Here is a 268,003-nt window from a genome sequence, read left to right on the forward strand (position 1 = left end):
GAGACGAACCTTTTTATCTATTTTATTTTATCAAACTTCCTTCTATCCTTTAACTAAATGACCTTTATTCCAATTTTAAATCTAATTAACAATCTTAAAAATAGAGAAAAATAATACGGGTGTTACAATCTCCCATCCTTATAAAAGTTTCGTCCTCGAAACTTAAAACAACTCCCAAGGACAATTTACTTTAGTTAAATATCGCGGAGTTGTTTATAAATGGCTTTGTCTCCCTTGCTGATTCATCAAAGTATTGATGGTCTACTGCTGTTCAGTGATCTAACGCTGGAGATCAGCTACCAGTTGCGCCAGGTCAAGCTGATTGGTGGTTTCATTCGTTCTGTTACTCTTTCTAGCCATACTCCTAACAACAAGCAGGCTAGTGTAAGAGTTCATTGGTTTCTCCTTAGTATGCATGCGTCCTAAGGTAAGATTTCTGTATCGTCCTATATGCATTATTTTTTCTAAGGTAAGAACACGCTTCCATTATGCATAGTTTATTCTACATAATATTCTAAGTAACATTCTTTACTATATAAAGCAATAAGTAAGCTTACTAATATAAGTCTAACTATCCCCATGTTACCAACCCCTATGTATATATACATGTATATATCATGGAAGATCATCTTGTTTGGGGGGGTTTCATCTTTCATAAATTAGGTTTCCCCCTACTAACTTAGGTGAAGATTCACTCTCACCTATCATATGTATGATCTACTCCAACTTCCACTAGTATAACAATCCTTATCTTCATCTTTATTCCATCTTTACTGATCACATTTACCCTAAATAGAAGCTAGATAGGTTGTTACTGCTTCTACCAAGGCAGACATCAAAGCGATGGTAAATAGAAACCCTATCTGCAAAGTCCTGACATGATCGTCCTGAGGTGCATCAGGAACTATAGGAGAAGGATTCTCCGGTATCTCATCAGGATCTTCTACAGTCTCCTCTAGGTCCTCATCCGGATCTTCTTCTTCAAGATCCTCATCTGAAACTTCTCCTTCATCACCATCTTCCAGATTCTGTTCTATCTCCATTTGATCCTCGACCTCCTCAGGGTCCTCCTCTATCTCAGGTTCCTCCTCAAACACATATTCCATGATTTCTGGGTCATATTCGTTGTCTTCGGAGTCTGACCCAGATTCTCCCAGATCTTCTGGAAACTCGTGTTGCAACAGTAGCCTGCACAGCTCAGCGTATGCGAGGCGACAACCATACCGACCCCAAATCCCCTGTGCCACTGTCCTTGCGCGCTTGGGTAAAGCACGCATCAGTGTCCTGGTTTGATGGTCGTTTATCACGGGAAACCCCTCATGTTCAAGCTTCCAGAAAATTCTATTCAATCTTCCCATGATTCCTTGAATTCCAAGGACTGGACTATACTCAACTGTCTCTAGCTCTTCATACAGCTCCTCCAATCGCTCATTATAACGAGCCATGCTGTTCCTGAGACATGTGCATCAAGTCAAATGGAGTACATTCCTATTCATTCTTGTTACTCCTTCTTGTAACACCCCCCTTCCTACATATAGGGGATGCTACTTACTTTAGCATTATTAATCTAATGATAGAAATTATTATCCATGATTTTATTTAAAACATCCTGAAGAATTGCATAAACTTCCAAGGGTATTCAAAGACTAAGTTACTATTCTTAATTAACAGAAAAATTGTTCAAACAAAAAAGATGCGGAAGCAAATTAATATAAAAGACATAATCAATACTAAGCATGGTTTTTATTTATTTATTCTAATCCGCGGTTCCGCCGCCACACACATCGAACACTGCTCCTGCTGCCTCCCGTCGCTTAACGCTTTTCTTTACCTCTATCTGCAGTATAAGGAATGCAACTATAAGCAAAGCTTAGTAAGTACATACCTAATCTCACAAAACAACGAAAATCATTGCATGCATTCTTTTGTAATTAAACAGGAAATAACTTGTAGTTATAAAGACATGTACTTAAGCAGAAACTACCTGAACATGGAAATACTTGTATTGCATAGAAAATTTCTAAACTTCTTTATATTTGAAAATTCATACATTTGAAAATAAGTAAACATACTTAAACATACTTATGGGCCCTGGCGGAGTATCAATGCGCGCATCTCTGATAGAACTCGGGGTAGCTAGCCACCGAATGCTACCAGAGGACTTATCTTATCAGGCGACCTTTGGCCTGGAATTCCTTTCCTTATGGGCGAACCTTTGGCCCGGAATTCATTGTGGGCGAACCTTTGGCCCGATACCCGCCTCTTAAAAGTAAAATACATTTCTTTACATATCATAAAGTTCTTATACTTTTACTTACTATATCTTTGTCCTTTCATCAATCATTTATCATGCTTTACTTCCATCCTAAATAGGAAGAATAATTTACATATTCATGGTTAAATCCTAAATCATGCTATGGAAAGAACATATATATATTCCTATTTTAACATGAATCATACTAGAGGAAGAACACATAAATACATTCACGTCTAACATAAATCATGTCATGGAAAGAGCATACATATAAATACATTCATGTTTAACAGAAATCATGTCATGGAAAGCTTAACATAACCATGCGAAAGAACAATACGAAAACAACTTATACTGCAGGTGAGAGATGTACTTACCTTATCTACTCAAAAGGTTTTTAACGTAAAGATGGTGAAATCAAGAACCGTCTACACGCGCTCTAGCGTCGAAGTGCTCTCCACGCGGATGTATGTGAGCCCCTTTATTTCACATAAACCGATTAGAGTCTAAACCCTACAGCAAGCTAATCGTAATCTAATTAACTTAATCGATTTCCTAACTCAACAATTAGCTAATCAAACTGATTAAACCAATACATCATTAAACTTAATTAACCTAGATTAATAATTCTAATTAACCAGCTTAATCAAATGAACCTTAATTCATTACCTAATGCTCTTAATTAATCCTACTTGATTAATTAACCTAATTAAAATCCTGTAATTAATCACTTACCTTATTTAATTAACCCTGTTAATTAATCAGGTGGTCCTCGTCTTCTTCGCGTGAACAGGGCCGAACAGGGCAGGGGCGTCGGCTGGCCGCTCGTTTCTTCACGCGGCGGCAGCGAAGGCAGAGCAAAGAGGAGACGGCAGCGATGTCGGCGGCGATCCACTGGCGTCTGCGGTTCCTTCTTCTCCGACGACGGACAGCGGTGGCAAGGAGGCGGCGGCTGCTCTGCTTCTCCACGCGGCGGGCGGCGAAGGGCGTCTTCACGCGGCGGCCGGAAGCAGGGTGTCGGCGGAGGTGGCTTCGAAGGAGAGGAGGTGGCTTCCGACGTCCCGCAGCGGTGGCTCCGGCTGGTGAGGAAGGCGGTGCGAGGAAAGGGGGGAGGCGGCGCGTCGCGGCGGACGCGAGCAGAGGGAAAGGAGGAGGCGGGCTGGTGGCTAGGGATTTGGTCGCGGCCTCCTCTTATATCCCTCATCCTCGGTCCGTTCCGAGTTTTACGCCGGCGGACTCGGGCGGCGGTGGACGCAGGCGCGGGCGCGGGCGCACGGACGCAGGCGCGAGCGGGAGAAACAATGCGGACGTTTAATTATTTTGAGGAGTGCACAGTACTCCTAACCTGATTAAATCTAAACCACCGGCTAAACCCAATTAAACCAATTCAAATTACTAAATCGAACTGGATTAAATTTTGGTTCGCTTGGTTCGGCCATCAAACGACTTCCGATTTGATCCAAACCAATTTTGTTGGATTCGTCTTTGCTAATAAAGACGAATCTTTTTACCTATTTTATTTTATCAAACTCCCTTCTATCATTTAACTAAAGGACCTTTATTGAAATTTTAAATCTAATTAAAAATCTTAAAAATATAGGAAAAATAATACGGGTGTTACAATTGTTTTAGGGTAAACAAATTGAGGGATATTTTTTTGCTGCTGACAAAGTGATGTAGGAAAACGGCTTTGAAATCTTTAAAAGAATTAATAGAAGAGATGGGGAGTCGTTTGAATCATCTCCGGCGGAGCCTAATAAGGTGTTCAAAAAAAATCTGATATTTGACTCTGTCAATGTACCAGTGCAGCAAGGAAACATTTTCAAAATGACACATATAGTCCTCTGTATCTGTGGCTCTAATCTACTCATCGATTTGTAACTGCTTGAAATGCGGAGGCAGCTCTTGTTCCAGGACCTCTTTTGAGAAAGGATTATCTTCAACTTCTTCCGCGGGGTTATGTAGTGGCGCTTCGCCAGGCCGGGACTCATGTGAGTCCTCCTGGGGTGGGGCCACCTCCGGACGGATTGAAGTGGTATGCTGATTTATACAAAGTGTCGAGATTAAACTGGTATGCTGATTTTGTTATTCTCTTATTCAAGTTCTTTCTCTTCGACGAACTCTACAGGGAGAGAAGGCATTCTGCTTCTCAAGGAAATCAGCGTCGTCAGGTCCCTCATCATATCGCTGCTTCTGTAAAATCCCCAAGCAACAGGGAAAAATAAGGATGAGGTAATGTATGATATTCAAAATCGGAAGATGAACTGCAACCTAGATTAATAGTTGACATCAACCTACATATGAAAAATAATTACCCGTCATGAAAACGGGATAAACAAAAAGATCAATTGGAGAAATATAAACGTATGCCGCTGAGATCAATTGGACATCCACTGATTTCCCGCCATTGAAAGATATGGTAAACGGTAAATACTTTGAAACTGCATGAAAGTCATAAAAAGTACTAGCAGACCTATTTCCACAAAAGAATCTTCTAAACTTTCAAACATGTTTATTTATTTCAGTCGTAAAAAAAAAATAAAAAGAATAACAGGCAGCAGCTAGATGATATTCTTTCAGCAATTTATAACCCAATTGAAGGTTTCATCTTAATTTTGAAGTAGTCGAAATCTTTAAATATGATTTCATGTTATGTTTATTGATGGAGTTACCTTGAATGTGCATAGTTACTATAGTTACTCAATGATATAAAGTGTTCAACAAATGAGCCATACATCAACATAAGAACAAATAAATCATACATGCAAGGTAGACTTACATTGAGTCCGTCCAATTTGATGATCTAAAATCATTTTGAACAAAAAGATTAGTGCTCCTTGGCCAATTGTAAATATTGTAAATGATGTAAACGATGGAGTGCTAGACTTCATAGAGATGTAGTAGTATCTCAAACACAGAGGGAGACATAGAGCCACAAATTTAATGTAATAAACAAAAAGGATTTCAATGTTCCAAATGAAAAGAAAAAATATGTCTAATATCTACTACCTAGTATCTTATCAAATTCACTTAATTTAATTTTATTTTCATAATGTACCGCTATAAAAGGATTCAATATATTGGCCGACCTCATTTGGAAGTATTCCTAACCGCTGCCTCAAATTTCTTAAAGCCTTCTCATTTAATATAAACTTTATCACCATCTCTGATTTCTTCTTCCCTTTAGGAAAGCATATGATTACCTCTTTGTCTCCCTCGGTCAGGCAGAATCTTAGATCGTCATCTTCGTCGACTAATAATAACATCTCCCTACAGCGTCGAATCACAGTGTTGTATTCCTCCTTGCTTTCCCAAAACTTATCACAGAACTTACCGCCGTCAATGGAAGGTCCCTGCCACGTGCCCTGCCCCAAATCCGGTATCTCAAGCCATATGTCGGTAGCCACGTCGTACACGAGCGCCGATTGCAGCTTTTTCTTTTCATCGTCATACCCGCCGATGAATAACATCTTCCCTCCATTCACGACTTTTCTGTATAAATACCGGTCTGGAGCCGGGTTTGGAGCGCCTGGGCGCCAGGCCCCGGAGATTAGGTCGTAGAAGTTGACCTCACCAGTACAGCGGTCTTCCCTCGCGTCGCATCCACCTATCACCAGCAGCTCTCGCCCGATGACCGCGGCACTGCTGAAGCCCATCCCGAGGTCGACGAGGTCGGGGGTCAGCGGCCGCATCATGGGCCGGTCGGGGGCCAGCTGCCGCATGATGCAGACGTCCGTGTCAGGCTCGTATAGGGCTAGGTGAAATTTACCCCTGGTGTGCGGGACCTTGCCCCGGAGAAGCAACATGACGACGCGGGGGCCGAGGCCGGCGGCCCTGCGGATGCGGTAGAAGGACGGCGAGTCGAACTCGTGCTTCCACCGCTTGCAGACGGTCCGAGCGTTGAGGATGGCGTGGAAGGGGAGGCGGAGGAGGCACTCGAGAGCGAGGCAGTCCAGCAGCCCTGGAATTAACTCGGCCTCCATGGCCATGCTTCGTCGGGCACGGGAACGCTTCATGGCCGGAACGGTTATGGCCGGAACGGGATGCTCCCCGGCGTGGCCTGATCCGGCGGCTCACGGGCGGTGGAGGGGTGTGCGCGAGAAGGGAGGCGAGCACGAACAACGGTGGAGGATGTGCGAGAAGAAGGCGCGGCTGTTTAGGGTTGAGGGAGTTCGATGGTTCTCAATCTAACTCTTATAAATAGATAGTTCAAGCACGATTTTGACAAAGTCTATTCTATTAAAATATAATAAAAATTATTTATTTTTTTTTAAATCTAATAAATTTTATATAATCATATAAATTTATTTTTTCATAGAAATGGTATGCTGCGTATAAAATATTATTTCTTTTTCTATTTTTTTTTTTCTTTAATTTAAATCTTAAATCCTGTGTATATATATATATATATATATATAATTATGCAAAACGAGAGTTTTGAGATGATGATCACTTTTTCAGATGGAAATAAAGAGGAACAAAGGGAAAAAAATCAATTAATGTAATTTTTCTTTGAATTAGTTTTTGGAAACTAATTTTGCAGAAAATTATTTTTTCATAGAAATATTATTAAATAAATATTATTTTGTAACTTGACTATTTCATTTCTTTTTATTTCACTTGTATCAATTATCACCTTCAATTAAATATTACTAAGAAAATATTAATTCTTACCAATTAAAAAAATAATATTAAAATTTTAAATTAATTATAAAAAGCAATGACTTAAGATAATTTTTAATAAATAAAATTTTTAACTGCATTAGACATTGATAAAAATTCAATTAATATTTTTTATGTCATAAATATAGAATATCATTAAATTTAGATGTTTGAACTATTATTATTATTATTATTATTATTATTATTATTATATATAACATAATGTTCCTTATATAAAAATGTTATCCTGACCGCCGTTATCCTAAGTGTCCGTGAGCGACTCGATCCCAGTCGTCCGCTCGATCACGCTATCAACGTGAGCCGTACAAAAATCGCGATTGCATAGTGTTTCTCCTCAGACCTCCGCCTCTTCCCGCCGCCCGTTCATCGCCGTCCGACCACCGCCGGACCGGTCCCGTTGGAATCGCCACTAGCCGGCAGTCCGGCGGTGGCCGATTCAGGCCACGATTCGGCTGGAATCCGATCGAATTCTGGTCGAAATCGACTAACAGACACGACCAACAGTGTCTGTTGGTCGATTTCGGTCGGAATTCGGTCCAGATTCGGCTGAATCCATCGTACTGTCCTATTTTTGGTCAGATTCCGATCGCAATCCAGTTGGAATCGGATGCCGGAATGCACGCCGGCGAGCTGCGCATCCAACGAGTCAAGTCCGGCGGCCAGCAGTGATCGGACGATGGTGAAAGCGGACGAAAATTGGGTGGTCGCGCACGGGTCGCGCATGAACTCGTCGCTTAGGATAGCGTTTCGAGGTTTTTTGAATTCCTCCATCCTTATTATATAAAGTCATAATGACTAATAATTAGTTTCGAGGTTTTTTGAATTTATCCATCCTTGTTATTTTTAAACATAATTGTTATTTATTTTTTATTTATAAAATTTTAGATGTTTTTATTTTTATTTTAATAATAAGGGATCAATCACGACCAACTCTTTATTTTAAAAAATAATTAAATTTATAACTATTTTAGTTAGTTAAATTTTAATTAAAAATACTTGGACGTATCAAATTAATCCGCCTATTATTTAGGAACAACCATAAAAATTTGAACTTTAAATTTGAACTTGCCCAGATTTTACTATGGAAAAGAGAGAGATGTGGCTACATTACATACATAATAAGAAGTAACACATATATACAAATGAAGACAAATTTGAACTTTTCCAGAACCAAAATCTAATTAAAGATAGTGATGTATCTACAAATTCTTTGTAGGTTTGTCATGCTTTCTTAATATTTAATTGTATGTCAAAAATAATGGAATACCTATCTATATTGGATCCTGTAGTTGAAGATACACAATCTACCTATGTGAAGGTAGTAAGCATGGAAACATGTGTTATCTGAGATTTCGGATCTGAATTCCCTAAGCAACAAATAAATCCCCCCTTGAGGGGTCTATTGACTAAAGTGCTATCTCGGCAGTGGGACTTCTTATTAACATAGTTGAATCGTGCATTCAAAAAATCCTTTGGGAGTTTTTTGAATATGAGATTGTTTCGATAATGGTATCAGTCACTATAAAAAGTTTATCTAGACAGTTTAAGTTAAAGTGATCTATCTCAAGTGATAAGCATGGAGACATGGGTTGCCTGAGATTTTGGATTTGAGTTCCCTTAGTAACAAATAAATCCCCATTGAAGGTTTTGTTGACTGAAGTGTTGTCTCGACAATGAGACTTCTTATCAACACAGTGGAACCGTGCATCCAAAAAATCCTTTAGGGGATTTTCTAAATATGAGACCATTTCAGTGGTGGTGCCGATCAAAATGTACCCGGATAGTTGTGGGGCCGCTAGAATAACAAATTCTAACTTTTTACCTAAACAATCTAGCTAGGTTGCCTCTCATGTCATCCTATGGTTTCAAGTGTTTGTAGGTAATACTTTGCATGGATGAAATGTATTGTTCATATTGTCAAGAGTGTTGACATGAATGAATTATCGGGACAAGGCAGGTTGAGTGGGTCATTCAGGCTTGCCTCGTCCGACTGGTTTCACCAAGATTGACCAGCTAAACTCGAGTAGACTAATAGACCAGCTGGCTCACAGATTGTGTTAGCTAGATTAATATTTAAATCATTATGCAAACTATTCATTATAACATTTTTGTAAGTAGAAATAAATTTTCCATATTTATTCCATTCCACTAACGAAATCAAACAATTCTTACTATAGGCGTCTGGTTGGTTGGGATGTCCTTGTTGCTTTGACGTACCATGTCAATTATACTTTGCCACGCACTAAAAGGTTACCTACATTTTGATGTTTTTAGTAAAAAAACATATTATTTATTTTTAAATAGTTTAAAATAATCTTACGTCGAAATAAAAACCTCATATTGAAGTTATCTTTTACGATTTGTTTTATTTATAAAAAAGATTACAAAAATATTTTAAACAAACTAAATCTCTTGAAAGCGGCGCATACACTTGCGCCTCCCCAAGAACGGACGCATATGAGTGTCTATGCGACCTTCCTGATCTCACGCTTATCTCCTCCAGACCACGCCCAACGGGCGGCCGATGGAGGGCCGCATGTACAGTTCGTATGCGGTGATGGTTACACTAGTGCAGCATTGACGGCCAGCGACACCTCACCAGGCGCGGCTTCTGGTCCGCTTCCTTCGATGCTGCTTCCTTCAATTATCGCCTCGCCCAATACGCACGAGGGCGAAAGATACTCTCGATCGATTGCTTCTGTGAGGTAAGAATCTTGGTCTCACCTCTGCGCTGTTCGATTCCTCGTTCCGGAGTTGTTTTCTTGCTCGATCGGTCGATTGCTGTGTTCTCAATTATTTTGTCGCCCTTTTCTCGTGTTGGGGTTTTGGAAGCCAGATGATGTCAGTTAATTTATGCATCTTTGCGAGTAGTTCTTACAATCAGTAATGTGGAGAAAAGAGTCTGTCTTTCTGCTTCTTGTCTGCTTAAGTTTTCCGATTGTGATCCTCTTTCTCCAGTGAGGAATCAGAAGCTGAAATACTTGTTCAAGTTAGTATCTTTAGGCGATCCAATTTGTATTACTAATTGGAACTTGGAAGGATCGTAATTCTCCAGTGAAGTCGTCGTACTCTTACAAGTGTCGGAAGATTAGCTTTACATTCTTACTTGTTACGAAATGGAGTGCTGGAAGCTAACCGTAACTCTTATAAGGTTTCACCAAGGAAAAAAAACTTTGCTTCAGTGTTCATGTTACAACTAAAAGCTTTATTGTTCTTTAAATTTGGTTTGTTCCTTCTCTCATATGCCTTAAGATTGTATGAGACGGAAAATCTTGTCTTTCTAGCATTTTTCTGATACTTAAAGAGCTGATTTTCTAGGAGATGATATTATGGAAATGTTTATTACAACTTGGACAATTTTTGGCTTCAAACAAAAATGTGAAATTAATGTCTTGATTAACTAGATCATGTGGTTTGAAATTTTGATCCTTCGAATTCAACAATGTTATCTTTTAATTCTACAAGTTAAAGACAAATATTATTGTATATAAATAGTTTTGACAATAGGATGTGCTATTATTCCCTTTTTGAACATTCTTCTACTTGATCTTTTTGGGAATATCTTCATGAATGCTCTTTGTGAACTAATTTTATAAATAACCTTGTGCATGATTCCACTGAAAAATGACTATCCAATTAAAATTCTTACTATGACTTTGTTAGTTATATTTTCCTCTTGCTTCTTCTTTGTGTATTGAAGCAATTATTTTAGTAGGATGGGCTGTGTTTTTGTATCATGATGCCTGTTTGCTTTCTTTCTTTCTTTTTTTTTTAAAGAACTTTTCTTTGTAAATTCTTTTTTTTTCCATGTACTTAACATGTGACCAACTGGACTTTGATGAATTACAAGTATATGCACAGTGAACTCCACTTTGAAGATCAGATCATTCAGTTTCTTTTAAATAGCCTGATAAATATACATTGTTATTAATTTATGGGTGTTATTAAAACATTAAAACCTCATTTTGCATCACTCTATTGGAGGATGCAAGTAGTTTGATTGATTGTTCCCCATAAAATCTTTGTAAAATTCAACAGGATTAAGATACCTCTTGCTGGTTTTGCAAATTCCTAAGTGATAAGTTCATTATCCAGAGGATGTTATGGCTCTACATTTTTACTAAATCTAACTTTGAATTCCTGAATCTTCATATTTGTAATCTGCCCTAAGTTTGCCAGGAACTGTTTTCATGGGTGCACTCTGTTGCTGTCCGTGTCCAGAGGATTTTGATGAATATGCCTACTCAAGCAATCCCATATATCAGCACTGCATATGCTTAAGATATTTCTTTCATCAGCTATTATATGGGGTAATATTATGCATTTCAAATATTGTGTTTGTTATACATAAATACAATTTTCTGAATGAATACTCTAGTATGTGCTAATTTGCTACGGTATTTTATACTATACACGCTTAAGATAGGATGCTTCCTTTCAAGGAGAAGCTATCTTTGTTCCATTCTTCAAAGTGCCTGAGAAAATGAGGAGAAAAGATGCAAAGCTCTATTGCAAATTAAGAAAAGGGGGGAAGTGCAAATTCTGTCACCACAGAAAAAGAGATAGAAGAAACACTTGGAACTCTCAAGTTACTAATTTTAAGAGGGCAGTTGCTTCCTAACTTATAATGCCATTGTAGAGGAACATGTATTAGACTATTGAATTTTGAGATGCAAAGAACTTGCCTATCGAACTATACACCATAAATAAGGAAGAAAATCCAAAAGATCTAGTCCTTCTATCACTGATAAGGTCTTTCCTTAGGCTTCTTTCTATTGGGAATTCCCTGAAGTTCTCATTGAGTTAGACTTTCTCTGATTGAAAGGATTCTTTTACCAATCTTGATTCTTATACCTTCCATGATTCTTTCTTGAGCTAGATGATGAGATATTCTTTATATGAGCTGGAAGAAATTGCTAGGTAACAGAGATCTAGTTTCTTTTGATGGCTTTTTATTGTCAACTTGTCTCATATCTTCAACCAATTCTTCTGTTTGATTTGGTATTTATGGGAGTTTGAAAATACTTTTTGTAGTATGGTGCAACATTTCAAAGACTTGATGGCCGTACAACCCCTACCCAAATTCAGACAATAACTTCATCAACAACATCAGTATCGAGGAGTGCTTCTGACAACTCACTGTCTGAGGCTCACCACCATGTTCCCAGACCACCACCTTATGAAACAGATGCTAGATATTCTCGCTCGCAGCGTGAGGGATTGGTCTCTAGGCGTGAGAAGTCTATGAGCCACATTCAAGAAAATTTACACATTCTTAGAAGAAATGGTAGCAGTTCCACATTTGAAACCATGGCTAGTATCAAAAAGAGAAATATTGTAGAATCTGATGAAGAGTGTATACATACCCAGAGTGAATCAGAGAAAAACCAATCTGCAAAAGCATGTGGTACGGGTTTTGTTATCTCCTCGGAAGATGAAGACGTGTGCCCTACATGCCTGGAAGGTGACTATAGATGCCTACACTCAGCATATGCAAAAGCCATACAAAACATTTTGAAGTGCTATTCTTATGTTCAAAAATACAACTTTCTTTTTTACATATTACCTTTAGTTAATCGATAAAGGTGAAAAACATCTTTTGATTTGATTATGCTTTCAGTCTGATCAGTGCAATTTTATTTTTTAGTTTGGACTTGATCTAGAAATTTTTTTATCATCAACAACTGCATTCATGCTCTTCAGCCTAACATAATATCTCAAAACTATCATTTCATTGTATATTAGGTTTGACAATTAAGCTCTTTGGCAAACTGAAAAAGTTTTTTGTCCACCAAGGCATGAGTTACTGCAAGTTTTGCATTGTATTTGCCAAGCATGATTATGATTTTGTACACATTTTTTTTTATTCTTTTTAGTTAAGAGTAATTTTAAGTCATCCTTTGTATTAGAGAGACCAACATATCGGTAAAATATTATCTTGTCATTGGTCATTGCAGAATATACTCCAGAAAACCCCAAAATTGTAGCAAATTGCTCTCATCATTTTCATCTGAGCTGTATATATGAATGGATGGAAAGGAGTGACACTTGTCCAGTTTGCGGAAAGGTATTTTTAATGCTTTCCCTCTTTTAGACGATTTATTTCAGCTAAAAAAATCCAGTCACTATAACATATTGGTGGAGCAAATGCGATGACTTGAGACTTCATAGTTTACTTTCACACTTGGAACTTCATGCCTTCATACACCTGTATCCTTAGCTCTTACCAATCAATTTTTTTAAAAAACTTATTAGATTGTTTTATGCAAAATTATGTATTATTGTGCTTGATGCTTAACTACACAAAAATCCATTGGATCTTCTCAATTCCTTTTATCCTTTCCATCACTATACTTTCTTTAATCTCTTGAGAGATTCAGAGGGAGAAATAATGATCAGAAGACTAAAAATAGAACCAGCAATGTTTTGATTAGTTGCTTGATTGAAACAGCTGACTAAATTGACTGATCAGTGCAGTATATGTGATATTTGAACACAACTTGTAGAAGTTCACCGTCAATTTTGAGTCTTATGCTCGTTGGACTCTTGTAAACACGGAATGGCATGGGATAACACTGATACACAGAGCACTGCACTTCAAGATCTAATTGGGTGTGCATCATGTTCACTTTCTGCTAACTTATCAACTTACTAGTAAACAATGTAGATGCATAATGATAATTGCTTTGTATTATTTATGATAGTTTGCTACATTGTGGATTTTGTCGAGACAACGATTACTAATAGCATGTATCTATTTTATATGTGATTCAAATAGCATACTTTGTAGATTTAATCTATTTTATATATTAGATTCAAATAGCTCACAGTGCATTATTTGATTCTCAGAGGGAAGCAGGTAGGTTTACATTCATCATTCTTATGCTTGAATCCTTTCCTTTTCTGTTTTTCTGTAGTATATGTTACCTGGTAAACAACACTTATAAATTGAACAAAGAATGTTGGATGCTACGCAATTCACTATCTCATAAATTTTGTGATATTGGCCATATATATATCAGGAGATGCAATTCTGTGAGAGCCCATGACGAAGAGCTTCAGTGGAGAGATTGCGGCACACTTGTTACTTGACAAGATATCAACAAACAAGCAGTAATCCATTATCAATATGTTTGTGATCGAAAGACTCCTCTGTATAAACAACAAGCCTTCAAATTATCTTTTCAGTCTGGTGCAAGATCAGTTGCTCTGAGGAATTAGCAATGTGTCACGTGAAGTGCAGTAGCCCTGTTGTTGAATGGATGCATTGTATTTTTAAGATGAATGACAATATATCACAGAAAGAACAATTACATTGTTTCTATAGTGTTCATAATCGTAAACCCTATTTCCAATATATTGAAACATATCGTTTGTCTGCTTTTTTTTCATATCCTTCGTTGAACAATGTGCAAAATCTATGTTTATTACACGTATCCATGCGATGCTGCATGGCACGATGAATCCTTCATTTATTCCCAAGTATCGCCTCGATCATAATCTGGTTTGTTAACTGGTTTTCTCTAAAGCTAACAGCATAGTCAATGTGCGAAAGTCGAATAGAAACTCAAGCAAATGGAAGTTGGAAATGGTGGAAATCTTGCATGTCATCATGTGTTTGATTAGAGTAATAAAAGACAGTGATTTAGCACGGCAAATCACCTGTGCACTTGATCTTCCTATTCTATCTATTCGTCTTCAGCATGTGTAGCTGAATGGGTTGGGTATCTCCACACCATGTCGCCCCATGTGCTTTGTCCATCTATTATCTCTTTCATAACTAAAGCAGCCTCGTCGATGCTTACACGAATCTGCTGCTTACTATCTCGCTCTCGGATGGTAACGCTGGTGGTCGAATCAACAGTAATGGCAAAGGGCACACCAATCTCATCTGTCCTCGCATATCGCTTGCCTATTGAGGTACCTGCAGATCCCCATCATGAAAAACAAAACAAAAATGAAATATGTTATGTTCATTCATGGACCAAATATTATCAGAATAGAACCTCCAGCTTCATGAATGCCTCTGGAAATTTCAATTATATAACTAATTACCTGTTGTGTCCATAATATGCGATATCCCAGCCGCTGTTAGTGATTTTGCAATGGACTTTGGCTACAAGCGGAGGAAAACTGAAAACATTCAGTTGCTCATCCTCTGCTTTGCTTGGTCTTGTGTAGAAAGAATGTTCGAAAAGGCAGTATATAATCCGTCCAATACCAAAAGATGGCTCGATGACAGATGGTGTAAAAACCCTTTGATGTTCCTTCTTCTTCTCCAAACTAATTGAAACCATGTTTTTCTTAATGGAGACAGTTTTCCCCAGAGTACAGACATGGAAATCCACTTCACCTTTCGATTCCAAAGTCGTTTTCATGTCCATAGCTTCCTTTTCATTCATAGCCTGTGCATGGGGAGATTTGGAAAGAAATAAATAAAATAACTCTATGCCATAATAACTAGTTGATGATTGGATCGTTCACAAATTTAACACTCACCTCCAGTGCTTCAACAACCATCTTTTGATTGCCCTTGAACTCAAGACCAAGTTCTTTTTTTGATGGCACAATAACTAATTTCTGAAATACAATCATTAAGAATTGTACTTATTTATTTCAGATGTTGAAGCTGAAGAGGCAGCATCATCTATGGAATATAGTTCATCCCAAAAATCTAAATTCTAAATAAGGAACATCTATAAACTACCTGAAGTTCGAATTGATTTCAAGGCAAACACAGAAAATAGAGATAAAGTAGGAGAGAAGCTTACCTCAACTTCTCTTGCTTCTGAAAATTTCTCATGAGCAACCAGTGGAACGCCACTTTTTTCCTATTGATACATGAAATTCTAGTATTACATGCTAACCCTTGAGTAAACAATAAAAAAATGTCAAATTTGTTCATGGTGAATTTATTTGCCTCATCACTCTAACCAAATAAAAAAGTAAACAAGGGTTTGGGAATAAGTCCTATATATAAATTATCATATTTTTCATTTCACCTTTTGATATGTCTTTATATCTATGAACGCATTGCCTTAAAACAAGTAATGTTCTAAAAAATCATAAGATTTCAAACTCAATAACTACAATATGGAAAAGGAACCACAAGTTGATAAGGTACAATAACTCACTCAATGAGCCCGTAAATCATAAGCAGATCTATCAGCAATTCCAACACATTCAATCCAGCCATATGAGCACTCTATCTCTGCATCCCAACAGTCTGCAGCATAGTGTGCCATTTCATTTGGAAGGTGCTGCCTGAAGCGCAATCGATCTTTGTCTATTCCAAGGTGTGTCAAAAAGAGATACACTCTCCCGATGAAGTAGCCTAGTGTTTCATTATTGATAATTCCCTATGCAAATGATATTTGAATATGAATGATAAAATTTTCAGAAAGAAAAGAGATTGAAAAGTAGCTAGAATACAAACCTTTGAGACTGCTTTGCCAAGAATCATTGGACTTGCTGATTTTCCTGCAAGTTGCTCCACCCTTGGGAACATCAAAAACTCAAGCTCAGCAACGTCACCAAATTTAGGGTGAGATTTGTCATCAGGATCCACAAAATGCTCAATCTCAGCTAGAGTGAATTCACGAACTCTTAGAAGACCTTGGCGAGGTGAAATCTGATCAACATAGATAGCTAAATATTATATTGAACAAAGACACAAGTTCATGCTTTAACAATAAATAGAAAACCTTCAAATATTCCAAGCTTAATGTCAAACCTAAGATGAAGTAAAAGGTTCTAATAGGTGGAACAACACCTCATTTCTAAATGCCTGACCAATCTGAGCTGCTGCAAATGGAAGTTTGTTCCCATTGTAATAGTACAAGTCTTTGAACTTTACAAAGATCCCCTGTGCAGTTTCTGGCCTCATGAATCTACAACCACAGCATCCACAAAGGAAGAGCATATTTTACAAATGGGAAAATAGTATAGAACCTTTGAATTGACAAAATTAAGTTTATTGCATGCTATCTCACCCGGGGCTGAGGCCTGATGGCGCAATGGACGTCTGGAACATAAGATTGAATGGATAAGGATCAGAAAGTGGATTTTTGGTATCAGGAGCTGTGATCTAATACTCTTTTAGTTTTGCTCCCAATTGCTCGGCAGAAAGATCATTCAACACAGCGATGACATGTTTGAACTCTGCAGCCTTCTCTGAGGATAAGGTCAGGTCCTTCTCCAGCTTCTCCTTACAGAAGTCCTTGAGCAAGTGGTCAGCACGGTAACACATCCCTGTCTTCTCATCTTTAACCATCAGATCAGTGAATTTATCCACATGTCCAGAGGCCTTGAGAACAATCTCAGGAGTGACGCAGGGACAATCCACCTCCAACATATTCTCCTCCAGGACAAAATGCTAAAGCAAAGAATCAACAAATTCAGCACACTGAAAATAGTCATCTAGGAACTAAAAAGAAAACAATTTGGAGAACCAAATTAAAAAAGGTACCATCGTCAATGCTTTAACTATCATTAAAAAGTGTTAGAATTAAAAAGCTTGCTATACGCTAAAGAGTGTTAGAAACCTTAGTATTGAAAAAGCAAATATCAAATCTTCAATTTTGTTTTCCCCAAAGTCATCATTTTTTTAAGGGAAGTATCGTTAGATCTTCTGTTTGAAGTCGTTAGGGAAAAATTTATGCTCAATTTCACCATCAGTACGCCGATCTAGTAGTAGAGATCAAGGAATTGGTCTTACCTGACGCCAAAACGCAAGGACGTTGGACTTCACGGCGCACCCGGGCGGACCGTAGTCGTAAAGCCCAGCGACGCCACGGTAAATTTTGAAAGACGGGATGTAGAAAAGCCTCCTCTCGAGAGTATTGACGACGGCCTGTCGGAAGGCTTCCCTGCTCCCAGCGGCACTGCCACCGTTGCCGGAGAGGGCCGCCTGGAGGCGCCTGGCGGCGGCAGCTGCCTCGACTTTCAGGTTGTTGAGGGCCTCAACGGCAGCTTCGATCTCCGCTTGCGGGGCGCCGGATCGGACCTTGAGGTTCCGGACGGCGTCGGCCTGTGCGTCGACGGCGGCCTGCTTCTCGGTCAAAGCGAGCCGGAGGGATTCCTCGGAGGTGGCCATCGGCAGCTGGATCGAAATGGCGGAGACGGCGGACGAGAGGAGGCGGAGACCGGCGGATACTGGGAGAAGGGTTTTGGAGCGGGTTGCGGATATGGAAATGGTGGCGAATAAATGGATAAAGAAGCGCATAAGATTGAAGTCTCAGTGATAGAGACAAGAGACGTCAGACAACAGCAAGATATTTTTAGGACAAGTTTATTTTGACCCTCCAAATGTTTGATTTTCTTTTTTTTTTCCTTTACAAATGACGAGGTGGGTAGGAGATTTTTAGTAATTATTAATTGAGTAAAATTCTTTTATCAAAATTAATTAAAAATATTACATACAAAGTACTTCTATCACTTAAAAATATTATAATAATTATTATAACATTATAACAGTTAAATAAATATCTTTTTTTTTTGTTTTTGCCCATAATTACATTTTGACATTCTTCATTTTGATTTTGCTAGCTTCTGCCTCGAAACTAGACTTACTTTTTACTGCAAAAAGTTCATATGTTAACAGTGAAGCAGTATTCCCTTCTCCACTGTGATGTATCGGCCATAGTTAAAAAAAATGGTGTGGTACAAGATCAAGCTCATTTGAGTAAGCAAACAAGCATGCTACATTTCTTACATGCTCTCCAACTTGATTGTATCAGTTAGAATTTTTTTTCAAACTCCTCATTCTAATTAGCTCTTAATCATCAGCCAAGATTTAAAACTCATTCCGAGTTAAAATCTTAATAAAGGCTAACCCAAAACAAGTGCATTGACCACCAAACAACATATTTACTTTGAACTTTTTTTGTCTATCTCGAACTTAAGCAGCTGAATTTAAAGAAATAACATGAATAGCTAATGTACATTTTTTTGGGGTTATTTTTGTTCTTATTTTTCCATCTAAGAAAACTCAACCTGATGAAGTATATAGAAAGTTCATTTCCAGAGTTTCGGAATAAAATTTTAATCCATGGCAAAAACAACAACACTAACATAAGATGAAAAAGTTCTGAAATAAAAATATAAAATGGCAAAAGAAAAGACGAAGTTTGTGAGAAATCTTGAATGACAGGTCTAAAATTTTAATCCATTTCTTCTCATCTATGCTTCCGCACCCAACAAACAAGCAAAGTTCATCAGTTATCATTATTCAGTACGCTTACGCTTCCTGGCATGGTCACCCTCCTGGCCCTGGGCGATTGCTGCGGCCCTAGCAGAGCCACCCTCCGGCGGGATCGGCGGGATAGCTGCTGAGACTTCATCCACGGCGGCCTTCAAATCGGCAATGGCGGCCGCCAACTTGGAAGTGGCGATCTTCGCCTCGGCAGCTGCGGCCTTAAAGGCCTCTGAGGCATCAGCGGCCTTGTTTACGAGGCGTATTTTTTCTGGATCCATCACGGCGGCGGCGTAGTCTAAACCTAGCGTGTTCTTATATAAGAGTAATGGGTTCAAGTAAGGATGGCAATTAGACCCGGACCCGATGGGAAAATCGTTCCCCGAACCCATTTTGATCGGGGAATCCCCAAATCCGAGAAAGCGGGGATGGGGATGGGGGATGGGGAATCCCCGAATCTCGGAAAGCGGGGATGGGTCGGGGATGGTATTCCAAATATTCCCCGTCCCCATCCCCGAACCCGATCCCGTCCCCCGAACTTATCGGGGCTCCGTCGGAGACCCGCTAAAAATTCAAAATTTATATAAAAATCTAATGAATGAGAGTTTGAACTCCTAACCTTTTGTTTAATAAAGAAATATTTTACCACCTAGACTATTACAAACATTTGAAATACTTTTAAATATTTAATCTTATATATATAAACCTATTCTATTTATTTTTATACATAATAAATTTTTATAACACCATTAATTATATATATATAATTATAACATATTATATATATATATAAATACATTTGAAAATTGAAAACATTTTAGTTCTGGAGGTTAAAAGTCTTAATTTTCAACAAAATATTTTCACTTATCTTTAAAAAGTTCAAAATTTATATAAAAATCTAATGAATGATGGGGTTTGAACTCCTAACCTTTTGTTTAAGAGAAAGAGATTTTACCACCTAGACTATTACAAACATTTGAAATACTTTTGAATATTTAATCTTATATATATAAACATATTCTATTTATTTCTATACATAATAAATTTTTTATAACACATTATATTTTATAACATTAATTATAACATATTATATATATATATAAATACATTTGGAAATTGGAAATATTTTGGTTCTGGAGGTTAATCTTAAGTCTTAATTTTCAACAAAATATTTTCACTTATCTTTATACTTGATCTAAACTCTAGTAAGCTTTTTACCTCAAATTATTTCTTTTGTACTTCTATTTGCTATTAAAGATGAATAAAAGAAATATTTCTACATCAATTATCTCAATCATTGATATTTATCAATTTGATCACATTCTTATATAATTTTAAAAAAATAATAATTTAAATAATAGTAAATTAAAAGTATGTACATTTTTTTCTAATTTAATAATTTTTAATTGAATAGTCTTATCTACAAAATATAAACACTAATTTTAATAATTTTTAATTATTTGAATATTATAGGTTTATTATTCATAAAATAAATAATATTTGTTTTATTTTAATTAATAAAAAGTCATTTTTTTATAAATTATGTTAATTAATAAAAAGTCATGCATCTTTTATAAATAATGTTTAAGTCCTTATATATAATATATAAATTAATAAAATATTTTAAATATTATAATATATATATATATATATATATATATATATATAATAGAATATATTTTGACTTTTATTTGAGTTCTATTGACTTATTTTCAAGCAAATACAATTAAAAAGAGTTATATTTTTTTAGTTATATTGATCTTTTAGTTATCTTAATCTTAACTTTGCTGATAAATTCGTACTTCTTACAAGGTTTATTTCTTATCAAAGTTTATTTCGATTGAATTTATTTTCAATAGGATTCATTTATTTATGTTAAATAAGGGAAATGATTTCTACATCAATTTCATTCATTAAGATCCATTAATTTTGTTACATTCTTATATCAAATGAAAAAAAAACAAGTTAGTTTAATGATTTCTACATCAATAATTTCATTTGAGATTCATTAATTTGATTATATCCTTATATCAAATGAAAAAAAATAAATCATATTGATAATTACTTGTTTAAATACTATAGTTTCATTATTTCTAAAATAAATAATACTTCATTTTTTTAATTAATAAAAAGTTAATAAATTTTAAATAATACTTTTTAAATATGTCATGTTATTTATTATTATTATTATATATATATATATATATATATTTGAAAAATATTATATATTTATGTATAATAAAATATGTTTTAATAAAATTATTTATATATATATATATATATTTATATAAAATATATAATGAAACTAATATCTTTAAATATATTTTTAAATATGTCATCCCTAATGTCTTTTCGTATTCTATTCTTCCTTCTTGATCTTTCCTTCTCCCGTAACGTCTTTTCGTATTCTACTCTTCCTTCCTTGATCCTTCCTTCTCCCATAAGCTTCCACCAGACCACCACTCATCCTTCTCCCGTTGACGTCTCGTAACCAGGCTGCTGAAGTGCTGCGGCGGGGGCAACAATCGGCCGAACTCCAACTCAAGCGCGCCGGCAGCTGCAGCAGCAAGAAGATTAAGAGGAGGAAGGAAGGCGAGCGCAAGGAAGAAGGTCTCGTACGCGGTCTGCCTCCTCAGTGCGATCCTTCTCCGTTGGAATTGGTACTTCCTCTGATCCCTCTGTCCTTGAACACTTTTTCCTTTTTTAATTTCTTCTCTTCAAGAAAACATCTACAAAATGAAAGATCTCTCTTTCTTTCTTGTTCATTTCATATCCCTACCTCTTAGCTCCTTTCCTAATTTCCATTACTATAAAGGAATACTTATGTTAATGGCAGTTAATGGAACTCCATCAGATACACTGTAACTGTATGTTATTGTAATTTATGCAACCGACTTTAATTTAGCATTTCTAGTAACAAAAAACTTATTTTAGTTGGAGAGGATGAACGATAAAGAAACCATGATCTAGTCCCATACTTGTAAACATGGTTGCAATAATGACCCTTTTCTGTTAATAGATGAGAAATATCATGAATTGAAGTCGAAGTTTGAAGCTACAGCTTTTATCATCCAAATGTGCATTGGCATTCTGTTCAATGACTCAATCTTTCATTAGAAGGCATCACCTAAAACAACTAATAGAGATTGTTACAAATGCATATATGGAACAAATCTCATCACTGAAAAATGTTGTGACATCATTTGCTGACATACAAAGCTAACTACCAACATAATCTCTCTTGCGCAAGGCAGAATATATAGTTTATATTAGACCAACAATAGCCACCAATTTTGTGCAGTAATCTTTGATACTTGTACTCTTCACACTTTAATATTTTCTTTTTCTTTATAAATTTTGTGCAGTAAAATGGATCCGCAAGAACAGCCACCAATTCAACCGTCATCACCACGCGTTCAACCATTAGTATCATCAGATTCATCACCACCAATTCAACAAGTAGCATCCACACCGACATTGGATGTTTCTTCAAACAATCAACCAGCAACAATTGAAGTATCCAATTCTGTTCCACAATATCCTAATAAAAGGCAAAAGAGTGTAGTGTGGAATCATTTTGACAAGTGTTTGGTCAATAATGAGACTAAAGCTCAATGCAGATATTGCAAGAAACAACTTGGAGGGAAATCAAAAAATGGAACTAGTCATCTGCATGATCACCTCAAGGTGTGTCTTGGTAAAAATCAACCAGACATAAAGCAAAAGATTTTGCTAAATAACTCGAAAGGGGACATGACTTCTCGTGTGTATGAAGAAAAAGAAGGAAGGGAGACTCTTGCCAAGATGATTGTATTACATGAATATCCGCTTTCTATAGTGGATCATGTGGGTTTCAGGACATTTACAACTACCATTCAACCATTATTTAAGTGTCCTAGTCGGAATACGGTGAAAAATGATATTTTGAAAATTTATGAGAAAGAGAGAAATGAGGTTATCAAAAGAATGGAGAGTGAGCAAAGTAGAGTATCCATTACAACGGATATGTGGACATCTGGTAGTCAAAAGAAAGGTTTTATGGCTATTACTGCGCACTTTATTGATAAGAATTGGGTTCTTCAAAGTAAAATTTTGAGGTAAAAGCATTACTTATAATTTTTTTCTTATGTAATTGTTATAATACTAACTAGATATATTTTTCAAATGTTATTTCAGATTTGCTTATGTGCCTTGTCCACATACAAGTGATGCTCTTACTGAAGTGTTGATGGATGCGTTCATGGAGTGGAACATTGACACGAAGTTGTGTACCATCACCGTTGATAATTGCACTACCAATGATTCATTGATTGGTAAGATTAAAGATAAGTTACTGTTATCTACATTAATGCATGATGGTACTCATATTCATATGCGATGTTGTGCACACATCTTAAACCTTATTGTGAGAATTGGATTAGAGGTGATTAAAAGTGCAATTGAGAATGTGCGTGATAGTGTGGCATTTTGGACAGCAACCCCTAAGAGAGTAGAAAAATTTGAAGAAGCATGTAAGCAATTGAAAATAACTTATTCAAAAAAGTTAGGGTTGGATTGTCCTACTAGATGGAATTCTACCTTTTTGATGCTTCAGACTGCTTTGATGTATAAGGATGTATTTGCACGTTTGTTTCAACGTGAGAGTCAGTACAAGTCCTTGCCTACTCAAGTTGAATGGGAAAATGCAAAAGAAATTTGTAAGAGATTGGAGGTATTTCATAGAGTAACTGAATTATTTTCTGGAACAAAATACCCTACAGCAAATTTTTATTTTCCTAAAGTTTGTGAAATTAAGCTTGCTTTGAATGAATGGATGGATTGCTCCAATCACATTGTTAGTAGCATGGCATTTAAAATGATTCAAAAGTTTGATGAGTATTGGGGTGTGATTCATCAATTGATGGGTGTTGCTACTGTGTTGGACCCACGGTGTAAGATGGAATTGATTGAGTTTTATTTTCCACTAGTTTACCCTAATGATTTTGAGTCTCACATTCAAAGAGTTAGAAAACTTTGTGAAGAACTAGTGGCAGAATATCAAGAAAGAGTTATGGAATGTAGTGAAAATGAACATTCTACATCTTCAATTAATGTTTCAGTGGAAAATATCTCAAAGTTATCAGCTTGGGAAAAACATCTTTTGAAGCGCAAAGCTTGTGCTAGCAATATGAAAACTGATTTAGTTCGTTACTTGGAGGAAGATATTTTACCCCAATGTGAGAATTTTGATATATTGATGTGGTGGAAATTAAATGGAGTTAAATATCCTGTTTTACAAGCTTTGGCAAGAGATATTTTAGCTATTCCCATCTCTACAGTTGCTTCAGAATCAGCATTTAGTGCTAGTGGTAGATTAATTAGCCATCATCGTAGTCGACTCCATCCCAAAACTATTGAAGCTCTAATGTGTGCACAAAGCTGGTTGTGGTCTGCTACTGGTCAAGGTAATAGTACTTTTATGACTTTTTTATTTAGTGTTATTTATGATTGCTAATATTAATTTCTTTGTTATTTTCAAATGAAAATACTTCTTTTGTTTCGGATAATTATGCTACTATACTTGAAGATAATGATGTGGATGATTTAGGTAATTATATTTTTTTATTAAATTAGTGGTTAATTTGACAAATCTTATAGTTAATTTTTTTTTATTTTTTCTTTTGTAGCATAAAGGATGGTGTCAAAATTTTGAAAAATTGAAGAATGACTTGAGGGAAGGCAAAATCAATCAAGATTCTGATCTAAAAAGAATGCATTTTTCTTGAACTTCTAGGCTGACATTATATGAATGACTCTTTCCTAACTTAAAATGCCTTTTGTTTGCCTTAAATGTCAACTTCTGCCAATTTAGTCATTGCTTTTTTATTTTATCTTTGATTGGGCTTTTTTGCCGAAGCAGGAGCTGGATGAGAAGAAACTCTCATATCCAGTTCTGTAGTAGAGATGCATTAGTTGTTATTTTAGAGATAATACTTAAAATGCCTTTTGTTTGCCTTAAATGTCAACTTCTGCCAATCTAGTCATTGCTTTTTTATTTTATCTTTGATTTGGCTTTTTTGCCGAAGCAGGAGCTGGATGAGAAGAAACTCTCGTATCCAGTTCAGATGCATTAGTTGTTATTTTAGAGATAATGTTGGATGTTATTTTATAGATAATGTTTTGTTTTAGAATTTAATATTTGATTTTATAATGCTATTTGGTAAGAATTTATAATATATATATATATATTTATTTATTTATTTAAATTAATATTTAAAAAAATAAGATGAGTATGGGGATGAGGATGGGGATCGGATACCCATGGAAATACCCGTGGGGAAAACCATCCCCGAAATCCGTGGGGATCCCCGAAACCCACGGGGATCCCCGAAACCCACTGAATATCCGAAATCCGATGGGGACGGGGATAGTATTTAAATTATGATACCCGACGGGGATGGGGACGGGGATGGTATATGGGTTTGAGTTTCGGGGATGGGGATAGAGAAGGCTTCTCCGTAAACCCTCGAACCCGTTGCCATCCCTAGGTTCAACCAGGGGTTCAAATCTCATTTAATTTAAATCAAATCCTAATTGATTAAGTCCACTTCACCTTATCCAGCCCAAAACCCAAGTCCATTCCCATTAAACCAAATCAAAATCCATTTCCAAATCCTAGTTCGGCCAGTTCAGAGGAAATCAAGCCACCGGTTCAATCTCTTCTCGCCGGTTCAGCAGCTGGCGTTAAAGGGTGGCCCGGTTCAGTCACAAATCAGGAATTTCGACCGGTTCAGCAGCTCCACGTTTAAAAGAAGCAGCCGGTCCAATTAGGGTCTATTCGACATCGTTTAATACTTCATTTGCAACTCTGAATTTATTTTTCACTATAAATAATTTTTGAATATTTTTTAATTTTCAAATTAGGGTTTGATTCATGATTTATTTACAGAAATTGATAGAGAAAATATAACTTGAACCGTAGCATGACCTTCTCAATTCTCCCTCTGCTCTATTCTCCTCTGATCGCCGCGCTCCCTTCTCCGCCTGGCCGCCGCTGCCCTCTGCTCTCTTCTCCCTCTGCTCGCCGCTACGCCATCTGCTCGCCTCTCCCTCTCGTCGCTGTTAGAACAATCTGTATTTGAATAATAAGAAGAAGAAAAATGACAGACTTAATTGGAGAACTGAGTTGCAATAGCAGAGCTCGATATATCTTTACTATCAAAATGAGAGTTATATATACACTCTCATGACTTCATTACATTGATTAAATCATAAAAGCAATTAATTTCCAACACCTCGTAAATAGTCATATTTGACCAATCTTCTAAGATACTGCACCCAATCTCTTGAGAACTATCAAAGCATTTATGTCTCTCGAGAATTGCCATTCTTATATTCTCAATAAGTGCATTAATTCCAACAGTCGCCCCCCGTCGCCGCCCCATCGCTGCCGATCTCGTGGCTCGACGAGAGAGCTGACGATGTGGTGTGATTTTGTATATCTTTCTCAGTGGTGTTCCTCCTTTTTGGGCTGGTAAAATCTGAAAACTGTCAATTCTACTTTGTTGCTTCACAATGCAGTTGTTCATGTTCTTCCCTTTTGCTCTTCTGTTCTTCTATTCCTAGTCACCAAAAGAGGGATATTTGATGTCATTTCGAAGGGGGAAATCGACTTTGAAAGTGCTCCTTGGCCATCAATATCAAGCAGTGCCAAGGATCTAATTGTGAAGATGCTAATCATGGATCCAAAGAAAAGAATTACTGCATTAGAAGCCCTTCGTCTGTGTTTCATGGAAATTTTCATTTATTTCTTGTGCAGATTTCATCTAGAATCTTTGCATTGAGTAAGGGATTGATTTTTCATGAATTTACAAATATTTCTTTGGTGTTTCCTGGCTATGGTAATTGCCTCATATATTTTGCATGGTAACATGTTTCCTCCTCTTGTCTACTAAGATGTATTAATTTGGCCTGTCATTTCGATAGCTGATCCCATTTTAACTTTCTCAAACTTGTTGAATTAGTATGTGGATTTTCACTTGTGTTGCACGGTATTTACAGTTGAAGAAAAATTGATATTTGCATCTCATAAATTGTTTACATTTCTATGTTGACTAGTTTCTAATTCAAGTAGGTTCTTTATTTTAATATTGTTTGTTAGAATTGCATGATACAATTTACAAATTAACTTGTTAACATCAGCAACAATATTGAATTAGACCATTGCATAGAATATACCACTTGGAATGATTTGTGACAGTAATTAAATTTTGAAAATTCATTTGATGTCAATAAATTCCAGTTTAGAAATTATTTATACCACTTGCTGTATTGGATACTAAAAGTCTCCAATTCAGTAATAGTTCATAACAACAAGAACAATGCTTCTCAAGTAATTGTGTCCTTATTACAGTATTTACTTAAACTGTCAATATACATTTCTAATTGAACATTGAAGATCACAGGAAATTCTATAGAAATCAATCTAAGACTGTCCGTGAGTTTTTGTATAGCAAATCTAATGTTCTTATTTGCTTGTTGACAGGTTTGAGTTGCAGTACCAGGCCTTTATATTCTAATTAACTATATCACATATCTTAATTGTTTGATTAGATTTATTGATCTTTTTTTTTAATAAGTAGGATGTTGCTAGTGTGACCCAATTAAATGTGAGTGTGGAGGATGTTTTTGCAATTGGGGATCTTCAACAGACGACTAAAATCGTTTGAAGACGGCTATAGAGAAAATTGCATACACTGGCAAGGTAACCTAAATTTCTTTATTTCCAAAATAAAGAAATTGATATAAGAGATTTAAGGGACTAAAAGTTTGCTTTTCTTGGGTCTGTCAAGTTGTTATTGGGATGGATGTTGCAGTTTCTGAGTTTTATAATGATAAAGATAAGACTTATGATCTTAACTTCAAAGTGGAGGTAAATTTTTGTTTTTGTTCTGAGATATCTAATGGTTGGAAACTGATATAAATGTGGGTAACTCTAAACTATCTATCTTGTTATGTTTCAGTTATTTATTTTTTTATTTTATTGTTTATCTTTTCCACAGAAGGGGAGTCTTGGCGCAATGGTAAGGTTGCTGCCATGTGACCTAGAGGTCACGGGTTTAAATCCTGAAAACAGCCTCTTGGCAAAGGCAAGGTAAGGCTGCGTACAATGGATCCTTTCCCCGGACCGCATGGCGGGAGCTTCGTGCACCGGGGCTGCCCTTTGCCCTTTGTTTATCTTTTCCACACAAGTAACTTCACAAAGTTCGTTTTCTTCCCTATAGAACAATGATGACTCCCAAAAAATCTCAGGCGACAGTTTGAAAGATGTCTACAAGTCTTTTACATCTGAGTATCCCATTGTGTCTATAGAAGATCCATTTGATCAGGATGATTGGACCCATTATAGCAAGATGACTGAAGAGATTGGATAGCAAGTCCAGATTGTTGGATAGCGGTTCCTGATCTTGCTGCCTGCAGCTTCTTAGGATCGAAGAGGAGCTTGGTGATGCAGCAATTTATGTCGGTTTAAAGTTTAGGGCGCCGATGGAGCCTTACTAGGTGATGCTAGATCAACCCTTGCTTGTCTCTTCTACTATGTGACTTTTTGGTTTCCCCAAGTTTTGTGATGCCCACGTTGTTACATACTGTTTCATGCGGTGGGCAAAATAAGTGGCAATTTTCCTAATCGAACCTAGAAGATGTTCAATGATGGGATTGTCTTGTTGTGTTTGCTATTTTGTTCATTTTGCTTGCTTTGACGATTTTAGGAATCACTTCTATTGAGCTTATGATTTTGTGCCATGATTTGTTTGCCATACATGATAAAGCTTCTCGACATGTGCATTTGATTCTAAATATTCTTGGTTTTTTTCTTGCATTTAATAATTGTAAAAATGAGTACATCATGGAGCAAGTAGACAAATAGATTTTTTTCAAATAAAATTTCATATTCCATTTCATCTAGTTTATAATTTACTATAAATGGATTCAGATATACTGAGTACATCATGGAGCAAGTAGACAAAATGAGAATGCCATTATTAGCCGATTGAATAAGGCAAACCACAAATGTCAAATTTGTTCCATTTCATAAATTCAATCAAACAAAGAAATGAAAAATAAATCATTTTCATATAATTCCATTTCATTTCATTCACCAAATGCAACTTAAATCCATCATTCGATATATTTAAATAGCACAGCTCAAAGCAGAGTTGCGGCGAGAAACAAGTAGCATTCATCTAGTGATAGTAATGGCAGATCAAATACAAGCAACTCAGCACAAGAGACAGAGGAAAAGATTACAGAAAATACTTTCTGAGAACTATTCTAATGCCTACAAATTGCCAGTGTCGTGAGCTACAGATGAACAACAACACATAAAATCTAAAATTTTGATGAGGACATTTCAGGCTAGCTACTACAGAGTTGCAGGTGTCGGGTACAAACTGCAAGGGTTCATCGCACCCTTCCACTTCTTTGTTGAAGAAAGGGATCATCGCATCATCAGGTACGCTTACGTTTACTGGCGGCATGGTCATCCCCCTGGTCCTGGACGATAGCTGCGACTGTGGCAGAGTCAGCCTGCTGGGAGGCAGAGGCAGCCTGCTGGGAGGCAGAGGCAGCCTGCTGGGAGATAGCTGTTGCGACTGCCTTCGCGGCGGCCGTCAACTGGGCAGCGGCGGCCGCCAACTTGGCAATGGCGATGTCCGCATTGATAGCGGCGGCGTCCGCCTCGGCAACGGCGGCGTCCGCCTCAGCAGCGGCGACCTTAAGGGCCTCTCCTGCGTCAGTTACTTTGAGGCGTACCAAGCGTCAGTGAGTAGTGAGTAGTGAGTAGTGAGTAGTGAGTAGTGGGTAGTGGGGGCGGCGTGGTCCTTTAGGTTTAGGTAGCGATTCTTATATAAGAGTAGTGAGTAGTGGGGGCGGCGTGGTCCTTTAGGTTTAGGTTTAGGTTTAGGTTTAGGTAGCAATTCTTATATAAGAGTAGTGAGTAGTGGGGTGAGTTTGTGTGTAATTTACTTTACAGTAAATTTGGTTCAACCAGGTTAATATCATTTAATTCAAATCAAATCCTAATTCACTTTATCCAGCCCAAAACCCAAGCCCATTCCGATTAAACCAAATCACAACCCATTTCCAAACCCTAATTCGGCCGGTTCAGAGGAAATCAAGCCACCGATTCAATCTCTTCTCGCCGGCTCAGCAGCTGGCGTTAAAGGGCGGCCCGGTTCAGTCACAAATCAGGGATTTCGACCGGTTCAGCAGCTCCGCGTTTAAAAGAAGCAGCCGGTCCAATTAGGGTCTATTCGACATCGTTGAATACTTCATTTGCAATTCTGAATTTATTTTTCACTATAAATAATTTTTGAATATTTTTTAATTTTCAAATTAGGGTTTGATTCATGATTTATTTATATGCATATTTAATCATTTTCGGCCCGTTTTGAATTTTGATCATTGAATAAAAATTTTCCTTTTCGATAAAAGTTTTAGAGACGGCGTTTTCATAACTTCTCTTCATTTTTTTTTCCAATTTTTCATACTTATTTTCTCTATAATTGGTGTGATTTGCATTTGGATGAAACTTGACAGTCGAGCATTTGATTTCCACAGTACTCGATATCTTTTTCCACTCGGACCTTGCGACACTCAAGCAGCTGGCAACGACTCATTCAGGTTCGATGCCTCGGGCACTTTGATAAGAGATGTCTCATTCTGAAAGGGTAAGATTTGCTCTCCTGGGTATTTGGGTTAATTTCATCCTACAATATCCTACTTGAACTTAGCCAACTGTAGGGCCGATTCTATATTCATCTCGTGATTTTCCATTCAGACTCGAGAAACTCAATTGGTCTCAACCTCCAACAACTCACACACATGGCAATGGCTCGATAATGTCAGTATATATTTCCTCGCATGCAGGCCACTAAGTTTGATCAACCAACAATTCATCGTAACTTCGACTTAGGAAGCAGCGTTCCGGAGAGGAGGAATCCGAATGAGTAAAAAGGCCAGAGATTATTAATTTCCATGATTGATTGAAATGCTTTGACAAGGAGGTTAGGTCCAGTGTAGTTGTCAAATGATGTGTGATCATGTGGTCTGCTCGATCAATTATCAGCATCAGTCCAAGCTCATGGACGGGTCGAAGCCGACAACTACTTACAACTAGATTTACTGCAAAGATCCAAATTAAGATGAGTGTAAGTATTTATAGGGGCCAGAAAATGAAGCATGCAGGCATGCAGAAGGAACAAGACAAAGAATATAACGTACGTAAATGTTAATTTTCAACCTGCAATGTATGAATAGTATGACCTGCATCTACAGATGCAATGATTCGTTTTCATATATATATATTTGCCTCTTGATTAGTGAAAGCTCCATCTGGAATGTATGAATCATGGCCTCGCGTTCCCAAACCTTCGTGTCTGCAGTGCTCTGCATGTTCGCTTGCAGTGGTGCAGTAGTGCTGGTTCTTGCGCAGTTGTCGCCTTCATTCTACGCACAAAGCTGCCCCAAATTGGAGAGCATCGTCCGGACGGTCATGACGCAGGCGGTCGCACAGGATGCCACGGTCGGCGCTTCCATGCTTCGCCTCTTCTTCCATGACTGCTTCGTCAACGTGAGCTAGCTATCTTACATGCCTCCACATTCTATGTATATTAAGGTTACATATATGCCTTCAATTTGAGTTCATGCTATACCAACGAAGATCCTAATTGGTTTTAAAACTCAAGCAGGAAACACTGAATTTATCCTGATTGATTGAGCAAATTATTACTATTGCTTCGTGTCGGGAAGAATCGTACATCATCTTTCCAGTCTGGAATTATGGGCACAACTGTAGTCGAACAGTAGTTAACATTTAATTTCAAATTTAACCATGTTCTGATCTGTCACGCTCTTCTCAGGGATGCGACGCGTCTGTCCTCCTCGACGACACGCCGACCATGGTCGGAGAGAAGAACGCGCCCCCAAATCGCAACTCCCTGCGCGGCTTCGTACTCATCGACTCCATCAAGGCGCAAGTGGACTCACAGTGCGGTGCCGTCGTCTCATGCGCTGACATTCTCGCCATCGCCGCCCGTGATGGAGTCAATTTGGTACTTGTTTCAGATTCCATTACATTGTGTCTTTTAATGTAATCGATCAGTTAATTCACCAATTAATTACACTAGCTGGGGGGACCGAGCTGGGTGGTGGCCCAGGGTCGGCGGGACGCGCGGACGGCCAGCCTGTTAGCCGCGGGGTCCAACCTCCCGCCTGCCACCGCCGGCATCAGCACCCTCGCGTCCATGTTCGCTTCCAAAGGGCTCAGCTTGCGTGATATGACGGCGCTCTCCGGCGCCCACACCGTCGGCAACGCCCGCTGCAGCAACTTCCGCGCGCGCATCTACAACGACAGCAACATCGACACCGGTTTTGCCTACTGGCGGCGGCAGGGGTGCCAGAGTGTGGGCGGCGATTACAATCTTGCGCCGCTGGATGCCACGAGCCCCACCATGTTCGATGGCGGCTACTTCCAGAACCTGATGGCTGGTAGGGGGCTTCTGCACTCCGATCAGGAACTCTTCAACAACGGCCCGACGGATTGGTTGGTGCGGATGTATGGCGACAATCCGGCGGCTTTTGCCGCCGACTTCGCGGAGGCGATGGTGAAGATGGGGAACATTTCTCCGCTCACGGGGAGCATGGGAGAGATCAGGTTGAACTGCCGAAGGATCAACTGAAATACAATATATATAAACTTCATTGGAATTCTCTATACAAGTATATGTAATCGACGATCGATATCTTGCTAATGGAGTAAGTATTTGTTGGTGTACAATTTGAGATCAGTGGCCAAACTTACGAGAAGCGATATTACGAGAAGCAAAGACCAAAGCAGAGAGACGCATTGGAACATAACTTCGAGAAGGAGAAACGGAAGGCACAAGAGAAACAACAAGAATACCCAAGTGGAGACTTGATGGACCCTATCATACAAATACGCCAGGATCAGGTGCCAAGGAGGAGCGAGAATATCTCTACAACGAGGATTGCTGTCATTATGATGGTTACGATCGCAATGAAAATTCACGTTTGTAATCAAACTCCTGGCGTAGAGGGTGAACTACAACTTAGGTTGATTGCCATTTCTATGCTTGGCATAGGGAGTGACTTCTACACAGTCAAATTCATCAAAATCTAAAGATGATGAAATCAAACTCGATATAGAAAATCTATATGTTTTGCTTGGCAACAAGACATTACACTGGATTCAGAGATCCTAAGTGAGGTGGCAAGGATTCTTCTGCAAAAAAAAAAAAAAAGGAAAAAGAAAAAAGAAAAGGATGGTGATGAAATCAATTGATCTTGGAACATATATATAAAGATGGACCTTTTCTGCACCTACTGAAACTGTCTTTCAATCTGCTGTTAATCAATTACCGCCTTTTCAATGCTGGTTTCGGTCGTAGCTTGCACAAAATAATGTATTTCTGTTGAATCGATCACCAGCTTTTTGCAAATTAAATCAGTCTCCCAGAGATCTGCATTTTATCACGTTTGATTTGAGAAATTATTTTAACCATATAAAAATTTTTGAAGTGCTAAGAGATGTAACACATATACAAAATACATTACAATAATGTAAAAATATATTAAATTCTATAAATAACGTAACCTATAAGATCAAAGCAATCCTGTTTATTTATATTTTATACTTATCGTGCAATCAACCATAATTAGTTTGACTTTAGATTTTATTGGTTGCGTATGCTAATTCTCGGTCCTCAAATTGCGCTGGAACGTAAACGATATGAGGTAGAGTTCTTAATCGATCAATTCCTCGCCCTTTAAATTCCGTTAAGGAGCAATTGCAAACTCCGCTCCTCCTCGGCTCCTCCTCCTCCTCTTCCTAACCGGCTATCTAGCGCAGGAACATCGTCAGGCGAGGCAGCCATGGGAAATTGCGCAGCGAAGCCCCTGGCACTCGACGACGCTCCCCTGCCGCTGGAGAAGCCACCGTCAGTGCACGGTTCGTCCGTCGACGGCGATGCCCACAAGGAGGAGGAGGAGGCAGCCACTACCACCAAACCCACCTCGCCGGAGCACGAGGCCCTTCTCAAGGTACATCCATCTCCCTGCTCAAGATATATATATACATATATCTAAATGCTTCAGATCATTCTATTGCTGTCTAAATTCTGCATGCATAACAACGTATTGATTGGCCCCTCTTCAAGTGATTAATCGAAAAGGGACTACATTTTAGTTTTTTACAATTCAGTATGAATATCGAAGAGTATATTATAATTATACTGCACACCACCAATAGACTCTTTTCTTCAAGGGATGAGGCCTAATAATATAATCCCTTGAAGGAGAAGACTTATTTTCTTGTTTCAGGTGGGCAACCAACCAAATAACTCATGTTAGTTTGACAAGTTACCTTTAAGCCCATAAAACAGAGTTGCTTTAGCAACTCTCCAAACTTGAGTATACGCATTAAAAAAAATGCATTAATTATACAAAAAAAACATTAAGGAAACTAAATCTTCTATGCCAAGTAAGTTCCAAGACAAACACATAAGAGCATCATTTTTCCTCAACATTTGGTTGATTGAACATTGAAGAAAAGAGGAGAAACCACAGTAATAGAACCCAATTAGCCAATACAGAAACACAAGCCCCATGTTATTTACTAGTAGAAAAGAGCAAGCTAGATTATTGCAATTGTTGTCCTCTCGTAACTAACAAGGGAATATATTTTACAAAATAGAAAAGAGCAAGTTAGGGATATATGCAATCTAACAAATAGATTAATTTTACCAAAAAAATAAGAAGTTCGAAATTGGTAGTGCTAAATAAAGTTTACTGGAATAATTTGTAGAGCGAAGAGGTTGATGAATCCAATAAGAATGGCACGTCGGAGGTTCAAAAGGACGTTGCTCTAGAAAATGCTGAGAATGTCGTCTCAGAGACTCACGCACTTGCATCAGAACCTGCAGAAGATAAGGAAGGAGTAATGGATCGTGAAATAACCGATGAAACAACACCTGCTAAACCTGAAGATGTTCAAGGCACTGTTGTTGTCAATCCCCAAGCTTTAACCAAAGATGAGGACAAGGATGCTGCATCTGCTGAACCTAAGGACCCTGAAGCCATCATCATCGGCACCCCCCAAGAAAATGCTGCACTTTCTGAGGCAAATGTGGAACCAGAGGATTCAAAAGCAAAAGTTCAAGTGGAGGCTCAAGACATTGATGCCATAGTTAAAGAAGCTACCATCATTGCTACTCCCCAAGAAAATCCTGCACCTTTGGTGGCTCAAGAAAATGATGCTACAGTTACAAAGCCTGAAGACAATGAAGCCACCGTTACTGCCGCAAATGCAGAACCAGTGGAGCCTGTAGACACCAGCGCTACAAAATCTCCAAAAGAGAAGAAGAAGGGAGATGTCTTCCACACTCTGTTTTCTATGTACGACAATTTGGTAAAGAAGAAGCCTTGAGTGTTGAAATGGCATGATGAACTGCTGTTGCCACTAAACGGTTTGGGCTTATATCGTGTTACTGGGATTTAGTGAGAGTTTTTCATGTTTGTCAGTTGTCAAGTTTCCTCAATTATTGATTGCATTGTAAAAAAATGTCTTTCTCCTCTTGAAAACCATGTGGATATATGAATATGTCGCTCTGTATCAAGCATTATCTTTTGAAGATTTTTGTGTCCTCTTTTGGTCGAGTGTATATTTCTTTTGAGTTTGTCAACAATCTCTCTTTCTTCTACCTTCTTTATAAGTAGCATTATAGCTTCTTTAATATACTCATTCAAGAGTTCGACACCTAGCAGACCAAAACAATTAGTTCTTCAATAGAATAGCTTCACAAAAGTTCCTCCAAAATATTGAATAAATGGAACCAAAGCATTGAGTAGATGTTGGAAGCATTTACAAAATTAAGTATGAGAAATATAAGATAGAACTATTTTGATTCTAATCCTTATAAAGGAAGATAGATAAGCGAACAAGGTGAAAGGCTAAATTTAAATCATAAATATAAATATTTTTTCTCTATAATTTAATTTAATTTGAAAATGTAATATACATATACATATATTAATTTTATTTGTTAAAAGTATATAATTTTAGAGTTTTTATTTGATTATTATTAATTTTGAATAGTCCACGTCATGTAAATAGACTGACTAAAGTTTAGTAGCATTTGATCGGATCAGCTCATCTTGCCACCCTTATTTATTTATTTATTAATTTTCTTTTCTTTTTCTCAAATGATTTTAGTATTTATTTCTCTAGTTTCCGCTTGGAATTCGGCGAGTCGCCGAGTAGGGCCTGCTGCAAAGCCGTTTCTTTTTCTCCTACGACGCGAAGAACCCGATACCCAACTCGAAACCCTAATCTTGATCAGGCATGGGGAGCAGCAATCTTCCTCCCAGAATCATCAAGGTTTTGTTTTCTCTTCTCCGTTTTCGCCTCCCAATTTCTTCCCTTTGCCCCCCACATCGGGTTCGTAGGTCTGATCTTTTTCTTTTTATGTTTTCTTAATGCCTCGTTCAAATAGGAAACCCAGAGATTACTCAGCGAACCAGGTATTTGTTTTCCATTTCTTCGATTTTTTCTGTTGCTGTTATACCTTGGTGGCGTCGTCTTATAAATTCGTGAATTGTAGAGTTCTGGTACCATATGGACCGTGTTTCTCATTTTGGGACATCACCTCTTGGCATTTTAGGAGAATCTGTTGGAAAATTTTCTTTTTGCTATCTTACGATTTCTCTGTTTGCTGGCTGACTCCATCATTTGTATCTTTTCAGCTCCTGGCATTAGTGCATCACCGTCAGAAGAGAACATGCGCTACTTCAATGTGATGATCCTTGGGCCAGCACAATCTCCCTACGAAGGTTATTTGCTCGTAGATGAGCAGTTTACCTGTTCAAGCTCTCTTTTAAATTCTTCTTTTTTGTTACATATATTCAAAGATATATATGCAACTACTTATTGGCGGAATTCCTGGCGGTTTCTTTTGGGGACATGCTTTAATATGTGAATTGCCACTTTTTGTTAATTTTATTATAATCCATACATTCATTATGGTCTAAAACTTGTACGTGTTTGTTACCTTTGTTATATTTCTGGCTATTCTTCCCATATATGAACATTTTCGAAGATGTTGGCTGTAAATGCATATCATGGGTTTCAAAAATATGATATGATAATTACTTTCTGACTAGTACAAGCTTTCTTTTAGACTATAATTGCCTTCCAAATCTATAGAGTTTTGAGAATTTATATAGCTAATCTGCTAAAGGAATGTACTTATTAATCATTTATTGTCTTGAAAGATCCTTCATTAGTGACTCATATACCATTACTTATATGCCAATGCATTGAAAAAATGTTTGATCGCCATTTCTTTGGTACACAGAAGATTTTATTTATTTTTAATGCAATGTTTAATGTAATGAAACGTATTTGTAAGATAGAGATTGTTTGTTGATTATTGCATTTCCCTATTAACAAGCGACAAGCTCATCTGGATATGTTTTTTGAGTTTTGAGTTTTTTCAAATAGCGACTAGGCTTATATCTAAGACATTGTAAACCTAAGTTGCATGTTTTTTTTTAATATTATAACTAACTCTTTATTTCCTATTTCTATCTTCTTTCTTTAGGAGGTGTTTTTAAGCTTGAGTTATTCCTGCCAGAAGAGTACCCGATGACTGCCCCAAAGGTGTGAATTCTGCAACCATTACTGTAATCTATTAAATTTTTTTGCTTAGTTGATTGGTTTTCCTATTGCACATGAATGTATAGTAATCGATTTCTATCGCAATTATTTAAGAAGAATATTAACCTTGGAGAATTGCATTTTTCATAATTCACAAATATAAACAACCATTATAAATTATGGTCACTATTAATTCATGGTTAATATCATAGTTATTTAAGGTGCGACGTGCCCAAAAACGCATAAGTACCATGAGGCCTAAGGTGCACAATGTAAGGTGAGATGTATGCCTTACCGAGTAAGGCGCTCTGGGTATAAATTTTTACAAGTCAAACATATATAGGGAATTTCTACTAAAATATTTTACTAACAAGATTATAGTCCATAAAATATCAAACAATAATGTAAATATAAAATTCACTAGCAAGTAAGTACATTTTGCTCATAATTTAAATTAAAAAAAAATTCAAATATCTAAATTATCAAAATCTTCATCGTCTTTCTCAAATCATTATCATCATCACTAGATGTTTCAGATTTGTATAGTCGAATCTTCATCAGTTTCCTCAAGACCAATTTCTTCCTTCTCTCACAAGCCATATAGGCGCAAGAGGTTCACCTGGTTGCGCCTAGGCCCAGCCAGGCGAGCGCCTTTAATAACTATGGTTAATATTTCCTTTATACTTCACTATTTTATGAACTGGATGGAGCTTGGAGTTATTTTAGCCTTCTCTAACAACCTCTCTTTAATTCTTCAAGTTCACTATGGTAGCCAAGTAGAGAAGAATTCTTGATTTATTTGTCTAGCACTATGTATGTATGTATATAGATGTTATTTCTATGAGCTTTTAGTTATCTACTTTTAGATGTTGTAACTACTTATTTGCTGAAGTCCCACCCATTGGCTCTAGGTCCACAAATTGGTAATTTTTTGGCCAACTTAAATTTCATCTCTCAGAATTTCTTGTGGAAACAATTCCGCACATATGGCTCTACTTTGTTCCGCTAGTGAGTTAGGCATCAATGGTATGTTTACTTGGGTTTGACCTTGAATAGTCAGGACGAGCATGGATTTATTATGATGATGGTAAATGGTATATAAGCATGCCTAATGTTCATTGGAAGGTGACAAAGAATCTTGATGGTTGCCCAATTTTTTTTGCTGCAAAATTTTGGTATCTGTAACCAAACAACTCATGGGCAGAAACATTACAGAAAATGAATTGACCTCCTATGTATCAAATTTTCCTTCATTTTTAGTGTGTTTGTGCTTTGTAAAACTAAAACTTGGCAGTTGGATGTCATGGCTTTTTAGCTCATGTCTATTTTCAGAGTCCTGGGTCTGCTGTTATTGTAGCCAACCTAGTCCTGATACATGCATTTGCCTACCATACCACCACATGTGACATCTTATCATTTGATTAACATCGCATGAGATAAATATTTTCATTAGGATTAATATATTCTAGTACTAATTTCAACAAATTTGGTAATAGAAAAAACAGATGTTCCATATCTTTTCTCAGTGCTTACTTTTGAAGTTTTAGCTCAGTCCTATTTTTCTTGCTCTTTTTGGTTTGTAGGTTCGCTTTCTCACTAAAATCTACCATCCAAATATTGACAAGGCAAGTAAATAGGCTTCAAATTTTTCTTCAGAGATGCTATTGATCTCTATTAAATAGGTTAATGATTCATACAGCTTGGACGAATTTGCCTTGATATTCTCAAAGACAAGTGGAGTCCAGCACTACAAATTCGAACAGTATTGCTAAGGTAATCATGTCTGCTGAAAATAGGAATCTATATTCAGTTTGTTATATTTTTTATTGTTTTCCATGGTTAGGATTTCATGTCAGATAGAGTCGATGTGGTTTCAGATTTAAAGCATTGTTCCAACTCATTGCAAGCTATCTTATCTATGTAAAGTTATAACACTATTAGCAGGATATGGTTGATGACCTAGTCTTGGAATATATATACAGTTATCCTATGACAAAATTGTGATATAGTTTTACATAATCATAACTCTCATCTTTTCCTTCCAAGTGCAATTTTTATAATATTAGTTTCTAAATATTATTTGGATATATATTCTTCTGAAGGTATGAAGTCAAAATTATTGGTAGTGTGGATTCACTGAAAACAAAGCTGCCTTTTATAGTTTCAGTCTTCATCTATTTAACTAGGTTAAACTGGTTATGTATACTTGATAGAGCAAATTTATCTTTTGTTGAAACTCCAAGCAAAGCACACTAGAATAGGACACAGGAAGGCAGCGTTCCCCAACTATTTTTGGCAGCAATTTCATGGTAACTGACCTTTTGGGGGAAGATGGAAGATGAAGGATTGACCATCTTTCTTTTATTTTTCTTTTGTAATTTACGCCTTCCATTTCTAATTTGGTGGGTATATTTTCTAAAGGAATTCTACATTTTAAATTTTTAAATTTTTTCTAAACCAAATTGCAAAATTACTGAAGCATATATGTTGGTTTGTTGAAATCTGTCTAGTACATTACGAAGAAGTGATGCACATTTACCAGTACTTTGAATGCATTAAATGTTTGGTTTAACAATTTTCTACCGAACAAATCAGTCTATGAAAACTCTCAAATCTAGTTATTGAGGGTTATTTTTCTTTCTCTTGATTTGTTTTATCAGCATTCAAGCATTGTTGAGCGCTCCCAACCCTGATGATCCACTATCTGAGAATATCGCCAAGCATTGGAAGGCAAATGAAGCTGAAGCTGTAGAAACAGGTCTGGTACCATCCTTTAAAGGCAAATTTTGTCTAGGAATTTCAAAAAGCTACTGCAACTTGGATTACTTGTATATCTCAGTTTCAGTCCTTTTGTGTGAAGACTATCTAACATATAATGTATTCTCTTTTATTATCGCAGCAAGAGAATGGACTCGTCTCTTTGCTAGTGGAGCATAATTACTCGAGGACGTTGTTTATTAATAGCCTGCTTTAGGTTGCCAAAAGGTGCAAACTTTTTGGTGTGGTTGAGAACATTTGCAACACCGTCATTCTTTTTTGTTTCCATTAGTGATGAATTTTGATTGTTTCTATCATTTAACTTGGAGTGCATCTGCCAGATTTCAAACATGACCCAATTGGTTATTTTCCTTATTATTTGCCATTAGAGCTGTAAATAAATCTAACTTTTATGAATAAATGCAGTTTTCTGTTGGATAAGCATATCAATCAAAATTTATTGAGTGTGGTCCGATATGCTTGTTTATAATAAAACCCGTGAATACCTATATAAATTTAATTTTAAATTTTTATTTAAATATATTTAAAAAATAGTAATTTATACAGTTTGATTTGTAATGTGTTAAAAATGTATCATGTTTTAGATAGATATTTTATTTAAGGACAATAATATTTTTAATTGAGTTTAATAAAAAGTTTGAGTTTGGTTTAGTTTTTAATAAATAAGTTTGGCAAGAGAAAGGACAATAATGAAGGATTTCTCACACGTAAAGTTTACGAGTTCATTGTGACTTTATTATCATCATATAACTTAAAATTGAAGGATCCAATGGTAATCTAATGGCCAAAATTGCATTTTTAATATGTTTCCAATCAAATCTTGATGTATTATTGATGAAACTACTATACCTAGGATATGCTTGGTCAACGGGACCCACTTAATTTATTTAAATTAATTGGCCATTTGATTTGAGATGCCCACTCCATGTGACCCACCCAATTTCATTTGACCTATCCTCTACGTCCAACCTCAGGAGCTTATGCATCTCTGGCCAGTCCCTGCAATGGTGCCGCGGTAGGACATTCGGGTTATCATCCCAGTCATCCGTGATTTGATCCCCAACTACGGTATATTTGTAGTAATTTTCCTTCAAATGGAGAGTGTAATCAAAGGATGCTGTCTGATCACTGCGTGCACTTCCTGATTTACTTTAGTAGCTGGTGGAAAACTTTTATGGGACCGAGTCGATCACTCCAGAGATAGTCAATGAGACTAACTGAGATTTATCATTTTTTAATGCATCTCTGGCCAGTTCAAATCGTAATTAACAAAATGGTCTGTCGACCTTGATTCATGACAAACTAAGAGCTGGGATTGTGGAAAAAAATGGAATAATTGGAAACTGCTACAACGAAACATAAGCAATTCAAATGAAATATATTTTTTTGTTTGTCACCGTGTTATTCATTTATATCTTATCATTTAATCAGAATAATATGTATGCTCGATCACTTGGGTAATCAACAAAACTCTCTAATTTGAAATCAAATGATCAGCTGATTAGGCTGCCATTTGCTCCGTGTTAACAAGCAAAACCAAGTCCACAAATTTAAGCAATCCATTTCTTCTGAAATTCCCCAATTCCTAAATTCAAAAATCCCATCTTTTGGTGGGAGTTGGCCATTTATAATTATATATCTTCATTTGGACCAACTCCTCCCCATTCTATACATCTTCATTTCTTTTGCACTTCAATCTTCCACCTTCCTCCTCCAATTATAAACTTCCCTCCCCACTCTTTTTGAACCTCACCCCATCTCTTTCCTCTCCGTCTCGCACACGATGGGGAATTCGCTGTGTCGGCTCAAGGTCTCGCCAAAGCCTCCTGAGAAGTCCAAGCGAGGGCGCCATCGGAACCTCAACGTCGCTCCTTTAAACGACTGGTTTCAGACGAGGAGGATGTCCAAGATGGAGGTGGTGAAGAAGAAGAAGGGGTTTGTCAGGGTTAAGGTGGTTCTCTCCAAGGAGGAAGCAGCTCGACTACTAACCCTGTGTGCTCGCCACAGAGAAAGTATGGCCATCAAGACCGTGCGCCGACTTGGTACGCTGCAGACTCCTCGCCGCCGACAGTCTCACCGCCAGTGGAGGCCGGTGCTCGCTAGCATCCCTGAGCTAATCTAGAGACGTACTTAGCTGACGGGATCAGTGGAATTGTTGTAATGCTTGTGTTCTCAGTACGTAGATGAAATTATCTCTGTTTCTAGATTTCATTCCATCATTATTCGATGATCCAAGATATTCGGATTCTGCATGCTCTGAATGATAAACCAACTCATGTTCATGCACTCGAACGAACGATGAAGGCAGGATTTGAGACCATGAGAGAATGCAGCTGTTTGAAACAGTGAAGGGAAAGAGAGTTTGGTGAAAAAATTGGTTCAACTCCTTGACGAGCTCAACGAACCTTGTGAGCATGCTTTGCTTTTATATACGTAGTGTGGGTCCCAGCCTGTAGTATGGGCCATGCTGGACATGGTCAAATCTCATCCCTTGCCGGTTCCGACCTGACAATAAAATTATCCGACGGACGTGCCCGGCTCAGCGCTCACTGGCTAAAGCACCGTTGCCACTTCAAGAACTAGGTACGATCATGGACGAGCATGCGACGTGTTATTCTGATGTGAGCGAGATTCGACGTGCAACGGCGCTGGGAAGGGAAGGGGTTGATTAGGGCTTTCCAAAGATTTGATTTTGATTTTTTATATATTCGGATCGATGGAATAAACAGGTAGATGGAGTGATTGTGAGAGGCGGGCGGGAAGGTCGCGTCTTTCCTCACCCCCACAAAAAGCTCTGCTTATTCCATCCCTCTTTGACCCTTCAAGAATTTAGTGGGGTTTTCTTTTTCTCCGTTGCCAGCCCTCGCGCTCGGTCCTGTCGTCGATTTTGTTTTTTGTGGCACCCGTCCCAGAACGGCTAGGGTTTTAGAGAGCAGGAGGAGTTGATGTCGATGGATCTGGTTTTGTTGGACGATATCATACGGCGACTTCTGGAGGCCAAGGGAGGGAGGACTGTTAAGAATGCGCAGCTGACCGATGCGGAGATCCGGCAGCTGTGCGTCGCCTCCAAGGAGATCTTTGTCGGTCAGCCCAATCTTTTGGAGCTCGAGGCCCCCATCAAGATCTGCGGTAGTGGCCAAACAAGATTTGATTTTTACCGGGGTTTTGATTTTGAAGCCTTTCGTGATCAGAATACAATATCTGTTTGTTGCTTATTCTGCTTTTTTTGTGTCTTCAAATTAGAGCATCTTTTTATTAGGGCTGCATATATTGTGATATCTAAACTCCGTTAGGTACACTGGTGTCGAGACTGTCACTCTTGCTTTATACGAATCTGTTTTGGCCGTGTTGCTACTTTGTGCTGTTTGTGCCAAACTCGTTTTGTTGCTTTCTACTACATGCTAATGATGCCTTGATAGTTGGTTAATTTTTTTTGACTTGGTAATGTTTTCGGGATCTTGCTAAGTATGAATCCCGATTGCCTTATGTCTTGATAATGAGATCATTAATCAGATACTCTTGTCATATGAAAATTGAGTGCAACACGTGGAACTTCAAAGTGGTTTAGGTCTGATGCTTGGAACTAAAAATGGTTTCTTAGCTATGATTAACCTGTTTCACTATTCCGTATGTGCTCATTGAGTAGGTTAATTTAAAGAAGTATCTCATTGCATGCCAGACAGTTTGATTCCTATTGTTTGCATGAAATTCTTAAGCCTATGTACAACTCAACATCTCTTCTATGATTGCTTCTGATTTCATCTTGAGAAACTTATGGAGAGAGCCTCACTAGAAAATTTCCACTTCTTTGGAAACGCAAGCCTCTAGATTATTCCAAACAAATTGCTTTTTGGTGTATGCAGTCGATAATAGTCGCAAAGTTGTTTTTTTTTCTGCAGTAATTGAACATACACCTTTCTGCGTGATCAACATTTAAACTTTTAGGTTACATAACTCTAGTTCAACCAATCATACCTTAGAATCATTATCATTATCTTGGTGCATACCAAGATTATTACTGACTTTCAAAACATATTATTCTCTAGGTATTTCCCATATGAATTGATCTGAAAAAATAAGGCTGTTTCTGTGTGTTCCTCATATTGTTTAGAATGCAGGATGCTTAAATTTTCTGGAAAGCAAGATGTTCTAATTTTCTTGATTTATCCTTGCACTATTTGTACTATTTAGTAAATTTGTTAAAGGAGCTAGCTTCATGACTATATAGTCAAGTCATCTTCTCAGATTTAGACCTTGTATTCAATCTTGGCTCTGAAATATCTATCTTTTTTGGTTTGTATCCACTGTATAGGCAAATATCCTGACAATGTCACTCCTAGTGTTTATTGTCTAGTATCCTGACAAACTTATTTAGACCTTGTGTAAGGTTCTCATTTAATTTCAAACAATCTGAAGAAAATGAGTACAAGCGATTCAATATAGGATCATCATCATCAGATATGTTTGTCCTAACTCCCAATTCTATTCATGTTCATGGGTTCGAACAATTTTAACTCTAGCTATCTAGTCCTATATAGGATGATATAGTGATTAACTTGAAAAACAAAAAGTAACATAGAATTATGACTTGCAATTAGATCAATTGTAACCGTGGAATCAAATACTGAGCTGTGTTACCCGACATGACAACAAACATTTTGTTCCAACCTTATATTGACACATGAGACTCATCGACACACATTGTGTTGCTTGAATCTCATGCGATATGGATTATTCTCTAGGTTAGTCACATGTGCTCTTGGTCGACATGTGTTCTCTTAGCCGACATGTTATGCAACAAAAGGACTCAAATTCAATTCCTAATCTCAATCATGGGGAAGGCTCAAAAATATCCTCTTGCAAAGCAAATAAGGCTGCATACGATAGACTCTTCTCCGGGATCCCGCATTGGCAGGAGCTTCGGGCACCAGATTACCCTTTAATCATGAGGAAGGGAATAAGAGTGAAGGATCTAGAAATCAGAGAAAGATGAATAGATAATACCATTAGTGAATCGAGGCAATGGTGTGGAGGAATTGGATCATCAAAGGAAACAACGTATCAAGGAGACAACACAAATGACTTGGGTAAGAAATACCTCGCTGACATTACAATGGCAGTTGCTGAGAGGAGGGACGGTAGTTGGTGTCATGATCAAAGATGGGAGTTTGCATTTGCATTGTCAATGGGCCACGGAGCTTCATTGAGGAGAACTCACAATTTGGGAATTCATGATTTCAGGAACAAATATAAGTTTATAATATGTGTCCATTATATATTATGCAACATATAATATGACTATATAGTAGATATATAATATAATATAAGTTTATAACATATATCTGTTATAATAGATATATAACATTTCCAGTTGATAGTGACATTCAAGCATGAAAAGAATTCTATTTATTCTTTTCATATTTCTTTGTTGTCTTAGGTATGCTAAAATATCGGTTAAATTAGTCGTTTTACTGATAGCTGGAGTGCTAATGTTTCTTTAGTTATTATTTATCTACTGCTTGTTAATGACGAGGGCGAGATTTGATTCCCTCTGTTGCAGTTATTAATTAGAATTAACTGCTCGACTTATCGTTCCTTGATTATTAGTTTCTTGTCTTCATTTTATGTATTGACCATTAGGCCAATTACATTCGACATAGTATTTACAGACAAACATGTCTAGTCTGGAAAAATACATGTTACTGGAGTTTGGCAGTGGCACCGACCAGCCCTTTAGTTTCCTTTTCTAGTTATATTACCTCAAATATGCATGGGGCCTTAGTGACTTAGAAGAATAGTGATGTGATATATATTTGCCACATATTACCAATATGAGCTTCCATTTAGTAGATTGAACTCTTCAATGCAGGAGATGTTCACGGCCAATATATTGATCTTCTTAGGCTTTTTGAATATGGTGGGTACCCACCGGAAGCAAATTATCTGTTCCTTGGGGACTATGTTGATCGTGGTAAGCAGAGCATCGAAACCATATGCCTGCTCCTTGCATACAAGATCAAGTATCCAGAAAACTTCTTTCTTCTACGGGGAAATCATGAATCTGCATCCATTAACCGTATATATGGCTTTTATGATGAGTGCAAGAGGAGATATAATGTTCGTCTGTGGAAAGTTTTTACAGATTGTTTTAACTGCCTTCCAGTTGCTGCGCTTATTGATGGAAAGATACTTTGCATGCATGGGGGTCTATCTCCTGAACTAGAGAGTTTAGATCAGATTAGAAATATTGCTCGTCCAGTGGATGTACCAGACCAAGGTCTCCTTTGTGATTTGCTATGGTCAGACCCTGACAGAGGTATAGAGGGTTGGGGTGAAAATGATAGAGGTGTTTCTTATACTTTTGGACATGACAAAGTGACTGAGTTTCTTCAAAAGCATGATTTGGACCTTATCTGCCGAGCCCACCAGGTTAGTCTCTTGCTACTCTTTTAAAAATTATTTTCATTAACTTTAAGACTTCCTTAAAGCGATTTTGCTATTTGTGATAGTGCCATTTTTTTCACTTTATATTCAATTTACTATCTTCAGAATTAGATCTGAGAACATATAGCTACTAATTGAAGCAAATGAATGGTGGGACAGTGACTTTCAGTAGCTGGCTTCTTGGTTTCTGTGTTCCTTGAACAACTTGTGTTGATATTTTGTGTTAATTTTTTTATTAGGTTGTGGAAGATGGCTTTGAGTTCTTTGCAAAACGCCAGCTAGTGACAATATTCTCAGCTCCAAACTACTGTGGTGAATTTGATAATGCTGGTGCTATGATGAGTGTAGATGACACTTTGACTTGCTCATTTCAGATTCTTAAACCAGCTGACAAGAAAAAGGGGTTTGGAAATAATTTGTTATAACCAGGAACACCTCCGAGAAAGCTAGCAGGTTGAATTATTTTGGTGTTTCTCTTGTCATAGGATTGTCTGGAGTATGGTGGATAAATACATGCGCAATATGGTATGAATTTTCGTTTCTTTTTTGTTTTATCTGGTTTGGAACTTCCTATAGTCCCTAATTGGAAAATCTATGGATGCTTTGCTAATTCTTTTTCTTTGTCTTATGAAAACGTGTTTACTGATTTATTGTGAAAAGTATCTGGGATTTTTTTGTGGTTTAAAAATCTTACACTCTGATTTTAAAATCAGAACAAATTTAGATATTTTGATTTTTTTTTTGTCATGTCAAATAATCTTCATTTTCTGTCATGTTATGTTGAGTGTTCTGTTTCTGTCTGGTATTATATTAGGTTTGTTTTAGATGGAAACCTGTTATATTGGTTGGCGTTCGCTGTTCGTCCTAACACTGCACAGCAATCTTTATTTTCTATAATCTTTCTTGCGTCTTGGTCAGAAAAGTTGACTAGGCGCCTAAGTAGTCCAATAAGATAAATTCTTTTTAGTTGATTTGACAGGCATTTTTTATTCATCATTTCATTTATTTCCATTTCTCTCTAGCTAAATGTTTTTTATTGACTTGTGTTTCTTTACAAGGCCCTCCCTTCTCAACCGCAAGCTTATATCTTAGCCACTTAAAGGATTTATGGCCATTATATTGGCACAAACTAATACAGACAATTTCATCTTGGATTAATCATATATAATATATTTGTTCGTTTGTGTCCTTTTCTGAAAATATATTGCAATTGAAGCTTATGGTAATTTTCCATATAGGGTATTTCTGCACATGAAGCTGGCTGGAGCTGATAACGTACTGCAGCTTCAGGAGTAGTTGGAAAGCATCCTACACTGACTTTGATCGAGTGCCAATTGTGTGAAAGTTATTTGCAAAGAATACGCTGAGTGTATTTGTCGAGTTAGCTTTTACCGGTATTGTACCTGTAGCCCATCGCATTGTCAAACAAAATCTGATTATGATTGCTCTCATTTTTCTAGATACGCTCTGATTGTCATGCTTATTAGAGGACAACCTTAGGAACCTGTAACATTTTCACTATTTCAGCAATTAACATTCTCAGAAACTACTACTTGAAATGCACTCTCTATTTTGTGTTGGTGAATCATATTGCTTGGTGATAGATGCATTTACCAAAAGTATCTGATCTTGTTTAGGTTCTTTATAACTTTTTTCACAGACAGGCATTGGTGCAGATGAGGATAATGAAGGCTGCAGCTGAAGCTATAACTATTACAAGTGTTCCCGATAAATTTGTTTCTGAAAACAATTGAAAGCTGAGCTCTTAAATACACACTACATAACAGAGATCACCAATAGAAGTGCAAATCTCTTGAATGGATTTTTAAGTATTTTTAAGTTCATTTCAATGGACATATGACAATTGATTATCTCGTTCGTTAGGATCGAAACAGTTTAATTCGTGGAAAGCAAGTGCAGGTAGGTGAGAATGGAGACCAATACCTTGTTAATTAATTAAGACTGATAGTTAATTAAAGCTAAGCATGTCAAAAGAACTAAAATAATACTAATAATAAAATTACCACTATAACACCATGCGTCCCTTGTTGGTCATTAAAATATAATTTGCTATTAGTTAGTTTTAAACCATTAATTAATAATGGAATATATCTCATAGATTCTCCTTTTCCTTGAGTTAAACAACCTAATTTTTAATTATTGAAATATATAGCATACCTACGATTACTTTTTAAAACAAAAGTATGTATTAATATATGCACATCGTTGCATCCTCATTCATTAAAAATTCGCTGGTTAACAAAGAATGACTTCATTTATAATGACTTCATTAATTATTGATCTGGTATGAGATTAGGGATGATTTGACTCTTCGATGTATCCGAGGTTGAGCTCTATCAAAAGGTTGGATGCGTGTCTAGACAATTCTTCTGAAGCCGACTTTTGTCAGATTAGTTTCTGTTAGATAGATAGAGCGACACGAGGACTCTGAAAGGTAGAGAGACTCAAAGGAGTAAGACATATCTTAGCATGACTTCTTCGACATTCAAATTAAATTTATAAAAAGAGAGAGTCGAAAAGAAAGGACACATCTTTGTAACTAACACCTTTTTTTTCCTTAATTGGTGCCATTATAACTATCAACGACATCACTTTGTAACGTTCATCTTTATATAACTCGTGTCCGAACTTGGATGAGGTTTGGGTTGAGTCCGGCTATCGGCCATGAATATAATCCTGCTAATTGGACTTAACTCGGAGATAATCGAGCTGACCTAGCTTGAGTTCGATCGTCTGTTCGAGTTTGACATTAGTTAGGCCGACTTGATCCGAACTCAATCGGAAGTCGGACTGATCGAGATTTACTTTGATAGAGTTCTGAACCTGCCGCTTGACGTTTCGCATCATTCATAAAACTTTGCTATACTATAGACGGGTTATTTATTAATTAAACATATTCCTTATTTGTTATTAAAAAAACATAAAGCTTCAAAGAAAAAAAATCTAGTTGTAGAATATATTTTGTATCCTCTCCAGCCTGTCAAATCTTGCATCGACGATTCTACTCATAGAATATTTTCCCTCCATCCCTCACAACTCACGAGGTCAAATTAAAAATCCTCGCAATTAAAATACTTCATAATAATTTATATAATTAATGGATCGAGGAATTAATTTAATAGATCTTTGGCCACTATAATCAAAGAGATCACCAACTTTGTGGTGCAAAGTAATTTTAAAACTACTAAATCTCTTCTCGAGGATCTTTATTTAGATATTGGAAGTACACTATATGTTATTATGTTTGACCAATGATGTATATATGATTCTTCTTGCAAATTATGTATCTTGAATTCCCTTGCCAGCATAATTAAGTTAATCTTGTGACACAATTTAAAACCGAGGAAGGCAATTTGTCAAAGATAACATAAATAATATAATATAATATTCACGTGAAAGGAGTTGAGATGAGACTATCTTACTTCTTAGCTTCCCAATCTTGTAAACAATATAAGAAAGATCGTGAAGATCTTTACTGTTATTCAAATGATAAATTATTGTGGATGATTTTGTTAAAATAATATAGTTATTTAATTATATATATAATAACCAAATTCATGATGTAGTAATTACATGGCCTTCAACTAATTAACAATTAGTCTATCTATCGCTATATATATATAGAGAGAGAGAGAGCATACCTCAAAAGCCCCACAACAAGCAATCCTTCTCCCCTTTCTCTCTCTCAATTGTAAACACTAGCTACTTGTTGTCTAAAATGCTAGGATTAGGCTGTGGAAGAAGAAATGAATCCCCAAGGAAGAGGGGGAGAAGAATAATTCGAAGAGGCCAAAGCAACCACAAAGAGGACTTGGTGTGGCTCGGTTGGAGAAGATCATATTGCAGAATCAAATGAGAGCAAGTTATATTTCTGCAACAAACAATATGCATGATCTCCACAAGGTTTTCATTTCATGTTTGCAGGTTCACCTAATGTTCTTTTTTCTGTTCGTTAATTTGGATCTTATATTTCTCCCTTGCTCGACGTACGTAGGATTCTGGTAGCGGACTACAAAAGGAACATCCTTCGTCTCCCTCTTCTACAACTTCATCATCTTCGACATTTGATCGTTATTCTAGTGGCATGGTATATACGTGGCTCGCTTTATAAATAGTTTTAATTTTTTTCAGCTTCATGGGAGATTTAACTGTGGAGTTTCTGTTAATTCAGATTGGGTTCGCAGACAACGCAGAGATGAGCATAACATATAATACATTCCATTCTAGTTCCCTTCTTGATCAGGCAGTTCCACCAACGCTATCTCTCTTCGAACAGACCACACAGGTATTGCTTTCTTGTGCTCTTCGTCTCAATCTAACCATGAAGCTAATATTGTGGAGATAATTAACTTTTTATCATGTGATTCCTCGCAGATCAATAAGGGCTCCATTCGGACCAGCCATAACTCCTGTGATCTGCAAGAAATTGATTTGGAGCTTAGATTATGACTCGGATGGTTCCAGTGGTGAATGTTAGAACAATGGTTTTTGTAGATGTTTAACAAACGTCAAGTTTCATTAAAGTCAAGCCAGGAAAATAGTTCATTAAACATTGAACAATGATTAAAGAGATTATGTACTTATTTTTAGTTGTTTTGCAAGTACAGAACATATATACCTCTGTATCCTATGTTCTATTGAATATTGCTAGCTCTAACAATAAAATTTAGTGAGAAAGATGATTTTTTTTGTTAGAGAGAACAAAATGGTTCAGAAACTGATGCAAATGACCTATGGTCATTCCTTCTAATTCTATGTTACTCTTTCTTTTCGGAACCTATACAGTACTATTTCGGCAATGCACAGAGGAACCTGCAATTGCTCTCTAATGCATCTAGACAAATAACAGAATTCTTCTTTTTCCTTGCAAGTTTTGCGTGTCCTTTTTTTTTATGTGATGTTGGGTACTCAAATTCTGTAGAAACTAGACCATGTGTCAACAGTAGAACATGAAACTAAAAATGCACATGAAGTAATTGTGAGGTGATTTTCAACCCTCAAATGGCGCATTTTGGGTTTTCGCTGTGAGTTAGCATTCAAAATTGTGTTCTACCACAAGCTAGAAACCAAAATCACAAAAGGGCAGGGAGGAGGAAGTAGAACCTACTTGGAAGCTTGCTAAAGCCATGATCATCTAAAGCACCACTGAGAATATATTTTCATAAGCCTTGGTTAGATTGATCGATTACAACTTGATTTTATTTTATTCCTTGAATATCTGAGAAGAACCCTGAGAGAAGATGCATAATATAGCAAGATAAGCATTAGAAAATCTAAGGTTCAGCAAAATTTGGTAATTAAAGAATACTACAACAAGAAACAGGCAAAGCATATGAATCAGCTAAGTTCTTAAAATTGACTTGCTTTTTTCTAATAATGTGAAAGAGAGATACAGAAATGAAGAAGGGAAAGATACTAGATCTAAAATTGGGTTAAATAGTGAGAAAAACACAGTTAATTATATGTCCTTAATTCCATAAGATTTGCCACTTGAGTATTGACAGTTAAGGCTGCACAAATCATAACTGAAACTGCGAATAGAAACTGGATACATGTCCTTAATGTAGATGCTAGGAATTTGCTTCAGTTGGCAGATTAGAGTCTCCACTCTCCATATGAATTGATGAAGCAAAGTGATTAGTTTAACAGCATTATTGAGGAAACTGACAATATATGGTAGTGCTTCAATATATTGAAGCTAAAGATTAAGATGTAAATAAATATTGGAAATTGTGAATTAAAAATAATCTAGGTTCAGAATTTTCTCAAAAGTAATTATGGCCGACATGTACATCTTACCTAGATCCCTTTTTCCTTCTTTTGTTATGACTGATGTGTGCTTCAAGCTCCTGAATGTTATGATATAATAAGCAATTGAGGAGTTTATATGAATTCCCAAGAATGTCCAGGAATTCACCATTTTGTTTGATTGATTATCTAGCCTATTTGGGTTCACTAAGTTGATTGATGTCATCTAATCTTATCCAATCCTTGGCACTTGACTGGCAGTTTATGATAAATCAAATCTTTTAGAGCATGCATGCAGCTTGATGATCCCTCTTTTTTCTAGTGCCATTCAGGTTATTGATGAGGATGATAGGTTAACTAACATTTTCTGGGCAGATGCAAAATCTAGAATAGAGTTCAACTACTTCGGTGATGTTGTGTGCTTGGACCTGACTTACAAAATAAATGGATAGGTAAGCCTTTGCTACTGTTCCTTGGAGTTAATCATCATAAACAAACACGTATCTTTGGTGCAGCATTGATGTATGATGAATCACTATAATTAATCTTTCAAATGGTTATTCGAGACGTTCAAAATTGGTATGCGTGGAAAGCAACCAAAGACAATATTGACAGATCAATCTATCACAATTATTAATGCGATAGCTATGGTGTGGCCAGGAACAAATTATCGCCAATGTGTATGGCATGTCCACTAGAATGCTGTTAAGCATCTTAATCATGTATTCCTAGGTTCAAAGCTTTTTCAAAGGATTATGACCTGAACATATGCGCAGAGGATTAAAGTTGTAGAGATGAAGATTTTAAGATAGATATGTAACATACAAAGAGGAAAACAAAATAAAAAATAAGAATATTAGAGAGAAAGACAAACTTATATCTATTATTGAAAGAAAACTTCTGAGAGACTGTGCCATATGATAATTAATTTGGGAAAAAAAAAGATAAACAATCAAATAAATTTTAAAACAAAAAAAGATAAATTTGAAAAAAAAACAAACAAACTGCGCCATATGATAATTAATTTCTGACCATAAGAAGATTTCACATAGGAAGATGTGACTAATTAGCAGTCACATCTTTTACGTGATTGCTAATTAGCTAAAAAACAGCTCAACTGTCTTAGGACTACGATTGATTGATGGTGAGGAGTGGGGATAAACTTTCAAAGAAGATTCAAATTTTATTATATATAAAGAGTTTGAAAATTTTATGACGTAAACTCAGGATTCATCGATGTTTTTCTATTTATATGATTGATTAATAAAAAAATTTTATAAGATCATACTGATCGCGTCATAGATTTATCCCTCCGGTTTAAGCTGACAATTCAATAAAGTGTATTGCCGACAAGCATCACATTAGTGAGCCCCAAAACAGGGATAACACCATGTTTTTTGGCCAATGCTATTGCGGCAATAGATCTCTAAAATCTGGGCATCGGATAAGGATGCGCAGCTCCCATTGGGCAGCTCCATCCGCCAGCTTATCTCAGCCATCCATCACTAAAATGTAACAAAACCAGCGACCAGATTACAATCCTGTTTTCTGACCACAACATGCCGACTACAAAGCAGCAGCCGCCGTCGCCGCCACTAAAACATCTCCCCGCCTGAAAACTCGTCGCCAGTGCTCCACCGGATTAACTCTTCGGTCCAGAATGGCCACAATTGCAATGCAAGCATCTGCGGCCGCTCTCCGGCCATTCAGCTCCAGATCGAGATTCTTGACAGGGGGATCCTCCAGAAAACTACCAGTACTGCCGTGAGTGTTCGCCGCCAAATGCTTGCCATCTTCCACCTTCAAGGTGGAAGCCAAGAAGGGTGAATGGCTCCCTGGCCTTGCCTCCCCTGGCCCTGGCTATCTCGACGGAAGGTAAAATTAATCAGTATATCCTCTGACATGTAACTAGTATGCGTCATCGAGCTCTTGCTCGGAGTAAATTCACAGTTTGCCAGATGGCAATGGGTTCGACCCCCTTGGACTGGCGGAGGACCCGGAGAACCTCAGGTGGTTCGTGCAGGCGGAGCTCGTCAACGGGCGCTGGGCCGTGCTCGGCGTGGCCTGGATGCTGCTTCCGGAGGTCTTGACCAAGATCGGCATCATAAATGCGCCGCAGTGGTACGACGCCAGCAAGGCCGAGTACTTCGCCTCCTCCTCCACGATCTTCGTCATCGAGTTCATTCTCTTCCACTACGTGGAGATCGCAAGGTGGCAGGACATCAAGAACTCCGGCAGCGTCAACCAAGATCCAATCTTCAAAAACTACAGCTTGCCGCCAGATGAAGTTGGCTACCCCGGAGGCATCTTCAATCCCCTTAACTTTGCTCCCACGCTTGAGTCCAAGGAGAAGGAACTCGCAAACGGTAATTAAATCAATACTTGCTAGCATTTTTAAACTAATGATCCATATACTTGAAATTAATCATGTTCAGAACTAATTATTAATTAAGCAGGACTACTGTTTATATACGTTGGTGTTGTTCTGCAGGGAGACTGGCAATGTTGGCCTTCCTGGCTTTTATTATCCAACATTTGAGAACTTTCTGCATGCAGCACCTTTCGGATCCATGGCACAACACAATATTTATCCAAACCTTCCCGGGATAAGATTGATTAGACGTTGTAACAGTGATTTTATTGTGTTTTAGTTGGCTATGATCCAGGTTTGCTGAAGTTACAGACACTAGCTAGCCAGATCTCCAGGCTGCTTTCTGTACTTTATTAGTGAAAAATATATAGAAAAATGCAAACATTTATAGTCATAAATAGAATAGACTGTGGAACACGAGATGAGAGATCTCTAAACTATGTTAATTATTGTATTAATTAGCATTATTTTATGCATAGGCACACTTTGGCTATTATGGTTATATTTGTCATACCCGTTTACTCTTTATGATGTGCAAAAATCAATTATAATCCAAATTTACCTATTCAATCGCTTCTAACCAAGCCATGCACGATCCTACAATACTAACACAGATCTAAATGAAAGGCAACCACTTAGTTTACAGGCAAAAGTCATTATATTAACCAATTTGTGTTAAAATATATTAAACATAAATAATTTTGATTAATATTAAAATAATTTTAATTAAAATTAATTGATAATTTAAAACATTTTGTACCATTTTGATAATCGAAAAAATGATAAACATTATTTTAATATTTTATAATATAGGGTGTGTTTTTTTTTCAAGATAACCAAAATAAGAAAGCTCTTTTTTATTTTTACCCACAATATAAAATAAAAGGTTGTTCTGCAGTGCCAGTGTACTGCAGCATGTGCTAAAGAAACAAACACTACAACTTATCTTTTCCTTACATTGGAAGGAATACTTTTAACTGCTCTGCTGTTACTGATGTACTTTTGTAGCAATTAACTCATCGTTGAACGGAAGGTACCGGACTTGCTCAGTCCACGAGACCGATGAGACTGCGCAGCGTAATGTAGTTTGGTACTCTGCTGCTCTCTCTCTGCTGTGCTGTACTTCACGACGGTGTGAACTGATCTCTGCAAAACAATCCGCTTTCTGGGTTTGTTTGATGCTGCTGTGCTGCAGAACCATAGATTATATTATCATATCAATCTACACTATCTGTTTCTCCATTATTATTTAGTCAGAATCAAAATTTAGTTTACTCAGGCAAAAAAGGAATTTTAGTTTATAGATTGCGAGAATCTAGACGTACGTACTCTAATTACTAAAACTTGGATAAGAATCAAACAAACAGGAGAGTTGGCTCATTGTTTGTCTTATGCTCTTTCAGTTTCTTTGGCAGACAAAAACTTGTCAAAAGCATCCGCCAGTAACATGCGAGAGACTTCAGTCTTTAGTAATTGACAAAAAGAAAACATTGGATTGTTGACTGAAAGTGTACAGTGCCATTGTATACTATTCAGTATAGTCATAGAAGGTCAATTTCTTCTCCTTTTTTTTTTTCTGAAAATGAAGTATTGGCCAACTAATAAAAGGAAGCATCTAAGGAAACACTGCGTTTAGTAAGGGGAGATTTTACAAGCAAAACTAAAGCAAGCTGCGACATCAGAACTGATGGTGAAGCCATGAACTTTGAATAAGCTATTTCTCAGTTAGAAGTTGCAAATGCCAGCGTAAATAAGCTTAAATAAGAATCAGTGAGATTTGCGCGAGCAAAACTGGAAAGAATATGAGAATTAAGACTGACTTTTTCATCAGAATTTACCTATTGCAATATTTTGATAACTATGTTGCTAAGAAGTTCATTCATCAGACTGATGGCAGCAAAAGATTACCAAAACATTATTTATTATTTTAAACAAGTTTAGGAGAATTAGGGGGAATTTTCCTGAACTACAAGTTATGAAAGTGTGAATAGAATAGAGTACCTAATGCCTGTGGTTTCTGCATCAAACAGCAAAAGTAAAATGAAGCGCTTACATCAAACATCCAAAATTCAATGAGCTTATTGAAGAGGGAAAATCAGTTTACAATTATTCAAACCTTTGAAAAACTTCAAAGATCAAACATAACTAGAAAGATACCTAACTTTTATGAATAAAAGAAACAATGTCAAATATAATTCCAGTTCAAAGAAAACAAAATATCTTGAGCTAATATGATGGCAGATAACTACATCGGAAATTATAAAATCCATCAATGAATTCTAATTAGAATCAGTGCCATAATAAAAAGAAAGCTCATCTTGCCGCCGTCTTTTGCCCAACACCACCTCCAATCCATATAAAGCAATATCAAGACTTTAATTATTCCAAAGATTTTCAACTTATTAACCATATTTTATCTAGCATGATGCCATATCTGACCAATGGTTGATGTGAGTCCCAAATCTGAAATAAATTATCAGGTGAGGAAGTACACAAGAAAATCAGGTGTTATACAAGCAAGAGAGATGATCTATTGAACCTTCAGCTTTACAGAGTTTCAGAAAATCCAGTTATTACCATTCGAACAGAATCAGTACTTTGCTCCCATGAACATGGCTCATAGAGATGGTCATATCTCCCAAGGAATTCAGATCATTCAGCAGCCCATAACAGCACAATTATAAACGAAACTGCCTGAATGCTTGCTAGCAATCAATTGCCATTCTGGTGGTCCTCCATTTGGAATCCATGAATTCAGTTCAATCATCCCTCCTCCATGAGAACCTTTTGTCCCACCGATCACTATTAACCATTCGCCGCAGGCACGAAACGCAAGCCCCCATCCATTCATTGAGAATGAGCTTTCAGGCAACCTTCCCAAAACTATCCATTTATTATTTACTTTGTCGTACTTCCTCAACTCCTTATCAGCATAATGAGCTGCATACAGTTCATTATTCACCACAGCTACAAGTGGAGGTGCACCTCTGGCTCCATTGAGTCCGGCAGACATGTCAGGGATTAGCCTCCAAGAACCTCTCTTGAAATCATACTCTTCTCCACAAGTGAGAATCTTTGTGTTATTAGCCATGCCACCAATGACATAAAACTTGCCATCCATGAAAACCCCCGAGCACATCTTTCTCGCTTGGTTCATACTAGGTAAGGTCTCCCAAGTATGCGTAAGAGAATTGTAAAGCTCTGCAGAGCTCAAGATATCCCCCTTAGCATTGGTTCCCCCAGCTATTACGGCTTTCTCTCCGAGGCTAGCAGATCCAAACAAGCACCTAGGTGAGTTCATTACCACACCAGGAGACCAGGAGTTAGTCAAAAAACTGTATCGTAGTACAATATGAGAATTCACCTCTTTTCCGAAAACAAGGAGTTCAGTGCCCACTGCCAGGGACTCCTTATCAGAGCACATGAAGCTCTCTGTAGGAGGCATCTTGGGAACGGAAATCCAGCGCCCACGGTATGGATCATAACCCTCCCACTCAAGGACATTACAGGAGAAATAGACCCAGTGCTCAACAATACCCATCTTGCAGCGTAGCTGGTAGAGTTCCCCGCTATGAATCAACGAATGAAACATTCGGTTGACTGATGCAACAGCACCATACTCCGATCGAGAAAGGTGAAGAAAGCAGCTAATTATCAGCTCCCTCCCAAGCCGGTTGATGCTTGAATCAATACACTGCCTATATCTTGCTTGGCTATCCAAGTTGCGGAGAGACAGATCCATATCTTTGATCTCAGGGGTACTTGGATGCTGTGGCGACTTGTTTCTTTTGACTTTATCTTCGAGGTCTCGTTCTTCAGGCTCTTGAAGTTGAAGATCCTCATCCAAATGACGTTTTTTCTTGTCTGGTGATTCAAGGAAATGGTACTCCATGGAAATGCCAAGCGGATTCTTGCACACAGCAGCTTCGGAATGCCCTCGTTATCAAACGGCAGGGACCTTCCAACATATCTCGGAAGCCTGAAATCTCCAAACAGTCACCTCCGATATCTCCTCCTTGTTTCAGGATAATATGAGACTCACAATGAACACCAAAATAAAAGGAAGGAAAAACAACAGGGGAAAATTAGTTCTTTATACAGTCTTCTGTGAAATGTAGCCTAAAACCGGATAAGAACAAAAGAGAAAAGCCATCAAAATCCATTTTTGTGTGTTCTTGACTGTTCGTTAAAAGCAGCGAATAACTGATTTGGAAGACGAAAAACGCAAACCTGGTAAGTAAAAAAAAAAAAAAAGAGGGGAAATAAGCGAGAAATTAGATTACAACCTCAGCAGAAAAGATCTCCATCTCGGAAAATAGACAACGAGCACAATGAAAATACTGAAAAAAGAGAAACTTTTATCATCTTTGTCGCATAAATTCTTCGGATTCCATTCCTGGAATTCGAAGACTGACCAAAAATCCAACTTTTGTGTATCCCTCTGCGTTTTTTCCCCGTTTCCCAGACACAGAAAAAACAAAAAGGATTTTCAAATGCAAAGAGTTTCAAGAGATCTGGAGATGGAGATCTCGAAGGCACAATAGGAAGCTACAGATCGATTTGGAGAATGAAGAGAAGGGCAACGACGAATTCGAGCAAAGAAGGCACTTTCTTGGGGATTAAACTTCTCTCTCTCTCTCTCTCCTATTCTTGTGCCCCTCGCCTTCGATTACTACCTCTTAAGCTCTTCTTCCGGTACTCGAGCTTTTGTAGCTCTTGCTTTCTCTACTTTTCTTACCAAATTTAATGACCTTTTTAATCAAAAGAAAAATCTTTAGATTATCTATTAATAATTCAATTTAATAGATTTATTCCAAATGAGGGAAGTTGTCGTCTTCTATTTGTTACGGTTGGAAATTGACGATCCTTCTTCAATTGTAATAATCTCTTCCTCCAGCTACTTCTAACTATTACGGCATTTATAATTTTAAATACATTTTTGTTTTATCTGGTCCTTAATTTAACAATTAAATTAAAAAAGCTTCTTATAATTAAATTCTTTCACGGAATAAGATAGATCTCGAGGTAGGTTCGCCGCAGGAACAGTGTATCAGAAACGTGCCCAGCACGTGTGCCGCGAGGAGGCCGTCAAGGTGGACCTGCAAGAAAACATCCAAGTTAATATCCGCGCGCCCCCTTGGCGAATCTCAATTTCAAAACACAGCCCTCGAGGCCGTCGACAGAAATTAATGCAAGCGATATGTGAATTTGAAATTTGTAGGGTTCAAATGGGCATTTGTACAAGCGTTGTCAGTTCCACTGGGGTTATTTAATCGGGGAGAAATTATTGTGAAATGGGAAAAAGCCGCCCGAGATTCTTCTTGCGAGACAGACGCAGCTGTCGGCAGCGCATTGGTGGGTCGAGGGGAAAGGCTGCCGACGGGGGACAAGACGACGCTAAGTATTTATAGAAATTATAAATGTCAAAACTTTTGAAATGATGGGTTCCATCAAAGCGCGTTAAGTGATAGGATTAGTTGGCGGACTTGTCCGTCCGTCCAGCTGAAAAGATGGAATTTGCATTTGCATTTGCATTTGCATTTGCATTTGCATGCGTTGGAATTGGAAAGGCAAGGCGTGTTGGAATGAACTAGTCCGGGCCATCATCCGGACTCCGGCGGATAGCCGACGTGCAAAATGTGCAATAAAAGCACGTTGCTATTGAGAAAACTATGCGTGAGCTATTATGATTGGTTTGACTGCAAAATATACGTACGTGTATATGACAATTCCATCAATTTTATACGGAGAAGAATACATTACCGTCCGACTATGTAGTTCTTGACCACAAAGAAAAATACATAAATACTAGTTGGTTGGGCTATTCGTGTTGGTCAAGCTCAGCGGCTAGGTGTAGTAATGCGACCGAGGGCTGATTTATCTTATATTAATAGAAATATCTTTTATCTTTTGGATAGATACGATGGATTAAATCAAATTGATAAGATTAGATAAGTTGATGAATTTAATGAGAAACATATGTTGAGTACATCAATCAAATTAAACATAAGATGAGGGACGGTCAAATCAGATATGTTCAATGAATTAGGTACATTAAGCGGAAATGGACCCAATAGACATATAGATTAGTTTGGAAACAGTTTGAAACATTTTACTAATTAAATTAGTTTTGCTATTTTTAATTATAATTAAACAAAAAATAAAAAGATAAATCTCTTTCTTTCCATTTCATTCTATTATATTTCTAATCTTTAAATTTTATTTTAATCATGTTACATCATTAGTTAGCTAGAGGAGCGGACAAAAGCAACCTTCCCATCCCCACACAATAAATGTCAGCTTCCCTTTACACAAGCCATAAGGAATTATCAAAGTCCTTTTCAAAATCATTAATTCTTTTTAATATCTTGTTCCTCTTTAAAAAAGAACTTATAATATTAATCTATGGTTAACACAAGAATCAATCCCTCTTCTCTGATATATCATCATCCCTTTTGTATACTGGGAATTGAGTTCATTTGGGGGCAGGAGCTGCCAAATCACTATTTCTCCCTCCCTCTAAGCAAACAGCCTCGATTATCAATTTTGAAAAAGGAGTAAAATATGGGGAGAGTGAAATTTTACCTAAAACGCATCAAACAGTTCATTGCGAAATGAAAGAAATATCTATAATTCTTGGATTCCCAGCCGAGCTGTCGTGTCCAAAGAGGAGACCTCACTCACTCAATCACTCTATCTCTCAACTATCATTCGTTTCTTTTATCACAAGTAGGAAAGGCCGTCACTTCTCTCCCTTCTCCCTCGTCAAAACTTGGCACCCTTCCAAAGCTTTGCATGTGAATACTTTAATTCTGACCACTTCCTGTTGGCTAGCTAGCTAGCTTGGGTTCGCCTGCCATTAACCTTTTCTTCTCCGTGGAAGAAGTCACCTAATTGCCTCGGAGCAAAGTTAAAACGGATGCCCACGCCATGCATGATCCCATTATTAAGTATGAATAGTCCTTTGGTCGATCGATACGTGTGAGACTGGTCTAAAACGACGTGAAGCTTCCAAAGTGTTTAACGCAACGCAACGCACTTAATCACCTGCCCACTTGTTGTGATCAGATCGAAGTACTCCAAGGAAGCAAATCACAAACAAGGATGACCAAACGCAACTCATCGATCGATCACCAACAATTCCAAAAGCAAAAGCCAAAACTTTTGGGCTTCTTAGAAAACTTTGGACTGTTAGAAAAACACTGGAAAAGAGGCGAAGTCATCACGTACGCATGCTAATCCACAGCGTAACAACATATATTTTTGTCCAAAAGAAATAGATTGATGGGTCAAGCAAACAACTGAGATAAGAACAGCTAGCACGTGGAAGGTGGAGAAGCACGAAACGACAAGGCAGCCCCGGGGAGTTCAATCTGGCTTTGGTGTCAAGCTTTTGAATGCTAGCTTGGTCTAACTGCTGTACTTTGATGCATACTTTTCTCCCTTTATGCCATGCCCATTCATCAACGAAATTGACATGTTAAAGTGGGGAATTTGATCCTAATTATGTGGGGGCCCTGCTCATCAATACATGCATTGCATCCGCTAAAGCTTCTCGATGAGCTAAGGGATCCAGTTCCAGAATCGAATGACGTGATCGATGACCTTTAACGAAGAAGATGTTGATTTTCCATGAATTCTGATGATAAATGGCAATCCCAGTCTTTAATTTCTTGTAAAACCCCTTAGCTTCATAAGTAACTAATAGGAACCACAGAATTAAAATTAACTATCATGCATAGAATTGTAATTAAATTGAGTAGTATATAGGACATGGTGTGACAAGCAAGCTAGCTAGCTAGTAATAAAGTGAGCTAGCTACTAACATTCCTGCCTAACCTATACAACTCTAAAAAAGTAAAGTTGAACTAGTAATACCAAAAAGTAAAGAACTTGATGACATACTACCTCTTTTCATTTACTAATTAATTGGAACAACAAAGCAAAGTTGAACTAGTAGTTCCAAAAAGTAAAGATCATCACACCATGCACCTCTTTTCAGTTAGTAGTTAGAATACCACAATCACATATATTTGCTCTAAGACATCACTAGGAATATAATCAATCCTCTTGGATCAGCCTTACAACTTGGTGACTTTCCATTAAGCAGCAAAGAAAAAGCACAATGTAGAAGAGAAGGCGAATTCGAAAAGGTACAAATTCTGAGAGCACACTCCACAATTTTCTTTAAGGAAAGTCTTGTACTTGGGAGGGATGAGATTCCTACAACCTGAGGCACTAGGGGCCTAGGGCCTCTATATGCTCTTGGGTTGAAGTTAAGTGTTGGAGTCACTTGCTGTTGCTTGGTTTTCACATCTCTATTATTAGATAGATGCTCGATCGAAGCATTGTGCATGGATTCTTAGTCTGGAAAAAGAGGAAGGAAATGTGAGTGATATTCCAAAAGAACAAGAGGAGACAAGAGGTTCTACTTGCTCTGAACTGAATAAATTCTCCACAAAGCATCAGCTTTGCAACTTATATTGCTTAACGGCATGTCTCACGTATCTGTTAAATCAAAATAACCAACTCGGAAGTTTAATTTTTTATAAAATTTATCGTGATTTTAAAATTCGGAAGTTTAATTCGATTAATTCAAAATTTTATTTTTTTTTAAAAAAAAATCTCAATTATTTTCGTCCATCAATATATTTTCATATATTCCACTCTATTACTACCGCATTCGAACGGCCCATATGTGGCCCAAATAAGAGTCCGATCCAATTAATAAGACTTGCTGGGCAAGACACAAGTGTAATTTCAAAGCAATTGAACCAAACCTAAACTGGTCGAACCATGGACCACGTTATGAAAGGCTGCCTTAGCAAGCGCAAAGCTCCGAAAGTGAGCTCTGATCAAGAACGAAAGCGAAGCCGCGAAGGGGGAAGCAGATACGCGCTCGTCGTCGGGCTCCTGGGTTCGAGCCCATCCCGTTTCCTAGTTGCATTCCTACCCTGTACCCGCTTGCCTCGATCGCCTGGCGGAGTTCTCTCGAGAAATGCTGGAGGATTCCGGTTACTTGAGAGGTCCTTGTGCCTAGGGCTGTTTCTTCTGGAGCTGGGTATCGGGTTCCAGTTCATGTTGCTGTAGGACGGCATGGATCCTTCGCTGGGAAAAATGGCGAGAGTGGAACGGGAGCTAATGATGCCGGGGTTCATCTTTCGGTCCCTTCTCTAGGGTTCTCTCCAACATGGAAGGTATGGAGCGATTTTTCCTTGTAGGTTCTTGCCGGTAGTCGCTTGATTTGAAATTTGGGGCTTTGTCAAGAAGTGATACGATTCCGAATTTCTTGTTTCTCCGCGTTCCTTTTCTTCCGCAAAAGTTGATGGTTTAAATCCGTATAATAACATTATTGAAAGAGATGTTTAATCTTTTCGCTCTTGTTCTAAACTAGAATTGTCTCACATCACATCCAATGTAGCGTAGGGACACCTCATGGCTAATGACCAAAAAAGGGGAAGAATTCTCCTCCTTGTATTTGTTGCTAGTCTCAACCAAGAAGGAGATCAATATTTCTTATATATTTAATTTGATTTCACTTGGATTATATATGATGTGATTTGGTCAAAACCCCACCTGCATGCCTTGTGTTGAGCACGTAGGTTCGCCCAACAGATCTCACTCTCCACGCTCTTTGAAGGCGAGGACCTCTCAAATCATCAGTGCCTCTCCGGCAGTTTCAACAAATTTCTCATGTCTCTCTGGCTTCCTAGATCTGCATGGAAGATATATTCCAAGCTGATATATTTAGTGAATTAATTGCTCACTAGTCAACCTCCTCAATGCAGAGTAAGCCCCCCTTCTCTACACCCTCTAGCTCAATTGGTGGCAGGGATTGCTCCCTTTTCTCTGCTCTCTCTAGCTCAATTGGTGGTGGGATCTGCTCCCCTACTTTGCACCTTCTAGCTTGATTGTCTGCGTTCTATCACTGTCCATGACAATTCAAGAAACCTTATAATGAAAAAGGTATTCTACGGCAATTGACAATGTAATTCATAAAACTCCATAATAGAATAGTGTCATTGTGCAAAATAAAACCTTGCTAGACATAGTTAAGTTTATGATAGCACGTGCTAATATTATGGAGATGCTTTGTCGACAACCACATACATACTTAACTGAGTACTTTCTAAGTCAATACCCACCGCCTTATAAGTTATGGACAAGTAAAAAAGCTTGATTTTATGTAGATTCACATCCTTAGAGGTTTCAAGCTTACACTCATGAAACTTTTGATAACTTGGCAAAATTAGGGTATACAGGGAAGAAATGTATCTTTATACAATACTTTGAAAACTCAAAGTAGAGATTAACTCCTAAGATACACTCTCCTTGAAGATCAATTCCCTGAAAGGGTTAGTTTAGACAAAGGTAATCATTTTTATAGGATGGACAAACAAAGAGAAAGGAATACAAGTCAAATGATGGTCGATAGTAGTGAAAGTGTACCAAAGTCTATTCTTGATTGTGGGAATGCCTGAGGTTCACTTCCACCATCTCAATTGAGTGGGAAAACAAACGATTAATTGGAGCCAATTTGATTGGTGAAAGAAGGAATCCTTAATTGAGAAAGAGCATTCATTAAAAACTCCTTGAAAGCATTTTATAATTGAAAGTGAGCTTTACATGGTTATTCTCAAGCTAATGATGAACCTAAAATTATCAAAGAGGCACTTGAGTGTCTTTCTAAGGAAAAGTAACAAATCACATTAGAAGAAGAGACGAACGGTGAGGATAAATCTTACTGCTGGGACATAAAGCCAATAGGAATATGTGAATTCTCGGAATAAAAATAACAAATACAATGCTCGTCTAGTAGTGAGAGGCCATACCAATCGAGGATTTAACTATGAAAAATACCTTTCCACCTATTATCATATTTACCTGTATTCACTTGATTCTGGTTATAATGTCTTATTTATATTTAGAATTGCATCAACGGATGTTAAAAATAACTTTCTTAAATGGACAATTGGATTAGGAAACTTACATGGAAAAAATATTAAGTTACATTGTCAAAGGCCAATAGTGCAAAGTTTGCAAGATCCAAAAGTCAATATGTCACCTACAACAATCATCCAGATTACTGTACCTCAAATTTCATAAAGCAACTTTAACTATACTTCAAGATGATTCATAAGGACTATTCTGTCATATTGAGAAATTGGGTGACAAATTCACAGTTATATCTCTATATTTATGATATTTGATATCTAGGAATGACAATGAATTTTAAATGACAACCAAAGAATAATTGCCAATGAACTTTGACATGAAAGATACGAGTAAAGCAAATTCATTAGGATTGAAAGCTAAAAGAGATAAGTTCAATGAAACTTTTGGTTCTATCTCAAGAGAATTAACAAGAAGAAAGAAAATGTCTATGCATCATATTTAAATGCTATTGAGAGTCTTATGTATGCTCCAATCTGAAATCACTCTAACATGTGTTTTGTCATTGGGCTAGTTAGCAGGTATCGATGTATAATCTAGATAAGACCATTGGAAATATATCAAAGTATTCTGAGATATCTGAAAGAAACTATGAATCATCCTTGATGTTATCAGATGTTGGAGAAGAGTCCTTATAATTCTCTACTAGTCATTCGTCTGGGGACATGAGCATTCCTCCATTAATATATACGCAGTATGCACACTCTCTTAGTTAGACGTGCTTAATCACCTACCAATGTCTGCATTCAAACTGCAAAAACTACTGTCGTGCACGCTCTCATTTCCTAGCCATATATGATAATCAATTATTTTATTTTGAAGTAGCTGCTCTCTTGCATGTGTTCATTTCCTAGCCATATATGATAATCAATTATTTGATTTTGAAGTAGCTGCTCTCTTGCGTGTGTTCATTTCCTAGCCATATATGATAATCAATTATTTTATTTTGAAGTAGCTGCTCTCTTGCATGTGTTCAGTTACCAATTCATGTCTGCAAACTCCTGTGCAACACTAATGGCTTTATAAGACTTGGCAGGTCGATGCAAAGCTCCATGCAAAACAAAAGCCGCAACCAAAATTTGATAATAAATGTCTTAAAAAGAAGACGCCAAACCTCCACACTAATCTTTTTTTTTTTTTTTTACTATTTTATATATAAGCTAGTGGTGGACGAAGAATGCGGATCAAAATATTTAATATTCTTTTGTTTAGGGAAAGAAAGTGACAGAGAATAGCTAGTGGATTCAACACTAGAAGCGATGGAAAGGAGCTGTTCAAATGAAGGACTTGTCGGCAATCCCTCCACTTGCTTGATATAACTTGCAACTGAAAACAAACAACACCTATGGATCCCTCTCACTTCCTGGACAACCTAATTTTCCACTTGATGAAGATTTGAAGGCATTGCAATTACCAAAGAAGGTTCGATGAAGCCCACAAAAGAGCTTTTAAAAAGGAGGAACAGGATTGCATGCTTAAAGTAATTGGCTTTACACGAAGGCTTAACTGGAAGATGACTGGATGCTTGGCCACCCAAAACTGATAACCTATTTTTTTTGCTGTTACATCTCGTGCACCAGAACCTTAATCTGTGTGCATGTAACCGAACTCTTCTTTTTTATTATTATCAACTCAGAGATGGTTTTCCTACTTAATCATTTCTTCCTTCCTTCCACTGCACAGTGAGCTAAGTCCGGTTCAATTAATAATAGCTGAGTGGCCAATATGATCGACTCATTTCGTTTTTTTATGAAAAAAAATATATCCCAAACTTTCTTTCTGCCCGTCGGCTTTTTACAGACATGTAGTGTCGCCTAAGATTTGTATACTTATTAACAAAAGCAAATGCATTTTATCCTTTGGGAATAATGAAATAGTATATTTACTCTCACAAAATTTAATATCGCATATATATCTTTCGTGATTAATTTACAAGAAGCCTCATAAACATCGTTAGTCAAGTAAAATATAGGTAAATCATTTTAAATTAAAAATATATATTCAATTTTCATTATTTTAGTCAGGCAAAGATTTTCAATTTTTCTTTCTTTCTTTTTCCTTTTAGACACTTCTTATTTGCTTCCCCTAAAATATTTTTCTTTAAACTTTTTTGTCTGATGTAAAATCATCACAAAAATGTACTGGTTAATAAAAAGTATGAATATTTTGAAGAAAAATAATTTCTTCCTAAACATTTCCTCCTAGTCATTCACAAAGCCTTCACCATTTTAGTTAATAAATCCATATATATAAACACACTATTCTCACGCATTGAACTACTCATTTACTCAAACTAATTAGCTAGTTCACCTAAATCATCCAACCAATTACTTGAATCATATAATGCATTTGCCTCACTTAGATCACCTACCATGCCAAGCCCCATCAATTCACCTTGTTCAACTCACCTACTTATAATAGCCAATAGGGCCAACCAATAATTCTTACTTAGATCTATCAAATAATCCAGCTTAACCATCCAACCTAGCTAACTAGTTTGAGTACCGGCTTAGGGGTGTAAATTAACAAAGCAAATTGAACCAAACTTGATTGTGTTCGACCTTATTTTCCTTAATTTGCATTCCTTTTCAACATTCTTAATTATCGCCAACATCTCCATACCACAACTAGGCTAGCTAGTACTTGTTTGCTTCTAGATTATTGTCCCTAGCTAGTTACCTCTCTACAAGTGGCCAATGAATTGGTCGGGGTACGTAGACCTCTCCAAGAAATTATAAACTAAAATGTGGCTTTAAGCGATCGAGTAAAGAATTCGAGCATAGAGGTCAAGCAATAGCCACTCTTTTGGTGCTCAACGAACCTAGAGTCCTTATCATTTCCTTTGTCTCTCGATCGGTTGCGATTAACTAAATTCTCTAGCTAGCTAGCTAGCTCCGGCCATCAGCACAACAATTGTCCCTCCTCCTTAATTATGGACATTTTCAGGAGAAAATAGCAGAACTCAGAGCAATTCTTTCATGTCCATAAAACCTTGGAGAACAAATTGAGAAAAAAACAAAACAAATTAAAAATAAAAAGTGGCATTTAATTTTAAAAAGTAACCTAAAGCAACTAATTATAAAAGAGACACTAAGGCATGGACTACCACAACATTATCTTTATGGAATGTAAACATCGATCTCCAACGAGCTTTAAAAGACTAGCTAGCTAAGTAACACATGTGTTAAGGTAGTGCGTTCTTCGCTGAAAAGTTTATCGGCGTAGTCGACGTGAAAATGATTGCATGTGTTGTCGGCTAGAGGCATACATGCGACCATGCATGAATCTTCCACACACACACACACACATATATACACATAAGTTAGCTAGCTCGCAAATCAGCTATATATAAATATATCATGCTAAAATATTTGCTGGGTCTCCTTGTCGAGACATGCACGCTACAGAATCAAACTGATAGAGTGGTTTGGTAAGCTTTTCAGAGCTGCTAGACGCTACCACGTCGCCTAAGTTAATTTGACAGTTTGATGTGGTCAGTCAATGCAGGGAATGAGTGCATGCACTCAACAAAGTTAAAAAGATTGAACACGCGCGCCCACAAGTTCAAAGTAGAAGAAGGTGGAAAGCGATAGAGATATATGTATATGGGGCATGATAGATCGATGGTCCCGATCGAGCTGCACCACTGCCTTGAATTACTTTGATAACTAGCTACTTTCCGATCGATCGAGTTTAATTAATTTAACAACAGGCAAAGTTATTGTCTATGTATGTGTCCATCCAACGAATTCCATGCTGCGAGTTTCTTGATTGTTTTCTTTCTTCTTTCAATTAATTCTTTTGCAGAAATCTAACCTAACGAGGTGTTTGGATTTCATTAATTTACTTGATCGATCATTAATATACTCCTCGTGCCTTTAGGCCAGCTAGTTATGATTGTAAGAGCATTTTGTTGCGTGCAAATGTGGATCTTAATTAATATATAAAATAATTGGTATTATCGGACAGAAGATATAGCACGAGGAAGGATTTATATATTTAGTTAGACAATTAGGTGAAAAGGATTTAGAAAAGAGAAATAGATAGTGCTACACTACTACTACTACTACTATTATTATTGCACCAATTATTATTATTATTATTATTATTCAAAGCCACATATGATATGAGTCAATAATTATGTCACACTTGCACAAGACTTACTAACGAAAGCACAAGCTAAATTTTTTTATTAAATATATGAGTATTTAATTAAAAAAATATTATTACTCATTTGAATATCTGATAGTGCACTTGATTTTTTAAAATAATTTATAATAATAGTTCTATTAAATATTATCAAATACAACCAACTGTGTTGAGAAAGTAAATGTGTACTAATTAGCACGCACACCAAAGCAAGAGTAGTATTTATATTCATGAACAATTAATATATACTGAAATGTAATTATGTACGTAGTGTAAAACTATGAGAATGAAAAAAATGAATAAATACTAAACGATTAGCAGATGAATTATTGTTTATATATATAACTTTTAAAGAAAAATAATAATAAAAGCTGCACCAATAGTATAACGTACCAGACAGTGTGTAGTTTATCAAATATGTTATTGCTTTATAAAATAACATGGAGTGGCATATGCATGAATTTGTTTAATTTATAGAACACCAACGTAACGTACGTATAATTAATCTCTCACCTCCGTCCCATAAATAGCGGTCCTTTTGTAGCTTTTAACAAATCAAATTAAATATAATCTTGCATTATATTTAGTTACTTGACAACTCTTCCATGATAACTAGATTTCCGCAAATGCAATATTATTTGAGCATCGATGATCCCAAACAATCCTGAATTGGACTAAAATATTAGATGTATTAAGGATAATTAACAATATCATTATTTTATGGACATACCTAACTGTATTTTATTTTAATATGAAAATAATTAAAGATTAACTACTTAGCTCTCCGTACAAATTTCTAATTAATTGGTAAATCCGTCTCCCATCAACCTACTACCATCTTCACCAGGAACGTACGTAACACTGCGCGCCGCGAGAATCCACACAGCGCGACACGTTTTGTCTTCCTGGGCCCCACCAACCTACGTGGCCAAACCACTGTCAGGCTCACACTGTCCCTGGTGGGCCCCACTGGTCTCACTCGCTTTTTTTTTTTCGTCTTTTCCCGTCCCCGGCTCTACTTATACCTCGCATATGTTCTTCGTCTTCTACCACGCTCACCCTCTCTCTCTCCGTGGAAGCTAGAATCGAAGCTCGAGCTTGAAGGATTCTGATCTGTTGTTTTTTTTGTTCAATCTTCTTCTCTTTCTCTTCCAATTAAACTTAAGCAGCTCCTTCTGAGAATTCGAAAGCAGGGCGAGAGGATGACGAAGCAGAGTCTGGCGAGGAAGGAGGAGCTACCAGTCGCAGTGGTCTCTCCGGCAGCCATCGCCGAAGCCTTTCCTCACTTATCTTACCCTCCTCCACGTTCCCCTGGCTATCTCCGGTTCAAGAAGCCGGAGAGACGCCTAGACCTTGCCGCAGCCGGGAGAGGCAATTCGTGGATCGAATCCATCAAGATACAGTCTCCAACCCACGTCAAGTCGTCGTCGACGAGCAGCACATCAGCTATGTCGGCCGCCCGCGACGCCGACTACGACAGCTGGGTGGTAAGTCCACTTCTTCCGACGACAGCAATTGCCGATTGAAGTAGAATATACTTGACGAGTATTCACATGCAGAGGATGCATCCCTCGGCGTTGAGCAACTTCGAGGAGGTGATGACGACGGCCAAGGGGAAGCAGGTCGTGATGTTCTTGGACTACGACGGCACTCTGTCTCCCATCGTTGAGGATCCCGACCGCGCCTTCATGTCCGACGAGGTGAGTTACGTGATCGGATGGAAAATATTTCAAGAACTCCCAATTTAAATTGTGGAATTAAATAGTATCATTCTTCCTCTCTTGCTGTTTTCCCCCCTACTTTCGGTTTCTGATTTCCTACTCTTTGTCTCCATGTAGATGAGGAAGGCAGTGAAAGAAGTGGCAAGTCATTTTCCCACAGCCATCGTGAGTGGGAGGTGCACAGAAAAGGTGCATTGCTGCTTCATCTTTATTACTGTTTCCCCTCCATTTCTCCAATACATGTTTTTTAAAAAAAGAGAAAATTCGTGGACGTGTTCAGGTCTCCAGCTTCGTGAAGCTATCAGAACTGTACTACGCTGGGAGTCATGGCATGGACATAAAAGGACCCGAGGAGGGGCCTCAGCATTCCAAAGTCAATGTGTGTCTATGTCAACCCGCCAGGGAGTTTCTTCCGATGATAGATGAGGTGGCTTCCACTGCGAATCTCAATTTCATCTTTGATTTTCGCAGAACTTGTGGGAGTTTCTTTTGCTTACCTAACAATCATACCGTTCTGTGAAAGGTCTTTACGTCTTTGGAAGACATAGTGAAGAGCATCCCTGGCTCCAGAGTAGAGAACAATAAATTTTGTCTCTCTGTTCACTTTCGATGTGTGGAGGAAAAGGTAATGAAAATTGGAAGTTTGGGGAAGTGGCTCTGATATTCTTCGCTGAAGATGTAAATTCTTAAGCTTTTCTTACTTGCAGAAATGGAATTTACTTGCTGATTTGGTGAAACTAGTGCTCAGGGATTACCCCAAACTGAAGCTCACCTATGGAAGAAAGGTAAATTAATCTCAAACAAACTTAGATTTTTAATTTAGTTGCTTTTTTTCTTCGAAGTCACATCAAATTTCGTCGATAAGACTCGTTTGTTTGCATTATGAAATCAGGTTTTGGAGATTCGGCCGAGTATTAAGTGGGACAAGGGGAAGGCTCTTGAGTTCTTGTTGGAATCTCTTGGTAAACTGAAGCTCTCGAGACCGAAAACGCATTACCTTTCTTCTTCTTTTTTTTTTCTTTATCGAAAAAACTCGTTTGATTCTTTTGTTTTGACTTTCAGGATTTGGTGGCTACAATAATGTGTTTCCGTTATACATAGGAGATGATTGCACTGACGAAGATGCTTTCGAGGTAGGTTACTGTTGGAGATCTCGGGCGTTGACTGTTGAAAAATATGAACCTCCTTTAACTTTACTTGTCGCTTTGACCTATTTACTAGGGTGGACTCGATCTAGGGAGAGGAGGCGAGACCTCTAATTTTGATAAGCACTTCCTCTTTTATTTTATGGAAAATCAAATAACAGGAATTAAGATGTTCTCTCCTCCTAAACGATTTCACTTCAAAATATGCTTCACCTATTTGTACTTGAAAATGGTAGCAATTAATGGTGCAAATGCCTCAGTAAAGGCTAGAGAGAGAGCGAGCGGGGTTCAATCTTCAATTGAAAATGAATATATTAATGACGGCGATAGAAAGCTTAAGGATGGCTTGACCAATCAACGAGTGTGGAGACGAGAGCCACATTGAAATGCCTCGAGAGCTCAGATGACAATAACAAGATCAAAGTTACAGGCTTAGGTTAAAACAAAGATAAATATTAATTTGATTTATTATATTTTTCCCCCTCCATCTACTATTCTATCTCTCCTCTTTCTCCCTCGTCTCATGATCACTCTATGCACGTACATTCTTCACTTAGATATATACATATATATGTTTTGAACGAATTTGTTTATAATTCTTTTTCTAGGTTTTGCGCGATAGAGAGCAAGGCTTTGGCATTATTGTCTCCAAGATTGCAAAGGAAACAAAAGCCTCCTTTTCACTCAGAGAGCCAGCTGAGGTAAGTAGTAATATACAAGACATATATAACAATTTTATTTTTCTTTTGGAGAACAAATATAATGTGGAATTTCCAAATTCAATAGGTTCTCAAGTTCTTGCATTGCCTAGTGGAGTGGAAACAATTGTCTGAGGAAGGAAAGGGTGAAGGATCTCTGGGAAGTGCAGTTTAAACAGAGAATAGCTAACAGATCTCATGGATCTCTTTTTTGTTCCATGCATGATTGAATATTTTCACTTTTCTTTTTGTTAAATCCCCTCTATTAATAATGTTCTGTCCTAGTCTGCTGCGGCAGGAGGCTTGAACCCATTATTTATTGGGTTTCTTGCCACATTTTGTGAGTATCTGAATGGGGAATATTGCAGCCTTTTTTCTGTAAATAAATAAGAAATAAAAGTACTCAGATTGAGTTGAAAGAAAATGGATAAAGAAAAAGAAAAAGAGAGACAAAAACTAGATGATAGTTTAGAACCACCATAAAAAGAACTAAAAGAAACAGAGCCTCCTTGAGTCAGATATTTGATTAATATGATTTTTTTTAGTTTATTTTAAGATGAACTATTGTAATGATAAGATTTAGTTTTTAGATAGAGAGTGTTAATGTCTAGTGAGCTTTCATCCTAGTGTTCATTGTTAGACATCTTAATCTCGGAAGGCCTTGACTAGATGCTAATCTTTACTCAGTTTTTAATAGGAACTATTAAAAATTAATTGCAATAATACAACTTGTACACTTTTTCTGCAAAAGGTGGAATCCGCCACCTTAGCGGCCCCACACGGTCGGTCCCACGACCATTTATGAGGAGGTAAATCGAGAAACTGCAGTTGATCATAACGCAGGAGGGTATTGCCTAACAACTTGTACACTTGGCTTTCTGAGCTCTTAATTGTTCCTTTTGAAATTTGATCAACATGGAGGATAATTAGAGATGCTTTTACGCAAGGTTTAGTGTAAAAAAAAACCCATCAAAATAACTTTAAATAATTTAAAGAAAGTCCATGGGGCCACTTAGTTGTAGATGCTTGGGTTGACCTAAAAGTTGTATCAAACTTCATTTGACATTAATCATTATAACTCCAATGAATATTTTTGTATCAACCAAAAAAAGCATCGAGTGACTCACCCCAACTAATTTAGGTTGCCCTAATAGCAAGGTTAGGCCGGCCTAGTCTTCAAATGAAAAGTTTAGGCCATCTAATTAAAGTCTGATTGAATTGACTTGTATCTTTTCCTAAATTATCAGACTCATGATCGATCCTTGGATTGTACCAGTAGTAGAAATGTCGAGTTGACTTAATCCTTCTTCTTGGTTTGGTGTTGATAGGTGTATGTATCTGTTAGTTAGGCCATGGCATGGTTGAAGGAGGAGTTGGAATCCACTTTATGATATGCATGACTTAGCTTGTAATAATGGAGCAATTACAGTACCAGGTTCTCATTCTCAACTGCCTTAGCTTGCCTTCACTCATATAATTGCATTAATTCCAACTTCCTTTTCACAGTCATTTCATGCGTGGAAAGATCCTTGGTGCATGCATGCCCACATTTATCAAACTATATATATATATAATGGAATGGTTGGTGCCTAATATATTAAGCTGCATTAAACAGGCAGGCACCTCGTGAGTCGCCATCGTCAACCTACCAACCATCAAACACATTGCCTCAAGCAAAGAAACTCAATGTTATAATATTGAATCATACTAGATACTGAAGGGAGCTAGCGAAATAGACATGCTCTTATTTCACTCTGGTTTAGGTTGAGTCTTGCAGATAGAATGGTATTTTACTGAACCTTGTAAATAAGTTTTGATTTTTTTCTAAATCTAAGTATTCAATTTTTATGATATCCAAAAATTATGTACCATATTCAAAAATAATTGATGGACCTAGAAAATTTTAAATTATTCAAAATCAAAATTAATATATATCTTGAAAACCTCTTTAATGTATTTAAGCATTTGGATTTAAATTTGATAGTGTAAATTGAGAATGGTGAATTAAATTGAAAGTACATCTCTAAATTTTTATTCTACCAATTTAAAAATTCACTGTCACAAGTTACGCTATCAAATTCAAATCTAAAAGCATAAATATATTAAAATACATTTTTAAAAGTCTATTGATTTTGATTTGAAATGATTCGGTGTTCTCTAGGTTCATCAATCAGTTTCAGATAAAATTGACTGATGGACCTACACCTTTCAAAAATTTAAAAATTTGATATTTTTTGAATAAGAGGAATCCTAAAAAATCATTAGTGTTGTTAGTTAGTCAATATCATTATCTTAAGTGTTCTAATGAGTTTGTGAAAAATTTTATCTAGTAATTTAAAAATTACTATTCTTTAATTTATGCTATTTGTTCCCGTCAAGAACAGCTCCTGGATGCGCAACCTTTCTTCAGTATCACTCCGGGGTGAAGCTAGAACAATGACGACTAAGGTTGCTAGTGACCTGCAAACGCAAGCACCGTGAGAAGGAAGGCCGGTGTGACCGGCGCGACCACTTCGATGCCTAAGTTAGATGTCTGGAGGAGAAAAAGAAAAAGGAAGATGACCAAGAAGGAGAGTGAGCATACCTGGCCCCTAAGAGGGGGCTCTCCTTATATACTGAGATGGAGGTTCGTACCACGACCAAGGTAAGGTGGAGCTTACCCCTAGAGTACCCTCCGTAACAGCAGGGAGTGGTGTCTTTAATGATGTCTGTACGATGCTCGTAGGAGGCGTACGTTAGGCGGCGGATTACCATACCCAATGAGGGAGGTGTCAGATATCTACCTATAGTACCAGAAGGGGAGCGGTCAGTGAAGGAGGGTCTCATTCTGCCCCGATTCCTGGGGACGAGTCGGGTATGCTGATCAGTCGAGCTGGCCGGGAGTCGGCTCGGATAAGTTGACCAACAGACCGGTGAAGGGTTGACTCGGCAATAGCCACCGAATCCTTTAATAACAGAGCTGGCTGCGCGGATTCGGATCGGAACCGCCCAAAGCTTCGGCTCGGGATCGCAGGTCCCCGATCGTTCGATTGAGGATTGTTGACTCAGTCCGGGTGTCCCACGCGGTCCGACTCGGTCCCACGTCATACGACCGTAACACTATTGAATTTAGATCCAAAGACATACATTAAAAATGTTTCTAGAAGTATATTAATTTTGATTTAAATGATTCAAAAAATTTTAGGTCTGTCAATCAATTTCAATCTTAAACTGACTAATAAATCTAGAGAAAAAGAGGTGTTTATGCGGTTCAGTAAAATATCATAAACTTGTGTCATGTCAAATTACGATCGAAATCAATCAAACCTAGAGTACCAAGTCAGGTCGATTTAGCCTAATCCTAGTGATTTGACTTGACTCAACTGATCGGTCAAATGTCATGATCGAGAAAGAATCCTATTTGTGGTACTAATTTTTTAAACAAATGAGCACGTGCCATCACATCGCGCCTTTGTATTCATCAACCCACATTGGTGCAATTCGGCTTGATCGAGTCCATTTAGGGCTCAGCTATAACTCGATCAAACCTCAATTGGGGCTTCAATTTAGCTTCACTTAATTTGTAATGTGTTAAATGGATAATATGGTATATTGGTTATAGAATTAAAAATATCGTTAAAAAAATAAAATTTATCAAAAATTGATGCAAGATTTAGTAATTAATCCTTAAGTCTTCTGTTTGTCTTGAAAATTAGTTAAAGTATTTAAAATGGGCAATAGCAAATGGGCTTGGGCATTGGGTCTTTAATGCAGCAGATTGAGCAATGAAAACCAATCCTTTTGGGCATGAAATCTCCTCAAGGTTCAATACAAATACAATTTTTGGTTAATTTTTCTAAGTCAAATGAAATGTCTCAAGTGAAAAAGAAAAGAAAAGAAAGAAATGAATGGTAATGTATTATATTGAGTCTCTATATTTAGGATTGTAAATAAGTTAAATCAAGCTACAGTATTTAAACTTATTTGATAAGGTAATCGAGCCAATCTAAGTCAAATTTAATTAAAATGAATTAAATCATTGAAATGATTGTTCAAGCTTGACTTGATTTTTTTTTTATGAACTTAAGTTTGGTTCGAACTTGACTTGAAATTATCAATTCAAACTTATTGATTGTTTAAAATGTTTATATTTTATATTTGTTTAGTTGATTGTTGAACTTGATAATACAAACTTATTTATTTATTTTATTTTATTTTTATTTATTTAGTATGTTGATAAAATTTTTATTAATGAATATAATTGTTCGTTATTCATATGAATATTAATGAGTTGATTACTCTAATCAAATTGAATATTAAATTTATTTAGAAAGATTTTATTCATTGCAACCCTATCTCTATTCCAATATTACAGTCATAAAAATTTGTGGACCGTCGACAAATTTTTAACACTTAAAAAAAACAACATATTCGCATATTCTTTTCCGATCCATAGCTTCTTTGGAATCAATTCTCTAAAGGCAAAAGAATACAGATCGTCCAAGAGATATTAGTCGTCCAATTAATATTTAAATGCCAATTAATTCTATATTGAACGAAGAAAGGGAAACAGTGCTTGATTTCTCACATTTCTTTATATATATTGTTCGGTGGTGCCATGATGCGTTCTATGCATGGAGCGAGTAGGATTGAATTGAATTTTTGTGAATAAATTTAGTATTCGATATCATAAAAATTTATTTATGTATTTAAAGATTAATTAAATAAATAAATTTAAATAATTTATTAAATTAAATAAATATATTATGATGAAAAATTTATTACTAATATTCATAGTGAGCGTAAAATATTATCAAATTTAATAACTAATAAAAATTTTAAACAATCAAATAAATTGTAATTGAAAGTTCAATAATATTTAAACAAATCAACTTTAAATCAAATTCAAACTCATAAAAATTAAAATAAATTTGAATAATCATTTAGATTATATTTGAAGACTAAATTATTTTATCAAATAAATTTGAACATCACAAAATTATTGTACGATGTTGGATTAGGATCGAGAGTCTACTGTGTGATACGGTCGGTGTTCTAGTGCTTTACCTTTTTTTTTTTTTCTAAGAAAGAGAACCACAAAGTTGGGTCACGCGAAAGCAAATATTCCCGACATTATCTGCAAGGTGAACATGACCCATGTCTTGAATGCGATTCTTAATGTCGTCTACAGTCGATATCCATGCCTTAACGCAAGAACACGTACGGACCTCCTATTGTTTTGTTACCTGGTTTACAGGCAATTCAGGATCCAAAGGGAACATACATAAAACGTACGTAAGCACAGCGCAGGATTTGGTTTTTCACACAACTGAATGCACAGCAAATTAAATACATAATTAAGCAACGTTTAGGACGACAGTAGCTGCAGTAGCAAATTTCTTACATGTAATATATCAAAACTACAAGTGGAAGGTATAGCAATTACCATGCACGTATGTACGCGCGTACGTCCGTCCCCGGCCCCCTTCATGCCAAGTACCAGTTACCAACACAAGCAGCAGTCACTTCGTCTCCTTATTGGATCGATCGTGCCTCTCGCTAGCTACCATTTTTCGTTTCTGTCTCTACGGGTTGGCAATTCGCTCTCAAGCTTCGTCTGTGTCATCCATGTCAGAGTAGCACCAGGGGAAGCTTGGGGCGGGCTGTTCGGGAAGCGAACAGTACTGGTCGCCATAGTTTGCTTCGCCATTCAACAGCGTGCTGCTGGAATCGGTATCCGAAGCCCCGTCAGTGTAGTTGTAGTTCGGAGGAATCCTTCCCGTTTCGATCTCGCACCCTGTTGATTCTGCGAGCTTGGACTCCAGCTCACGTATCTGAATCAATAGAAGGAAGTAAACAAAACAAAACAAAAAAAGTTTCAAAGTACTATTTTAAAGATTATCAAGTACCTACGTACTAAATCGTACCAGGGAGATGAGAGCCAGGTTTTGTCGGCGTTTGGCGTCGCAATCGAGCTTGAGGGCGTCGTGACGGGCCTTGAGGGCGTCGAAGTCGCGCTTCCGTTGCTTCATCCTAGACCGTTTGCGGCAGTTTTGGAAACAGACGGCCATCTGCCGCGGCTGCTGGCCGAGGTCCTGTGCAAGTCTTTGCTTCTTTTCAGGGTCAAGCTTCTCCTCCGCCACCAACTTCTTCTCCAGCGCCTCGACTTGCTCCACGCGGAGCCGCCTTTTCTTCTCTCCGAGCTCCTCTGCTTCCTCTTCCGTCTTGCAGTAGTTCAATTCCGTCACTCTGTTTTTCCCCTTCTCTTCCACTGTAAATTAATAAAAGATATACAAGCACTTAGCTTGAAGTAGCCGGCGATAAACATGAAAACGAAGCAAAACAGAAAGGACACAAACCATTGAAGGAATACGAGCTACTAAGCTTCTTCATATCGATTTGATTCTTACGTCAAGCAATAGGAAAAAAAAAAGAAGTTTTTTTTAAGGAATAAAGACTTGGATCTGAATTCTTGAGAGGCTTCACGAAGTTGGAGGATGTAGAAAAGTTGGGGAAGATGAGGAGAGAGGGAGGTAGGAAGAAGAAGAAGGCTTGGTAGAGAAAGAGCAGCTGGTGTTCCAAAATATCTCTTGTTTTCCATCCATGGCGCCCATCATCTTCATTAATTCTCCTCTCAAGCCTTCCTTCTCTATGAATCTGAGAGATTGCTCCTCCTCGTGAGCTTTCCTTCTCTATGGATCTGACTTCTGAGAGATTGCCCTGAAACAATAACAGCAAGTTGTTCATAAGTATAAAGCACAGGGCTAACTGGTTGGATTAGGTGAGGGTAACCATGGTTAATTAACCACCAAATTAATTGCACTGTTTCGTTTGCCTAAAAAAATAAAATAAAATAATAAAGACTGGCAACTGATGGTTATCATCACATGTGTTTTGCTCGAAGAATCTAATTAGCTTTATTATAAAAAACTGTTTCTATCATTTTCAGATTAGCTGGCTGACAACCCAACGATAGGGTATTATGTCAACCCTTGTATAATTGCTGATTATAATAAATCAAATTGTATTCGATTCCCCTGTTTGTGGTTATCTGCATGTTTAATTTTCTGACTGTTATGAGCTCTTTGTTTATAAAGGTTAGAACAACACTTTCTTAACAATAATTGCAGTTAATTTATTTTCAGAAATATCGTAAGGAGGAGCTTTCTTGGTTTAAAGAAGTGGCTGCAGGAATGACTTAGTTTCAGAACACAATTTAGTATTTGATTAAAAAAAATTAACCATCAGAATTCAGAAGTTCCGTAGAAAATATTAGAAGAGAAAGTCTTCTTCTTCTTGGATGGATAAGACCTTGCCTTAACAGCTGACTCGGACTAAATTAGATATTTAGCCATCTTCAAAACAAATTAAGAAATTAAATAATATTTTTAACCCTATAATTAACTACAAGTAGTTGTCATTGGTTAATTATTTGTTAAAGGTATAGAGCTACGTGATCATATAGATACCCATGTCGATCCATTTTAATATCTTTAAATCTTATAGTACTTTCTTTTATCTCAATTTTTTTCCATGGATATTGATACTGAATCACCATCGTTTGCATATCTCTTTCGATAATTTTCTTCTCATCACTCTTTCCTATCATTCACAATATCATCTATAATATTTATCAAAAAATATTTATCCATTATATTGAGCATATCAATAATATCATACTCGATGATGAAAATGAGCATATAAAAATCACTAACAATTTAAAGCTGACAAAAAGTTAGCTAGAGTGCTATGTATTGTTTTATGTATCTCCTATTAAGGATATAAAAGATTTGATATTAATGACAAGTTAGCTTCTAGATTTGTTAGGCCTTTGTAGGTTCTTGAGTAGGTCGACCTAGTGGCATATAGACTTATACTGCTGCTCTCACTAGTGGCAATCTAATAGATGTCATGCATGATATATTCTATGTATCCATGGATTTATCACACGTGCTTGAGAATTTGATAATACCATTTTGTTTAAATGTTAAAAATCAATTTCAAATGAAGAATATGTGTAAGGTAGAGGTTCGCGGCATCAAATTTATCGGGTGCTGACTTGAGAATATATCAGATGACGGCAAGTGAGATCAGCTTCTTCATTTTTTCTCCATGGTAAGTCAAATTTGAAGGAACAAAATTAATTTTAACATTGAGGGCTTACTTATAATTTCTCAAAAAATAATGGATTTTTTTTGCAAAATTTCCCAGTTACCCTCCACTCGCGTGTATTGTTTTAGGTGGTAAATGAGTCAAGCTGAGTTGAGCTTTGTAATATTCAAGTTTATTTAATAAGGTAATTGAGCCAAGTTGAGTCGAGTCTAAAATAAATCAAATTGTTAAAATGATTATTCAAGTCTGACTTGAGTTTAATTCAAATTTGGCTTGAGTTTGATTAATTTAGATATTATCGAGTTCTCAATTCAAACTTATTTAATTATTTTAAAACATTTTAAACTTATTTAGTTGGTTATTAAGTTTGATAATACAAACTTATTATTTAGTATGTTATTAAGAGTTTTATTAATGAACATGATTCATAAATATTACATGATTCGAATGAATACATATGTATTCAAATTTATTCATTTAATTTAATAATATTATTTAAATTTATTTATTTAATAAATTTTTATTAAATCGAATATAAATAAATTTTTACTAAGTTAATACCAAATTTGCTTGGATTCATTTACAATCTTATATTTTCCCTCCTTATTCAAAAAACAGGCGGCTAATGCTCAACCAACAGTCACGTCCTCTTTATTCGCAGGAGTCAACAACAAGAGTTTTCATGATGAATCTAAAACGACGCTTTGCGAGGTTGTCACACGCCCAGACAAAAGCACAATCGCTCTGTCCTCGATGTCCATCAAGGCATGAATCCATCCCTGATCTCAGATCAGATCAGTCCGATTTCTCAGCCGGCTGCTAGCTGTAATGGCTACTTCGATTGCCCGCCGCCCAGCAATATTAAGACGAGAGGCGACGTGGGATCAGGATGCTCTGCAGCTAACAATATTGTGAATGGAAAATTATATCATATAATAAATTTAGATTATAAATCTAAACTAATGGTTAATTAGTGGATTGTCTATTAATCATGTAGTAATTAACAAGAATCGAATTTGTTTCGGGTTTAGAATTGAATTTATGATCTACTGGAAAATTTTTTTAATCAAATCACACTCCACTATTAATTACTAATATTAATTTTGGCAGAATTTTTTTATTTGAAATTTATGATTTGGGAACGAATTAGCCCGATTGATATTTAAGTTAGTACCCATGTAAAGCTGTCATTAAAGGATAACTCGTACTTTATTTTTCAGAAGTTTTAAATTTTGACTTTGTAATTAATCTTCTAACCCTTTAATTAATTTTGTATAGATTAATTTAATTAGCGGTTTGATCTTGTATGTTACACCAATAGAACTTGTCCGTTACGTTCCTCAGCGGCTGTGCACACACTCTATTTGCATTGCGCCAGTGGCATGCACCCAAATCCTACAGAAGGCCTCGATCACTTCAGAAAGCCGATCATGATTAGGGTTCTAGATCCGACCAGACACGGTCGAAAAGGTCCAAAAGGATCTCCACAGCAATTTGTGTTTCATATATATACAGTAACCAGCTTTCCGAAAGAAGTTGAGAAGAATATTGTCAATGACGACGCAGCTAAAGACAAAAAGTTAATTTTACCACTCGTATAAATAGTTCGCGTACGTTATGAATTATATATATATATATATAGATATATAATCACCACGTACATTACATAGTGACGGACCCTATCCGAATCATGTATTTTGTGCTCTAAAATACATTTTTGTCTTACGGAACATGATCAGTTCTTGTCAGGGTGGACGTGGACAACGGGCACGTCGTCCAACGAGTTAGTGCTCTTCATGGCATCATTGGCGACCTTGGGTAGCCCAATCGCTGCTTCATTTTCATTGATCAAGTGGTCCTTGCTCTTTCCCCATATCAGGAAGTAAAGACCAATCACTATTATAAGTGCACCAAGTAGTCTGCATGCAATTAAGAGATGAATTTGATAATTAAAGTTTCTTTGAGTTAATTATCCATTAATTAATTTATTTATATAAGAACGAGACGTATGGGTAATCTATATATCTTGTACCTTCCTAACGTGATCTCCTCTGCTAGAATAATGGAACCCATTAGGGCTGTAATGATCATGCAAAGAGGGTTGAAGGCAGTCACGAAAACAGGGCCTCTTTCCTTCATTACTATCCCCTGAATATAGTAGGCCACTCCAGAACACATTATTCCCTGCATGATTAATCAAGAAACAGTAGGTAAGTACTGAGTTGTTTCTTAATGCGTGCGTGTGTGGCTTTAATTAGATTCAGTATCAGTATCGATCTCATCTTACAGAGTAAACAGCCGTGAAGAGGTTTGTGCCGAAGCCTATCAGCCAAGGCTTGGAGCTGCGCTCCACAGCGAGTGCAACTGCTGCACTTTGGCCCGCGCCCAATAGGCAGATCAAGGTGCTCAACGACAGCTCTGCAGGATATGCCTTCAAAGTGTTGGACTGCAGTATGAAGAAAGCAGACCAGCAGAAGCAACTGAACAAGAGCATCAGCGTGCCGACGAGCCAATGGCTTTGGTTTTCACCGCCGCCGCTGCCGTGGTGGCTCCTTCCCTTGTTCCAAATAAACTCAACGATGGGGCCTTTGTATAGGATCATGAGCACTGCACCGATTACTGTCACCAGAGTGCCCACGACCTTCGCTTGGCTTCGCCGTTTCTTCATATTAATCTTCTCCATCCTAGAATAATTGTTCGAGTCGGTCGGTATGTCAGTTACTATGTTCGATTACGTCCATAATGTGTCTGAAGATTTCACCTGAGGATGGTAGCATTGACGAAAGTGATGGCGGGCAAGATGTTGTAGAGGGCAGAGGAGAAACTTGCCGAGGTGATCTTGGCACCCATGTAGTAGAAGTTTTGGTCAAGAACGGGCCTGGAATCAATTCAACTGTCGATTAGAATTGGAGAAGAGCATGAGGTAGAGTATAATTCGACAAGTTTCAGTACTCGAGTAGTGCCAGAGCCATAATCTTGAGGAAGACAGAAAGTGTCATCTTTGGCCTCGTTTTCCTGTGACATAGAGGATAGCACGCCCAATAACGTACATAATTAAGATAAGAGCAATGAAGTTGCTTAGGAACAGATACAAGGTACATAGAGGGGAGCTGAGGGGCACAAATTAATTACCCTTCAAACCAAAGAGCAAATGGGGCGATGACGGCAGCCGCAATGCTATTCCGGTACACGACGAGGACGAAGTGGTTCATGCCGCCTTTGAGCGACGCAACGGAGATGACGTACATCCCAGAGTACCCAACCTGCAGGAACACCATGAACAAGTATGGCTTCAAGCTCCTCCACATCCCATCAACAGCCATCGATCGATCTCGATCTTCTTTCTGTGCTCCACCACAACCTACGTGCCGATCGCAATGGAGAGTCTATACGCTTAACTCATCCTTTTATAGGTAGCACACGCATTCAGCCTGGGGAGACCACGGGAGGGCCATGGATGCTGATCTCTCTGCAATTAGACAGATTCCATTATTTGCTTCTCCGGATCTCCAAGCACTACAAATTTTTTCACAGGGGATATGTTCTCAAAGGACAGAGATGCCAAGGCACTGCGATGCTTTCCCTCTGCTTTTGCTATTTAAAATTACGTATTGGGACGTGACTACCTAAAGCAAGGTCGTAATGGCAACATGCATCAGTGCATGCTGATGAGGTAGAGGTAGCAGTGTAGTGCAGGTTGGAGGGGAGAGCATGTAGGTGCGTTCATGCTCAGATTGCAACATTTTGGAGCCTATCCATCCAATCCTCTAAGAGAATGAAACTTTATCACCTTCTTCGTCACCTTAATGTGAATTGCCTTACCACCTTCACCAAATCTTTCAAGCTTTATCCGTAAAGAAGTTGCAGCAGAGGGATGGAACCGTATCATATCTTGGATATATGACGATCGATGTCACCAACAGCTAGGTAGCTAGGGAATTGATAGCACAAGGTCTACCACTCTCATGTGCCAGTGCCAGTCGCTAAGAAGAATAAATCAGCACGAAATTGTTTCTAAATCAGCTCGCATTCATCTGTCAATTAACACTTAGCTTCTTATTTTTAAGTCTTATAATTGAGAGAAAGCATGCAGTGCAGTCACCCACTTGAGATGTCATGCATGACAAGTTGGAGGACAAATCATTCCTTTCGTTTACAATTTTTTCTGTCAGTTAATTATATTTTTACGAAGGAGGCCAGGCTTCATCATAGTCATCCTACGAGCATATTAATTACAAAATGCATGTCATATTAGATTAATTATATGTCAATGTTAAAACAAAAAAAAAAAAATATATATATATATATATATATAATGCATGTGCACATCGACAAAGGAGATTGTTCCGGAATTTGTTCTGAGAATGTTTCCTTACAGACATGGGAAAAGTTGCAAGGACCAACTATGATTCTGCTGTCAAATCTGCCACAATATTCTACGAGCTTATTGAGCTCTAAAGAAGTTTAAAAGGGCTTGGAATTTCCACCTAATTGGTTTCCTCATTGTCATTTAGCTTCCGAAGCATGCACTAGATGCATGATATGAACTTATGGAGATGTTGCAGCATGTTGTGTGGAAGAAATAATATGCCTGATGTGAAGGAGATCAATCAAGAGATTCGAGCATGAAATGATAGGTAGCAGAAACTAATATCAAGTGCACTAATTGCAACTCTGACAAGTATTCATTATATTCAGCACTCAAAATATTTGAACATTAATACATACCACATCTTTAAAAAAATATCTAATTCACATATTACATATTCATTATATTAATATTTTTATTTTATTAATAAATTAATATCATTTTAACATTAACATTAATTATTTATGAATTATACTATCCACTCATTTATTTTTTATTTTATATTAAATAAATAAATATATTTTATTCTTGAATTGCATTCAAAGAATTGAAGTTGGCATGAACTATACATTCAAAGAATTAAATAATGTTGACATGTGTATGAGTATTGTAACACTCATCCATATTAATTATAATATCAAACGCGGCCGACAGTGGCACGCACCGGATTCTGGCCAAATCATGATCGGATTCCGGCAAAATCACAGCCGAAGACCGACCGAGGAAGGACCTATGTTGCGGCCGCAATTTGGCCGGCAGTGTCAGACACCAAATTCCGATCAAATTCGTTGGATTCCGATCACTATTTGACCGGAATTTGCACCCGTACAGAGCGCCGGTGAGTGGTGCGTCGATTGCGCCCGAGGCGATCGATGGCCGTCAGTGGTCGGACGGCGCGGTGAGGGCGGCGGCAATGGTGGTAGATCACGCGGGATAAGTCACACAGGATATCAGATCTCCCATTTGAAATATAACGACTATATATTAACACCAATATGGATGCTCTCACAAGCTTCTTTTCAGCTTACAACATCAGTTCAAGAGTGATTTTATGTGAGCTTCACCTCTACTCCCGCGACAGTTATCACATCCGTTAATCCGGTGAGAATACCATCTAGAAATATTACAAAAAATTAATAAATATAAAACATACATAATAATAATCTCATATGATAATAAGTTTTATAAAAACTTGTGTAAATTTAAAATACGTGGACTTGATATTAATTTTAAGAACTATTAAATAGATAACTTATATAATAACAAAATGGATCGACATTTATATATGAACTTAAATATTTCATTATTATTATTATTATTACTATTATTATTTAATTTTAAAAATATTAATGGAAAAAATGGCTATAAATTAGATAAAATCTAGATTTTTATTTTTAAAAAATTATATGAATGCATTAAAGAAAAACAACTATTTATTAGTTTTTTTAAAAAAATAATTTAAAATGTAGTATATATTCATAGAATATAAGATAGAGCTAGCCTTGAACCGTTACGTTGAATGAGATACAAACATTATTTAAATATAATTAATGATAAAGCACAAACCTAATTTTTATATATTATTGGGTTTGATTTTTTTTTTTAATCTCCGGAACATAGTTGAGTTGGTTATGACAGTGGACAGGGTTACGTTGAATCTTGGTGAAGCCGAGAGAATACCTTTCCCCGTAGTGGTCAATTAAAATAGCTTCTCGATTTACCTTTTCACAAATAGTTGTGGAATCGATCATGCGGGACCGTTGAAGTGGTAAATTTCATCTCTTTGCCGAAGTCGGTTTAAAACTATTTTACTCAACTAAAATGCTTCTGGTTAATTTCCTATTCCAGCGATCAAATTAAATTAAATGGTCACACCGTTCCACTTTTAAAAGCAATGCCTCTTGGTCGATCTAAGTCGAAAGTGAGCTTCACATCTTGATGATTATAGCTAGCTGTTCAATGATTCAAAAGTGACTTGGAAGACTTTACAGTAAGTTGACAGTTCAAACAAATAAGTGGCCCAAATTTGTTGAGTACTGCAATGCTAATGACACCAATACATCGTGTGTTGGTACTTTATTTAATTTAGGGCTAATGTTTATTGTTGTGGCACCGAGACGAAACACAAACATTGTGTTCTCTTTTAACCTCGGACAACACTTGGATCTGTAATTAAGAACATCCTTAATAGTATCGAGCTATTATAGGACTTTTTTATGCACTATACAATGTCATGTCTAAAGTAAAAAATCTTATTCATCTCTCATTATAAAAAAACCTTCTTGACAACTTTTTTATGAGTCTCACTCTTTATTTATATTTTACATTATATATATATATACATAATATATTTTGTATTTCTCCATTATCAATAATTTTAATTTTATTTTTAAAAAAAAATGAAGGATCAACTCCCCAAATAAAGCCGCTCCCAACCCTTAATTAAAGTAGTCAAGATGCTCTAAGTTATTTCAATTTCAGTAGTATAATTCTTATATATTAACATATAGTTGGGCCCCTATTTATCTTGTTAAACCTCTATGCTTTGTAAGTGACACCTTTGTCTATCCAAGAAAGCTAGGAGTGTCACTGTTATGTGCTTCACAAATTTGATAGGTGTCCCTTTTGAACTATGATCTTAGAATCTCTATCTAGTTAGCATATATACTTGAATGACCACAATTTGATTGTATTTATAAATTCTAGTCTCATTTATCTCTTAATACATTTAAATTGTTTTTGCAACTAAAAAGCGTGCATGGTCGAAAGCTAAAGTGACCAAGCTTTGAGCTAGGCATAATTCACTTAGTGGATACATGCACTAATTCTTTCACGAATGAAGAAACTTGATAAAGCCTATATATCAGGGTTAAGGTGGATAACACTTTCAGCTTTTCAGTGCGAGAGTGTATTATTCAACTAGCCAGTAGCCACTACTAAACATTTAAGGTGCTTAATAATTTCAGCTTTCATTAGAATTGACATGTTCTCTAGCTAGCTAGTTTGTGCAGTTGGAGTACTCTTACAACTTTACTCATTGCATTTTCTTTTTTCTTTAGCTAGTTTGCGTTTGTTGAACTTTACCCGTTTAATTACTTACTACAGCCTCCACTGTCATATTCAAAAGTCTGCTAATAATTGAGCTGCCACTACAAGCTTACTGCCACTACAAGCAAAGATTGGATTTATCATTTATAGAAACAAGAACATGGATTGGAATCATTTAAGAAACTGAAAGGAAGGAGCTAGAGGAAGAAAATATTGTTATTTGGACCAGAGATAAATAGACTACGTACTGTCGAATGAAAGGCGCGTGTAAAGAGCAGAAATTAAAGAGTTGAGGCAATTAGGCATGCAATAGATAAGAAATGGATTTAGGACACTCATTTTCAGATCTAGTTTGTATTAAAAAATGGGCGAATACAATTATTTGGGATCTTCTGAAAGTGAGTGAATTAAAGGAGAACAAGCCAGACCTCTGGCTCAAATATTTTTTAACCTCTCGCCTCGCCGGTCACGAGGAGGAAGGAGATAAAGGATCACAAAAGTTCATGGTGCCAGTATTATCTCATCTGCACCATAGTCTGTACTCTTTGGCAGTCTCCTTGATAAGGCCGAGGGTTACCACTCTTCAGTTCAGGCCCACTTAGAATTCCTTGCTCAATGAATTCATATATATGTCAATGATAAAAATGTTGTATAATTTGGCTTCCTTGTAAAGGGGATAAATATGCAGCAATTTGACTTCCAATAACTTTGGGTTCATATTCGGGTTTTGTGCTCGAGTAGTATAGTACAGTATTTGTACATGGTGTATGTACTCAGAGCGAGTTCCTGATTATACCCAAAGGACATCATCGGAGAAGAGAAGCAAAGGAAGGAAAATTAGGGATTTGTAGCATGAAAGAGAGCCTCTTCCATGTATATGTTCACAACATCAATACTTGTGATATATTATAAATCAACCAAGTTGTCCCTCAACTATTAATGTGGAACTAAACTCTTCATATGAGAGGTCTTCTCTATCCTTCCATTCACATTTCCAACAAAAAAAATTGCTCTGTATCTCTCAGTGAAATGAGAGTTTCTGAAATGATGCATGGGTTGGTTAACTAATCATGAATACTGTTAAGCTTCAAATTTGAATCTGATAAAGACTCCATTCCTCTTTAATTTGCTGTTTAAGAGAACAAAACTCAATTGGGCGACACAAATTAATGCCCCATGCAAAGGGATAATAACGATTGCGATCCCATGCAAAAATTATTCTATATATAAGTGAATAATTAAGAGAGTAAAATTTCTCTTAAATTTTTTTGCATTGACTTGCCCACTTGATTAATCAAGTGCAATAATGATAAATGTGCATCAACATTGACTTGTAGATACTAGATAGATAGATTGTTTTAAGGTTAACATTTAGCTAAGTCATTAAGTTGATTTAATAATGATTAGATGAAAATGAAATTAATTAGGATGTGTTTGAAAATTTTAATTATGAAAATTCATACAAATATTAGGATAAAATTGTTAATTGATCCGATACTACACACTATGACTTGACTTATCCAATTAACTTGAGAGGATGGTGAGGTATAGAAAACCTACTCGGAGTTTCGGATAAAGAAGCGAAATGGTTGGCCTCTCGTCCATGGCGTCGTCGCTGCTTCCCCTCTCGTCTTCGCTCAGTCGGTAGCATAGGGACCTCCTTCTCGCTCCCTACCTTCGTCGCCTTCCCTACTTCTTCCCCTGTCTCCAAGGTACCCTTTTTTGCCCTAATTATCTCCCCTCCCCTTTTCCCCGTCCGTCGCTGATCCCAGCCTCCTATTCGGACCTCCTGGACACAGCCGCCGGGATCCCTGACCATCCGCTGCGTCCGTGTCGGCGGTGTGGAGATACCCAACAACAAACGGGTAGAATTTTCGCTCCGGTACATTCACGGCATCGGCCGCGTCAGGGCCCGCCAGATCCTTTGCGACCTCTCTTTGGATAACAAGATCACCAAGGACCTCTCCGATGAGGAGCTCATCTCGCTTCGTGACGAGGTCTCCAAGTATATGATAGAAGGCGACCTTGTATGTGACTAAACCCCTCAGCTTTTTGTTGCCTTTGTTTCCGAATTGTTTTTCTTTGCGATAAAGTTGCAAATTTGATGTTCGATGTTTTATTTTAGTCAAATAACTCTTTCTTTGTAGCAAGTTCAGTATGACTTTTGCAAATTAAAGAATATTAGTTCCACGACAGAAATGAATCCTCAGAGAATGAGAACAAAAGGAAAAAAAAAAAATCAAATCTTGCGCTTGCAGAAAACTATGACTTTAATGTGTTAGCAAACTGAATTTTACTTTCTTAGCAACATAATCGGTATTGATATCACTAAATGACTAGTTGGAATTCTAATTCAATAAACCATGATATGTGTAATTCCTAACACATTTTTCATGTTGGTTTCAGCCGCATGGTTTTTTTAACTCTCTTCTTTTTATGCTTCTGCTGGAATTTCCTTGATATTTAGCTGTCGTATTGTGTTCATTCTGATCTCTGGGGTTGAACTCTATTTGCAGAAACGGTTTAACAGACTTGCAATCGAGAGGCTGAAGGAGATCAGGTGCTATAGAGGGATTAGGCACGAGATGGGTCTTCCATGTCGCGGGCAAAGGACAAAGAACAACTGCCGCACACTCAAGGGCAAGAGGGTCACAGTGGCTGGGAAGAAGAAGGCTAAGTAGTTACATTTTTTTCTTCTTCAAGCATGAATGAATGTTGCATTTGGATTGCTACTACTTTGTGCCATTTGAATTTGGTTAGAATTTCCCCCTCCACTGTTACCTTTTGATAAACAATTCAACTGGTGTTACCTTTGGAGATTAATTGACTCACATCGGTCTCAGGTTTGGATACTTTTATCAGTGATAATATTGAAGAAAAAAACCATTTCTTTAGGTTGCCGTGTTTACAACATATACTCTGGTGTCAAGGTCACCAAGGCAAAGGCAGGTTTGTGCTGTTCTAGTATTTAACATCTTTTACAATGGAAATGTAGTTGTTTATGTAATTGAGTTTCCATCTGTGTCATCAATTACCTAACTATTGAATGATTTTGCAGTTTCATATACATTTTCTTCTGCTATATACATATAACTGGTTTATAGTACTCTGAATTTTTCCACCAGAAGACTTAAATGTAAATAAGTATTGAATTTAACAATTCATTGATGTGCTTTTGTCAACTTCACGTTGATTTTTTTTATTTATATTTGCATATCTGTAATTCATGAAATTGCTGCATAAATTATTCACTTATTCTATTGGAGTTCTCATAGAGTTATGCATTGCTTTCCTAATGGATCCTTTATTTGTTTTATGCACATAGAAGGTTGACACATCAAATCCTTTTCTATGGATAATATTATCTGAAACTAGCAACGTTGCTATCTATTTACTTGTCTAACTTTTTCCCTTTAATTGGTGACAGTAAGCAAGCTAGGTTGTAACTATATTTGTTCAAGTGCAACATATTCAGTCTGCATTTTGTTTGGATAATTCATAATTGTTCATGTTCTCCTTTTGCTTGTTCCTCATCGTTGAGCATCAATGAAGTCGATCGTTGGATCAGTAACTTCATGAGTTTCAGTGATCGACCTGGATGTTGAAAGTCAACAAAGGTTTGGAGGTGCTTGACTAAATATGTTTGAAAGCTTTCCATACAATGGTTTGTTTTTCGTTGGAACTCTCTTCTCTTGTACTTGTGAAAGAAAAGAAAGCAAGAATTCAAGGGAATAGGAAATTAGGAATGTTTGAGCTGCTTTGGATTTATTAAAAGTGTGGTGGGAAGACAGAACTAAGAGATAAAGACGCGTTTGAAACTTGAATTGATGAAATTGGAATGTGGCAACTCAGCATCATGTACAATATATAGTACCTCTCGGTGCATATCCTGTGTGTGCTTCGTTCCAGGAAGTTGAATAATTTTAGCACTCCCTGGATATTTTAAGGAAAGAAAAAAAAATGGAAGTTGAAAAGAAATGAGTTTGGCGTGCTCCTATGCCTCAATGAACATGCACAAATGTCCAACGAGCTGAGCGTCAAAATTCAGCCGCCGCCACCACCTGTACCAACCGTAAGTTGCCTCTATAGTTAGCTACGATGCTTCCTTTTATCTGTGTTCTTCGTCTTGGATGAAGATTTTACTTATGAAGTCCTGAAACCTTCGAGAGTACAGCTTCGGGTCCACTGCAGAGATGGAGTTGGGATTGACCTGCAACGATTTGTAGGCATGTTCCAACTTCTTGACAATGTCGTAGTCCTGAAGGATGTCTATTATACCAAAGCAGAGGAGGACGTCGTGGAGCTCATCGCTTGCCGTAGGTGTCGACATCCCACTACTAAACGCCTCGAATCCACTTCTACTAATTTGCTCTGCTCTCGCCGGCACGTTTGCTCCCAACTGTTTCCTGATGATTAAAAGATTCAACGCGGCATCTGAGAAGAAGTGCATTGAATTGAAGAAAATGCATTCAATGGTTTCTTGCATGCGACCAGTGTTAGCAAACTAGAAAAGTGCAGCACTTAATAACCTAATGCGGCACTTAATAACCTTTGCTAATCAAATTCCGAGTCAAGAAAGAGATGGTAGGCATACCGTGTGTCTAGAGTCTGATCCATACTTTGGCAATTGGATGCTGATTCCTTCTTGTATGACACTGATTAAGCAGCATTGCTATCATTAGATCAATGTCAGATATCCCATGAGTTGTCTTTAAGAAAGAAATCAGGCTATTACAAGTCTATCAACTTACCTGGTGAAGCATGATCAGGTGATAGGAAGTGAACTCCCACCAAGAGACTATAATCCATAATCCCCTCTGATTCTAAGAACTCACAGTCCTTTTTAATTTGCCTAGTGCACAAGCATAGTTCTCTCATAGAAAAAAAAATGTTGAATGAATCCAAGTGAAACTTCAAGATGTAAAATGAGAACTTACTCAAGAAGCTCAGAGTAGCAAGAATTTTGCAGACGAAATACAAAGTTGAGATCAAGATCTTTGAGTGTAGTTGTCTCATCAATCTCTTCCTCATTCTTCTCAGTTGTCCGACCATGGGATGAGCCCTTCAAGTCAAACCTTTTATGTATTTGATACTCGGAGCAGAACACATTACCCATAACAACAAACCGGACCTGCTTTCGTCAACAGAAATGCAGCATAAGGTCGGAGAATCACCAACGGATGCATAGTTATTTGTAAAAAAAAAAAGAAACTATGACAAAGGAATATGTTGATTAGTAGAAAATACAGTGTTTAATGAAAACCTTTTGACCGCCGATAGGCTTCACGCAATGCACACCGTAGAATCGTGTCACCAGTGACTTCTCATGCTGGCATACATGTCGGAAATAACTGGGCAACATCCTGATGAGTACCTGGAGTAGACTAGCCATCAACATTCATGGGAAGATGATCAATTCTACTCAAACACTTCAACTTTAGAGAATGAATAATGCTCCAATGAGAGTCTCAGCAGGAAATACAGAGAGTGTGGCATTGATACGCAAAGTTATATTCAAAAGGGCAAAAGTTAAACCACGCTGCGTTTCCTTGGCATAATTTGATATTTATCTAATGTTTGCTCAAAGTTGATCGATGAGAGTGGAGTCTAGATGCATGCATTTCCTGTAGAATGAATCAGTCGGATAATATCTAACCTTCAGTTCTGATTTTTTAACTGTCTTGATCACGAAACGATCATCCTGCGTTAGAAAAAAGAAGCTACCGCTTTTCCCAGGGGATGAAAGCTCCCTCAATGCATCATTTCCACAAATGGCCAGCATGTAATCTGCTGGATCCACTGAAAACAATTTTCTTACGCGCCTGCAATCCAGGAACCAAATCAAATCGAAATTCCCTTATGCTTCGTAAGTGCACGCTGATTAAATCGGTCCACAAATAGTACCTGAAGACCATAGGGCAATAGTCTTTCCAACGGAACTCCGGCGACTGGTGAGGAGGAGTTTTCTTCGTTCCTTCAGGAGGGAACCTCGTCCAGGACTTCTGCATTGGATCAAAATCTGTCTGCTTCAGCTCCCTCAACTGTGCCGAACCAGGCTTCCCGATTGTGTAGCTGAACAAAAAACTGAAATTTTTTACCAAAAAATAAATCACCTGGATTTTCAAGTAAATGTCAATTGTTCAGCTCTTTAATCATCTACCTAATGCCTAATTGGAGGTTCAACATCAGGTCGTAGTTCTTGTGCCCTTTCGATATCGTCTGCCCCAGTTTTTTTGCCTCCGCCGTTGGCCACGCGCTGGAACTCTGTAGCCGTTTCACTGTTCCAATGAGACTTCCGCTATCATTAGATGATTCGTCCCTGTACAACATAGACGACTCGAGGCTGTGGACGACATCGCAAGTGATATCGCCGGCCTCGGAGTTCGAATCCCAGATGCAGTTTCTGGGGTAGTTCTCTTCTGCTGCCAAGCTGCGCTGCTGTGGTGATCGCTGGGATCCATCGATCGACCACCCATTTGTGGACGAATGGGACATCGGTGTTGCCGGAGCCGATCTATTCTCCAGCTGACAGACGGAGTAGCCTCCGTCTAGGGCATTGGGGTCGCCGCTACTCCAGCTGTCGATGTGGCAGCTACCGTCGGGACAGGTAAAGACACCGCTGCCCTTTAGGGCGCCATTCTCCCACTGGCCGACGCAGCGGTTGCCGTTGGCCTGGATGAGGGTGCCGTGGCCGTGGATGACACCGCCGCGCCACTCGCCCACGTACTGGTCGCCGTTTCGCCACAGGTAACGCCCATGAACCTCGTGGAGGTTGCGGCGCCACGTACCCTCGTAGTAGTCGCCGTTGGCATACGACTTACTGCCGAAGCCCTGCTTGCGGTCGGCCGCCCACTGGCCGTGGTAGGTGTCGCCATCGGCGCCGGTGAAGGTACCAACGCCATCCATCCGGCCCGATCGGAACTCGCCCTCGTAGGTGGCGCCCGACGGCCAGGAGAACTTCCCCTTCCCGCTGGGCTTCCCCCTCAACCAGTCCCCCTCGTACATACATCCGTCTGCCCATAGGTACTTCCCACGCCCGTGAGGCGCGCTGCCGGCGAACCCACCTGTATATAAGTCCCCGTTGGGAAGCACCTTCTCCACGACGGCCTCCTCGGCTTCAAAGGGATCGACCGCTGGGGTCACCCTCCGCCCACCGCCCCCACCGTGAGATCTTCCCCTTGCCTGCGCGGGGGGCTTCTCTGCAACGTCGCCCACCGTGTTACTCGCGATTCGCTCATCATCGGAAGGCCGCCGCATTCTACGACTCCGACACCACGTTCGTCGAGCAAACGCCCTAATAACCAGAAGTTGCTTCGTGCATTACCCACAAATGAAAGCGAATCCAGCGTTACTTTACTCCGATCAACCACCCCTCCCTCAAAATCCGCAAAGAATAAGGAAACTCTCCTCCGAACCTAAAATCCGAAGAAAATTCTAAGAAATCGCGACGAAGAAGGACCAGTTGACGGCGGAGCGGAGGAGGAAGAAGAGCCGCCCCCGGGCGGCGTTTACCTTCCGTCGACAGCTGGCTCGGAGATCGAGGCAAGGAAGTAGTAATATTAACAATATGCGACCAGCTGTTTGGAGTTAAATGACCTCAATGGCCCTGGATTAGACCAAGAATTACTGGACACGTCAGCGGTCTGCCTTCCAACTGTCACGCGAGATGCATCCACCTGGTTCAAAAGTTTGAGCTTTTTGACGCGTGGCAGATATCTGACGCTGATGATGTGGCCCGATTTTGTGACACGGAGGCCGTGTCGGTTTCGCTGCGGGAAACCCGATATGATACATTCTTTTTCCGGTATATTTTTGTTGCCAAATGTCGGAGAGATATATACTATTACTACATCATGTCGGCGATTATACGCCGGCATTGGTAGCATAGTTACCAAATATGGATAAGGATGGCAAAATATCTTTAAAAATATCGTTCGCATTGACTTGCCCAACAAATTATATTAAAAAAAAAGACCCCCCTTGTCTAGCTAATAGTGGTGGTGGTGGACGTCAGATGAACGTTTAAATGGTTTTTTCCCCCTCAAATTCTCTCTTTTTGATATATATATATTTTAAATTCTTATTTATTTAAAACATTGAGAGCATGGCAAACTTATGCACGAGTCAACTAACTAATTAAAATTATATTTATACATTAAGATATAAAATTCTACAAATCTTTCTCTCTTACAATCCTAATTTCTTTCCATTTTTTACTTTCTATAGTTGCTTCAATTCAAACTATCTCGCTTTTGAATTCCTTAACAAGATTAACATCTACTCCTTTGATACCCTCGCCTCGACTCTTCTACTCTCTAGATATTCTTAAGATCTCACAGTGTCTGTTCATTTTCTTAACCCCGCATCTCAATTCTAGTGGTCAACTTTTATTTCTAACCTTGATGCTCAATCTCTATTTTTAATCCCAACCATAAAAAAAAGTTATTTAAACTAAATTTCAACTTGTGACTATTTTTCTATTATTGTCTTTAAAATATGTCACTTGCTATCGAGATCACTTAATCAGAATAAGTTAGAAGTATTATTTTTCTCTAAATTAAGTGATAGGTATTAGATGTCTATAAATAAATATATCATGTAACTTTAAAAATAAAAAATATTTGTTACACACCTAATATATGCACTTGCTATTATATGCATTAGGAAGTTAAAATCATTGTCAATCATAGAAAAAAAAAGTACTAACATTAAGAGAATAATTAAAAATATCATCAACATAACCATTTAGCAAATATGATCTCCACGATCAACAATATATAATCTCTAAGTCAAAATAATATACATTATTCACCTTCAAACTTAATTTTTCAATCCTGCAGGTCATGCCATCAAATATATATAGCTATAGATAATTTAACAAAGTGCAGAGCAAAGTTGTTCCATATACATACATTACACGTACGATTGAGCTGCTTGGGGGTTTCATGCATGCATCATCGTTCTAGATGACACATGCAGAAATTTTGATACTCTGGCAGTTCCTGCGACCGTTGAGAAACCTAACTACCTTCTCCATTAGCTTTCCTTTCTTCTCAGAATATTCCAAGGTCCTTGGAGCTATAGATGTGAAGCTTGGTTGCTTCCTCAGCAAACTCGACGAGCTGTGGCCGCTGACATGAAGAGACCTTCTCGGCATCGCTATAGCAAGCTTCATGTTATGCCACGACCGGGGGATCACAAGATCGTTCCCTCTCTCCTGATCCACCGCCACAATCGCCCACCTTTCCACGTTCTCGGACTCCTCCTTCGCTCTCTTTTCCTTCTCCTTCGCCTCGAAGACCTCCTTCCATGCCAGCGCCGCCGTCACCTTCTTTTCCGCGACCTCCTTCGCATCCTTGCCCTGCTTCATAAGGTAGTGGTACTCGAATTTGGAGATGGTTATAGTGTCGCTCCACAGAGCCAAAATCGCCCTCTCTGTCATGGTGCTCTCCGTGACTTGCTGCAACTCCTCCAGCGCCATGGATTCCGCAGCCTTCGCGTTTTTGAGCGCCTCCATTGCGGCGCCGAGCCTTTCCTCCACTGAGTCAGTCCTCGACTTGGCCTTCTCTATTACTGCCTTGGTCTCTTCGCGAACCAGCTCTGCTTCCCGTTTCGTGGCTCCTATATCGGAGTGGAGCTGGCGGAGTGCGACTGAGAGAGAGGCGACAATGGCATCGGCTCTCGTCTCGGCCGCCGATGCAGATTCCATCTTCGACATGGCTTCGTGGAGCTTCGGCTCGAGAATCTGCACTCTCGATTCATATTCCTTTACTGCCCTTGTAGATTTCTCCTTTTCTTTAGCGAGTTGCGTTAGCTCTTTCCTCGTGACATCCATTGCATCCATAAACGCGAACCCTTCTTGTTTAAGCCAGGAAAGCTCTTTCTTTGCTGCGTCCAGTTCGACTCTCGACGAATGTAAAGTTGACAAACTGGCGACTTCTTGCTCATCCTTCACATAACGAGTCTTCAGAGTGCTTTTCTCCATTAATCTAATTGTGAACTCCATCTCATGCTGCAAGGCATTGAATTCTGAAGCAGTTATCCCTAGCTTTTTCTGCAGCGCCTCGCCAGCTTTAATTTCTTCCCGGAGTTGCATAATTCTGGACTTGACTTTCTCCATGCTTTCAATGAAATTTGCAGCATCTGTTTCATGGCTAGCTTTGATTCGTTTGTACTCACTCTCAGCCTCAATTCTAGCTAAATCAATGAATTCTTTCTCTACGCTCGTTGCTTCTATCTCCCTTCTCAACCCTTCGCTGAATTCTGAATTAGATTTAAACTCAGTGTTTGAAAGTTGGCTCTGTATCTGTGCTTTCTGTCTTTGCATTGAAGCTGAAGCCATGTCAAGTTCGAGATTGCAAACTTGCTGTTTGACATCATCAATTTCTCTTAAAATTTGTTCGACATCATCAGAACTCGGATGAGAAGTCATCGAGAGCTCGGGTTTGAAAGCCATCACTAGATCTGGCGTTAGATTCCTCGATCATAAAAGGTGCAATCAGATGGTAACCAACACAAGACATTTAAAAAGATGAAACATTTAAATTATGCATGAAGTAGGAAAAAAAATATTGAATAATATTAATATGTAATCTTTGGAAATCTGGAATTGCATGATTAAACCTTGGAAAATCAAAGGATGCATGATCAAAATATGTTGATACTTCACTGCATGGTCAAAGTTTGGGAAAGCCAAGAGTTATTTCACTGCATAGTCAAAGAACTCTTCGAAATTTGGTAAGAGTTAATATGATTAAATTAGCTTTAATCTTAAAGTGTCATTCTGCACTATAAAATCAGAATATATAAGCACTTAAGAGCTAAGTGAGCAAGAGAAAAATTGTAAGAGTGTGCTGTAGCAACTTCAATTTCAATCTAAAATCTCATTTCCTTTCATTTCTACGCTTTCACACCCAACAAAAAAATCATTTCGAAGGGAATTTGTTTCCTCTCCGTGAATTTGCTCAAACTACAAACAAGGATCGATCAAATTTAGATTACTCAAAAGTCATCATTGTTAAAGGGATAGATATGATAAGATTGAAGGTAACTGAAGTTTGGAAGAGAAAGAACAATGATACCTGGTTCTTGAGATGTATACACCTTCAGGTGAGAGATGATAAGTCCTGCAACTTGAAGGCTTCAATTCTCAGGATTATTATATCCTTTGATGATTAACAAATTAAAGATAATAACAAAAAAATATATATCATACAAAATATCTTTTATATTTGTCAACAGTCAACATTCAACATCAAAAGCTTAAATATCTTCTAATAATATCTACAAAAGTAGCACTATCGTTTTTGAAAATTCCAAAATAAAGGACACTTTTTGCGAATTTATATCCATATATATATAAACAAAGAACAAATATCTGAACTTTTACAACGTGATGGAAAACTATATTATTTGAATGCATTATTACAATAATAATCAAATTTTATCCAATAGGTGGGGTTGGCATATTATTTGGATGCTATATATTGATCTATATATATCATACAAAATATCTTCAAGGTTTGTAACACTAAACATCAAAAGCCCAAATATCTTCTAACAATAACGGCAAAAGTAGTAATGTCGTTTTTGGAAATTCCAAAATAAAGGACACTTTTTGCAAATCTATATCCATAAACAAAGAATAAATATCTGAACTTTTACAACATGATGGAAAACTATATTATTGGAATAATGTTATTACAATAATAATCGAGCCTTATCCCACCACTTGGTGTCGGCATATTATTATTGATCCAGAAATTTTTTGTTTAAATATATAAATAAATAAATATATATATATATATAATAAAAATCTAACATGATCCATTTAATCCTCTCATGTTATTTCGATCCAATTAATTTTTAAAGTGGATACTCTGACTTCACAAATTGATCATCAAATAAATATGAGAAACACAAATGAATCTTAACATGATAGTTCAGTATTATTAGTAGTTTGAATTTTACGGACATTCAAAAATATCTAATATAAAATTTGAATCCTCATTGCATATGGGAATCAATTTTGTCTATTATTACCGCACCATATCACGGGTATAATTTCTCTTGTATTTGAATTCAGAAAAAGTAGTTTTTAAAAGTCGTAATCACGCTTTTGAAAAATTCCTAAACAAAGGACACTTTTTTGGATTTATATGGACAAATATCAAAACTTTTACGATGTCGTGAAAAGTGTGTTGTTTGGATGTTTTTAAAAAAGTCGTAATCACGCTTTTGAAAAATTCCAAAACAAAGGACGTTTTTTGGATTTATACGAACAAATATCCAAACTTTTACGATGTCGTGAAAAACTTTTACGATGTTGTTTGGATGTTACGATCCGAATATTTGTATATAAAATTAGTATATATATATGTGTAATAAAAATATAAAACATATGGATACAAATGATTCTCTCATATACTTTTAATCCATAATCTAAAAAATATATGTAAATTCTGACATAATATTTTCAACGTTATCAGTGGTTCGAATTCTACAAACTTTTGAAAATGTATTACTTAACATGAGATTTGAATCATGATTATATGAGAATCAATCTTGTCACTTAGCATCGTGCTTGAGAGGCATAATTCTCTCGTATTTGAATTTAAAAAAGTAGTTTTTAAAAAATTATCATCAAATTAATTGTAGTCACAATGCCTTTTTCTCTCTTTTACCTTGCAATTAATGCCCAAGCTAAGTCCAACTACCATCCCCTTCCTCTTCTACCATAACAAAAATATCTTGTACTCTCATGTACACATCGTTTTAGTTGTCCTATTACACAAACACACCCAAAGGTGTGGCCACCTCATGGCGTGTGTACAAGCCCTCAATTAAAATAGATAATTGTAAATAGTTTATTTCTCTAAATATTTAGATTAACTATTAATTATGCTCAAACATATATTTACCTATGATGTATATGATGACTTACCTAGTATTGAAAATGTTTATTGAACTAGCAAACTTATGCCCGACTACTAGTTGAGAGGAATAATAACCTACAGACCGACACCCTAAAATTCGATGCTGGTGCTACCGTGCTAGACATCTAGCTATATGTAGTATGGATCTTTAGTTTCATATTGAGAGTCTCGTAATTTTATTGTTGATTTATATTGTTTCATAAACATTGATATTATAAACATATATGCATGGGAAGAAATCCTCTTTCATGCATGAGCTCTCAGAGGGTGCAAATTCAAAGCTCAAATTGTACTGATTCAAGTTGACTCATGTGCGAACATAATTTTCCGTGTTAAATATCAAATTGGTCGGACTAAAATTTATCCAAGTGAATAAATAAATATTTTTGCCACCTGAATCCGTTTTAAGAATTGTTTAACAGATGCATTAATTTATGATTAATAATGAATCCGTAATTAACTGAGTGAAATTGTAGACCATTAATAGTTAACGACTAATATTTTGATCTTGAAAAGTAAAGATAATAAATCATCATTAATCGACCATTAGCTGCTGCTTAAGATCTAAGCTCCTCTATAAAAAAGTCATGACCACAGAAGAAAAGAGGGCACATCACGAGAGCAAAAGAATAGATATTCATTCACTTCGTTCTCCTACTTTCTCTCTGTCATGCACTTTACTCGACTGAGATCTACCCATAATAGCATTTGAGTATAAACTTAGTTCATTGTGACCAACCTGTGATTGGTGGTGATCGTAATTTTGCTATTGTATCTTAGAAAACAGATGTCCATCCTAATCTTAAAATACAGCTGAAGGAGGACGAATCTATTTAAGAAAACTACATCACGCATGTCTCGACAATTCTTTCTACTGACTTGTCTGTCGACAACTCTGCACTTATAGGTATTTGGCTAACTCGATACTCGGGAGCACTCGACCTACTCGGCAGCTCAATAACTCGACAGCTCGACACTCGATAGACTAGGCAGGTCGATCACTCAGCAACTCAGCAGCTCAACACTCGGCCGATTTGGCAACTTGATCGACTCGATAGCTCGACGGTAAGGCAACCTGGTCATACAAGGCAACTCGATCGTCTAAGCAACTTTGTCATTTTAAATAGCTCCTCCTTCCCTGTTTGACAATTTGAGATTATTAATTCAAATCATTAAGTCTAAATTATTTTTTGTAATTTCTATTGAGCAATTCCTTGTAATCTCCAAGTAGATTGTCCAACACAATATGTATGCATACATTTGAGAAGAAATGAGAAACGTCTATAATGACATTCACTACTAAATTAAGGCTGCTAAATCAGTCATATGATATTTTTTATTAAAATTATTATATTTATATTATTTTAAAAATATTTTTTCTAAATTATATCACTTTGATCTCTAGTTTTTACATTTTTTAAAAATGTATTTTAATTTATAACTCATTTGAAAATTTATGATATCACTTTGATGATTAACAAAGGATAATAAAAAAGGGACTTCTTTAACATAAAAAAAAATACTCTTTTTATTTTCCCCCAAGATATATAATGAAAATTTGAGTTAGATTTGTGATCAAAATTCTCAAAATTAAGCTTTAAGAGCACGTTTAAGTTTGCTCTTTGTAGAAAAATGGCCAACAAAGTAAAGAAAAGCCTGCTATAGGCCCAACTAAATCCCAGGGCTCTATCTTGCTACCTTCAAGCGCAAGACTAGCGCCGTCATGCCGCCCTCCCTCCGGCTCAACTCCTCCATTCTACAGATCGCTCCGCCTCCAGGTAAAGTCAAATGGCTTCTCCTTCTCCTTCTTCTTCTTCTTCGATCTGTTAATTTCTCTAAGTTCCTCTCGATTCTCGATCACTCCTCCGATTTCTTCTTTCGTGAATGCCATCACTTTACGGTCAATCTCGTCTCGTAGTCTTGATTCGTTGAGGACGATGCATTAGGAAACGCTCCCGTGACGAGTGATCCTTCTTATCGTTCCAATTCCTGAATGCAGCGCTTAAATTATAACGCTGCAATTCTGTGTGGAGATGAAGAGACATCTGAGGAGCTTCTGCCCGCCTGTTTCCTTCTTCATTTGTACACTGCGTTGCAATATTTTTGAATACTTTTCTTCTGATAATAACTGGACGGTTGTTTTAAGCGATTTGATTTTTGTTGGTCATTATGTGGCGGATTTCTCACAATTTCCTGCTTTTGTTGATTTCGAAAGAGTAATACATTTTTATGTTCTTGTCAGAAACAAACTGAACTGTGTCAAAACTCCATCTTTTCATATCGATCGATTTGTTTCCTTTACTATACTGCTAGTTAGTAATCGAAATGAACTATACACCCTAACGAATGCTCAAATGGAGTGAGATTAGACACTCCTTGTCAAAATTCGAGCTCATACTGTACTTCTAAACCTCACCACAACAAGCTTTACCTTTTGCTGCCTGAGAAATATCTTCCGGAAGGCGCTGAATCCCTGCTGTTTCTGGATTGAAGTCGGGTCCCTGAAGACGGCATCATCTCTTGGGTACATCTCTGACAGCGAGCTCTCCTCTACTCCGATCTCATACTCCGCGTACTTGAGTCCCATCTCCGGCGCCGGCTCCCCGTAGATGTGCTTGCGCCCGTCAGCCAAGTGGCAACAGGGGATAATCTGCACCAACGTCGCCTTCGCTGGCAGGAATACCATGTTTGTCGACCCGGCGCCGTGGACCGTGGATCCCAATCAGCACGTCGACGGAGTTGACCAGCCGCGCGAGCCCCAACATGTTCTTTGTCTCCTCCGGCCCTGCAGCCATCAGCTTGAACCCCCATCGATATGGCTGTTTTTATCACTTCTCCTTCGTTCACGAAGGATCGGAATCCTCGCCGGAGAATTAGCAGTGCCGTAGGCTTGCTCTTGACACCTCTGCTGAACCTTCGTTTCAGGGAGAAGCAATTCATTAGGAAGTCCCTGAAGTCGCGCGTGGAGATGCCGTCGGGGGACTTGATGGCATCGATTCCGAGGCGCGCGGTGGCTGAAGAGGCCGACGTGAGCCTCCGGAAAGCAATGGACTTCGCCGTCGCCGTTGGCTGCATCCAGGTTGATGGGCGGTTAGTTGGACAGGCGCTTCAAGACGTGGCTGTAAATTTCATGCCGTTTATATATCAAAAATTTTGTGTGGTGTAAATTTCATGCCGTTTATATATCAAAATTTTGATACGATATGATTCATGAATATAATAATATTGTCTATACCAAAATTATAAAAGGAAAATAATTATATTTGTCCATATGGGCGAATAATTAGGTCTAATTGCGTCAAGGTCTGGATCTCTGGATTAACAATTAATCCACTCATATATAGTTGTTTGCATGAAAACCATCCACCATTTCTGAATGACTTAACCAACAGCAAAGCTAACGGGGACAGCCGTGCATGATGCATCATGATCAGGAAAAAAACTAGAAATGGTGCAGCTAGCTAGCAACGATTGCACAAATTTATTTGATGTTAGTTTCACTTATGCATGATTATGAATACTTAAGAAAGCATACTGATCACATCTCTAACCTTGTCGAACAACACTTGGTTCTCTCAACGTGGGTAGGGATCTATTTTCATAGCTTGATAGTTGCAGATCACTTACTGCGCATGCATGTACAGATCGATGAATCAGTTAGGGTTTCAATGGTGCAACATGTCCACATATATATGAAAAGTGATAATCTGCATGCAGTTAATCAATAGGGCAGCAGATGAGTAGCTTACAAGTAGTCATGGTGTTGGAACTGGACTCCAAGAGGAACACAAGAAGAAGAGTGACGATCGAGAAGGGAACCAAAGTAAGAGTGACATGGATGAGATTCCTGAAGGCTTGAGATGACTGAACAGATGCTAATCAGAAGGCTTCATCAGATCGCATTTATTTTTTCTCTAAATCTTTAGAATCATGATATCGCGTTAAAGGCTATAAATAAGCAAGCTAAGAAACTAAAAGATTCTGAACCACAATTGATTTTTTATATCTAGTCAGCGTTGATGAATGGTGTTCATATTGTTTCTTGTTTATTTAACTTTTTAAATCGATCATCCTTCTTCCTTTTTTAAAAAGAATTGCAACTTATAGGTAAATATATAGTTCACTTTGCAGCTTAGCTAGGCTGGTGAATTGGCTTTTCTTCTGCTGAAGTACGTACCTTAATCAAGAGGTCTTCAAATTTCATCCCAATGCTTCAAATGTACAAAGGATATTGTAAGTTTTTATTCTAAAGGATGATAAAAAGGTTGGCTGTTATTTCGAAATGTTTCATACCGTCCCTTATGTTAACATATATATATATATATATGTATCTCAGTTAAGGTCCGGATAGATGGATGTTATCGCAAGAGATTGATCAGAATTAGTACATGTGAACTGCCAATTAGGAATAAACATGGAATGACTTTACATCGTATAAATGACAAAACATGTAGAATTAACATACTCTAGATGCATTGCCATAATAGCTCAGCTTTGCATCTGATCGATATTCGATAATTCTCAAACTTTCGTGTGCCTCTGAAGCTATATTATATCACTCAAGGGCCTCGGTGCCTGCGGAAACACCCAAAACATCCTTGTTGCTGATCAGGAGGGATCATACCTCCACCCTTGGATGTGTCGATAGCTTCCAACATGGCCACCACTTCATTCATCTCCGGTCGTTTGTCAGGGTTTGCATCCCAGCAGATTTTCATCACATTTGCTACAGAGCTGGGGCAACAGCGTGGAATATCTGGCCTCAAGTTCTGTATTTGCATGTTAAGTTACAATTGCAGCTCTACACACATTCTAGGAATTGGTCGAGAGGAAAATTAAGTGTACCTGCCGGACGACAGCAGATGTGATCTCCGAAAAGCTAAGGTCAGGATACGGCATGTCGCAACAGTATATCTCCCACAAGCAGATGCCAAAGCTATAAACATCACATTTTCTATTGTAAGGATTACCATTTAGGACCTGCGAGTGTGTTGGTATTATGTCAGTACCTTTTCACAGTTAGAAGGTAGTTTGAAGAAAACAAATGATGCATGTTGCATGTGTTCAGAAAAAAAAAAGATAGAATTGAACTTGGACATCTCTTTAAACATGTCCACAGAGGGCCTTCCCTGGAACCAATCCCCAACTATTGCTCATGATCACTAATACCTTTCCTCTCATTCTCTTAGGTTCTTCAAATACCCCCCACACCATCTCCTCCATCCTCCATATCCTCTGACAATATTTGCTCAGGTCAAATGCCAGATTCTTCCGCAATCACTACTTAGCAACCCTTTTGTTGCTAACCACTTGTTCCTCTGTATTTGGTGTGTTTACTAGCCCATCACACCTCGTTCGGTCAGACAAAATGAGGGCATCTCTGTGGCATCAACTACACCAATTGAGGTTGTCTCAACCATCGTCTTTCTGGTATATATTTTTCTTCTCCGAAAAAACTCTAGGTGACTTGCTATATATGAGATAATGAGCAAAATTAAGAAGCTATATCACCCACTACACCTCAAACTGAAAGTATTATTACTCACAGGTTTATTCATGGACCATATGGGCCATTCGATCTAGCATTACGCAGTAAACTAGAGTTAGAGGAGGTATTGCAGATTTGCCATCATGTCGCCCCCATCAAAATGCTTCTCTGCTAGTTCCCTTGCCATCCTATACTATGCACAGTTTCACTCATGCACCATACAGGCCATTCAATCTAGCATTATATGGTAATTTAGAGTTTGAAGTGGTATTGCAGATTTGCCATCATCTCGAGATTTATGCAGATCATCCTGGACAAGTCATGCCATTGGATATGGCTTCAATATCTGGAAAATTTTGAGCATATTGCACATTTACAATCATCTCTTTATCCAGATCAATGCAAACTAAAGTTACTTGAGGGACCTTCAATTAGAAGGGATGTTAAAAGGGAAGATTATATCACTGATTTGCTCCAATGTGATTCTGATTCATATATGTTCTCTTCTGATTCACCCAACATCATTTTAATTTGCTATATAATACCATCATCATCATGTTGTCATCAATATATGATAGAACTATTGAATCATTGTCTACATATCGAATACAATTTTATCTTTCCCATCAAATTATATCAGAACACAAGTGGCACTCAGGTTAAGATGATAAACTTGAACACTAGTAAACATACATAGATAGATGATAATATTTAAATCACCATTGAAGTCAAGAAATCATTCTTGTGATATGAAATCACAAGCAAAAATCAGAAAACGTAGGTTGTGTGCTGCTGTCTCACCATAAGCAAATATTTATATCAAGCCGATACACCAACATAGTGACTCCGTCAAAAGGGTACTCAAATCATAAGCATTCATAATAAAAATTGTACCATTTACGAATGGTTTAAGCTGCATAATTGGAGAAAAGAACATAGAAATTAACCCAATGCAATGTCACAAAAAGGCATACCTCCGGTGCCATATATCCAAGGGTTCCAGTCTCACCCGTCATGTCATTAGGATTTTGAGCCTCAATACGAGCAACACCAAAATCGGCAATTTTTACTGTTCCAGTCCTATCTAGAAGCATATTCTCTGTCTTTACATCCCTGTGCACAATCTTTTGGGAATGAAGATAACTTAACCTACAGATATAAATTCAAATTGGGAAAGGTTAATTGGCTTGCATAGATTGCTTTGACCAACCTGTGGAGGCAGGTAATGAGTAAGAAGTAAACATGAGAACAGAATGTCACATAAGCTAAAAGTTCTTAGATAGAGGAGTTCAAAGATCAGTGCTAACCCTCTGGCAAGATCCAAAACTATCTGTACCACTACCTTGAAAGCTAGCTTTCTTCTATGGTGCTTTATAAGAAAAGATTTCAGTGCGCCACCAGGGAGATATTCAACGACAACACAGCAAACATTGCTGGGCATGCCAAGATGGCCATTTTCTGTTTGTATGCTTAGGTTTGTCGCTCCAAGGGCAGCCCCAATAAACTAAAGGAATACGAGTAAATGTGATTGCAAATGTCAAAAATAAATAGAAATATGAGTACAAAGAATAAGTGAATATGGGATCCAAGAATGAACATGACATGGAATAATTTCTTTAATAAATATATACACATATAGTACCTTAGTAACATTTGGATGATCAAGTTTATGCCAAACTGTCACTTCCTGAGAGAATGCTGCCCGTAGTGAAGCAACTTCAGATTCAGTTTTGTTTCCTTCTTCCCCCCAGTCAAGCAACTTCACTGAACATAGTAAAAGGCGAAATTGTTATCACTGCCAATAGAACTGCAGATTGTATATCAGATGTACACTTTATTGGAACACAGGATTGAAATATAAAACACATGGTTATGATAAGAGTGAAGTCAACTGACATGCTGTTTTGGTACTCGATCAAGGAATTTCAATGATGGATGATGAACAGGAGTTGATATGCGATCGTGTGTTGTGTATGCTAAGAAAGTGTGTAATAAGAAGCATCATGGTCAAAGTGTAAAGCAGATATGAAAGGATGAAGGCAAATAAAGAATATTCCGAACCTCGCAAAAAATCATAACTCATCTCAATTGCCCAATTGTAACTCATTCTGGTCTCATTATTGCATTTTGTTCTTCCTTCAAAAGATATCACAAGACCAACACCTCATTATTTTAGCTAGTTCACATGAAAGTACAAGTGAGAAAACAACTGATCCAACAAATGTCACGGGAAAAACACCAACCACCAATGAAGTCCCTTGGAGCTTTTTGGCTACCACAATCAGCAACTTTTTATATATGAAACCAACTTGAGCATACCAAACACACAGTGAAAGTAGAGACACATAACAATCTCGTGGCATCATTAATGCAAAATGCAATAACCCAGTGATTTTTTTTTAGACTTAGTGATGATCCATTTGAAATTAATAAATACTTTTATAGAAGAATAGATTAACTAGGAACAGATATGATCATAGATGATGAGAGTTCAAAGTCAGATTGAACACTGATGTGGGTGATTCTACTCTTTAGTGCAGAGAAAAAGGGAAGTAAGCATTCTAGAGAAATCGAATTCATGAAACAATCTTTAGAAAACAAAAGGGGAGATTTCAAGCAGTTAGGATGGCATCATGAAGGCAAAACCCTAATTGTTTGTCAGAAATTTTAGGTTATGGCTCACCGGCGACGTCCATGCCGTCGTAGACGCCGCGGTGGACGGTTCCGAATGTGCCCCTGGCGATGACCCCTTTGATGACGAGCTTGGAGGGATCGATCTCCCACTCCTCTCGCTGCCTCTCCCTCCTCTCCTCCTCCTTCCTCTCCTCCTCCTTCCTCTTCTCCATCGTCAATGCCCTGTTCAGGTGCCGCTCCAGTTGCTCGTCCAAATTCTTCAGATCGATCTGGTCCGCCCTAACGAACCCATCGCCACTCCCTTCCTTCATCTCCCTCTCTCTCTCTCTCTTCCACAAAAGAAAGATGCGATCTTTATAACCCCCGCTTTCTTCTTCCACTCACTCTCCTCTTCTTCCTTCAAAAAACACACATCTTTTTCCGTCTTCCTCTCTGCGTTTCTGTTCTCCTGGCAATTTGTCTCTTCACTCCTCTCTCTCTCTCTCTCTCTCTCTCTCTCTATGTTTCCATGTGAGCACATGGGGTGCCTGCCTCGCTCGCTCTATTCAATCAAAGCTTGGATTTTTCATATCTTTCCATCATGAAATCTCTCGCCTTTTGTTATATTTTTCTTCGCTTGGAGCCTTGGACTCTTCCTTTTACCTCGCTCCTCACAGGCTCACAACTGCCCGCAATTTGTTTGTTTTATACATGAAATGGACCTGTCGCCTTATCTTGGCATGTGCTGCCTTGGTCGGCTGAAAGAGATTGCGATGATTAGGCTGCATTTGTCAACATGTTCGGAGCAGAACTAATGAACCAGAAAGCGCAAAAAACCTTGCCATCTTTGCGAACAAAGCATAGATATTGCTCTTTTGAAGGGCGCAAACAGTCATGCATCAGTTCAATTAAGAAAAGCTAAATGCAAGGCTGAACAAACAAACAAAATAAACAAACAAGGTTCAACAGATTTTAGGTGTGTGAATCTAAGATGACTAGATTGTTCTTCAATTACGACGTATTAAGATTGATTATAATCAACCTTCGGTATTTTGATGATAAATGGTTCAACACTTTGGTAAGAGATTGCAGGTGAAGGTTACATGTGCAGTGAGGTCATGTTTTCTACAAACTCAATTAGAGCCATATCTTTAACATCTACAGATCTGTCTTTGTTTCATTTCACATGAAAACCATGGCTGAAACTTTTAGGTTTCGTAATTTATAATTTCTAACGATTCAATTGGAAGAAATAGGAGAAAAAAAATCAAAGAGATTACAAGAATCAGAATATTTAGGAGGAGAGATATTCGAAGGACGATTCTAAGAGCACAGCCGTTTCAAGAATGGATATGCTCTCCGAATGGTGGACCAAGATTTCAGTTTCTCCAATTATTGGACACCTTCTTTAATTATTTTTTTTTCAAATATTCTTAATTATGAAGCAGTTTAATTTCCATAAAATAATTATGATTTAAAAGATTATTTAGCAGAGTAAATCAACTCTATTTTTTCCTAAAAACAGTTAATCAAGCCATTAAAATTGTTAATGAATTAAAACCGCTCCAAGTTACAAAATAAAATCAGATTTGTATTCAGTAGAATCAGGAGTCCAAATGTGGATTTTTATTAAAAAAATGTATTTTTTTTCATTGTAAATTTTTTAAAATAATTGTTTAAGATCAAAACCTTATTGTTTTACTAGTAAGGTTTTTTTTGAGTTAAAATGAGTTGTGTGGGTTATTGAGTCATTTTGGTGAACCAAAATGTTTAAAAATAATAATAATAAAAAGACCAAATCTGAATTCTTCATGCTTATAGTAATAGCACATATATCGTATTCTTTGAAAATTTGGCATCGTAAAGGACCTTAAAAATTATATATATAGTACATTTTTCTTCTTTTTGATTTTCTCTTATAGCTTAAACTTCACTATTTCTGATAAACAATATCTTTGGATCCACAAGATTGCAATCTAGCTAAAACTTCATTATTTTTGGTGTGTTCTTGAGGTTGTCTAGTTGAGTGGAATAATGAAGTAACTCCTCAACTTACAGTATCCGATTCAAACATGGCAATTCCTAGTATTATGGATTCGGCCTGCTCTGTTTTGGGCCTAATAGTAAACTTTTCTTGGGCTTTGGGCTTCATAGCTTAATGTGATCTAGATTTCACAATCAAACGGTAAGCAAACATCACTACCTTTAACTTCTGACAAGGAAGGTGTAAGTGATCCATTTGTAATTATCATGGTCATTTCGTTCGTTTGAGAATTAATATACTTTGATACTCATATAGTGGTTGTTTGCAAGAGATATATGCAGGTACACTAACCTTTTAGAGTTGAGTATAGTGTGAAGATAACTAGATTTATTGGCAGAATTTTACACATTAGTGGTTACCAATTGAGCATCATCCCTAACTTTGGCAAGTGAGATTGCTAGCTAGGCTAGCTAGCTAGCTCTCCTCCATTGCACCGGCCATCTGCCGTGCATGTTTAAATGGTGGCATGACCTTAAAAAGATAACAACAGAAATGCCCACAAAATGGTGGCATCTGACACAAGCTCCTTATTGCTCCCTGTACTTGCCAATGGACACTTACTGACATCCTTCAGAATGCAGAATGCAGAATGGAACATAGCTGTAATCAACCAGTTGCAGAAGATGTATGTATCCATGCACGCACTGGGTTCTCCTCTCGCAAGGACAAGCTTAAAAATCCAACTGCCTTTGAGGTGTGTGATAAAGGCAGTGGCTGTCAGGCATCTCATGGTAGACGCTTGTGGCTAGCTCGGTACCACTCTGTGGCTGAGGCATTATAAGCCACCAAACTCTGCACTCTCCCCCCCCCACCACAAGCTAGCTATTCCAGATGTATCATGCAAGTGAAGGGATCGATCATCGAGCCATGGAAGCAGCAAGTAGCTGCTGAGTGCACGCTGTAAAGCTGAAACACCTTGTAACAGCCATTTGAACGATAGGAACAGCAAGACAAGAGCAAGTTGCTTCAGTTCACTGATGAGATGGCTCATATTATTGAAGCACAAGGGACAGAGATATTATAATGATGTTGTAGACTATTCTTTGATGGTACAGGCACGCGCCAATTTGTTCCCAAATCTAATTTAAATCTTTATCTAAATACCTAGAGGATTGTACTGCTTCAGGAAGTTATTTAATTAAAGAAAACATACTGATTAATTAGTTAGTTTTTTGTTTTTGTATATATATCCTAACCCCAAATAAGAAAGATCTTCTATCTTTCTGAAGTCAAAGGCAACCATCCACTAAACAACATGTTTGAATTCTCTCATTAAAAATAAAAACTCATGATGGATCGTACGCATTAATTAAAGTTTTTGATGCTTTGGCCGTGGTGTAGAGAACAAATAAAGGCAGATGAATAGAAGGCTCCTAAAAGCAATGTCGGATTTAACGAATAAAAATGTAATTAAGCGAATATATTCACATCTCCATAAACTATTTATTATTCATATTCTTTTCCTTTGCATCGAAATTTTTTGCATAATTCGGACCATTAACGAAGTATTGGCATCCAATTTCTAATTTTTTTCCTTTTACTTGTGGTGCGGCATTATGCATGCATGTCCTTAAAAATTTGAGGTAACCATAAAATGATGACCGTCCATTATATTGGCAATATTTATTTTTATAATTATTTAAATTTTATAATATTTAAAAATCCTTTGGTGGGGGTAGGCCGGAGGAAGAAGCTTCGAAAGGCAAAAATAATATATATAACCATGCATGTATATAATTCAATGTGGTCCTTGTGATTTGGTCGTCGTGGTTCTCAAGTGCCTCAACTCCATTATATTGTAATTGTAATCATGAACATGTCACTCTCATCATCATATCAAGTGCTTATTTTGGGCACAATGCGACAAATATATACATAAGAAAAGAAAATAAACATAAACTCTCATTCAATATGTACCATGAAACTTTTTTTTTTCAAGCTTTTTCATACTTATCAAAGTTAAATTAAACTTTTTATTTTTAAACATATCAAAACAATAAAACTACACTAACAATTTTTCCTTTGTCCGAAAAAATACCATGCATATAGCTTTTGCCTCATCAGCTAAGCCACCAAATTAAACTCCAAAGGACGTTAAGGTTTAGGCACTATGGAGCTTCATCTCTATACACCTTCACATGCATCTTCCTTCATGCACTTTAATTAATTTACTTTCTCCATGCCTTTGGAATAGCTCGAGAGTGAAGATGATGCAAAGTTTGCAAAGGAAATGAAGCATCTAATTCACCACTCCATGGCCACACTTCATCTCAATTCTCTTCTCTTGGACCACCTCTCTCTATCTATGATTGTCTTGTACCATCATGTCATTGTATGCATATAATATATATTTGCGTTGCCTCTTGTGACTTGACATATGCCTCCATATCCATAGGCGTGCAAGCTCAACTTGACACAAGATCTTTCGCAACTTGTTGGGGTCTCCTCCAATCCAAGTCCATCATTTATAGAATTTGAAAAAAAAAAAAAGGAAAAGTTTTGGATATAATTGAATCTCAAAAATATTTTCATAAGTAAATGGAACGGATAAAATATTCTTCTCCTCTACTCATATTTTATCCATTCTCAGAATTGTAAGAGGTAAAACAAGACAAACATATTTATTTTATCTCGACGTCTGATCCTCACAGTCACATGGCTTTTTAAAGTAAAAAAAATGTCTTTTTTATTAAAAAATAATAGAATTATCTGAAAACAAGCACTCAACTACACAATCACCCAAACAATTCACATTATACACAGTTGATACCGTACACACCACCACCGCCGGGAGATTCCAATTCCATATCCCTCTCTAGATACTCTTCCATCTTCTTCTTCTTCTCCTTCTCCTTCCTATAAATGACCCACCTTGTCACAGGAACTCTTCCCCTCTTACCCATCTCCTTCTTCCCTCTTCTACTCTGTTTCAGCCCTTGCTCTTTAATTATTCTTCTTCCTTGTAGCTTCGTCACTGCAAATTTTACACATGCAGCTTCCTTTCCTGTTAGCCTTCCTCATCCATGTCGCCTATTCTAAGTGAACTCTTCCTCTCCGGGTGCATGCTAAGTTCCACATTGAGGCGCAGGACTCAAATGGTCCAGTCCTTCTCCGTCGTCTTCCTCTACTGGTTCTATGTTTTCTCGTAAACTCGTTCTCCTTCCCGCCGTCCCTTAGCCGTCCAAATATAATTTCTCCTAGATTTGTAGCAGCCGTAATTTCCCCTAAATCCTACTCGAGATCTTGGTGTACTTTTGTATGTGTCCTAAGTAAAGTTCGACTCTGGTTTGTCGCTGCACCAGCATACGAATCGCCCTGAAACGTTTCTCAAGTTTGGATTTTGATGACTGTAACTTGGATGGGTTGTGGAAGTGCAACCTCGTCGGGGTCGACGAGCCGAACGCTGAACCCCGGTTCGACGTCGGAGGAGGAGGAGCTCCGGGCGTTGATCGCGCAGAGAAAACTCCGGCGGATGCTGTCGAACCGGGAGTCGGCGCGGCGGTCGCGCTTGCGGAAGCAGAAGCACATGCAGGACCTGACGGCGCAGGTGGGGCGTCTGAGGAAGGAGAACAGCCAGATCCTGGTGGCTCTCGACGCCACCGCGCAGCTCTGCGCCGGCGTCGAGGCTGAGAACACCGTGCTCAGAGCGCAGGCCGAGGAGCTCAGCGCCAGGCTCAAGTCCCTCAACGAGATCGCCTACTGCTACTTGATAGAAATGGAAGGGGGAAGCTCGATGGTAGCGAACGAGGTGGGCATTAATGGCGGCTGCTACTGCCCCGCCATCCTGTGAGCTTTACCTCTGTGTTTCGGGTGCTGGCAATGCGTTAATTAAGGTGAGCAATTAAAGTCTAATCCGGATTAAGGAAGGTAGTCGAGAAGGAGCTTGGTCGATTACCAGGGCTGTATTGGTGCTAATTAAGTGTGATTTTGCAGCGCTTAAGTGGCTAATAATGAGTAATTAGTGAAAAATGCATGCGAGCTTCGAGTTGGTAAAGTTGTGTGGATTGATTAATGGCGTATCTTTCTGGAAGGGTTCTTTCTCTATGCTGTCTCGGTTTGGGAATCAGATTCTTTGTAGGATTAGTGGTCGTCGTTGCAAATCGTGACTGATTCGCCAGCGAAACAGACCCGGGCCCGGGGCATTCATACCAAACTGAAAAAGTTTGATGAGTCTTTTTCTGTAGGAGGGTATTGTTGATTTCGTCATGATTCGAATCCTTATCTTCTTCTGCAACTCTATTACGTCATAACTAACTCAGCTATGTTCCGAAAGCGATTTTGGCATTCTATTCTATCAAATGACATACTTGATGTTTAGTAATTTTTCAAGGCCACCTCATAATTTCAAATTTACCAAAGCTTCCACTGTCGTTCTCAAAACTCGTGTCGTCTAAACCCGATCAAAAGCCCTCACTTTCTTTGATTATTTATACATCAATGTCAATGAAGGTTGTGCACTACTAATTCCTACTTCTCTTTCTCATTTGAGTAAGAGCATTCAACGTTGGTGAATTGTCTTCGTGCCTGTTATTTGTCATTGGAGAGGTTGACCATATAAAATTGTAAGCAATCAAGGTGGACTTTTGAAATGACAGTGTATATAAAGTCATTGATCATCTTTGAATTCCATCTATGGCACCAAGAGTGGGATGTTGCCTCTTGATGGAATGATGGTCATACATTGTTAAGTTGGTCATCATGTAAACGCATGAATATTCAGATCGGCTGTGTTACTGTTGGGATTCTCGATTTTCTATCTTACCGAAGGAAAACATGTGTGGGATCTTCCTTCTCTTATGACTCGTTGTTGCAAGGCAAAAAAAGATACGATTTTTCATCTGTTGTGCCTCCATTTGGTTTTCGTTCCTAGTTTTCTAATCGAAAAATTGAAACTTTTGTCGACTAGAATTGCTTGATTTGGATTCGCAACTAGACAAAGTTGGAAGGATTGGTTTAGTTTTGTCGCCCACAGCATTTTCCGGTTTCTTCCCCGAGCTCAGAGAGTAAAACTTCCATTTCGTGGCCGATTTGGAGCTACTCTTGCTGATGTATCCACGGACTTAGTCTTTGAAGAAGTTAAGCCGTGTTGGACTGTATAGGCCTTGATAGATCTTCCATTTTGACTTGCCTACTGCTGGCCTTTGTCTTCTTGCGGTTTCATGAACGCCAGTGGGTGGAGCGGTAGGTGATCTGTCTTCCCTGTTCCCGTATTTTACGACGCCAGCAAGAACTTCCCTTCCCTTATCTCCATTTTGCTAGACAAACTGGGCAGAATCAGGTTCGAGATTCATATTCCCAATCTAATTTTGTTCTGTATTTGAATGCTTTCGATTGTGTGTGTGTTTTTTTTCCGAGTCTGGAGACTCTTTCGCAATTCAAACACTTGCTTCTGTAGCTGAGATGATTCTCGAAATGCTTTCTCTAGCACAGCATCAAACAGTCGTCTTGCAAGGAGCTCAAGGATGGAATTGGAGGCTTCCTTTTTCAATCACTGATGCATTGAGTCCGAAATCACTGTCTTCTGGAAACCGAAATGGGGGCAAACTGTTGCGCTGCTGCCAAGAACACTTCCTCGCAGGGCACTGCCATTTCGACATATCGGAACCTAAATCAATCGCCGCCTTGGAGCTTTCGGTGGGATAATAGAACACGCGTAGAAAATTTCTCACCAAACCATTCTCATAGAAGAAGAGGAAACAGTGACAGTAAACTTGCAGCAGCTGCTGAAACTGATGGGCTTTCTGATAAAGGTAGTAGTAGTCCATTTCCATCGACGGCGTCTCAGGCACAACAATTGCACAGATCACCGATAAATATTAAAGTTTCTTGGAAATTTACAGACGATGTCAACGGTAAGACATTTCTTTCTACATTCCAATTTGTTGTCAATTGTTCTTGTTTGAAATGCCTCTTTATGGATTGCAACGATAATCAGTATAGAAATCCATGACGTAGCATTGGTATACACACAGTTGAAATATTAGGATTTTCAATAACTGATATATGCCCATCTCTCAGAAGTTCCCTCTGCTAATAGGCCCCGGGTTGGAGTGCCTTCACATTCATCTTCAGTTTTCGAAGGAAAACCTTCAATTACAAAGAGTCCAACTTTGCCCTCCTGTCCTTCTTCATCCAGAAAGACTCTCGGCAAAGCAGGATACAAACTCTCTGATGAAATTTCTGACGGCCACACTTCACCTCTAAGCTCTTTGAAAGAGCTAAACTCCAATGCTGGCAGACAGTCCTTTTCGCTTTCTGTTTCCAACAATGATATTTCTACCATGCACGCATTCTCAGAGCTCACTTCATCTCAGAGAGAGATCGGGTCATTTGGCAATGATAAGATAACCTCAATCAGCAGCAGAATGAGACAGTCAATCCCTGCCTCTCCTGACCGTCGAGAATGTAAAATTTGCAATGATCTTTTAACGAAGAAATCCTCATGGAGTTTCCAGAAAGAAGCTCCGAGCAAAGGGCCCTGTGTGGTTGCGGTTCTGTTCTGTGGGCATGTGTATCATGCTGAATGTTTGGAGAAACTAACACCCGAAACAGATACGTACGACCCACCCTGCCCTGTCTGCATTCATGGAAAACATTTCAACTCCAGACTAGTTGGAAATGCTAAATCAGGAGCTAGCAGCAAGATCTCCAGGATCGTTGTGGTTGACAATAATGGTGTGGATGGAGATATGATATCGGGGTATCAGCGGAGTGCTGGTAAAGTGCGAAGAATAGGCATGAACTCAAGCATGAAGGTGCCCTTCAGCAAGCACTTTATGGGACACCTCTCGTTAAAGCGTCAGTTTCAGAATGTGAATCCACCAGGAAAAGAGACTGCTGATTGATATACCAAAGGAAGAATTGATTATGATGCCTGATGGTACACAATTACAGCTTTAATCTGGCAGACTCCAGTTCCTCTACATCATCAATTTCGAAAACCTGAATTGTTGCATGACCTTCTGTAAAGCTCTGTTGATGTATAATCTTATCTTGTTTTAGAGTCTCCTCTTTCAACTTTTCATTGTATATTTCTCTTCATGACGTCTTTGTTCAGCTTTATAGTCCTCTTCCTGTTGCAAAATTGGTCAATGCCTGTAGTTTCAAGGCTAAAGAACTGTGTATATTGTTGAGGTTTCAACAGTTCAGTATCATAAATTGCAATCGTTTGTTTGCTGCCTCTTGTTTCTCAATTTCATTACTGCAAAAGATCAAAGGTTCATTGGTTAGTAAACAGTGTCATACATCATTTTGCCCAATGGTGGTGTCTAATTAATATTTGACATTTGTGACCTCTTCAATCTTAAAAATCGTGTATCGTGTGTTTGGGCATCTTATTGTACAAAGAATAGTTAGTCATTTGTGACGTTTACTTGTTCTCTGTCCCTTTTGAAATTGTTGCAGAAATTCCCAACTTCATAGAATTATCAACAAGAGCACAGACGCCATTTTCTTGTAACAATTTCATCAAACAACAAATCAACAGAATAGTAACATCACCTCACCTCGTGCTTTAACATCCTAAATAAGCACCATAATTAACGAGCAGCAATTAGTCAAACACAATCACAATAACAAGCACAACACATTTAGACAGGCAAGAAATGGATTACGCAGGTGTCTTCCAGATTTGCAGAGCAGGCATCTTCACCATTTTCAGTCCTAAATAGTTCATTCTCTCATATATCGCTTTTACATGGCTTGTCGAATGGCCACAGGCAGTGAAGTTGAACCAATATAGTTAACTTGAACTTCCTGGGGCAGCAGTTGATACCGAATGCCCAATTCTTCGAATATTTTCTTCAGCTCAAGAATAAGATCAGATCTCCGATTGTTCTTCTCCGGAATGTTTTGGAAATTCATCGTGTGGCGAACATAAAGAGCCATGTTCATCTTATTAACGTTCACAATGTCCTTCACCACTATGTTGTGATTAGGATGCCAATGATTTGGTTTGCTATCAATGTACCTGAAAGTAGTTTCAGATTCACATTTAAGAATCTTGCCAAACACTAATAAAGTTAATAAAGTTTCAGAAATTTAGGAAACTCAAATAAAATAAGCCATTTCTGTGATTTTGAATCAACAAAATCTCTCTCTAAAAGTAGAGGTTTGAAAATTTAGCCAACAATTGCTTGGCAATTAGTTAAGTTGTTTCCTAACTATGAATTTTAGCACTAGGAAAAAAGTAAACTATAGACAAAAAAGGTTATTTTATTTATACATAAACTTACACTTTTAGTTTAGACTTTAAACCTCCAATGCTTTCAATTGAAGTTGAAACGTCAATTGCAAACTCAATGGCGTCATTCATATCAGGGCTTCGGTAAAAGTTACTGATTGGTTTGGTCAATAGCACTGCATTTGGATAGAATATCTTCTCATTATCATATCTCAGAAATGTAGTTGTCAGTATATTCATTTCTTCCACAACCATCTGCAAGGATGGCATCTAGCATTAGGTTATAACTTTTAATGCTAAAATCAATATATTTTGTTCGAAGATTACCTGCACGCCATCAACAACACAGCGGTCACCAACGTCGAACGGATGCATTACGAACACAAATATGATTGATTCAAAGATTGTCTTGCAGGAATTTCCAAACACAAAAACTACCAGTAACAGCTGAGATGAGACAACCAGAAGGACTTTTGTTGTTGCAAATCCCATCAAAAGAAGAGTGACAATTATGATCACAATCATGACTAGAACACTTGCAAGCTTGTGCAACTGTTTTACTGCTGTTTTTGTGTCATTTAAAGAAAGAGCAAGTGTTTTGCGATCAAGATATACCTTTACCTGGAAACAAGTTCACATGATAACCATTACTAGCCTCTGCACGCCTAGGAGTTGAATAAATAAACAAAATATTCAGATAAGCTTTCTTTTCTCATAGGGCATTTATTCTTTTCCTGGTTAGAAAAGTTTCCTCTTAACCTCATGTTTGCAGCAAGTGTGAGAATACAAGAGAAGAGAAGTGAAATTTAGAAAAAATATTGAACTTGCAAGACGGTTCTATTAATGGTGTCACAGCAACATAGCTAAAAAACTAGAGCTGGCTATACAAAGGTGCATAATTTGTTTTCTTACATTTATAAACTCCATTAGACATATAGTTAAACCTAAAGGGTTTGTTTGCTATAGTAGGTAAAAGGGGAGGCAGATGATGGAAAAGAAATAAATGAGAAAAAGGAAGAGAAAAAAACTTCCTTCTTGTTTACGTGAAGAGTAAGAAAAATGGAGATTTTTTTGACAACTTTTTGTCTATCCTATTATACAGGGGCGGAGCCAGGGGGGCCACCGCCCCCCAACTTTTTGATTTTCATTAAGTTTTTAATATATTTATTTTAAAATTAATAATTAATTGTTAAATATTTAAAATGTGGCCCCCCCTCTCGTGGAAACCTGCCTCCGCCCCTGCTATTATACCAGTGTTTCCCTAATTTTCATCTTCTCTTACTCCTCACACAACCTACCTTTTTTCTCTTCTTCAACAGCCTGCTTCTTTCATAATCTTGTTCACTCATTATCTTCATCATCCCTCTTCTTATTCTTCTCTAATTTCCTCCTCTCCTACTCCTAAAAATAACATTGAAGAGTAGAAGAGGGAGGAAGAAGAAAGGGGATAAATGAGAGGAGATTAGGGAAGAAGATGAAGAAAGATGTCAAAGAGAAGATGGTTAGATGGGAAAATGGAGAAGAGTGGGAAGATATTAAAATTTTCACTTCTCATCCTACTTCTGAGAAGATGTTACTGGAAGAAATGATGAAATTGGTCTTTTTTTATACAACATGGAAAAGCAAGTGCTTCTGCATTCTCTTCATATATTATCTCCTCCTTATGGATATCCAGAACAGGTGTTTGTTTCTCATTTCAATATAATTTTAGAGAGGATCCAAATGTAACTAGGCTCTTGGTGGCCCTTGTAATATCCCCTTTATCATAATTTATAGACGTATCTCCGTTTTTGAATGCATCTTCCTGTGGGATATCTAGGATACGCAAGTCATGAACGCGTCTTTTGTTGTTCTATGAACCGTTTTTGACACACCAAAGGCTTTCCTAAGGTTTCCAAGTCTTGTAGATCATTAGTCAAAAGTTTACCTACCACACTAAAGGATTCCACAGTGAGCCAACTTACCATGAGACTTCCTCCTCTCCTCGTTTTCTCCTATTCTACAGGTCAACACACCCTTCAACACTAACACTTGGCACAGGCAGCACATCTCAAATTGATTAGGAACCAAAACCCTAACTCAGCTCAAATTTCAACTCTTGAAAATGACAATTGTGAAACTACATGACACATTTCAACAACACTAATGAATGTGTGGGATAAAGAAAAAAAATGTGTAGGGGTAAAATAAAAATTCTCATTTTATATGTTTTCGAGATGTAGGCAAATACAACAGTGTGGGTCATGAACCCATTAGTGTACAATTGATTATATAGAGAAACAACATTTAAGTTACTAAAAATTTCTATACTTCGTTCACTATGCGATAAGACCTCACCTCTATTTTGTCATGTTATAAGAGCAATCAATAATGGTGTCAAGCTAAGATGAAAAAATTGAGGGCTATGTTAGGCTTGAAAGCTTGCATAAAAAAGTCTAAAACTTCAGTGCATGAATCTTAGTTCTCATAAGGCTAGATCGTCGCCTATAAATAATGTGATGGATGTCACAACTCGATATGCAAAAGATGAGAAGCAAATTGACTAAAAGCAACCATCACAGTTGTTGGGATACAATCAAAGTCCCACATTGGAAATACATAGAAAAGACCATAGGTTTATAAGATGAAAGATATCTCCATTAGTATAAAACCTTTTGGGTAGAGCCCAAAAACAAAACCATGGGGACTTAGGCCCAAAGTGGATAATATCATATCATTGTGGAGATAGGAGATAGTTTATAGAAATAAGCTTATAAATTAGACTATAGGAACATGATTTCAATTGATAGAGCATAAAACACATAAATTTCTTGCACAAAACAAAATGAATTAGGGAAAAGGCAAAGAAATAAATGATACATCTTACAAGATATATCGTAAAAGTCAAGCATAAAAGGGGCAAGTATTATGGTAAACAAAGATAATAATGGTAAGATTGCTGAATTGAAGATAATTACGATAAAAGTTTTGTTTAAAAGCTGATCCGTTGATTTTAGGAAATGAGATACTATATGTTATGTGTTTATGCGCACAAATGGTATTCACTGATCAAATCAAATAATAATTATAATAATATAAATAAATAAACTATATGTCTTGCACTCAGAGTGTAAATAAATCAACTTAGCATAGAGAGAGAACAGTGCTTGATTTTGCAAAATGTTTACATTATTATTCTACCTTCTTGTTTATCTTTACAGATTGTTGCATTCCTGTTCAGCTCTTCTAAGCTAACATCCCCTTTTGTTGTGATCTCCAGATATGCTCAAAGCAAGTGCTATGAATCAATTGGTGCTTTGGAACATGTTTGTTGTTTCAAATTTCTCAGATTTATGGAGTTTCCCTTAGTTTATTTACCTCTTGTTATGCATTCAAAATTTCTATTGAATATTTTAACTACCTTTGTATGTGCTTCATAATAGTTCGTACTCATTATCTCAGCTTCAACAAATTGCTCCTTTATCGCAAGCCTTGTTGTGAATTAGTGAAATTATATAAGTGGCATGTGCTATTTGGCTCCTTTGCCCCTTTGCTAATGGTTGTGGCACAGTGGAAGCTGGGGAAAAACAATTATTTGGGGCATGACAACTTTTGCCTAATAAAATGAAGTGTTTGGACATGATTAAATTATTTTCTCTTGTCCTCTTCAAGTAATGGAAGAAATTGACATACTCATCTGCTTTTCTTGACTACTCCTTAACATGCAAATCTAATGGATTATCTGCACTTGCAACAACTACAAGTGGATGTTATTCCACTGCTACATAGCCACCCCTAAACCTATAGACCCAAACACATCAATGAGTAATTGAGATTATAGAAAAATGTTATAAAGGTTCTTAGACAAGAAGTAAATGATTCATATGCACCCTAAAACCCATAGGCCAACAACACTCTATATATTCAACAATAGCAAATATGGAGAGTGTTAATGATCATGTATTCCATAAAGATACTTTGGCAAATGCATAGAACCTGCAAATTCAGAAGAAACTACAGTAGAAACCAACCAAAATTTGATAGGAGAATCAGTGAATTACCACCCAGTTCCTTAATGCTGATTTTTTAATCTTCCGCGTCTCTACTGCTCCTTCAAATAATGGAAGCACATCAGGCACTTCCTCCTTGCTCAAAAATCTCAATAGATCTTCCTGCTCAATGTACCTGCAAACGAAAGGAAAAATACAACAATGATAAATAGAATCGATGTCTAACACATCAATAACTCACTTACTTGTAACCAGGCTTTGCAACATTATTAAAAATTCGATAAGCTGCAGCTTTTGCATCCCATTCATTGGTTATCTCCTGATCTCTTAGCTCACTTCCTTCCTCATCAAAATTCTCAATAGTATTGGAAATTGTTGAAAGCCCTGAGCTACTGATTACATTGATCAAAGTCTTCATTGTCCAAGCTGACACTTTGTCATGTCTCATGTTATGAAGCTTTCCTACATCAATCACACCTAGATCCTCCCCTTCTTTGCCTTTTCCTTTTCCTTTTCCAGTGCTCCTAAAACTCAATTGTGCGGTACTTTTAACAGGCCCTACCTTCTCTGCCAACTCCATTAGTGGTGGCCCAGAAAGCGTTTGAAGTACATACTGGTGAAAAATGGACTCCTGGATTCTATCAAAAAAAGTGTTCATGTGAAAGGAAGAAGCAAGTATCTTCACCAAAAGGGTCTTCACCAGCCATAGCACTGACCCAATCAGCAATGAAGCAAGCGTAAGAGACACGTATTTAAGGACTTTAGCTTTCGTGGTCTTGGGTGATCTTGGAATTCTATGGTTGAATAACACAGTCCAAGTGATTAGAACCAGACCCAACCAGATACAAACCCGGACGCTATTTTTCAATCCATACACAAAGTACAATACTTTTTTTCTCAAAAGGAAGTTCCTTTCTATCATGAAGACAACAAGGGTCATGAGCCAATGTGTCATCGTCCTGCCACAGAAGATTATTATAACCATTAGGCACCATTCCCAGATGTCCAGTCCGTAAATCTCAATGCTTTTCAACTTGCGAACCGTCAAGCTCGCTATCAGGCATCCCATTGCGAGGATGAGGATCGCCCACTCCATCAAAACCCTAATTTTCCACTTCCTTTGAGATGCCACCTCATCAGAAAACTGCGGTCTTTGGAAAATTGTCTCATCCTCTTCCTCTTCTTCATCCCCAGCACGCGACGAGGTCTTCGACGTAAACTTGGAGTTCGGCGAGGCCGGCACTCGCTCAAAGGGCAGCGGGCAGGGAGCATCTGCTGGGACAGATACGGGAAACGGAGGCTGCTCGACAATTCGTGACTTGGGCTTGCAGATGGAACGACGGCGGATAAGGGCCTCGGTTTGGGGAGGCCTAGGGGGCTTCCCGCAACTTCGAAAAGAGTTCGTGATCTCAAAAGAAGTGTTTCCAACTCGAGGGGGGGATTTGGGCGTACGAGCGCTCGGATCCTTCGAGAAATCGTCAAAATACTCCACCTTCGATTCTCTAGCAGCTCCCCCAGAAGAATCTGCAGCCTCCGCCGCCTCCCTTCCCGCGATCATCAAAACCACTTCCACTTGCTTCTGCTCCACTGTCTCTTTCCGTGAATCCATAGAAAGCCAGAACCTTTACTCAAAAACCTAGACAAAAGATCAACTTGCGATCACTCCTTGATCCACTCTCTCTTTCTCTCTTCCGGAACGAAAGATCAGTGCTTGCTTTTGATTGGGTGTACGGGGTGTTCGATTAAATGGAATAGCTGGATGGGATCGAGTGGGAAGTCAAGACGGGAGCCTGAGACAGAGACGGGGACATAATACAGATTCCAAAAGTTCCGTCGACTTCATCTTGGCGGCCCCACACTTTTTAACTAATAAAAGAATAAAAATCCTTTAAAAGGTGTTTTTTCTTCATGAATGTCTCATTAAAGTTCCTTTAATAGCAAAGATTCAAGTTCTTCAGCGTTTATTTTCCAGAATATTCATCAGCATCGATCTGTCAAAGCCGGCTGGAGCGGGGAGCATCACCAGCGAGCAGCGATCAATCATTAGAACAAGTTAATTGTTAAATATTTAATAAATTTTATCAGTTTTAATAAAAAAATATGTGCTTTTAAAAATAATAAATTTATCATGTATTATCTAAAACTATAATTATGATAGATCCAGCACATTCATATTATTCATATAAAGTCATTAATAAATAAGTCTGCTACATGAGGTGGTGGTTGGAGTCAATGAAATATAATTAATAATGGTGATGCAGCATGTGGTGGCAGATGATATATGCAACTCATTAATTATTTACATGATAAATTTATTATAATTTATGGTAAATTTATTAAACTCTGAGAATTCAAGTCAATAAATATCTATATCATTTAAAATTATATATTTTTAATCCCGCCATACGGGGTCCGAGGAAAAGATCCATTATACGCAGCTTTACCTTGTCTTTGACAAGAGGCTATTTCCAGGATTTGAAATTATTAATATATTTGTGCCAAGACTCTCCTTCATTTAAAATTATATATTTTTAATATATTTGTGCTCAAATATATATATATATATATATATAATCCTATTTTTTTAAAGAAACATCCAAGTGGTATGATGGCTAAGGATAAATTTAATAATGAAAAGTTATGGGTTTAAGGCACATGACATTATGCTACTTTTTAAAATATTATTTATCGATACATTATGGGTTAATTTATTCGGTTAATTCCAGAGCTTTAATAATGATGGCTCTCCCTTCTTTGACTTTATATATATATATATATATAGTCAAGTTGAGTTTATATTTGTTTTTTTGTGTGTAATGATTGTTTCTTTATGGTTCATTTAACTTGTTTGTAAGCTAGACGACTATTGTTAAAAAAGAAAAACAAAAATGGCTGTCTAGGCTCACAATTGCATTATTAATAATGTTTTGTGATGGTTAACCTTGTTTTTAGTTGTTTGTGTGTGACTTCATGCATTTATCAGAATGGAATAATTGCATGGTATTTATTAAAGTCGTAAAATGTTATCAGAAAATATCTATGTCCTGAAACATAGATATGCTACCAAATAAATCAACATACTGAAGTATCCAAACTTTCAAACAACTTTACAAGGTAACAAATAATCATAAACATCAGGATATTTTCTGAAATAAATAAATAAATGCATTTGCTTTCTTCTGCTAGGAAAATATTTAAAATTTCAAATCAACTTAGACAAGCCCTGACTCTAATCTCCTTAAATTCAGCGTGTGGAAAATGTCCCTGGTTTTATTACCAGACAAATGGATGGAATATTAATTTTCTTTAAGAATGATAAAAGTGGGAAGTTGTAGTACCTTCATCTAAGGGATCACATTATGATAAGAGTCGTTGTACCTTCATCCAAAGATATGAAGGGTGTTTCGGCCGGATGTCATTGACAGTAATATGTCATCTCAACCCTTGTTGATCCCGCCGATGAAAAGAACCTGAGAAAGAACTGAGCGAGCGGTTAGCAAGGCGCCGAGGATTCTCGACGGAGCCACTCCGACGCTCAAGTCAACAGAGAATAAATGTAGTATGCGTGCGTAGAGAATTTAGAGTCTTTCCTTCATACATACGGGGACTTATATAACCATCAGAAGAGCATGATTTTCAAGGAATAACGTCCATGATGAACTGTCAAATGAGCTAATAATGCAGCATTAAAGGCACGATCTCTGATAGTTATCAATCATCCAACGGCTCAACAAAGATGATTATCTTCATTTGACGGTTGTGCGCGTGCACAAGTGTGCGGGATTTTCGAGGATCAAGTCTGGGAATTTGGTAATCGTTCTTATCCTTTTGGCAGAGCTAATAAGCTTAGCTGTCTTTCTTTTGACTGAGCTGGTAAGTCTGAGCCGAGGAGAAGGGTCGGCCTGTTTGTATGCTGGTATTCGAGCTGACTGATCGTGAGGTGGGAGAGCGTGTGGCCGAGTTGTAATATTGAATGGCTGAGCTATGACAGCTTATGACCGAGTTGTCTGAGCGGCCGAGCGTATGACTGAGCTATGAGAGCATATGGTCGAGCTGTCTGAGCGGCCAAGCTGTAGAAGCATATGACTGAGCTGTATCCGAGTTATTTGACTGAGCCAACTGATCCTGAGGTCAGAGAACATGTGGCCGAGCTATTTGAACGATCAAACAAGGTGAGCATGTGGCTGAGCTGTGAGAGCATCTGGCCGAATTATCTGAATGGCCGAGCTGTCTAAAGCATTCCTAAATTAGTCACAGCACGAGTTGACCATTGACCGTTTGACATGCCGGGTCGGATGTCAGCTCGGATTGGTTATTGATCCTTTTTTGCCATATCAGACCAACCAAGACTCATATTCATTATGTTAAATTTGATTAATAGTGGCAAATCCCATGACTGAAATTTCACTGGTTAGGCTATACAAGGGTCATGTGAAGTATATGGAAATTGTAAATTCATATGATGTTTAGCATGATCTGTGATCACACAAGACAATATTCCCAGTTTCTTAAAAGTAATGATGAGTTGGTAAAATTTTAAGAACCTTGGATGGCACATTGAAGCCAATTGATAAATTACTCAACCCATAACTTGGACAAACTTTGTTCTTCTCAATGGAACACCTACAAAGTGGCTTCGAGAAGGCTTGCAATCCAACAATTTGCCATTACCAAAATAATCTGGAACAAAAACACTCAAATAAGCTCAAAAAATTTACTTATACAAAGTACAACCTTTCCTATCTCTATCCGCCATATGCTAGTATCTAGTCGTCCAGCATAGCATACAAAAGATATCACACACACATACAGATATATTCTTTTCAAAACCATATATCTCTAAAATGAAACAGAATTTACAACTATTATTTCCAGTTTTCTGTAGCTCGTGGAAGTTACTGAAGAGAAAATAGCACACTTTGGAAAGAATGAAAAGGCAAGAATGTAGTCCCGAAATCTACCAGTGATTCTTTCAGATATCGAAGCTTCTACCAACTGAAAAGACCCCAAATTGAAAACACAATGTTAGAGCTTGAGAGAGGAGAAATAGGATAGATATATAGAGTGAAAGCGTGGAACAGATAAATTAGATCAGTCAAAAATATGCAGCATGAAACACTTGATCATATGCCTCCCTTTCACTAAAAAAATGTTTTTTTAAAGAAAAAAATGGGGCGAGAAATTCAATTGTGGTAATTATTTGATGAGCTAGAGGCCTAATGTAAATAGATTCATCACCAAGAAGCATGGCATAACAATAAGCCTGATGCACAAAGTTTAGAAGTACTCACAGCTAGAATCAGCATCCACCACGACAAGCCGCATTGCCCTATTGTTTGGTGGCAGATTTAAATAAATTGGACTGAGGTTGTGTTTTGGAGGGTAGCGAGTGCACACAATTATATCGTCGAGCATCGTCAACTTCTTCAGCATTCGAGTCAACTCCGATACACTTGTTCCTACAAAAGTCAATGAAGGCCATTCCTCATTGTCATCCACATTGCCACTGTCATCCGATACAGTGTAGTAGATGGTCCGACCAAGTGAAGGTGCTGGGACTGGAGCTAAAGCTGGAGCTGGAGCTGGAGCAGCAAAAGAAGGATAGCTCTGCAAGAGTAGAACGGCTCTACATCAAATATTTGCTTCTAAAACAGAGAATAAATTACCAACAATCGTGAAGCCACATAATTTAGGTCTCACGTAGAATACAGTACAAATAGAGAAAGCATAAAAGTAATCAGACTGAATCCAGCAAGAAAATTGAAGGAGGGAACAAGAAAATTTTGAGTAGTGACAATCCATGTGTATAGCAGGGTCGTCCCAGTTCATATAATTACAGATAAAAAATAATAATTCACTATTAGAAAAGATGATGCAAGCCAAAATATTTGTTCAAGGTTCATAAACATTAGAGATGAAGCAAAATTTGAGCTTATGAGCTTCAATATTTCAAAGGTTTGAGTGGTTAAATCTTGCCCCAAAAATCCATTTTTTTTACAGTAATAATTTTCAGAGATAAATTAACAACAAGAAAAGGGCAAAAAAATCAATGAAGAAACATTATAATCAGTAATTGGGCGAAATTTTTCGTTATATCAATAGTAAAATTGACCTAAATATGTACAGGATGAGGGCCGAACCTGTGAGGTTGACGATGGCGGAGAGTGAATGGCGTTGGCGCGAGGAGAAGAGTCGGAGATGGAAGAAGAGGTCGACGATGAGGAGACTTCGTGAAGGTCATCCGGATCAGAAGGCCCAGAAGGTGAAGAAAAGTCTGCGGCAAAAGAGCGGGGAGGGGAAGAGGGCCGAGACGGGGGCCGCTTTATGGACACAGCCGGCGCACGAGAGGGTGCAGGTTTGCGGCGGAGGCGGAGGAAGGTTGGATCTCGACGACGTCAACATCCCAGAGGACCCAATCCTGGGTGGCGGTGCGTTGGGGGAGGTCGTGCGTGACAGAGTTGCGCCAGGGCGGGAGGCTGCCGTTGGCGCGGAGGAACTTACCGGTGTGACTCTTGAGCTTGACCTGGAAGCCCTCTCGGATGGGCTCCCATTTGAGGCAAGGAGGGTTGGGGTCGAGGGAGGGGGAGAGTTGGAGCTGGACGACCTTCTTGCCGGTGACGCCGAGGAGGAAGGGTTCCGCGGAGGCGGCGAGGTAGCGGCCGTGGCAACTGCGGAGGCGGAGGGCGGAGCATTCGGGTAGGAACTCGACCTCCCAGCGGACGCCGGGAGCGGAACCGTTGCGGCTCTGCGTGACGTGCCCCTCGTCCCCGTCGGCCTTGAGGTACTTGCCGTGGTGGTTACGTAGGCGCACGGCCTTAGCGCGTTCAAACAACTCCATGGCAGCGAACGAGGAGGAGGAGGAGGAGGAGGAGACGGCGGGTAGGGAAGGAAGCGGCAGAGAGGTTTAAGAAGGAGAAGACGACGGCCACGGTGACCCGCCATGACGAGCTAGGCACGTGTCTTCAGTTTATTTGGGAAAATTTCATTTTACCTTTTTCTGCATTTTCAAAACAGCCCTCAGACTTCCAAGATTCAAATAACCATAAAAAATTTTAAAATAATTAATTTCGCCGAACGCGTCGATGTGATTTCCAGAACTTGTTGCCGTTCATCGCTTAACGTTATCGTTACGTTGCTTGTGGCTTTAGACAAAGACTGTGAAGCGGAAGCTGTGGCTTCCTTAGAAAAATTCACTCGTTGAAATTAAATATCTAGAAACATCGTTAAATTCGGCCAAAATGTTGTTTTAGCTTTTCTAGTTGATCCTAAAGTCAATATTTGACGTTGATAATAGACATAGTGTGTAGTTTCTTGGAAATTGTACATGGTTGACCAAAATACTTGTAGATATACATACATGAACAATGAACATCATGATTTATTTTCCATTAGTTGCTATCAAACTTGAATTTTAATTAGAAAAATCCTCAAGTGGATTATTTATTTCTTAGAAAATTAATTTATTGACATAGAGTATTAGTTCGTACCACCTGTGGGGTGTAAATGGGGTTAAAATAATGAGTACGTGATGTGGCGGCCGCCGTCGTAGCGTCGGCGTGAGGTGTGCTTTAAGTTTGACCGGGAACCGAGTGGACGGAGTCTAAGATCTGGTCTCAAGCGACCGAGTTCGGAAGTCGCAGCAGTATAGATTTACGCGTAGACGCCGTGGTTAATACTGAATTTAGTAAAAAAAATCAACAAAAATTAAATAATGACTTTTGAATTCCTGGAGTCTTCCAGAAATGAATTAATAATAGTAATAAAAATAAACGCATATAAAATTTGATTATGGCAGTTGTCTAATTTTCTTTTCTTTTCTTCGTGTGAGTGTTTAAACCTATTTGCTGTTTTTTTGGCTCTTATTTGATTCTTGGCCGTTCTTGGTTCTTGAGAATTTTTTCAATGCGTATATGACAACACTTGTGGTAGTTTCAGATCATATTTTGGTAGAATCTGTTTGAATTTTACCAATCATAGTGAAACACAATTCAATCATTTAGATGTATGCTTCATGTTGATTGCATAAAGCTCAAAGTTGGTGCTTCTTTGTTACCGGTGGAGAATGTAAAATAGATCTGGAAAGACTTCTCATCCAGATAATGATGGATCAATTGATTGAGAAAAATAGCACAAGGTAGAATGCTCCACAAACTTTCTAAAAAGCTAAAGTCATAATACAATAGAGCAATCAATGTTACAGGGGGAAAAGAAAACTACTTCGAAACAAACCCTTAATTGTTTTATTTCCACAATGCAACCTTTACATCTATATCGAAGGGGTTCACTCCTTTGATATATTTTTTGTCTAATTATTCTATACACCAGACAACAAATGATTGAAAATTTTTCTTACAAATAACAAAATCAAAACACTTCATCAACAAGATATCTGGTCTCTGAAGGAGGAAATCTCTTCAAAGATGGGTAACCTCCTTGACCTTGCGGGAGCCGAGAGATCCAGCATCGAGTCAATTCTTTGCAATATTTCATCTTCTACATCAAAATTTGTCTCTGAGGCTGATGTTGACGTTGGTGTGGCTGGCTGCAGAGGGATCTCACGTATCAACTCTTGGGCCTTGTTTATAATCTTGCGATCATCAGAGGCCGGCAACCTACTCTGAATGACATCCTCGAGTACGTGGCGTGCTTCCTTAAATCTGCCTTGCCTGATGAGGCACAGCCCGAGATTGCAAGCTTTGTTGGCATCTGGCTCAATCATCTGAGCCTTGCAGTAGACCAACTCAGCCAAAGCATAGTTGTTCTGCAGCAGGTAAGCCCAGCCTAGATTGCCCTGTGACACATGATAAATAGTTACTAAAGGATTCATAAAGCACGAAAAACAGTCCCAGCAACTCCAAATCAAAGCTTCACAATAAGTTGCTTCCTTAAAAGTGGTTTAGGATGATATGCAGTTGGTGGGTTGATGACCCGAAATGCTTTTTAAAATCTTACTATTGTTGTACTCTTTTACCGGTCATACAATAATGTTAATAAAGACCACCGACTGGCATTCATTTGATAGAACCATACACTCTGCGTTGATTGTAGTTGAGTTGCTATGCATGTTGAATTATATTTTGCTGGTTTATGTGGTAGACTACAGTAGTGCATGCGAGTAGTTACTTCACCTACAAATTGTCATTTATTATGTTAATAACATCATATTTGTAAATTTCTAACTAAACTTGGATTAACTCAATTTAAGACCCCAAAACTCCAAGCTAAATTGCTAGCTAACTTGGGTGGAATAACTTAAACTTCAAACTTTTTTTGGCCAACCTACATGCAACTTGGGCAAGCTCAATCGAGACCCCAGCCCACAGCTGATCTCAATTGGACACATCAATGGGTTGCGTACACACGAATACAGCATAGGCTGGACTCAACTTCCATGCCAAGTCCGGGTGCATTGAGCGAGGTCCCAAGGTGTGGCCTAGACCAAGCCCTCAACCAAGTGGTGTTGGGTTAGGCTTGAGCCTATTTTTAAAAATATTTATTTTGGAACATATTCCTTTCGTCTTCCACAATGTCCTTAACTTATTTCCTTTCTCTTCCCATTATAATGTCCATATACAACTATGTATTTATTTTATCGTACAGGCTTAATTGAAAGAATTGTTGAAGGAATATGATTCACTATGGCTAATAGATGACACCAACGAGCAATGAGATGAAGAGAGTTACCAGGATGCGGGCTGTCTCTTGCTTAATGGAGATTTGGAACTTCTTTCCATGTGAACGTGCTGTTTTTGATGTCCTCCCATTGAAAGCCTCCCCATGATATATCATATGCAGCTTCTGCTTTAGAAGCTGTATTTGTTCCTCTATCCTTCCACATTTCTGACAACTCGATGTGGCATGTAAGATAATTAGCGCCATAATTAAAATTTACTTGTTTGTTTATTATTCCTTTTACTTGTGTTCTTAGCTGCATTACATGGTACCTTGTAGAGATCAATAAGGAGATTGTCAAGGGACTCTTGTGCTTGCTTGGAGCAGAGGTGCCTAAAAGATCTGATGGCTTCAATTGCTTCCTCTGCTCGATCTTGTTGCTTCATAACCACTACCATGTCCTTCAAAGCACTGTCCACTCGATCCCTTGCATTTATTGCCTTCCAGAACCATAAAATAGCAGCCCCTGGATCCTTCTCAACAACCTGGTTCAGTTTATAAAGATTTAGTACTAGATAGATTGGAAGAGAATACTAATACTTCATATTGTAGCACATTAGGAACAAGTGATTACATAAAGTAACTATGCAATATTTCTTGATAATGTAATTAGAGTGAGCAGTTGAGGCTTACTTGGAACTAGCTTATACTGTTAATGTGCTGCTACTACTTTATTAGTTGCAACTAGATTGTGCTTTTTTTTTTTAAATGATTGAATTAGGTATCAGAATTGATTTTGCTTTCTTCGAACAATGTTAGGAGATTCTAGTAGAGTAGAAAATGTAAAGGATAGAGAAAGACCAAAATATATATATAATCATTATAATAAAAGTTAGCGTCAGCAATTTGATATTATTGGTAGTCTTTTGTCGAGTTCAATGAAAAGATAAGAACAATATAGCCAGCTCCAAATGGATGGGATAAACATGGCTTCATGGACAAGATGAAGTATAAACACAACTTGATTTAACTTGCATATCAGAATTTGCCTCAGGGCACCTGGCACCAGGGGTGAGCAATCAGTTCAAAACCGAACTGATCGAACCTAACAAAACAAAACAAAATAATACCTATTAAACAAATTTTTTTTTGACAAATCAAACCAACCGAACTTTGCCACCAAGATCGAACAAACCGAACCGATATAAAATCGATTGATTCAGCTGGCTACTAAATTAACCGATCAATTGACTGATGACATCATCAATCTATTAATATTGAGTAGTTGAATCATCAGTTGAGCTCGTAATTGTTGTTCGATTCAGGTATATCAGTCGATTGATGATATTTCGGTTTAATCAATTTAACCAAATTATGAATTTTAAAATCGAAACAAAATCAAACAAATTGATTTTTTGTTTTAAAATTTTAAATTAATCGAACTAAATTTCCGAATTCGATCGATTTGATTAGTTAATTCAGTTTAACTGATCTTTGCGCACCTCTATCTAGCACTCACTACTGGGATGATTTTTTTACAAACATTTTATTTATTATTTGAGTTATTTTGATAAATATCTTAATTGAATCCATTGCCAACTCTAGATAGTTTTGACCAACAAAATCTTTGTCACTACGCTAGCACGCACTGCAATCCTAGCAAATTGTCACTACGCTAGCATCTGGGTTAGTGGGACCACCCTTGTGAGGTGAACAAGCAGTTGGAAGTAGAAACTGAGCCGCTGAAGCTTCCTTTGCAACAAGAGAAAACTACACTTAAAGGCAATGAGCCAACAACTAATGAGTAATATTTCCACTTTTCTTCCTAGTTTTCTTCTCTGATCTTCCATCTGTCTAAGATGACATTCAAGTAATGAATCAGTCGGCATTTCCACGTGATTATGATCCATATTTGTGATTCCAAGTCCTAATGACAGTGAACACATAGTTCATCTTTATTCATTCTTCTCTTCTATCTCTGGTATAAGAAGGCATTAAATTTGTGAAATGGTAGGCATTTCCTTGTGATAATGATCCATAGTAGTGGTTCCAACTCCTGATAGTGCAGCTAATGAACACGTACAACATATACGATTTTCCTAAAAATAATGTTGTGGAAACTCGACTATCTTCAGCTGATCGAGCAATAACCTACTGCTCTCTCAATCCTTTAACCATTTCACTTATTCCAGAGCACTGATTGCCTCATGGTGATAGAAAGAGAAAAGAACAAACGATGAAATAATGTTATCAAGACAATGAATAGAATAAGAACAATCAAGCACACACCAGAAAGGTTTCTTACATGTTTTGTATTTCTGTCTTATTCACAGAAGAACTATGCACAAGTAATAAGAAGGAGAACCTCCCAAACTCCAGTTACAATCACATCCATTTCGGGAAATTTTCAAATGGCGAAGAGGTAGATGATCACACACACTCTTTTCCTGATCCCCATTCCAATTCAAAATTTCTCAATTTATAGACAATGAAAAGAAAAGAAATACAAGATTAAACTTTTTCCCATAAGCAAAACTTATTCAGTCAAAAGAAGGCAATAACACGGCAACACACACAAGATCTTGGCACAGAATGCAGAAACAGAACCCAAAGTAGCTCCCCAAAAGGCAAGCCATGGTGGTAAATGATCGAAGGACCGTACCTGAAGGTGCTTGGCGCGGACGTAAGGAGTGTCGCCAGATGGAACCTTGTGGATCACGTGAAACAAATCTTTATCGCCTCCGATTTCTGTCCTCGTCCAATTGCCGCCTCCTTCCATCTCCTCTCCCTTCTTCTGCTTCTCTTCGATTGCTTGTCTTCGCCTTCTCTCCTTCACGAGACAGAGGGGCGGATGAGGTGAGAAAGGGCGTTGAAGAGGTGGGATACAGGAGGATGAACGGGGACGGGAAAGCGTCCGGGTGGTGTAGTCGAGCGAATTACGCAGAGGGGTGGGCCAATTGGTGTGGTGGGACGGCAACGACTAATATTTATGACGGCAGTGTGGGTGTCCCAATTTGTCAGAGAGGGGCCCACCGATCGTCGGCCCTCCGGTGGTAGAGAAAAGGGAGAGAGATTTGGGTATGCGAATTGGTTTTTCTAATAAATTTAATCGATCAAATTAATTTAATTGAAATCGAATAAATTAAAAAAATTCAAACTAACCAAACCCACTAAAGTTTTATAATTTTTAAAATAAAAATATTTTTAATATAAAATTTATTCTAATAAATTTAATAATAACTTTTATTTATTTAACATTAAGAGTGTTTTGGTGATATCAAAAATTAAAAAATGCTGAAAAAAAAAAAGATCAGGACAAGCAAAGTAAGAATGAGTTACACAGACTCCTCTCTCTCCTTCTAGATTTTAATATTGATTTTTAAAAATCAACATTACTAATAACTATTTTATTTTATAATATTCTTTTAAATTATAATAATCTAATAATATTGATTTTTAAAAATCAACATTACTAATAACTATTTTATTTTCTAATATTCTTTTAAATTATAATAATCTAATGACTTTATTTCTTTTTGATATTTGTGAATGACAAAAATCTAATGTCTTAACTTTTAAGATAAAAAAATAATATAAAATTTATTCTATTAAATTTAATAATAACTTTTATTTACAAAAATCTAATGGAAAAATCTCTCCATTTTCGCATTTGCATTCGTCATCATTTTCAACGCCCCTGAGACATAGCTAAGTTGATTACAACGTAACAGACTTGCAGAAGAGGACAAGGGTTCGAATCCTGACGAAGTCAGGCAATACCCTCCTGCGTCGTGACCAACTGCAGTTTCTCGATTTACCTCCTCACAAATGATCGTGGGACCGATCATGTGGGGCCGTCAGATTCCACATTTTACATAAGATGACAAACAATCGATTCAAAAATATACTGATTCAATCAAAATTGAATAAATTAAAATTTTTTTAACTAATCGAATTATCAAACTTTTCAATAAAAGTTAACCAAATAAAACTGATAAAATATTAATTAATTAAATTTTCAATCAAATTAACTGAAATTTTAATATCTAATATTAAAAAATATATTAATCTAGTACTCTGAAATAACATTATTAACCGAACTTTTCAATGTCTCAGTTTGCACATAATATTTTGCAATGTCTAGTATTCCGAAATAACAAAGTTCGCTTTGTATTGGAAAACATATTAAAATTTTAATATAAAATATTTTTAAAAAATTGAATCATTGACTAAGTATAATAAATAAAGCACTGAAATATTTTGTACTTCAATTTTTCTAAACGCAGACTAGTAAATTGTTTATACTAAATAAAAACGTAGTGAAATGCAAAATTACAAATATAATTTAACACTAACAATATTTTAGTAGCACGTCCAAAATTAGTTGGTTGAAGAATGCATCATATTTAAGTTAAAAACCTGTACTTCGTAAATCGAAGGGTAATTATATAATCTAATTTAAAATTTGAGCTCATAAAATAACTTGCATTTAGAAATATTTCAGGAGGCATATTTTTATTTTAAATTTCATTTTAAACATTTCAACTTAATGCAAATTGGATTATTAGTTTTAATTCAATTTTATGGATTTCTTGTTTTAGAGAAGCAGACCGGACAGAAACAAGCGCAGGTAAATTAAGTTCGAGCCTATTTCCACATGATCGATCGACAGTTAGTTTCTTGACAAATAATCGATAACAGTTGAGCATCCAGATTAGATATGTCGATAATGATCAATGGAATCGAAACTAACAAATAATCATCTGTTAATAAGTAAACTGTTGCATGCTCAAAACTAACATAAAAGTAATTGTAAGCTTGGAAAATAACATGAAAGGTTTCACTTGGCTGACTCAGAAATCCTTTGCTCTTCTTCCCTGCTTTTCGAAAGCCTAATTGAATATTTTCAAAACTTGAACGAGAACCATATTACACATTTACATCCGACTAGAATAAGACTAAAACAGCATGCCAAGATAGAAGCAGGCGAAGATCAAACCTAACCCGAGTGTACTTGAAGAAGAAAGACCCAATAGTTTGTCGGTCGCCACCGTCAATGCGTGTCGCGAAATATTTAAGCAAATATTCAAACCTCAGAGAGCTAAAGAGGTTGCAAAATGAGAAAATGGGGGTTAAAACAGGGTATTGCTATTAATTTCGTCTATGCGAGCTAGCAAAAATTATATTGATGAGAAGGTTTAATACCGATTTGTTCGGTGTTGAATGGGGGTGTCTGCTAATCCCAAGCGCTAGCAAAACCTGCACTGCTATACCCACCACCTTGTCCAGATCCACCATGATCACCGCCTCCCCCGCCCCTGCTAAAATTAGAATCCCTGCGAAAGTCACGACCACCAAATCGGGGTCCACCACCTCGTCGGTTTCTGCCACCGCCGCCGCCGCCGCCGCCGCCGCCATAGGGACGAGCTGCTGCGTATCGGGAAAGCCATTGTGGCACCTCCTGGTTAGCTTCCTGCATAAGCTCTGACAATGACTTGGCCAGGGATATATTGCTCTCGTTGAAAAATGCAGTAGCCAATCCAGTCTTTCCTGCTCTCCCAGTTCTTCCGATACGGTGCACGTAGTCGTCGATATCATTGGGGAGGTCGAAGTTGATAACATGTGCCACATGGGGAATATCAAGCCCACGAGCAGCAACATCCGTTGCGACTAAGATAGGAGTCACACCGCTTTTAAAGGATCGAAGAGCCTGCTCCCTTTCCTATGAGATCACATGGATAAACTGTCAGAAATTCAACACAATACATCATAGAACTGTTAGAAATTCTACATATTTGCCATAATTTCACATCAAACAAACATTTAAACGAGTAAAATCATTAATTAACAGTTGGACCTGCATATATATTTGTAATTCCATCTACTTGCTGTGGGAATCAGAACTAAATCAATGAAATTAAATCAAACATGGAAAGAAATAATTGATTTCAACAGGAAAAAGGTTGATTCATTGTACAGATGTAGTTGGGAGATGAAGGGGTAGAATAATCAATCTAGAGGTAAGGTAAAGCAATATAAAACCAAATCACCTTACTGCAGTAATAGTTCGATACTTAAAAGCCATCATATATCAAACTCATTATCCATATATAAGTGCATCAATCATAATTCTAAAGGCAGCAGACAATCTCCATCCACCACCCTAGTTACCTCAAAATAATTAGCTGATTTCAATTCAATTTGCTGCTAATATCACACCAAACAAAAAGGAACATGAAGCAAATTTTTAAGCGGAATATAATAGCCACCAACAATTCACATCTAATCAAACTTGCGCAACATGTAGGAAAGATAGGCTTATCATATAATCTTTTCCTAAATTAATGAGATTTGCAAGGACTGATCAATACTGCCTGGGATGACCAGGCCAAACCTATTGCATAATGCATTCTCTACAACACAATCAAAGCCAAAAGTAGACTTGTAAACTTCTGTGGAGGGGTTCTTGCGACCTGACTCACTTAAAAGCTAAGATCTATCATAGAGTGTTTCCAAAAACACTCATCTTCAGGAAAAATAGCATTTGAGTCTGTTACACACTGACGATCAGGAAGTAGAGGTTAATCTACAACATAAATTTGGTCTTAATGTGACTATGGGTGCTGTTATCTGCATGAAAATCATCATATTGTTTTAACTAATTTCACAAAGTGAATTTCAAACCATTTCATACTTCAGAATGATCTCAATTAACATAATATGAAAGTACCAGCATGTACCAACTGTGACAAAAGTAGCACACTATCCTGTTTGGTAGATATTTTTTCTTTCCACAGAGTGAATTTCAAACCATGTCAAACTTCAGAATGATCTAAATTAACATAATATGAAAGTACCAGCATGAACCAACTGTGACAAAAGTAGCACACTATCCTGTTTGGTAGATATTTTTTCTTTTAACTGATGTTAGGTACTTTTTCTTTTAGTTCTTTTCGGGTTTAGGATATGTGAACTGCTGGCATAGCAGCAAGGGTTCAATGACACACAATGGATAGACACTCTAAACCATATTAAAGAAGCTTAACAGGTCCACAAACTATGTCAGTACCTCAAGTGGGACTTTTATACTGAAATATGCGCAAAAAACAACCAAATTATTCAATAAAATGAGAGTTTTAAGCATAAATATGTTATTTAAAGAAATGCCTAAAACCATAATTACTCCAAACTTTCAGCTACATATTAGACTGGTTCTTATCATGAGTACACAAGCCTAGTATCCTTTGTATTGGTTAAAACAACCATAGGATGGAGCATCCATCTAAAACCACAATGAAGGCAAATCACCTGCTGTGTTCTATCACCATGAATGGTGGTTGCCGGAAACCCATTCATACACAACCAATGTTCCAGTGAATCAGCTCCTTTCTTTGTCTCCACAAAGACTAAAGTCAAGGCTTGCTGCAGGGAAGAGACAATTCTATCAGTTATTCTGATTAATGAAAAGAATTCCTGCGACACCCCACCAAAAAAAAAATTTATTTGCATGAACAGAATGCAATTTTTATTAGTTTTCTCTTTTTGCTAAATTTAGAAAGCAATCATCAGCATAAAGGCAGAAAACTAATAAGGTACGAACGAGGTTGAACCTTGCCAGGGGTTTCATTAGCTCTTTGGGCATGAAGAAGGTCCATGAGGTAGCTTCTTTTGTCTGAATCTGAAACAAATTCAACTCTCTGGACAATTAAATCAGTACTGGAGCCAACCCTTCCAACAGCCAGAAAGATGTAATTGTAAAGGAAGTCAGAGGCCAATCTCTGCATATGAGAATAATTTACATGTCATTTTATACACAATACAAAAAGTGGTTATGTAAAAAAAGGTATCAAATTGAAGAGAAAAAAACACATGGAACAACCACTAAAAATTCATAAGTAAACAAAGATGATATGCATAAAGCTTGTCAATCTCACAAAATTGAGCCTGTACTTCTTGCTAGGGAAAACAGATTGAGATTGCAACAACTAAAACACACACACGACTTAAAAACTATAAACAAATGTCTTGAACCTATTGAAAATACTAGACCTTGTAATTACTGTAATCAACACTATCACATCTCAAGATCATTCTAACACTGATTATGAAGAATAAGTTCTGATCAAGTCTACCTAGTTCACCTCTTCATTGGTCATGGTATTAAACAACTAAACACTGTCATTGTCTATCATAATTGGGACAATTTCTATTCCAATTTATAATATAGTGTCGCAAAGCATGTGGGGCATCTAGTCATAAAAAATTAGGCAAAATATAATAGTTAAAATATCAATTATATATGACATGAATATTGTAAAAGCAGCATGCGTCTGTTGAAAATCACATGTAGCTTTACATTATGCTTTTATATTGCAAGAATTCAGAAACAGAAAAGGGAGTTTTAGCATGTCATTTAATCAAAAAAAATAAGAAAACGACTACATAAAGTGATTTTACAAATAAAATGAAACAAAACATCAAATAATACACTGTTTGACATTTATGACCAACCTGTATCTCCTTTGGAAATGTAGCACTAAACAGCATTGTCTGCCGCTGACCTGGTGGAGGCATATCCATTTGCTCCACAATTCTCCTAATTTGCGGCTCAAAACCCATATCAAGCATTCTATCTGCTTCATCCAATGCTAAATATCTAATATTTTGTAATGACACTCTAGCCCTCTCGAGCAAATCTACTAAACGACCTGGAGTTGCCACAAGAATGTCAACCCCTCTCTCCAAGTCCCGCAACTGGCAAAAGAATATTCTGTAAACTAGTATTCCATTAAAGAAAAACAAATTCCAGCATAAAATATGATATACAATTGCTAATCTAGTTCACAAATGTTGTTCATAAGAGGCATAAATGCATCGAGGATTGAAAGGATAAATGAACAAATAGAAAATACGCATCTGATAGTACTGTGATACTCAAGCAAGTAGCAACCTTGAACAGAAGGGAAAGGTAATGAATGGCAGTGACCAAGATAATGAATGAACATTTTAAATTCTGAGTAAATAGAAACAACATTGAACATTTGGCTCATTATTAAGCAGGCAATGATGTATACTCAACAATAGGCCAAAAACTATACAACATGGTTTGGGTAATGAAAACAACCATCTGCATGGCATGTTGCAACTTGCAGAGATAAGCTAGTGAGTGCATAAAATTGATCAAAATATTTTTGAGGTCCAGAAATGAAACTGTAATATAAAAGGCAACTTGATACTAGTAAGGTAGCATATAATACAAACATTTTGTACTCTACAAAGATGACAAAGCAACATTACTGAATAAAGGATGCAGTATTTCTTTTTCAACAAAAAGGTAGTCCTCAGGAAAACTACATGGATACACCTAGGGAAAAAAACGGCAGTGATACATGGAATTCACATTACATACAATATAATAACAGTTTTACACCTAAGATAGAACATGGGCAACAGGACACCAAAGAAACATTTAGTGAATAAAATATGCAGTATTTCCTTTTCAACAAAATGGTAGTTCTCCGGAAAATTACAGGGACACACCTAGGGAAAAAAGAAGTGATACATGGAATTCACATTACATACAATATAACAACAATTATACAGCTAAGCTAGAGGAAGGACAACAGGATATGGTAAGGTATGTATACACAGTGGAAAACAATGATGTTACGTATGTAGTTATGTTGCTCCACACAAATTCACAAGTGGATATCAGAAAGGAGCATCTGCAAACAAATTAATTTTGAAGTGTTGTCTTGAATTTTATCCAAATAATTTTTTAATCCAAACTATGATGCAATATTTATGTAGCTTGTTGCTCTTGAATTTTAATCCAAATAACTTTTAACTGTTAATAGCCATATATTTAGATATAATAAAGGTAAGCAAAGTGTAATTGCAGGATTATAACTGATTTGTAGCTGATTTGAGTTTATGTCAAAATGCTCGTTTGATGAATTCCAAGTGTCAGCATATCATCGTCATGGTACCAAAATTGTACTATTCCAGATGGAGATCCAAAATCAAGCACAAAACAATATTGTAAACATTGAAAATCGAGAATACTTAATGAGAAGAGAGATATTGGAAGAGACAGGTAAAGGCTAGTCTCATATTAAACCACGGCAATGCAGGAGATATGATGGAGTAGAATTTATTGACACATCAACTTGATATAAAAAAATAATAATAAATATTGCAATTCTGACATATCACCTAAAGAGATATAGATAATTTCCCCTCTATTTGTTAACTGCTATCACCCAGCTTTTTCCAGTCATGAGTCTTCTTTCTTAATCCAGACCTCTATCTTTTTAAGCACAGAATCCCTTTTATTGAAGTGCCCTCAGTTTTTCCTCAAACCTGTTTCTCTTATAAGTGGGTCATATTTGGGTTGAGGCCCAACTTCCTCTGAGCTCTAGGATGGACCTTCAGGGACAAGATTAATGCTCAAAAGGGCATGCCTTATATGGGCACACTAGCCTTTGGTTCGTGTAAAAGTCAGTACTTTTTAGGTGTTGTCAAAGTAATTTGTGATCTCATTGACATGGCAAAGACATTCATCATTATGAAGAGAAAAAAAATCAAGGGGATGAAAGAAAATTAGGGATTTACAATGGTGAAGAACAAAAGTCACACTTTCACATCAAACTTAAGCCTCACTTGATGTGATAGATGATGAAAATCTAAGCCCATGAGAGATCCCACACAAACACTAGTTGAAAGTGAAATATTGAATTATTATTCCCATGCGAAGATAACTATAGCAATTGACATAGGACTCTGTCTGAAGTAATCCTCACAGCTTTATAGACCCTGTGGAACTAAATCTGTAACCTCAATTATAACCATATAAAAGTATAACACTTATCAACTGCAAAATCTGATGCAAAAAAGGCAGCTTACTTCTAAAAAAAAAGTAGGGAAAAAATTCAGAAAAAATCATACAATTCCATACTTTACAATAAATCTATATACCAACAACAGCACTTGATCAAAGGCACAAAGTTCATGCAATAGGACCTATTATACCTAAACAATTATAAAATTGAAAGGATCCTACTGTACTAACTAGCTTGATTTTCACAGTAGGTATAAATCACAATCACATATTTGTGGCCTTCAAATATCAAGGTACTTTTCCTTCAAATAAATCAATTGCTCAGAACGTCAATGAGCTGTGTATATCATCAATGGTCTCCTTACCTCAACGATGTCAAGTTTGTGCTAATAGAATTTTGTATTTCAAAGACATAATGAGGTCAGGGAAACAGAATGAGAACCTGCTGATGAATTGGAGCACCACCATAGGCAACAACAACCCTTACACCAGTTTGATAAGAGAACTTTCTGGCTTCCTCATGTATCTATGGCAGATAATCATCGATTGCCAAAAAATGTGGAAGTCAAGGATTAGGGATGAAATCAGGAAAGAAAACAACTGCCAACAAAACATGATTTAAGTTCTCAAGTTAACATACTTGGATAGAGAGCTCTCGAGTAGGTGACAAAATCAAAGCAATGGGATAAACTGTCCTAGAGCCTCTTTGCCGTTGTGAAGGTGATCCTCTCATGATCCCACTGATTATTGGAAAGCAGAAAGCAGCTGTCTTTCCAGACCCAGTCTGAGCACAGGCCATCAGGTCCCTACCAGCAACGGAAATCGGGATGGCGTGGCGCTGGACTGGGGTTGGCTTCACATACTTGCACCTCCTAATGTTCTGGTTTAACCCTTCCCCCAAATCGATCTCTGCGAATGTGTTCACAGGTGGGGGCACATTATCACCGCTAGTCTCAACCGGAATGTCCTCATAAGCATCAAAATTGATGCCAGTGTTCTCCGAATCATCAAAAACAGCTTCGTGGGTTTCCTCCTCATTGGCAAATGGATTTGCTTCCTGCTCCCTGCGGTCCCAACCTCCACCTCTGGTGTTCCAACCACCACCACCACCACCTCGGCCACCACCAGCGCCAGAACGACCTATATCACGGGAAGGAGCGGCACCCCAGCGGCTTCCAGTAGATGCTTGTGGAGGAAAAGCAGAAGGCAATCTAGCGGCAGGACCGTTCGCAACCGCAGGGGCCTCTGAAGCTTGCGACCGGTTACGAAGATGAGGGGGGACGTAGGAGTTAGTTCGACGAGGGGCAGTATCTGCTGCGGCCGCCGAGCTCTCGGCGTTCGCGACTGCATCAGCCCATGAAGAGCGCATGGTTGAGAAAACAAATAAAAGGGAAAAACTTGTACTGTCAATTGAGCAAGAGATCTAAGTAGAGCTGCCGATCATCAACCCCAAATTGTGTTTTCCTGCAAAACAAATATATATAACAATCGTACACCTTTCAGAACATCGACGAAGGTAACAAGGGGCAAAAAAAAAACAGATCTTTTGATGAGGAAAAGAAGAACACGGACAACAAAATAGGAACTTTTTGCTCTCTTCTCGGAGATGGCGGTATTACGAATCGGAAGGGGGGAGATACCTCGATAGAAAGCAGCGAGGAAGAGAGAGAGAGAGGCAAGACGCCACAAATGGCGAGATGGGAAGGACGGACGAGAAAAAAGAAACCCTAATTAGCGGATTGAGGGAGGGTGTATTCGCGCGCGTATGTTTTGGAGACTCGGCCAAGGTTATATATTACTTACAACCAGTAACAGATTGTACAAAGGCAGACGTTACTTACTCTTTCGCCCTCGAAATAAGACAATATTACAAAAGTTATGTCGAGTTCTTAAGATCGTGATCCCATATAAATAAGAGTTGGTGTCTAATTTAGTACTAAGTATTCGATTAAAATTAAATTAAATTAAATTAAATTTTTTAAAAATCAATCAAATTTTTTAATAAAAATTAAATAAATTGAACTGATATTTTATCGATTAATTCGGTTAAAAATTAAATTAATCGAATTAATCAAATTTTTTAAATATTATAAAAATTTTACTAATTAATTAAAGATTTATAAATTTATTTATTTAAAAGTTATAAATTATTTTTTTCTAATTTGAATAATTCAGTTTATTCGGTTTAACCGAATAAGAAATTTTAAAACCAAAATCAAATCGAATTAACCGAATTAATCGATTTTTTAAGAAAAAATAACTGAAATTCTAAAATAACCGAATCGAATCTTTTAATTCGGTCGGTTCGATCAGTTTATTCAATTTAACTGAATTTTTATTTACCTCTAGTCTTATTGATTCGAATTGAATTTTAATAATAATTTTTAAAATTTTATGATACATAATTAGTAATTATAAAACTATCTAAAAATATTATTTTTTATATGTATAGATTAATAATTTTATTTATATATAAACATTTGAGATGATATTATTATATATATAAATTTAAATTAATTAATAATTTAATCTAAAATTTAAATTAATTAGTGATTTAAATACTCAATAATAAAGATTATAGAATTTATACTAACACAATATAATCGTATTCAACTCAAGAACATTCACTTCATTCATTGTAATGTAGGATTGTATCGATCATATTGATGTTGTTTCGATTCTATTGATCCCATCAACCATACTTTGATTCCATAATAAAAAATAATTCTACATAATTCATGAGTGATTAGATCATAATATTGTGCGATACTATAATTCAGATTCTACAAATATGCTATATAGATATATTCCACAGCGGCCGTACGGTGATAAGAATTGGTCGGGTTTGACATGTTCCGCAGGTCAGGTTGTGCTCGCGGGTCCCGGCCCATGTATTGGATCCGGCATCAAAAAAGTTAAACTATAAAGCAGTTGCGTTGATTAAAATCCTAAAAACAAAATATAAAAATACCTTAAATATCTTCAATATTTCAAATAAAATAATTTGCCAATGAATATTTAAATTAGCTTCGACTTTAAAAATACCATTTTACCCTAAATTATTCCAACGAAAAAGCTACTACTTTATCCTCTCATGTTTCACCTTCTCTAAATTCACATTTCTCTTATAAGAAAAATGTGATGTTCCAATATTATTAGTTATTCAAACCCTCAAACATTTGTCACCACACCGTGCTCTATTGTATAGGGGGCTAAAATTCTTTATAATAATAAAAAAAAAATCACAGTTAGCCCCATTAATCATTTCTGGGATGATCGATCTGGTCCTACGAAAATTTTCCATTGACCATCAAGATAAATCGAAAAGTGCACACAGTGATCAACAGACGTCCATCCATTGCGCTTCCCATAAAAATTCTTTATAATGATTATTATAACGGTGGCGTTCCAACGGTTATAAATTTATTTCCTCCTTTGCTTCAAATTGCTACCTTAAAAAATCAATACACCCAAGCGGCCAAAGCCTACCCAACTTTGCTCCGTCACCATGTTAAAGAGGTAATATTAGTGCCTTAAATTATACAATCAGGTATACTTTCAGGTCTATGATCATCTTAACGTATAACCGAAAGAAGAAACCATATATTTTCTTCCAAATCTTTTGTTCAAAGATTTTAAGGCTTCCATATCAGACTAAAGCAATAATTTGTTTCCGTGCAAGAATAGGAAAAGCCTTCAATTTTTTCAACCAATTTTTGCCTTTTATAACCCTAATCGAATCTACATTTCCATAAATTGCCACTTGCTAATCCCACAAAATCTCCTCCTCTCACATTATTTTTCTAAATTTGTCTTGCATCTCTTTTATATAATCACGGATTTTCTGCTAATCAAAGAAATCAACAAGGTAAGGTTGGAGATGGCAATGGCGAGAAGAGGCAGAGGAGCAGCTCCCTTTCTAGTTCTTCTCGCCTTCATGGCGGCTCAATGCTTCCACCAGTCCACGGAAGCCACGGTCGTCACCACCAACCTCCACTTCTTCTTCCACGACACCATCAGCGGCTCCGACCCCAGCGCCGTCCTCGTCGCCTCCGCCCCCGGCCGCAGCGACGAAGGCCTCGGCGTCTTCGGCGACGTCTTCGCCGTCGACGACCCGCTGACGGAGGGCCCCGAGGCGGACTCGCCGGTGGTGGGATACGCGCGGGGCTTCTACATGTTGGCGTCGCGGCGGTCTCTGATCCTCGTGATGGGGCTGGACTACGGCTTTACGGCGGGGCCGTTCAACGGCAGCTCCTTCAGCGTGTTCTCGCAGAATCCCGCACTGGAGCAGGGGGACCGCGAGCTGGCCGTGGTCGGCGGCCGGGGAAAGTTCCGTATGGCGAGGGGGTTTGCCTTGCTGCGGACGTACTCCGCCAACTTCACCACCGGCGACGCCGTCGTCGAGTACAACGTCACTCTGTTTCACGATGACTGATTATGTTCGTTAGATTTGCGTGTTGTTTACGTTGCTGAATAAACCTTCATGCATGTCATATATTTTATATTTCTCCATAAAAGGATCCTTATAAATGATCTTTAAAACTATTTGGAGCACTAAACCCCTAATTGAAAGTTCCTAATGAAATTTATTCCACAATTTTTAATTCGACCTCAATTATGACCATTCGATGATAAATCTCAAGTAGTTTCATTGACTAACTCTGGAGGTGACCGATCCAGTTCCACGAAAATTTTCCGCTGACCATCAGGATAAATCGAGAAATGCACTCCAGCTCAGACGTCCAACATCTTTTGATTACACTTCCCATTGTACCACCGTTCAATCCCTTACAAGTTGCACTCGTCCAGCACCTCCAGCTCAGCTCTTTAACTCTTCCTTTTGAACCCTATCACTTTAAACACTCCATCGAAATGCCTCCGCGCCCAGCTCTTTTCCCCTTGTGCCTTCTTCTTGGCCTATTTTATTAATAATTCCTTTTCGAATGCCCACCAATCACAACCCTTCCCGCCAAACTCTTCCCTCTCTCTATATATAGGGGCAGTGCTCTTCTTGCTGCCTAAGTCTTTTGGTTGGAATTGAAGTATGTCACCGATGCTCGTCTATTTCGCCTTCGTCGCCCTCAATGTGGCCGGCGCCGCCGGTGATGATGCCGGCCTCCTCCTCTCTTTCAGGTCATCCGTCGGAGATGGCAATGCGGTCCTTCTCCGACTTTCTCACTTCCGCGCCCTAGCCTCAGAAACAATGCGCTGTCCGGCACCCTCCCTGCTCTGACCCACTACAGGAACGCTAGGTTGAAGCATCTCCATCTCTCCCACAACCCACTCAGTGGCGCTCTCGACGCGGCGCTTCCTTTCTTGGCCTCCTTCCGAGTCGAGCACAATCGATTTACCGGCGGGTTAGAGGGGCTTCGGTTTGGGAGGATTAGAGATTTCGACGTGTCGAGGAACCGATTGACGGGGGAGATTGCCGGCCCGCTGTCGGAGTTCCCGATCTCGTATTTCGATCAAAACCCTGGCCTCTGCGGTTCTACGCTGCCCGATTGTGGGGGCGGGATCTCGTGTTAGCTGAAACGTCTCCAGTTTCCTCCCCTTCCCCCAATTCCTCCTATGAACACATATCCAGATTGAGATCCCTAACAAAGGCCGGGCTTACCGTTCTCTTAGCGTTCGGAGTCGGAGATTTGCTTGTGATAGCGATCGGCGTGGCGGTGATCGTCGGTATGTACCTGTGGTTGAGGAAGAAACTGTTGAAATCCCTGGGCAGCGCCGAGGAGATCGAGATTGCGGAGTCGAAGGAGAAGGAGAAAGGGCTGATCTGCGGCTGGACTGCCTTCTGAAGGCGTCGGCAGAAGTGCTCGGAAAGGGGCTTTCTGGAAGCACCTACAAAGCAGTCCTCGAGGACGGCATCATAGTCGCCGTCAAGCGGCTGAGCGCTGTGCATTTTCTGGCTGCGCACGGCGGCAAGGTATTCGATCGCCAGATGCGTATCATCGGGAGGGTGCGGCATCCCAATCTGGTGAGCCTGAGGGCATTTTGCGATGCTCATGAGGAGAAGCTGCTCGTCTACGACTACATGCCCAACGGAAACCTTCAAACCCTGTTGCAGAGAGACAGTAACACGCTAATTAATCCTTTCAAAGATTCGATTTTTATGCACGATTTGAACCCGATCAATGCTTCAGCTACTGGAAGAACGCTAGATTGGGCCAGCCGGAAGCGGATTCTGGTGACTGCCGGCGACGGACTTGCGTTCATCCACAAGTTTCCGACGAGGTACCCGCCAGTGCACGCCAACCTGGAAGCCTTCAAACATTCTAATCGATGAGCAGGGCAACGGGTGCGTTGCCGAGTGGGGGATCATGCGCTTCGCCGCCAACATCCGCTGCTCGCCGGGCGACCCTTCAGGCTACTTCTCTGACCGAGGGACCTTGGCGGCGGTTGCTGCAGCGAGTCAGAGGTACCGGGCGCCGGAGCTGGAGTCCGACGTCTTCAGCTTCGGGATGATGATGCTGGAAGTGGCGACGGATAAGGAAATGGATGACGGAGAACTGCAGGAAGAGGAGATCAGGGGAATGGTGAAGATTGCGATGTTGTGCACGGCGGAGATGAGTCAAGTGGTGAGAATGATGGGCGAGTTCTTGTGAGATGCTGAAGAACAAAAAGCTTCGCATGCGTGCACTATTCATTTTTCCAAGCATACAAAGTCAATGAAAAACCAAGCCCTTGAGACCATGGCAACAATCTTTCAGATGAAAGGCAAGTTCGAAACATGAAGACAGCACTCGCCGAAGGACTAGGACCAGGAGCACCGAAAAGCCAGCTATGAACATCCCAAAATACTTCAACGGGAAGCCCGTCAACAAGGATAGTCTGATTGCCACGGAATTTCCATGCAAGTCTCTTCACCTGCATCACCCGTTTCTGATCGACACTGATCTCCAGGCAGGGATCCGTGAGCCCTACAGTATCGCACTCTATGTCAACTTCATGGAATCGGCCATTATCACAGAATTGTGCCTTTGTTGAATATGTCTTCTTTCCATATATATGGGCCTTCTTCGCGATGAACACTGCATTTGAAGGAGGACGCGTGCTAGTCTTCCGGTAAGCTTCTTTTGAGAGATCTCCGAGCTGGAGGATCATCTTGTTATCGCAGATCGCCGCAATGTAGAAATCTTCAAGAGGCTCCGGGCTAAATCCAAATTTGGCAGCAGAGAGATCCCAGAAAACAACTATCTTGCTATCCTTCACCTCCATGGACCTGCAGCCCTTTCTCTTGGAGAACACCCGTGGCTTAATTTCCACCTTGCAGAGGCATTGGTTGGTCGAATCGTCGATCTCGATGCTCAAGCCTTGCCCCATCAGATTCTTGCTCCATGTAACAATGATCACACAAGACCGGCCAAAGAGTTGAGCTTGGTAAAGGCAAGTCACTAGATTTTGAGCAGTTTTGCTGGCCCCCGACGTGGAATCGGAGACCTGAACTCCACTTTCTCCAAAGCAGGAAGGGAAATCCTTCATTCTAATTCCTAACCAATGCAAAAAATTCAACAACGAGCTTGGAGAAGCAATTAACACCAGAAGAATTGTCCCAAACACCGGCGTTGCACCCTGGTCAATTCAAACTTTTACAAATCGTCAGTGCTAAGCCAGGAAGAACCAGAATCGACTGACAAGTCCCCTCCTTTTTACAAAATCAAGCATTCAAGATTCGGAAAGGGAAAAAGGAGGAAAATTAAGAGCCAAATTCCACTCCCACTCCCCACAAGGATCAGATCCGTCTAAGAGGGGATAAAAACCTGAATCCAAAAGCAGTGGGAAAGCAGATAAAAAATCGCACTAAAAATGAAGAAACGAAGCCTAATGGTCGGTCCGGTCCCATGGAAGTTTTCTACCGACCATCAGGGTAAATCGAGAAGCACATACGGCGGTCAATCTAGGTGCCCAACATCCTTTGATTGCGTTCCCCATTTGAAAGAAAATTCCTACAAATACGCCGTAATTGGGGATCGAACCACGGATCCCTAAGTTACAACCCGGATATCCTACCGTTACAACATTGCCTCGGGGACAAAATGCCTTCCATTCAAGCTCATGCCTCTGCTACCTTTCGTGGTTATTACCGCATAAGGGGCAATTCACAGGGTCAACCTCTAGATTATTTATGAAAAAATAAATTAAAAAATTATAATTGATCACGATAGAAGACGATGTTATCCCGATTTCATCAAAATTCAAACTCTTATCCTCTTCTACAAATTTACTCCGTCATAATCAAATTAGTTATGCCTTGGGAGGAACATGAAAGTTCTCAGTCTTTGCTAAGATAGATAACATGTCAAAATCATCTAAGAGAAAATTCTAATCCAATCTTAAATGTTAAAAGGCAAATAAATGATTCTTTTAATATCTAAGCATATTTAAAAGTTTGCATTTAATATTAGGAACTAAAGTAGTTAGAAAGCATATTTAAATTCTGCACGTCTAAACGTGAAATACAAGGACACCTAACTTTTTTCACTTGTAGTAATCATCGTCATTAAATGTTCCTATGGGGTGGTTAAGAACTAGAACATCCATTGTGTTCAAAAAGTAAGAGCTTGAATTGACTCAATTAAACAAACTTCACTCAATTAATTATCCTTCTAAATATGTTGTAACAAGAAACAGTAAACAATATCTACCAAAAAAGTAAAATAAAAGCTGGTATGAAGACAAAATTACAGCTGACAAATTCATTGATGCTTGCATTCTGACCATGCGCTATATCAAAAAGATGAGACCTCAAGAGAGATAATTCACTATTATATGCCGTAGAATCCTTCAGCATCAAATGCAGTGCAGGTCTTCAAGTCCTGGTATAACTATGATCAGTTGTTTCGAAGAGAATTCTTATACAGGAAAAGAATTAAGACCACAATCAATTTAGAGATGTGGGGAGGCAAAATCGCTTACATTGCCATCAAAAGAAGTTAATGGATGCACATGGTTTGTATGGCGCTATACTGTTAACAGTTCCTGTAAGATGATAGACAATATTATGCGAAATCATCGACGAAAAAGCAGATTGAAATTTCATATATAGTAGGCTCAGAGAATGTAAAACTACAACAAAATGAGTTGTCTAGAATGCACCAAGTTTCAATTTTAGTTACAACCTTAATATCATCTTAACAAGAACAAAATCTTACTTGAGTCGAGAAAACTAGGGTAGAACAGGTAGTAAGGTTGCAATCATTGGTGAGGCATGGAAATCAACTGGAAGCACAAACTTTGAAATGCAGAAATCTATTAATGCTTCCACATGTTCTAAACTTGAAAATCATCTGATATTCACCTTAAAGTCTCATAGCCAACATTAAATTTTGAGATTCTCATAAATTGAACAATTAGGACGTCAGTGCAACTTTGAGATGAAGTAAAAGTTGGAAACTTTGAAACTAACTTGGAGACGATTTTAGTAAGCATCATTTTTATGAGACAGCATTTTGGTTCTTTTGAACCTGAAATACCAAACAAATGTCTAGTGAAATAGACAGCTTATATGTGGGGGAAAGGTATGTTACCAAGAGATAGAAACACATGTATCCAATGTACAATCCCTTAATCATTGGTAGGTGATTAAATGGTCAAACTAACAAAGTAGATAGAACAATGGTATTTGTGAATAGATATAAAATGTTGTGATACTAGAGGATATATGAATATATATTTTCCTACTTTATGCCAATAATTGGACTTTACCTTTTCCTTCTGTTTTTGAATGGCCTCAACCTTCTTCATGTAGTCATCAGTCAGTTTCTGAAAAATGATTATAAAGAGCATACCAATGTTTCATGAGCATATATTTTGAGAGGCATTTCCAGGAGGAAATAATCTACATCATCTAATATGAGAAATAGTTAACATACAACCACATATTTCAGATGATATAGTGCTATACTTAACATACTTGAAGATCACTTGACAGATCTTTAACATTATCTTCTGAAAGTTTCTTCTCCTGAACAATATTCATGAAAAAGTATATTAGATGTCCACAAACACAAAAGCTCAAGTAAAAATATCTGTTACTGAGAGTCCAATGGAACAAACTTTCTCAAGTTTCTCATAGGCTTTATTTGCATCTCTTCGTATATTTCTTATTGCTACCTGCAAAAACACAATGATACCATCAAGCATAAAAGCTGTGGTTCTGCAAATTGCTACCTATGAGTCATAGTTCCACTACAAAAGCCAACAACCACATGGTGCTAAATAGATTCTAACATCACATTGCATTAGTTGCATTCATGAAGTAATTTTCTTTCTCGTATCTCAGACAGTGAATTGAATCTATAAGCATTCAAAACTGTGTTACTAAACCTGTCATTGTGCGACTGCAAATCATGTTCTCTTGTTAAGTGAAGTAAACAGATAAATCCAACTAGATTATCTAAAATTACCAAATAGAGACATTGGGAAATTCAATTTACAAGAAGCTATGTCATTGAAAAATAAAACACTTGGTACATCACTATCAGTGGGACGTATGCCAGGACAAGATACTCTAGTTTACCTTTCCTTCCTCAGCGAGTTTTGCAACAACTTTGGATAACTCCTGCACCAACATTAAAGCAGCAGATATAAATCAGATCAGCATAATTCAAAAGAAGAACTTAAAAGCAGAGAAAGAATGAAGCACAAAGATTTTTTTATTTTCTGATGTATGATATGCATCTCAAATTAACAAAAAAAAAACTACGTATAAGTGATCATATACATAAATTTAGGTTGAGAAATTAATTTACTAGCTACATACTCAATTTCAATGGAGAAATAGATAAGATTCATATGGCCGGCCTAAAATAGTTGTGAATAAAACAATGCTTAACGATGATGATAAGCTCGAAAAATGAATTAGAAAAACATGTTGATATTGAACAGCAAAAGTAAGTGAACTATAAATTGAAAGATAGCCAACAGATATTGTTTATTGTGACTGTGCACTCTATCCAATTAATGGTTCCTTGAGGAAATTAATGATCTGAACTTCAGGATCTTGGCAACAATAAGGCTGATAGTCTATTGTAAAATTTTGAATGCTGAGTCAACAAGTAATCAGGATTTTTTTGCATCTTATCAGTCAAATTCAAGGGAGGAAAATGGTTATGAAAATCTTTGGAAGAGAAAATTCTTACAAGGTTCCAGGTTCCTCATGAACATGTTCTTAAAATTCAGGTGGTACCAAGATGTACTTGTGGAATTCACTGATCTGGCAGGCTAAGGGGCACACAATTCTTGATGGTACTATTGTGAATAATGTGTACCACCTGGTACCGATGATACATACCATGGTGAAAGTGGTATACACTTTTCTATCCCTGATATACTGCCCATGATGAGCAGTAATATGCCTTCCAAAGGGCTATAATTATAGGACATCAAAGAACAAACAAATATATTGATTGTTATGATCCCATGACAATCTTCTCTCAACTGAGTGAACAAACATACAGGTTAATACTGATTGAGTCAATCAAGCAATAACCATAGCTATACTGAGTCATGTTGATATGTAGTTGGATGATTTTGACACAAAAGAGTATCAGAATTTCCGCATTTATAACATGTCACATTTCATAGAGCTATATAGAGTCACACTTTGTGTACTGAATGATTATGATACAATATATTTTCCCTTGAGCCCAATTCTTTCAATTCATGTTAGTTGTCCTCAGGCTCAATCCATCCAGGTACCTCCCACTAAGCTCGATTGCCTCAATCTCCAAGTGGCATAACAAATGTTGCACACGTTGCACCAGTATCAAATAGACACCTAACGTGAGACATATTGTTGAACCATGAAAACACTGGTTAAATTTAACCACTAACCACAAGAACTGTTTTCCAACAAATCTAGTAATGTCAAAATAAATTCATGAGAATATCGTGCAAAGAAAAACATGATAAACATTTGATAACTCTATGACTGGGCAGAAGAGGGGATGTAGAAACATAGTAGCAAACATTAGGATGAAGCATCTCTGAAGAATATTTGTTTCCAAGTACTCTTCTCATGAGTCTTCCTAAATATGAATTATGTGAAACATTTAGTCATTGTTCAATAAAAAATAAAAAAAACTAACAAACCTTTCTTCGCTCAGATGTCAATTGAGGGATGCTTAGTCGTATCACCTCTCCGTCATTGTTTGGTGTTAAACCGATGTCAGAACTTACTATTGCCTTCTCAATAGTTTTTAAGCTGAAAGTTAAAAATAATATGACAGTTTACAAATAGAAAGAAAAATAGAAAATACATCCACACAATTTATATATCATAAACACTATATCAGAGACTAAACTATACATTCCACTTTAATTTATCCTCTCAACTTGGAGTCTGAATGCTGATAAATGTCTAGTCTGTTGCACAAAATACTAAAACCCCACAGATTGAGGAAAAAATCTTACAGCGATATCATGGAGAAGACTTTATATTATGCAATGGTTGAGAGATTTAGAGATGTGATATTGAAGTCAGTGACTTGGATTGTTCTTCAAAGGGCATTTTCTTTAATTTCCCCTCAAACTAAGGTATCAAAGAGGAATACAGTATGCCAAATCCAAAAGTTCAGGAAGAACAGAAATTAGAATTCCAATATATACTTATAAAAGAATTAAAAAGATAAGGAAATATTAGAAGAAGAAGTTTAATAATATGGAAGGGCAGTGGAAGATGCTTACCAAAAAGAATGACGAAAGTTCTTGCATATCTTCTCAAGAGAAGACGATATTAGAAGAGAGAAATAACTATTCTCTTTTAAGGTTGCAATCAAGGGAGAAAAATATATGGGAGTGCTGCAGAAAAAAAGCATAGGGTTCCAGCATCTACTCTGAGAAAGGATAACTGCCAATAGACAAACTTTAGATTATTTTATTCTAAAAAGAGATGGAAGATATCAATGCAAAGAAAGTAAAACTGTAAAAGTTTAAAATTGACCTCGAGCAAAGAAAGATGATAGAAGAGAAAGAAAATGATATCCCATTTTAATATTAATAGATAAAAAGATGGCTGCAAAAGGGGAAAAAAGATGAATAAATTATGAACTAGTGGTACATCAACTTTGAAATAGAGGGAAGAATCACTCTTGGCTTGCAAAAATATGATTTTTTTTTTTTACTTTAAGATTAGTAATTCCAAAAAATTGAATTGATAAGAAGACAACAAGTGATGCAACCCTGCAAATGCTTCAATAGATGAATGAAATCATGATACAACTTAAAGACGATGATGAAGACTTAAGGATCAGTGATTTTTATAATGAAGTACTCTGATATTCTTTTACATGCCAGTACTTTTATTACACATTTCTTCTTCCTAATCACACCAATGATGAAGCCTTTTTTACACTTTCTTCTTCAATAAGTGAAGCCTTTATGTTACACCTTTCTTCTTCCTTCTTTTATTCTTCTTTATTGCCACCTATTTTATGCTTCCATATTAGAAAGTGCCAAATTATTTAGTTCAAGGCCTGCTAGACTAGCCCTGGGCTTGGGTCAGTTAATGTTGATTCTTATTATCTTATGATAAAGCTTTGATACTTGCATGGACTTGTGGTGTGGAGGTTATGAAAGATGCAACCTAGAGGTGCTAGTGATCTCTTATAGTTGCCTGGGCCATGCTAGAAAGTGCACCAGGCGGGAGGACATGGAGCAATGATAGTCTGGGTAGAGCCTCACAGGGTGTCTCACCAGAGAGGATCACACTCAGAAGAATCACCATGGAGGGATTGCACATATGAAGTTCTTGAGAATCTGTGAGGTAGCTTGGATTTTATGGTATCACATAGGCAGGTAGTATTGTGAGAGAGCACACTCCATTAAAGAGCAGGTGACAGCTGATGGAGGCATGGGTGACTAGAAGATTATGTGCTGCAAAGACTTGGCCACGAAACCAGAAAAGTCCCATTGTGCAACAATGGCTGTATGAAGGTGGTATGCATTGACATTATTGAAAGTAATGTGGAGAAAAAATAGTAACTATCTTTAAGGAGAAAGGCTTCTATAATGAAGGTGGAAAAGGAAGGTTGTGCCTCAAGAGCAGAGGAAGAAGGAAAAAAGCAACTCTAACTTTATCACTGTTGATAGCAAGTTAAAAGTAATCGAACCATATCATTCTATTAGAAATAGAACACGACACCAATATATAGGACCATAACAATGACACTTATCAAACAAGCATTGTAGGAAGTATATTATATCTTCTAGATAACATGAACTATAAACTAATAGAAAAATATAAATTATTACTAACCCAACAATCATCAAATAAAAAAAGGGAGATTCTTATTAACTGATTAATATACCTAGATTTGTCATACGGCTGCACAAGAAGAGTGCTTCCATCTGGTGTACTGATTTGTGCGATGCTCTTCAAGCTGACAGGAGTTCCATAGTACTCAACCTGGAAGGAAATGAATTCTCATGACAACAAATTATATTAACAAGTCAGAAAATAGACTGAAAACAGAATCAAGAGTATTTTCACTCTTCTCTCATCAAAAATGATTGGTGTTATAGGGAAAAAGATTTCAATACTAGCCAGAAGTAAAATAATTACTGTCAAATGTAGATCGAAGGATAGCATAAAAGGCACGAAGTGGAACAGCTGAAATATCTTTTAGATTGCTTGGTGGAAGAGAAGAAATGAAAAGTCCTCAATTACATCTTGTAGAGCTATTTTTCTTAGATAATGAAATAGGATTGATTGTAAAATGGAAAATTCAAAAATGAAGACATAGAAACTGCTGTTCATTTTATTTAGGACATAACAAGCATACAACATCTCAAGAACTACTATCTCTGTTATCTAACACTACCAAAACATCAATAAAAACAAGTATATTGTATCAGAAATAGCCTTTAGCAAAAAAAAGTGGAAAACCTCAACACGGTCGAGCATGGAAGGATTTGCTCTTCCTGTTCTCACTGCATTAAAATTTGTTCGGACATTTTCAATAGTCCTCTCCATCCTATCTCTCTGAAAGATGATTGAACTTATGGCAATTTAATATAATCATAAGTTCAATATCAGCCATACATCCAAGTAATCACAACAACTTACAGCATCCTTCTCAATCACAGATTTCTCAGCCTCGATTTCTTCAATGGTTGCACACTTAATGATTCCATCTCTGAGAATATGCAAAATATGCCAATGGAAATGATAACTTCCACCAATTTATTGGTGCATATGAAAGAGACTAACCTTCTCTTGAAGTGTTTACTATTGCCCATGTTCTTGCAAGAGAACGCAGTTGTTCCCTCCTTTAAAATTGAATAGGTGAAAGATGAACTCCATGAGGACAAATGCATGTACACATTTCCATTATGGACATTTTCTGTGCAAGAAAGAAACATAGAATGAACTGATTCTGTTACACTAAAATTGAACCATAAAAACAAAGAAGTGCTATGGGGAATTCACTCATGGAAAATTCCTTTTCCCCCAATACACTAGTATTAGTGCATCATACAACTTAGTAGTTGCATTATGAAGAACTCACTACTTATAATTGTACCTCTTACAAAAAAAATCTATCACTCGTTTCCACATAGCAACTCACTACTTATGCAAGCAATCCCCATAAGAAGTTTCTTGATAAGTAATAAAAACGTATACAAGGGCTACAGAAAGAAACAAAATCAACCTAATCAAAGTGAAGAAATGCAAAAGTTCCACTATATAATAATGTAATAATTCCAAATGTACTTAAATGTGAGAAAAAAAACATTTAAAGGCTATGATTCTCTGAGGTTTTGAGGGCATCTTAGTAGAAGAACAAGGACAGAACGATTTGATAAGTCATCAGATGTGTCCATAATAGAAGCACGTACAAAATTCCATTTTTTTTCCAGTCCTGTTGATGTTTGGTCACTGAACTGCAAAGCTACACTAATGTACTACCCATAGACCGCCATCTCTGCCAATTCGCTTTTTTGTATCAAGATTTCTTGACTTAAAATAATATCTTTTTCGATTCTTTATGCAGCCATTTCACCGAGAAACTATAGGCAGTGCTACGAAATTAGAAAGAGACAGTGAGGAAAGCGGAAGAACCTGGTACTCCGACGGAACGGGTTCTTGATGGCGAGAGACCCGGAGCTCTGAGGCTTGGATAGACGAACCGGGAGGAAGACAGGGATCGAAGAGCCATCGGAGGCTAATGGCGAGAAGGGGGCGAGGAAGGGACGAACTACAAAGAGGGATGGAGATACGACAAGGCAGGGGATAAGGAGCTCTATCGGATCGGGTCGGTTTTAAATATTTTAGTTTACCTTAAATATTAAAAAAAACAATTTTCTGATTTATTTATCCCTTTAACTCATTAATGCTCCTAAATATAGTGCAAACAAACTCATAAAAGATGAGGGGCTAAATTGAATTTTGATAAATTTCGAGCCCCCAGCTGCAAGATAAAGTAAATATCTCGTCGGTCTATAAATTTGAGAATTTTAGAGACGAACGCGTACGCGCACTTCACTCGTCGAAAGGTAGAGGGACCGGAGAGTGAGGCCGAACGCGATCTGGAGATGCCTTCGCAGGCACCGCCCAATCCGAGGACAACCATGAGCCGATCCGTCGGAAAATCTGCGCAACTGCTCACCCGCTCCTCTATGCAATCTGCTTTCCAGCTGCCCCCTTCCGAGGAGGAGGCTGTGGCGGGGATCTCTGTGCTGAAGCAGTGAGCATGGCTTGTCTCGCTTTCTTAGCCTGATTTGTGTTTTGTTGATTGTGCCCTTTCTTCGTAAGAATTTATATGTAGCAGAGTAAAAGTGAGATTTTATTTTATTTTTCTAATTTGGTGTGTATGTTTTTGTTCCCTTGAGTTTCTTGGGCATTCTTTTGCTCTCCCACAGAAAGTTGAAGCTTAACTGATAACTGATTTGTTGTCTTAGTTGTACAACGAAATAGTTTGTCTAACAGGATGATGATGAGCCGTGCAATTAAGTCTATTAGGAGCTTACGGTTTTTGCAAATTAGATTTTTGTTAATCTTGCAGTTGTTGTATGGTTACTTACTGCAGCAAGCTTCATAGCATGTTGACAAGGTTACAGAAGCAACCACGACCAAATCATGTGGTCCAACTTTAGTAGTGGGCAGATCTTTTCTGTCCATTGACCAAGGCTATCGTAACATTCAGATTTTGAAATCACTCTTAGTTGCATTAAGTAGTACTCAAAACACTAGTTGTTTAATTTGTTTGATTATAAAAGTAAAACCAAGTTAAAGACCACTTGTGGATTTTATTAATCAAAGAAAAAAAATGGGACTAAGATGAATGATGAACAATTACTAGTCCTTTTATACATTACTATTTGTTTTCCCATAACGTTACAATTTAGTGCATAGTTCTGTCCATCTATCTTACTACAAGGAAAACACAAAGTAACCATCATCTAGTAGAGTTACTTGCTCTAGTAAATTTCAAACATTTATTTCAAGTAATTTGCCAAACCTCTTGGATTCTAATGAAATCAAAAACTAACTTTATGATAACTAACTTTATCCAATGAATTGAAAAAGGGGATTTAGCAGGAATTCTAAGGGTGCTAACTTTTCATCTAATTCCTCATACCTGTGTTGGATACCCAAAGAATATGAGTGAGACACTGGCATCCCTATTGATCATGTAAAAATTTTAGAAATGAGATGAAACACCTACGCTCACACCCATGTTGGATAACCATAGATTATTCTAAGTAACATAAATCAATGGGCGTGTGTCAGGTATTTCTTTTTTGGTTTTTACTCAAAGGTTGTATTGTCAAGCAAGGCCTAGAATCTAGGGAATGTTTTGCAGTTATCTCGGTGAAAGAACAAAAGGTCAAATTAGTGAAAGTAGCAGCAGGACTTACTGAAATTGCAACAGTTTCATCTATGATTAACAGAAAGCTGTCATAGTTTTGCTTCATTGGTCTTCAGTTGGCTATGGAGAATTGAAATGAACCTTGTATGTTACTGTTATGTTTGAGCAGAATGCACAGACGTGTTCTGTACGAATAAGTTTTGACTTAGTTTCAGTTACATGTTTTTTGCAGGATATTTTTTTCAGAGACACACCTTCAAGGACCACCAAAGATTCGCTATTTGTTCAATTTATTATGGTTAAATCCTTCTCTTAAGGTAACAAACAAAATCTTCCATTTCATTTATATCTGCAACTTACAATTTGCTTCTGGTTGCCTGACCACATGTTTGCCCCTTATGTATTCATTTTAACTGATGCACCATAGATGCATTGCAGTTCTATATCAGAGATAATGTGATACAGACATAGAAAAAGAGAGCATCACAAATAAGTTACTGAGGTCATTTGATCTTTTACAATCCTATGGGGTTGTTGTGATGTGTGAATTATGATTTGGAGAACTAATCACTTCAAAAAAAATCTAATCATGAAACTCAATCAGATGAACAGGTCATTACCACAAGGTAGGTTTCCATCAATTGAGTCCTTAGTTAAGATCCCTAGACTAGAATATCCTTTTGGTACAGAAACTAGATAATGTATAAGTAATCTATCTGTTAATATGAAAGCAATTGCTTTTTCTATTATCTAAATGCTTATTAACTAATTGCTCCTCAAACACTATGTTCATTTACTAGTTAAGTTAATTGCTACTTCAATTTTTTGACAATCATTACAAATTAACAATTTGGTATGCAAAAGTATGAAATGTATGGAATGAAATGAGTATCTCTCCTCTCTTTTTTTTTTTTTTTTGGATTATTCAGTTTCAATCCAAAAATTGGAGTGGAATCATAGAGCAATGAATCATTTCCATTCTATTCTAGTCCACCCTACGAAACACTCCTTAATACCTTGTCGGCACGAAACCTGCACTTCAACTTCTTACCAGGTCATCCATATCACTCCACATTTTCCTTGCAGTCTTCATCTACACTTTGTTGATTTTCCCTTTGAATGTGCACTTCTTTCAGACTTGTTTGTTGCTTTTCCACCTCATTGATTCTCTGGCCATGAATATGTACGTTGAGATCTTCGCCAATTTTCTGGATCCTATGATTCCAATGTCATATTTCTAATTTTCCACTGATATTTGATTGTTGTCGATTTAAAATGTCTCCTTAGTTGTTCTGCAAGATTTCTTGATTTTGTACTTCTTTGATTGATATCTCAGCAAATCTTGGATCAACTTTGGCCAATCCTGATTGAATTCCGCCTATCTGGATTGAAAGATTGTCAGATTTTTCCAACTATGATTTGCATACATAGATTTAGCACTAATCTAGTCAGTAATCATGAGTTCATGACAAACATGCAGTTAAGGGTAAAGAATGGACACATTTCTATTAAAACGTCTAAACTTAAAGAGAGTTTGATGTTTTATGATGCACATTAGCTGATTGTTCCATTTTCATATATTTAAAATCATATATTTTTATGGGCACATCAATTTATAAATAATATTACATATTATGATGATTGTAACTTGTAATTGAAACCTACGGTTGTCACTTTCCCTAGTTGTTGATCAAGCAGCTTCAACTGATTCCTGAAATTCTCATTGTGCTTATGCAGCGAATGGTTGTATCATTGGCATCTGATAAAGACATCTGGTATGCGATTATGAAAAATGAAGCAGTTCAAGAACTAAGAGAATCTTGCATAACCAGTCTTATGCTACCTCCAGGTTGGATGGCAACTATCTCACTATCTGATCTTCTCTAACCCAAGTAGTGTGGAGCAATCATAAGATGTTTTTGAACAATAGTGGTGCCTGCATTATTTGCAAATTTGAAGTTTCATCTATTGTAGCTTGCAACGTGAGATAGGGTGTTCATTTGGTTTAAACCAAATTAAATTGAGAAGTTTTATTAAAAGCATTACCAACTGACCTGTATTAAACTCCTATTAAAGCCAAACAAAACCAACTTAAATTGTCGAAGACTCACATGACATCCTAGGTTAGGCTCGCATGGAAAGTTGAGCTAATGAAGAGAAATTTCAAGTTTAGACGAGGAGCAATTATTTGACTTAAGCATTATGGGATTACCACACTTGGCTACATGCTAATCCACATGTTTAAACCAGTCTTGTTATGTGTTAATCGACATATTTACCTTGTGATTTTGTCACGTTAATGCAAATTGATGAGTTCAGTTGATTGTTTGTATATCTGGAAAGAGTTGGTTATACTGATGGATAATTGGCCAGTACAACATTATGCAATTGTGTCTTTAATGATCCATCTAAGACTGGTAGCGACCGCGTGGTTGTAAATTTAGGAAAGTAGATCATATCAACTTTGTTTGACACAACACCATTGAGATAGTAATTTTCAAAATTTATCTTAGTAATCTTCAACTCAAGTTGTCTTTCAGGTTGTGAAGGAGAAACTGGAAGCATCCTATCTGAATTCTGGAAAGCAGGCAGTGACATTGCCATAATAATTCTCAGATGGATCTCGGAAAATCTCAAAACAAAAGTTAATGCACTTTTGCTACTGATTTCCCAGCTTGTCAATGAGCTCTTTCATGCTGTGGAAGTGGGAAAAGGCATGGGTGTCTTGGACGACATACTGAGATCTATGTTTATATTGTCGCTCATGGTAATTACTACTGTTGTCATTATTCGAATCCATAGGAAATTTGATCTGGCTCGCTGAGCTAGTCATAGTTTGTGGATTGTTCGAACTTAATCATGCCAGCTTCGCATCAATTGTGGCACTATGAACAAAATGTATAAATAATTGAAGGCTCTGAATTGTGTGATGAAATGACTCATGAAATGGTTGGTGAAAATGTTTGGATTTATTGGTTTAGACGGATGTTTATCCTGGGTTTCTTTTTCATTCCTATTGTCGTACATGAAAGGCTGCTTCGCATCAATACTATTTTTTTTTTTGGAACTTTATTTCATGCTATTTCATCAACCAAGGGTCTTTGACAACTCTTGCATTCAAGATCAAACTCCCTGAGCTGCTGCTACGAAGTCTTCACATCCAGATTAATTGAACTTGTTTTAGATCATAGTTCAAAGGAATATTCAAGCAAGCACAAATTCACTCAGAAAATGTTAAAATTTCAAAACTTAGTGCATCCGATTTCACATGTCACACATCAAAAATTCAAAAATCATCGCAAATTTTCTTGTCAGGGATTAAACTCTCGTCGTCTGAAAGAATAAGCTATATTATTTCATATCAACTGAAGTAATGAAATGGTTGCAGGGTGAAGTGATGATAACAGTTAAAAGCACTAATAGGGATTTTGATAATTTTGAAATCTTATAGCACAACTTAAAAATGAGCGTAAACTCTGACAGATAAAATAAAATTCCCGATTTCATCATTGAGCAATGATGCTTTTCTCTGAACTTAATGTAAATTGAGTTTGAATTATCTACTGAAATGAGTTTATTTTTGCCTCGTGAAAGCTCCAAGGGGCAAATTCCTCACACAATGACTCTAATTAGAATTAAATTACCGTCGGACTCGGTGTTTAAGCATAGATGGCTATGTTATGTCAAGTATATTGACATCAAACCAAAATATAGGAGAAAAAAATGAATTCTATAAGTTTATTTGAATTGTAAGTTTAGAGCCTTGATGCTGCAACCTTCTGCTGGAGCAAGGGCTTGATGTACTCATGGTATCCATCGGGCACGACCGAATCATTTAGCGGATCATTCCATGCTGCCTCATAAAGTTTGGGGTACACATTTCCGTCATAGCGGCCAAGGATTGAACCCAAGTAGTGATCAGTATAGTTAAAAGCATCAACTAGTGCAACCGCATTTGGACGAAGCTGCAAAGATCATTAGTCCATTTAGATGAAGCTGGAAAGTAACTTCAAACAGGTGAAAAGAATACGATGGAATGGGAGAGAAATTATTATACACACCTGGGAATATAGAGATCGAAGTTTCTCGTTGGCTAGTGCACCTTGCTCGGGTGTAATGTACCCTGTCGCGATGAAATCACCGAGGTGCTTATGAACCAAAGAGAGAGCATAGACACTGCAGAGAATCTGGAGTACTTCTTTAACTCCACGTCCTTGCATGTCTTCTTGCACCTTGTCAATGAATCTGAACATGGTAATATGGAATGGTTATGTTGTTGCTTAATGCGATTTGAGAGAACCATTAAAAGATCAGTGTCAGTGTACTTGAGTCTGACAGTGCGAAAGTGGCTGAAATTTTATGCCGAAGTAACAAATTTTTTTCTTTGGATTTTAATATGCCAGAGCCATGAAATAAATGTTCAAAGAACCAGAATTTATTAAGTTGTACTGGAAAAGTAGGTAGGATAATTACTTGGATACAATGATTAGTTGACAATGAGCAATTGCGGCCTCCAATAAATCAGCAGAAAGTTCATGAAAACCTGAAAGAGTGATCAGAGTGAAATGTCAAAAAGAAGAAGAAACAACACTAAATTTGGGGCAAAAAACCAGTTAGCAATTTTTTCCCTACATTCCTGACAATATATATTTGATACATCTGAAGCAATATTTTAAAGAAACAAAGAAATGAGCCCTACAGGAACTGCTCTTCTTGGAGGGAAAAAAAATTAGGCACAGAAGAACAAAAGCTAGAAATTGTTTCCATGGTTATGCTACTTGCACTTCTGGTGTTGGAAGTAGACAGCATGCGTGTTCGACTTCTCTATTAGCTTGCTAAAATAGCTCAAACGTATTCATATAGTTGTGTGCCTACATCTACATAGATTTTAGGATTGAGGCCAGCTGTAGCAGGTTCTAGGTTGACACTTGGTAGAAACAGCATGGACTTTCCAACCAACCCAAGTGTCATAATGCCCACCCCTCAGTGATCATCACATCTCCTAATAGCCTGCAAGTAATTACAGCCACCAACGGCTAACTCTTTCCTGACTGTAAAGTTAGGTTCTTAGCTTCAGTAGATTTCATGCTAATACCTTGTATAAGTTAGAGACCTTGACTTAGTCTATGTTGATAGGTGGACTACTTAGTTACTGAGAATTAGCTTGAGCAGCTCCTCTGAGACCTTTAGGAATATCTTATTTTGCAAGACAACCTCTCTAATTGGCCTAACCAAATTGGAATGAATATGCTAGCCGTATAGTTTGCAACTTCTTTTACGTTTTCTCTAATTGGCCTAAGACCATTAGTCCATAAACTATCTTCTTTCTGTACCAGTGAATTCCTATAAAAAGGTTAACATCCAATCTAACTGAAACAAAAGTAAGAATTTAAAAGATTCCCCTCAAGGAAGATAAGTAACTGCATACACTAAAATTTGCCCCTTCATTAGAGTGCATACGATGTCTCAAGAAGAGAGCCATATATATAGAGGCATTTAACAACTTCAGGGGTCTATTTGTATGAGAGTTAAAACACTACAAATACAGAAGATCAGATGCAAAAAAAAATTAAATAACCTTCTTCTTGGCTTGGGAACTGACTAATGTTTTTGGCACAGTTGACAACCATTCTAATAGCTCTAGCTTCAAATGCTTCCAGTATAACTGAAGGTTTCAACCAGTCTTCAGCTGCAAATGAAAGTATGGGTGTAAGGTTTACAATTGATCAAAAGAAAAATTAAAAGCTGGTGAAATATCCTAAACTACCATCAATCAATGTATTTCTCTAAAAGTCAGTGTGATGAGACATTTGTAAATCATGGTCGAGCCATTTATTTTATGAGTATGTAGCTACCACTACTCATCTTTCACTTCTTCTAACAAATCGGCTCAATTACTGAGCAAACCACATCAAATCCAACACATTTTTTTAAAATAGTTTACCAGAAGCCAGTGAACTATATAGCATACAGAGGTTGCATCATGTTGTTTCGTATGCTAAATTCTTGTCCTGAAAAAAAATGTTGAATGCTGACCTGTGAGAACGTCACATTTGCTCTGCATCAGATGTTGTATTTTTCCCATATATGCTGTTGTACCAACAGGCTGTTTTCCTGAACCTAGTCGAGCAATAGTCTTCATAAGGAACCTTGCTACCTGGCAATGACGAGTAATTCTTGTATGGTTATTATGTTTTCCATGTCCTGGAATGTGAGATCATATGTAAAAAAAGCCACAAAAAGATATTGATATGCTGGTGGAAGTGACTAGACCTTTGAGATAAATGCCTATTAATTAGATAGGCACAAATCATGAGCCAAAATGCTTTAAGTAACTAATGGTAAACTCAATATGCTTTATGCCTAATGAACCTCCTTAATCAGTTCATACCTTCCAGTAACTAAACTGAAGTATGAGAAACCACTTAAGGGTTGAAGATCTCAAAGAAGAAAGTGAAAATTGGCCTAAATTATCCCTAGTTGACAACATGGTAAGCTGAATGATGGCCATCAATGCTGAATGATGGCCATCAATGCAAGCATCACTTTCAATTTGATTCCACTTTTTAAGTTGATCATCTGACAAACCATAAGCTGAGTCTGCCTCAATAGCATTTGTCATGGCCAGCTTGAAGAGATAACTAGCCCATTATCATAATAGGCATCACCCACTAGCCCATAATAGTTAATATTAAGCTAAGTGAATAACAATAAACTCATGCAAAGCCTAAGAAACCTATTTGGTTAGCCCACAATACTAAGGCGGAATAGCGATGTGTCTAATTCAAGAATATGCACTCAGGGCGCTACTCCTATGTCCTTACTAAATTACTGCCAAGAAGAATTGATGCAAAAAGGAAAACAACATAAAATTCTATGAAACTAAAGCAAGTGATAATTCACTATTCATCCACCATAAGATAATCATTTCCCTACCAGAGTTCACTCCTTTCTCTATAAAAATGTTAACAAGAAATACATCATTTTCTATTATTCTAGTTGCCTAAACAGTGATTGTTATTCAACAGAAGTAGAAAAATCCATATCTAAGGCAAGGCAACTATCAAGCACAGGCAAAGCCATATTCTTGAACCACATGAGACCTTCAAATTCAAACACTACTGTAGAGACTCTGTAAAGGAACTAACCTGCAAAAGCAGAACAATGTTATCTCCTTCATACGTACATGCAGGAACATACACAGCAAATAACTCAGGGAGCCCACTGCTGCATAGATAACCATGGCCACCGCACAGTTTCCGACATTCTTCGATTCCATCCTAATAATTAGAAAAACGGTTATCAATTTAAGGGTATGATGAGCAAGGAAAAAAAAATCTGAAGATATGTTTTTAGAAAATAACATTTGTTCATATGAAGGATGCACGGATCCAAAAGAAAAAGGCAAACATGCTTGCTAGATAAATTCATGAGTTATAAGAATGATAAGTTCAAAAATCACTAAAAATTCACAACTCCTATGACACAAACGTTATCATAACTCTTCTGTTACTCAGTTAGCATACTTCTGTTGTATATCAAATTTTTTCATCCAATTAAATTGTCTAGTTGTAATTTGAACTTTAATGACCAATTCAGCTGAGCCAAACTAATTTATTGCCTTTCAAGGATCCAATTGAGGTCGGATTTGGATTTGGTTGAGTTCAGAAGACAGGTGTGGTAATTAGGATCAACTGGGTTCAAAGAGGGCTAGATTTGAACTTATTTTGATAAGGCTAAAAAAATTTTGTGCTCATATCTTGTTGGGTTTTAAGATTATTAAAACCTCTATTTCTCTTCCCCATGTAACCACACACTTCTCCATGCTTCCCCTTCATGACACCATCTCGACCCTCACATATGGAGCGCCCATCAAAGTCGTCAGCAAGTAGCTCCTCGTCTCTTTGGTTGCTTTCTCCTCTCCTAGTCTCTCTCTTGCACCAGCTCTCATAGCCATGTGAGCCATGTTGCCCACTTGTAGCAGGATGCAGAACCTCCTACGAGTGGTGGTCTTCCCTTCCTCCAGCAGCCACTCTTCCCTCTCCTAATCTCCTCCATTGTCTATCTCCCGAGCCCCACTTTGATCCCTCTCTCACTGTAACCCTACGGCCACTGCCTCCTCTTGCAAACGCAATAATTGTCCACCTTGTAACAGCACTAGCGGTAGGGTTTCCTCCCTACTCTAATTCCTAGCCATTTGAATAGGTTTCTTGATCTGGAATTATTCAACCTCGGTTAAAGTTCCCTTGGATATTTTTCTTGCTTGTGTTGTTGACTAGCTATCTATTTCAGACCCAATGCATGCTATATTTCCAGATCAGATTGATTCAAACATTTCCCCATTTTTGAAACCCCCTTCTATTACTTCCTTTGTTCAGGGGGTTGTAGGGTAAGAGTATATATCGTTGTTGCCTCTATTTAAGGATTAAATTGGTTCTAATGATGTTGGCAGCTGGATAATTTGGGGATTTAGGGGGCATGTATTCGTGTAGGGTGTTCTGCTAATTAAGTAGAGTTGCATTGTGGTAGATGAATCAAGATTGGACTAATTATCTTGAGTGTTGGTTGATCCCTACATTTAGCAGTATTATTTTGTTTGGTATTATCTTGAACCCTTTCTAAGTTGTGTATTTATTTGTTTGTATAGAGGCTGATCCAGGAGGAGCACAGACATAGCACTTTTGGTTCCTTCCCCTTGTACATAAGGTAGGTAAGTCGTCTCTTTGGGGGTAAGTCCTTTCTTTGGTTTCTTATTAAGCCTTCCCTTCCCTTTGCTTATGTGAAAATAACATTTAATTTGTGAATAATTATTGTTATTCATGTTCTTCTAAATGTGCTGTATAAATATTAAAACAGGTTGTAAAAACTAATGAATGGAACACAACATGGATACCTATAAAAGGGCAGCCCGGTGTACGAAGCTTCCGCCAATGTGGGGTCCTAGGAAAGGGTCTATTGTACGCAGCATTGCCCTGAGCTAAATTTCCTTTTCTTATGTGATGAGGCATCTTGTGGGATCAAATTTACTGAGCCAATGTTTTTTATTTAAAAACCATTATACTAATTTTTATGTTCGATATTGTATACTTCTAATATGCTATAACCCCTACATGAGAGTCATCCAAAAAAGCATTACTAAATTAGTGTAATGCATAATAAATGGTGGCATAAATTAGTCCCTTAAAATTAACCACTCATTGAATATGAATTGCTTTATAATTGTCTAATCTTCAAAGTTGAATCATATGTGGCGTGTAATCTTAAAGCAAATAAGTGGCTATTATAAGGAGAGAAATAAATGCTAAAAAGTGAAAAGTCTGGACACAAAATCAAAGTTGTTGGCCTCACACGACCTACGTTATATAACATGTGTCATGTTAAAATTTACATGTTATGCTAATTGCTACCTATGACCGGTGCTTCAGCCCACATGTCAGATAATACTAGTTATACTTTGAGGAGCTAGATTCAATAATTTACTCGCGTAAAACAAATGTGAAATAGTTAAATATGGATATATATATATATATATATATATATATATATATATATATATATAGAGAACTGATCTCCTGCGCTCCGCTCTCCTGCGCTCCCCGTGCGCGACAGCCAACCTCCTTCCGTTCATCGCCGCCGTTCTTCGTCGTCCGATCACCGTTGGCCGCAATCCCGGACTCGTTTGAAGCGCAACTCGACGGCGCACACATCGGCACCGGATTCCGGCCGGATTGGGCCGGAATCCGGCGGAATTCCGGCCTAAACAGGGCAGACACGGTGGCACCCGCTTTGGCCGGAAATCGGCCGGATTCCGGCCGAATCACGGCCGGAATCGGCCAACAGTAGCTGTTGGCCGATTCCGGCCGAAATTCGGCCGGATTCAGGCCGAATTTGGCCGGAATCCGACCACCGGACCTGGCGCCGGTGAGTTGCGCATCCATCGGCGCCGGTGGCCGGAGATGGCCGGACGCCGGTGAACAGCTGCGGTGAAGGAGCAAACGTCCGAGGAGAAACACTGTGCGTCGATCGGAGAAACGGACGGTCTCGATTGCTTTGCGCACGGGGAGCGCAGGATAGCGGAGCGCAGGAGATCAATTTTCTATATATATATATATATATATATATATATATGTGTGTGTGTGTGTGTGTGTGTGTGTGGTTACTAAGATGTAGAGGAATGCTACACTGTATACGATGGCTAGTTGGCATTGCACAAAATGGAAATACCTCAATAAATATGCTTCAAGATCAAGGTTTGTTTAACAGCAAACAAGAATTGAAGTGACTTCCATCCAAATATACATTATCAGAGCCATTTCTAATCTCACAAAAGCTAATAGCAACAACTACTGAATTGTATCACAAATGACTAGTCATTCGAGAAGGGATAATATAAAAATAGTGAACCATTGCACTTGTCCAGATTCAGCGTGCACCCTTATATCTATCATGACACTGAGGTAGAGTGGCCTAGCCCTGATACTATATTGAATTGGGATGGATATAAATTATAATGGATTATCACACTTGTCAATGTAGGACTAATTTGTATGGAGTATCTTAGATTCAATACAAACAAATAGAAAAGGATGTGGCAACTAGCTGTCACTAATTTTGGTGGAAATGCAAGTAATGACTATTTATCCACGGTCAATTAATTATAAACCAGAGAAAATAAATATTAATGAAAATTTCAAGAAATAAAGAAAGCAAAACACTAATTAACAGTCAGAAAGCAACCTTCATGACACTCTGGTTCAGAATTAAGGCGTTTGAGAATAGAATGAATTGAAAAAGAATGTAAAGCAGGAAAACTATGTTAGATTACGTACTGCTGTCACAGAGGTTGTCAAAGATTTCAAACCAGCAGTGCATGCATGTGCCTCAGGCAATGTTGAAAAATCATTGGCTCGTAGTCTATCTGTCACATCATTATATAGCCACTTCAGCCATTCGCCAACAAACCTAAAAGCATATGCTGAGGCCAGCAATGGAAAGAGTCTGCTTTGCTGAGTTTTGTAATCAATGACCTATGAAAACAGATAGTATCATAATTTATAATTGCTCAAATACCTTTCCAAGGGAATGAAAAATTCTGTATATATTTTGTTTACTTGAGAGGATAAATAAGAGAGAAGGGAGAGGAGGAAAAAGAGCAAAAAGAACAATTGTTCCTTTCCCTCCCCTCTTTCCTCCTATTCATTACATGCTATTAGCATAAAAGAAATATAACTTAAAATGAATTAAATGTGCTAGTGCCATATTGACTTTAGCTTGCAAAGAAGTATCAAATAGTGATTTGAACCATGATGTGATTGTGTAACTGTGCGGTATCAATATTTCAATGGCTAACTAGATATTTCATTAGTTTGTCCTTTCCAACAATACCTATTGGGACCCACGGAAGGTGGAAAACAGTACATGTAAAATATATATAGTTTGGTAGTAATGTGTCCATAATTTAAAATCAATGTAGTGTATATTCATAGAAGTAAAATATGACCAGACTCAACCATGACTAACACCAGCAACCCTGATTTGCGTTATTATTGCAAATTTATGCATATAAATGATAGTCATTTCTCAGTGTTCAGCAGCATAGAAAAAAGGTTGGACATTAACAACAAATCTAAGCATTCTCGATCACATAAATAAAATGATAAGAAAAAGATCTTTACTATATAAAATTTTCTTCTGGGAACTTTAACTAGGTACCCAAATTTTCTCAGTCCAAGGTACTTGCATCAAAAGCATACCTACATATTTAAGAAAAAAAATACAAAGGATCAAGAGGAAAAGAAACCATGAGTAAATTACAAATTCATTTATTGTGGAAAGCACTAGAAAAATCATAAAAGATGGGATCAATGAGCAACCTTCATTTCAAAAATTTTATTTTCAATGCTCGTTTCTATTCTTCCCCTTCTTCAAAGCTATGGAACAAGTTAAATATGAAAACACTCAATATGTGAATTAAGATAGCAAAAAGAACAGTGCACAATGCTGAAGGCCTCTCCAGGAAGATCTTAACATCCCATCTAGGATGCAACTGAGACGATCTATGTTTCAAGAAGAGGAAATAACCATCAAGTCCAATTTTCAACAGTGTTTGGGCTCTACATATGGTAGCCAAAGGCCTTCTTCAGCTTATGTTTGTGGTAACCAGTACAACAATCTAGGAAGCCATGATATGGGATGTCATTTATTAGATCATTGTTATATATATATATATATATATATATGAATTCTTAGTATAACAATTATATATGTAACACTGACAATGCTAGACCAAGCACAAGGAAGAAAAGGCAGAATGTTGTTGTAGACCTTACTAACCAACATAATTATTAAAACTTCATATCATTGATTTTGAGTTTTGACCATATGTATCATAAGGGTATCACCATAATTGTTGTCAGAGTAGATACAGTAGCAATAAAAGATACCAGAGCTCAATGGCAGGATAAGACAATTCCAAAAAGTTGGGAAACACAGTTGTAATAGATTTATGTCTGTCATAGGATATTTTCTCAGTGTAGCGTAGAGTGCTAATGCTGTACCTGAGTCTCAGGAGAACCATCTTGTGATCCAAATTGTCTACGAACAGAACTATATCTTGCAGCAATGCAGACAGCTCGAGATAAAGCCTTAGAAGCATCAGAGACAATTGTTTGACGAACATAAACCATTGTCCCATACAAAAGTTGCCTTGGAACATCAGATTGCACATACTTCCCTTCCCTTGTAACTTGTGAAACCCTGGATGGTATTCAAAATAAAACTAAGTCAATATCATTGCTAAGTAATGCAGAAATCAGATCTACAATATCTGTCAAAACCACTACTCATACAATCACTTCAGTAATGGTAAACACTTAACAGAATAAGAGGTAACTTCCTTCTGCACGGTCAAAGTTAAAGTAAGCAAAGTACTAGCTATGAGAATTTGAACTAACACACTACTCCTTTCTAGAGTAAATATGAGCATAGGACTTCATGGAGAAAAAACAAACTACATGGATTTGTCATATACCAAAATTTTGTTGTTTTAAATAAATATAATTAGTGGTAAATTTGAATTGGTGGGTTTAGATTATAATTTTTACATCTAAGACGAATAGTTAAAAATCTGATTTAGTGGTTTTAATTTAGTTTTGGGGGTTAACTACACGCAGACTGATTGGTGGATTGTAGTAAGCAATAAGCAGATAAAGAGTTCTTTGAGTGAATAACTGCATTGTTTATTATTTTTGGATTGTATGTTTGTTAAGTGGTTTATACTGCAGTCATCATGTGGTATTCATGATGAATGAATTTTGCATTTTGACTTAGTTTCATTTTATCATGCTTATGATGCATTACTGTAGACTTTGTTATTGATTAGCCTTATGGTATCCCTATAATCATTCTACCCTTTATGCCTACTTAGCACATTCGTGCTCACTTTCCCTATGTTGCCTCCATTATTTTCAGGTTATCTTTCGAATTGGTTGCGCTAGATGCTGCTTCACGATCAAGGTATAGATTTTTTACTCAGACATGGTTCTAGATCAAATGCACACCAAGGGGATTCTATTGTTTAGCAGACCTTGAGTAAGGTATGATAGTATTAGCTTTCAAAACAAACACACTACCAAGTCAGTTATGACTGTGGGAATGAAAACAAAAATATCAAGCTTGAGCAACTAAAGCTATGCCATACATATTAGATGCAAATAAAGGGATTAACTAACCGCATCAACATTTGATCTCGTGGAATGCGCACATGATCAAACCGCAAAACACCATTATCCATTGTGTTGTAAGCAGCATTGCCAAATTTCGTCCCGATATCACCAACAACAATTCCAGGAAGAGGTGAGTGATCATCCAAACTTCGTAACTGGACAATGAAACCTGGAAAGCAAAGTACTTCAGAGAACAACTATAGAAAGTCCCTAAAATAATCCTCCAAACACATAAGTGTTTACCATTAATTCCATGGTCTTTTCCATTAATTATCAGACGTGCATAAACAACTGCATGAGTGGATACTTTGCCAAGACCACCAGGCCACCACTGCACATGAAAGAAATGGACATATGATCACTGAGATTTAGCGGGATTTTCTGTTTCATTTTTTTTCCTAAATAAATTAGTAATGAGGAGAAAATTATTATTGAGCAATATGTGAAGCTAGATGATTTTGAACAGTTACTATTGTTTTAACAAATTTATCAGTGAATCTAGATTGACCTCAGAACATAGAGATTGAAACTGTCACCTACTTTGCTTGAGGTAAGCGTAGGGCTGTGAATAACAAATTCATCGGTTTTGGGATCAAATGTCGCTGTTGTTTCAAGACCTTGAACATTTGAACCATGACCAAGTTCTGTCTGAGCATAGCATCCAATTATTTGCATCTTATAAGCCAACGGTAACCACTTCTTCTGTTGTTCCTCAGTTCCTTGTCCTTTTATAGCAGGAACAAACATTCCCTATTAACCAAAATAATATAAGAAGAGGAAGCAAACAAACAAATAACAGGAAAGGTGAAAACTATATCTTTCAGGAAAGGTATAGAGAAACATTTTTGGCAATTTGAAACATGAGGTCCTCACCCAGTGGAGATCCCCATATCCAGGTTCATCTATGAAGATCCGGAACACAGAAGCTTCTTCTTCTGTGACATCAGAAAATTGGATGATTATCAGCAAACTGAAAGGAAGGCAGGGAAACTATTACAGGATCCTTTAAACTGTATGCATGCCAAGGGTCTTACTTTAAGAATGCATGTTTTGTTACTTAATTTTTTGATGTTCTAGTAAGAACTGGTTTTTTCAATAGCTAGATAGGCCTAAAATAATACAACATTAAAATGGGCAGATCAGATAGGCAGGGTGATCAGTTTTGTCAATGGGTGTGTCTACCTGATCAAGACTCCAATGAAAACCAAAAGAAATAGAGGATGTAGCTTGGCTCATCAGTAGGCTGATTTTGTTTCGGACTTTTGGGGCACTCAAAGGATAAGATAGTTGTTTGGTATAAACATCAGAGGATTAAAGTAACCTATGATGCTAATAACCTATTGACATGCACAATAAGCAACATGTATATTATGGCTTCTTGTGTGATGATTGATGGGAATAACATCTAATCTACTGCCATTTGAGAGTATACATGCTGATGAACATCTCACTGAGATTACTGATTAAATTTAAATTGCAAGTTTCAAGGCTTACGTACTTCACAGCTCTTTTATGAAAGTTCATAAAATAGTTTCTCATAATCTTTCATCTTAGTTCACTTTTTTCATTCACTTCCAATTATTGATCATTCATTGATAAAAACACAATTTGGTCAGTTACAGTAAGAACATATTTTAGCTTATGACATTGGAAATCCTTGACCGATGAGTCTTTCACAGAGAGACAACAATGGATTCCATCACAAATAATCAACAAGGGATTCCATGGGACAACTCAAAGGAGGTCCCCTAATGATCATAGAATCACCTGTCCCATTTTCACAATCCCATTGTTGGCTGTTCAGGGATTGTATGTACCTACTCTTTCTTTTTTAGGGTCAATATCAACATTTCAGTTGTTCATCCGAGTTCCAATGATAACCCTAGAAGAAGGCCAATGGCTGCTGAACTAACCAAAGTCAAGTAGCCAACTAATTCACCTTAGTAATGACAGTGTCTGGTGAGGAAGACCAAAATGACCAGGGATGTCATTACATGTAACATAGATCAAATAATACAGTTATCAAATGCTACTTTATTAGCTTGCCAATCAATATTAGGAAACATGACATTATAGGGCCAAGTTTTTTCTTGTGCCATTCAAAACTCACAAGAAGTATAGAGAAAGGGTGTGTCAACTACAAACTTGGAAAAATATTTTCATGCTCACTTGCCACCAAAAAACAAAAGTTCATTAGAAGTATAAGAACTTATACTTGACATAGTCAAAACATATACGTCCAGCTTGATCATGGATATAGGTTCCATTAAATGTCCCTAGTGAAAATTTGAGGGTACCGTCCATCAAGAAATCCAAGCCACATACCAATATCCATGCGGGCAAACATAAAGTACATGGTAGGAATTGGTATCGATCAAAGTTGGAGTGACTACCATGAAAAAGATAGAATACAAAATAGGAATGTAGTTGAGAAAAGACAAGGAAGAGAAGAGATGACAATAAAGATGAAAAAAAGGAGAGGAAGAGAAAGAGAAAAATAAGGAAAAATTACAAAATACAAATAATAAAAATTCATTTTACTGTGTCTAATCATTACAGCCTGGTCCATGTACCAACTGATGTATTTGACTATGATGTTATCATTGTTAATACTTACTTGAACTTTCATCAGAAAAAGCAAGGGATTGGTTATGCTTGTATCGTTTCCAAAATAATGTGTAAGAAATCTTCACAGAAAGAAAGAGTTTAGAATAAAAGAAAATATACCTGTAAGGCGTAGCTCATATATTCGCTTCCAAGCATGTGCTGATTTTTTGAGTGTGTTGTTAAACAATTCTTTACGGCCAAGCATCGTTCTATTATCTTTGCGAAAGACCTAGACAAAACTAAAGTGAAACAAGGTAAATATTTCAAACATAAAATTATGTTAGATATAAATAAATGGGATCAGGAACCCAAAACTACCTTGGTAAATCATGAAGAGCTATACATATTGTAATATAAGTGTAGTTGAAGTAAACTGGATACTCAACAGAACAATTATTTATAGGACTGAGTATTCAATTAAAATCGAACTGAATTAATCGAAATAGAACAAATTGAGTTTTTTCGAATTACCCGAACCAACCGAGTTTTCAAATAAAAATCGAACAAACCAAACCAATAAAATATCTATTAATTCAGTTGAAAACCAAATTAACTAAAATTTTCAAGTATTATGGGAGATTTACCAATGAATTAGAGATTTATGGGTTCACTTAGGACCGAAATTCTGAAATCATTGAACAAAATTTTTAAATTCAATCAGTTCAATCGGTTTAACCAAACTTTCGCTCCGCCTTATTTTTTAGAAGAGCAACAACAATGCACACACATAAACATGCACTTATAATCTTTATTTAAAAATCATGATCCACTTAATAGCTGCACATAGGTTAAGCCATACTACTCAACATGTTTTATCCTTTAGCTTTATAAATGTGGTCATAGTTCTGCTTCAATCCATTATGAACCATTGTGAAATTCGCAGAAATGATTATTATTACAATGATACTCCTAAAGATGCAAATAACATAATTATTCCATCGAGTCCTTTGGTAAACAAAAAAGATAGAAATAGAATCTATTGTCCCAAAAATTTGGGATTTTGAAAAATCAACTTAAAATTCTTCAGATTTGTGTTTGAGAATTCCTACTAATTTATGAAATCAAAGATCTTTACAATATGATAGTAAATAATTTCCAAAAGGAGAAATGGAATTCAAATTATATTTTTTTCTCATAAATAGAAATTAGAATTCTTACAAACTCTCTTCTGGTATCAAATTTGATTTATTTTCCAACAGAAATTGCTTCCAAATCAGCTGCAAATGTACAGTTTCTCAGATTCTCATTTAGAAGCTGACATGTAAGAGATTGAGTTCATCAATGTCAAAACTTATGATGGGTTTCCAATCCGAGTAAACTGACGCCTAAATTATTTGGAAAAGGCAAAATCTATGGTATAGGTGAATAAGTAAACCTTTGATTCACATATTATGTTCATTATCACGTAGCTAAAATGTGACATTTACTGACATTCTTTTACTTCCGTGATCACAACAGCAAATAATGATCCAACAAGAACCTTGGCTTCTATTAGTCACGGTCAGCTAGAATAAACAAGGAGCCGGGATATGAATTTGTGCTTATTACGACCATCTTATGAATATCATGGTAAGCACTCTTACAAAAAAAAACCTTGGGACTTCGCAATCAAAGTATAGATCGATTACGCTTGCATCCTTCAACATACTAGAGTCTAAAGCAATTTCTAGAAGGGACCAGTCTCACATTCTCGAGATTCTTTAAAGTTCGCAATAAATCTACTCAAGAAACTCTAAATATAAGATTTTTTTTTTAAAAAAAATACAATCTTTCACGAAAAAGGTTTTAAAAAACTAATAACCAACAAATCGGGAGCGGATCTGGAACAAAAAAGAAAAGGCGAAAAAAAAGAGAGAGAGAAAGGGAAGAGAAAGACCGGATCGCTTGCCACGATGCGGGCCATGCGATCGGCGACGTCGAACGCGTGCTTGGAGCCGGCCCATACGATCTTCATCGCCTCGACATCGAATTTGGCTTTCTTCCGCTCGGCCGCTAGATGATCCACCGCCGGTGCCTCCATTCTCCTCCTCACTTCGCCGCTCGCCCAACAAGGAAGCAAAGATCTCTTAGCAATCCCCCTCCCCTCTCCTCGGGTGGAAATGAAATATAGAGAGCATTTATTTCCACGCCCCGCCGACCGGCTAACAATAATAATGCACGTGAAAAACACTGGACCCCGCGTGCGCTCAGCAATATCGCCAATTACAACAAGGTGTTTTACGGGTAACGTCGTCTGAAGTGACGTCGAAATTCCAATTTTATTGCTGACGTTGATGTATCGTTTTATTGCTTTTTTGGTGAAGTCGAAAAAACAAACGATATTAAAAAATAAAAAAGATCTGACGAACGCAAAGCACGTGACGTGATTAACATATGGCATGCAACGATAATGGATATATTTTCAGTTATTTACTTATAAAATAAATATAGACAGGTAGATTTTAAATCCATCCACAGAACAAATTTAATATGTTTTTTAAATTTTCTCATCCATTTAAAATTGGATCAAACTAATTCCATCCGTCTTTCTAAAAAATAATTAAATCCTAAAAAACAACGTTGGGATGTCAACATTTAAATTGTCCATCACTTATTCAAAAGAGTAAATTTGTTGTATTGATACCATTTTATCATCCTCTCTTGTCATGTTATTTCCCCCTTATTTTTATTAAATATTATTGATTTTACTCTCTTGAAATAATTTGATCTGATAATATTATGAAAAGCATTAATTAATTCATGTGCATATAATAAATATCATTGTAAAAAAGTCAATCTCATTGCTTCTCTCTTAAATAGTGAATTAATAATATTATTATAAAAGTCAATCTCATTGCTTCTCTCTATAGGGATGATAATTTTTTCCTAATTAGGGATGATAATTTTCCTAATTTGATTGAGGATGAATTTGATATATCCGAAAGAAAGAAAGTATGGAAAGATTTTTTAAACTGATTAAATAATTAAATTTATTTATTTAGTTTATTAATATTTAAATAGTTAAGTTAAAAATAACAATTAGATGATCAAATAATTAAACTAAAAGAATCGCTTCTTAGAAATTATAAAATAGATTATTATTCTACGGTCTTATGAAAATTGTTTGGTATATAACAAATAAAATAGGAGAATTTTCATATTCGAATATTGAGACGGGTCTAATAAAATCTTAACTATTCTTATCCGATCTGAATATCAATAAGTGAACTTCATTCCAAATCAGGGATGTTCCGGTTGAGAACTGCTTCAGGACACGTCACCGAACCTCTTTGTTGTTGGCTAGGAACAGGAACTGATGAGGGGAGAGAGAACAGCTCTACAACCACCGGAGATCTCGTCGGGGTCGATGATGAGCAGCACCAGCTTCCAGGGAAACCTACGATCACAAAGAACGTCAGTAGGAAGGCCAGGGGGCGCCCCGGCGCGACCACTCCGACGCTCAAGTTAGGACAAGAAGGAGGAGGAAGATGAACAGTAGAGCTTGAGCGTAAAGAAGTTGAGGGAGTGAGAGTTCGAGAGAGAGCTACCTGCGGAGCGGAGTGGTCTGTTTATAGAGGGATGAACGTGCATACCTGTCACGTCATCATTTAAGAAAGGTCTCATCATGATTAATGAGATGGCAGGAATAATCGATTTTACTGTCCCATCGCCGGTAAAGTCATCTCCGATCACTGTTTGGCTGTACAGCGGAGCAAGCCGCAGAGAGATGGCATTAAATATAAGAGGCGTGGGCTTGTCAGAGAATCATGATGAGGTGGGCCAGGGGCACAATGGAAAATGTAGTCAGACTGGGTCAGTGATAAACGTAAGTACAGGCAACATGAGGTGTCGATCGAAGGGGGGAGGATTCGGCGAGATATCGGGTGCAAGGATTCGGCTGCATGAGAGGACTCGGCCAGACTCCTGCCGGATGGACGGATCCGGCTAGGCTCCTGCCGGATGGACGGACCCGGCTAGTCTCCTGCCGGTTGGGAGGATCCGGCGAGGCTCCTGCCGGATGGAAGGATCCGGCGAGGCTCCTGCCGGTTGGGAGGATTCGGCGAGGCTCCTACTGGATGGAAGGATCCGGCGAGACTCCTGCCGGATGGGAGGATCCGATCAACGAGCGGGGCCTTCACCAACTTGAGACTCAGGTCTGATCATGGTTATCCCCTTGATTTATCCCCGAAACAAGGGAACCTCGTTCTCTCCTAACCTCCTCTTCTATCAAGGGCGGAACTATATTACAAGCTACTCGACTGTAGCTTGGGGGTTGACGATGTCAAGACGGGAAAAAAAAAGATTTACGAGTAGGAAAAAGAAATATTTGAAAGAATAAAAAAGATAATTTAAGATCACTACTAGAAAAATGTTAATAGACAACGCGAAAAACGCGTTGTCTTTGTGGGGTAAAAAGCGTTGTAAGATGCCCTGTTGTAAAAGGGGTCCCTCAACGACAACGCTTTTTAAGCGTTGTCTTTGTTAACATCGACAACACCTTCGCAACGCAGAAAAAGCGTTGTAAATATTACAACGTTTTTTGCGACGCTTTAAAAACGTTGTTTTTAATAGGTATGACAACACATTTTGCAACGGTTAAAAAGCGTTGTAATTTTGTTACAAATTGTTTGGGTTTTGCAACGTTTTTAAAAGCGTTGTCTTTTGATTTTTTTTAGCAGTAAATAAGAAATAATATATTTTGTAAATATAAAATCATTAGCTACAAAATTTACTAGATCACATACAAAACATACAACTTATATTTACACAATAATCATTCTTACAGCAGGTTCATAACACAAATTCATAACATACAGCAGGTCCATAACATACAACTTATACAAGTTCATAACACAAATGTAAGTTACAACTTCCAACATAGAAGCTCCATAACAGCAGCAGGTCCATAACAAAGGTTTCAACGCAACAGAATATCCTCCAACAGCAGCAGAAATAGAACAGGTGCAATGACAGTGAGAATCCAATGACAACTGCACATAAACAAATAATTAGCTCATCAATTAAATAAGTTATCAAAATACATAACAAAAGAATCAATAGATCTACTTCACAACCAGGAAATAGTAAAAAAGATGTAAGAAGAGAGGAAAGTAATTGTGGTAGTAAAATCAAAATATTCAACATAAGATTCTTACAAGAAAAGAAATATTACAAAGCATGACTATAATCAAATATTCAAGTGTGTATTACAACCTGAATTCTAGTTACCAAAATCAGAAAGACATGTCATCGAGACCACCTTAATAAGCATATTATCGAGAATACCATGTTACAGATATATGTAGAATATGTCAATAAGCAACTTGCAGGATTCAAAGTGCACAGATGGTTGCATAAGAACAAGACCAACAGAAAAATAATAAAAATAAAACTTGAGATTTAAAGTACACAGTGTAAACACATCTAGTGCACTATGCATAACAAAGAAGAACAATGCAGTACCAATGCTGTGTTAAGATTTAATGGTGAAAGAGAATAGAAAAACAATTAAGTAATATGCTAGCAGAAACGTCACCTTAACATCTCCATTATCTGCCACGCTTACGTCTAGTTGCATCAGTACTCTGCTTTTCAATTGGCAACGTCACCTTAACATCTCCATTATCTGTTCCAGAAGACAAAAGAAAAGGAAAAAGGTCAAGCAGATCAACAATAAAAGGCACAAAACCAGCATCATAATTACACCATCATCCATGTTACCTAATGCATCCTTGTCACTTAAAATAACCCTGCCCGATTGATCACTAGGTGGAGAAAGTCGAGAAGGTTCAGACATCTGCTTTATTAATACTGCACAGTCAAAATCTACAAATATGTGAAAAGGGCCAATGTGGATCAAGTGCAAATAAACGACAAGAAAGAAATAATGATTAACAAAGAACAACAAAAGGTACATACTTGAACTGGGCCAATGTGGTTCTTTATATGTTTGATTAAGAATTTAGGAAGCAGCTCTTAACAATCTCAAACACAGTTTTCATAGTTCATCTCATAGTATCAGTTACAATAAAAGATCCTCAAGAATACAAGACTCAGTAAGCAAAGCATCTTTATACTAGTAATATCTTAGAGGAGAAAAGAGAGTTTTCTCCAGAAAGATCGCATTTTTAAACTTAAGCAAATTTAAGTAGAACAAAAAAAAAGAACATTGAAGTTTAAAATTCATTAGAAATGAACAAGAGGATTATTCTGATGAAACTTGCAAAATTGAAGGAATGTCCAAGAATCCCTTCGTTCAGAATGTCCAAGAATGACCCAAGGAATGTCAAGATTCAAAGCATCTCAGCACTGCAAAAGGAAATCCAAACAAATAGAAATAGAAATCAAAAAGGACTTGTCTCACAAAATAAGGAACCTTGTTTTATTTTTTCCAATCATAGATCATAAATAACAAACAACAGTTTATCTCTTCCTTCAAACAGTGAGATTAACAACAGGTCTCTTCGATGGCCGTCACAACAAATCTGAAACAGTGACCATAAATCAATGAAGAATCAATCAAAAATATCAGCAGTAACATAGAATTTAACCCAACCCCCCCCCCCCCCCCCCCCCCCCCCCCCATAGTGAACCATGGTAAAAATAATCAAGCCCTACTATCCAGACACATCTAAAAGTAAATTTAGATTATCCTTAGTATTCAACAAACCTAGAGGCTAGAACCATTAAAATTATCCTTGAATTAGGCTCACTCAGTGATGATTCAACTGGCTGCAGGTTATGATACTTCAAATCAATTTATCATTCAAATGTGTCTTCTCAATTCAAAAAGAAAATAGAAACAAAATACATCCAAGACAATATTGCTCATGTCTCTTAGTCATTATAGAAATTTCACAATTTAAATTGGGCAAAAATGGGAAATACCAAAAAGTACAAACCTCCTTAAATCTTTCGGCAAAATAGAACCTCCCTTTCAAGTTTATGGCCACTAATCCATTGGCTGTGATTGGGAATGCCTTCTTTGCTCGAACACTATAGCTCAGTTTCTCATCTTTGTTAAATTGGACGCCCATACCCATGCTGGCTGGCGACTACTCAATCAGAACAAAAGTCACTTCACAAACTCAGATTCTTATTGTGTTCAAATCATATACCAGCGCAAAAGATGTACCTCAGGATAAAAATGCCGAAACATTAAAGAAAGATAACTAGGACTTCCAGACTTGGTGTCTAACTCCGCATGAGCCTGATAGGATACAATATACTTAGTTTCTCCAGAAAGAAAAACAGAAAAATTCAGCAACACCGTGCAATCCATCATTTATAAACAAGAAACAATAATCATGGGAAGCAATGCATGAAACAATTAGCCCTAAAAGCACAAATGGAAGGTTCATACTAATCTTTCTCCACTTTTTTGCTACATATTTTGATCTATATGGAGAAAGTCCAAAGTCCAAAATCCCAAAGCTAATTGTTTCCTTCTTACGAAAACAGAAAGATCCAGTCCCAACGCAAAGGAGAGAGGGAAGTAAGGATGGGGAAGAACCTGGAGTACGCTATCGGAGGCGAGTGGAATCCTCTCCTTGGCGTGGATGCGAAGGGACTTGGAATCGCCATCGTACCTCAGCGAGTTTTGCATCCTCCTTCCCGCTCCAACCCTAGCGGAGCAACAGTGAGGAGGAGGGAACCGAGGAAGAAGAGGAGGGCGGAGGGGGCGGAGACGCGGGCGATGGCCCGGAGGTCGGCGAGAAGGGCACGGTGGAGATCGAGGAAGGCGGGCGAAGGGGGTCGCCGCGGAGGAGCGGGGAGAGGCGAGAGAGGAGGTCGAGCAAGGAAGGGGAAATCGAGTAGGCGGAGAGGAAGAGGAGGGAGGTGGAAAGGAGGAGGAGTAGGGGGAGGAGGAGGGAGGGAGCCACTGCAACCGGGAGGAGGAAGGCTCGCCCATAAGAGAAACGCTAGGTCACGATGGACGAAGGAAATGGCTTACCCATAGGAGAAACGCGAGCGGCGGGAGAGAGAAGAGGAGGCGTACGCACCAAGGAAATAATGGACTCATCCGATAAAAAATTTAATATAAACCTTCTAAACCCTCAACGACAACACTAAACGACAATACTTTTAAAAGCGTTGTCTTTGGCAAAAAATCCGCTAAAAGACAACGTTTTCGACAACGCTTTTGTAAAGTGTTGTGGTTGACCCAAAATAAACGCTAATAGACAACGCTTTCTGTACAAACGTTGTCTTTTGATTTCAAAAGACAACGCTTTTGACTAAAAACGTTGTAAAGAAATACCACAACGCTTTTGCTAAAAACGCTTAGTGATGTCACATCAAAAACGGTTTCACGTAATATTCGAGAAAATACCACAACGCTTTTGCTAAATCGTAATCAATTCAGTATGTTTCAGATGCTCTTGATGCCGGTCTATGCTGCAAAAGGTTGGAACCGTAGCGGCCCCCCCACCCCGGCCCCACAAGTATAAGGGGGAGTAAATCACGGTGAATGCAGGACCGGTTACAACATTGTGGTTGAAGGCATTTGCACATGGACATATATTTCTTGATGCCGGTCTATATATGCTGCAAAAGGTTGGAATCCGCCAACCTAGCGGCCCCACACGATCGGCCCCCCGACCATCTGTGAGGACGTAAATCACGGTGAATGCGGGACTGGCCAGGGCATAGTGGTTGAAGGATTTTGGAAACATGACACATTTTGATGTTATCGCATGTGCGCCATGAGCCTTCGAACCGCCCACCTCATGCTGCAAGCTCCCATGCCCTGACCAGCTGCTCCCGCCCGTGGGGGCTGGTCTATATATGCAATATATAGACCAGCCCCCAGAGAGAGCAGAGGAGGGGGTTCAGGGACGGAGCGAGACGCGATGATGACAGAGTAGATAGTAAATATAGAAATGGAGGAGGTGAATGGGGGCAACGACTTCTATGAGCTCAGCTCTGTGCCACTTTCTTTGCAACGGTTCTTGGATTCGTTGTTTCTTTTATGTAATAGAAGAGAGATTTCAAAAGTAATGATCCACCTGTCATTAACTAATGATGCAAATGTCTTTGGCTTCGCAAAAGATATAGCTTCAAATATCACATGCATGCTATGTTTTGGCTGTTTTAGTTACCAACAAACCTATAGGTTGGAAGGAAACTATAGAAATTCCAAGCTCAATCACCTGCGCCTGGTGCCCGGCGGGTGTTCGTGGTATTGACGCCGGAGTGGCGCAGCAGGTGCTGCAGGCGCACGGGCGCCGGACGCGGTGTTCGCCAACCGACCGGTGACGACCTCCATCGCACCGACGACAGCGCCGACATGGCCTTCGCAAACTACGGATCGTTCTGGCGCCAGATGTGAAAGCTCTGCATGCGTCGTCAAGCTCTTCAGCCAGAAGCTCTTCATCGACGAGCACATGGCCAACCCGAAGGCGCCGGATGTGGCTGACGGAGACACGGAAGACGAGATGCAGGTGTTCCTGGACGAGACCGCCGGCGCAGGCGATGGAGGAGCAGCGGAGAAGGATGAACTGATGCCGGGGAAGGAATATCTTTTTTATATTTATTTATTATACAATTATAAACAGATTAAATAAAAATTTAGTTATTAATTAGTTTTAAAAAACACTATTTATTTAAAAATTATATAATTGTTTTTTTTTCATCATTTCATCGTCAAACTAATGCATCGCTTAAACTATCACTCGTAGAAACAAGTAGGACGGTAAAGGAATCCAACCGAATCAAATTTTATAATATTTAAATTTATTTAATAAAATAATTAAATAAAGTTAAATCAAATTTAAAATGAATTAAATCGTTTAAATAATTTTTTAAAATTAATTTGATTTATTTGGACTTTAAAAAAAACATAAAAGAGCCTTTAGGCTTTCGCAGTACAAAGATCTGACCTATTCAAATTTGCCGTGTCCCGGACATTCGAGCCCACAAAATTTGCAACACTCGCAGAGATCTGACCACCCCTCGGCTTCTACAGTGTGTGGCGACTGGATTCGACCTCCACGCGAATCAGCTCTCTTTCTCCACTCTCGCCGTGTAGCACTTTCGTCCTCACAATCTTTCCCTGGCGAGCAGACATCCAAGCCAGCCGCCGCGCCCAGACGCCCATCACGGTGGTAAGGGCTCGCAATCCCCTTCCCCTGCGACCCTTCGCTGGCATCGAGTTCCAATCGACCGAAGGAGCGAGATTTTCTTGGAGGAATGCGCGTCCGCCACAGCCGCGCCTTTCCCCCCTCCCGAATCAGGCGTCCGCATCTTCCTTCTCCATCCTCTTTCCACGGTAATTCTGATGTTTAGGATCACCAACGTCGCGGCTAGGGTCTTCGAGCGCCAAATCCACGCTCCTCGTCCTGGTGCCAGTGTATGCTTTCCGCCGATTTTACTCCAAATGTTTGATTATGATTAGTATGCCCGTGCGCCATTGCTGAAAGTTGACGCTTACTTTAGTTCCCTCCTGGCATTGTCATTTTGGTTGCTAAAAGGATTTTTGTTCTGTGATTATTCTCTGTCACCGTAAGCAACCTTTGTTTGCTTGATTTTGGATTCCCCACTGTAGCCTTTTAAGCATTGAGCAAAACTTCTAGTAACTACTGATCGTGGATGGAGGCTTGTCATGGAATAACACGAAGACAAAAATGCTGAATTTGTCTTCACAGGGTTGACGCATATATTTCGCGTCATTTATTTCTTTTTTTAAATTAAAATTAAAATTGTAGAAGATAACTCCTTTTCACAATCACACTTACATTGCAGTATGCTATACAGATTAGCAACAAAGGAACAAAATGAACATGTGCCCATTCTATTTCTGTTCGACTCTCAAGCATTATATGTCCTAGGAACAAAACTTGTGAAGAATAATCTGGTAATTTGATAACATCTACATTTTCCACTTATTTTGGCTTGTATTTTTTTTAATTTTTTATTTTAGTAAAACCGTGGCTACCCTTTTTTGGCTAGTATCATTCAAACTACTAGATTCAACAAACTTATAATGCTGGTTTGATGTTTCTTAGACAAACAAATCATCTGTACAAATTTCACCCTTTTTGCAGATTAACTTTGTTAGACAATTTTACGAGAATCTTGTTCCTGGCTGTACTATATGTGATATTGATTGTCCAGATCATTCATTTCGGAAGTTCACAGATGACGGGCAGTACCTTGTTAGTGTCAGCAGGAACATGCAGGATATCATAGTTTTCAGACCTAAATGGTTGTCATATTCATTCAGGGGAGAAAATTGTGATCACCAAACCTTGACTCAGAAAGCGAAGAAGTTTGACAGCTTATTTACTCATCTATACAGTATATCACTAGGATCCAGCAATGAATTCATTTGCAAGGAATTCTTTCTTTATCTGGAGAACCATCAGTTTGGCTTATTTGCAACATCAACCACACAAAGTCCTATTGAGGGTGCAATTCATGGACTCCCTTCAATAGACAAAATAACTTTTCACCTTGTAAGGTACTTAGTTACTCAGGGAATACTTTCTGTTTGCAATGCTCATTTTTTAATTTGTCTAGCTTGTCAATATCTCATCTTTTAGTTTCATAATATTCTTGACAGACTGAATGATGGAGTGGTAATGGACGAGAAGTCTTTTTGCAATGACTATGTCAACTTAGTGCATAACATGGGGGTTTTCTTGTATGAAAATTTGTTGTGTATATTGTCCTTAAGACATCAGACAATACATATCCTCCAAGTTCGTGATTCAGGAAATCTAGTTGATGTACGAAGTATTGGCCCATTTTGCCTAGAGGATGATGAACTATTTCTTAACTCTAATTCTCAGGTGCATTGCCCTTTGTTTTCTACTTCTTTAAAATCAGTATGTCTGGCTTAATGAGTGTTTGGGAATTTTGTGCTCGTCAAAATGGACATGGTTATATTCTCTTAATTTCATTTAAGATATTAATTTTGAAGTTATATAATCTAGGAATAACTGCAATAGTCAGGACCCTGTCATGCACTTGAAGATCTGCTGATTCTATAGATTCCATGTTCTCTGCATTCAGGTCTAAATCTATCTGCATCCTCAGTGTCGGAGATGACTATGCTGAGAGTCATCCAGAGGGAAGCAAACAAGTGTAGGATCCAACATCAACAGGAAAACAATATAGAAAATAGCAATCTATAAAGGCAATAACTTAGGACCAGCCAATGATGTAGATCAGGAGAGGAAGCCTGGTGTCATGGAATTGGTGGCTCTGATACCACCATGTTAGTAGCAAAAAATATTGAGCTATTGTCATTTGACATATGCACCTTTGTGATTTGTATGTTCAAAACTATGCCCCTAACTATCTGCATGTGGGTCCATAATAATTATATTTGGGATTTAGTGAAGATAGTTTTAGATCCGGTGCATGATGATTAGGGTTTGGTGTGAGACTGATTATGAAGATAAAAAAATAAGAAAGCTTCATAAGTGCAACTTGTTGCTAACTCTGGTAATTTGGAGGTGTGCCAACGTTAGTATATAGAGATCTGTCAAGCTTACACTTGGTTCAATTCACGTCACCCTAGTGCTAACACCCTCACCTTAGCACTATCAATTTTGAACATTGACATAGTTGAGATGCAAATAAAGCTTCACCTTGAACAGCTCGAAACATTTCCTTGTTAATTGAAAGGGGCGAACTAGAAGAAGATGATGATTGTCAAAGGAATTAATTGCCCATTTAAAGCCAGCAGATTATATCCGTTGGTTGGCCATTTAAAGGTAGCAAATTATATGCATTAGCTGGCCATTTAAAGTCAGCAATTACCATTTAAAATCAGCAAATTATTAGTTGACCATTTAAAACAGCACATTATATGCATTGTATTAGCTTTGCCGACTATGTTTAACCATTGCAAATCGTTTATTCTCTTTTTAATTAGCATATAGTAGCTGTAGACTATCCTTTGGAACAAATCTAGATATGGTGGTTTAGCTGTTCTAAAGAGAAGCCTCGAATTGAAGGGGACTTTTCTTGCTCAAATCTCTCTAATTTTTTTTAAAGATAAAGTTAGTTTTTTGGTTTCTTGAAGGCTAAAAGATGATTGTATATTTTTTACTCATTATCAAGGATGGGCCATAGATGACAATATCCTATCACGAGTCAAGTTCTCAGTGGAGGAGAATGATGCAAAAATATAGTTTTTTTTTGCTATTTTATAAACATATCGGTTCAATGAAATAAATTGGTTTTTGGTCTGGGTTACGAACCTATAATAGTTTAATTATTTCTAGTTTTATGGTTAAAGAAATTCAGTTTATTTTACATTGAATCTCAGCCACGTGAAATTGCTTTATGAGACAAACTGATTTATCCATGTATTAAGTCATGTGAGAATGTTTGACTATGACACATGGTCCCTGCTTGTGTTTATGGAGATGTTTCTTGGAGATGAAGTTCCTATAAATCAGAAATGTGGAGCATGGTTTCTATCAGAATGGGAAGTTGTTGCTACACATCTTATTCAGACCTCCAAAACCGATATATTATTACAATTATGGTGACTTATGTTGACTCTGGCCTTCCAAAGACTGCCAACGATAGGAATGCTGACCCATGTGGTTAACCTATAAGGGGAAGACGCCACACCTTTAGCATAAGAATGTTTGCATACACGAAACCCATGTGCCCTTTTTAATTTCACAACTGATAATATCATAATAATTTGGCGATAAACATTAAAATTTTTAACTCCAAATTTCATTATGTTTTTTCTATTTTGACATTATTTTGGCAAGAATTGATGTTACCGTCATACATTTTCTTCAGTGTGCTGGAATTAATAAAAGCAGGCCTTAGGAATTTGTTCATCAGTCAGCTAACGATATTCATCACCAGCAGGTTACAGAAGCAAATTCTTTCATTTCTGGTATCAAGCAACGTCTGCTTTCCTTTATTTTTCGAAAAGCATGGAATGAAGAACCAGATCCATCCTTGGTACAGTTGAAACCCCTTTTTGGGAATCAATCAAGTTTCTTTGTATTACAATTGCTTGTATGATTGGACTTGTTAACATCTACTCGTTCTTGTTGATCAAAACTAGCACATGTACCTGGAAATTCAAAATGGAATGCAAACAATCAAAAGAGACCTTAACATGCCCAAATGATAAAAATAAAGCTAGAATATTAGTACTAAATCACAATGGTCTAATCCATTATAAAGGTAGTATCTAATTTGTAGTTTTCTCTTGTTTACCCTATTATTATCCCATTAGTTATCACTCCTAACTTATCAACTGCATTCTGACTTATCATTGAATTTTTTGGTCCTATGATTTGAAATTGTGGAACACACTGTTTCCATCAAGGGCTTCTACTGGTATTTACATAACATTCTCAGCTAAGTGCCTCAACATGGTTCTTCAGTAAATGAAAATTGACATGTTTTTTTTCTAATGAGCATTACACATGTAAGTGGTTACTGATTCATAAATAACAGTTGAGTGGTCAAAGAGTGATTCCTAATGGATCTAGTAAAATGAGTTCTTTAATTGCAATATGATGGGGTTGAAAAATGTTTCATGTGGTTTTATGTTGTGATCAACAACAATGCATATGCACATGAGCTGCTGTTGTGCAGTCAGAACTGATTTCCAGTCAAATTAAGAGTCAAGCTGCATAGTGCATTAATCGTCTCAAAAAAATTTCCCCTTATTTCAAGTCTATTTTTTTCTTCACTTTGATCCTATTTTAGGTCACATATGGTTTAATCTTAAATTGGCTCATCAAGGCCAAACTAGTTTATAAGTCTGAGGCAACTTAATATGTAGCAATGGAATGCATTTGAGGAAGATGATCTCTCTCCTTCTATCCAATGCAAATACAAAGAATCAACAAACAGATAGGAGATTAGTTAGCTACAGAAATGATACTTGTTTAATAAAGTAACTGGTAAGCATTAAAGGGAGAAAATACTAAAGAAAGGAAAGGAAATGGGGGACAAAGAATGTTTGTACCCACATAAAGCATAAAACACTAAATTACAATGTTGAACTCCGAGAAAAGAAAGAAGAGGAACTTGTGAATATTCTGTCCTGGTTCATTGCTCAGCAGATTCTCGGAATATGATCTCTGAGGCTAACCACAACCAAGTGTTCTTCAAAACATTTTTTGTTCTCTCATCCATACTTCTGGAACCTTCATATTCTGATGATTTCAGAGTTTATTGCAACCAGAATTTCTAGTCTAATTGTTATAATACAGCTATCCTTGACCTTTACTAGCCTTAGGAACCAGAGAGGTTGCATGCCCACCTTTTTGCACTGGGCAATGTGACAGTGCATGTCCACAGGCTTTTTGCTTGTGTATCACACTCATGCACCATGCAACCTTGCATGCAGAATACTTGTGATGCAACATGGTTGAGTCTGGTGGAAGATTGCAGTGGACAAAAATGCCATCCCTTTCAGAACTACAAAGCATAGTAGTGCAAACAGAAACTAATGCCAGAAAATCGCCTGCATGAAATCTTTTCTTGAGGTAGCTGCATAAGAGCATTAGTCTAGGATAGGGACGGATCTAGGAATTAGAGTTCGGGGGCTTGAACTTAGAGTTGGGCTGGGCTTTGGGCGTGGAAGGGGCGGGCTTTAGTGGGCTAAGTAAAAAAACTTACATAGGTAATAAATTTTTTTTTAGGCTGGGCTAGAGCCAGGACAGCCCTGCTTAAGATCCGTCTCTGTTCTAGAAGTGCTGATAACATTTTACTTGATTGGTGCAAGATCTTTTACCATAATAACCTTTAAGTAGGTGTAAGTATTGCCAAAGAGTGAAGGTTGAATGGTCAAAAAGGAAGGAAAATAATAGATAACTAGGCAAGCGCAACTAGAGTTTCCCAAGCAATCATAACAAAGAGAAGTCGGAGATTCACATTGAAAGACTTGGTGACACCTTGCATTCAAAGAAAATTTTGTACAAACCCATATATAGAATCCTTGGTGGGCATATATTTACTTAGGGGCTAAGTAAATTTGGAGGTCATAAAACTTAAAGTTTAAAGAAAAATCAAGAACTAAGAAATTACAAGGTTGTGATTCCACTATTATAATTAATTTATTGTCTCTCTTACATAATTCAGGGTATCCAAAATACTTGAATCTAAAACATTGAGAAAAGAAACGTCTTTAGATTTTAAACCTGATGGAAATTGGAATTTTGTCAAAATTATAAAGTTAGCCTTATTGGTTTTTCTTTTCTGACATTTTTTCATTCAGATCATTTTGGTATATAATTTGCCTCATTGTCATAAGCCCACTATGATATGTTTTGTCTTCTTCGTATATAATTTGCATCATTGTCATAAACCCACTATGATATGTTAAAGTCTGGCTTCTTGGTATATAATTTGCATCATTGTCATAAATCATCTAAGGTATGCTTAGTCTGGGAAGTCTTATAAAGATGAATCTTGGGAAACATTGTTTAAATATCGTCTTTGTGCAGTATTCTTCATATAAGAGGAAAAAATTACACTCGAGAACATGGTAGGAATGGCAGCTTAGAAATTTGTGCATCAGTAAGAGATGAAACTGTTGGCTTCGCTGATTGGAAGTAACATAATGCATTATAGTTTAATTTTCTAACTTTTTTAATTGCACAACTTTTTTCTGAAATAGGAAAGCGCAGTAAACAGAGAATTTTGAAAATTTCAAATACTTGCCTTTTGATCTATAATTTATCTTTATGGCATGTATGAAATTGTTGGTCAGAAAAAAGCTAAATTTGAATATTGTTCTCCAGAGGGTTCAACATCTTAAGAAGAAGTTCTATTATCACTTCCAAGATTATCTTGATCTCATCATGTTGAAGGTACCCACTCTAAGTGTTTTTTAAAAAAGTTTTATGGATCTTCAAATTGAGCACTGTCATGTTTGAATGTTTCATAGCTCCATATCTGGAGAAACTGGACCTTTTATTTGAATGCTTACTTCTTTTGACATTTTATCTGACTTGGTGACATAATGTGAAATCTTCAAGTCTTTGTGTAGAAGTACTACTCTCTTCATTACCTGTTTATCTTTCTTGCTCCAGCTTCTGGATACTCTGACTCCCAATCTTCTCCCCTTCATGCTATTTTTTCCTAGTCATTCTATTTGCAGCTGTAACATCTTGGGGTACTCAGCAGGTTCAATTTTTGGATCATCAGCATCTTCTTTTGAAGTTTGGCAGTGCTGATGGGGGTGTAAGCATTTAAATCATGTTATTTACATTGGGCAAAAGTTAGTTGTTTTATTTTATATTTTAACATGGGATCTGTGGTAAACAACTGTCCTAATACATCTTATAATTTAGGTTCGGATTACTGATCATCATCTAGCATTCTTTGCTGTTTATAACATGGAAACTACTGAGATTGTTGCATTTTATCAGGTAATGACCTTTCATTATTGTTATCGTTAGATATGATTCTCGTTACATAACAATTTATTTTTGGCAGAATTCATCTGAGGAACTATATTCCTTGTTTGAGCGATTCTATGACTATTTTCATGCGGATTCGAGAGAATCTGTGCATGCTAATTTCATTTCTTCACACTCCAATAATATTCATGCTCTTGAACAATTGCGAAGCATGAAAAGCAAAGCAAGCGGCTTCTCACAGGTGAACCTCATCCCACAAAATTTCGTAATAAATCTACACAAATATGTGAATCTGAATATTGGCAGTCTGAAGTTCTGACATGAGAAGACTAGCAAAACGTGATTTACTGATTTTAACAATCAGGACTATACATAGTTCAGGATAATTACTAAGTTTTCTCATACATCTATCCGTTGCTCGTGGAGTCGAAAGGACTGTACTATTCAAGCACTTGTTTATCTGTTTACACCCACACACACCAGGTCAATCTGCTAAGGTTATAGTGCTAATGTGCATAACCACAAGATATGTCTACTGTCCACTGCTGTGCAAAAGAGGGAGAGGAGGAGAATCTGCTAGGGACAAATATTGCTTGAACATGCATAACTTTATCAATTACAAGATATGTTTACTATCCACTGCTGTGCAAAAGAGAGGAGGAGAATCTGCTAGGGACAAATATTGCTTGAACATGCATAACTCTATCAATTACAAGATATGTTTACTATCCACTGCTGTGCAAAAGAGGGAGAGGAGGAGATTGTGGCTCAAATTAAGGGGGAGCAGGTGTGCTGTTGGAATCCGGATTCTCTTTAACACAAACTTAAAGACCTAAGTAGGCCCAGTTCAGTTGAGTCTGAAGTCGTTGAAATGATTTAGTGATTCATACCGGAGTCAACTGGTTCAACATAAGTTTAGGCCTAAATTGAGCCCTGTTCAAGCCAAAAGCCAAGATTAAACCCAATCAACTTGAGTACTACCTTATAATCTCTAATTAGAGCTCCAAATGCCCTAATTAAGTCAATTAAGCTGTCATACTGAGGTTAAATAGATTAATTGATCTCCTACTTAGATTTTAATTAATGCGAGGCATAACATTCTTCCATCTCAAATCTCTTATAAGTAAGACTGATCCTTAAAGAATTCAAATCATATTTTTGGAGTCCTTTCTCCAATTATTTTCATTTTACTTAGGAGCAACAACCTCAGACTTTTGCTGCATATCTGGAATCAAATACACATCACATTAACCCTGAATTTATAATATCATATCAATATCATTTCACACATTAGTTTACCCATCAAAGTGATGGAACCGCTAGTTAACAAGATTAAATAATGATAGATTTCAAATCATCAAAATCTCCACACACAGATCATAAAATCATAGAGATCCATATTCTCTATCAAGAACAGAATCAGAAGTCAAAACCAATCAAGTAGATATTGTTGGTCATCGTCCATATCTAATGCCTCACTGATCATAATTCAAATTAATGAACAATCCACCAGTCACTTCTCAAATCTAGGATTAAAAAAAAAAAAACACACACACAGAGCACTTTTGGAATCATAAATGAGTAGGATGGTTATGATCCTAGCAACAGGTGACCAAATAATTGTTGACCAAGTTGGGGCATAATCCCTCAGGAGCAATGAAGCTTAATTGTTGACCAAATATTGTGACAATGAAGCCGCTATGCACATAGCCTTTGATATAATATTCCATGAAAGGATGAACCAAATAGATGAGTACAATTGTATATAGCTGTAACTAGTTGGGTCTTCATAACAACTTTGCATCAGCTTGAGCGAGTGTTATTTAATATTCTAGGGCATAAATTGTATATTTACAGTAATGAATAAAAAATATTGGTAGAGTGGACTAGCTGAGAAAAAGTAATCTTATTTTCCCTGTAATAGGTGTCAACTTCAGTTTTTCAGGAAAACGAGAAGGAAGAGGTAATGTATTTGGGTGCCCTTAATATCAGAGAATTGCACTAAGAAACATATGTACTTGTTCCTTCATACAAAAAGAAAGGTGACTCACATTCTGCCCTAGGAAGTTGTTAATCAGGATATTGCAAAATATCTTCACCAAATCTTTTATCTTTCTTTTCTAAAAGGTTGCATGAGATGTGTACATAAGATGTATAGATCACTGCAAATTGTTTATTATTTGATGTAGTTTATGTATTATTTATTTGTGACATTATTATATTAATTCAATTTATTAATCCTTAGTAGCCACCTAGATGATTATCACAATGAACTACATATTTCTGCCTAAATTTTGATTGAATGACTAGGTCATGATGTTCATGAGAGGCCATTTTTGCATGGATCTATAAATTTTTTTCTTTATCAGACATCTTAATTGGTTATATTTTCTCGTAACTGAACAAAATATTTGTTTCTTGCACTAATAAATTGCAGGCTAGACACAAGCTACTGTTGCTTCTTGAAAAGTTTAACCCTCATAATCCAATTTCATTATTTTCTTGCAGTACGCTAAAAAAATGTTGAGCACACTGCCATACACTTGTCAATCACAAAGCCCTTCACCGTATTTTGATCTCTCACTCTTTCGCTACGACGAAAAGGTTTGACCTTTTAGTCTATGTTATCTTCATAAGTTCTGCTAAATTTTCTCTTACTAAGATTAGTGTAACATTGTTTGTTCTTTTGGTTTTATTTTCTTTATAGTAGCTATTATTCTGTAAGAGAAATTGATTTGTGGTACAAAGTACTGATGGTTCATCAGGTACTTTAGTAGAGAGCAGAAGCTAAGTATATTTTCTACTGTAGTTATATGTTTTACTTTCTATTGTTTGCAAGGATTTATTTGCAACTGACTAGATGATTTAATGAAAACTAGCAGGAGAACCATGGTATATACCAAGCAATCTGTAGTTTTAAACCTAAGGTTTTGATTGAAGATTGTAACTATCCTAGGAATAGCTACTCAATAATTAGTGGTTTTAGTGATGGTTGACTTCGAGAGCTTTTGACAACACTCTTTTTGATATTTTTAGCTAAATTTTGTGGATCTCTTAGTCTTGAATGATTAGTGCAGCTGTAGCATCCTTTGGGATATGGAAGTCTTTGATGTGATTGTCCTCCTTTAGAGTTGTTAGAAAGTATGGTCAGCTTCAAAAGGAACATATATAGATTCGGTTCTCATCACAAAGCATGCCCTTGACTTATTAAGGAAACCTCAAGTCACATGCACTTGAGATATGTTCATGTTGCACATGTTCCTGGAAAGGACTATCTTTATTTTGTCAGCATGGTCCAGAATTGATACCTTATCTGAAATAGAAAAATATTAAGGCGTGAAAAATGAAGTGAAATTTATTCCATGTAACCCCATATACATGTGTTGGGCTTTCATCAAGTGCTAGCATTATGTAGTCGAACTCAATATTGAGTCATATTACGGACAGAGACTTAGTATACAGTTTTGCATATGGCATATGGCTATAATCTTAATTGAATCATGACCCACTATAATCTTTGACTCATGGCAACCCAGCCAAAGTTACTAATTTGAATTAAATTAACAACTAGAGGAATGTGACTCTGTAATCGATTGTTTATATTCAATTTAATGCACAGCTAGAAGTGTTCAACTTATGCTTAAACGTATCAAAAAATTGTGAAAACAAGGTGTCAAAACTGTCCATCATTTGAGTGTTCAATTATCCATTTTGCATATCAAAGTTTATGCTTCTTTATAAGCATAATTGTCTGCAATTTGGCAGATGTTTGAAGTTAGGTTATGATTGCAATTTTTTTAATTAATTGAGTGGGAGATGTAATCCATCTATGTAATGGTTTGTTCATCTTGATGAAAATTTTAATTGATTGTTTTAATTGGAGTTATTGCATATATGATAAGAAAATAAATTTACAAGGATTGATATGTCTAGCCATACACATTAGGAAGATGCATACACATTAGGCAATATTCTGATGTTGTCCTGCCTGATTATGAATTGGGTTTACTGGTTTCACAAACTTAGCGGTTTGCAGACGAGCTGTTCTTCTTGGCTACAGCCCTCCATGATTTTCTGAACGTTGATCTTGTGCATACTGGCAATTTGTTTGTAGTGATACTTCACATTTCTATGATTTTCATCCTTTCTAAATGGATGGTTTAAGTTAATTTGGTAATGCAGTGCACTTTTATTTACTTGAAACTAGTTTTTGAATGTAACAGCAAGCAATTCATTTTGGTTGACGTGCAGAATCTTATTTATTTCATTTTATTTTATTGCATCTATGTTTTCTCACAATTTGCATGTTTCAGTTCGATCATTGTCGTTTTGATCTGCTTCTTATATATGTGGCATTTCAATTCCGTTGGTAGTTGATTTCCTCCACAGACCGACATAGGCACTCTACTGATCATCCAATAAAATTCATTTCAAGAAGGCAACCAAATGTCCCAAAATTCAAGATAAAGACAGGTAAACTACGTTCTAGTGGATAATGCAAAGTTTAACTTGAGATTTTGAACATTGGATGAGAGCATACAATTTACACTAAAGGGAACGCCAATATGGTCTTATAGTACCTGTGTACTTAACTAAGTGTTTGTTTTCTCATTCACAGAACTGTTTTGGTGAAGTATGAAACAAAATAATTGATGTATAATTTCTTGATTCAGTATCTGTACAGATACAATTTGGGTAATATATTACTTATGGTATCTGGTGATACAACTCTTGGATTCGTGATGTTAATTAAGCCATTCCTTTCAAAATCCTTTTAGTTCTTAGGAATTATGATGTTTCAAATTCTGTTATACATATATATGCATATGATAGATCATATGTATCCTTAGATGATGTATCTGGCTATCTGATTTCAACAACTTGAAAAATGCCCTGAGACCTTTTCTGGAGAACAAAGTGATCATACATGTATTGTCATGATAAACACATTGTTGATTATCTGAATCAATAAGATCATTCTAACCTGGACTTACTCCACACTGATTCTTTTTTATGAAGGAATCGATACCGGTGGTGCGGACAACAGGGCGAAGCGGTCCTCTTTTCTATTCCACCCCTACTTGCCTCTTGTGCTTTCGATCCAGCAGACGTACATGCAACCAACAGTAGTGAACATTCATCTGAGGCTGTGAACTGCATGATCGCTTGTCTCTGAAAGGCTGGAATTCCACAATGCTTCTTCCAAGGCTAAACCAGTGAAATCTTTGCCCCCATACAAATACAATTTTATTGTTTATGGGAGAGGAGGGGGAGTATTAGACGATCATAGGATCATAGATTATACTATAGCAGGGTAAAAGTTCATTGTGTAATTTCCAATAAACTTTTGTTCAGATTGAAATTAATTTAGAAAGAAATTAATTTATCGTATGCACAATCCTTGTTAATTGTCTAATTAACTCGATTTTATAAGTTGTGTCTCTTGGATCAGTCATGGAGGTGATCTATTGTTACTGAATTACTGTAGCTTTTAGTTTTGTTTTGCATGATTTGTTTTTGGTAATTCATGTATCGATCCAATTAATTTTGAAGATAAACCAAACTGGTGAGGTAGGTTGGGTGGGACAATGGGTCTGGTTGGATTAGATCTATTAATTGGTCAGTTTAAAAAAAATTTTCAAATTTGAGTAGTATCCTTCTCTTGGTCAACCCAGAATATCTAAAAGCCTTACGCAGCCGAATCCGACCATTGACCCTTTCAACGATATCTTCCACTGTCCTCTCGCAGTCGACGACCAAGATAGACGTATCTTTCCTCAAATGATTACTCATATTTAACACGTTTCTATATTCAATTAGTTAATCTATTTATTCAGATTTCACGACCAAGAACTAAATCCACACCTGTTGAAGTTAGCAACTCAAGAAGCTTCCCTGGAAGCACCCATGCCCATCCAACCTGCATGCACGCACGCATGCATCAACATCAACTCCTCTGCTGTTTATACAAACCCCTAAGTCCCCTACCCATGCAATTCATCTCCCCATGCCAATTGATTTGATTTGATCTCAAATGATTAATTTCATGGAAATCCACTCGCAATCTGATCGCCACGACGACCTCGCCTCGCTCGAGCTCGTCCGGCGCCACCTGCTCGACGATACTGATGACAATAACCAGCAGGCGGCGCCCTCTGCGGAGGCCGCGGCGCGGTCGCGGAGGAGGAGGCGGCGGTGGAACAACTACCGCGGGGTGAGGCAGCGACCGTGGGGGAAGTACGCGGCGGAGATACGCGACCCGGGGAGGAACGGCGCGCGGGTGTGGCTGGGGACGTACGCGACGGCGGAGGAGGCAGCGCTGGCGTACGACCGCGCCGCCTTCCGCATCCGCGGCGCACGCGCGGTGCTCAACTTCCCGCTGCGGATCTGCGACGCTGCGGCGTCCTCGGGGGAGGAGGCGACGGAGACGCCTCCTCGGCCGCCGGCGGAGAAGAGTACGATGATACATGTAGCAGGGGAGGCTGGCAATGGCCAGGAATTGTAGGAACAGGGTTTGCTTTTTATTTTTATTTTTAAAAAAGATAATTGTTGATTAATGAAATGTGGTGAAAAAAAAAAAGAAGGTTAATGTGTTAATAATAACAAAACATTGGGATGTTTTATTTTAGAAAATCACATCACATACTTTTGAAAAATCTAGAATTTGTTTTCATTTTTTTAAGGTTTAAAATTATCAAACTATCTCTGGGGTGACCGATCCGATTTTACGAAAGTTTTCCATCGACCACCAGGTAAATCAGGAAGTGCATGTAGTGACCAACCCAGACCCACGAAAGTTTTCCAGGATAAATCAGGAAGTGCACACAGCGACCTTTCATTACGCTTCTCATTTGGAGGAAAATTCCTACAAATGCGTAGTAGCTAGGGATCGAACTATAAGTACCTAAGTGACAACCTGGATGTCCTACTGCGGCACCATGGCCCCGAGGACTACTTTTACTTCACTAATGATAAATCCCGGTCATCCCGACCCCACAGAATCCCACCAGCCACCAGGGTAAATCGGGAAGCGCACGCAGCGACCAATCCAGATGCCTAGTATTCTTTGATTGCGATCCACATTTGGAAGAAAATTCTTACAAATACACCATAGTTGGGGATCAAATCGTGGGTGTCTGGGTGATAACTTTGATGTCCTACCATGACACTATGACCCGGGGACTACTTTTACTTCACTAATGAAACAATACCACGTCTCATGTTAACTATTGTGGATAATATTATAGAAAATTAAAATATGTAAAGAGAACATTTTAATGAGCCCCACCAAGGGGCCCTCATGAAGCCAGCAAACCACAGCAACAACAAGTGGAAACCTTCATCATGCACGTGCAACCCATGTGACAACTATTCATATCAATTGGAACTTGTTGAAATCCACGAATGCTTAACGTGCGTTGCATTTTGGCATTTAAGGTGTAATTAAATATGTAATTATCGCCAATTCATGAAAATAAATAAATATCCAAAATATCGTCTTCCCTCCCTAACCCCACAATTTCTTCCCCTTTTATCTCTCCAAAAACAAAAGAAAATAATAGAAAAAAAAGGGAGCAAAGCAGAGGGATTATTTGATCAATCCCTCTTCTTCTTGTTCTTGTTCTTCTTGTTCTTCTTGTTCTTACCATGAATGAATCGCGCGTATCTGCAATTCTTTCTTCTCCGCTTTCAATTCCTTGATGGAGATCAGAGTTCTTCCCCCTTTGCGTTCTGCGTTCATTAGCTAGGGTTTGGAGCTTACTCCCTCGATCTGGGAGCGAGATCGATCCGGGGAGGGAGGGTGGAAGATTTGACTCAAAATGTTGAACAAATTCATGAAGCGCGGTTCCCGCAAGGGCGCTAAGCTGGACGCCGCAGAGCCTGGCGGCAATGTCACCGTCAACCATGCCTCCCGCTCCGCTATGCCCTCCGTCGCCACCGGAGACGCCGCCGGCGTTCCTGTCTCCGGTGGCGGCGGCGGAGGCAGTACGAATCAACTACCAACCTCCGCTGCCGGCAGCGCCGCCACGCAGATCGAGTCCCTCCCGCTCTTTCGCGACGTGTCGGTGCCCGAGCATCAGGCGCTGTTCCTCCGCAAGCTCCAGATCTGTGCCGTGGTGTTCGACTTCTCCGAGACGCTCAGGTCGGCCCGTGAGAGGGAGGTGAAGCGGCAGACCTTGTCAGAGCTCGTCGACTTCGTGCAATCTGGCTCCGGCAGGCTCTCTGAAGCCGTGCAGGAGGAGCTCGTCCGCACCGTCAGCGCCAACATCTTCCGCTGCCTCCCGCCGCGTTCTCACGAGAACACCGGCTCCGAGGTCACCGACCCCGAGGAGGAAGATCCTTTCCTAGACCCTGCTTGGCCACACCTTCAGCTCGTCTATGAACTCCTCCTGCGCTACATCGTATCGTCGGACACCGACACTAAGGTTGCCAAGCGCTACATCGACCACTCCTTTGTGCTCCGCCTTCTGGACCTCTTCGACTCGGAGGACCCTCGCGAACGTGAGTATCTCAAGACCATCCTCCACCGCATCTACGGAAAGTTCATGGTACACCGCCCTTTCATCCGCAAGGCCATCAACAATATCTTCTACAAGTTCATTTTTGAGATCGAGAGGCACAGCGGCATTAGTGAGCTGTTGGAGATACTTGGGAGCATAATCAATGGCTTCGCACTGCCTATGAAGGAGGAACATAAGTTGTTCCTTGTCCGTGCGCTCATCCCACTGCATAAGCCGAAGTCGGTTGGGCTGTACCACCAGCAGCTCTCCTACTGCATCGTGCAGTTTGTCGATAAGGATTATAAGCTAGCGGATATAGTCATTAGGGGACTTTTGAAGTATTGGCCTGTTACTAATTGCCAAAAGGAGGTGCTTTTCCTCGGGGAGTTAGAAGAGGTGTTGGAGGCAACTCAACCTGCAGAGTTCCAGCGGTGCATGGTTCCCTTATTCAAGCAGATTGCTCGCTGTCTCAGCAGCTCTCATTTTCAGGTTTGAAGTTTGGCTCATCTTCTATTTCTTTGCCCATTTGCTTAATGAGTGGAAATGTTAAATGTTGTTCAAATTATATGTTTTTCCATGACTCTTCAATCGAGCAGTAGTTATTTCGATAATTTTGACTGAAACTACGTAATTTGATTGGTAGGAATCATTTCAATCTTTCATTTGCCTCTAACTATTACCTTGTTATGCAGGCTTTGGAAAAGGTTTTAATTATGATGTTTTAACATAAAAGATTTGTATTGTAGGTTGAACTTCTAGTTTGCTCATTCGTTTATTTTTCAGCCCATGATACGGTTTACTGGTGTATCCGCTTCACAAATTAATTTGATTCATCTATCTTTTCACCGATATGAAATTTCCTTTTTTCGCCTTTGTTTTGTACATCATCTGTGATTTGAAGTTTCTGTAGAGCAAAACTTCACTGAAAGGATGCATCTTTTCATGGAAATAGTAAACATGCTTTATCTATTTACTATTTGCTCTTAAATATTGCCAAAAAAAATTGTACATGAGCTGGAGTTAGGGATGATAATCAGGGTGGATCTTTTGCCTTTGCTATGTATATTATCTGTGATTTTTCTGCAGAGCAGAACTTCACTACTTAATGCATCTTTTCACGGAGTTACTAAATATACTTTTTATCTATTTACCATTTACTCTTAAATATTATTAAAAAGATCTTGTATATGAGAGGGATTTAGGGATGACAATGGGGTGAGTCTAGTGGGATTTAAACTTCCCATCCCCGCATGCACTACACTGCATGCAACCAATTTACATTATGGAGTGGGTAGGGCAGGCTACCTCAAACAGGGTAGGTCAAATTTCCATCCCTAGATTGAGTTGGTTTACACTATTTGGTCTTAATTCTTTATCAATTTGTATAAGTTCTACTTTTTGATGAATCATACATTCATTGTTGTGACTTGAGTCGTCTTGACTTGTATGGCAGGTTTATCCAAATTCTTATATTGTGTTACAATGTTAGCTTAAATGCATATTTATTTTCACATCCATTCCTAGTTTGTTAACAGAATTTGCAAATGTTCTAAAATGTTTTTTCAAATTCAATTTCATATTGTTAGATGTTGACTTTCCTCCCTTCCTCTACAAGTAGATAAGGAAATCCTACTTCCTAAATTCCTATCCTGTCCCCATGCCCTCCTTCCCTTATCCGCAATAAACAGGGCCCTAGGATTGACTCTGCTCATCTCCAATGGTCGTGTCACTGGGTCATTCAAAATAGTAAACATTGTTTGTTTATTTGTCTATCTAATTATGTTTCTCACCCCATTTTTACCTAAGCTTAGTTTTTCATTTTTGAGGAACCAATTGATTGTCAGGTTTAACCTGACTAGAACAAGAGAAAAGCTGAAATAGGATCTAAAGCAGAAGAGAAAATAAGAGGAAAAAAATTTAAAATAAATAGATCCACATCTAGAAATAATTAAAATTTATGTTCATTGCACAATGTTTTCTTTCTCCAAATTCTACATATTTGAACTATTATGCTATGGTCCTAGAAAGACGAGATTAATTTTGATCTTCAATGAATTTGTTTGGAACTGAACTATGATGGAGTGTGAATGATCGAATATGAATGGCTGGGTAGTGCATGATAAGAAAATCAAAAATATGTTCTAAAATATAAAGGCAGAAAAGATTGGTTCCTGGTGGACTTGATTAATTCATAAGTAGGCTAGACCACCACCTTTTATCTCTGATTCTTGTTTATTTGGGCTTCATAGGCAAAGGATGGGAGCGAGTCAATCATACCAAAGATGCACTCCAAAGATGAACTTTTGCTTTCTTCATCTGTCTATTCCTTTTCCTAGTTTGTAATTGTTGAATCAATTTGGTAAATTCAAAAGTCACTATCTTCTTTTTCATCAGTCTCATCGTCTCTTAGGTGGCATCTGATTAAGTTGATTAGGCTTGTTAGAAGAGCTGTGTTCTTCTATCTGCTTTTCTAAACCTATCTGCATGTTCTTTCTTTGCTTTTGATAAATTTTCAATATTTTTAGAGACTCCTTATATCCCAGATTCAGGCTTTAAAAACACAATGCTGTCTTTGAAATATATATTCATGAAGGCTCTTCATGATTTCAACATCCAACTGCCACAATTGCTAATACAATCACGACTTGTGAACAATCTATGAACCCTCAAGTTTAGGTCTATGACTCTGAAACAAAGCTGACGACTTAGAAGACATGATTTTCAACTAGTGTCGAACAACTTCTTAACCTCAACTTGGTGTTGTGTGAATATTTTTTCTGATACTCATTTTATCTTGTTATGTGGAGGGATTAGATCAATGTAGCCCATCCAAAATAATTGTGGCTAATACAGCGGCTTCTTGATGATGTAGGTGATTTATTTTTCATTTAAAACTTTCGACCTCATTATGAGTTGACAAATTTTAGCAACCCTTTTACATTTCTCTTATATTTTGTTGCCATAATTTACAGAAATGGTACATGATTATTTGTTCGTTTTTTCCCCTTGTGCAAAACATTTATGATAAGATCAATTACAGGTTGCAGAAAGGGCTTTATTTTTCTGGAACAATGATCATATAGTGAGCTTAATCGCCCAAAACCGGAGGGAAATACTTCCCATCATATTCAAAGCACTAGAGAAGAACATGGAGGGCCACTGGAACCAAGCGATTAACGGCCTTACAGCCAATGTCCGCAAGATGTTCCTCGACATGGACAGTGATCTGTTCGAGGCATGTCAACGCCAGTATGTAGAAAAGCAAGTACAGGCCAAATCCCTGGAAGAGCAAAGAGCCTTGTTGTGGAGAAGACTGGAGGCTGCTGCGGAAGCCAAGGCTGCAGGAGAAGACATGGTTATAGTCAATTAGGTCTAGTTTCTTATTTTTTGTTTGATTATTTTTCTAAATTATCTTTGATCCTTTAAATGTGTCACAATGTCGATATGCCTCTGATCAGAATGGTTCTAAAGATATTCTTTTCCATTTTTTTTCTCTTCCATTTTGGGCATTTAGAAGAAGGATGCAGCAGTTTATTCCATGCTTCATCTTTCTTTTTGTTAGTTTACTGTGATCATGAGTGGCTGTCCATTGAACCATAATATATATTTATTTTTGTGATTTTTACTAATCGCTTTTTGACATTTACTTGCTCAATTCCTCACTTATTTCCTACGCTGTGTTCTTTGAAAAGTTTAGGGATTTCAATGTGGGTAAAATTCAATTAAACATGAGTCGTATTTATTTATCATTGAGATATTAAATGTTTTGCAACATCGAGAGCAAGAATTTTTTTTTTTTGCAAATATATATATTAAATATTATCAAACTTATATTATTTCTTGCTATTAAATATCGTTCAATATTTCTAATGTATATTCAAATATGACATGCCAAAAATTTATCTACTATTATTTTGCAAAGTTTGAAAATTTGAAAGAAAAAAACTCCTCTACTTTTTAAAAATATCACTTCAGCATTTAAAATCAACAAAAATACTCACAAAATGCTTACGAAATTATAATTTTAGCATATAAACAAAGAGTATTAATAATGAAGATGGGGCTGAAAGAGCTAAGGAGCAATGTACTTAATAATTCATTTATATCTGATAATGTTCCTTCGTCGGAGGATGTTACACATTGAAAGAGGGGGCAAACTGTTTTTTTTTTAAATCTTGTAGAAATATTTATTGTTTCAGTCTGAATCGACGCCAAGATTGATAAATAGGCAGATTATCAAAGAAAACCATTCGTTCTTACAACTCAAGCACAGACATTTATGAGGAAGAAACCATCCCAAAAGTATAAACTCGACAGTTGATACTGATCTCGACAACAAGTTCATCAACAAGGCAGAAAGAGTTATTTTATTTCGCGATTATTCCCGAGTTGCCTTCAATTAGCTTTGACCGGTTGATTGGCAACAAAAGTTTCCACATATGCTTTCCTGAATATAAGATAACTTAACCATGTGAGAACCTAAACCAACAAGTGAAGAAACAAAGCAAAACGAAAGGCATTCAAGAATGGAAGACCTTGCAGGGAGATGATCATGGGGGCGATTGTAGGGAGTCCAAACTGGCTCACCGACAAAGAGGCGCATTGCCTGCGAGAGGAGAAGTTATAGAGATGACAATAAAGCGAGCATAGTGTACTTCTTAATAAACTGAAGAATGAAACATGCAACAATAATAATAAATCATAGAAACAACACTTAATAAACCAAATTTATATGGATAGTGAAAAATTCTGCCAGTGGACGAATTCACCGACTGTTCAAAAACTCTACCTCTACTGTGAAGTTAAACAATAAGCCGATATCATTATGCATTGTTGTTTACATACCGTAATAGAACTCTCTTGGGTAACACACTAGAACTTAGAGGTCACTTGGTATCACCCACTTAGAAGCTAGAAGTGGTTGGAATAGTCATTGAAAATAAGCAATTGATTTCTTTGTCAATTGTTCTCCAAGATTCCTTAGAAGCTCAGAGAGTGGGAAATTCTTGAAACAAAATAAATTTAAAAACTAATTCAAACCCTTGTACATGTCATCTCAACAAGCCAATTACCAAGCATGCCAATAACAACTAATGTACAAGCAAGAATAATCTTACCAAAACAGACATATATACACAAATAGGTGCATAGCTATTGGAGAAGTTAAGCCATCTTCTGCTTCAGCAAATGCACAAGAAGACAGCATATTTGGTGAACAAACTTAACAGACTGTGTAATACCTTGATATAATTGTCTGAGTCAAGGGTAAAACGATGATAGATTCCAGCAGGCAAGACAATCATGCCTCCTTTCTTCACTGCTATCCTTATCCAACGGTCATTTTTGTCTCTCACATCGAAATATCCTACCACAAGGATGAAAAAATTAAAATAAGATGAATAAGTAACATGTAACCAGCAAAATACCACATGCCCAATTACTATTCATATCGTACCACTCCCTTCAAGGCAATAACGTATTTCTTCATCAGTATGTAGGTGTTCTTCAAAGAAATGCTTCAGCTTAGCCTCATAATTTGGCAATTTCTCTGGGCACACATCACATATATCCTACACAAGGTTAAGGCAATTAGCTAGTTATCTTGATGCCAATAAAGTTAAGTTGTCAATAAGAGGAAAATAATGAGGCATCACAACAAACCACATAAGAATAACCCCTTGCTTCTCGGATCTTTTTCAAGTCTGCATCATTCTCATAATCATCAGGATTCAGGCGCCAACTAACTATTCCCAGTTCTAGAAAAAAAACAGAAAAAACAGCAAAATTTACTAAGTATTAGATACACTAAGGAAATGCTAAAGAAAAATGGGAAAATAGATTGAAATGAAAAATAGAACCTGCAAGCTTATCTAATGAAACAAATTCCTTTGGATCACAGTGATGGGGAAGTCTCTGATCTTCCTCACTGTCATCCATATACCAAGCATGAAGAACTTCCTCTTTGCCATCCTGCAATACATGAGTAAGAGAGATAAATTATTTACCGCTAGGTACTTGGTGATTTGTGACTATAAAACGGTTGAAGATACAAATAATAACATGACATGGATTGAAGATACCGAGACGATGTAAATTGACCGACACAAATTGGAAACACTACCTAACTTTGTTGACTAACATAGCGACAGAGACTGGCATGACTAACCTAACACACCTTCATACCTATCATGTTTAATTAATCTACTCAGTTGAAGCATGACAATTATCAGAGCAAATATGCCATCGATTCGACGAACAGACTTCTAGGAAAGTACTTCCTGCAGCGGACAGAGAATCTTCCGATCGTGCTCTATCTATGCACCCTCAGGATCAAGGATCATGAGAATAGTCGACAAAAACCCTAACAAAAAAATCGTCTACCAATGTTCGATCCAACGAAATAATGGGGAAACAAATTCGGATAATAGATCATCCAAATCATCGAGACCAGAAATCGATAGATCGCCCGATCTAAAATTACAACTTACAGCAAATAGCAACAGAGAAGCATCATCTACGTACCTGGAACGCGGTCTCCATCTCCCTCCGGTTCGAGCTTATCGCAATTCTGAAGCACTTGCAAAACGTGAGCTCGTCAAATAAAGAGGGAGCCTCGAAGCAATCGTTACGTTGGACCACTTTAGTTAACGTGTACCCATTTTTTCAAAGATGATTCCACTCGATCAGACGCTTCCTTTCTTTAACGCGTGGCACAACAACGATATCATTCCGCAGGAACACGTTTGATTAGAGGCATCGCGGAACATCAAGTCGATGCTCGCTCACCACGCCGCAAGTGTCCAATTCGGAGATTATTTTTTTATTTAAAAAATTACGAAATTTTGGTAAGCAACGAGAGATATTTTAACTTGAAGGAAATATTCTTTGTGCACCCTAAATTTAATTGAAAAACAAAATAAAAAATGTCCAATTTGGAGATGATTTATTTTATTGAAAAAATTACAAATGAGAGATATTTTAATTGAAGGAAACATTCATTGTGCACCCTAAAATTTATTCATAAAAATAATTTTTTAGGAAAGTAATGGTCCACAAACATCTTTTTCTCAATAAAAATGATTTTCAAATTGAACATGTTTTTGAATTTTTTTTTCCTTCACAATGTTGTCATTAAGAATATAGCCATTTTTATAGGTAGGTACATGGAAGAAGTATAGTAAAATTTGCATTTGCCAAATACATTTCAAAGAGGAATTCCACATTTCCACTATGGAAGAAATATTTTTTATCGTATTATATTAATCATGTCAAAAATATGTTTATATATTTTATAAAACTATTGTTATTATGAGATTGATGGAACTTTCTAAAGTTTTAATAAGTAATTATCATATTTTTAATTTACTACTTTAATCTTTTTTTTTAATCTCTGACATACTAAATAACGATGACCCATCAAATCATTCAACGGCCTTAATAAATTTTCAACTACAAAACTTAATCACGAAGAAAGGAATAAATTCCCCTTAGCAATAAAAAAAACGTTTATTCCTTTCACATTTTGGTAGCAAATATGGACCACAATAATTCATAATTAGATTTTACCATAAAAATCCCTTTTAATATTGTGCTATTTAGAATTTCTTTTTTATTTTTCGTATTTTTTTAGAATTATTTAATGGAAAAGGAATAAATATTTTTAGTTGGATGCGCGGAGACGCAGAAAAAATTTATGCGCCTAGAAATTCCATCAAATGACCGGGGGCATTTTAGTAAATGTATAATTTCCCACTGATTAACGTTTCGCCTCTATAAATACCGTCGCCCAAAGTCCCATTTCCGTCTCGTCTCTGGATAAGAACATTTGTCGTCGCGAACCCTAATTTTATTTCGAGAGCAGATCAAATGGCGGAGGGAGTGATCGCATGCCATACCGTCGATGAGTGGAAGCAGCAAATCCAGCGCTCCATCGAGTCCAAAAAGCTGGTAAATTGCTCGATCGAGTTTCCTCTATTTTATACGTATATTCTTTTTAATTTCTTTTTTTTGGTTGTTTGGGGTGGGGTGGGGGAATTTCTGCCTGGTTCGCGCTTGATTTTTCCTCGTTTTGTTGTTCGAAGCATTTCCGTTGGGTTTCTTGCAATTTATATTTGAAGGATGTTATGGATTCGAATCTGCCCTAATTTACAGTTAAACCGCATTGTTTAGGACCGATCTGTTATTGAGAAAAATTGCACCCCGTTTAAATGCTTGGCTTGATAATATTCCTGATCACAAGAACTTGCGAGGCCAACGATCTTATGATTCGGGTTATTGGTTCGCAGAGAGGGAGATACAAGAGAATTGTGGAAAACAAGATTGTATTAGGAAGAAGTAAAAATTAAGTGATTGATGAAATTTTAGCGTGCTTCATTGGGGGAAATGATCAATTGCAACAGGCAACAGCATGTGATGTTTTTCCTGTTGATGCTTTTTGAGAGCCTGGGTTTGTTTTGAACTGATTCATCACATGAAAAAAAAGGCACAACCTTTCTTTTCTGATTACTTGTTCATCATCTCAACAGAGATCGGGAGAGATTTTTAACAAAAAAAAAAACATGTTATTTGAACTCCTTACCTATCAGTTCAACTCTATGATGTCGGGATAGCAAAAAGATCTGGCTAATATTGTATCTTCATCCTTTAATTGGTAGTTTTCATTATAGAAGATAGGAGGGCGAGGAGGGAAAACTCAGAAAGTTACACATGGAGATCACATTTGTGTACATGTTTTTATTGCCTTCCATCCTTTCCTTTATACTTCCATCCAAGTAATCGAGACCCCTACTGTGGAATCTTTCTGTAGTTTATCTATCTAATATATAGCGACAGAAACTTTGAGTTTGATCAAATACTACGAATATTCATTTGTTAAAAACTCTCTATATTATCATACTATTTAATAGGTTAATTCCTTTTCTTTGCTGGTATTGCAAATTAAGTGGTTCTGTACTTGTTATCAGAAGTGATAGCAGTAAGTTCTATGAAACTACTCCATGTTGATTTTTGTTTTTGCTCCAATCTGCTAATGGAATGTAGGTGGTGGTTGATTTTACTGCTTCATGGTGTGGACCTTGCAGAGTTATGGCTCCCATCTTTGCTGAATTAGCGAAAAAATTCACCAATATTATTTTTCTGAAGGTGGATGTTGATGAGTTGGAGGTAGGCAGCATTTAGCTAAGACTAAACTTGTCGTCTTTCATTTGGTTGATGGTCCATTCCTTGGTCCTACATTTCTAATTTTGTCTTCGCTACAGACAGTCGCCCAGGAGTGGAAAGTAGAAGCAATGCCAACTTTCCTTTTCATCAAGGAGGGAAACGAAGTGGAGAAAATTGTTGGTGCCCAGAAAGAAGAATTGCCAAAGAAAGTTGAACTGCTCGCGGCGATTTAATAATTGGATCATCTTGCGGCCTTACATCTTATGGTGATATCTACATCCTTATGATTTCCAATAACTATATATGAAATCCTTTATGTTATGGGTTGTTGTTCCCTTTGTTTGCAAAACCTTCTGTGATTGTGTTATAAAATAAAGACTGCAAGCGTTTGAAGCTAAATGCCAGATCCATGACTTTTCTAATTTATATATACCTAGCATCATGCTATTCCGATCACATTTTGCAGTCGAAACTTAAGAACATATGTTCCCTCAAAAATAAAAAATATGCATCATGGAAGGGCTTATAAAGAAGTCTGATTATGATTAATATTTAGAACCCATAAAAAGTTAGCATTGAAATATGAAAGGTTTTTGCATATAAAATGCATCAACTAAATACAAGGGGTTCTTGTATATAAAATAAACTCGAGGGTAATCACAGTATTAAAATCTTGCTTCAAGGAAAATGTCTAGATGTTTATTAAGAGGTCTAAGAGATCTAAAGTCTTGATGTGAGGCCTTGTTGTAGGCTATACAACATTAGCTAAGACCTACACTATTGAGAGCCTAGAGATTATTACAGGCCAAATATATATCATCTTGTTTAAATTCAACTCTAGAACATTGCTGTCTATGTAAATTGAAAAATGTGCATTACATTTCAATGACAGTTTCAAAAGAATTGTCTAAGAAATTTACTTGCTGTGGGTTGGAATTATCCTGAACAGTTTCATAGGTTAATTTATAAGTGGAATGGTAAAACTGTTGTCTACTAAGTTGATGAGCCTACCTTTGCAAATGGGAAGTGAGAGGTCACTACATATTATTCAGTAAACCTAAACCTGAGAGTACTGGCTAAACAGACTAACCCTTTCGAACTAAAAATCCATTATATGGTAGTACAAAAGTTCAAGCCTTGGGCCTAGGGTTTAAAAGATTGTTTCGTGCTGAGGTTTAAGGATTTGGCCGGCCGGAATGGTACAATTAGTATTGTGTCTGCACTAACAAATAAACTAACTTCTATATCCCCGTTCCACTTAGTTTGTTTACCACCAGATACAACAAGCCTGTAATAATTTGAGAGGGAATTAAAATTCTAGAAAAAAAAATAATAAGCATCTCGATTAATGGTTATGCCATGCATTGGACAAAAGCATTAGTTCTTATAATTGACATCCTATGAAATCAATCTTATGAGTAATTTGTCTATATCTATATCTAGATAGACCTAGATGATTTTTTAATCTTATTTTTTATTTACTACTTTAACCCCTTTTTTTTATTATTCTCTGGCTGCGTGTGGGGCGTGCTAATTAAATAACTATAAATCATGTTCAACTACTAAACTTAATCACGAAGAAAGGTATAGTTCGTCCCCGGGACAATGGTGCAACGATAGGACATCCGGATTGTGATTCAGGGACTCGCGGTTCGATCTCCAGTTACGGATAGGAATTTTCCTCCAAATGAGGAACGCAATCAAAGGATGTTGGACATCTGGATTGGCCGTCATATGCGCTTCTCGATTTACTCTGGTGGTCGGTGGGAAATTTCCGTGGGATCGGACCGATCACCTCCAGGGATTGAGTCCATGAGATTGATTGGGATTTATCATTTTTTTTTTTTAAGAAAGGTATAGTTCGAAGAAATTCGGCAATAAAAAAGTGTTTATTCCTTTCACATTTTGGTACAGCTATGGACTACAAAAAATTATATTTTACTGATAAAAAATTATTTCTCTTAGCATTTGGCATGTGATTAGAAGCTTCAAGATTTGACTTTGCAGTCCTAATCAATTTTCCTTCTCCGTTTTTACTTCTATAAAAAAAATGGAGGATAATACTGCTATTTAATTAGAATTTTCTTTTTTTTTCTTTTTTTTTTTTTGGAATTAATTAATGGAAAAGGAAATAAAAAAAATTTATTTGGATGCGAGTTGACAGAAAACAATAATTTCCGCGCGTAGAATTTCCATCACATGAACATGGAAATGACGGGCGGCATTTTAGTTCATGTATAGTTTATTTCAAACTAGCGTTTCGCCTCTATAAATAACGTCGCCCAAAGTCCCATTTCCGTCTCGTCTCAGAACAAGAGCTTTTGCCGTCGCGAAGCCTAAGTTTATTTCGAGCGCAGAAATCAAATCGAAGCAGATCAAATGGCGGAGGGAGTAGTCATCGAATGCAAAAGCAAAGATGAGCTGGATCAGCAGATCCAGTCCAAAAAGCTGGTAAATTGCTTGATCCAGTTTCCTCTATTTTATACGTATATTCTTCTTTTTTTTTTTCTTTTCTTTTTGGTTGTTTGGGGTGGGGTGGGGGGAAATTTCTGCCTGGTTTGCGCTTAATTTTTCCTTGTTTGTTGTTCGAAGCATTTCCGTTGGGTTTTTTTTTTTTACAATTTATATTTGAAGGATGTTATGGATTCGAATCTGCCTTAATGTACAGTAAAACCGCCTTGTTTAGAACCGATCTTTTACTGATAAAAATGCTTGGCTTGATAATATACTTGATCACAAGTACTTGCGAAGCCAACGATCTTATGATTCGGGTAATTGGTGCGCAGAGAGGGAGACACAAGAGAATTGACTCAGAATCGTGGAAAATGATTGTGTTTTGAACTGATTCATCCCATGAAAAAAAACACAACCTTTTCTTTTCTGATTTCTTGTTCATCATCTCAGCAGAGATCGGGAGAGATTTTAAACAAAAAAAACACATGTTATTTGAACTCCTTACCTATCAATTCAACCCTATGAAGTCGGGATAGCAAAAAGAACTGGCTAATATTCTACCTTCATCCTTTAATTGGTAGTTCACATTATAGATTAAAAAAAATGATAATCCCAGTTTGTTGAAGTGTCTTATCCCGAGTGGTAAGCATGGAGACACCTGTTGCTTGAGGTTTCGAGTTCGAATCCTCTTAGCAACATATATTTGTTGATTGAGGTGTTGTGCGATTCATGTGTTAGCTCGGCTAAAGTGTTGTTTCGGCAGTATGCTCTTATCAACCTAGTGGTATCGTGCCTCCAAAAAATCCTTTAGGGGATTTTCTGATATGGGGCCGTTTCGGCAGTAGAAATTTTCCTCCAAATGGGGAACGCAATCAAAGGATGTTGGGCATCTGGATTAGCTACCGTATGCGCTTCCCGATTTACCCTGGTGGTCGGTGGGAAACTTCCGTGAGACCGGGCCGACCACCCCCAGAGATGTGGCTACTGGGATTATCACATTATAGATTAAGATAAGAGGGAGAGGAGCGAAAACTATACAATAGGTTAATTCCTTTTCTTTGTTGGTATTGCAAATTAAATGGTTCTGTACTTGTTATCTGAAGTTAGTTCTATGAAACTACTCCATGTTGATTTTTGTTTCGTCTCCAATCTGCTGATGGAATGCAGGTGGTGGTTGATTTTACTGCAACATGGTGCGGACCTTGCAAAGTGATTGCTCCCCACTTTGCTAAATTAGCTGAACAATTCACCAATATTATTTTTCTGAAGGTGGATGTTGATGAGTCGACGGTAGGCTGCAGCATTTAGCTAGATTAAATTAAACTCGTGTCTTTCATTTTGTTGATGATCCATTCCTGTGTCCTACATTTCTAATTTTGCCTTCGAAACAGGATCTCTCGCAGGAGTGGGCAATAAGAGGAATACCAACTTTCATTTTCATCAAGGAGGGAAAAGAAGTGGAGAGACTTGCGGGTGCCAATCCCGGGGAATTGACGAGGAAAGTTGAACTGCTCGCAGCAATTTGATGATCGCGATCGGATCATGTTGCTACATTTCCAGTTACGATCTATGAAATCCTTTATGCGTTGGGTTAATTGTTGTTCCCTTCTTGTTTGCAAAACCTTCTGTGATTGTGTTACAAAATAAAGATTGAAGTGTTTGAAGCTAAATGCCAGATCCATGGCTTTTCTTATTTATATATATGCCTATATATAAGCATCACGCTATTCCGACCACATTTCCTCATAAATCAAGAATAAATAGATTTTTTTTTTTTTTTTTGCCTTTGAAACATAACTGAGTTGAATTTTAACGAAGTCGAATAATACCCTCTTCTATCGTAATCAATTTTACCTTCTCATAGATGGTCATGGGATCGATCGTGTGTAGCCGTTAGGGTGGCGGATTTTATCTTTTACAGAAAAGAATAAATAAATTTTGCTTAATAAATAATAATAATAATAATAATGTGTAAATAGATTTGAAATTTATTTTTTTTAAAATTTTATATTAAGTAAATGAGAAAAAAATACCTAGACTCTCTTATAATAGTAAATAGGACATAGAGCGGAACTAAATAAAACTAATCTTAATCAGTATTAATCAATGAACTAAATAGGAAACAGTTCGCCGATAATAATTTGAATAAACACAAGCTCCCCAAAAAGCCTGAAAACGAGCCCAAGGAGCCTGAACGACCCGATCCGGTAGAGTGACGAGCGCGTGGCCTTTCAGCTCCGTATCCCCTCCTCCTCCTATCTCTATCCCTCCAGGAGTTGGTCCCTCTCTCTCTCTCTCTCTCTCTCTCTCTCTCTCTCTTCCTTTTCGCCGTTAGCCTTCGATGGCTCTCCGAGCCCTTTCCCCCTCCCGGTTCGTATATCCTAGCCTCGGCGTTCCTCGTCTCCCTCCACCAAGAACCCATTCCGCCAGATCACCAGGTTCTTCCGCTTTCCTCACTCTCTTTCCGATTTCGCAGCGCTACTTATAGTTTACTTGTGAAACGGGCGAATAAAGATTTGGCAAAATATCTTCTAGTAATAAAATTTGTCAGAAAACCCGAATTAGCACAGATAGCAGCTTACTGGCAGCACAAGAGTGTAGGTCAATGAATGAGTTATAACCAAAACACGAGTAAAAAGATGAGAATTCTTATATTGTGTGTGTATCTATATAGCCACCGGTCTAAGATATCCTCAGGACCTCAGAGAATCATAACCTTGTGTTTTTTTTCTTTCTATTTTATTAAGTAAATTCGGATTTGTTTCGTTATCTTAGCTTATTATGGTACTTTCAGAATGCTTGATTGGGATATAAGATCTGGCATATGAATTGGCTCATGTCGGCATTTAACAATAGATTAGTAGAATCGAGTTGAAATGATGGATTCATTACAAGTTGAAAAGTTCTTGATAAATTTAATAATTTTTAAAGTAAAGCAATGATATTCTTTAAAGTTCATGATGTATTAATTTAATACAATTACATCCTTTAATTAATTTACCAATTATAGTTCATGTTAATTGACAGGAAAAGAAGTGTCGTTCATTGGGGTAAAACTAACAGTCGGGTGTTTGGTAAAGTTGGAGCTTTTAAGCCCATGTACTTACATTTCGTCTTATTGGCTGGGATAACATCATTTGGTTGTGCCCAAGGGGATAACATGGAGATGACCTTCGAATTTTTTATGGAGACAGATAAACCCATTAAGTAAATCCTTAGTGGAGGGTGTTACTTCTCTCACAGTGGAAGCTAGTTCTCCCCACCTAACTATGCCCTCAAGAACACACCACAGTGCTCCCACCTAACTTGCTTACATGGGATATGCAATAAAGAGACACCAAATTATTAGAGACAAACCATGAAAGAGATAGTTATGTGATAAATTTTCACATAGTGCATCATGGAAGTAAGAGGTCTAAAATCCTGATGTGAGGCCTTATTGTAGGCTATACAACATTAGCTAAGAGCTACACTATTGAGAGCCAAGAGATTATTACAGGCCAAATATAATCTTGTTTAAATTCAACTTTAGAACATTACTAACTACGTAAATTGAAAAATGTGCATTACAGTTCAATGACAGTTTCAAAAGAATTGTCTTAGAAATTTACATGCTGTGGCACCTTTCCAGTACATTACCTAAGGAATAGTGGAGTTAAAAATACTCTTTCTTTTAAAAGTCTCATATCTGAATAGTTTCATAGGTTGGAATTATCCTGAATAGTTTCATAGGTCAATTTATAAGTGGAATGGTAAAACTGTTGCCTACTAAGTTGATGAGCCTACCTTTGCAAATGGGAAGTGAGAGGTCACTACATATTATTCAGTAAACCTAAACCTGAGAGTACTTGCTAAACAAACTCAGTGAAGATCCATAATGTTGCTGCCTTTCAACTAAGAAACCATTATATGGTAGTACAAAAGTTCAAGCCTTGGGCCTAGGGTTTAAAGGATTGTTTTGTGCTGAGGTTTCAGGATTTGGTCGGAATGGTACAATTTTAGTATTGTGTCTGCACTAGCATAAGCATACTGAGATCAACTCAAATAAATTAACTTCTATATCCATGTTCCACTTAGTTTATTTGCCACCTGATACAAGCCTATAATAATTTGAGAGGGAATTAAAATTTTAGAAAAAAATAATAAGCATCTTGGATAATGGTTATGCCATGCATTGGACAAAAACATTAGTTCTTATAACATCCTAATGAAATCAATATCATAGTTTTCTAAGACCTAGATTAGATAATGCTTCTAGGACATTCGATATTAGAATTGGTTCCATCATAATGTCCATAAATAACACTGGTTAACCACTTGGAACAGACTTGATTGGCACAACTGAAACAAAAAGAAAATGCTATAAGCTACAAATACCATTTTATTTCTCTAACTCTACTGTAACTCCCCTTCTCTTACTTTTAATAGTATTTCATTTCCTCCTCGTGATAAAAAAATGGATTTAGAGGATGAGTCAGTCACGGATATAGACAAACCTTTTGTCAGTTGGTACCATTCTTTCAATATAATAGTATTTATTGGTGCCAACAATATATCTATATCAGTCCACTAGTGATAAATTTCAGTCAGAACAAAATCTTTCTATCTCAGCCAATTCTAGATGATACAGTACAGAAAGATAAAATAAAGAAGAGATGAGTTTAAATGGTTATGCCCCTTTATTTGGGGTGCTTTCCGTAAGGCACAACATTCTACTCTTCCAAAGGGATGAGATGACCTATGAACTAATACATGAATACTTAATTAAAGGTAGCTACATGGGTATTCACTATGAACCATATGGGCCTATTTCTTAGGTAGATGCTTAGCTGGGGCTATGGATGGATCACTCATTTTAAAGGTATCAACTATACATATCCTTTACATTTTTGTCCTTTATTTTATCTTATCAACTTGTAGTTTACAATATTCTCCATGATGTACTAACTTAATTGTTATCATCTCTATAGTAGAGCAGCAATCTTAAAATGACAATTACCTTTTAGAATTTTCTTGTCTGTAGTTAGATATAGATCCAGATTCAGGTTGAAAGTAGTACATCATGATGTCAGAGCTCAAGCATCCAACATTGACACTGGGAGCTATGGTGAAGAAGGAATTCACAGTAATCTCATGGATGGTTCTACCCGTGAGACTCCATCTAAGTTGTGAGTTTTATCTTTTTAATATCATGTTGATCTATCTTTTGTTGTTTAGTCACTTCTAAGCTGCAATATATTTCTGCATCAAAATTAATTAAACCATTAGAATTACAGACAACACAGAACTTGCCTTCAACAAATTTCATGTTGATTTCTGAAAATATTGCACATGCTTAATACGTATCATGAATCTTGTATTTCCATATTTATCTTTTTGATGCTATTTTGGTTTGATATTTCTCTCCAGTTAGTGACCTAAATTGAGTAATGAAATATCAACAACAATCAGTCCTTTATCCCACTAAGTGGGGCCAATTGAGTAATGAAATATCTGGGAAAAAAATGTAAGGAGCTGTAGTTCTTGTCTACTTATATTTCACAAGGTAAATCAAACTTGTTGAATTCATGAATTGAAATTTTAGTACTAGTACTAATTTTACTTGGACAGTATGGTAAATATGCCGGATCATATGGAAACTAAATATGTGTTGACATGAGCTGAACTGTGATAACCTGGTGTATTTATTTCTTTGGCGGCATCTAGTTTTCTTTAGCATATTATTTTCTATCATTTGCAAATTAGATAGCTACTTTACCTAGTTACCATGTAATATTCCTTTACATAATCATTTATTTTGTTTCAATGTCATAGAATTGTTAATAAAGAAAAGTGAAAAAATGTCACTTGTAGCTACTTTATTGCCAACTTAAGGATTGCTAATTAGGGATATCCAACTTTATCTGATCCAATTTAAATATAGATCAGAATTTGGTGCAAAGCTAAAAAAAAGTCAGTCCACATTCTGCTCTAGAAATGCAAAGAACTTAAAAGACATTTTCAACTGACTGTAGATACACCTCGTTAGTGTAGTATCTGTTATGGACTTCCTAACATAGAGGATCTTGTATACCATACTTTTTTCACCACTTCATGTAGGTCTCAATACAAGGTGATAATTTGTAGACTGCAAAGCTTTCTCAACCTTGTTCATCAGACTGTGGAAAGTTTGTTTATATTTGTTCACATCACCTTCTCCAGATTTATGCATGTTAACAACTGACTAAATATGGTTTCATTAGACTTCAGAAAATAAAGAATAACTGTCTTCTTAAATGGCAGCCAAACACCTCTTTCAGGAATGAAGTATCCATTGTCTATTGCTGGTGTGCTACTTGTTTGTGCCATAGCATTTGTGCTTATTGTCTCCGTGAAGGGAGGACCTTCATCTTTTATAGCCACACTTGCAAAATCTGGATTTACAGCTGCATTCACATTGATATTTGTTTCTGAGATCGGAGACAAGGTGATATACTCACATTAACATGTTATTCTTTCCCTGTTTCAGTACACTACTGAGAACTAGGATATTGCCAGAAGCTACATTCTTACTTGCTACATTTTAGTTTGAAATCATTTTAATTTTTGGAAGTTGTTTCTAGATCTGTTTTTCTTGACTAGCTGTCGCTGATGCAACATGATTATTATGTTTTTTTTTAAATCTATCATCATCTAGTTAAGTATCATGTAACTTTTCAAATAGCTGTTATATCTGTTTTACTCTACTTTCTGTTGTTACTTGTTACTACGTGTTTAGTATTAATTTGTGTTTTCTAAATTTATCTACAAATGGTATTTTAGATGTATCTACTTTAGAGCTATTTTTCTCCTCTTCTTTGTACATCTCTCTAGATATGTTATTTTAGGTATATCCAAATAACAAAATAACTTTATCTACTGACTTTACGATTACATAGTAGGGAACTGGGTAACATGTTCAAGTATGCGTGAAAGTTAAAGGGCAGCGCGGTGCATGAAGCTCCCATCAGTGTGAGGCCCCTCCCAAGGAAGAGTCGGACTACATTGGATTTATTGTACACAACCTTATCTTGCATTTTGCAAGAGACTGCTTCTGCGACTCGAACCCGTGACCTTAAGGTCACATGGCAGCAACTTTATTGTTACGCCAAGGCTCCTCTTCATTAAGATTAAATCTTTGTCAAACATTGATTCCCACATGCTAATTACTTTGTACTTTTCTATCTATATTTTACTTATTGTAGTTACTTCTTTTAGTTTCCTTTTTAATTTCTTGTATTTTTAAAATCTTTTTAAGATTTAAGTCACTTCATTTATACTATAATTTTTTATTTGAAGCTTAATTAACCATTTCCTAAACCAAGCAAGAAGAATCTGAAATAATCTTGACTTCATAAATAGTATGGATTAGAAAAGGCACTAAGTGATAAATATTATTAGACATGACAGTAATGGTGCCTCTGGTTCATGGAACAGAATAAATTAAGAATAGAATAACTATTTCTAAAGAATAGAATGGACAAGGAAACAATAATTCCTTTGTTTGGTTCATGGAATGCATTATAGAGAATAATTATTCTTATATTTGATTAGAAATGTTATTAAGAATAGAATAATTATTCCAAGTCTTTGCTTGGAATGGAATGCAATATAGAGAATAATTATTCTTATATTTGGTTAGAAATGCTATTAAGGATACACAAGGAATAGTTTTCACAGTGAAAAAGAAAATCCCTATATAAATAGGTTTTTTACTTGTCTTACTGCATGATCACCTAATCAGTTAGTTATGCCCAACCGGTTAGTATGGCTCAACCGATTTGACTACCTTGATCACTTGATAGGTTTGTGTGGCCCTAATGCTCCAACTGGTGCAATTGACCCAACTAGTTAGGCTGCCTAGATTATCTCAACAGATCCATCTAGCCTATCTAACACATTGATTGGATTTGCCCTTCTGGCTCTACCACCTCAACAAGACCCAGCTAGTATATCCAACTCAACACCCTACCATCTTGACCACCTTGATCAGACAGATCGACCTGATTGCCCTGATCAATTAGATAGCCTGATCGATCCACTTGGCTCATTCGACTTGACTAACTCACTCGAACCGCTCAACACAACTGGTGTATCCGCCTCACTCAACTTGACTGACTCGTGATACAATGAGTCTGCTTCACTAGCTGGTACAATGTGGTTTTATTCTGACTTCCTTGGCTTTACAGACCCATTTGGTCCTTTTAACCTGTGTAGCCCACCTACGTGCTAGGCATGTCAGGTTCTACTAGTTCCTCAAGAGCTCTTTGCCCAACTGGTCCCTCAGGCCATCTCAATCGGTCAACTTCTTTTGGACCGACCAATGTATTCGATTAGATGACTAGACTGGTCCCTTTGGCCTGATTAGGCAATTTGGCTCGGTAAATCCTTTTGACCTTCTCGGTTGGTCCAATTGGCCCAATCAAATGTTTTTTTTTAATGGATGGAATAGATAAGATATTACCTTTTGCACTGAAGCAAGGAATAACTATTCCACAATAATAGGTATTCCAAGTTTTTTTTTTGGCAATCAAACATAGAAATATTTATGATTATGTTAAGATATTTGCACATTTATTTGAAAATTTTATTCCTGTTATCTGATCATCTTTTATGCATCTTTGTGTTGAGAAATTTAAATTATATTTATTTGTCTACTAAAGAAATGACAGGGGTTCTACTCTACCTTTGTGATTGCAGACATTTTTCATTGCTGCATTGTTGGCAATGCAATATGACAAAGCAATGGTATGTTTCTTAATCCATTTACCCTTTTTACATTCTTTTCTATGTTTGCAGTCTCCTTGCTAGGATGTTTTCTTTTGGCTGTGTTGTAGTATCTTATCTATGTTTTAAGATTTCTAATTCTAGTGTGCCTTCATATTTCCTGAAATTTCCTTACACTGCATATTTTGCAAAGATGTGAAATTATGAATTTTTTCCTTGATGATTTATATTTTTCTTGTTTTCTATAATGTCCTCTCTGTGAACAGGTTTTACTTGGTTCAATGGTTGCTCTATCTCTAATGACGATCTTATCTGTAATAATAGGACGGCTATTTAATTCTCTACCAGCACAGTTTCAGACAAGTAAGTCTTCTCTTTTTCTATGCACAAGGGTCTGAAATTATGCCGTCAGCAAAAACTGAGAAAATTTGGAGTGTCAGTATTGAAACACATATAGACAGTTTGGTTCCCCGATGTTTGTTCATTTATAGAACTTTAGAATTTATATAATTGTTTTCCTGTAGATAGTTAATAAGATTGATAACATGAAAAAACAATGAGTTGTTTATCTACCAAGATAGTTGTTACCATCCATCTTTTTTGTTATTATTGTCAGAGAATTATCCGCTTTGTATTAATTACAATTAATTCTTTAGCGCTTCCAATTGGAGAATACGCAGCAGTGGCACTCTTGACATTCTTTGGTCTGAGTTCTATAAGAAATGCTTGGGAAATTCCATCCAGCACTAACAGCAAAGAAAATTCTGAACTTGGTGAACTCGTTGAAGCTGAGGAGCTCGTTAAGGAAAAGGTTACATAGTTTGGGAAGCTTTTTTTTTTGCAATTGTTAATACATCTTACCTTCATCTTATCTTTGTCAAACTTGTGTAGAGATTTTCAGTGCTATGCTAATTGTTGGGTTAATACAATAATTAGTTCCAAGTCAATATTATGAATAAACGTGTTAATTCATAATTGAATGAAACTATGAATAATTATTGTTCTGATCTTCGTTTTTCATTAAAATTTATTAGGATTACTAAAGTGAAACTAAGAAAGTAGAACCAAGACAAATGTTTAATGCTGCCAGTTTGGAGATATTACTTTATATTCATCTTGATCAAAAGAAAAAGTTCTTGCCTTTCACAAATTGTTGAAATATTATTGATTGACATCATATTTGAGTGTGCCTTGTCTCTTGTCATAGTTCGTTCAGCAGGTTACTTAAAAGAGTAAACAGTTGGTTTAGTTCTAGGTCTTCTGGTCAAAAAACAACCCAAGATAATCAGGGAAAAGGCTTTGTTCATATGTTATTTTATATTTAGTTGTCCACCTCAAGTTTTATGTCAAAAGCTGTATTCTTCCTTCTCTCAGTACAATAAGTTTCCTAGACAACAATTGTAGCAACATCAAAGGCGTCCTAATACCATAAGTGCCCTAGTGGTTGGTGGATACTGGATACTATATGGTAGTAACCATTTTTTGTTGGAAAAAAGGAAGGTTTTTCCTATTTTATTAATGATATATTCGTATAGCAAGACATTCCAAATATCCTTCTTGAAAAACTCAAATTACAGTTTTGCAGCTCTGCATTTGTAAATAAACAGGCCTCATGACTTTGGTGTCATTTTCAGCAAGTATAAGTGTCACAAAATCTAACTGAAAATGAAGTATACTTTTATTTATCTGCATCATAATGTGCAAGACAAACTAGACATCCTTATCAGTTATCCCGATTAACATAATGATAAGTTGAACTAGTATGTGGCATAGTTAGAGCATCACTCATAGATTGGGTTGGACATTTAGATTGGCTTTGATGCAATTTTATTGGAGTAATTGGGACAGGATGTTGTGGACACATGAACAACAAATTTTCCTCTTCCTCTAAAGAGTCTATGCTATAATAACTCATAATTTAGATTGGCATGTTTATGTTGCTTTTCCTCTTCACCCCCTTCCTATCTTTCCATCCTCAGTTTTCATAACATTTTCTGTGTTTTGAAGCATGGAATACAATTGCTCTCAGGTTGCAAAGAAACTCACTAGTCCCTTTGAAGTTCTGTGGAAGTCTTTCAGCCTTGTCTTCTTCGCGGTAAGATTTCTCTTGAAGATCTCTCCTCTGTTTTGTTAACTCCATGAACAAATTTGCTAAAATGTTAAATTGTCCATTTAGGAATGGGGTGATCGATCAATGTTGGCTACGATCGCTCTTGGGGCTGCACAGGTATGGTTGATGAATCTATCTGTGGTCGTCTTGTATGTACATTATATCTACATTACCTCTCCAAATTCCTACATTTTCAGTCCCCTTGGGGAGTAGCCGGTGGAGCCATTGCTGGACACTTTTTTGCTACATCTATTGCAGTTCTAGGTGGAGCCTTTCTAGCCAACTACATTTCAGAAAAACTGGTACGCCCTCGAGCACTCACCATGGCAAATGTTGTCAGGTTTTCTAAAATGTGCCATGAGTTTTAGTAGGTTTTTAGACTTAAGGGTGCACTTTTTTTTTTTTTGCCATTTTTCGTCTTCCCTAAATATCCATGTCAAGTAATATCCATTTAATTTGTTTTCATACACCAAATGAATTGGAAAACTAAGACTATATTTGTGTTCTTGGAAACATGAGAATTTGAAATTCTTTCAATTTTGAAATGTTTTGGTCTATCTAGTTTTAACCAAGATTACTAGATAGAGTGAAACATTTCGAAATAAAAACATGAGTAAGGGTTAGGAATTTAAATGTGCTCTTATTTTTTTTAATTTTTAATTTTTTTTTTTAGTTCAATGTTAGGAATTTTTTAAATGTGCTAAATGAATCAAAATATTTCAAAATTAAAAATTTAGATGTGTTCCTAGAATTCTGATTAAAATTGTTAGCTAGATCAAAAACCATATTCGAATTCTTTGCACTTACACTCATACAAATAGCATCTTATTATTATTTTTTATTTAAAGTCTATTTGATCCATCAAATAACGAAGTATTTAGGGAACAGAAAGCACAAAGGTGCCTCTTTTGGTTGCTATAAATGTTTGCTCGAAACGATATATTTAACGACTGTTTATTTGCAGGTTGGATATCTAGGTGGTGTCTTGTTTCTCATCTTCGCCGGTGCCACGCTACTTGGGGTTTTCTAGTTGCTTGAATTACTGAAATCTGTTCATGATACAGCAGCCGAATAAGTGGATTGTTAGTGCGAGTACGAATTCTTCATCCAAGAACTCCACTGTTCATGCTAGCCGCATCGCATTGGGTTACATCAAGAATAAACTCATTTGTTGCTAAAATTTTCTCAAGCACTAACTAACCCATGAATTTATGTGAACAGAGCTTGGTGCTATTGTTTTGGCTTGTGAAATTATTAGGATAAAGATTAAACATCATCTGTGAGTTTCTTTTTGGTTTGTAATATGGTTGATATTTCCCTGTTATTTAAGATCCCTTTCGATTTCCTTCTTTCTCATCTCGAATAATGAGGGAAAATTATATAGAAATTGTTTTCTACCTATATTTAATAGGAATTGTTATATGAAATAAAAAAGTGAGCGATACGATTCAAAAAAGCTGTCAATTTTTTTTATAATCATAATTTATTTTAAAAAAAACACATTTAAATTTCTAAAACACTGAAGCATCACTTTGAAACTTGAATGAATAAAAAAGAATATTTTTAAACAAAAAAAAACTTAAATGCAGAAATCATCTTAAAATCCGTACACAGATTAATACTAACGGTTCAAAGCGCCGACAACCAGGCACACAAACACAAAAAGCCAGAAAAGTTAACGACTAATATTAATTTTCCAGGATGTGCCATACAAACCAACGCTCGAAATTTACAACAAACTGCCAGTTCAACAAAGAAATTAACCAAAACGGGAAAAAAAAACTAGTAAATAAACAAGTAAAATCGCCAACCCTACTTCGTCCTCCTCGCCCTCTTCGCCGGCGTTTTCTTGACCGCCGGCGCTGGTGCCTTCCTCTTGGCCGCGGCCGGAGCCTTCGGCGTTGCTGCCTTCTTCGGAGTGTCCTTCGCTGCTGCCTTCGCGGCTGGCTTGGGCGGCGCGGGCTTCGTTTTAGATCGTGTCACGGCTGGCTTGGGCTTCGCGGAAGCGGGCTTCGGCTTGGGCTTTGGTTTGGAAACCGCTGGTGCTTTGGGCTTAGCCTTCGGCTTCGCCGCCGCCGGAGCAGGCTTGGCCTTGGACTTAACCGGAGTCGCTGGCTTGGCCTTCGCCTTCGCCTTGGATTTTGGATTAGGCTTTGGTTTCGCAGCAGGCGCCGGCTTAGCTTTTGGTTTGGCGGTCGCAGCGGGCTTCGCCTTGGGTTTGGCCGGTGCAGGCTTCGCCTTGGGCTTCTTAGCGGCGGCTTTAGGCTTAGCCTTCGGTTTAGCCTTAGCCTTCACCTTCGGCTTCGCCGGGGCAACAGAAGAGGAAGAAGCAGCGGCAGGAGCGCCGGGGAGTTTATAAGAGTTCTTTACCTTCTTCAGCTTCCCGGCGGCGACAAGCCTCTTCAGCTGGCCGAGGAGGACCTTCCTAAAGTTCCCTGGGAGGTGATCCTTCTGCTTGTCCTCAATATACTTGCCGATGGCGTATTGGCTCGAGCCAGTTCGCTCCTTCAACGTCACGATCGCCTCGGTAATCATCTACACATCCCAACCAGAAATCTCACAACCCAGATCTACTTTCAAACCGAGATCCAACCGGCGATAAACAAACTCACTGCTCTTACCTCAGCGTAGGGCGGGTGGGCGGAGGGCTTCCGGGGACCCGATGGCTTTTTCCTAGGCTTGGGCTCCTTCTTCTCCTTGGAAGGATTGGCATCACCGACCGGGGGAACTTCGGTAGCCTCCGCGCCGCCTTCCGCCGGAGCCTCAGCGGAGGGAGCATCGACCAAGGGCTCGCCGGCCTCCGTCGAGACTTCTGTCTCCTCCTGCGCCATCGCCGGACCACCGCTACGTCAGTGGAGATTTGGTAGCTGATTGCAGAGATGATAGTTGAGATGCGAAGGAAGGAAGAGGAAGGATTTAAATATAAGCCTGAAGGGAGAACGACGAAACCGGATTGGTCCACAGTCTTCCCCACGGATCGCCCCCCGGCCGCCTTCAAACGTGAGCCCTCGGATGGCAAGTTATCAACGGTCGAGATGGAGTCAAGACAAGCAGCCAGCTCCTAGCTTTGGTGGGCAGAGTTTGTAACTCGGATCAAGTGTGCTTCTTTTCTCACTTTGGATGGCAAGAACTCAAGAAATACTCGACCAATATTTCTAAAATTTTGATCATTTGTTAGCTCTTGAGCTTGGCTTTCTAACGAGTCCGGGCTCAGGTGAATTGCTTCAGCGAGCAGGGAGAAATTGAGTTTTGAATGCACAAAGGTCGAATCGAGAGTTGTGTGTGAGTTCGTCGGAGTTGAAGGGCTCTATAGACAAGCACAGAGATCCTCATTCAAGGATCACTGTTTCAGGTCAAAGTACAGTAAAGGAGGAACAAGTAGAACTTGGAATCATGAGATTTGATCAAGAAATGAACAAATTATCATCCATTTAAGATCATGAAGCTCACACACCATAGATGCATGCTTGATGCTCTTACCACCCTTGATTTGGTTGAATCAAGTTCATGCAAGCAAAGAGGTAAAATAATCTCATTTTTGCTGAATCAATGAAGAACTCTTGTAGATCTGAGGATCAATATACTTATTCTCTTTTTTTTGCTTGATTAATATAAAAATCAAGACATTTTTTTAGTTTGTATTGGTTAAAGTTGTGCATGTGTTATTACTCAATGAGTGTTCCAAGTTGAGTGAATTGTTTGTGCTCCCGATCAAGTTTGTTTTGTGTTCGTGAGCTTGCTTATACAGTTATTGTATGTTGTACAGATGAATTCGAACTTCATTAGATCTCAAACTCGACTAAGCAATAAATGAAGAAAGTTTTGAACTCATATGACCATAGCCGAGTTGGGGTTCGGTTGGTAATGCAATTTAAACAAGTTGAACTCGAGTTTAAATCATTTAGTTGAATGAATGATGAACTATATATAAGAGACTCTTACTCATGGATGCCCGCAAAGATAAATCCTTTGGCAATCTCATAACAACTTTTCGAGTTGAGAAGATGTGAAATAAGCACTTCTTATTTAAAATGTGGTTATGGCCACTAAGTAGAATCATACTTGTTTATGAGTTTAAAATGTGGTACAAAATAATATTTATGCAACTTTAAAACACTTGCCAACATCGAGCTAGACTAGAGACCTCATTATCGAGTCTCAAAGTTGAACTAGTGAACGATAACCTTAGCCAATTAGGCAAAGTAAGCTAGAGAATCGAGGGGAGTCGAATTAGACAGATCATCTAGACAGTTCCGATTGATCAATCGATCCAAACAAGCTAAACATATAAAGTCATTCATTACTTTTCATCCTCTATTTTATATTCATTTGAGTAAATAAGTTGAAAGATAAACCAAACAATATTACTTCATCTATTTATGCATCCACTCATGATAATTATGCACACTCTTCATGCAACTTCTATGAAACAGGTTTGGATTGAAGTTTAGAGGTGAAAAGCACTAACTATTTTTGTAGCTCAAGTGCTCGAAAGATTATAAAATGATTTCACAGTCGATATAGGACTCTTCAGAAAGCTAATAAACAGATCGATGCACATAACTTTTTCTCTAGAGGCATCACAAACTGCCTAAAGTTTTGTCTTTCCAATTGGATAACATCAGATTGATTTAGTGAATCAGAAATACAAAGAATACACTCATTGAGATTTACAATAAGTTGTTGCCTGTAATGAAAAGCTTTTCCTTTTAGTTATTTGGTGTAAATTATTGTGTTCTTATCAAAATATACATCTCATAAACCTTAAATTGCATACATAGAGACGAGACTGAATGTGAAAGTGGAATTGAGAAAATGATAACATATTAAGATGTGTGAACTTGGACTCCCTCTGAGTGCCCACGGTTTTGACATGGAGATTTATTCTTCAATTGTGAGCTTTCATTGGTGATGCAATTGTCAAGTTCATTCATTTTCTGAAACCTTACGACGGCCGTAGGCTAATACCATTACAAACTCCTTAGCTGAGTTTCCGACTGTCGCTTGAAGCCTTTGCGAAGATCTCTCTCTCAGCCATCGTTCCACAAGCTTGTTTATGGACATTGTGGGGATCACTGGTTCTCCGAGGCAAGTGATTTCCAGCTGTAACCATCCAGTTATAGCTTGTAAGCATAAGTTGTGATATTCCACAAATTATATACAGTACAAATTATATACGGTATATATTTTCTAATAATTAAAAAATGGATTTTGGGTTTGATTATTTTATGTTATATAATATATATTACAAAATAGAACAGAAGAGGAGATGAATGCAAATGACAGGCACAGCCTTTCAAGTGAAGTGAAAACTCTTGTATCTCTAGATCTCTTGAATAGCCTCATCCTTATAATACCAACTCAATTTCCATTTTAACTATTCTAGTGTACTAAATTTCAAAATCTATATTGCCTATTTATCTAGTCTTTTCTCCAACCTATTTTTGTTTCCTATAAGCAATTTTGTTAATTTTTCTCCTACATATGGCTTCTTCTAGTTCTAGTCCCTTCTCCAAAAGAGTTTCTATATTCCAAGAACATAATCATGTAATTAGAGACTAGGTTCTTTACTTGCATTGGCAGATAACAACCTGAAAGCCCTTGGTTATTTTGCATCACATCTAGGTTAGGCAAAGTATGATGTTGGCTGCAAGGTTAACACAACTCTCAAACTTTTTCATCAAGGCTTGAGACCAACACAAGCAGTTTAATAAGGCAGCTACATATATACACAAAAATTTCAAGAAACGTAATTCAAGCTGAATGCAAATCTAATTAGTTTCATAGAACAAATTTATGCTAGAATAACAAAAAGCCTAAATCCAGCTTAGTTGGATTAATATGCATGATTATTTGTAATATTTTATATTATATGAATTTCGTAGGTTGATTATTATGATGCATTGTCCAATAGATGTTGTATATCTTTGTATGGAATTATGGTTTGGCTATGATGTCATGCTGAATTTTAAAGTATCAAGGGAAATGCTTCTCTTAAACAACACAATGAAGCAGAAACAATGTCAATCCCTTTTATGATCTCAATAACTGCAGTCAAAACAACAAAATATGAACTAATAAAATAAAGGTTTACTGCATTACAAGATATATATATATACTGCATTGGAATTGAGAGGGGAAAAACTGACCACGGCTTCATTCTCAAGATTAAGCTTCTTTACAAGGTATTTGTGGATGAAGGACACAGGCATGCTACCATCCCTATTGACAAATTACAAACTAAACATTAATTATATCAAATAGACAAGGAGAATAAAAGAAACAAAAAGGAACTGCAAGAATAATATTCATATTAATGAGAAATTTATTGGAATTAATAGAGCAGCAGAACCTACTGAGAAATTGCTAAATTATTTTTTTTCCAGTTACCATACTGCTCAAGCCATATTAATTATTTTTGGAGCTTTATTTTTTCTGAGAATAATGAGGCAAAAATGGAGCTGTTAGCTTAAAAGTTGGCCCACCAATTTGATTTTTTAACAATATTTTCCATAATAAGAGCATAGGATCATTCAACAACCACAAGTTGTAATTTTCAATTCCTAAATCATTTTGTATTATCTAAATTTGCTCCATTACTAATTGGAGTAGATATATGGGTGATTCATTAGATCATGCCCCTAGTTTTAGACTTTTATCAAATCACAACCCCTATATATAACAATTTCAAAATTATGCCCTAGTTGAGATTTTTGCTGATTTAACCTGTGCTTCCCACATTTGGTGGTCTCTCAGCCCTGCCGGTAACTTGTTGCATCACTTTCACATGAAACATTGTGGAGTTCATTTAAACCCAATGGTGCACTTTCTTGCCCCTAGTAAATGAATTTAAATGCAATGTTTAATGTGAAATGACACAAGGCATTCTGCGCAGTTCTGCTTTCAAGAAGCTGATTTTGCAATCAGATTACTGGGCCAAATTCACTTGTTTAGGACGCCATGTGATGGGGATGCCATTAAAATGCATATATTAAATGAAACATGAACTCATGCAAGGTTTTAATGTGAAAATAACACCAAAAATCATCTTACTGGCCAAGATTGGGAACTACCGAGTGCAGGGTAACGGTAATTTTGGAAGAAAAAAAAAAAGAGGGGTGCAATCCGAAAAATACAATAAATGTCGGTGTGATTTGGTAAAAGCCTAAAACTAGGGAAATAATCCTATAAATTGCCTAGCATCCACTATCATACTTAAGCTATTATGATACCATGTTCTGAGTGTTATGTTGCCTCTGCATCATGACATGCTATATATCCAATAAAACCAAAAGCAATCTGAAAAAGAAGAAAACCTAATATTTGGATGTGCTCTTTTTATGAAAATCATTGTACTATATGGTTTTGTGTTCATTGTGGTTTCTCAGTGCTCTTTGTACTTTGGCACTGCTCGTGCTCATTGTAACAATTCTTAGCAAATATTATGGTGGAGATTAACGTCCTTGACATCTACAACACTTATCAGACACAAAGTAGTAGAAAATTAGGAATGACCCACATATTTGGTATGACATACAAATATATATGTTTTTGCAAATATTTATAAATCAAAACTAATTTCACAAACTCAACGTTTCTTGTGTCCAAAATATTTATTGAACTGTAAAATCTTTCAAAATATAATTACTTTAAAGAAATTTTAAGATTCCACCAAAATCCTATCCAATTTAGTGTGACTCGATCCTAATTTTTGGAAATGAAGAAAGGTTATGTATAAAATAAATATATGAAAAATATTTGTTATATACAAGTGAAAATAGAAAACTTAATACAAGAAAATTGAACTTGATCGGATCAGTTTTTTCTCCAAGAAAATGGGTTCTGACTCAGGTCTCATGTTCGAATACTCAACCCAAACTTAACCAGTGCCAGCTCCTACTTTCTGAGCCATTGCACTTTTGTTTCACTAAAAGATTAAGGAAGCTACATGCCAATCTTGGATGAACAGAATGGCAGTAGGAAAAGTGGGCGAAGACAGAGATATGTGAATAAAATTGTATAGGATTAAGATTAAAAAACTCACTTGATCCTTATATAGTTTGAAGATAGCTGCTGAAACTGTGATTCTTCTGTCCTGTAACAATTCACATCAGGTAAAGGTATCAGAAATAATAAGCATTCATGATAATAGGATATAATAGGACTTGCACAAGAGAAGATATGTAACTGTTTGGCAGAAGGAACCAAGGAGAACCATATTGGATTCCTCCTAACACATGGAGAACTTTCAGAATCAAGGGATGTTTGAGCAGATGCAGTAGGCTCTTTCCTTCTTCTCTTGACTCTTTGCAACCTACTTTCTTTTGGTATTACTTGTGGCATTGAACTATTATCTGTCTGTTCAGTAACTTTAAACTTGTGTGGATGCACTTTAACCCTTTCCTTCTTACTATCTTCTTCAGTATCAGGGTCAGGGCTCTGGGGAACAGATCTAAAAGACTCTGTCCTGTTTGCAGCTTCCACCAGACAATTCAAGGAGTTCCAGATATCAACATTTTCTTTAAGTCCACCACTGCTATCTTTACCATCATAAAGGGTGTGGTTGGATGGCTCCAAGTTAGGATGAGGCTGGCAAAACAAACAGAAAAAAAAAATAAATGGATGATTGTACAATTACAGAATGAGATAATAAATGCAGTCTCCATGTTGTTTAAACACAAAAGTGAATAAAAAAATGCTGAAGTTCCACTTTTATTACCTGTTTTCTCTTTTGAGAAATTTTGCGCGATCTATCAGTTACTTTGCTCATTCTCACATTTGAGCTTGGCTTTTGAACATGTTTATCGAAATAATTGTCCTTATTGGTTGCTTCATCAGCCAATGAACTCCGACCATGATCAATGACTGCTCTTCTAGTGACTGCTTTAATTTGCCTTCCTGTTGAACTCCCCTGTGTTGCTACATTAGGAGTATTGACAGCCAATGAAGAAAGTGATTTTTCTTTAATTTTAACTGGAGACACTGTGGTTGGTGCTTCCTCAGGAGGTTCAACCTTGCTTCTTTTAGAAGGAAAAATTTTTTCCCTGATGTCTTGTAAATTGTGGTCAGCTCTGTAAAATATCTGATATTAACTGCACGCTTATAAAAATCATGTGCTTCTTTACAAATTGAATATTCTCAATGCATATAACTGAAGATAAACAGTTGACGTTGGTATTGCTAATGAGTTAGAGCTATAATGTCCAGTTGGGATTAGAATTTTCACATAAATTAGCATGAGATGGAAGACACATGAAACTTATTTCATGCCATGTTATAAGTTGCGAATGATAAATTAGGTAATTTTGGATAGAAATTTAGCAGTTGTGAACCAATGGCTGATCAAGATCAAAGCCTTGTATACTTAAAAGAATCGATAATGCAAAAATAGCAAGACAAGCAAATGAGAAGAAAAAAGAATTGTGCTTGCCTTACTTCAATCTAGGATGATTCAAGTCCATCCTTCCTACAATTTTTTTTCTGTTAACACAATTTTTTGGAACCCATCTTAATGGTGATGGTAAGTTTTTACTTTACAAGTGTAATATGAGAGTTCCATAAGGCACTTTGAAATTCATTAGGATTACTGTTGTACATTTAGCAAATTCATTTGTGGGTATTCCCTTAGCTTAATTCAAATCGTGGTAAATTTTTCTGCCCTTGGCATTTTAAAATGTGAGTGGCAAGAAAACAAGAACCCGTAACTTTTAAACTATGTAGAAAGAAGAATAGTTTTTGAACTAAAATTGTAATTACATAGATATAGTAAGGAGAATCACCGGGAAACAGAAAAATTAAAAGGCAAGAAATTAACCTGAGCTTCTCCATTGGAACAGCTCCCAAACTAATATTACATACAGGGCAATAATCTACCTCCTCATCATTGAGTTTCTCTGTAATACATTTCCTGCAAACTGATTAAAAACACAAACATCAAGTTGTAGCCAAATACAAAAATATAGAACATAATTGAGTAGTTCTAAATCTCAATAACTTGCACGACCTAAGTTGTCACAATCATCCAACCATGGGAAATGATCCCTTGATGGTGTAATTATAATACAAATCAGTTTTTGCTGTCAACCACTCAAAAAAAAAATCTTAAGAGTTAATACATTCTCGGAATGAATGCCTCGACATACAACAACAATTACAATTGCAAATCCACAAGGAAACTCGTTTACTAATCACTCAAGCTGAGAAATTCAAGAAGCTCGGTCATCAATTTATCTTATTAAAGTAACAGGCAATAATTTACTCCAATAATCAACTCAAATAATTTACTTTTATGATTACTGAATAATTAGTCCAATAATTATTCATATAATGACCCATAGTTAAATAAGAAAATCTAGGTCATAACACAGTGGCTTTGAAATACATAGGAATTTCCAAACAAACAAAAAATGTCAATATACAATGGTGCATGAAAGAATGTGCTAAACCATACTTTAAGCGCAAGCAACCAAAATATGTCAATTTGAAGCAAAAAAGATTTGAAGACCAAAGGACACGGAGAGTGAAAGCTGAAAGAATGTGAACATCAATGCAAGTTTAATCTGGTATTCCATATTACAATGCTTGCCTGGATACTTCATATAAGAAGCAGAGTTATCAGATTTGCTCAACTCTGTTGGAAGAGTGAATAGTGAATAAAAGGGAACAAAACAAACATAAGTCTAATGTAAGCTCTCAGATGGCAAAGCTTCAATGCCAAGTAAGAAACAAGGATATTGGAAGCATGTTTAGAGTTCTAGCAAAACAAAAGAACGTACAGAGGCTCTGCAAAGATGAAATATCTGCTTAAGTATCAGTGGTTATCAACTAACTGTTGCTAACGATTGAAACATACATAGGATGAAATTTTACGCAGCAACAATTAGTCAGACAAGTATATAGCAGTTCTTGTTGCAAAGCATAAAAGTATGCCATATCTGAGTTCTAGATGAAGTAAACATGACATCCTTTAAAACACAGCCAACGTTAACCTTGACAAAAAAATAGAATTATCGTTCCAAAAATATCCAGAATCTCAAATTCTCACCTAGATAAGGAAGTAAAGTGTAACATCGTGCAAAAATGTAGCAATCCATGGTGAAGGAAAAATTCTAATTTGTTTCGAGTAGACTCTACCGCTGCATCCATGATTCGTGAACTATAATATGAATTTTATCATGTATTGTACAAGATTGCCAAAGAACAAAGAAGGAAGACTAGTGAAGAACCATCTCTCGAAAAACCGGCGGACATGAATACACCAATAATCCATTTCACTGTAGAAGCAGGGCAAGAGACATCATTGTTGAAAACAATGCTTATACCCTCAAGCTAAAGTTAAGGATCTGAACGTAGTAATAAAACTATAATCTTTCCATCGTTCATACACCATACAAGATTCGGATCTCAAAACGACATCGAGAAAATCAGATCGAGAGAATCATTTTAAAAAAAGGAACAAAAAAATGCGTAAGAAGTGGAAATTCCACGTTCAATCATTCGATAAAAGCCCTTGGACGAGATATTTGTATCAGGAAAATGAAAAACGAGAGCATTTAAAGAAGCCGATCGGGAGAGGGAAGGGGGAACTCACAAGTATGGAGGCACTCGGGGATGGTGGTGGCGTCCCTGAGAAGCTTGTGGCAGAGAGGACACTTCATGCAGGCGTCCAGAACCTCCCTCCTCACCTTCACCACCTTCGACGGCCCCAGCGCCGCCACACCAGCGTCTTCCATCGGTCACGCTCACAGTGCCAGCTTACGAGCAGCCCTCCGGGTATCCCAGTGCATGCAAGATCCTACTTTCGTGGGTTCATCAAGGAGAGCAAATCCTCATTCCATCGACGAATCAATCACGTAGAGGCAGCGGAGAGGCGGCAGGGATCGGGCGGCGGAGGCGGCGTAAGATGCGATTTTGACGAGACGTGAAGGGGAGAAGAGGGAACACTAGCCGGGATTTGATAGAAAAGGAGGAGAAGGGCGAGGGATTGGGGAGGAGGGAGAAATCGAGAGGCGCGACGAGGAAGAGCAGTGGCGAAGCGTGAAGGAAAGAAGGGGGGAGGAGGGTGAGCAAGGGAAGGGAGGAGAAGCCAGGAAATAATATGCTAATATATATATAAATGGAAATACAAGGGCAAAATCGGAAGTGGCACGAGAACGAGCGAGTTAGAAGACTCAGAAATTAACAAACGTGGCAAAGAGGCGGGCCCATGCCGGGCACTAGAACCGTTTCAAATAATATAATATAATATAATATATCTATATATAATATTTTTACAAATAATCTTATATATATATATATGGTTAAATTTATTCTTTAAAAAAATATTTAAAATAAGATTGATTGAATTTACAACCGCCAGTTTTCTTATTATAAAATATAAAAGAAAATATAAATTTATTAAATTAAATTGAGATGCCTTTGGACAATATTGAGTCTAACTTGACTTAAGTTAGACTTAACCTAATTTAAGTTTGACTTTACTTGAACTGCCACGTTGATTAACATTACCATATTAGCAATGGATGAATCCAAATTGCTATGAAGAATCCCTATTCATTTTATATTCATAGAGACTTTTTTAATAAATATTTTATAAGAAAGGATAATTTCAACTCCCTGTATCCTTTAAATAATATTATATTTATTTACTATTTTAAATAACACGGTTAAATATATCTTAAAATTGAATAAATAAATATTATAAATAATAAATAAAGGAAGAAAAAATATATAATTAAATAAATGTTAATAGTGGTGTCGACAGAGATTTGTACTTTTATACATAGAAAGAGAAAATATTAAAATTTGACGTATGATTTTTTTTTTCCATTTTATTAACAAAGAAATATTTGCGTGAGTTTTGGGCTCGAATCGGACTCGATTCGAGTTCGGTTTGACTCAATTATAGCTGAACCGAATTGGACCGGCAGGTCCGGTTCAGCCGTCGCGTTGAATTGGGCCAGCATTCCCCATCTCTCCCGACTTCTGTCCCTCGTCTCTTTCACTCGAATCTCACCTCGACGCCGCCGTCGCTGCTTGCCCCGACGACGCTGTTCGCCTAGGGCTGACGAAGATCGACCTTCTACGCTGCTCACTTCGGTTCGCCGCTTCCCCGTGCGCGTCCCCGTCTGCAGCCGATGTCTTCTTGCCTGGATTGCCGGAATACTCGAGATCGGTGGATGCCGATGCTGAAGAAATCTCTAAGGTTCCAATCAACTCAGTTAATTTCACAGAAATGGTCGATTATTTCTGACTTTCGGATTTGGTAGGAGGTTAAGATTTCTTCAGATTGCCCTGTTCATAAAGGCATCCTATCCTTTTCTCCAGATTGTTCCGAGGTTATACTTGCAAGCAGGGGGAAATTCTCTTACAGCTTTAATTTGTTTAAAGCAGCTTTGAATAGAAGAAGAGAAAATTTTGGAACTTTTTTGAGGTTTCTCCTGATTAGAAGGTTGACGAGCAAAGGAGTTAATCGGGGCTTTGAAGATGAATGGAAGTGCTCGACGTTTGGCTTTTGCTGATGGTGGGCAGCAGCTATTGAGCACCGGAGGTGATCGGCATCAGGGCATGCCTATCACTGGGATCTCAGAACTAGGAGGTGCATTCACAAAGGCCCGCTGTGCTTCACAAGACAGCTCTTTGTTTGCTGCAGGTTCCAGCAGTGGCATTGTTAATGTCTGCAGGAGAGAGGAGTTTCTGGGGAAGTAAAAGCCATAAAAAAAAATGATAATCCCAGTAGCTACATCTCTGAGGGTGGTCGGTCTGATCCCACGAAAGTTTTCCACCGACCATCAGGGTAAATCGGAAGCGTATACGGCGTCCAATCCTCTGTAACGACCGCCCTTCTTACCTCAAGGCGATCCGTTACTTATTTGCTAAAATCTACTATTAATTTAAAATTTCTTTCTATGTGATGATTGAGTAAACACATGCTCCCAAATGGGTAATATAATGCATAAAACTACCATAGTTGTTAACATTCGTACGTGCGGAAAATAAACAAATCATAAAGACTAGTCTTTAACATTCTTAGTGATGCAAGTTTCCAAGGATCTTTATTCTATGTTCCACCACAGCACACACTTCACATCGTCCCTGTCGCCTCCGCTACTCTTGTTTTCCTTTGCCCTTATCTGCAGTATAAGGAAAATAAAACTATAAGCATAAAGCTTAGTAAGTACCATCCTACTCACAAAACGATGCATATTTTAAAATCATGCTTTTGAAAAATATGAAAGGAAATATCTTCATGCTTATCATTTATTGCTACTGAAACATATAAGCTAGATAAATATCATGGCATACGCATCATAACAAGCACATGGACTAAAATCATAACTGAACTAAATATGATCTTAAAAACTACTTTCACTTCAAGTTAGTAATGAACTTTTGAAAACTTATACATATAGTAAGTGAAAATAGTAATCATCCTGCTGTGGGCCCGGCATTGTGCTAACTATGCGCGCATCCCTAAATAGATCCGAGGTAGCTAATCCCGAACCCATTAGGGTACTACTAGGCGATCTGAGCCTAGGAGCGATCTAGGAGCCCACCCATGGACGATCTGAGTCCAAGCACATGCCATATAAAAAGTAAAATACTTTCTTTAATAATTCTTTTCTCTTTAACCTTGCATATACTAGGCGATCTAGGGCCTAGGGGCGATCTAGGAGCCCACCCATGGACGAACTGAGTCCATAATTACTGAGGCAAGGTAAATTATTTTCATAAACATTCTGTAAGAGAAACTAATCTCCACATACATACATAAATTTTTGAATAACTAAAACTATGGATTTATGCATACGAACGGAGCTACTTATACTGCAGGTGAGAGGTACTTACCTTGTCCGCTTACTAAGGTTTGTGAAATCGAAGACTTTCTCCGAGTTACTCTAGCACCTTCTTCGCACGACCTAACAACAATCATAACTACAGCTTAATCGAAATCATCAACTTAAGCTAATCCTTTAATTAATTATCCATTAATTATTTATATCCCCATACAAAATTAATCATCTATTAATCCCTGATCCGACCAAATCCCTTAAATATATATAGTAATTAATCACTAAACTAATCATTAATGATTAATTAACAAATTATCCTATTTCATTAATTGAATAGCCTTTACTTACTCACTCATTTATCCGATTAACATATAATCAATTTATTCCTTAATTAATTACTTACCTTAGTTTAATTAACCTAGTTAATTAATTGATCGTGGCTATCTTTTCCACGAACAGGGCAGCAGGGCTACGGCGGGGCGCGGGCTGGGCACCGGCGGAAGGCGTTGGTGTCGACTGGACGGCGGTCGGCGGTGCTGGCGTCGTCAGTCCCAGGTGAGCGGCGGTGCTGGTCCGTCCGGTCACAGCCGAGCGGGCGGCGGTAGCTGGCCCACGGCGGCGTTGAGCAGGAAAAACAGAGGGGGCGGCACTGGTTTCAGATTTGCTCTGATGCAGAAGACGAAGGCTCCGGCGTTCTTCTTCACGCGGTGGCGGTGCGCGGTGCGACGGCAGAGGGCAACCTCGAAGGAGAGGAGGCGGCTTCCAGCGTCGGGCGGCAGAGGCCGCGGAGGGAGGAGGGCGCGGCGGAGCAGAGAGGAAGTGGCTAGGGTTTGGGATCTCGACCCCTCCCCCTTCTTATTGCCTCCTTCTCGGTCCGTTCCGCCTTCCTCGCCGGCAAAATCGGGCGGCGGCGGGCGTGGTCGCGCGGACGAAGTCCGTGGGCGAAAGAGCGAGCGGCGTGGTTATAATGAGGAGTGCACAGTAAACTCCCCCAATTAAATCTAAACCCACCGATTAAACCCAATCAAAGCAATTAAATCTATTATTGTAGCGAACCGGGTTCGCTTTTGGTTCGCGTGGTTCGGCCATCAAACGACCTCCGATTTAGTCGAAACCGGTCTTGTTGGATTCGTCTTTGCGAGACGAATCTTTTTACCTATTTGATTTTTTTCAAACTCCCTGCTACCATTTAAGACCTTTATTATAATTTTTAAATCTAATTAAAAATCCTAAAAATAGAGAAAAATAACTCGGGTGTTACACTTTCGAATCAATAGGTTTTAGAAGATTATTTCCAACGTTCGCAATCGAACCAACTGATTCAATATTGCTCGTAGAATAATTACTATTCCGCCCAACGTCAGTTGGTATCAGAGAATTATTCGCAGGATAATCGTTATTCTACTCGTCGTCAAATCCGAATATGGAATTGGAAATAAAAAAGGATTTTTAAGAAAAAATATGACGATTACATTCGACATATACTCAATCATGCAAAAACTAGAAGGAAAAAGTCATTTTGCATCACCGAGAAAAATTGGGTCAAGATCTTCGATATTTGATAAAATGGGGAGAGTATACAAAGGAGTCAACAGAATAAAGCAAATCAAATTGATAATTCTAAAGATTCATTTGCGACAAATAGGAGGCTCAATTAATATTGATGAATATATGCATAGATTGATAATTTTTTTATAAATACTAATTTATAATTAGTTTTAAGCTATTAAATTATTTCTAATAATATATTTTTAGGCCAAGAAAATGGAGAAGGAGTCATTATTTATATATATTTTCATCCGTACATTTTAAAAGAAAGACAAGACTTAGAGCGGCATAGAGCTAAAGTAGTTAAAGTTTGGATTAACCTTGGATATTAATTTCTAACCTAGATTTTAATACCTGTTCTCTCTTTATATTAAATGTGTCTCTATTAGATATAATCAATATTATATGTGTTTCTAAATTATTGTTTTTGTAAATTTATTTTAATTTTTCTCATAATAATATAGGAAAAATATAATGAGCTAAAGTTAGCACAGAATTTTACGTGCTAGTGATGATAATGATGGATCTGAGCCCGTTATTGAGAATAATCTGATTATATAGCTGGAGGCGAGAAGGGAATCCAAAGGGAGAGAAGGATATTGAGAATGAGTTCTTTAAGCAAAATACATAGAGTTGCTAGTAGATCTTCTTCCACCCCATTAGTAGTAAGGGCACAAATAGAAAATTTGACTGAAGAGGTTGCAATTTGAAAGGGATAATATTGCAAAGGGATCAAGAAACGAGAGAACTGTGCCAACAATAAAACTTTAAATGCAACATCTTCAGTTAGGCTCTGCTCTAAGTCAACTTCCTCCTGGTTCTGGTGATGACAATAATGATGATGATGGTGGTGGTGATGATGATTTTTCATGCTCCTAGTTATGTATAAATATTATTTTTCTCAAAATTAGTATTTTTGAATATTTATTATTTGATTGAGTTTATGAATCTTTCATTTTTATATTATTGATTATTAGTGATAATTTGTTTTAAATAGGGTTTGTGAGATAAAGAAAAGCAGTGAAATTTGAAAATTCATGTCAGAAGCAGTAAGTCTTTACATATTAAGTTTTGTGTTCATTTATATGGTCTTTTTTCTTGTACCAAATGATATTTTTTTGTTTGTTTATTTTTTGATGTAAGAAAAGAAAAAGTATGGAAGAAGAAGAAAGTATCTGTCGATGATGACGATGATATTTGTTTGTATTTTGTTATCGTTTTGAGATTGTTTGTTATGAGATATTTTTATTTGAACATGCATGATAACTTCTTAGATATTAGATATGATGATTTGTTTCATAATATTAAAGTTTGACTTGTTATATTAGAATATTAGTATTGTATGCAATGTGACTTGTATATTTATTTGAAAAGATTGTTTGTTTTAACTTGCATGACGAATATGATTTGTTTGGATTGTTGAAATGGATTAGAATATTATATTTTAGTACGTTGAATTGAGTTTATTGTGTTTCTTATAAATAAGATATTTATAAATACAATCAAATGCAAGAATGGAAAGGTTCTAGAAAACAATATTATTTTTTACGATAAATTCTTCGACGAAAATAATTTCTTCATAAATTTATTGAAAAGTACTGTATATCGCAACTCTATGATAAAAATATGTATTTGTTGTCAAATTAGCGACAAATATTTATTTTCATTATAAATTGCTAATCTACGACGAATAAATTTTCTATCGTCGATTTGGCGACAAAAATGTTTTCATCGTAAATCAACAACGAAAAATATTTTTTGTTAAAAAATTGACAACAACATCATTTTCGTCACAAATCTACGACGAAAATCGACTTTCGTTGTAAATTTGCGTATGAATAAATTTTAAGACAATACATATTTTTGTCGTATATTTGTAATGATTTTGACACGAAATTTTAATTTGTTGCAAAATTGACAATGAATTTATATTATTTCGTCAATGACGATTTATTATCCACGAAAAATATTTCATCGTAAAATATTTTTATGATGAATTATTTTTTACAATTCATCTTTAAATTCATTGCAAAAGGTTTTTTTTTTTTTTTTAGTGATAAGCCCATCCACCTTAAATCCTAACTCTAGATTGGTCCGGACTCGAAATGATTTGACCTCTTGCAATCTTTCCTATATAGGTAAAGTAACTACATAATCTCTAAAATAAAGGGAAGGAACAAAAACAAGAATGACAAGAAACTGATGACTCTCTCAGCCATTCACAACGTCGACTCCCTTGTCACCACGGAGTGAGCATTTAGCCTGCACTGCAAGGATCCCTGTTGTCTCCGGACAATTGATATCTGCACCATAAGCTTCAAAAGTGATCGGTAACATGCAGCTGTTCTTCCCCAAACAAGCCTGATCATTACAGTAAGATTTTTAAGTTCATGCCACAAAGTGAGTGAGTGGCCAATTTGTTAGATTTGTACTTTTAACTTGAGTTGTACCTTTTCAACTGCAATTTTGGTTCTTGGTGCATGGCAACTCCCTATGATGAAGCTACCACACGAGCCATCTGGATTGCCAAAGCTTGCAAATGGAATTTCATCGATAACCTTCTTCCCTGGGCACTTCAAATGAGCCCTTTGCGTACTATCTTGGACAGATTGGACCTGGGTCTGGTTTGAGATAGGCTGTCCAGGGTAATACTGAGAGAAGAAGGTGCAAATATTGTCCCTCTTCACTATCATGATAGCTATGTTCTCCGGCGTTCCTCCACTCTCCTCGAAGACGACCATAAGGTTGTCTTTCGGCTTCAACCAGGATCGTGGAACATGATACCTAAGATGAAAAGAATGCAGTGGTTTGTCTTGTCCAGCATGTGACGTTGAAGTTCCATCTAATTACTTACACTGATTGCGAAGGTTCTCCTAGAGGATTTTGGTAGGAAACCCAATAACGACCGATGCTCTGGCCATTGATCCACACCATTCCCTTGCCCATTGATGTCATATCCAGTGCAATAGGGTCCATTCCTGAAGGAGCATCAAAGTATCTCTGGAAACCAGTGATTTGGGTTACTTCCAACTATGTTACTAGGTAATTAAGTTCATTCCTTGCATGGTTTAATGTACCTTGTACCATGTGATTTGCATATGATTCTTAGCCTCTGTCCACTGAACAGTTTGGGCTCCTTCCTCAGTGAATATTTCTAATTTCTCTCCGATTAACCCAACCTGTGACGAGTTCAAGTAATGTCGGTTTTTAAATTTTGTAAATCTAAAATCAGATAATGTATATTAGAAAGCATTAGAACCTGGTGCCCCCATCCAGTGTGTGACAAGTCCAAGGTTCCTGTATTGAGACCTTGGATAACAACAGTATGAACACCTGCAATTCTAGTCTCCAAATACGATCCACTATCCTGAAAACAAAAAACCCTTAATGTTAGTCTGTTTTTACAAGTGAAACAAAAAAGCTATTTTGTGTTCTGGTTCTTGCTTCATACCGGCATTCCCACTGTCAAACCCAAGAGAGCTATGTGGTTGTTTCCTCTTGTCAGATTGATTGGTTGATGGAAGACAAAACTTTTCTCAATGTTGGTACCATGTTGGGAAGCTGAAAGATGCAGATGAACCAGGTAAATTTGCCTTGTTATCAAAGGAATGCCTTCATGAGCTTGGTTTCTGAAAAAAATCATAAACTTATACTGAAGAAATGGTACTGTATACTGAAGAAATGGTTATGTCCAAGTTTCTTCCGTTTACAAAAGCATGCATTCCATGTCCAAGGTTTGAGACTAGCAGTACAGGACGGATGCTACGTCTCCTGGGCATGTCGTCTTGTTCTAAACGGAAGCTGCAATGGTTAAAATTTTGAATGTGTGTAGATTGTCTCATCATTTAACTCCATTACCAAACTGGAGAAGTCATACACTCAGAGAAGAAGACATTTGCTTAGCATGTATTCTAACTGGATTATAATTTTCCCAACATGAACATGCTCATGCTCACCTTGTGGTGTACCAGAGGTAATCACTGGTGTCCTTGGTCATGTTGAATAGTTCTAAGGCTTCTCTTGCTATAACATGAGTATCCCTCATTTGAGGAATATGTTCCATGTACATTTGCCATTGATTGTTCTTCTTTGGCTCATTGGGTAGGTGAAATGTCCTCGAGTTATGCTGACAATTTACCTGTTCAAATTCCACACAATTACTGCATCTTTAATGTCTGACCGAGTGTGTGCAAAAACAACAGCTCTCCATGGCATATAATTGTTGGGTACATTTCCTTACCTTCTGAGTATTGTAAGCCACAGTTTTACAGTCCGCAAGAATGCTGATGGATCGTCGAGGCAAGAAGTAATTTTCACCTCTGAAGTTTACAGTGCCATCTGTTCTTCGGTTGGTATTGGTGAGGAAAGCAGCACAAGCCTTCATGTCAGGATTCTCATACGTCCAAGCCTTCGATCAGGTACATCAGAACGTTAACATTTATAGTGATGGACTAACTATTTGTTCAGAGACAGTTTTATTTTATTCAGTAACGTAGTAGCTACTACCTCAAAACCCTTGCCATAGTTTTGGAAAGAAGTGGCTCCCCATAGCAAAGCTTTACTGCATGACCTCAAAGTATGGTGCAAGTCACTCAAGTGTCCATATTTCGGCTCTTTATGCAAACCTGAAGATATATATATCATCAATTGTTCCCACAATCTGAGCTATGATGCAGGTTAAAGAACACCAAGGTCCCAGCTCACCAAATTCATCTAGTGGAGCTTCATCGTAGTAGCGAGTCATGACGAAAGAAGAACTGGTCCTTCCAAAATTGGTTCCCCCATGGTACTGCATCCAAACATTTGAGCTAGATTTTGAATTGCCAAGCGATGTGGACAAAAAAGAAAGAAACAAAGAAAGCTAGCTACCATGTAGTAATTTACGAGAGTTCCATTCTTGGAGAAGAACCGAGCAACAGCAAATGCAAGATCCTCTGCAGATCTTTGGGATGGCGGGTCACCGAAAACTCTGTATCTGAAACCACCAAGACATACGTGTACATACATACCTTCAGTAGAGCAAATCATTCATATCATATCAAAATTAAGCTATCGATATATATCAGCTTAATTAGCTTAATTGCTTACTGAGCAGTCCAATTCTCAGTCCACAGGAAGGGCTTTGTTTGACTGTCGGAACGGTTGAATGTATCTCCGCAGTTCCTTCCATTGCACGAACTAATCTGTGTGTGTGTATATATATATCCATCAGCATTGCAATTAAAACATGCATGCATTTGAGTTCATGCCATTAACTTGACTCGACTCGACTTGACTTGATGTTCCAAGATCTGAGGCTTCAGGCTTACCACTGCACCAGGAGCATTCTTCTCCTTGCACATCACCCATGGCACACCAGTCTGGAGGCCCTCGGCCAGGTTGCCTGCCCACTGAATGTATCTCGTTCCACTCTCTTTGTATGCATTAGCCACATTGTTGTACTCATTCTCGATCTAAGCTTCCACAAATAAATCAAGAGCATATAATATATATATATATAGTTACGAAATTAAAGGAATTAATTTAAAGATTTAGCTAGCCTAGCAAACCTGAGAGAGGATGATGGGGCCCCCCTGAGAGGCGTAGAGCTTCTCCTTCTTCAGCATGTTCACAATCATCGCCACGAACTTAGCCATGTACGACTGCACGCACAAGTGCCAACTGTCAGCTCATCGATCATGTTGCTCCACACTAGCTAATTCATTCATTAATCACACCACCTTGAAGGGCGGATTATTCGTCCGGAAGGTGATGTTTTCTATCTCCCTCAACCAGAAGGGAAATCCTCTACAGTAGTCCATTAGAAGAAGAGCAAATTAACTGCATGTCAGGCCAGGTGAGCAATAGAAGAAAGAAATTAAGAAAAAAACCGTAGCTAAAACCAGAGCAAGTACCCATAGTTCCATTCTGCCTCGATGTAAGGACCCATTCGCAGTATCACGAACATACCCTGCTTCTGGACCGATTTGATAAATCCAACCAAGTCGAAATTCCCTTGGAAATCGTACTGCAGGTGAGTCGAGTCATTCGAACTGCACTCAACTAGTTTAATTTCCAGGCTCAAAAAAAGACAGCAGCAGTACCTTCCCTTCCACAGGCTCATGGATGTTCCAGAACACGTAAGTTTCGACAGTGTTCAACCCACCGTGCTTGGCTTCCGCAATGAGTCGAGGCCACATCTGATCCATGGAACCAAGAAGCTAAGTCGGCATGGCATGCATGTTTCACGAATAGAACAGTGATTCAAGTGTAGGTAGGTAGGTACGTACCTCAGGGGTGCTTCTTGGGTAATGGATGGAGCCGGAGAAGATGAGTTGTCTCCTTCCGTTTATGATCAGCGAGCGGCCGTCGTAAGTCACTCCATGCTTGCCGCTGTCGACCTTGCGAGCTGATACTGTACATGTCTGGCTCTGGCTCAGAATTAGGATGGAGAGCAAGAGTTTGATTGCAGAAGCTGCCATGGTCGCCGGAAACCCAGCGTTGAGGGAATGGCCTTATAAAGCGGGAGGTGGCCATGAAGAAGCGAATAGAAAGGAGTGGTGCTAGGCGTTTTCTTACTAAATTTGTCTTTCCCTAGCTATTTGTATGTCTTTGACTGCATGTGGATTGATCGTCGGGGATCCGACATCACTTTTTTTTTAACTAATAATAATAATAATTGTAATTTTGTTGATGAATTTAATATATAATTTAAGATTTGAAAATTCATATATATGAGAAACCTAAGTTCCTTAAATGGTGAGTTTTTAATTGAGATGGTATATTAACGATTTGGGTTATACTCCACAATTAGTTAATGCATGATGATTGTAGCCTCCAAATAGTGAGACAATATTATCAAACTTAGCCGTAAGTTGGTGAGGGAAGAAGACTCTCTCTATCATATAATAATATAGTTCCACCCCAAGGGATTTATGATTTGATTTTTTTTTTTATTTTTTCAATTAACTGAACTGCTCAAATACAAGCTCATATCCTTGTTCAATCATAAATTTTTATAAATCAAATTAAAATTACTTGTGATTTCTTCTATTGTTCAAGTTACTTATAATTTGAATATTATTTTTGTATTCACTCAAAAACTAATTTTAAAAAAGAAACTATTTATGCAAGGAAGATATTATTTATGTCCTTAATTTTTCTTCTTAAATAAAATATTCAATATTCTTCGGATTCAATTATTAATAACAAAGGAGAAAATAAGAATCCTAAGTCTCTTTTTGATAAGAATCCTCGTATTTCAAGCTCATTGATCTTCTATGGCAGGAAGAAGAACCATAGATGCGTGTGTCCCAATGGCCTTGATAGTAGAACCAAGCACATGACTAAATAGGAAATTAATATTTGTACTAATATGATGCAATGTGTCAAGCAGAATCAGTACTGAAATTAATATTAGTACTAATATGAGAATCCATGATACAATGATTAAAATTCCAAAGTTTGTGATAAATCTAATGATAAGCCATAGTTTTAAAAACGGAATAAAAAGTTTAAAATGAAGCGAAAAAGGAAAGAAAACGCAGGTGGAGTGATGATTGTAACTGCAAGAGTGGTAATTTTCAACCAGACAACAGCTTTTTATCCTAACACGAGCAGAGGATGAGCAAGAGGTTTTGTACATTAAGAATTGATAATATTACATCGCAATGTGACGTCCTATGCGTGTTACGACAAGTTCTTATCGTAGTAGGAATAACTGTTTCACCTTTATCATGTTGACAAAGCATCCAACAAAGACAATTGAAAGATTATCCCATTTCACTTGCTCCCAGAGGTAGAGACCTCAGTATTGCAGATAGGGCATACCTACACGGAAAATAAACTACAACGGTTAGCTTTTATGAACTCTGTTTCTGATGAATTTGGGACAAAAAAAAACAAGTAATCTTGAATTAATCTCATAATATCTAAAGTGACATAATAACAAAGAAATATCGAGGAGTGTTCTGAGCTCATGCATTGGCGTAGGAAAATCTGCTCACCCATCTGAAGATCATTTGCAAGAAAATTTCTCAAACATTTATATACAGGTCAAACGTAAAAGTTTAAGAAGTAAAATAGTCCTCAAATCACAATTAGTTGTCATAAGCATGCAAATAACTCCATGACCATTTTGATTGAAAAACTATAACAAAACTGGAAGATTCATCTGTTCATTTGAACATGTGACTAAGTTGCCAATCTGAGATCTAGTGACAACCCTCAATTTCTGCAGTGACTCACTCACAAGGGGAAGCACCGCAAGACCACTAATCATCAATTGGATCCAATGGAGATGGGAATTCTAAATAGACCGACGTAGAAATTAAAAAGAACAGATTCGAAACAAATAATGTTTACTGTCGTGGCAAGAAATAAACCACGAAAAGTTAACAGCCAGCATCAGGCACTTGCAAGGCTCTATTAGAGATTTCCAAACTCAGCAAATTGCAACCATCAAATTATTCAAGGTCTTTCTTTGAAGAAAAATAAACTTGCAGTTTTGAATACTAATTTGTAGCTAGCAATACAATGAGGTAACAATAAACAAAAATCAATTATCTAAAGTGCCAAACAACATATAATGCCTACAGTAAAATTAGGTAGGTGCCAAATCATCAGCCTGCATAATTCAACAACTATTTCAAAAGACCCTGCTAGAGAAAAACCATATTAAAAAAAAACACTGCATCTAACAAGAAGCCAATCTCATCAAAATAATCTGGATCTTTCAAGACATAGTTACCCTCACAGCTGAAGCTAAGAATCACCAAGCCCAAAATTTTAAAAAAAAAAAAAAAAAAAAAAAACAGTATCCCTAGTTGTCAAATGATCCATGTTAGTCAAACTAAAAAAAAAAATGATAATCCCAGTTAGTCGCATTGACTCAATCCCTGGGGGTGACCGGCCCAGTCCCACGGAAGTTTCCCACCGGCCACCAGGGTAAATCGGGAAGCGCACGCAGCGGCCAACTCAGATACCCAGCATCCTTTGATTGTGATCCCCATTTGGAGGAAAATTCCTGCAAATACGCCGTAGCTGGGGATCGAACCGCGGGTGCCTGGGTGATAACTTGGATGTCCTACCGCGGCACCATGGCCCCGGGGACAAAGTCAAACTAAAATAAACTGTAAAATGCATAGGTTTTGTATAAACCTTATATTTTAATTTTTGGTATATTATAAAATTTAATTTCTAGAAAATGTTGCTGCTGTTTAACTATATTGGTTTCACTTTTATCTAAAATTTAACAATTTACTAACACATAAATAACACTTCCAGTTAATATTGAGTATACAACGAGAAATATTTATTTATAAAAAAAATCCCATTTTTATAAAGTAGGAATCTTTAGTTAATTCCTTTTTCTTAAAAGTCCACTATATCAAAGTACATCCAACATTCTTGATGTTTCTATACTAGTCTTTAGTGCTTGAAATGAAAGCAAATGCAAAAATCAGAAGTGGGAACAAATATGCAGAAATCAGAAACACGGGCAAAGGGCAGAGGTATCGAATCCATCCCAATTAATGAAGGCGAAATCTAAGGACAATAAGTAATGGGCATAAAAAGCAAGATCCACATCAGATATGTGACTCAATAAGGTCACTTTGTCACGTCTATGGTTGCTATCCATTTTCGTACCAACTTCAATCTCCTATACAATATGCAGGTGATAGGATCTGTGTCATGAAAGTCTTCCTAGGATGCTGCTCAAGAACAGTTGAAACTGGTGGGGGGAAGTGAAAGCAAAAGAAGTGAGGAGGGGAGAGGAGACAACAGAGGTAGTTCATAATGAGTGAAACCCTTGGAAAAATTGCTCTTAAAGGCAGTCTTGGTGGACACCTAGGTAGGTTCACCAAGGAACCACTTTTCCTAGTAGCTAAGGTATTGGTGCAATCACTCCAAGGTTTTGATGTTTGTTTGACAATATGTTTAATGGAATTTGGTCAAGGTTGACCTAGTCAAGTGAGAAGTCTAATCAGGTCAAAGTTGACTAGATGACTAGCAAGGATAAAGTCGAGTGAGATCAAGGATAACTGGATAGCTGACAAAGGGCAAAATCCAAACAGGTCAAAGGTAATCGGATGCTCGGCAAGAGGAAAAACTCTAAGGAAGTGAACCTTAGGTAGTGAGAAGTCTTGAAAGAGTAAACTCCAAGTAAAAGGAAAAACCCTAAGTGCGTGAACATTAGGTAGTGATAAGTCTTGGAGTGAAATCCGAGCAAAAGAAAAATCTTAAGAGAGTGAACCTTAAATAGAAAAAAGTCTTAGAGGAGTGGACTTCAAGCAAATGTGATCGAAACAAAATTTCCGATCGACCACGCGTGGTTGACCAGACCGGCAGTTTTTTGTCAACCAAAGTACAATATTACTAACACTGTTTTACATTACTATTATTGTTATTATACTAAATCGGTGTTGTAGGAAAATCTTAGTGGATTGGATTGATCGGTCATTAAATAGAAAAAGTCCAAACAAGTTAACTAGATCAAATGTTTAACAGATAAGTAAGATAAGTCCTGGAGAGATCTTTCGTTCTACAAGGCAGTGAAGACGTGTCTTAGTTGGGACAGACCTTAGGCGATGATTTGACTTAGAAACCAACTCGAAGTTCTAAGTCGAAACCAGACAGTCTAACTGTCAAGATTGATTCATGCATAATTATATATGTCTAACTCAGTTTTGCAGATCTATTATTGCTATTCTTGTTATGCTAACTTTGTTTTGCAGAAAAATAAAGTTTGAGTTGACCAAAGGGTTCAACAACCGAACAGAAGGTCAATTGACCGATACCAAGGCCTAAATGGAAACAAAGGTCTAGTCGACTGATAAAGAGGATTAGTCGATTGAACAACTATGGAAAGCAAAAATTGGATATGATCGGATCAAATAGTGAAGAAAATTTTAGGGATTAGTCACCTGATCAGGTGGATTAGTCGATCGAACAAGCAAATTTCGCAGGATTGATTTGATCGGAGCAAGCAAGGAAAGTTCAAAGTTCAGTCGTCTGGTAGAAGGTTCAATCGACCAGGAGGATCAATCAACTGATGGGTTTTCAGTTGACCGAATGAAGACTATAAAAGAAGTCTCGGGATACGAGACTCATAATCAGATACTCTCATCAATCCATCCTTCTCTGCTGATCAGTTTGTGCAAGTGCTACTACTACTACGCTAAAAAGCTCTCCAACAACCTACGACTATATTATGTATCTTTTTGTTGTCGATAATTATAATATTGCATTTCATTAGGAGTTAGTAAACTTATTATTATCTCTTATATCTTGTACCAATTTCTCTCCGTGCTGAAAGTTTTCAAAAGGAAAATTTTAGTGAATTGCCTATCTGAAACGATCAACTGGATCATAAGTCTTGAAGTAGCAATCGCTGAACTATAAACCAAGTAACCGACCTTCTCTTTCGAGATTTGTTTTTCCATTGTGTCTTTGTGCTGTTTGTAAAAGAAAAGAGAAGTTTTCAACAAGCGATATTCACCATTCTCTATCGCATATTTCAATCCTACATAAGGTCCCCTATTAGATGGCTAAGACAGTCTGGACGAGTATAACAAAAAATTATTATTTTTATTTATAAGTTGTTAGTTCATTTGACATTAGTTATTTTATTATATTTTAATATTGTAGCATGCCACTAATTATACCCTAGCTATTTGTTTTCTTACGATTTGGAACGTATGAATATGAAATTATCAAGTTTTATGTTTTGTGACAATTTTATTTTCTTTTCTTAGTTGAAATGTGAAACATGAAATCTTTCATTGTTGTTGTGTGTTGCATTTATTTATCAATTACGACTTGTTTATTTATGAATGTGAATTTGTTTAAATTGATTAAAGATACTAAGTGTAATAACACTTAGATACATTAATATTAATTATCCTTAATTTAATATACTCACTTTTCCATTTTTAATATTATTTTAATGCCGGCAGCTTAGACTCATCTAGATGTTAGGCAGTGGGCCAACGCCTACACCTAGAATCACATTTTATTACATTGTTTGGAAATAAAGAGTCAGTAGGGAAGTGGAGTAAATGGCTTTTAATTGAGCATTTATGGTAATTGTTCTTCCATGTTTCAAAGGGATTCAATGCATGGATCTAATAATTGTTTCTTAAATTCCTTTAGCTATGAGGAAATGGTTATCATATTGATGAAATGAATTTTTGTTATGATAGGATTTTTTTTGGGCCTTGGTTTGGTATTCTTTGAATATATGTATAGTCACATAATCTATGATATATCAAAGAGGTACAAATTAAGAAACGGGCCAGCATATCTTTGCAGTTAAACAAGTGCAAGCTTGAATTATCAGAATAGATACTAGATGTAGGCACTTCAATATGAATACAAAACTCCATTAAAGATAGGAAAGATGGATACACAAGAACGTGCTACTGACTTTTCATATTACATACCTTGTTTAGTTGGAGCCACTTGTTAATACATTCAGAATGGTATTTATGCTTGCAAGAAAGCACCACCAATGAATCGCCATCCTCATATTCCAGCCGGCATATAACACATCTGTAGCAATCATTTAAATCTTGAGATGGATAATAACTTAATAAATCTTAAATTGATGAACAATAATATAAGCAAGTGGGGCATATGCATACTGTTCAGCATTATTATCTTGCACATTTTCTGCCTTGTAATTTACTGAAGGCAGAGCAGCAGTTGTTTCAAAAGAAAGGCCTCTGTTTTCAGTTCCAACTACTTCCCCCAGTGCAACCAGCTCCTGAAGAAGAGATTACAGACAAGCTCAGATAAACTTCAAAAGATGAGCCAAAGTCTATCAGCTAAAAAATTCCCTTACCTCATATGAGTATTCATCTGGATCAATTTCTTGCCAAGCATCCTGAGATATAATTTATGACATATGAGCCAAGTGCATAACTGGGCAAACTCTAAGACATTGATCTAGTATTTATGTGTTTTAAGAATGAAGTCATCAATTTTGATAAGAATATGCCAATTCAACGTCCATGTCTTACAATTTTAAAATTTTCACATTAGAGTTTTTAAGCATGGCATTCGAACATTATCATGCAACCATCCATCATTTTTCTTTTCTTAAAAATTCATCCTTGAACTTTAAGCATGTAAATGAGAAATCAACAAAAGCCAGATTTTGCCCTCTTATATGTAACATTACCATACAACTTGCACCAACTTCCTTTGAAAACATGTTTCCCTAATTCAATCTCGTGAGTAACAATAGAGGTCAGTCAAAAGCATCCAATTAAGATTAAAGATCAATTGATATTGTGAGAAACTATGATTTTGTAATCATGTATATTCCTAAAAATTAGGCTAAAAAATTTCATAAATCATGGAATATAATAGCGTAGAGGTTCTATTAAAATTTTATTAAGGACAAATTGTGTTATCAATGTAGGGCCTGATGTATTAAATAAGTTTTGAGTTGATGCAATTTTCAATTTCCAACATGGCATCAAAACAAATCCTAGTTGTGTCTCCAAACCCCCTAATTGTCAATCCAATCCCTAGCTGTCTCTCCTATCACACCTAACACTAGCCGCCTCTCCCTCATCTCTCGTGTCTTGATCACTATGGCTAGAGAGGTATAATTGTGGTACAAAGTCACGGTTAAGGTGAGTGGCAACGGTTGGTATCAAAGGTGATGACGACTTCCAATAATCTTATCTTCCAATAGCATCGATCGAGTTCATTAATCCATCGGTCAAATTAATCTAATTGGTTGTCTAAATCATGGTGAAGCATAATAATACATAGAAGCTGATGGCACTAGAGAAGCAAAAAACCATCAGCAATTGGCTTCTAGTCACCTCCTCCTAGAATGCTAGGTGGTGATACTCTGCCTTCCATAATGTCACCACCATGGTCAATGTCGGCGTCTACAACCTCTTGTACGTCAGGGACCTAGCGTTGTCATACTCTTGATATCGTGGATTATCACTCTATACACCATTGGCAATGGTGGAGATGCAAGAGATGGTTCCCAAAAAGCGGTTCAATCACTACCACAAGCTCAGGCAGCACGTGTTTGGGAAAATTATTTTAGATATGAGAAGGTCACTCAAGTTGGTCATCCAAAGAAAGTAACAACGTTAGAGTATTCAATTTTGCTAATGATGGCTCAAGATAATTTCTCATCATCAAAAATCTACTTGATTAGAGACTAATTTGTACCCCTTACGTATCTACACATAGACGACTTGCAAACATATTTACTTAAGGGTTAAGGGTTAACTAGTTCAGTATTTTAAAGTATTGCATTTAAGAGGAAAATGATAAATATCTTTTCACTAGCTTGAGGAAGAGTGTGGGAAATCATGATTTTGTAATCATGGGATAACCCTAAAAATCAGATTAAAAATATCTTATAAATCATGGGATATAAAAGCATAGAGTTTTTATGGAAAAAAATATGTTAGTTTACGAAGAATAAATAATGTAATCAATCTATGAAAAGGGTTAGGATCCTATGTATTAGATAAGTTTTGAATTAATACCATTTTCAATTTCCAATAGAAACCCATAGTGGGTCAACTTTCATTCTTTAGATAGCCTACCTTAGTGTTAGAAGAAGTTGAATCACTTGACAGATCCATTCATTTTCACTTACTGGTGGATGTTCTCCTCAAGTTACTCTCTATTAAGCATGGACAACAGTTGTTTTCTATATCAGAAATCAAGCTAGTGTTCACAGAAGAAAATGATTCTAGATAAGTGCTCGATTCTGTACAGAGCATCTGTTTGAAGCACAAATTGAAAGGCAAAATTCATCATCAGACAACCTTCGGCAAACCTTTTTGGATCGCTTCATCCGCTATGGGATTCAGTGATAGCCCCAGACTGAATGACTTCTCATTCAAGTACTGGGGCAGGGGGCAGGCTCATGTCTCCTCGCCTATATGCAACTTATCAGTTTCATAATAAGGCTAGGAGCCCAGGATAGAAGCTAACTAAATGAGACTAGCTTCACTGGGTAAAATTCCTGTTTAGACCAAAGTTTTTTAGACCTTTGATTATATAATAAAATATTGATTAAAGTTTTGGATTAACGATAATAAACTTATTTTACATAAAGCTTACTGCCCCGGGTAACATGAACTCATTATAGTTGGTCTTTCTAGACAATCTCCCTAGTCTAGAATACTGAAAATTCTGTGCATGTCCAAGGTCAAAAATCATTATTGGACAATTGAAATGAACTAGCAAAGAATGTAACCAGCACTCTTGGGAAGTAATGATCAAATCCCTTCAATCTTTTTCTTCTAACTGTCTGAGTTGGATATAGCACATGTTTCTTCCCCAGCTTTTTGCCTAAACATTCTTTGCTGATACAATTACCTAGGATAACCAAAACATAAGTCTCTTATTTGTATGCTATTTTTATCAAGTATGCAACTGGAAACTCATAATTCCATTTAGATTTAAATATCAAGTTATAAAGTGTATATGCTGTCTCCTAGGACACCAAAAGATAGAAAATTTTTGTTTATCTACTTTGGAAGCATTGAAAGAGAAACCCTTTTCTACCCGATGCATTTAGGAGAACAAATAAAGAGGATATTGTTCACAACAACAATTCATAAGTTCTAACCATTGTGGGTTGGGGCATAGTTTAATCCTACCATTCAACTCTATGTAAAGACTGTTTCGCTAGTATAAATTTAGATATTCTAAATTAATTATAAATGTATTAAATAGAATTCTCTTTGACCACTCTTTACCCTTACCTTTTCAACTATAACTAATACAATTTGGCTGACTATATAAACTAGAACTTGTCTACCAACATGTTCATATCATTTAACCTAATTTTTCTGACACTCGGAGGGAGGGTTACACAAATAGTGGTATTTTCATTTTAGCATTTCTAATAATCACAAACTTCCCTAGATAGAAACCTCAAATCACTGCAAAAGCATTTGTTAACTCTCACTATACCTAACATTCATAATTAGATCATCATGTTAATATAATTGCTAGAGAAAACAATGGGGGAAGACAAGACAATTTTTTCTATTTGAAGCTTCATAGTTTTAAAAGAGCGATGAAACTAGTTGCTTCAAGAGGAAAAAATTAGCACTCACTTGAGCATTACTGCCATGGTCACCATGATCATCGGACACCCCTTAAACCAAATAAATCAAAATTCAATTCAACATTGTAAGACAATAGCAAGTAACAAACTCCGAGCAGCATTTCTCACATTCGTTCAATCCGGCAAGGGACATCAACCTAACAGCAACCTCCCGCTCCTCGGCATCTTGCAGAGCCCTTGCAAACTCCTCATCGTTTTCAAAATCCTCCGGATCTACAACAGGATCGTTGGCATCGAAGGCGTCCTCTCCGTAGTCACTCCCCTCGATGCTCCCTCCCTCCTCAATCACATGGTCTGCCTCGTCTCCCACATCATCCCCATCCTCCTCCTCCTCCTCATCCTCCTCGTAATCATAGCTGCCTGCGTCAGAACTCTCGTAGTCGCTGCCATCAGCGCCGTTCATCCTCAGCATCGCGTACGCCCTTTCCTGCACCAGCAAACAAACAACACAATCCCTCATTTCCCGCACGGATATATGATTCAAGCATAGAGGATCAGCGACGAGAGATCGTCAGATCGGGTGCCTGTTCTTGGAGGGCGCGGGCGAGCGCGAGGTCGGCATCGACCTGGCTGAGGCTGGTGAAGGGAGTGCGAGAGGGAGAGGTCGGAGGTGGATCAGGCTCAGGGTTGGCTTCGGCGGTGGATCGCTTGCTTCCGGCGCCGCTCTCTTCGCCGTTCTCCATTATGGCAGTGGAAGGAAGGACGGCCCAAAAAGCAAAAACAAGAAGAAAATGTTATAAAACCCTAATTTATACAATAAAATAATAATAATAATAATTCATAAAAAATGTATTATTATTATTATTCCTTTCGAAAGTGGGAAGGTATTGTTTTATTTCACGCATAAACCTCACCTAATTTATCATGCGGTAGTTTTATCAAATTGCTAATTTAGGTACTTGGTGGAATCACACCTTTATTTTAGACCATATCACACTTCCATATTACCTTTATTTATTTATTTATTTATTTTTATCGTATCACACCCTATTTTTATTTTATTTTATTTTTATCAAACTACTTTTTGATTTTCAACTTAACTTTCTCATTCTAAACGTACCTCAATTAGATCTCCAAATCTTCTAATGTCATAGTTAATATAAATATATTATTCTAAATCAATTTAGACCATTAAAGTATAACAACGATCATTCTGCAGGCGATCAAAACTCTTAAAATGTCATCATAACACCGAGAAACTACATCAAGAAATTACATCGACTCCTACGCTCATCTTCTATTCTATTGTCGATAATTTATTTCACTTTTTGTACTTAACTCTTTAGGATGGTAAAAGTTTATCGGTCCTAAAATTCTCTTGTAAAAAGAGAGTTTGATAGTGAATTATCCGTCGAAAATGACCAAGGACCATGGGTTTTGGAGTGACAGCTAGTGGCTGTGAACCAAGTAAAACAAAGTGCCACCATTTATTTTTCGTTGCCATTTCTTAACTCTGATTTTTACATAGTTTTTCAAACTTGTGAAAAAATGACAAACGCACTATTCACCCCTCCTCTAGCGCTCACCTCGATCCTACAATTAATATCAGAGCGAGAGGTGCTCAAAATTAATACAACCACTAATCAAGCAAGTTTTTTTCATTGCTCTAATTTTTTTATTAATTTCCTTCCGCACTACTAATCCAAGATCAAGTATTGAGACACCTTTTCGTTTATTTTGTTTGTGTGTAAGTTTTAATGATCCATCAAGAAGGCTACAACACCGTCATATCTCTTATCTTCTCTAGTGAAGATTTCATCTACTAGAAGAGGAGGATGAAATATCACCTAAAGACGCAGATAGAGATGTGGATAATAATTCAGACCAGATTCACTCTCCCAACCGACGCAGACGGCATCCCGCAACTATGCGAGAAGTGGGACACAGCCACAAAGCGCAAAATCGAGACTGACACAAAGGCAACCCAAACTTTATAATGTGATCTCTCCAAAGAAGAGTTCAATCGAGTTGATCCCTTCATAAGCGCTAAGGACTTGTGAGACAAACTCATTGATCTACACGAAGGAACATCAGATATAAAGGTAAGTAAGCATGACTTACTTTTGAATAAGTTATATAATATTAAAATGCATGATGGTGAATCCACGAGTGGACTACACGTAAGGATCTAAGATCTGCTAAATAGTTTGGATGTCATAGGACAGCTTATGGAAAATAGAGACATGATCAAGTACGCTTTGAAAGCGTTCCCGCCTAACACCTTATAGGCATCAACGGTTAATGTGTATAAAGTTTATAGAGACCTTTTGAAAATCAAGTTGGATGAATTATTTACAGAATTTGAGCTCCATGAACAAACTAACGTCAATCTGATTGAGAAAGAGATTTCACTTCTTGCAGGGCAATCAAAGGAGCGCAAAGTAAGACGTCAAATAAAGCCCGAATCTGAAGACGTATCAGATTCCGAAAGCAACGACGAAATTGCCACTGAACTAGTTAACCTAGTTCAAAAAATATTCAAAAAGAAGAAGAGCTTCAAGGAATTAGACATGAGGAAGGTGATCCAGAAAGCTAGATCAAGCAAGGCTCCCATCAACAAGGCCAAAGTCATGTGTCACAGCTGCAACAAGAAAGGACACTTTAAGGCAGAGTGTCCTAAGCAAAAGAAGGAGAAAAGAACCAAAAAGAAAACACTAAAGGCCATGTGGGATGAGTCATCCGCAGAAGACTCAGAGGAGGAAAAGAACACAAGCTTCCTGGCTCTACCAACAAGAGAGGAGCTAGTCGAAACTGAGTCTGAACCCAACACTGAATTCGAAGTTGAGTCCGAATCAAGTCACGGATTCATATCCGATTCAGAAGGCCCGAACACCACTGTGAGCAATAAATTAAGTGAAAAATTATATTCAATTATTTACTGCTTATTTAGAAATTTAGCAAAATACACAATCCAGGTTAAGTATCTTCAAAAGGAGATTACACTCCTTAAGGAAAGAATTAACCTCAACTCTTTAACTAAAAATGTTCAGATTGGAACTTCGGTTCAAATCCAACTTGAGAAAGAAAATTTTAATCTAAAAATTTAAACTGAAGATCTGAATAGATTGTTGAAAAAGTTCACTTAGGGCTCTAAGTATCTTAACATAGTGCTTGAAACTCAAAAGGTTGTGTACAACCGATCTGAACTTGGGCATAAAATCAGACATAGATCATATTTGTCGTTGGTAAATTGAACCCAAAAACCTCGAGTTCAAGCATGAGTTTTGATGTGGTGTGTTTTATGGGAATATTTTATTTATATATTTTATTCCTTTATTTATTGTCACTCACACCTATCAAAATTAATTATTTATTTATTATTTACTAAACCCCTAAGTATCGCTTAAGTAATATAGAGAGGTCCGGGTCGTCTCTCTTGGACTCAATGACCGGAAGTTAATCTAGACCATTGGTGCGGGGTCTTTTATTTGTTGATCATTATTATTCACTCCTAATTATCTACACGATTTATTTATCACAATTAAATCCTACAATTTACAATAACAATCAACAATTAACAATCTTTTTACAATAACATATGATACATATAACAATCAACCATCAAACCTATGATACATACATTCAACAATCTCATTTACATTAACATACAACAAGTTCCATAATTTACAAATTGCTCCACTAATCATGAACAACTAAATATAATTATTTAAGAATCATCAACATTATCAATTTATTAATACAAGTCATAACATAGCAAACAACAATCATCAACATACAATCTTAACCTAAACATGCTTTATTTACAACAACAATCTTTTCTACAATTTTATTCATTATCACAAGTTAATATACAACATGAATTCCAATTAATACAACATGTACAAGTATACATCATAATACATACAACAACATATTCACATCAACTAAACATTCCATGGTTCAATATACAATATGTGCATTCAATCACAAATTCAATAATACAACATACCTTCCTACAAACATTCAACATATACACACAACATACAATACAAACTCTACATTATGCATTATACAACAATTCTAATATACAACATACATTTCATACAACAACCTACATAAACTATACAACATAAATTCTACAAATCTTACAATTGGTTAACATAATAAACTTGATCTTATTCTAGGATTACAACAACATAACCACAACTACATACAACACATACATACATCATGCATCACTCAATCAATACAATCCATATACAATCATAGAACTGGTTTCACTGCTCATCACTTAACACAATTCCAAACACCACGAGTTCAACAATTAGCATGCTATTTACAACGTTTACAACAAACTATTCCATGGTCCAATTCATGATACACAATTAATCCATTTCCATAGTTCAACATGCAATGTGAGACAACATAAACTTCTAATACACAATTTATCATTCAACAACTCATTGATAACACAAGTTCACATTTGAATTCATCAATCACATTTGATAACACAAGTACACATACATTTCACATTCCAATTCAACAACAACATACAACAGAAAGATTAATTCCTACCATTTCAACACAAATCCTGACATGTCATGCAATACAACCATTTATTTGATACAACAATTTATTAGGTTACCACATTATTCCAATTCAACCATCAAAACAGAATGAACAACTTGATTCCCCATAGTAGAACATGTTATCATCAACATCATAGCTAAACTAAACATTCCTCATTTTATTCACCGAAACAACAACATCAATTAGGGTTATTCAGATTAAATCAGTAACTGACATAATTAAAGAAGATGCCAATTAAACTAAAGTTAATGTTACAATTAGAATTAGGGTTAAAACAGAGGTTAGGAATTAGGAAATAGGAATCAGTGTTGACAATTAGGGTTAGGAATTAAATCAGTGTTAGGATCAGGGTTAAGATTAGAATAGATACCCACAATCAATTAACATCAAAACTAATCTAGAAATTAGGGTTCGAATTAAAACATATTTACAGAATTTACAGTGTTTCATGGGGGTTTTGATTCAAAGTTAACAAAACAGAAACATCAAAGGAAACTAAATTGGAAATTCATGTTAAGGTTAGGAATTTGATTCCCTGATTCATCACCAAGTGAAACAAGCAATTGGAGGAAACCTTGCGCCGATGGAAGCGAATCTTGCCGGAGTGGTTATCGGGAGAGACGGTCGGAGAAGACGAGGCTTGGAATCCAATCGCTGCTCCTTTCCCTGCTACAACCGCAGACAAAGATCAGAAACAACGAATGAAACCCTTACCTGCCCTTTCCGGTGACGGCGGAGAATGAAGCCATCCGAGGTGCTCAGCTACAACCGCAGACCAAGCCTAGTGTGGAGTTCCAGCTACAACCGCAGACCAGGTCCGATTACCTATCGGAGCTTCTGTGGTGGTGGAGGAGGGGTTTTGTCGGCCGTCCGCAGCTGGGCACTCCGCTCACAGCCACGGAGAATGACGACAGGGGAGAGGCAGATAGTCCGCGACGAGGTAGCCTTCAAGCTGCCGGCGCCACTCGACTTTGATTAAGAAATCGAGGGAAGAAGGTATTGTTTATACCTGTTGTTGCGTGCCTTGGTTGAGATTGCTCGCGTTGGAGGAACGATCACGAAGAATCAAAAGGCTCCTCAGGTTCCACAAACCAAATCCTCGTCGGTGTTCTTCCTCTATTCTCCGGCAGCGCCACTTCTCCTCTTCTCTTGGACGCAACCACAGCACGCTCACGCTCTTCACTGGGACGCACCAGGTATGATCGCTACAACACCTCAGGGTCTTCCTCTCCCTTTAATAGGGAGAGAATGTGTGTTATGGGTAGGCGAGGAGGTGGTGGGCGGCTGTGCGTTATGCGCAGTGGAAGCGTGGTGGGCGGCAATGCGTTATGGGCAGGCGAGGAGGTGGTGGGCGGTGGTTACATAAACTGTTAACAGAAGGAGGCGGATGGAGTCGGCGATGAAGACAAGGGAAGAACAGAGGAGAAAATTGCGAATGAGGAAAGAACAGTAACCTAGCTCCGAATAGGAGCCCCCCTTTACGCGTGAACCGGCTTCGCCCTTTTAACTCCAGCGCTGAACCGGATTCAAACAGTTATCTGCTGCCTGATTGAAGAGTTCCTGTACCTGCTTCAACTCTTTCTCTGTATTGAGATAGATAATGCAAAAAAAAAAATCAGATAGATGAGACAAAATGATTTAATAACATTATAGACCATTTTCAAAATGAATCGTATATGCTATTCCTTATTGACCTGTGTGCCTGTTTAGGCTAATCATCATTCACTGTTGTGAAATAAAATGATTGGAAGAAATAATTATCACTCTATGTTTTTTTTGTATAAATGATGCCTTATTTATAAAGATTGTGACATAACATCAAAGAAATAAATATAGCAGATCAGAAAATAATCAAAATGAAACAAAATGAAATTGGTAAAGATTGGCTAGAGATTATGCGATCATCTCTTTCCTTTAATACCCCCTTCAAACTGAAGATGCTGAAAGAAGTTTCAGTTTGAATTGAATCAAAAGAAAATGATTGGAGGAGCAAATACTTTCAGATTTCTGAAGCTAGATCAGTGGCACGCTTAACCTAGGATGATTTGTGCCAACTTCAGGATGATAGGACATCTGCAACACATCCGCAGATTCGAGTTTACCATCTAATGGCAACTCGGATGATACACATGGTCCAAGATGACCTACACATCTTAAAACCAAAATAACAAGATGATGTGGATATAATAAGATTTTTCAGTTTGAGAAACAATAATGTAACTCGATGTTTGTGCTCATTGTGACTAGCATAGCAATTCACCGAAACTTTATTAAGCAATATGAGAAAGAACCAGAACCTGCAGAGGCATAAAGGAGTTTAGTTGGATGAGCAAAATCTGAGGAAGCGAGTGCTGATGAGTATCTAGTTCATGAGAATCTTGACCTTGGGGTAGTGGTGACTGGAGACAGTAATCTAGAGGATGGCAAAGGACAATTTGATGAAGAGTAGAAAGCAAGGAGGATGAATGATAGGTATAGGATGGAGAGGAGGCCAAGCGTGAGGCATTGCCTTGAAGCTAATTCTCAAGGGGATTAGACAAAGAAGGGTGATAGTGCTGATACCATGTAAAATAAGATGATCGGCGAAAAGTGACTAATGCAAATTTCTCAAACTTGAATGAAATTTGGTCCATACATCACAATGATGGAAAGTTTAATGTATGTCTGTAGATCAAATAAACTATCATATCAACAATGATACAATATTAAACTATCATATCTACTCCAGGATGGTAGAAAAACAACATGCCTGCAGCCTCTAGTTGTTTTTCAAGCTCCAAACCTACTGCTTTATTCTCTTCCTGAAAATCAAGTGACAAACAAACATGTCAGAACTTTCCGCTCATTAAAGTACCAACATAAAGTTGTGTCATTTTGCCCTTTGAAACTCCAGCTTTTCCTATTCTATAGATCAATGAGAACTGAGAAGATTAGGACAAATGATTCAGCTTTACCTGGAGTTCTACAATTCTTTTGAGCTGAGCTTCTTCTGATGACAAGGGCAAGGCAGTAACAGAACATCAAACTGTTAAAAAAACAGAGCCCTTAGTATCAATATAGATAATACAATAACGAGCTACAAAAGACATTATCAATAAGGTTGCAAATCGGTACAAGAAAATACATCATCAAACACAAGAATATGGCATTGATCAATAAAAAGAATACAGAAATTTCATCTGCTGACTTTCATCCACTCCATTCAATCTGTCCCATTTTTCACCGAAAGCAATCACTATATTTTCCACTTTAAAGACCCAATTTCTGGTGAACTCACTGCGACTCAGTAAGAACAGCAAAAAAGTTACCCTCTTTGCAGCTTCCACTAGAGCGGCACTCATTGTCTTAGGACGGATACTCAGCGCCAATTGCCTCTTCTGAAGCATTAGCTGTTGGCTCAGGGACAGTTAGGTGACAAGCGTACAGGCGGAGCATCTCTCTGCAAGGTCCCAAATGTGTTCATAGCAAGCAAGGCCATGGCGTTCACTTGCTCTTGTA

General features: G+C 37.4%; 34 protein-coding genes, 1 long non-coding RNA gene and 9 pseudogenes across 47 annotated transcripts; 21 read left to right on the forward strand and 23 right to left on the reverse strand.

Annotated features, from left to right (window-relative positions):
* Positions 1-4,011: 4,011 nt before the first annotated feature.
* LOC141840985 (F-box/kelch-repeat protein At1g15670-like) lies at positions 4,012-6,410 on the reverse strand. 3 transcript variants are annotated; one of them, XR_012602769.1, is made up of 2 exons: positions 4,570-6,410; positions 4,012-4,447 (listed from the first exon to the last, which is right to left on the reverse strand). XR_012602769.1 is itself a non-coding variant. In XM_074729102.1 (2 exons), the coding sequence occupies exons 1-2, from the start codon at positions 6,268-6,270 to the stop codon at positions 4,352-4,354; spliced, it is 909 nt and encodes a 302-aa protein (XP_074585203.1). In that variant the 5' UTR covers positions 6,271-6,410; the 3' UTR covers positions 4,012-4,351. The 3 variants fall into 3 exon arrangements, 2 of the variants coding, with proteins under 2 accessions (XP_074585203.1, XP_074585202.1); XM_074729102.1 differs by having other exon boundaries at positions 5,458-6,410; XM_074729101.1 differs by having other exon boundaries at positions 5,344-6,410.
* A 3,119-nt stretch (positions 6,411-9,529) lies between these two features.
* LOC141836961 (E3 ubiquitin-protein ligase At3g02290-like) lies at positions 9,530-14,294 on the forward strand. Of its 4 annotated transcripts, none has more exons than XM_074724449.1 (5): positions 9,530-9,642; positions 11,117-11,247; positions 11,972-12,401; positions 12,895-13,004; positions 13,960-14,294. In XM_074724449.1, the coding sequence occupies exons 2-5, from the start codon at positions 11,128-11,130 to the stop codon at positions 13,984-13,986; spliced, it is 687 nt and encodes a 228-aa protein (XP_074580550.1). In that variant the 5' UTR covers positions 9,530-9,642; positions 11,117-11,127; the 3' UTR covers positions 13,987-14,294. The 4 variants fall into 4 exon arrangements, with proteins under 4 accessions (XP_074580550.1, XP_074580548.1, XP_074580549.1 ...); XM_074724447.1 differs by having other exon boundaries at positions 9,537-9,642; positions 11,109-11,247; XM_074724448.1 differs by having other exon boundaries at positions 9,537-9,642; positions 11,109-11,247; positions 11,972-12,344.
* Positions 14,295-14,396: 102 nt separating this feature from the next.
* LOC141840892 (glycine--tRNA ligase, mitochondrial 1-like) lies at positions 14,397-18,176 on the reverse strand (annotated as a pseudogene).
* Positions 18,177-22,499: 4,323 nt separating this feature from the next.
* LOC141837403 (zinc finger BED domain-containing protein RICESLEEPER 2-like) lies at positions 22,500-26,601 on the forward strand. Its single transcript, XM_074724814.1, has 5 exons — positions 22,500-23,227; positions 23,307-23,443; positions 23,552-23,619; positions 23,725-23,841; positions 26,533-26,601. Exons 1-5 carry the CDS (start codon positions 22,500-22,502, stop codon positions 26,599-26,601), a joined length of 1,119 nt encoding a protein of 372 aa, XP_074580915.1.
* Positions 26,602-31,508: 4,907 nt separating this feature from the next.
* Positions 31,509-32,929, forward strand: LOC141838484 (peroxidase P7-like). Its single transcript, XM_074725981.1, has 3 exons — positions 31,509-31,740; positions 32,030-32,221; positions 32,297-32,929. Exons 1-3 carry the CDS (start codon positions 31,519-31,521, stop codon positions 32,846-32,848), a joined length of 966 nt encoding a protein of 321 aa, XP_074582082.1. The 5' UTR covers positions 31,509-31,518; the 3' UTR covers positions 32,849-32,929.
* A 1,029-nt stretch (positions 32,930-33,958) lies between these two features.
* Positions 33,959-35,872, forward strand: LOC141842336 (uncharacterized). Its single transcript, XM_074730545.1, has 2 exons — positions 33,959-34,229; positions 34,993-35,872. The coding sequence occupies exons 1-2, from the start codon at positions 34,062-34,064 to the stop codon at positions 35,611-35,613; spliced, it is 789 nt and encodes a 262-aa protein (XP_074586646.1). The 5' UTR covers positions 33,959-34,061; the 3' UTR covers positions 35,614-35,872.
* A 572-nt stretch (positions 35,873-36,444) lies between these two features.
* LOC141839303 (ubiquitin-conjugating enzyme E2 36-like) lies at positions 36,445-40,916 on the forward strand. Its single transcript, XM_074727023.1, has 8 exons — positions 36,445-36,564; positions 36,680-36,707; positions 36,930-37,016; positions 37,787-37,845; positions 39,426-39,467; positions 39,542-39,615; positions 40,503-40,600; positions 40,742-40,916. Exons 1-8 carry the CDS (start codon positions 36,529-36,531, stop codon positions 40,777-40,779), a joined length of 462 nt encoding a protein of 153 aa, XP_074583124.1. The 5' UTR covers positions 36,445-36,528; the 3' UTR covers positions 40,780-40,916.
* Positions 40,917-43,226: 2,310 nt separating this feature from the next.
* LOC141838539 (serine/threonine-protein phosphatase PP1) lies at positions 43,227-48,523 on the forward strand. The gene is made up of 4 exons (XM_074726045.1): positions 43,227-43,749; positions 46,490-47,049; positions 47,304-47,589; positions 48,303-48,523. The coding sequence occupies exons 1-3, from the start codon at positions 43,566-43,568 to the stop codon at positions 47,487-47,489; spliced, it is 930 nt and encodes a 309-aa protein (XP_074582146.1). The 5' UTR covers positions 43,227-43,565; the 3' UTR covers positions 47,490-47,589; positions 48,303-48,523.
* Positions 48,524-50,803: 2,280 nt separating this feature from the next.
* LOC141837934 (protein SPEAR1-like) lies at positions 50,804-51,608 on the forward strand (annotated as a pseudogene).
* A 2,885-nt stretch (positions 51,609-54,493) lies between these two features.
* LOC141838540 (chlorophyll a-b binding protein P4, chloroplastic-like) lies at positions 54,494-55,450 on the forward strand (annotated as a pseudogene).
* Positions 55,451-57,396: 1,946 nt separating this feature from the next.
* On the reverse strand, positions 57,397-59,903 carry LOC141838861 (F-box/kelch-repeat protein SKIP11-like; annotated as a pseudogene).
* An 11,470-nt stretch (positions 59,904-71,373) lies between these two features.
* Positions 71,374-74,232, forward strand: LOC141841725 (putative trehalose-phosphate phosphatase 6). The gene is made up of 10 exons (XM_074729915.1): positions 71,374-71,793; positions 71,866-72,006; positions 72,145-72,216; positions 72,308-72,454; positions 72,551-72,652; positions 72,735-72,812; positions 72,920-72,989; positions 73,090-73,160; positions 73,781-73,873; positions 73,959-74,232. Exons 1-10 carry the CDS (start codon positions 71,509-71,511, stop codon positions 74,043-74,045), a joined length of 1,146 nt encoding a protein of 381 aa, XP_074586016.1. The 5' UTR covers positions 71,374-71,508; the 3' UTR covers positions 74,046-74,232.
* A 4,947-nt stretch (positions 74,233-79,179) lies between these two features.
* On the reverse strand, positions 79,180-80,561 carry LOC141841532 (homeobox-leucine zipper protein HOX13-like). The gene is made up of 3 exons (XM_074729704.1): positions 80,209-80,561; positions 79,777-80,120; positions 79,180-79,683 (listed from the first exon to the last, which is right to left on the reverse strand). Exons 1-3 carry the CDS (start codon positions 80,240-80,242, stop codon positions 79,456-79,458), a joined length of 606 nt encoding a protein of 201 aa, XP_074585805.1. The 5' UTR covers positions 80,243-80,561; the 3' UTR covers positions 79,180-79,455.
* Positions 80,562-83,594: 3,033 nt separating this feature from the next.
* LOC141841726 (WAT1-related protein At1g21890-like) lies at positions 83,595-85,501 on the reverse strand. The gene is made up of 6 exons (XM_074729916.1): positions 85,094-85,501; positions 84,914-84,976; positions 84,723-84,839; positions 84,249-84,645; positions 83,994-84,145; positions 83,595-83,880 (listed from the first exon to the last, which is right to left on the reverse strand). The coding sequence occupies exons 1-6, from the start codon at positions 85,282-85,284 to the stop codon at positions 83,697-83,699; spliced, it is 1,104 nt and encodes a 367-aa protein (XP_074586017.1). The 5' UTR covers positions 85,285-85,501; the 3' UTR covers positions 83,595-83,696.
* A 5,445-nt stretch (positions 85,502-90,946) lies between these two features.
* On the forward strand, positions 90,947-92,201 carry LOC141841727 (small ribosomal subunit protein uS13c-like). The gene is given in 4 exon segments (XM_074729917.1): positions 90,947-91,016; positions 91,018-91,090; positions 91,178-91,405; positions 91,895-92,201. Coding segments are annotated over 4 exon segments (519 nt in total). The 5' UTR covers positions 90,947-90,963; the 3' UTR covers positions 92,060-92,201.
* Positions 92,202-93,191: 990 nt separating this feature from the next.
* Positions 93,192-96,884, reverse strand: LOC141838674 (phosphatidylinositol 4-phosphate 5-kinase 1-like). Of its 2 annotated transcripts, none has more exons than XM_074726218.1 (8): positions 95,539-96,884; positions 95,283-95,450; positions 95,035-95,200; positions 94,642-94,752; positions 94,316-94,512; positions 94,130-94,230; positions 93,973-94,033; positions 93,192-93,784 (listed from the first exon to the last, which is right to left on the reverse strand). In XM_074726218.1, exons 1-8 carry the CDS (start codon positions 96,633-96,635, stop codon positions 93,487-93,489), a joined length of 2,199 nt encoding a protein of 732 aa, XP_074582319.1. In that variant the 5' UTR covers positions 96,636-96,884; the 3' UTR covers positions 93,192-93,486. The 2 variants fall into 2 exon arrangements, with proteins under 2 accessions (XP_074582319.1, XP_074582320.1); XM_074726219.1 differs by having other exon boundaries at positions 93,694-93,784; positions 93,973-94,050; positions 94,316-94,509.
* A 1,369-nt stretch (positions 96,885-98,253) lies between these two features.
* On the reverse strand, positions 98,254-99,834 carry LOC141837266 (protein PLASTID MOVEMENT IMPAIRED 2-like). The gene has a single exon (XM_074724703.1). The coding sequence runs from the start codon at positions 99,832-99,834 to the stop codon at positions 98,341-98,343; it is 1,494 nt and encodes a 497-aa protein (XP_074580804.1). The 3' UTR covers positions 98,254-98,340.
* Positions 99,835-104,705: 4,871 nt separating this feature from the next.
* On the reverse strand, positions 104,706-105,951 carry LOC141837405 (alpha-1,3-arabinosyltransferase XAT3-like; annotated as a pseudogene).
* Positions 105,952-106,714: 763 nt separating this feature from the next.
* Positions 106,715-111,051, reverse strand: LOC141838948 (serine/threonine-protein kinase 54-like). 2 transcript variants are annotated; one of them, XM_074726581.1, is made up of 6 exons: positions 110,485-111,051; positions 109,444-109,565; positions 109,109-109,305; positions 108,776-108,950; positions 107,159-107,293; positions 106,715-107,082 (listed from the first exon to the last, which is right to left on the reverse strand). In XM_074726581.1, the coding sequence occupies exons 1-6, from the start codon at positions 110,744-110,746 to the stop codon at positions 106,873-106,875; spliced, it is 1,101 nt and encodes a 366-aa protein (XP_074582682.1). In that variant the 5' UTR covers positions 110,747-111,051; the 3' UTR covers positions 106,715-106,872. The 2 variants fall into 2 exon arrangements, with proteins under 2 accessions (XP_074582682.1, XP_074582683.1); XM_074726582.1 differs by having other exon boundaries at positions 106,876-107,047.
* Positions 111,052-115,344: 4,293 nt separating this feature from the next.
* LOC141840313 (bZIP transcription factor 44-like) lies at positions 115,345-116,469 on the forward strand. The gene has a single exon (XM_074728253.1). The coding sequence runs from the start codon at positions 115,802-115,804 to the stop codon at positions 116,246-116,248; it is 447 nt and encodes a 148-aa protein (XP_074584354.1). The 5' UTR covers positions 115,345-115,801; the 3' UTR covers positions 116,249-116,469.
* Positions 116,470-117,667: 1,198 nt separating this feature from the next.
* On the forward strand, positions 117,668-119,457 carry LOC141841217 (uncharacterized). Of its 2 annotated transcripts, XM_074729353.1 has the most exons (3): positions 117,668-117,736; positions 117,889-118,310; positions 118,477-119,457. In XM_074729353.1, the coding sequence occupies exons 2-3, from the start codon at positions 117,992-117,994 to the stop codon at positions 119,301-119,303; spliced, it is 1,146 nt and encodes a 381-aa protein (XP_074585454.1). In that variant the 5' UTR covers positions 117,668-117,736; positions 117,889-117,991; the 3' UTR covers positions 119,304-119,457. The 2 variants fall into 2 exon arrangements, with proteins under 2 accessions (XP_074585454.1, XP_074585455.1); XM_074729354.1 differs by lacking the exon at positions 117,668-117,736 and having other exon boundaries at positions 117,798-118,310.
* Positions 119,458-119,863: 406 nt separating this feature from the next.
* On the reverse strand, positions 119,864-126,300 carry LOC141840316 (mechanosensitive ion channel protein 10-like). The gene is made up of 5 exons (XM_074728258.1): positions 124,875-126,300; positions 124,681-124,804; positions 120,968-121,261; positions 120,693-120,895; positions 119,864-120,427 (listed from the first exon to the last, which is right to left on the reverse strand). Exons 1-5 carry the CDS (start codon positions 126,236-126,238, stop codon positions 120,151-120,153), a joined length of 2,262 nt encoding a protein of 753 aa, XP_074584359.1. The 5' UTR covers positions 126,239-126,300; the 3' UTR covers positions 119,864-120,150.
* A 3,010-nt stretch (positions 126,301-129,310) lies between these two features.
* Positions 129,311-131,495, reverse strand: LOC141840070 (uncharacterized; annotated as a pseudogene).
* A 1,266-nt stretch (positions 131,496-132,761) lies between these two features.
* On the reverse strand, positions 132,762-137,116 carry LOC141838515 (protein SULFUR DEFICIENCY-INDUCED 1-like). Its single transcript, XM_074726021.1, has 4 exons — positions 136,904-137,116; positions 134,574-134,786; positions 134,314-134,469; positions 132,762-133,420 (listed from the first exon to the last, which is right to left on the reverse strand). Exons 1-4 carry the CDS (start codon positions 137,018-137,020, stop codon positions 133,007-133,009), a joined length of 900 nt encoding a protein of 299 aa, XP_074582122.1. The 5' UTR covers positions 137,021-137,116; the 3' UTR covers positions 132,762-133,006.
* Positions 137,117-138,978: 1,862 nt separating this feature from the next.
* On the reverse strand, positions 138,979-146,833 carry LOC141838514 (DEAD-box ATP-dependent RNA helicase 52B-like). Its single transcript, XM_074726020.1, has 8 exons — positions 146,722-146,833; positions 145,722-146,545; positions 145,524-145,607; positions 142,753-142,995; positions 141,852-142,019; positions 141,550-141,663; positions 139,447-139,963; positions 138,979-139,342 (listed from the first exon to the last, which is right to left on the reverse strand). The coding sequence occupies exons 2-7, from the start codon at positions 146,448-146,450 to the stop codon at positions 139,478-139,480; spliced, it is 1,824 nt and encodes a 607-aa protein (XP_074582121.1). The 5' UTR covers positions 146,451-146,545; positions 146,722-146,833; the 3' UTR covers positions 138,979-139,342; positions 139,447-139,477.
* Positions 146,834-148,967: 2,134 nt separating this feature from the next.
* Positions 148,968-149,516, forward strand: LOC141837812 (dirigent protein 4). The gene has a single exon (XM_074725185.1). The coding sequence runs from the start codon at positions 148,968-148,970 to the stop codon at positions 149,514-149,516; it is 549 nt and encodes a 182-aa protein (XP_074581286.1).
* Positions 149,517-150,134: 618 nt separating this feature from the next.
* LOC141837406 (putative leucine-rich repeat receptor-like protein kinase At1g68400) lies at positions 150,135-151,686 on the forward strand (annotated as a pseudogene).
* Positions 151,687-151,720: 34 nt separating this feature from the next.
* Positions 151,721-152,563, reverse strand: LOC141842127 (uncharacterized). Its single transcript, XM_074730344.1, has one exon. It carries the CDS (start codon positions 152,561-152,563, stop codon positions 151,721-151,723), a length of 843 nt encoding a protein of 280 aa, XP_074586445.1.
* A 1,093-nt stretch (positions 152,564-153,656) lies between these two features.
* LOC141839805 (ribosome-recycling factor, chloroplastic-like) lies at positions 153,657-161,299 on the reverse strand. Of its 2 annotated transcripts, none has more exons than XM_074727636.1 (12): positions 161,145-161,299; positions 160,293-160,425; positions 160,149-160,218; positions 159,969-160,064; positions 159,391-159,488; positions 157,175-157,286; positions 155,601-155,642; positions 155,138-155,194; positions 154,995-155,045; positions 154,787-154,843; positions 153,998-154,060; positions 153,657-153,888 (listed from the first exon to the last, which is right to left on the reverse strand). In XM_074727636.1, exons 1-11 carry the CDS (start codon positions 161,239-161,241, stop codon positions 154,043-154,045), a joined length of 831 nt encoding a protein of 276 aa, XP_074583737.1. In that variant the 5' UTR covers positions 161,242-161,299; the 3' UTR covers positions 153,657-153,888; positions 153,998-154,042. The 2 variants fall into 2 exon arrangements, with proteins under 2 accessions (XP_074583737.1, XP_074583736.1); XM_074727635.1 differs by having other exon boundaries at positions 153,657-153,897.
* Positions 161,300-161,568: 269 nt separating this feature from the next.
* On the forward strand, positions 161,569-165,874 carry LOC141841817 (uncharacterized). The gene is made up of 4 exons (XM_074730014.1): positions 161,569-161,769; positions 163,127-163,211; positions 164,632-164,743; positions 165,435-165,874. The coding sequence occupies exons 1-4, from the start codon at positions 161,618-161,620 to the stop codon at positions 165,716-165,718; spliced, it is 633 nt and encodes a 210-aa protein (XP_074586115.1). The 5' UTR covers positions 161,569-161,617; the 3' UTR covers positions 165,719-165,874.
* A 555-nt stretch (positions 165,875-166,429) lies between these two features.
* On the reverse strand, positions 166,430-181,293 carry LOC141838804 (peroxisomal acyl-coenzyme A oxidase 1-like). The gene is made up of 14 exons (XM_074726385.1): positions 181,102-181,293; positions 179,346-179,454; positions 177,492-177,553; positions 177,159-177,368; positions 176,862-176,949; positions 176,625-176,787; positions 175,452-175,650; positions 173,724-173,921; positions 170,043-170,174; positions 168,931-169,051; positions 168,473-168,583; positions 167,368-167,437; positions 166,956-167,139; positions 166,430-166,859 (listed from the first exon to the last, which is right to left on the reverse strand). Exons 1-14 carry the CDS (start codon positions 181,243-181,245, stop codon positions 166,650-166,652), a joined length of 2,001 nt encoding a protein of 666 aa, XP_074582486.1. The 5' UTR covers positions 181,246-181,293; the 3' UTR covers positions 166,430-166,649.
* A 4,818-nt stretch (positions 181,294-186,111) lies between these two features.
* LOC141837619 (uncharacterized) lies at positions 186,112-186,810 on the reverse strand. The gene is made up of 3 exons (XR_012602548.1): positions 186,718-186,810; positions 186,340-186,414; positions 186,112-186,259 (listed from the first exon to the last, which is right to left on the reverse strand). It is a non-coding gene; the product is annotated as an uncharacterized LOC141837619 (long non-coding RNA).
* Positions 186,811-189,250: 2,440 nt separating this feature from the next.
* LOC141840101 (light-mediated development protein DET1-like) lies at positions 189,251-201,874 on the forward strand. Of its 4 annotated transcripts, none has more exons than XM_074727995.1 (11): positions 189,251-189,555; positions 190,250-190,665; positions 190,768-190,996; positions 193,047-193,142; positions 195,944-196,012; positions 196,326-196,385; positions 196,496-196,573; positions 196,641-196,805; positions 199,073-199,168; positions 200,938-201,037; positions 201,584-201,874. In XM_074727995.1, the coding sequence occupies exons 1-11, from the start codon at positions 189,484-189,486 to the stop codon at positions 201,715-201,717; spliced, it is 1,515 nt and encodes a 504-aa protein (XP_074584096.1). In that variant the 5' UTR covers positions 189,251-189,483; the 3' UTR covers positions 201,718-201,874. The 4 variants fall into 4 exon arrangements, with proteins under 4 accessions (XP_074584096.1, XP_074584097.1, XP_074584095.1 ...); XM_074727996.1 differs by having other exon boundaries at positions 196,329-196,385; XM_074727993.1 differs by having other exon boundaries at positions 189,453-189,555; positions 190,320-190,665.
* Positions 201,875-202,571: 697 nt separating this feature from the next.
* LOC141837832 (ethylene-responsive transcription factor ERF104-like) lies at positions 202,572-203,070 on the forward strand (annotated as a pseudogene).
* A 1,052-nt stretch (positions 203,071-204,122) lies between these two features.
* LOC141840173 (serine/threonine protein phosphatase 2A 57 kDa regulatory subunit B' beta isoform-like) lies at positions 204,123-208,677 on the forward strand. Its single transcript, XM_074728078.1, has 2 exons — positions 204,123-205,554; positions 208,106-208,677. The coding sequence occupies exons 1-2, from the start codon at positions 204,385-204,387 to the stop codon at positions 208,433-208,435; spliced, it is 1,500 nt and encodes a 499-aa protein (XP_074584179.1). The 5' UTR covers positions 204,123-204,384; the 3' UTR covers positions 208,436-208,677.
* A 605-nt stretch (positions 208,678-209,282) lies between these two features.
* LOC141840495 (acireductone dioxygenase 2-like) lies at positions 209,283-211,629 on the reverse strand. Its single transcript, XM_074728496.1, has 7 exons — positions 211,588-211,629; positions 210,924-211,035; positions 210,727-210,821; positions 210,521-210,635; positions 210,306-210,430; positions 209,601-209,671; positions 209,283-209,512 (listed from the first exon to the last, which is right to left on the reverse strand). Exons 1-7 carry the CDS (start codon positions 211,603-211,605, stop codon positions 209,461-209,463), a joined length of 588 nt encoding a protein of 195 aa, XP_074584597.1. The 5' UTR covers positions 211,606-211,629; the 3' UTR covers positions 209,283-209,460.
* Positions 211,630-212,873: 1,244 nt separating this feature from the next.
* Positions 212,874-214,623, forward strand: LOC141839268 (thioredoxin H-type-like). Its single transcript, XM_074726981.1, has 3 exons — positions 212,874-213,012; positions 214,105-214,227; positions 214,323-214,623. The coding sequence occupies exons 1-3, from the start codon at positions 212,932-212,934 to the stop codon at positions 214,455-214,457; spliced, it is 339 nt and encodes a 112-aa protein (XP_074583082.1). The 5' UTR covers positions 212,874-212,931; the 3' UTR covers positions 214,458-214,623.
* Positions 214,624-216,374: 1,751 nt separating this feature from the next.
* Positions 216,375-218,414, forward strand: LOC141842251 (thioredoxin H-type-like). Its single transcript, XM_074730468.1, has 3 exons — positions 216,375-216,675; positions 217,846-217,968; positions 218,070-218,414. Exons 1-3 carry the CDS (start codon positions 216,604-216,606, stop codon positions 218,202-218,204), a joined length of 330 nt encoding a protein of 109 aa, XP_074586569.1. The 5' UTR covers positions 216,375-216,603; the 3' UTR covers positions 218,205-218,414.
* A 565-nt stretch (positions 218,415-218,979) lies between these two features.
* LOC141840680 (GDT1-like protein 2, chloroplastic) lies at positions 218,980-228,857 on the forward strand. Its single transcript, XM_074728729.1, has 10 exons — positions 218,980-219,116; positions 221,702-221,846; positions 222,961-223,144; positions 225,397-225,444; positions 225,690-225,786; positions 226,080-226,234; positions 227,453-227,518; positions 227,600-227,650; positions 227,731-227,835; positions 228,498-228,857. The coding sequence occupies exons 1-10, from the start codon at positions 219,020-219,022 to the stop codon at positions 228,561-228,563; spliced, it is 1,014 nt and encodes a 337-aa protein (XP_074584830.1). The 5' UTR covers positions 218,980-219,019; the 3' UTR covers positions 228,564-228,857.
* Positions 228,858-229,201: 344 nt separating this feature from the next.
* Positions 229,202-230,407, reverse strand: LOC141841394 (uncharacterized). The gene is made up of 2 exons (XM_074729559.1): positions 230,155-230,407; positions 229,202-230,068 (listed from the first exon to the last, which is right to left on the reverse strand). The coding sequence occupies exons 1-2, from the start codon at positions 230,362-230,364 to the stop codon at positions 229,346-229,348; spliced, it is 933 nt and encodes a 310-aa protein (XP_074585660.1). The 5' UTR covers positions 230,365-230,407; the 3' UTR covers positions 229,202-229,345.
* Positions 230,408-232,459: 2,052 nt separating this feature from the next.
* On the reverse strand, positions 232,460-239,265 carry LOC141841542 (E3 ubiquitin protein ligase DRIP2-like). Its single transcript, XM_074729710.1, has 7 exons — positions 239,124-239,265; positions 237,348-237,447; positions 236,253-236,604; positions 235,722-236,122; positions 235,578-235,628; positions 233,683-233,755; positions 232,460-232,636 (listed from the first exon to the last, which is right to left on the reverse strand). Exons 1-7 carry the CDS (start codon positions 239,263-239,265, stop codon positions 232,460-232,462), a joined length of 1,296 nt encoding a protein of 431 aa, XP_074585811.1.
* A 6,819-nt stretch (positions 239,266-246,084) lies between these two features.
* LOC141837407 (beta-galactosidase 11-like) lies at positions 246,085-250,052 on the reverse strand. Its single transcript, XM_074724815.1, has 18 exons — positions 249,957-250,052; positions 249,768-249,880; positions 249,594-249,660; positions 249,423-249,515; positions 249,183-249,326; positions 248,962-249,056; positions 248,743-248,848; positions 248,578-248,662; positions 248,380-248,498; positions 248,114-248,281; positions 247,830-248,011; positions 247,541-247,674; positions 247,325-247,434; positions 247,133-247,240; positions 246,951-247,052; positions 246,728-246,873; positions 246,324-246,657; positions 246,085-246,234 (listed from the first exon to the last, which is right to left on the reverse strand). Exons 1-18 carry the CDS (start codon positions 250,050-250,052, stop codon positions 246,085-246,087), a joined length of 2,352 nt encoding a protein of 783 aa, XP_074580916.1.
* A 1,249-nt stretch (positions 250,053-251,301) lies between these two features.
* LOC141837914 (E3 ubiquitin ligase BIG BROTHER-related-like) lies at positions 251,302-260,676 on the reverse strand. The gene is made up of 7 exons (XM_074725278.1): positions 260,500-260,676; positions 260,084-260,402; positions 259,965-260,005; positions 256,697-256,738; positions 256,497-256,618; positions 256,296-256,404; positions 251,302-251,682 (listed from the first exon to the last, which is right to left on the reverse strand). Exons 1-7 carry the CDS (start codon positions 260,656-260,658, stop codon positions 251,635-251,637), a joined length of 840 nt encoding a protein of 279 aa, XP_074581379.1. The 5' UTR covers positions 260,659-260,676; the 3' UTR covers positions 251,302-251,634.
* Positions 260,677-266,008: 5,332 nt separating this feature from the next.
* The window catches only part of LOC141837408 (mediator of RNA polymerase II transcription subunit 21-like), a 2,271-nt pseudogene continuing 276 nt past the window's right edge, over positions 266,009-268,003 (reverse strand).

This window comes from Curcuma longa, chromosome 11 (genome assembly GCF_044706935.1).
Source record: "Curcuma longa cultivar G26 ecotype Majalengka, Jawa Barat chromosome 11, ITB_CL_G26_1.1, whole genome shotgun sequence".
Classification (NCBI taxonomy): domain Eukaryota; kingdom Viridiplantae; phylum Streptophyta; class Magnoliopsida; order Zingiberales; family Zingiberaceae; genus Curcuma; species Curcuma longa.

Coding starts and splice junctions, on each gene's coding strand:
- LOC141840495 (XM_074728496.1), bottom strand. Junction 210,636..210,726: donor CAAGGGGTTATTCTTATGTG/GTTTGTTGTGAT, acceptor AACCTTGTGTAG/GATATATGTGATGTGTGCCC. Junction 210,431..210,520: donor TTATTGCCTTGAAGGGAGTG/GTACGATATGAA, acceptor TCCTTGTGGTAG/GATATTTCGATGTGAGAGAC.
- LOC141841532 (XM_074729704.1), bottom strand. CDS start 80,242: ATGAAGAAGCTTAGTAGCTCGTATTCCTTCAATG. Junction 80,121..80,208: donor TAGCTCGTATTCCTTCAATG/GTTTGTGTCCTT, acceptor ATTAATTTACAG/TGGAAGAGAAGGGGAAAAAC. Junction 79,684..79,776: donor ACCTGGCTCTCATCTCCCTG/GTACGATTTAGT, acceptor CTATTGATTCAG/ATACGTGAGCTGGAGTCCAA.
- LOC141838539 (XM_074726045.1), top strand. CDS start 43,566: ATGTCGATGGATCTGGTTTTGTTGGACGATATCATACGGCGACTTCTG. Junction 43,750..46,489: donor GGCCCCCATCAAGATCTGCG/GTAGTGGCCAAA, acceptor TCTTCAATGCAG/GAGATGTTCACGGCCAATAT. Junction 47,050..47,303: donor TTATCTGCCGAGCCCACCAG/GTTAGTCTCTTG, acceptor TTTTTTTATTAG/GTTGTGGAAGATGGCTTTGA.
- LOC141841817 (XM_074730014.1), top strand. CDS start 161,618: ATGCCTTCGCAGGCACCGCCCAATCCGAGGACAACCATGAGCCGATCC. Junction 161,770..163,126: donor GGGATCTCTGTGCTGAAGCA/GTGAGCATGGCT, acceptor TGTTTTTTGCAG/GATATTTTTTTCAGAGACAC. Junction 164,744..165,434: donor CAGTCTTATGCTACCTCCAG/GTTGGATGGCAA, acceptor GTTGTCTTTCAG/GTTGTGAAGGAGAAACTGGA.
- LOC141840101 (XM_074727995.1), top strand. CDS start 189,484: ATGTTTAGGATCACCAACGTCGCGGCTAGGGTCTTCGAGCGCCAAATC. Junction 196,013..196,325: donor TTGATCTCATCATGTTGAAG/GTACCCACTCTA, acceptor TGGGGTACTCAG/CAGGTTCAATTTTTGGATCA. Junction 196,386..196,495: donor TTGGCAGTGCTGATGGGGGT/GTAAGCATTTAA, acceptor CTTATAATTTAG/GTTCGGATTACTGATCATCA.
- LOC141840985 (XM_074729101.1), bottom strand. CDS start 6,270: ATGAAGCGTTCCCGTGCCCGACGAAGCATGGCCATGGAGGCCGAGTTA. Junction 4,448..5,343: donor TAGGAATACTTCCAAATGAG/GTCGGCCAATAT, acceptor GGGATTTTACAG/AAGCAGCGATATGATGAGGG.
- LOC141840313 (XM_074728253.1), top strand. CDS start 115,802: ATGACTGTAACTTGGATGGGTTGTGGAAGTGCAACCTCGTCGGGGTCG.
- LOC141841725 (XM_074729915.1), top strand. CDS start 71,509: ATGACGAAGCAGAGTCTGGCGAGGAAGGAGGAGCTACCAGTCGCAGTG. Junction 72,813..72,919: donor AGCTCACCTATGGAAGAAAG/GTAAATTAATCT, acceptor TTATGAAATCAG/GTTTTGGAGATTCGGCCGAG. Junction 73,874..73,958: donor CACTCAGAGAGCCAGCTGAG/GTAAGTAGTAAT, acceptor CAAATTCAATAG/GTTCTCAAGTTCTTGCATTG.
- LOC141836961 (XM_074724447.1), top strand. CDS start 9,566: ATGCTGCTTCCTTCAATTATCGCCTCGCCCAATACGCACGAGGGCGAA. Junction 9,643..11,108: donor CGATCGATTGCTTCTGTGAG/GTAAGAATCTTG, acceptor ATCTGCCCTAAG/TTTGCCAGGAACTGTTTTCA. Junction 12,402..12,894: donor GTGCCCTACATGCCTGGAAG/GTGACTATAGAT, acceptor TGGTCATTGCAG/AATATACTCCAGAAAACCCC.
- LOC141841726 (XM_074729916.1), bottom strand. CDS start 85,284: ATGGCTGTTGATGGGATGTGGAGGAGCTTGAAGCCATACTTGTTCATG. Junction 84,840..84,913: donor ATGGCTCTGGCACTACTCGA/GTACTGAAACTT, acceptor AATTGATTCCAG/GCCCGTTCTTGACCAAAACT. Junction 84,646..84,722: donor GTCAATGCTACCATCCTCAG/GTGAAATCTTCA, acceptor CAATTATTCTAG/GATGGAGAAGATTAATATGA.
- LOC141839805 (XM_074727636.1), bottom strand. CDS start 161,241: ATGGCTCTTCGATCCCTGTCTTCCTCCCGGTTCGTCTATCCAAGCCTC. Junction 160,426..161,144: donor CCGTTCCGTCGGAGTACCAG/GTTCTTCCGCTT, acceptor TTTCTTGCACAG/AAAATGTCCATAATGGAAAT. Junction 159,489..159,968: donor CCATGCTCGACCGTGTTGAG/GTTTTCCACTTT, acceptor ATTTCCTTCCAG/GTTGAGTACTATGGAACTCC.
- LOC141837266 (XM_074724703.1), bottom strand. CDS start 99,834: ATGGCTTTCAAACCCGAGCTCTCGATGACTTCTCATCCGAGTTCTGAT.
- LOC141840680 (XM_074728729.1), top strand. CDS start 219,020: ATGGCTCTCCGAGCCCTTTCCCCCTCCCGGTTCGTATATCCTAGCCTC. Junction 219,117..221,701: donor CCATTCCGCCAGATCACCAG/GTTCTTCCGCTT, acceptor TCTTGTCTGTAG/TTAGATATAGATCCAGATTC. Junction 221,847..222,960: donor CGTGAGACTCCATCTAAGTT/GTGAGTTTTATC, acceptor CTTAAATGGCAG/CCAAACACCTCTTTCAGGAA.
- LOC141839303 (XM_074727023.1), top strand. CDS start 36,529: ATGGGGAGCAGCAATCTTCCTCCCAGAATCATCAAG. Junction 36,565..36,679: donor TTCCTCCCAGAATCATCAAG/GTTTTGTTTTCT, acceptor TCGTTCAAATAG/GAAACCCAGAGATTACTCAG. Junction 37,017..37,786: donor AGCACAATCTCCCTACGAAG/GTTATTTGCTCG, acceptor TTCTTTCTTTAG/GAGGTGTTTTTAAGCTTGAG.
- LOC141841542 (XM_074729710.1), bottom strand. CDS start 239,265: ATGGAAGACGCTGGTGTGGCGGCGCTGGGGCCGTCGAAGGTGGTGAAG. Junction 233,756..235,577: donor TCAAACTATATAAGGATCAA/GTGAGTTTTTTA, acceptor ATTTGTCAATAG/GGATGGTAGCATGCCTGTGT. Junction 232,637..233,682: donor ATCTTGAGAATGAAGCCGTG/GTCAGTTTTTCC, acceptor GGATGGTTACAG/CTGGAAATCACTTGCCTCGG.
- LOC141840173 (XM_074728078.1), top strand. CDS start 204,385: ATGTTGAACAAATTCATGAAGCGCGGTTCCCGCAAGGGCGCTAAGCTG. Junction 205,555..208,105: donor TCAGCAGCTCTCATTTTCAG/GTTTGAAGTTTG, acceptor GATCAATTACAG/GTTGCAGAAAGGGCTTTATT.
- LOC141837812 (XM_074725185.1), top strand. CDS start 148,968: ATGGCGAGAAGAGGCAGAGGAGCAGCTCCCTTTCTAGTTCTTCTCGCC.
- LOC141841394 (XM_074729559.1), bottom strand. CDS start 230,364: ATGGCGCAGGAGGAGACAGAAGTCTCGACGGAGGCCGGCGAGCCCTTG. Junction 230,069..230,154: donor CCCACCCGCCCTACGCTGAG/GTAAGAGCAGTG, acceptor TGGGATGTGTAG/ATGATTACCGAGGCGATCGT.
- LOC141837407 (XM_074724815.1), bottom strand. CDS start 250,052: ATGTGGCCTCGACTCATTGCGGAAGCCAAGCACGGTGGGTTGAACACT. Junction 249,661..249,767: donor GAGGCAGAATGGAACTATGG/GTACTTGCTCTG, acceptor GGACTACTGTAG/AGGATTTCCCTTCTGGTTGA. Junction 246,874..246,950: donor TGCAAATCACATGGTACAAG/GTACATTAAACC, acceptor ACTGGTTTCCAG/AGATACTTTGATGCTCCTTC.
- LOC141840316 (XM_074728258.1), bottom strand. CDS start 126,238: ATGGATTCACGGAAAGAGACAGTGGAGCAGAAGCAAGTGGAAGTGGTT. Junction 120,896..120,967: donor GTGTTGTTGATGGCGTGCAG/GTAATCTTCGAA, acceptor CCATCCTTGCAG/ATGGTTGTGGAAGAAATGAA. Junction 120,428..120,692: donor TTAAAGTCTAAACTAAAAGT/GTAAGTTTATGT, acceptor AACTACTTTCAG/GTACATTGATAGCAAACCAA.
- LOC141838484 (XM_074725981.1), top strand. CDS start 31,519: ATGGCCTCGCGTTCCCAAACCTTCGTGTCTGCAGTGCTCTGCATGTTC. Junction 31,741..32,029: donor TCCATGACTGCTTCGTCAAC/GTGAGCTAGCTA, acceptor CGCTCTTCTCAG/GGATGCGACGCGTCTGTCCT. Junction 32,222..32,296: donor CCCGTGATGGAGTCAATTTG/GTACTTGTTTCA, acceptor TAATTACACTAG/CTGGGGGGACCGAGCTGGGT.
- LOC141839268 (XM_074726981.1), top strand. CDS start 212,932: ATGGCGGAGGGAGTGATCGCATGCCATACCGTCGATGAGTGGAAGCAG. Junction 213,013..214,104: donor CCATCGAGTCCAAAAAGCTG/GTAAATTGCTCG, acceptor AATGGAATGTAG/GTGGTGGTTGATTTTACTGC. Junction 214,228..214,322: donor TGGATGTTGATGAGTTGGAG/GTAGGCAGCATT, acceptor TCTTCGCTACAG/ACAGTCGCCCAGGAGTGGAA.
- LOC141838515 (XM_074726021.1), bottom strand. CDS start 137,020: ATGGAAGGAGGCGGCAATTGGACGAGGACAGAAATCGGAGGCGATAAA. Junction 134,787..136,903: donor TCCGCGCCAAGCACCTTCAG/GTACGGTCCTTC, acceptor AAACTGAACCAG/GTTGTTGAGAAGGATCCAGG. Junction 133,421..134,313: donor AAGAGACAGCCCGCATCCTG/GTAACTCTCTTC, acceptor CATGTGTCACAG/GGCAATCTAGGCTGGGCTTA.
- LOC141838674 (XM_074726218.1), bottom strand. CDS start 96,635: ATGCGGCGGCCTTCCGATGATGAGCGAATCGCGAGTAACACGGTGGGC. Junction 94,513..94,641: donor AGCCTATCGGCGGTCAAAAG/GTTTTCATTAAA, acceptor TGTTGACGAAAG/CAGGTCCGGTTTGTTGTTAT. Junction 94,034..94,129: donor ACCTGATCATGCTTCACCAG/GTAAGTTGATAG, acceptor CTGCTTAATCAG/TGTCATACAAGAAGGAATCA.
- LOC141842127 (XM_074730344.1), bottom strand. CDS start 152,563: ATGAAGGATTTCCCTTCCTGCTTTGGAGAAAGTGGAGTTCAGGTCTCC.
- LOC141842336 (XM_074730545.1), top strand. CDS start 34,062: ATGGGAAATTGCGCAGCGAAGCCCCTGGCACTCGACGACGCTCCCCTG. Junction 34,230..34,992: donor AGCACGAGGCCCTTCTCAAG/GTACATCCATCT, acceptor AATAATTTGTAG/AGCGAAGAGGTTGATGAATC.
- LOC141838514 (XM_074726020.1), bottom strand. CDS start 146,450: ATGCGCTCTTCATGGGCTGATGCAGTCGCGAACGCCGAGAGCTCGGCG. Junction 142,996..145,523: donor GTGCTCCAATTCATCAGCAG/GTTCTCATTCTG, acceptor TTCTTTTGCCAG/TTGCGGGACTTGGAGAGAGG. Junction 142,020..142,752: donor CATTTCCAAAGGAGATACAG/GTTGGTCATAAA, acceptor TCTCATATGCAG/AGATTGGCCTCTGACTTCCT.
- LOC141838804 (XM_074726385.1), bottom strand. CDS start 181,245: ATGGAGGCACCGGCGGTGGATCATCTAGCGGCCGAGCGGAAGAAAGCC. Junction 177,554..179,345: donor ATATGAGCTACGCCTTACAG/GTATATTTTCTT, acceptor CTGATGTCACAG/AAGAAGAAGCTTCTGTGTTC. Junction 168,584..168,930: donor CAAATGTGACGTTCTCACAG/GTCAGCATTCAA, acceptor TTTCATTTGCAG/CTGAAGACTGGTTGAAACCT.
- LOC141837403 (XM_074724814.1), top strand. CDS start 22,500: ATGGATCCGCAAGAACAGCCACCAATTCAACCGTCATCACCACGCGTT. Junction 23,228..23,306: donor CTTCAAAGTAAAATTTTGAG/GTAAAAGCATTA, acceptor ATGTTATTTCAG/ATTTGCTTATGTGCCTTGTC. Junction 23,444..23,551: donor TACCAATGATTCATTGATTG/GTAAGATTAAAG, acceptor GAATTGGATTAG/AGGTGATTAAAAGTGCAATT.
- LOC141842251 (XM_074730468.1), top strand. CDS start 216,604: ATGGCGGAGGGAGTAGTCATCGAATGCAAAAGCAAAGATGAGCTGGAT. Junction 216,676..217,845: donor AGATCCAGTCCAAAAAGCTG/GTAAATTGCTTG, acceptor GATGGAATGCAG/GTGGTGGTTGATTTTACTGC. Junction 217,969..218,069: donor TGGATGTTGATGAGTCGACG/GTAGGCTGCAGC, acceptor CCTTCGAAACAG/GATCTCTCGCAGGAGTGGGC.
- LOC141838948 (XM_074726581.1), bottom strand. CDS start 110,746: ATGAAGGAAGGGAGTGGCGATGGGTTCGTTAGGGCGGACCAGATCGAT. Junction 108,951..109,108: donor GTTTTGGATCTTGCCAGAGG/GTTAGCACTGAT, acceptor TTATATCTGTAG/GTTAAGTTATCTTCATTCCC. Junction 107,083..107,158: donor CATCTGCTGTCGTCCGGCAG/GTACACTTAATT, acceptor ATGCAAATACAG/AACTTGAGGCCAGATATTCC.
- LOC141837914 (XM_074725278.1), bottom strand. CDS start 260,658: ATGGAGAACGGCGAAGAGAGCGGCGCCGGAAGCAAGCGATCCACCGCC. Junction 260,006..260,083: donor CCTTGCCGGATTGAACGAAT/GTGAGAAATGCT, acceptor ATTTGGTTTAAG/GGGTGTCCGATGATCATGGT. Junction 256,405..256,496: donor CAAGATAATAATGCTGAACA/GTATGCATATGC, acceptor TGATTGCTACAG/ATGTGTTATATGCCGGCTGG.
- LOC141841217 (XM_074729353.1), top strand. CDS start 117,992: ATGGGGGCAAACTGTTGCGCTGCTGCCAAGAACACTTCCTCGCAGGGC. Junction 118,311..118,476: donor ATTTACAGACGATGTCAACG/GTAAGACATTTC, acceptor CCCATCTCTCAG/AAGTTCCCTCTGCTAATAGG.